The sequence below is a fragment of the Ranitomeya variabilis genome, chromosome 2 (genome assembly GCF_051348905.1).
Source record: "Ranitomeya variabilis isolate aRanVar5 chromosome 2, aRanVar5.hap1, whole genome shotgun sequence".
Lineage (NCBI taxonomy): Eukaryota > Metazoa > Chordata > Amphibia > Anura > Dendrobatidae > Ranitomeya > Ranitomeya variabilis.
Window position 1 is genome coordinate 480,579,500 of NC_135233.1, and position 288,358 is coordinate 480,867,857.

At 44.7% G+C, this 288,358-nt stretch overlaps 1 protein-coding gene across 1 annotated transcript; it reads left to right on the top strand.

Moving 5' to 3' along the window:
• Nucleotides 1–49,602: 49,602 nt before the first annotated feature.
• LOC143803847 (uncharacterized) lies at nt 49,603–197,523 on the top strand. The gene is made up of 93 exons (XM_077281612.1): nt 49,603–49,856; nt 50,125–50,237; nt 94,212–94,310; nt 95,637–95,699; nt 96,123–96,384; nt 96,481–96,595; nt 96,730–96,820; nt 97,413–97,519; nt 97,864–98,077; nt 98,218–98,343; nt 98,533–98,650; nt 101,431–101,569; nt 101,797–101,907; nt 102,007–102,076; nt 102,163–102,300; nt 102,383–102,547; nt 102,653–102,747; nt 102,869–102,995; nt 103,439–103,694; nt 103,792–103,828; nt 104,897–104,912; nt 107,751–107,851; nt 108,377–108,528; nt 108,624–108,762; nt 108,845–108,955; nt 109,620–109,799; nt 109,929–110,168; nt 111,495–111,651; nt 111,788–111,916; nt 112,071–112,215; nt 112,371–112,417; nt 127,947–128,073; nt 129,602–130,617; nt 130,711–130,883; nt 131,075–131,249; nt 131,577–131,827; nt 132,054–132,237; nt 132,339–132,543; nt 133,921–134,105; nt 137,072–137,141; nt 143,089–143,189; nt 143,708–143,739; nt 144,376–144,553; nt 144,637–144,741; nt 146,363–146,403; nt 147,083–147,257; nt 148,393–148,643; nt 148,871–149,054; nt 149,165–149,369; nt 150,751–150,935; nt 151,269–151,338; nt 152,102–152,202; nt 152,994–153,034; nt 153,131–153,259; nt 153,364–153,462; nt 153,789–153,960; nt 154,323–154,573; nt 154,801–154,984; nt 155,095–155,299; nt 157,356–157,540; nt 157,875–157,944; nt 158,655–158,755; nt 159,599–159,639; nt 159,737–159,865; nt 159,969–160,067; nt 160,385–160,553; nt 160,919–161,169; nt 161,397–161,580; nt 161,689–161,893; nt 165,662–165,846; nt 167,401–167,470; nt 169,489–169,589; nt 170,167–170,207; nt 170,295–170,423; nt 170,522–170,620; nt 172,498–172,617; nt 176,093–176,191; nt 176,512–176,631; nt 176,798–176,896; nt 178,790–178,909; nt 179,252–179,350; nt 179,666–179,785; nt 179,953–180,051; nt 187,877–187,996; nt 188,343–188,441; nt 188,757–188,876; nt 189,044–189,142; nt 191,027–191,146; nt 192,280–192,378; nt 192,696–192,815; nt 194,899–194,938; nt 195,330–195,447; nt 196,444–197,523. The coding sequence occupies exons 1-93, from the start codon at nt 49,603–49,605 to the stop codon at nt 196,646–196,648; spliced, it is 13,287 nt and encodes a 4,428-aa protein (XP_077137727.1). The 3' UTR covers nt 196,649–197,523.
• Nucleotides 197,524–288,358: the final 90,835 nt, after the last annotated feature.

The following is a 288,358-nucleotide window of genomic DNA, read 5'->3' on the forward strand; positions in this document are numbered from 1 at the left end:
AATCCCCAAAGATATAGAAGCCCCCAACAAATATTAACGGTGAAGTAAGAAGAAGGCACATACATAGGGATGAAATCAGATTCAGCAAAAGAGGCCCACTAGTACTAGAAAGCAAAAAATAGAGCAGGGGTCTATGCGATCAATAAAAAACCCTTACAAAATATCCATCCTGAGATTTCAAGAACCCACACACCAACTAACGGTGTGTGGGGAGAAACTCAGCCCACTAGAGCAACCAGCAAGCGAGGGAATTACATTTTAGCAAGCTGGAACAGAAAACATGATAAACACTGCTGATCAAAAAATGAGCAAACAAAACTTAGCTTATCCTGGAAGGACTGGGAGCAAGGTAGTCAGAAGGAATCTGAGTAGCACTGATTACATCGACAGCCGGCAACAAGTGGAAGTAAAACAGAGCTATATAGGAACCTCCCAGAGGATAACGAACCAGCTGATAGCCAGAGACCAGCAGGATAACAGACAAAGCCACCAGGGGGAGCCCAAAGCAAAAGTCACACCATACCACCAGTGACCACAAGAGGGAGCCTGAACACAGAGTTCCCAACAGGACTCCCTCTGGTGGCTGTGAGTGGAACTGCTGGTTCTGAGGTTGCTTCCTCAGCTGCCCTCGTTTGCGGCTAGGCTGGCTTCTCTATTTAACTCCACGCAGATCGTTACTCCATGCCAGCTGTCAATGTATCAGTACTGGTTCAGATCTCTCTCGGATCTTTCTGATGACCTGCCTACTTCAGCAGAAGCTAAGTCCCTGCTAGTTCATTTGTTGTTCATTGTGTACTGAATATATTTCTTAGCACCTGCTAAGTTCTATTCCAGCTTGCTAACATGATATTGCCTTGCTAGCTGGAAGCTCTGGGTTGCAGAGTGGCACCTCCGCACCGTGAGTCGGTGCGGTGGTCTTTTTGCACACTCTGCGTGGCTTTTTGTAGTTTTTTGTGCTAACCACACAGACCCCTTTCCTATCCTCAGTCTATTTAGTAAGTCTGGCCTCCTTTGCTGAAACCTGTTTCATCCCTGTGTTTGTGACTTTCCTCTTAACTCACAGTTAATATATGTGGGGGGCTGCTTTTACCTTTGGGGAATTTCTCTGAGGCAAGGTAAGGCTTATTTTCCTATCTTTAGGGGTAGTTAGCTCTTAGGCTGTGAAGAGGCGTCTAGGGAGAGTTAGGTACGCTCCACAGCTATTTCTAGTGTGTGTGTTATAGGATTAGGATTTGCGGTCAGCAGTAGTGTTGAGCGATACCGTCCGATACTTGAAAGTATCGGTATCGGAAAGTATCGGCCGATACCGGCAAAGTATCGGATCTAATCCGATACCGATACCCGATACCAATACAAGTCAATGGGACTCAAGTATCGGACGGTATCCCTGATGGTTCCCAGGGTCTGAAGGAGAGGAAACTCTCCTTCAGGCCCTGGGATCCATATTAATGTGTAAAATAAAGAATTAAAATAAAAAATATTGATATACTCACCTCTCTGACGCAGCCTGCACCTTATCGAGGGAACCGGCAGCATTCTTTGCTTAAAATGCGCGCGTTTACTGCCTTCCGTGATGTCACGGCTTCTGATTGGTCACGTGCTGCCCATGTGACCGCGACGCGACCAATCACAACAAGCCGTGACGTAATTTTCAGGTCCTGAATGCCTAATTCTAGAATTAGGCATTCAGGACCTGAAAATTACATCACGGCTTGTTGTGATTGGTCGCGTCGCGGTCACATGGGCGGCACGCGACCAATCAGAAGCCGTGATGTAATTTTCAGGTCCTGAATGCCTAGAATTAGGCATTCAGGACCTGAAAATTACGTCACGGCTTGTTGTGATTGGTCGCGTCGCGGTCACATGGGCGGCACGCGACCAATCAGAAGCCGTGACGTAATTTTCAGGTCCTGAATGCCTAGAATTAGGCATTCAGGATCTGAAAATTATGTCACGGCTTGTTGTGATTGGTCGCGTCGCGGTCACATGGGCGGCACGTGACCAATCAGAAGCCGTGACATCACGGAAGGCAGTAAACGCGCGCATTTTAAGCAAAGAAGGCTGCCGGTTCCCTCGGTAAGGTGCAGGCTGCGTCGGAGTGGTGAGTATATCCCTATTTTTTATTTTAATTCTTTCTTTTACACATTGATATTAATCCCGATACCGATTCCCGATATCACAAAAGTATCGGATCTTGGTATCGGAATTCCGATACCCGCAAGTATCGGCCGATACCCGATACTTGCGGTATCGGAAAGCTCAACACTAGTCAGCAGAGTTCCCACTTCCCAAAGCTTGTCCTGTCTTCTATTTTAACCATCAGGTCATTCCAGGTGCACCTAACCACCAGGTCCATAACAGTACAGCTGGCCCACAAAGTGTTAATGCATCTCAATAGAGGGATAAGAGAAGTTCTGAGACCATTTTTTTTTCTCTGCAGTGTGTTTTGTCTTTCTTTTCCCCTTAACCTCTGGGTGGTTCAGGACTCAGGTGTAGATATGGACATTCAAGGTCTGTCCTCTTGTGTTGATCACCTCGCTGCGAGGGTACAAAGCATTCAAGATTATGTAGTTCAGAATCCTATGTTAGAGCCTAGAATTCCAATTCCTGATTTGTTTTTTGGAGATAGATCTAAATTTCTGAATTTCAAAAATAATTGTAAACTTTTTCTTGCTTTGAAACCCCGCTCCTCTGGTGACCCCATTCAGCAAGTAAAAATCATTATTTCTTTGTTACGTGGCGACCCACAAGACTGGGTATTCTCCCTTGCGCCAGGAGATCCTGCATTGCTTAATGTAGATGCGTTTTTTCTGGCGCTTGGATTGCTTTATGACGAACCTAACTCTGTGGATCAGGCAGAGAAAATCTTGCTGGCTTTGTGTCAAGGTCAGGATGAAGCGGAGGTATATTGCCAGAAGTTTAGAAAGTGGTCTGTGCTTACTCAATGGAATGAGTGTGCCCTTGCAGCAATTTTCAGAAAAGGTCTTTCTGAAGCCCTTAAGGATGATAGGACTTTGACCAGAGCTGAACGGCAAGAACACAGACGTCAGACTGGGCTGTGTTTTTACTGTGGTGACTCCACTCATGCTATCTCTGATTGTCCTAAGCGCTCTAAGCGGTTCGCTAGGTCTGTCACCATTGGTAATGTACAGCCTAAATTTCTTTTGTCCGTTACTCTGATTTGCTCTTTGTCGTCCTACTCTGTTATGGCATTTGTGGACTCAGGCGCTGCCCTTAATTTGATGGACTTGGAGTTTGCCAGGCGCTGTGGTTTTTTCTTGGAGCCCTTGCAGTATCCTATTCCATTAAGGGGAATTGATGCTACGCCTTTGGCCAAGAATAAACCTCAGTACTGGACTCAGTTGACCATGTGCTTGGCTCCTGCACATCAGGAAGATGTTCGCTTTTTGGTGTTGCATAATTTGCATGATGTGGTCGTGTTGGGTTTGCCATGGCTACAGGTCCATAATCCAGTATTGGATTGGAAATCAATGTCTGTGTCCAGTTGGGGTTGTCAAGGGGTACATGGTGACGTTCCGTTGTTGTCAATTTCTCCTTCTACTCCTTCTGAAGTCCCTGAGTTTTTGTCGGATTACCGAGATGTATTTGATGAGCCCAAATCCAGTGCCCTACCTCCTCATAGGGATTGTGATTGTGCTATTAATTTGATTCCTGGTAGTAAATTTCCTAAGGGACGGCTTTTCAATTTATCTGTGCCGGAACACGCCGCTATGCGGAGTTATATAAAGGAGTCCTTGGAAAAAGGGCATATTCGCCCGTCGTCGTCACCGTTGGGAGCAGGGTTCTTTTTTGTGGCCAAGAAGGATGGTTCTCTGAGACCTTGTATAGATTACCGCCTTCTCAATAAAATCACGGTCAAATTTCAGTACCCATTGCCTCTACTGTCTGATTTGTTTGCTCGGATTAAGGGGGCTAGTTGGTTCACCAAGATAGATCTTCGAGGGGCGTATAATCTTGTGCGTATTAAACAGGGCGATGAATGGAAAACAGCATTTAATACGCCCGAGGGCCATTTTGAGTACCTGGTGATGCCATTCGGGCTTTCTAATGCTCCATCTGTGTTTCAGTCCTTTATGCATGACATCTTCCAAAAGTATTTGGATAGATTCATTATTGTATATTTGGATGATATTTTGGTCTTTTCTGATGATTGGGAGTCTCATGTGAAGGAGGTCAGAATGGTGTTCCAGGTTCTTCGTGCTAATTCTTTGTTTGTGAAGGGGTCTAAATGTCTCTTCGGAGTTCAGAAGGTTTCCTTTTTGGGCTTCATTTTTTCCCCTTCTACTATCGAGATGGATCCTGTTAAAGTTCAGGCCATTTATGATTGGACTCAGCCTACATCTGTGAAGAGCCTTCAGAAATTCCTGGGCTTTGCTAATTTTTACCATTGCTTCATCGCTAATTTTTCTAGTGTTGTAAAACCGTTGACTGATTTGACCAAGAAAGGTGCTGATGTGGTGAATTGGTCCTCTGTGGCCGTTGAGGATTTTCAGGAGAGGAAACGTCGTTTCTCTTCGGCCCCTGTGTTGTGTCAGCCAGATGTTTCGCTCCCTTTTCAGGTCGAGGTTGATGCTTCTGAGATTGGAGCAGGGGCGGTTTTGTCTCAAAGATCTTCTGATGGCTCTGTGATGAAGCCATGTGCTTTCTTTTCTAGAAGGTTTTCGCCTGCTGAGCGTAATTATGATGTTGGCAATCGGGAGTTGTTGGCTATGAAGTGGGCATTCGAGGAGTGGCGACATTGGCTTGAGGGAGCCAAGCATCGCGTAGTGGTCTTGACGGATCACAAGAATCTGACTTATCTCGAGTCTGCTAAGCGGTTGAATCCTAGACAGGCTCGATGGTCGCTGTTTTTCTCCCGTTTCGATTTTGTGGTTTCTTACCTTCCGGGTTCTAAGAATGTGAAGGCCGATGCCCTTTCAAGGAGTTTTGTGCCTGATTCCCCGGGAGTCTCTGAGCCGGCTGGTATTCTCAAAGAGAGGGTAATTCTGTCTGCCATCTCACCTGATTTGTGGCGGGCGCTGCAGGAGTTTCAGGCTGATAGACCTGACCGTTGTCCAGCAGAGAAACTGTTTGTCCCTGATAGATGGACTAGTAGAGTTATCTCTGAGGTTCATTGTTCGGTGTTGGCTGGTCATCCTGGGATTTTTGGTACCAGAGATTTGGTGGCTAGGTCCTTTTGGTGGCCTTCCTTGTCACAGGATGTGCGTTCTTTTGTGCAGTCCTGTGGGACTTGTGCTCGGGCCAAGCTCTGCTGTTCTCGTGCCAGTGGGTTACTTTTGCCCTTGCCAGTCCCGAAAAGGTCTTGGACGCATGTTTCCATGGATTTTATTTCAGATCTCCCTGTCTCTCAAAGGATGTCGGTCATCTGGGTGGTTTGTGATCGCTTCTCTAAGATGGTCCATTTGGTACCCTTGCCTAAATTACCTTCCTCCTCTGATTTGGTTCCACTATTTTTTCAGCATGTGGTTCGTTTGCATGGCATTCCGGAGAACGTCGTGTTGGACAGAGGTTCCCAGTTTGTTTCAAGGTTTTGGCGGTCCTTTTGTGCTAAGATGGGCATTGATTTGTCTTTCTCTTCGGCTTTCCATCCTCAGACAAATAGCCAAACCGAACGAACTAATCAGACTTTGGAGACCTATCTGAGATGCTTTGTTTCTGCTGATCAGGATGATTGGGTGACCTTCTTGCCATTGGCTGAGTTCGCCCTTAATAATCGGGCCAGTTCGGCTACTTTAGTTTCGCCTTTTTTTTGTAATTCTGGTTTTCATCCTCCTTTTTCTTCAGGGCAGGTTGAGCCTCCGGACTGTCCTGGTGTGGATTCTGTGGTGGACAGGTTGCAGCAAATTTGGACTCATGTAGTGGACAATTTGACATTGTCCCAGGAGAAGGCTCAATGTTTCGCCAACCGCCGTCGCTGTGTTGGTCCCCGACTTCGTGTTGGGGATTTGGTTTGGTTGTCGTCTCGTCATGTCCCTATGAAGGTTTCTTCTCCTAAGTTTAAGCCTCGGTTCATTGGTCCTTATAAGATTTCTGAAATTCTCAATCCTGTGTCGTTTCGTTTGGCCCTTCCAGCTTCTTTTGCCATCCATAATGTGTTCCATAGGTCGTTGTTGCGGAGATATGTGGCGCCTATGGTTTCCTCCGCTGACCCTCCTGCTCCGGTGTTGGTCGAGGGGGAGTTGGAGTATGTGGTGGAGAAGATTTTGGATTCTCGTGTTTCGAGACGGAAACTTCAGTACCTGGTCAAATGGAAGGGCTATGGTCAGGAGGATAATTCCTGGGTTTTTGCCTCCGATGTCCATGCGGCCGAGTTGGTTCGTGCCTTTCATTTGGCTCGTCCTGATCGGCCTGGGGGCTCTGGTGAGGGTTCAGTGACCCCTCCTCAAGGGGGGGTACTGTTGTGAATTCCGTTCTCGAACTCCCTCCTGTGGTCATGAATGGTACTTCGGCGAGTTCTGTTCGTGGACTCCCTCTGGTGGCTGTGAGTGGAACTGCTGGTTCTGAGGTTGTGTCCTCAGCTGCCCTCGTTTGCGGCTAGGCTGGCTTCTCTATTTAACTCCACTCAGATCGTTACTCCATGCCAGCTGTCAATGTATCGGTACTGGTTCAGATCTCTCTCGGATCTTTCTGATGACCTGTCTTCTCCAGCATAAGCTAAGTCCCTGCTGGTTCATTTGTTGTTCATTTGTGTACTAATATGTTTCTTAGTGCTTGCTAAGTTCTTGTCCAGCTTGCTAACATGATATTGCCTTGCTAGCTGGAAGATCTGGGTTGCAGAGTGGCACCTCCGCGCCGTGAGTCGCTGCGGGGGTCTTTTTGCACACACTGCATGGCTTTTTGTAGTTTTTTGTGCTGACCGCATAGATCCCTTTCCTATCCTCAGTCTATCTAGTAAGTCCGGCCTCCTTTGCTGAAACCTGTTTCATCCCTGTGTTTGTGACTTTCCTCTTAACTCACAGTTAATATATGTGGGGGGCTGCCTTTACCTTTGGGGAATTTCTCTGAGGCAAGGTAAGGCTTATTTTCCTATCTTTAGGGGTAGTTAGCTCTTAGGCTGTGAAGAGGCGTCTAGGGAGAGTTAGGTACGCTCCACAGCTATTTCTAGTGTGTGTGTTATAGGATTAGGATTTGCGGTCAGCAGAGTTCCCACTTCCCAGAGCTTGTCCTGTCTTCTAGTTTAACCATCAGGTCATTCCAGGTGCACCTAACCACCAGGTCCATAACAGGCAGCCTACACAACAGATCTATAGTCATCAAGTCAGGTGTCAGAAATAATGAATTCATGATGCACAAATAAATGGCTCCTGAATTCATTTTTTCTGACACTTGTCCTGCTGAGTATAGATATGCCTTGTATGAACTACATTGTCCCTTCACTTTGTGTGAAATATATTTAATGCACAAAGAAGATAAAATGGAGGTAATACAAGGCATTTCTCACATCAGCAGGTCAGGTGTCATAAATAATGATTTTGTGAAGACACGACCTGTTGAGTATAGTTGTGCTGTGTATTACCACCATTTTGTCTTCTGTGTGCGACAAAAAGTCACAGAGTAAACAGAAAGAAGGGGTTTTGGAGAAAATACAAGTGTTATTTTTTGGGTCAACCTCATATCTCTAAACCAAACACACACAAAGCTTCAGTGTTCTGCTAACTAAGTACTGGAGGTTGGAGGTGGCCCCCAAAAAAGTGTTTGACGCATTTTTTGTAATTGGCACACGGTGTGTGTTGCCGGCAGCGAAATACACAATTAACCAAACATTATAGGGGCAAAATACAGGTTTATTTTTTGAAACACACAAAAAAAAAAAAAATTAACTGCGCTTGCTTGGGGTTGAGTGACGAAATTGTGGGGTGTCGAGCTGTGAGGTCTGGCTTACTGTCGCCGACATAGGGGTGGCAGGAGAAGGCGCTATAAAACTACTGGGGTCAGGAAATTCGGGGATTGGGCTAGACACATGAGAGGGCTGAGACACACTGGAAGGGTGAGACAAACCAGACATTACAGACATATTGGGAGGTGAGGGGGGAGGGATAGCTATTGTTTTCTTTTTTGTTTTGCCTTTCCCTTTCTTGGGTCGGCGCAGCTGTCCTGGGAGGCTCGTTGGGCTCATTGGTATCGGCCTGGCCGTGGTGGCTGACCTGTCACGGTCTGTGTGCCTTAGCAGCGGCATTGTTGTTGTGGTGACGGGTAATGCCAGGGCAGGGTCCGTCAGCGGCATTATTGTATTGTGGTGGCGGGGAACACCAGGGTCTGGCAGCTGCGTTGTTGTGGCGGGGAATGCCAGGGCAGGGTCCGGCAGCGGCATTGTTGTAGTGTGGTGGCAAGGAATGCCAGGGTCCGGCAGCGGCGTTGTTGTGGTGGCGGAAACGCCAGGGCAGGGTCCAACAGTGGCATTCTTGTGGTGGCGGGGAACGCCAGGCCAGGGTCCTGCGGCTGCAGCATGATGGTGGCAGTGGAGGAGGTCCAAGCAGGAGCAGCGGTTGTCATGGTGGTGGCGGTGGGCTGTCCTACTGCACTCGGCATGGTGGTGGTGCTATAGTGGTGTCCGGCAGTGCTTGGAATGGAGGTGGCCATGCAGTGGTAAGCAGCAGAGGTCGGCATTGAGGTAAAGCGTGACAGTGTGGGCACAGGTGGAAATGCCCCCACTGTCTGCTGAAAATACAGACTCTGCTGCATAATCTGCACGTAAGCAGCATTGCAGGCCTGCATAACACTAATCTGGAGATCGGGACTAAGGTGTTCCGACATGCCCTGTTCTATTTGATTAAAAAAATGAAGGTCGGCTTTCACTTGGGCAAGGGCTGTGATAACCTCCTGGATACATGTACTCATATGACTAATGGCAGTATCCAGTCGGTCACCCATCGCCTTGAGTCCCTCGTGGAAGACCGAGCTCAAGTGCAACAACTCGGGCATGAGTGACCTGTCCACGGCCCTCTGCCGCTGCCGGGAGGAGCCCAAAAAAAATTGGGCAGAGGCAGAGGACTGGGGAAGGGGATCACCTGATGGACCAGCTTCCTGGTCTCCAGTTAGTGTGGCAGGCTCACTTGCTGCAGCGCTAGAGGATGGTTTTGACGGGTCCGTGGCTGACTGATGAAGGACCACTCCAGAACCTGGGCCAACAGTGGAGCTCCAAGTGCTGTGAAAAAAGATTAAAAAAAAATTAATACCAAACATTTACAAAACGATAACTCCTGTGGAATATAAACATTGAGATTAAGGCTGAGGTCACACTAGCACTATTTGGACTGAATTTTACATCAGAGTTTGCAAGCCTAAATCAGGAGTACAACAGTACGCAGAAAAGTATAATAAAACCATATGCTCCACTTCTTCATGCATCAACCACTCCTTGCTTTGGATTCAAAATACTGATGTAATATATGAAGGGACGATGGAGGCGATACAAGCCATATCTATATACAAGCCATATCTATACTCACCAGGACAAGTGTCAGGAAAAATGAATTCAGGAGCCATTTATTTGTGCATCATGAATTCATAATTTCTGACACCTGACTTGATGACTATAGATCTGTTGTGTAGGCTGCCGTCACACTGTCAGTATTTACTCAGTATTTTACATCACTATTTGTAAGCCAAAACCTGGAGTGGAACTATGTGAGGAAAAGTATTCAAAAAACACGGGCCCCACTTCTGCATGTATCAATCACTCCTGGTTTTGGATGTCAAATACTGGCGGAAAATATGAATGGGCGATGGAAGTCATACAAGGCACATCTATACTCACCAGGACAAGTGTCAGGAAAAATGAATTCAGGAGCCATTTATTTGTGCATCATGAATTCATTATTTCTGACACCTGACTTGATGACTATAGATTTATTGTGTAGGCTGCCGTCACACTGTCAGTATTTGCTCAGTATTTTACATCACTATTTGTAAGCCAAAACCTGGAGTGCAACTATGTGAGGAAAAGTATTAAAAAAACACGGGCCCCACTTCTGCATGTATCAATCACTCCTGGTTTTGGATTTCAAATACTGATGGAAAATATGAATGGACGATGGAGGTCATACAAGGCACATCTATACTCACCAGGACAAGTGTCAGGAAAAATGAATTCAGGAGCCATTTATTTGTGCATCATGAATTCATTATTTCTGACACCTGACTTGATGACTATAGATCTGTTGTGTAGGCTGCCGTCACACTGTCAGTATTTGCTCAGTATTTCACATCACTATTGGTAAGCCAAAACCTGGAGTGGAACTATGTGAGGAAAAGTATTCAAAAAACACATGCCCCACTTCTGCATGTATCAATCACTCCTGGTTTTGTATTCCAATACTGATTCAAAATAGTGACCAAAAAAATGCTAGCATTACAAAACATTTCTTTTTTTTTTAACCAATATACTTACGTTCTCCAGGCAAGGACCAGTCTCAAAAACGCAAGGATGCAGTGGTACTTGTATTTTCGGATCCTTGCTCCAGAACCACTTGGAAGCTGGCTCTCTTGGCACAGGTCCTTGCTGAAGCGGTCCTTCATCGATCGCCAACGTGTTTTGACTTTTGACACTGTTGACAAAACAAAACATAATAGTTAGGACAATGGTCTTTTGACCGTGGTCACACAACTGTGTGTGCTGAGAAAAAGTAATGACTTTCTATCATCATACACAGTTGTGTGAGCATGGCCAAGGTCTTGGCTGCATCACACTGCATTGCGATACTTACCAAATGCAGAATGGGCCCGAGTCGGGGCATTGGCTCAGCCATCCCACAACGCTGTGGCCACCTCATTCCAAAGCCGCCGGATCGTCACGTTGTTGGCGTGCAGTGGATCCCGGGTGTCCCACAATGGGACTCACTCATGGACCAGGGAGATGAGGTGCTCATTCTCTATGAGGTCCTCATCCCGTTCTGGAACCTAAAAACAAAAAGGACATTAATATTGGAGACATTAACATAAGGAAGACAGAAAACAGAAGCAGAGGAATGGCATGAATATTGAAAGTAAAAAAAAAAAAGTGCTGAAGCAAAAGGGAAAGAAAGAGAGAAGTAAAAAGAAATGAAGATTCAAGAATTGTAAAGTGAGGATACAATAAACAGTCAGCCAGGTATACTTACACACTGCCGCCGTGCCACCCGACCGTGACTCCGCTGCTCCTGCCCAGTCTCCTGCCCAGTCTCTTCCGCTGTAGAAGAAGTGCTCTGAAAAAAGGAAAATACACATTGTCATATGTGTAGATGTGACAGTGAATACTTGCCAATCTGAGGAGGTGAATACTCACTTCGCTGACATTTTCCCCTTTTGCAGGCCCAGGCGTTTGCTCATCATCAGAAGAAGAAGACATTCGGATGCGTGCAGAAAGAAAGAAATGGCAGAAATTAGGGCATGTAGAGACAGAAAATTGAAAAGAAAGGCATTTGGATACGATATACTCACATTGTTCAGAGGCTTGTTTGCTGCTCCAAGGGGCTGTGGGGCGTCTTGTCTGCAAGGCAGTCTGCTGACTAGTGACCTGCAAATATCCACGACCTCCCTTTATCACCTTGTATGTGGGGGGTGGCTTATCAGTGTCTAGACATGTTTTTCTCAATTGAAACGCATGCGTTCAAAAACGCAGCCAAACCCATGTGCTAAAAAACGCATGCGTTTACATAGACAGCAATGCATTTTTTTGTCGCAATCCTTGCGCAATCGACCGCATACGTTTCCAGGCGGCAAATTGACGACTCTAGAAATTACTGCATGTTGCATTTCCGCGCCAAGCCGCAAACGATGAGACGACGCATGCATCGTCAAACGCGGCAAAATGCAAAGAAACAAAAACGCATGCGTTTCTAATGTTAAATATAGGAATACACAACGCATGCGGATATTTGTGGCAGAAACGCTGTGGACACAACCGCAAATGTGAAACCGGCCTTATTCTATGGTGCCGTACACATGTCCAAGGAAAAAAATGGCAGTGTCCACAATCTGCATCCAATCAGATCTCACTCGGCCATGCAAGTCAGTGAGTCAGTGGAAAAAACTGAACTGTACTCGGATGTCATCATCAATTTATATGGACTAACAAAATGGAGAAGATGTAGAATTTTTTTGCCATCTTGTCCTCATCCTAGAGAATGGGATCACACCATGATAACACTCTGATCAGAGTGTGATTATCAAAATAGGACAGATTTTGTCAGATGAGAGATAATACAGAAGTGTGACCGTGGCCTAAAATTAAGCAAACCAAGAGAGATGTAAAGTTAGGCGAAAGTATCTAAAGATGAGCAAAATACACCATCCAGCGTGAGCCTTGGTGATATATTCAGAGCATTTTCTAGTTTAAGTTTATACTATGTTATATATTAGACAAGTTTAGTAATACTATCAACATGTTTGAGAAAAAGGGAGAAGATTGAGCCTGTCTGCACACACTTGTATATGTAGGGATTAGAGCAGTAAGTATTATATTATTTCACATCTGAGCTTGACGTTAGAGCAGGGGAAGTTGATGCATCTTTTGAAATGTTAATCTATTGTCATTTGTATTTTACTATTCTAGGTAATTTGTGAATTATTTAGTTAATCCTGAAAAATTCCTTTAATACTTCTTTTTATTCCTTGTGATATTTTTTCCAATTTAACAATTAAGCCTCACCTGTGCACTGCCAACAAGGTGTTTGGTAGTGTTTTACATCAGAATCTTCAAGTTGCATAACACAGCTTTACTCAATTTATTTTTAGAACAGAAAATGACGTTGTGCTAAAGAAACTATAGTAGTGGTGGTACAAGTAAATACGGAAAGAGAGACATCAGGGAATTCCCAATCATGATTAACCTATTTGGCCAGGCATAGGTCACGCAAACTGGTAATTTTCCACTTCCTTCATTCATAAGAAGAATTATTATACTTAAAGGGAACCTGTCATGTCAAATAATGCTATTAACCAGCCAATATGGGGTTAATCTGCAGGTTAATAGCATTCTATCACCATGCGGTGCCAGCACTGAGAACTCCACTGCCTGGACTAAATTAACTGTATTCCCCCTGGCAGCATTCGGCTTCCTTGGACCTAGCAGCTCATGTTGTCTTTCTACATCGAGAGATTGAATGCTCTCTGAGTCTGGAGAAGGAAACATGGTTAGTGCTTTCTAATCTGCATACACAGTTTTTGTATACAGCAATCAATAAGGTAGATAAACCATGTCTGTCTTCTCTGGAGGGAGTCTGGCTTTGTCTGACAACTGGCCTCTTGCCCCCTCAGCTACACAACAGTGCTGTAGAATAGAACGGGGTCGCCCAGATATTTATGGTCTCCTTAAGTAGTTAAGAATGCTTGTTCATGATTATCTTTGTGTAAAATCAACTTTTGTTGCATTAATGCACAATTCATCCTATGTAAACATTGGCCACAACCCCGAGCTATTACCTAATTATTGACATAAAAGTTGTGCTGACATGCAATTACCATTGGATTAAGCAGCATACTAGAAATCTGGCTGGAAAAGTAGACAGTTATTTTAAGCTTAAGTGTAATATAAACATCTCCTCAATGAAGATGACCCAAATATCCGCATAGATTAACCGCGCTGTCTAAATATTTTGCAACACTTGAAGGACAACACCTCGATTGTGTTTCCTCAGTGCTAAGCTCTTACTGTTAAAAAGTAAAATGAAGAGTCAATGGTTGCTATTTGCCTATTGCTTGTGTGCTTATAAGGAACAATGAAAACTGTCAGTAATAGTTGTCAGCCAGATAACCCTCTGGCATTTCCAACCTAAACTACATGGCCTAGAGCAGGGGTGGGGAACCTTTTTTCTGCCAAGGGCCATGTGGAATTTTATAATAGCGTTTGGGGGCCATATAAAATTATTAAATTATTAAATTATTATTACTAAAGGTTAACAAACTATATTGAATCCACAAATTTAAATAAATTGCAGCTCACCCACACAAACAGTACGGTGCAGCTCCCCTCCACACACAGTATAGTACAGCTACCCCCCACACACAGTATAGTGCAGCTCCCACCACAAAGTATAGTACAGCTTCCCCCACACACAGTATAGTGCTGCTCCCCCATACAAGTATAGTGCAGCTCCCCCACACACAGTATAGTGCAGTTCCCACACACACAGTATAGTGCAGCTCCCCCCACACACAGTATAGTGCAGCTCCCCCACACACAGTATTATGCAGTTTCCCCTACACACAGTAAATTGCAGCTCCCCCACACACAGTATAGTGCAGCTCCTCCCCACACACAGTATAGTGCAGCTTCCCCCACACACAGTATAGTGCAGCTCCCACACACACAGTATAGTGCAGTTCTCCAACACAGTATAGTGCAGCTCACACACACACACAGTATAGTGCAGTTCCCCCCATACACAGTATAGTGCAGCTCCCCACACACAGTATAGTGCAGCTCCTCCCCACACACAGTATAATGCAGCTCCCCCACACACAGTATTGTGCAGTTCCTCCACACACAGTAGTGCAGCTCCCCCACACACAGTATAGTGCAGCTCCCACACACACAGTATAGTGCAGTTCCCCCCACACACAGTATAGTGCAGTTCCCCACACACAGTATAGTGCAGCTTCTCCCAACACACAGTATAATGCAGCTCCCCCACATACAGTATTGTGCAGTTCCCCCACACACAGTATACTGAGCCACTACTGCTGTATGTGTCTCTATTACTGCACCTGATACCCCAATACTGAGCCGCTGCTGCCGTATGTGTCCCTATTACTACACCTGATACCCCAATACTGAGCCGATGCTGCTGAATGTGTCCCTATTAATGGCCTTGATACCCCAATACTGAGCTGCTGCTGTATGTGTCCCTATTACTGCACCTGATACCCCAATACTGAGCCGCTGCTGCCGTATGTGTCCCTATTACTTCACCTGATACCCCAATACTGAGCCGCTGCTGCCGTATGTGTCCCTATTACTGCACCTGATACCCCAATACTGAGCCGCTGCTGCCATATGTGTCCCTATTACTGCACCTGATACCCCAATACTGAGCCGCTGCTGCCATATGTGTCCCTATTACTGCAGCTGATACCCCAATACTGAGCCGCTGCTGCCATATGTGTCCCTATTACTGCAGCTGATACCCCAATAGTGAGCCGCTGCTGCAGTATGTGTCCCTATTACTACCCCTGATACCCCAATACTGAGCCGCTGCTGCCATATGTGTCCCTATTACTGCACCTGATACTCCAGTACTGAGCCGCTGCTGCCGTATGTGTCCCTATTACTGCACCTGATACCCCTATATTGAGCTGCAGCTGCCGTATGTGTCCCTATTACTGGCCTTGATACCCCAATACTGAACTGCTGCTGTCGTGTGTGTCCCTATTACTGCACGTGCTGTGTGGTTCTCTGTGCCCTCTAAATTCTAAAGCAACTCTCTATAATACAGTAATGCCGGGTGCAAGTGCCCTAGAAAACACTGCCCATATTTTGCCCCCTAGAAAGTAATAATGCCCTTTGTGCCCCTTTGATAGTCACAGTAACCTGAGTTCCCCTATAACAATAAGTGCCCACTTTACATTGAATAATGTCCTGAGTCTCCCCCCTGTACTGCTCCCCTATACACAGCATGATGCTCTCTTATACACAGTATAATGCCCTTTCACTGTATAGTACCACTCACACAGTATACTGAATCCTTATTAGCCCCCAAACTGTTTGATGGCTCCAACAACATATAATGACCCCCACACTGTAATCTCCATACTGTATGATGGCCCCCTAGATAGCCTCCATATACAGTAGCATAATGCACCTAATAGTCCACAATATAGTATAATGCACTCCCCATAGGCAGACTCTATAGCATAAGGCAGCCGCAATAGGCAGACACTGTAATAAGGCAGCACCCCCAAATAGGCAGACCCTGTAATAAGGCAGCCCCCATAGTCAGACCTTGTAATAAGTCAGCCCCCATAGTCAGACCCTGTAATAAGGCAGCACCCCCATATTCAGACCCTGTAATAAGGCAGCACCCCTATAGGCAGACCCTGTAATAAGGCAGCACCCCTATAGGCAGACCCTGTAATAAGGCAGCCCCCATAGTCAGACCTTGTAATAAGGCAGCCCCCATAGTCAGACCCTGTAATAAGGCAGCACCCCCATATTCAGACCCTGTAATAAGGCAGCCCCTATAGTCAGACCCTGTAATAAGGCAGCACCCCCATAGTGAGACCCTGTAATAATGCAGCCCCCATAGTCAGACCCTGTAATAAGGCAGCACCCCATAGTCAGACCCTGTAATAAGGCAGCCCCTATAGTCAGACCCTGTAATATGGCAGCACCCCCATAGTCAGACCCTGTAATAAGGCAGCCCCATAGTCAGACCCTGTAATAAGGCAGCCCCCACAGTCAGACCCTGTAATAAGGCAGCCCCCCATAGACAGACCCTGTAATAAGGCAGCCCCCATAGACAGACCCTGTAATAAGGCGGCCCCCCATAGGTAAACCCTGCAATAAGGCAGCAGCACCCATAAAAAATAGATAAATACTCACCTCTCTTCTTCCTGGTTCCTGCGCAGCTCCCACTGATCTCCTGACAGCGGGCACTGGGCAGTGATATCATCGAACCCGCTGTCAGTGTGGGCCGCCCCAAAAATGATGCATCTCTAAGATGCGCCAATTCTGGCACTTAGCCTCTCTCTTCCCACTCCCGTGTAGCAGTGGGATATGGGGTAAAAAGGGGTTAATGTCACCTTTGTATTGTAAGGTGACATTAAGCCCGGTTAATAATGGAGAGGCGTCATAAGATGCCTATCCATTATTAATCCTATTGTAGTGAAAGAGTTAAAAAAAGACACAGCCAGAATAAAGTATTTTAATATTCTTAACTTCACTGTACTTACCATACTCGATCTCCTGCAAAAAATAAAAATTATAAACCAACCGTATACTCCCTGTCCTACGCAGACCAATTAATAACGAGTGTCCCACAACGATCTTCCCTATAGAACAGTGACATCGGGTGATGTCACTGCTCTATAGGGCCTCCCAGTGACACACTGACAGGAGGCAATGGCTCCTGCAGTGCATGACTGAGGTTACCTTAGTTCAGGCTCTCACTTTATGGCAAAGCTGCGTGGGAATTTTCCCACACAGCAGTGCCGCAAGTGAGAGTAGGAACTATTTCTCACAGCGGCGGAGGGATATAGTCCGGAAGGATACTATCTGTGATTGTATTTTGGAGCCCCTGGAGAGCGATCACATCAGCTGATGTGGCAGCTCTCCATGGGAGATCGTCGTGGGACACTCATATTAATTGGATTTCTGCAGATCAGAGAGTATATTGTTTGCTTATTATTTTAATATTATTTACATGTGAGCAATGGCTTTGGGGATCAAGGTGATAGTGAGTATGCACTTTATGTTGTATGCACTACATGTTGTATGTTATGTACCATATGTACTATGTACTGTATGTTGTATGTAGTATGTACTGTATGTTGTATGTTCTGTATGTGTGTATGCGGATTTTTTTTTTTACATTCAACACATTAGCCGGATGATGGGACTACTACTGTCCCATCATTAGCTAATGTGTCAATCACTGTCACTGTAGCAGGCATAGCTGGATGGGACTTGTAGTCCCATCGGACCATGCCTCCACACACACAACCACACAAAGACCCCCGCACAGCCCTGCAGACCCCCAACAACCCTGCACAGACCCCCAGACAGCCCGCAGACCCCCGGACAGCCCTGTACAGACCCGGAAGACCCAGGACAGCCCCGAACAGACCCGGCAGACCCCCGACAACCCCCCGGACAGCCCTGTACAGACCCCTGACAGCCCCGCACAGATCCCTGACAGCCCTGCACAGACCTCTGACAATCCAGACAGCCCCGCCAACCCCACACACACAGACACAGCGACCTCCGCCTGCACACACATACACGCACACAGTCTCCGCCCACACTCCATCCACACACTTCCCTCCTCCCGATCTGCAGCGTTTCTTCCATACCTAAACTGCAGATCTTTTTTACATCTGCGGTTTTGCTGCAGATGTGCCCAACTCAATGGCAGTTAATGGGTGCAGAAATGCTGCAGATCCCCAGAAAGAATTGACATGCTGCGGAAAAAACACCGCTGAGTTTCCACGCATTTTTTTCCACAGCATGTGCACAGAGGATTTGGTTTTCCATAGGTTTACATGCTATTGTACACCACATGGAAAACTGCTGCAGATCCGCAGCATCAAAAACGCGGCAGATCCGCGGGCAAAGCCGCAACGTGTGCACAGAGCCTTATAGCAGTACATTTGTCAAATTGTGCAGTGGGGCAAAACATAAGGCCCTAATTTAACACATTGAGTTCGGTAGGAGAAAAAGTATTTGTACTAAGGTTAATTACCTTAGATAGATTCCTGTAGTTTTCAGGTGTATACTTGAAGTTTCGCTTGCTGGGAGGAAAGCGCAATTCACGTTTACGTTTAGGAGTCTCAATGATAGATGAAGAGACAGAGGAGGAGGAGGCACCAGATACATCACTGGCCAGTGGATTGGAGGAGATAGATGGTGTACGGTCCCTAATCGGGCCCCTAGATTGATATTTTCTCCTCCTACATACATTACCAGGTGTGAGATCCTTTTGATCTCTGGTGAATTTAACAGACTGCTTCTCTTGAATGTTTTTGACCCAAAGATCAATTTCCTTGTTCATCTGACATCAATGGATAGTAATTGTTCAGCTGATAGATCAGACTTAAGGCCCCGTCTCACATAGCGAGATCGCTAGCGAGATCGCTGCTGAGTCACTAGTTTTGTGACGCAACAGCGACCTCAGTAGCGATCTCGCTATGTGTGACACGTACCAGCGATCAGGCCCCTGCTGCGAGATCGCTGGTCGTGTCGGAATGGCCTGGACCTTTTTTTGGTCGTTGAGGTCCCGCTGACATCGCTGAATTGGTGTGTGTGACACCGATCCAGCGATGTATTCACTGGTAACCAGGGTAAACATCGGGTTACTAAGCGCAGGGCCGCGCTTAGTAACCCGATGTTCACCCTGGTTACCAGCGTAAATGTAAAAAAAACCAAACAGTACATACTCACCATCTGATGTCCGTCAGGTCCCTTGGCGTCTGCTTCCTGCTCTGACTGCCGCCGTAAAGTGAGAGCACAGCAGTGACGTCACCGCTGCGCTCTGCTCTCACTGTACGGCGGCACACAGTCAGAGCGGGAAGCGGATGGCAAGGGACCTGACGGGCAACAGATGGTGAGTATGTAGTGTTTGTTTTTTTTGGTAACCAGGGTAAACATCGGGTTACTAAGCGCGGCCCTGCGCTTAGTAACCCGATGTTTACCCTGGTTACCCGGGTGCTGCAGGGGGACTTCGGCATCGTTGAAGACAGTTTCAACGATGCCGAAGTCGTTCCCCTGATCGTTGGTCGCTGGAGAGAGCTGTCTGTGTGACAGCTCCCCAGCGACCACACAGCGACAAAACAGCGACGCTGCAGCGATCAGCATCGTTGTCTGTATCGCTGCAGCGTCGCTGTGTGAGACGGGGCCTTTAGCATTATTGTAGGTCTCTTGCAAGGTTTTGTCAATATCTGAGATATTTTAAGATAAGTAAAAATGTTTTGTAACATACTTGTCCAGATATTAGTCAAAGACTACTTGTCAATCACTGTATCCTGTCTTGCATGTTTTGAAACCTTGGAAAGTAGACAGCCATTCTTCTGGGTAAGCATCATTGAATGCACGTCTGTCTATATCTAGATTTTCCCAATTGTGCAATGTTTTCTTTGACTTTCTGTCACACGCGATCTTATAAATAATAGCTATGGAATTGTTTAATTTTGATGAGACCTCTGGTTAAGACATCATTATGAAGTTTGATAGTTTAAACAGTTACACTATTTGAGTCAGTTCAGCCTCTTGGGTCAAACCAAGGTGGCACAAAAACATGTGCCAATGCGCCAAATGATATGACAAAGCAAGAACAATATAGTGTATGTGACATTTTTTTTAAACTTCACAATAAAGTCCTCCATTTTCCATGGTTGTCTTTAATAAATTTTGACATCTTACTGACAATCTATGGTTATGTACCTGAGGAAGTGGACAGGACGTCCACAAAATGCGTAGTTTTAAAGCCCTGAATAAAGCATGCAACTCTTCTGAACTCTGTGATTCCCTTCCCTGATTTTGGAGGAACGCAGAATTGTCGGCATCTTGAATATTCCATCCAGAATTTTTTTGGGATCTGAAATCCTTAACAATGTCCTGACAAAATCTTGGTTTCTCAAAGGAAAGATTCAAAGAATGCTCACAGCTTTAAAAGCATTTACCAGCGCAACGCTGATAAATGTGAGATTTGCTTTTAACAAGATTGCAAAGATAAATGGATGTGAATACTTTCTGCCCAATGATGACATAAGTATTCTCAGAGTGATACCTTTATTCGCTAACCAAGAAAATAATATATATTTGCAAGCTTTCAGAACACAGAGACCTCCTTGAAGAAAGAGTCTCTGTGCTATTTAAGCTTGCAAACATATATTATTTTCTGGTTAGCCAATAAAGGTATCACTCTGAGAATACTTTTGTCATGATTGAGCAGAAAGGTATTCGCAACGATTTCATGGAACTGAAATTTACATTACATGGATTGTTAGTGTTCCTTGTGTTGGGCATACTTTACCTTTAAGAGTTGATCATACATTATATTTATGCTGCACTTTTGCTGTTATTGAGTTTAGAAGGCCATGAAGGGGCCAGTGAATGTTTTGAGATATCATAAGGGGGCCACCTAGATGATGTAGTTCTTGTCAGTTTACATGTACAGAAACCTGGCACAACTGAGAGACTGTCTGAAAAGGGGACAAGGTATGTGTTTCCTAAATGAGTTAGTGTGCAACAGGTTAGTGGCAGTGAAAGGTGTTGAGATGAGTTCGCTAAAGGGGAAGGTTCAGCTCGTCAGAGGGCATAAAGGTCGCTGTTTCCTGCCACACAGGTTTAGTTGAAGAGGGCAAGTGACAGGGTGGAGGCTTACAAAGTCTGTGGTGGAGTAAAATGGGGGAAGAGGACACTTGTCAATTGTTGTGCTTCCCTTGGCATACAGAGGGGAAATTGTAGTCTCAGTGAACTGCCATGGGCATGAAAAGCTAGTCAGCCTTTAGGAATGGAGTAAGAATAGCCATGTCAGGGTAAGAGGACGTTGCGGTAAGGATGATCCACAGAAGTAACTGGAGAGAGTAGGACCTGAGTGTGAGTGTGATCCACTGCAGTGAGAATGAAACCAGCAAACAAGATATCTTGAAAGTTGTATTGAGGACTGTTGTACAAGAGGGGCCTAGAGTGCAACTCCCGTGATGTCTATGTACTGTCAATAGAGGCCTTGAATCCCTAAAGCATGAGGAATCAGACTAGACTTTGTGCTCAAAAAGTCTTCAGAAATAAGTATGAGGGGGAGAAAGGTGCCCTCAGGGAAAGAGAATAACTCATGAGAAAGTGAAAGCTGGCAGCTTTGAGCAGAGGGACTGCCATGTCATCGCCTCAGTGTGAGTGACTTGTTGCCATGAATAGAGCATTGATAGAGCAGTGGAAGAAGTGAACAATCTGTTTGTTCTGCCTTCAGCCTTATTCAGAACAAAAGGTCCGCAAAAAGGCACAGAGACATGTCCATTTTATATAATTAGGTCACAGATCAAAAGTACCCATACAAGTCTATTGGTTCTTGAAAATCACAGACAGTGCAAGTTGATATCCATGTGCAGTAGGTTGATTAACATTTAAAAAATTGGAAATATTTGAGTCATAAAGTCGGTCATAAAAGTATATGCAAAAATATTTTATTAGTACATAAGCATAATGTAAACAGAAAAATAGTCAATATAACCTGTCAATATAAAAATATAATTGTGGGTAAAATTCAATGCGAAGGACACAGGACAAAATATAAAGTCAGGAGAGTACTAATAGTACCCAGTATATGACCGGTAGGATCAAGTTCTTAAGGCAAATGAGCCAGACTGTTTAATGTAATATGCCTTTAAGATGCAAATAGTAGAATGAAAAGTTCAGGACTGATCCTTACCCATGTCGGTCACCGTGATGCCTTAAGAACTTGATCCTACCGGTCATATACTGGGTACTAGTGGTACTCTCCTGACTTTCCATTTTGTCCTGTGTCCTTCGCATTGAATTTTACCTACATAATATTTTTGTATTGACAGGTTTTTATTAACTATCTTGTTGTTTACATTATGCTTATGTGCTAATAAAAATATTATTTGCACATACTTTTATGACAGACTTTATGACTCCAATATTTCTAATTTTTTATATATTTATGGGAGTTTCTCTGTCCTATTTGTGACCTAGAAATTGCTATTTCTGATTCTTCAGATGCTGTATATTTTGAACAATTACTCTGAATTGTTTTCATTCAGATTAATTAGCATTGTAGTGGGTAGGAGAAGCTTTTCAGGTTTTAATTTTCCTTAATTGAAAAATTACTGATGAAACATTGAGTCAAAATGGACACATGGACCAAACATTGATGAAAATTGGATACAAAACACTAATGAAACTTGGACTGTTTCTTTTGCTTAACAGAAAAATCACGTACACCTGAATTAGACCTTTCTCTAAAAAAATGATCAACTGACTTGTCCAGAACCTAAAATGTCCTTTCTAAAACTGTATCTTTACACCCTAACCACTTTTGTATTTAGCTTTAATATACAATATCCTACACTTCTCTCTATCTAATCTCTAAATGTGTTTCTTTTTACTTCACTTCCTCAGATGTTTCATTTGAAAGGAGTCTCAAATAGAAAGTCACATGAGACTGGTCTGAACTCAATTCCCTGCAACGTCCATTGCCGGTTCTGGAACAGGAAGTCATTAGGGGATGGTGCTGCAGTTACTTACTACAATTTCCTGCATCACTGCCCCCTGAAGATGTCCTGGATTCATGGTGATAAACACTGCATGAGAGGTGAGTGCAGCACCGGCACTCTATTTCTGTCTCCTCTGCCAAAACAAGACATCATCAGGAAGTGGAGACAGAAGCAGTCAGTGACACCAGTGTAGGGAGGAGAGCCAAACTTGCGGTCTCTCCTGCGTGTCTGGGCCGGAACTGTTGGGGCCGTCACCATTGCTTCAGGGGGAAGAGAATTTGGACCGGAGCAGTTCAGGACACCTGACTGATGGGGGCGGGTCTGATATAAACAGCAGTCTGAGCGGGAAGATGGGACACTTGGCAGGGAACGAGCTTGTGAGTAGTGAGACGGTTGACTCCCTCTCAATGGACCCATACCAGTTAGCTATGCTTATATCCCGACTAGCGACACTGCTCACACACACAACCCCCAGCCCAGTGAGACATCCACACCAGGTAGTGACCAGGATAGAGTGCATACTTTGGCTCCACTCACCACCGCAGTGGCACTGCTTAGTCCCATCCTTGCAATGCCTGTTAAGGACCGGCCTGTGCCTGTGTCCACTGGACTGTGTGCTTCAACTGCGGCCTTGTCTACTGAACTTTTCACTTCTTCCACTGTGCCACCGACCATCATCTCTACCCCATCATGTGCCCGGAACAGGAGATCACGTGCCGAAGGACCCAGAGGATTCGTTGTCGCAAGGAGACACTGCATTACCCTTCTGTGGGACAGGATTGGAGACATCTCATGCCGCCTGCAGCACCTCCGAGGGATCTTCCAGTCACCTTCTTCCAGCGCACAGAGACTTGTAAGTTAACTAGTTATTTTCTTCAGCATTTGACTTTCCCTATCCTCAAGTTCACATCCTTTACCCACCTGCTTGTACCATTACTGTATATATATATATATATACAGTGGGGCAAAAAAGTATTTAGTCAGTCAGCAATAGTGCAAGTTCCACCACTTAAAAAGATGAGAGGTGTCTGTAATTTACATCATAGGTAGACCTCAACTATGGGAGACAAACTGAGAAAAAAAAATCCAGAAAATCACATTGTCTGTTTTTTTAACATTTTATTTGCATATTATGGTGGAAAATAAGTATTTGGTCAGAAACAAAATTTCATCTCAATACTTTGTAATATATCCTTTGTTGGCAATGACAGAGGTCAAATGTTTTCTGTAAGTCTTCACAAGGTTGCCACACACTGTTGTTGGTATGTTGGCTCATTCCTCCATGCAGATCTCCTCTAGAGCAGTGATGTTTTTGGCTTTTCGCTTGGCAACACGGACTTTCAACTCCCTCCAAAGGTTTTCTATAGGGTTGAGATCTGGAGACTGGCTAGGCCACTCCAGGACCTTGAAATGCTTCTTACGAAGCCACTCCTTCGTTGCCCTGGCGGTGTGGTTTGGATCATTGTCATGTTGAAAGACCCAGCCACGTTTCATCTTCAATGCCCTTGCTGATGGAAGGAGGTTTGCACTCAAAATCTCACGATACATGGCCCCATTCGTTCTTTCATGTACCCGGATCAGTCGTTCTGGCCCCTTTGCAGAGAAACAGCCCCAAAGCATGATGTTTCCACCACCATGCTTTACCGTAGGTATGGTGTTTGATGGATGCAACTCAGTATTCTTTTTCCTCCAAACACGACAAGTTGTGTTTCTACCAAACAGTTCCAGTTTGGTTTCATCAGACCATAGGACATTCTCCCAAAACTCCTCTGGATCATCCAAATGCTCTCTAGCAAACTTCAGACAGGCCCGGACATGTACTGGCTTAAGCAGTGGGACACGTCTGGCACTGCAGGATCTGAGTCCATGGTGGCGTAGTGTGTTACTTACGGTAGGCCTTGTTACATTGGTCCCAGCTCTCTGCAGTTCATTCACTAGGTCCCCCCGCGTGGTTCTGGGATTTTTGCTCACCGTTCTTGTGATCATTCAGACCCCACGGGGTGGGATTTTGCGTGGAGCCCCAGATCAAGGGAGATTATCAGTGGTCTTGAATGTCTTCCATTTTCTAATTATTGCTCCCACTGTTGATTTCTTCACTCCAAGCTGGTTGGCTATTGCTGATTCAGTCTTCCCAGCCTGGTGCAGGGCTACAATTTTGTTTCTGGTGTCCTTTGACAGCTCTTTGGTCTTCAGCATAGTGGAGTTTGGAGTCAGACTGTTTGAGGGTGTGCACAGGTGTCTTTTTATGCTGATAACAAGTTTAAACAGGTGCCATTACTACAGGTAATGAGTGGAGGAAAGAGGAGACTCTTAAAGAAGAAGTTACAGGTCTGTGAGAGCCAGAAATCTTGATTGTTTGTTTCTGGCCAAATACTTATTTTCCACCATAATATGCAAATAAAATGTTAAAAAAACAGACAATGTGATTTTCTGGATTTTTTTTTCTCAGTTTGTCTCCCATAGTTGAGGTCTACCTATGATGTATATTACAGACGTCTCTCATCTTTTTAAGTGGTGGAACTTGCACTATTGCTGACTGACTAAATACTTTTTTGCCCCACTGTATATATATATATATGTATATACTGTATATATATATATACATATGTAAAGAACCTGTTAACTCTTGCTCTGCCACCTGTGTCACTGGATCCTATGCACCTGCTGGAATCTTACACTTGGTGTAGTCGGCAGGAAGCAGTCCAATAGCATGCACGCGACAGACCAAACAGTTGGGGTGGCCCCAGGACTAGCCTTTCCCTGGGGGCCATGCTGAGCAATTTGCCCAAATTCATGGGGAGCAACACTATGCTGAGGAGCTGGACTGAATGCCTTGGAGGCATGAAGAGAATGCACCCCATGATCCCTGCACTGAAGGCTGAGGTGGCCATTATGGCACTGGACTGAGAAGCCAGGGATTCAGTAATGTTACGGACCCCATGAGACCGGGATACCTTTAACAAACTTTAACAAAGTGTTACAGATCTTGGAGTTGATACTGCTGACCTTGAGGAAGATGGTTGTTACATCGATACGCGTGGGTCTTAACACCCACGCAGTCTGCCAAGCTAATGATGCATAGGTGACCTATTTGAGAGTAGTAGGGTAAGATACTGGGACTTTTTTTGGAGGGCAAACCTTTGGTGATTATTCTGGCACCCATTGGTGTTATGGCCCAGACATACTCTGTTCTTGCCTGAAGTATAGGCGCTATTACTACACTATTACTCGTATTGTCTTGTGTATGTTACTCCAAAATTGTCCTTTTTGCCCAAATGTGATAACAGCATGCATATATTGTTGGGTTATTATTCTGAGCTTGGCTTATTTATTTGTTGTATAATTGACTGTGAGGTGTTTTATTTTGAGTATTTAACTCTTATTTATCTTTGACCTGGATCCTCTACCCTGTTTGTGTTTTTTTTTAATGTTTTTAAATGATCTTTGTGGTGTTTCCAATAAAATTGTTATATTTTGTATTCGATCTGTTAGTGTGGTGATCCCAATTTGTGTTGCATCTACTTTTTTCTGTTTTGTGCTATCTCCTTAAATTGATGCATCAGGTGATCCCCTTACATTTAAATGTGGATGGTGCCCACTCAAATTGTGTTTTTGAGATCTTGGAGTAGACTCACAGAGAGCCCTCAGATGTAGGGGAACTGAGAACACGTCTTTTTAGCAGAATGCAGAGGGAGGGGGAGACCGCAACTCAATATATGAATGCATTACAAGAGCTGCACACTGCAATTATTAGAAAAGACAGCAGGGGAGTAGAACCCACAGACATAATGTTACGAGACCTCCCAGTGACAGGTTTGCAAGACATGCTGACAAAACAAGCCCTGCAAGAACGTGCAGGAGTGAATACCCAAATGACTTTCCCTGAAATAGGGAGTGAGGCACGCATGTGTGAACAGGAGAGGTGGGTGACAGTCCCAGTGGGGAAGGTCCAGAGCATGGAGGTGTCTGTAAATGCCATGGCTGAACCCCAATGGGTGGAATAACTGAGGAGAGAGCATCTGAGTGTGAAAGTAGAACTGGCTGACATAAAGAAAAAGACGGAGGCTACCAGTAATTCTCCAGAGATCAGGGAAGGCCGGGAGTCCCGCCTTGACTCCTGAATGCTTCGTTGGCCGAGGCTCGTCACTTGTTACAACTGCAGAGAGAGTGGACACATTGCACATGAGTGCACTCGCCAAGGAAGAGTGATGTCTCGCCCATTATTCTAGAGGGCTCCAAGCAGGGGAGATGCTGACTGGAGCCAGAATAGGTGAGGAAGTGTAGTGGAAGTCCCGCAAGTTTAGTGTAAACATGCCCTCTGATATGGGCAGAAATGGACGGACGTGCAGTTCGATGCCTGGTTTACACGGGCTCGCAGGTTCACAAAGATGCCAGAGGCTTACTACCACCAATACTTTCCCAGAGCAAACTTGCCTGAATGGGGCACTGAGATAAGGCTGATGGCGGCCAAGCAACTACTCATCCCAGTCGCAGGGGTGGTATGGATGCAAGTGTCTGTCTGTAGGAAACACCTGGAAAGGCGTTGTGCTGACACAGGGAGAAGTGAATTATGGACCCGCAGTCACCTTGGGAATGAATGTGCTGAAGGAGTTTGGAAGCTTTCTCCTCAGAGACCCCGCTAACGAGACCCTAAAACAGTGGGGCCCACATACACCACCGAGAAGAATTTTTTAACAACTAGCACGAGTGGCACAGGTACAGGAGTCTAACTGTGAGGGAGGAGTGTCCCGGCCTCCACCAAAATTGTTCTTCCACCAGGACAAACAGTACTATCTCTGCCCATTTACGCTTGTGTCCCCTTGGAGGGGGTTGAGGTCCAAATCAAAAAAGCCTCTTCTGAGCAACTACCCATGGGGCTCCTAGTGGCGCATACATTAGCCATTGTGCGGGAAGGGACTGTTCCGATGCGGTGCATTAACTTAGGAGATCAGAACATTACTGTTGTTCCCAGAAGTGTGGTGGCCTGAACAATGAACCCTTCTAAGGAAATAATGCCCCCCAAACAGTACAACTAGAGGTACAACCTGGAGACCCTTGGACTGTGTTGGTAAACTCCATCTCTGTGCTATCACCTCATTACATCAAGGAGGGCCAACCCATACTGGAACGAATGCGGGCTGAGCTGGCCGAACAGCAGGGAGAAGCTCTGCTTGGAAGGTATAAAGATGTTTTCACCCTCCACGAGGATGATTTTGGCTGCACCACAGCCATTACGCATGAAATACCAACTGGAAGCACCATGCCCATAAGAGAGTGTTACTAACAAATTCCCCCACTGCTGTACCAGGAACTGAAGAGCATGTTGAATCAGATGTTGCAGGCCGGCATGTTTAGGGAGAGCCAGAGTCTGTGGGCTGCCCCAGTTGTGCTGGTAAGGAAGAAAGACGGCACCTTGTGTTTTTGTGTGTATTACCGGAAACTCAATGCCTGTACTGTGAGGGACTCATAGCCGTTAACCCGAATTGAGGAGTTCCTGTCTGTTCTGGGGAAAGCCAGATTCTTGTCTACACTGGACCTCGTCAGCGGTTACTGCCAAGTCCCGATGTCTGAAGAAGATTGAGCAAAGACTGCCTTAATTCTTTCCATGGGCCTATACGAGTTCAACCGCATGCCGATCGGCTTAGCCAATGCTCCCGGCACTTTTCAACATCTCTTGACGAGGTGCCTGGGGGATTTGAATTTTTAATCGACGCTCATCTACCTGTATGACATTATAGTCTTTGCGGCTTCATTCGAGGAACATCTGCAACTCCCAGAACAAGTGTTGGCCTGCCTTCAGAAACAGGGACTAAAGGTGAAGCCCCAGAAGTGCCATTTGTTCCACACCCAAATTGAATACCTGGGCGATGTTGTTTCTGCCGAAGGGGTAGGACCCTCCAGAAAGAAGGTCGCCGTGATTCAAGACTGGCCCGCTCCAGAGATCGTAAATGATGTGTGGGTGTTCCTGGGACTAACCGGTTATTATTGGTGGTTTGTGAAGAGTAGGGTTGAGCGACCTTGACCTTTTTAGGGTCGAGTCATGTTTTGCGAAACCCGACTTTTTGAAAAGTCGAGTCGGGCGAAATCGGCCGATTACTGCGAAAAGTCGAGGATCGGCCGGAACACGAAATCCTATGCACGTCAATGGGGAATATATATATATGTTTTTTTTTCTCTCTCTCTCTCTCTCTCTCTCTCTCTCTCCCCTCCGTCCCATATTCCCCTCCGTCGCAGCACAGAAAATCTCGTGTTACACATTGCAAATCCCTACTGCGCACAAGCGATAAAATGATGATAGCCGTGCACGCCCCTAACCCCTATGTCATCACTCTGCCCACACTCCTTCATTGGCTGAAAAAGTGGCGCTAAACGCGTCATACGAAATGCGACTTTGGCGCCAAGATCGCGTACCGCATGGCCGACCCCACACAGGGATCGGGTCGGGTTTCATGAGACGCCGACTTTGCCAAAAGTCGGCGACTTATGAAAATGAACGATCCGTTTCGCTCAACCCTAGTGAAGAGTTTTGCTCGACGGAGCCCTTACAGGAACTGTTGAAAAAGGTACCCTCGGTGCAAAGAACTGGAAGATCTGCTGAATGGAGCCCCAAGAAGAAGCCTTTCAAGGTCTCAAAAGGGCACTCACCGAAGCTCCTATCCTGGCTTACACATATTTCTCTGAACTGTTTATTCTCCACACTGACGGGAGTCTGCTAAGACTTGAGGCTGTGTTGTCACAGATGCAGGACGGAAGAGAGAGGGTGATCGCTCATGCAAGTTGGTTCCTTCACGATTCCGAACGCAATCCAGACAATTATAGTTCTTTCAAGTTGGAATTTCTGGCGTTGGTGTGGTCTATGACGGTGTTGTGAATTCTGCTCTTGGGTTCCCTCCGGTGGTTGTTGGTGGTAGTGCAGTTGCCTCTGGGTTGCAGTCCTGGGCAGGTGTTTCTGCTGATTGCAGCTCTGACTGGGCTATTTAGGTGTGCAGGATCCATTAGCCCTTGCCAGTTGTCCATTGTTCTTGGAGGTGTTACGTCTCTGTCTGGTTCCTCCTGCTCTGCTGCCAATTCAGCTAAGATAAGTGTCTGGTTTTTGTCTCTGTAGCACACATGCTGTGTGCTTTACAATTCAGTGCAATTCATTGTGTTTTTTTTGTCCAGCTTAGACTGTGTTTGGATTTTTTCAGTCATGTTGGATTCTCAGGAGATGCAGATATACATTCCATGTCTTTAGTTAGATGTGGTATTTTTGTATTATCTGCTGTGGATATTTTTAGGGTTTCAATACTGACCGCTTAGTACTCTGTCCTATCCTTTTCTATTTAGCTAGAGGTGCCTCTTTTGCTAAATCCTGTTTTCTGCCTGTGTGTGTTTACTCTTATATTCACAGTCAATATTTGTGGGGGGCTGCCTATCCTTTGGGGTTCTGCTCTGAGGCAAGATACAATTCCCATTTCCATCTATAGGGGTATTTAGTCCTCCGGCTGTGTCGAGGTGTCTAGGATGTGTTAGGTACACCCCACGGCTACTTCTAGTTGCGGTGTCAGTTTAGGGTTTGCGGTCAGTACAGGTTCCACCTACTCCAGAGAAAGTCTCATGCGGCTCCAAGGTCACCAGATCATAACAGTACAACTGGCCCACAATGAGTTAAATGCATCTCAGAAGAAGGGAAGAAAGGTGTTGAGCCATTTTTCTTCTGTAGCCTACTTTGTCTTTCCTTCACTCTTTTTCTCTGGGTGGCTGAGGAGTCTGGTGCTAGCATGGATGTTCAGGGATTAGCTTCTCCTGTAGACCAGCTTGCTGCTAGGGTACAGGGTATTTCTGATTATATTGTTCAGACTCCGGTTTTAGAGCCTAGGATTCCTACTCCTGATTTGTTTTTTGGGGACAGGTCCAAATTTTTGAGTTTTAAAAAGAACTGTAAACTGTTTTTTGCTCTGAGACCTCGATCCTCTGGTGATTCCATTCAGCAGGTTAAAATTGTCATCTCCCTGCTGCGTGGCGATCCTCAGGATTGGGCATTTTCCCTGGAATCTGGGAATCCGGCCTTGCTTAATGTAGACGCCTTTTTTCAGGCTTTAGGATTGTTATATGATGAACCAAATTCTGTGGATCAAGCGGAGAAGACCTTGTTGGCCCTGTTTCAGGGTCAAGAAGCGGCAGAATTGTATTGTCAGAAATTTAGAAAATGGTCTGTGTTGACTAAATGGAATGATGATGCTTTGGCGGCAATTTTCAGAAAGGGTCTTTCTGAATCCGTTAAAGATGTTATGGTGGGGTTTCCCATGCCTTTCGGTCTGAGTGATTCTATGTCTCTGGCCATTCAGATTGATCGGCGCTTGCGGGAGCGCAGAACTGTGCGTGCTGTGGCGTTGTCCTCAGAGCAGATGCCTGATGCAGTGTGATAGGATTCTGTCTAGAACGGAACAACAAGGATTCAGACGTCAGAATAGGTAGTGTTTTTATTGTGGCGATGCTTCTCATGTCATTTCAGTCTGCCCTAAGCGTACTAAGAGGATCGCTAGTTCAGTTACCATCAGTACTGTACAACCTAAATTTCTGTTATCTGTGTCCTTGATCTGCTCATTGTCATCATTTTCTGTAATGGCGTTTGTGGATTCAGGCGCCGCCTTGAACTTAATGGACTTTGAGTTTGCCAGGCGTTGTGGTTTCCCCTTGCAGTCTTTGCAGAACCCTATTCCTTTAAGGGGCATTGATGCTACACCTTTGGCTAAAAATAAACCCCAGTTTTGGACACAGGTGACCATGTGCATGGCGCCAGCCCATCAGGAAGACTGTCGTTTTCTGGTGTTGCATAATTTGCATGATGCTATTGTGCTGGGTTTTCCATGGTTGCAGGTACATAATCCTGTGTTGGATTGGAAGTCTATGTCTGTGACTAGTTGGGGTTGTCAGGGGGTTCATAATGACGTTCCTTTGATGTCAATCTCCTCTTCTCCCTCTTCTGAAATTCCAGAGTTTTTGTCTGATTTTCAGGATGTATTTGATGAGCCCAAGTCCAGTTCCCTTCCACCGCATAGGGACTGTGATTGTGCTATTGACTTGATTCCAGGCTGTAAGTTTCCTAAGGGCCAACTGTTATGATCTGGTGGCCTAAGAGCGGCATGAGACTTACTCTGGAGAATGTGGTAACTGTACTGACCGCAGACCCTGAACTTAACACCGCAACTAGAAGTAGCCGTGGGATGTACCTACCAATCCTAGACACCTCGACACAGCCGGAGGACTAATTAACCCTATAGATAGAAAAGGGAAAACTATCTTGCCTCAGAGAAAATTCCCAAAGGATAGGCAGCCCCCCACAAATATTGACTGTGAGAGGAGAGGAAAAAACATAAACAGACTGAAAATAGAATTTAGCAAAGGAGGCCAATCTAGCTAGATAGGAAAGATAGGACAGAGAACTATGTGATCAGTATTAAAATACTAAGAAATGTCCACCACAGAAAATACAAAAAACTCCACATCTAACTAAAGACATGGAGGGTATATCTGCCTCTCCAGAGATTCCAGCTTGGCTGCATAAATCCTTACACAGATTAAGCTGGACAAGAAAAAACATGCAATTCACTGAACAATGAGGCCCACAACATGTGGGCAGCAAAACAAGCAGAACTTATCTTGTAGAAATGAACAGCAAGCAGTATCGACCAGGAAGGGAAGTGAATCCTCCAGAAACAATGAACAACTGGCACTCACTAAAGGGTGAAGCCAGACTAAATAGCCCAGTCCAAAGTGGACGCACCTGATGACTGCTGTGAAGGACCAGCAGCAGCACTACCACTTATAACCACCGGAGGGAGCCCAAGAGCAGAATTCACAACAGTACCCCCCCCTTGAGGAGGGGTCACCGAACCCTCACCAGAGCCCCCAGGCCGATCAGCACAAGCCAAATGGAAGGCACGAACCAAATCGTCAGCATGAACATCGGAGGCAACAACCCAAGAATTATCCTCCTGGCCATAACCCTTCCACTTGACAAAATACTGAAGCCTCCGCTGTTGTGAATTCCGTTCTTGGGCTCCATCCTGTGGTCATGAATGGTATTTTTGGGAGTTCTGCTCTTGGGCTCCCTCTGGTGGTTTCAAGTGGAACTTAGCAGCTGCTTTCACTAATCGGTGCCCTGGCCTTGTTATTTAACTGGGCTTTAGGCTGTAGTTGATGCCAGCTGTCAATGTTTCTTCCTGTGGATTCAGTCCTTTCCTGGAAGTTCTCTGTTGGCCAGTCCATTTCAGCTTAAGATAAGTTCTGCTAGTTTTTGGGTGTTTCCCTGCTTATGACCTTCTGTTCAGTTTAAGTTATGTCTCTTTTGTCCAGCTTGTCATTATGAAATATTCCGGCTAGTTGGAAGCTCTGGGGTCGCAGATTTGCACCTCCACACCGTGAGTCGGTGTGGAGGTTATTTTTTGTAAACTCTGCGTGGACTTTTAGTTTTTATACTGACCGCACAGTAGCCTTTTCTATCTCTGTTTATTTAGATAGTATTGGCCTCCTTTGCTAAATCTAGTTTCATTTCTGAGTTTGTCATTTCCCTCTCCACTCACCGTCAATATTTGTGGGGGGCTATCTTCCTTTGGGGGTTTCTCTGAGGCGAGATAGCTTTCCGTTTCCATCTTCAGAGGTAGCTAGTTCTTAGGCTGTGCAGAGGCATCTAGGCAGAGTTAGGTACGCTCCACGGCTATTTCTAGTGTTGGTGTTAGGAGTAGGGATTGCGGTCAGTAAAGTTACCACCTCCTCAGAGCTAGTACTACTTTTGTTTTGCCCACTAGGTCATTTCAGTGCTGCTCCGTATTCACTAGGTCATATCGGTGATTGCTGTCTGTGGAGCTGCTACCTCCTCTAGGCGAGTCCATGATTGGTTTTACCCACCAGGTTATCTCAGTACCGGTCCGTACCCACCAGGTCATAACAGTACAGCTGGCCCACAATGTGTTAAATGCATCTCAAAAGAGGGAAGAGAAAGTTCTGAGTCATTTTTTTCTTGTTGCTTGTTTCGTCTTTTTTTCCCCTTGATTTTTGGATGGTGCAGGAACTTGGTGCTGATATGGAGGTTCAGGGTCTGTCTGCGCGTGTTGATCATCTCGCTGCAAGGGTACAGAGTATCCAAGACTTTGTTGTTCAAACTCCTGTTTCTGAGCCTAGAATTCCTATCCCTGATTTTTTTTCTGGGGATAGATCTAAGTTTTTGAACTTTAAAAATAATTGCAGATTGTTTTTTGCTCTGAGACCCCGTTCCTTTGGTGACCCCATTCAGCAGGTGAAGATTGTTATTTCTCTGCTGCGTGGCGACCCACAGGACTGGGCATTCTCCCTTGAGGCAGGGAATCCTGCATTGCTCAATGTAGATTCATTTTTTCAAGCACTTGGACTGCTTTATGACAAACCTAATTATGTGGATCAGGCAGAAAATTTTTTACTGGCTCTGTGTCAGGATCAGGAAGCAGTAGAAATATATTGTCAGAAATTTAGAAAGTGGTCTGTGCTCACAAAATGGAATGAGGATGCCCTGGCAGCTATTTTCAGAAAGGGTCTTTCTGAAGCCCTTAAAGATGTTATGGTGGGGTTCCCCACGCCTGCTGGTTTGAACGAATCAATGTCTCTGGCCATTCAGATTGATCGGCGCCTACGTGAACGTAAGATGGTGCACCATATGGCGGTGTCCTCTGGGCAGAGTCCTGAGCCTATGCAATGTGATTGGATTTTGACGAGAGTAGAATGGCAGGAGTTCAGACGTCAGAATGGGCTGTGTTTTTACTGTGGTGACGCTACTCATGCTATCTCTGACTGCCCAAAGCGAACTAAGAGGGTTGCTAGGTCGGTTACCATCAGTACTGTACAGCCTAAATTTCTCTTGTCTATTACCCTGATTTGCTCATTGTCGTCCTTTTCTGTAATGGCATTTGTGGATTCTGGCGCTGCTCTGAACTTAATGGACCTAGAATTTGCCAAGCGCTGTGGTTTTTCCTTGGAGCCTTTGCAGAGCCCTATTCCCTTGAGGGGGATTGATGCTACGCCATTGGCCAAGAATAAACCGCAGTACTGGACACAGTTAGCCATGAACATGGCTCCAGCACATCAGGAAAATATTTGCTTTTTGGTGTTGCATAATTTGCATGATGTGGTTGTGCTGGGGTTTCCATGGTTACAGGTACATAATCCAGTGCTGGATTGGAAATCTATGTCTGTGACTAGTTGGGGTTGTCAAGGGATACATAGTGACATTCCCCTGATGTCAATTTCCTCGTCCACTTCTTCTGAAGTTCCTGAGTTTTTGTCGGATTTCCAGGATATATTTGAGGAGCCTAAATCCAGTCCTCTGCCTCCTCATAGGGACTGTGATTGCGCTATTAATTTGATTCCTGGCTGTGAGTTCCCTAAGGGTCAACTTTTCAACCTGTCTGTGCCAGAGCATGCCGCTATGCGGAGTTATGTAAAGGAGTCCTTGGAGAAGGGGCATATTCGCCCGTCTTCGTCACCATTGGGAGCGGGGTTCTTTTTTGTTGCAAAGAAGGATGGCTCCTTGAGGCCCTGTATAGATTATCGACTTCTCAATAAGATCACGGTCAAATTCCAGTACCCTTTGTTTTTGCTCTCTGATTTGTTTGCTCGGATTAAAGGGGCTAGCTGGTTTACCAAGATTGACCTTCGAGGGGCGTATAATCTTGTTCGCATCAAACAGGGTGATGAATGGAAAACAGCATTTAATACGCCCGAAGGCCATTTTGAATATCTTGTGATGCCTTTCGGGCTCTCTAATGCTCCATCTGTGTTTCAGTCCTTTATGCATGATATTTTCCGGGAGTATCTGGATAAATTCATGATTGTATATTTGGATGATATTTTGGTTTTTCTGATGATTGGGAGTCTCATGTGAAGCAGGTCAGGATGGTATTTCAGATTCTCCGTGCTAATACACTGTTTGTGAAGGGGTCTAAGTGCCTTTTTGGAGTTCAGAAGGTTTCTTTTCTGGGGTTCATTTTTTCTCCCTCGTCTATTGAAATGGACCCTGTTAAGGTCCAGGCTATTTTTGATTGGACTCAACCCACATCTGTGAAGAGCCTTCAGAAATTTTTGGGCTTTGCTAATTTTTATCGTCGCTTCATTGCTAATTTTTCTACTGTGGTTAAACCTCTGACCGATTTGACCAAGAAAGGTGCTGATGTGGTGAATTGGTCCTCTGCAGCTGTGGAAGCCTTTCAGGAGCTTAAGCGTCGTTTTACTTCTGCCCCTGTGTTGCGTCAGCCAGATGTTTCTCTCCCTTTTCAGGTTGAGGTTGACGCTTCTGAGATTGGGGCAGGAGCTGTTCTGTCTCAGAGAAGTTCTGATGGCTCTGTTTTAAAACCGTGTGCTTTCTTCTCCAGAAAGTTTTCGCCTGCTGAGCGTAATTATGATGTCGGCAATCGGGAGTTGTTGGCTATGAAGTGGGCATTTGAGGAGTGGCGACATTGGCTTGAGGGAGCTAAGCATCGTGTTGTGGTCTTGACCGATCATAAGAATCTGATTTACCTTGAGTCTGCCAAGCGGTTGAATCCTAGACAGGCTCGGTGGTCTTTGTTTTTCTCCCGTTTTGATTTTGTGGTCTCGTATCTTCCGGGATCTAAGAATGTGAAGGCTGATGCCCTGTCTAGGAGTTTTTTGCCTGATTCTCCTGGAGTCCGTGAGCCGGCTGGTATTCTCAAGGAGGGGGTGATTCTTTCTGCTATCTCCCCTGATTTGCGGCGGGTGCTTCAGTAGTTTCAGGCTGATAGACCCGACCGCTGTCCTGTGGGGAAATTGTTTGTTCCTGATAGATGGACTAGTAAGGTGATTTCTGAGATTCATTGTTCGGTGTTGGCCGGTCATCCTGGGATCTTTGGTACCAGAGATTTGGTTGCCAGGTCCTTTTGGTGGCCTTCTTTGTCATGGGATGTGCGTTCCTTCGTGCAGTCCTGTGGGACCTGTGCCCAGGCTAAGCCCTGCTGTTCTCGTGCTAGTGGGTTGCTTTTGCCTTTGCCTATCCCTGAGAGGCCCTGGACGCATATTTCCATGGATTTTATTTCTGATCTTCCTGTTTCTCAGAAGATGTCTGTCATCTGGGTGGTTTGTGACCGGTTTTCTAAAATGGTCCACTTGGTACCTTTGCCTAAGTTGCCTTCCTCCTCTGATTTGGTTCCTTTGTTTTTCCAGTATGTGGTTCGTTTGCATGGTATTCCGGAGAATATTGTGTCTGACAGAGGTACCCAGTTTGTTTCTAGGTTTTGTGCAATACATGAAATGTGAACAGCATAATGGCTTGTGAAATTTATGAAAAAACACATGAGATTTTTAGCACAAAATTTGGCCAAATGTTGTGAGCCCATTCACCAAACGTCAAGGTGACGTTTGGTGAATGGGCTCACAACATTTGGCCAAATTTTGTGCTAAAAATCTCATGTGTTTTTTCATAAATTTCACAAGCCATTATGCTGTTCACATTTCATGTATTGCACATTTCCTTGCTTTAGCACAATAAACTTGAGTGCAGCCATTATCTATTTGCTATGTAAGACTTTTTGGTTATGCACCAGTTCAGACTAGATGGCTGTTCAGTCAGTTTTTCTATATTTACTATGTATTGCTTTTTCTGACTTGAACGCCCCGCCCTTCACCATGCTGTGATTTTAATTACATCCAAACACAGTTGGTTCTAACCTCCTCTATAAATACAGGCTTTACCATTTTATTAGCCATAGGTAAGTGTTCACACTAGGCAGACAGGTTAGTTACCCATTCGATCTGAGATTACCTTGACGTTTGGTGAATGGGCTCACAACATTTGGCCAAATTTTGTGCTAAAAATCTCATGTGTTTTTTTCATAAATTTCACAAGCCATTATGCTGTTCACATTTCATGTATTGCACATTTCCTTGCTTTAGCACAATAAACTTGAGTGCAGCCATTATCTATTTGCTATGTAAGACTTTTTGGTTATGCACCATTTCAGACTAGATGGCTGTTCAGTCAGTTTTTCTATATTTACTATGTATTGCTTTTTCTGACTTGAACGCCCCGCCCTTCACCATGCTGTGATTTTAATTACATCCAAACACAGTTGGTTCTAACCTCCTCTATAAATACAGGCTTTACCATTTTATTAGCCATAGGTAAGTGTTCACACTAGGCAGACAGGTTAGTTACCCATTCGATCTGAGATTACCTTGACGTTTGGTGAATGGGCTCACAACATTTGGCCAAATTTTGTGCTAAAAATCTCATGTGTTTTTTCATAAATTTCACAAGCCATTATGCTGTTTACATTTCATGTATTGCACATTTCCTTGCTTTAGCACAATAAACTTGAGTGCAGCCATTATCTATTTGCTATGTAAGACTTTTTGGTTATGCACCAGTTCAGACTAGATGGCTGTTCAGTCAGTTTTTCTATATTTACTATGTATTGCTTTTTCTGACTTGAACGCCCCGCCCTTCACCATGCTGTGATTTTAATTACATCCAAACACAGTTGGTTCTAACCTCCTCTATAAATACAGGCTTTACCATTTTATTAGCCATAGGTAAGTGTTCACACTAGGCAGACAGGTTAGTTACCCATTCGATCTGAGATTACCTTGACGTTTGGTGAATGGGCTCACAACATTTGGCCAAATTTTGTGCTAAAAATCTCATGTGTTTTTTCATAAATTTCACAAGCCATTATGCTGTTCACATTTCATGTATTGCACATTTCCTTGCTTTAGCACAATAAACTTGAGTGCAGCCATTATCTATTTGCTATGTAAGACTTTTTGGTTATGCACCAGTTCAGACTAGATGGCTGTTCAGTCAGTTTTTCTATATTTACTATGTTTCTAGGTTTTGGCGGTCCTTTTGTGTTAGAATGGGCATTAATTTGTCTTTTTCTTCGGCATTTCACCCTCAGACAAATGGACAGACGGAGCGAACCAATCAGACCTTGGAAACCTATTTGAGATGCTTTGTGTCTGCTGATCAGGATGATTGGGTTACCTTCTTGCCATTGGCCGAGTTTGCCCTTAATAACCGGGCTAGTTCGGCTACTTTGGTTTCGCCTTTTTTTTGTAACTTCGGTTTTCATCCTCGTTTTATTTCAGGGCAGGTTGAGCCTTCGGACTGTCCTGGGGTAGATTCTGTGGTGGATAGGTTTCAGCGGATTTGGACTCATGTGGTGGACAATTTAACATTGTCTCAGGAAAAGGCTCAACGTTTTGCTAACCGCCGTCGGTGCGTTGGTCCCCGGCTTCGGGTTGGGGATTTGGTCTGGTTGTCTTCTCGTCATGTTTCCTATGAAGGTCTCTTCCTCTAAGTTCAAGCCTCGTTTTATTGCTCCTTATAGGATTTCAGAAATTATCAATCCGGTGTCTTTTCGTTTGGCCCTTCCAGCTTCTTTTTCCATTCATAATGTGTTCCATAGATCTTTGTTGCGGAGATATGTGGTGCCCATGGTTCCCTCTGTTGACCCTCCTGCTCCGGTGCTGGTTGAGGGGGAGCTGGAATATGTGGTGGAGAAGATTTTGGATTCTCGTCTTTCAAGGCGGAAACTTCAGTATCTGGTCAAGTGGAAGGGTTATGGCCAGGAGGTTAACTCTTGGGTTTTTGCCTCCAAAGTCCATGCTGCCGATTTGGTACGTGCTTTTCATTTGGCTCATCCCGATCGGCCTGGGGGCTCTGGTGAGGGTTCGGTGACCCCTCCTCAAGTTTACAGTTATTTTTAAAGCTCAAAAATTTGGACCTGTCCCCAAAAAACAGATCAGGAGTAGGAATTCTAGGCTCTAAAACCGGAGTTTGCACGATATAATCAGAAATACCCTGTACTCTAGCAGTAAGTTGATCCACACGAGAAGTCCCTTAACATCCATGTCAGCGCCTAACTCCTGAGCCACCCAGAGGTAAAGAGAGAAAAAAACACAGAAAGTACAGAAAAAAAAATGGCTCAGCACTTTCTTTCCCTTCTTCTGAGATGCGGTTAACTCATTGTTGGCCAGTTGTACTGTTATGATCTGGTGGCCTAGGAGCGGCATGAGACGTACTCTGGAGAATGTGGTAACTGTACTGACCACAGACCCTGAACTTAACACCGCAACTAGAAGTAGCCGTGGGATGTACCTACCAATTCTAGACACCTCGACACAGCCGGAGGACTAATTAACCCTATAGATAGAAAAGGGAAAACTATCTTGCCTCAGAGAAAATTCCCAAAGGATAGGCAGCCCCCCCACAAATATTGACTGTGAGAGGAGAGGAAAAAACATACACAGACTGAAAATAGAATTTAGCAAAGGAGGCCAATCTAGCTAGATAGGAAAGATAGGACAGAGAACTATGTGGTCAGTATTAAATTACTAAGAAATGTCCACCACAGAAAATACAAAAAACTCCACATCTAACTAAAGACATGGAGGGTATATCTGCCTCTCCAGAGATTCCAGCTTGGCTGCATAAATCCTTACACAGATTAAGCTGGACAAGAAAAAACATGCAATTCACTGAACAATGAGGCCCACAACATGTGGGCAGCAAAACAAGCAGAACTTATCTTGTAGAAATGAACAGCAAGCAGGATCGACCAGGAAGGGAAGTGAATCCTCCAGAAACAATGAACAACTGGCACTCACTAAAGGGTGAAGCCAGACTAAATAGCCCAGTCCGAAGTGGACGCACCTGATGACTGCTGTGAAGGACAAACAGCAGCACTACCACTTATAACTACCGGAGGGAGCCCAAGAGCAGAATTTACAACAGCCAACTTTTCAACCTGTCTGTGCCTGAACATACCGCCATGCGGAGTTATGTTAAGGAGTCTTTGGAGAAAGGGCATATTCGGCCATCTTCTTCACCGTTGGGAGCGGGATTTTTTTTGTTGCTAAGAAGGATGGCTCTTTGAGACCCTGTATTGATTATCGCCTCTTGAATAAGATCACGGTCAAGTTTCAATACCCTTTACCTTTGCTTTCCGATTTGTTTGCTAGGATTAAGGGGGCTAGTTGGTTTACGAAGATTGACCTTCGGGGGGCATATAATCTTGTTCGTATTAAGCAGGGTGATGAATGGAAAACTGAGTTTAATACGCCCGAAGGCCATTTTGAATACCTTGAGATGCCATTCGGACTCTCTAATGCTCCATCTGTTTTTCAGTCCTTCATGCACGATATCTTCCAGACTTATCTTGATAAATTCATGATTGTATATTTGGATGACATTTTAATTTTTTCCGATGATTGGGAGTCTCATGTGGAACAGGTCAGGATGGTATTTCAGATCCTTCGTGATAATGCTTTGTTTGTGAAGGGGTCTAAGTGTCTCTTTGGAGTGCAGAAGGTTTCTTTTTTGGGCTTCATTTTTTCTCCTTCATCTATAGAGATGGATCCGGTTAAGGTTCAGGCCATTAATGATTGAATTCATCCCACATCCGTGAAGAGCCTTCAGAAATTTTTGGGCTTTGCTAATTTTTATTGCCGTTTCATTGCTAACTTCTCCAGTGTGGTTAAACCCTTGACCGATTTGACGAAGAAAGGCACTGATGTGACGAATTGGTCCTCTGCGGCTGTCTTTGCCTTTCAGGAGCTTAAACGCTGATTTACTTCTGCCCCCATGTTGCGTCAACCGGATGTTTCTCTTCTGTTTCAGGTTGAGGTTGACGCTTCTGAGATTGGGGCAGGGGCCGTTTTGTCTCAGAGGAATTCTGTTGGTTCCTTGATGAAACCGTGTGCCTTCTTTTCCCGTAAGTTTTCGCCTGTTGAACACAATTATGATGTCGGCAATCGGGAGTTGTTGGCTATGAAGTGGGCATTTGAGAAATGGCGACATTGGCTTGAGGGACCTAAGCACCGTATTGTGGTCTTGACCGATCATAAAAATCTGATTTACTTCGAGTCTGCCAAACGGCTGAATCCTAGACAGGCTCGATGGTCCCTGTTTTTTTCCCGTTTTGATTTGGTGGTCTCGTATCTTCCGGGTTCTAAGAATATTAAGGCTGATGCCCTCTCTAGGAGTTTTTTGCCTGATTCTCCTGAGGTCCTTGAACCGGTCGGCATTCTGAAAGAAGGGGTGGTCCTTTCTGCCATTTCCCCTGATTTACGACGGTTCTTCAGGAATTTCAAGCTGACAAACCTGACCGCTGTCCAGTGGGGAAACTGTTTGCTCCTGATAGATGGACTAGTAGAGTGATTTCTGAAGTTCATTGTTCTGTGTTGGCTGGCCATCTTGGTATTTTTGGTACCAGAGATTTGGTTGGTGGGTCCTTTTGGTGGCCTTCTTTGTAGCGTGATGTGCATTCTTTTGTGCAGTCCTGTGGGACTTGTGCACAGGCCAAGCCTTGATGTTCCCGTGCTAGTGGGTTGCTTTTGCCTTTGCCGGTCCCTGAGAGGCCCTGGACGCATATTTCTATGGATTTTATTTCAGATCTTCCGGTTTCCCAGAGGATGTCGGTTATCTGGGTTGTTTGTGACCGGTTCTCTAAGATGGTTCATTTGGTGCCTTTGCCTAAATTGCCTTCCTCTTCTGATTTGGTTCCATTGTTTTTTCAGCATGTGGTTCGTTTGCATGGTATTCCGGAGAATATTGTGTCCGACAGAGGTTCCCAGTTTGTTTCTAGGTTTTGGCGGGCCTTTTGTGCTAGGCTGGGCATTGATTTGTCTTTTTCTTCCGCATTTCATCCTCAGACAAATGGCCAGACCGAGCGAACTAATCAGACCTTGGAAACTTATTTGAGATGCTTTGTGTCTGCTGATCAGGATGATTGGGTGGCTTTCTTGCCATTGGCCGAGTTTGCCCTTAATAATCGGGCTAGTTCGGCTACCTTGGTTTCGCCCTTCTTTTGTAATTTTGGTTTTCATCCTCGTTTTTCTTCGGGGCAGGTTGAGGCTTCTGACTGTCCTGGTGTGGATTCTGTGGTTGACAGGTTGCAGCAGATTTGGGCTCATGTGGTAGACAATTTGGTGTTGTCTCAGAAGGAGGCTCAGCGGGATCTGGTCTGGTTGTCTTCCCGTCATGTTCCTATGAAGGTTTCTTCCCCTAAGTTTAAGCCTCGGTTTATTGGTCCTTATAGGATTTCTGAGATTATTAATCCGGTGTCTTTTCGATTGGCCCTTCCGGCCTCTTTTGCTATCCATAATGTCTTCCATAGATCTTTATTGCGGAAATATGTGGTGCCCGTTGTTCCCTCTGTGGATCCTCCGGCCCCTGTGTTGGTTGATGGGGAGTTGGAGTATGTGGTTGAGAAGATTTTGGATTCTCGCTTTTCGAGGCGGAGGCTTCAGTACCTTGTCAAATGGAAGGGTTATGGCCAGGAGGATAATTCTTGGGTTTTTGCCTCTGATGTCCATGCTGCTGATTTGGTCCGTGCCTCTCATCTTGCTCGTCCTGATCGGCCTGGGGGCTCTGGTGAGGGTTCAGTGACCCCTCTTCAAGGGGGGGTACTGTTGTGAATTCTGCTCTTGGGTTCCCTCCGGTGGTTGTTGGTGGTAGTGCAGTTGCCTCCTGGTTGCAGTCCTGGGCAGGTGTTTCTACTGATTTAAAAAATAAATGTGGCTAAAAAGCCATGGCCAGCTCACCGATCATTGCAGGTGCACGGAGCTTCGTCTCGGATCCAGACGAGGGATAGTCACAGCAAATAGAAAAGGAAGCGCTCCAGCTCCATAAAATGATGATTCTTTATTAGTTCATTAAAATCTTCAAACAGTGTGAATCCTTGCCTATGTACAAATGCTGAGGTGCAGAGCACATGCAACGCGTTTCGATCGCTCCCGATCTTAATCAATGCATGATCTTAAGGAAGTGCGGTAACTCTTATATAATACTAATGGACCAATGCTGTAAATGATTCAGGTCACATGACTGTTATCGCAGGTCCTACGGGTAAAATAACCCTACTATTGAAATACAAATAGCAAACAAACATTTAAAATGAGTGAAAATAGCATAGAATCCAATATAAAAATACATTCTAAAAGAAAACACGAATGGCACAATTAAAGGTTAGCAGTAATGATACATAATTTCATTTTTTCTATTTAGACCACCGGGGTATCTCGTTTGTAGATTATACACAGAAAGCTTCCCTAGTGAGAAGTCGTCTTCTGACGTCTCCCCCTCGCTGTGATGAACTAACCTTTTCTATGCCCTGAATAGTCATTTTGGATACATCTCCCAAATGGTATGTGAGAAAATGTTTAGCAACGGCTGATATGTTTCTATTGGTGGCGTTGTTATTAGTAAGATCTCTCAAATGCTCTGCTATTCTTGTTTTTAACTTCCTGGTGGTGCACCCTATATAGGACACACCACAGGTAGTGCAATCGATTTTATAAACCACATTGTTTGTATGACAATTAATAAAATCTTTGATCTGATATGTTTTAGTTTTTTCTTTATTCTGAAAAATATTTTTTGTTATCGCATTGCTACAGGTACTGCAGGCAGTAACGCCACATTTATAGAAACCCCTGCATTCAAGCCAGTTTCTGGAGACTGGTTGAGATGGAAGAAAGCTAGGAGACAAAGAGCTGCCAATAGTTGGCGCTCTTCTTGCTACCACATTAAGCCCATCTTTTAGGATTTCCGAAAGTACATCATCCTCTCGTAAAATGGGTAGCCTATTTTGTATTATTTTCTTAATTTCATTGAATTGAGTACTAAATTGGAAGCAAACATATGGCTTTTTTCTTCTCTTCTCTTTTTTTCTTTTATTTTCCAGATCGGACATTAACAGACTATCCCTTGATTTGTTGCCAACTATTTTTCGTGCTCTCTCTAAGGACCATTTGGGATATTTTCTTTCTCTTAACCTGGCTTCTAAACCATTGAATTCGTTATCCCTAAATTCTCCCTCACTACAATTTCTTTTGAGTCTTGTGTACTCACCCACTGGGATAGATTTTGTGGTGTGTCTTGGGTGGCTGCTTTTTGCATGTAAGACAGTGTTCCCACTAAGGGGTTTAACATGCGTTTTACTCTTTATGATTTTATTCTCAGACCCTATGAGAACCAGATCCAAGAATGATATTTCGTTGCGGTTCCATTTATGGGTAAATTTTATCCCATAAACGTTTGCATTAATATATTCAATAAAATCTGGTACGGCAGACACATCACCCCCCCAAATGATCAGGGTGTCATCTATGTATCTGCCGTACCAGACCAGAAACTCACAAAATGGGTTGTCAGTACAATAAATATATTTGTGCTCCCGGTATGCCATCGTTAAATTAGCCAATGAGGGGGAATAGTTGGCCCCCATCGGAACACCAGTTTTTTGTTCGTATGTTACATTCTCAAATGAAATGATATTATGTCTGAGAAGGAAAAAGGTGACCTGTAAGACAAAATTTATGAGATCCTGGGTACATGCACTATGATTTTCCAAATGGAACTGTAATGCTTCCATGGCTAAAGTATGCGGTATGCAGGTGTATAGTGACACCACATCGCAACATAGCCATGAATAGTCACTTCGCCATAATTTATTTGAGAAGGTTTTTAAAACCTCCCTTGAATCTTTTATATAACCTGGCAATTTAGTTACAAGTGGTTGTAGGATGGAGTCCAACCATTCGCATAAATGTTCATTCATGGAGCAGATACCTGACACAATCGGTCTCATTGCTGGAAAACCCACCTCCTTATGCACTTTTGGTAGTCCGTATAGTATAGGCATTTTAGGACAAGGTACATATAGATATTCAGCCTGTTTTTTATTGAGAACTCCCAAACTTAATCCTTCATTAATCATGATGTAAATTTCTTTATTGTACTCATTAGAGGGATTTCCCTTCAATTTTCCATATGTCTTATTATCCATTAAGAGTTCTAACATTTTCTCTCTGTAGTCCTTTTTATTCATGATCACTATCATACCCCCCTTATCACTTTTTTTGAAAATAATATCTTTCATATCTTTTAACTCTCTAAGGGCCTTTCTCTGTTTTTTTGTCAAGTTATTCTGATTTTCCTTCTCTCTTGTACTTATTTTTTTATCCTTTAACGTCTTTAGATCTTTTTCTATCATCTCTTGAAATTTATCCATACATTCCACCCTAGATTGTATAGGGTAGAAGTATGGATTTTTTGTACTAAAAGACATAGACTGATTTTCACACAAACCACCTGTCGCACCTTGTGCAGACAGATCTTGTAAGCATAGGAGCGCTAGTTGCTCCTTAAAGTCCATATTAACGAATTCATTATTTTCTTGTCTTCCAAAGTCCACACTGGGTTCCTCTTCATTATTTGCGAAATGTTTCTTTATAGTGAGATTCCGAATAAATTTATTCACATCCAAAATGGTCATAAACAAATTAAATTCTGTGTCAGGTACAAAATTCAGTCCTAAGGACAGTACATCCAGTTGATCACTTGTTAACTCTTGCGATGATAGATTGACCACGTTACATTTAGTTACTTCTTCTGTTTGCCCTTGTATCTGGTTGACATTCTCGGAAGATTTTTTGTGTTTTCTCCCACCCCTTCTTTTCCGTTTTTTTGCAGTCTATACATTTTTCTCCTATTTTCCCACGTGTTGCTCTCCACAGAAACATCCGACGCGCTGGCATTCGCATCAGAGGATTCCGCATCTGATGAAAAAAATCCAACCTGCGGTTTATTGATCGGTTTTTTATAAGCTGAGCCATTTTTTAAGATGGATCTCGGGGATTTATACACTTTATCCCACTGGCCCCATTCATAAACTTTATCTGAGGCATAATCTTTCAGATCCCTCTCAAACTTATGTTTCTTTCGATCCATAATTTCTGTTTCTAATGAACCAAAATTGTCTTTCATTATTTTCATTGTTGATTCAAACTGAGGTGAATTTTTATGTTGGTCAATGGTGCTCATAATTTTCTCAATGTTTTTTTTTATTTCATTGAGTTTTGTTTCCTCATTTTTTATCAATAATTTCATCAGATTGAATGAGCAATTTGTTAATATCTGGTTCCACTCTTTTGTGAAGTCTTCAGAATATATTGTAGTAGAAATTTTCTTTATTCTTAGACCTCGTGGAATCATGTCTTTGGCCAAGTAATTTTGTAAAGTGGTATTATTCCACCAAATCTTCATTTCTTGTTTGGACAGTTTTTCTAGTTCTAACATGTGCATGGAGAGATCTGAGTTTTCAAGTGCAACACTACCAGTGTCTCCAAAAACGCTGATCTGTCATTAGTATCCATGATGACTATAAAAAGCTCAAAACACCTTACGCATAAGTAACTTAATTATTGGCAGGATATTCCTGGATCAGGAGATCACGGCAAATGTCCCAATGTACAAACATAAAAAATAAATGTGGCTAAAAAGCCATGGCCAGTAGGGTTGAGCGACTTTTATTTTTATAGGATCGGGTCGGGTTTCACGAAACCCGACTTTCTCAAAAGTCGGGTCGAGTGAGATCGGCCGATCCTATAAAAAAGTCGGGGTCGGGGTCGGCCGAAACACGAAACCCAATGCAGTGCAATGGGATACTATGGTTCCCAGGGTCTGAAGGAGAGGAAACTCTCCTTCAGGCCCTGGGATCCATATTTAAGTGTAAAATAAAGAATTAAAATAAAAAAAATTGATATACTCACCCTCTGACGCAGCCTGGTAGTAACCGGCATCTTCCGTTCCTAAAAATGGCGCTTGAAAGACCTTTCAAATGCTTCACGGCTTGTGATTGGTCGCGGCGGCCCACGTGACCGCTGAGCGACCAATCACAAGCCGGTGACTTAATTCTCAAGTCCTGTTCTGGTTCTCAGGTACATGAGAATTACGTCACGGCTTGTGATTGGTCGCTGAGCGGTCACGTGGGCCGCCGTGACCAATCACAAAGCCGTGACGTCATCGGAAGGTCCTTCACGCGTTCATTCTTAAGAAGGAAGGCTGCCGGAAAGAAGCAGGGCACGTACGAGGGTGAGTATATACCTAATAGGAATATACTCACCCTCGGCTTCTTTCCGGCAGCCTTCCTTCTTAAGAATAAACACGTGAAGGACCTTCCGATGACGTCACAGCTTTGTGATTGGTCGCGGCGGCCCACGTGACCGCTCAGCGACCAATCACAAGCCGTGAAGCATTCGAAAGGTCTTTCAAGCGCCATTTTTAGGAACGGAAGATGCCAGTTACCAGCGGCGATGTCCAGGCTGCGTCGGAGAGGTGAGCATATCAATATTTTTTATTTTAATTCTTTATTTTACACTTAAATGTGGATTCTGATACCGATTTCCGATATCGCAAACATATCGGAACTCGGTATCGGAATCCCGACCTCATGTCATGTCACACGCGCTGCATGTGCTCTGCACCTCAGCATTTGTACATAGGCAAGGATTCACACTGTTTGAAGATTTTAATGAACTAATAAAGAATCATCATTTTATGGAGCTGGAGCGCTTCCTTTTCTATTTGCTGTTTCTACTGATTGCAGCTCTGACTGGGCTATTTAGGTGTGCAGAATCCATTAGCCCTTGCCAGTTGTCCATTGTTCTTGGAGGTGTTACATCTCTATCTGGTTCCTCCTGCTCTGCTGTCAATTCAGCTAAGATAAGTGTCTGGTTTTTGTCTCTGCAGCACAGATGCTGTGTGCTTTACAATTCAGTGCAATTCATTGTGTTTTTTTGTCCAGCTTAGACTGTGTTTGGATTTTTTCAGTCATGTTGGATTCTCAGGAGATGCAGATATACATTCCATGTCTTTAGTTAGATGTGGTATTTTTGTATTATCTGCTGTGGATATTTTTATGGTTTTAATACTGACCGCTTAGTACTCTGTCCTATCCTTTTCTATTTAGCTAGAGGTGCCTCTTTTGCTAAATCCTGTTTTCTGCCTGTGTGTTTTTACTCTTATATTCACAGTAAATATTTGTGGGGGGCTGCCTATCCTTTGGGGTTCTGCTCTGAGGCAAGATAGAATTCCCATTTCCATCTATAGGGGTATTTAGTCCTCCGGCTGTGTCGAGGTGTCTAGGATGTGTTAGGTACACACCACGGCTACTTCTTGTTGCGGTGTCAGTTTACGGTTTGCGGTCAGTACAGGTTCCACCTACTCCAGAGAAAGTCTCATGCGGCTCCAAGGTCACCAGATCATAACAGATGGAGAGATTCGCGGAATATTTGTCTGGCTCCGAAGTGTTGGTGCGTACTGATAACAACCTGCTTACGCACGTGGAGAATGTGAAACTGGGGGCCCTGGAACAGTGATGGGTGGCCAGAATGGTTAAATTCTGCTATAAGATTGCCTAAAGAAGAGGGGCAGAAAATACCCCTGTCGATGCCTTGTCCAGGAGGAAGAGTACCAGGCCTGAGCGGGACAGGGATGAAGAGTTAGAAGAGTATGAGGTCCCTAGATTCTGGAGGTCCACCAGGACAGTGGAGGCAATACTGGGACAGATACATTCTTCAGTCCAAGATGGCATACTGGGACAAACTCGAGATGGGTGGGTTCAGCTTCAACAGGAAGATGGAGAACTGGCTTTGTTAAGATGATGTGTGACTTCTCAGAGACTTCCCAGCTCGACAGAAAGAGGTACTTTGTCCCCAGAGGTGTTGCAGATCCTACGACAATGGGAACAACTGTGGATGAAAAACAGCTTACTATATCAGAAAACGCGACTACGGACTGAGCAGAATGTGATCTGTTCCAACAATGTCATTGTCTGAAATTTCTGTCGCTGCATACGAACTAGGAGCCCACTTTGGTGCAGAGAAAACATTTCAATGGCTTCAATGGTTCATCTTCCACCCCCAGTTGAGGATGAAAGTGGACAAGGCCGGTATAATGTGCCGGACATGTCAACTGGCTACGCCGCCAGAGCAGAAAGCTCCTGTTCAGTCCATGTAACCTCCGCTCCTCTTCAACTCTTGACAACAGACCATCTAATCATCAGCTTAGCCCATCAGGGCTATGAACATTGCCTGGTAATGGTGGATCGCTTCACAAAATTTGCCGTGGTGACTCCAACCCGGGATCAGACTGCAGAGTGAGAGAATTCACTCCGATCAGGGAGCTTTTTCTTGGGAAGAGTAATGGATGAATTGCACCACATGTACCGGATTGACAAGTCCCGCACCACACCATACCAACCTTAGGGTAATGGTGCCTGTGAATGATTTAACCGTAAACTGATTCAGATGCTAAGAACTGTAGAGGAAGATCGGAAGGCCCGATATCCAGAGTACCTTTCTGAACTGGTGTGGGTATATAATAATCAAGTGCACGGGATATACACATTGTTCTCTTTTGCTCAGCCGAGAAGGAAAAGGAATCACCATGTTGGGATTGGACCCAGAAGAGGACTACCCATGGACAGGGGTGTCCTCCGGGTTTTGGAACATCAACACGGTCTGCAGTCCTTGCCCCGGTTGGTCCAGACCTGATTACAGGAGCTAGAACATGCAGAGAAGACCCCATACGGAGTTTAAAGTTGGAGACCGGGTCTTAGTTAAAGAGAAGCGCCCTCGAGACAAGCTGTAAAATCATTGGGAGAAAGACCCATATCGGGTAAAGAGAACAGTTAGTCCAGAAGACCTGTCTATGAAGTCTAGCCTGAAGAAAAGGAGAATGCCCCCACTCAAACTCTTCACCAGAATATTCTCCGACCCTGCCTGTCTAAGAAGCCTGTCCAAGTAAAAGAGGAGCCCGAGGCTCCTGAGATGGTTCATACGCCAGTGGAAAGAGAGGACGAAGAAGGGGGTGAAGGATTAAGCTCCGAGAGTTTGGAAACAGAGGATACAGGCTCACCTATGGCTCTTTCTCCACAGCAGGATTCAGCTCCATGAGAGAACTCCACTACTTTTCCTGATCTGAGAACACTCCGAATGAGCAACAGCTGGGAAGCCCCCCAATCGTTATTACAAAGAAAATGTCATCTTCCAACAATCCACACAGAAAAAGAAAAGACAGTCACACACTCGTTGATGAAGAGTCTCGCTCATGGAATGGTGAAGAAAAAGAGCGAGGGAGTGTAGGGAGGAGAGCCAAACTTGCGGTCTCTCCTGCGTGTCTGGGCCGGAACTGTCAGGGCTGTCACCATTGCTTCAGGGCTAAGAGACTTCAGATTGGAGCAGTTCAGGACACCTGACTGATGGGGGCGGGTCCGATATAAATAGCAGTCTGAGCGGGAAGACTGGACACTGGGCAGGGAATGAACTTGTGAGCAGTGAGACAGTTCACTCCCTCTCGACAGACCCACACCAGCTAGCTGTGCTTGTATACCCGGCTAGCGATACTGCCGACACATACTACCTCCAGCCCAGATAAACATCCGCACTGGGTAGTGACCAGGATAGAGTGCATACCTTGGCTCCGTTCACCACTGAGAAGGCACTGCTTAGTCCCATCCGTGCTGTGCATGCTAAGGACCGGCCTGTGCCTGTGGCTGTGTCCGCTGGACCATGTGCTTCAATTGCAGCCTTGTCTACTGAACTCTCCACTTCTTCCACTGCCGACGACCATCATCTCTACCCCACTGTGTACCCGGATCAGGAGATCACGTGCCAAAGGACACGGAGGATTCGTCGTCACAAGGAGACAGTGCATCGCCCTTCCGTGGGAAGGAATCGGAGACATCTCGCGCCGCCTGCGGTGCCGTCAAGGGATCTTACCGCCACCTTCCTCCAGCACACAGACTGATAAGTAACCTGTTATTTTCTTCTGCATTTGACTTTCCCCTATCCTCAAGTTCACATCCTTTACCCCCTGCTTGCATCATTACTGATTATATAAATAACCTGTTAACCCTTGCTCTGCCTCCTGTGTGTCACTGCACCCTACACACCTCCTAGCATCCTACACCAGCGCCACCCCACAGCATCCATCACCACCCTCAAATGAATCATCATCAGGGGGCGGTGATAGAAGAAATGTTTCTATCTTTGTCCCCTGGATATATCTTGCTTCACAGCTAGAAGAAGTAGCGTAAGAGACAAAATCAGAGTTCTAGGCTATGTCACCTCTCCATCCATCACAGCATCTATGTGCTTGAATCCAAGACATTTTCATGAGGCAGTGTTACAAGAAACTGTAGTAAGTAACTGCAGCACAGACCCAGATGAAATCCTGTTCCAGGAATGGCGATGGAAGCTGTGTGGAGTGAGTGCAATCCCAGCCACATGTGACATCCTATTTGAGACTCCTCCCAAATGAAACATCACAGGTAACACAGTAAACAAACACATTTAGGAATTAGCTATATAGAGAAAACTGTGAGACTTTGCAATAAAGATAATTACAAAAGGGATTAGGGTGTAAAAATATACACATTCACACATTCACACCTGATTGCCCTTAGCTGGGGATATATTCACATGCAGGCGTCTGCTACAGACGCAGTCTGCTGCATTTCATCTTCTAACTTCCATCTTTTAAATTACATATTTTTAATTATGAATTTGAATTAGACTGAATTGGACTGGAATTGACTGGAAGGTAACAGAACACCAACCTCTACAATGTTTCGGTTTCTTTTCTCATTCACCCCCATACTACTTTCCTTCTTACAATCTCCTGCAATCCCTCCACCTTGTAAGGAACTAGTCATTTCTTCCTCCATCCTCCCCAGACATCTCACCTTCTCTTCAGAACTGTTCCTCCACATACAATCCTTTTTCTCCAGACACACACGGCCGCATCATGTCCTATCCTGCACCCACCTTCTAACGCTCTGTCTGCTACTCCTCATTGCCGGTGATGTATCCCCAAATCCCGGCCCACCCCAACACATCCCCACACTCATTTCTAACCCCCTACCTCGATCCTCCGCACGTTTTCCCAACCATAACAACCTCATACCCATTCATCCAGCCCCCATTCCCCCAGTCCCCTTACCTGGAGCACTATGGAACGCACGCTCCGTCTGCAACAAACTGCCATTTATCCATGACCTCTTCATCACCAACAAACTCTCCTTCCTTGGCATCACGGAAAATTGGCTCACCCCCTCTGACTCAGCCTCTCCAGCTGCGCTTTCCTACGGCGGTCTCCACCTCTCTCACACCTCTCACTCCACCAACAAACGTGGTGGAGGAGTTGGCTTGCTCCTGTCCGACACCTGCTCCTTCGCTCCAATCCCGCTACCACCCTCCGCTACTCTTCCCTCATTTGAGGTGCACTCCATCCGCATCTATTCCCCCTCCAACCTCCAGCTGGCTGTCATCTACCGCCCCCCAGAACTAGCCATCTCCACCTTTCTCGACCACTTCACCACATGGCTACTTCATTTCCTCTCTGTTGACATCCCCACTATCATCATGGGTGATTTCAACATCCCAATTGACACTTCCACCTCAGCTGCCTCTAAACTTTTATCACTGACTGCACCCTTTGGCCTCACTCAATGGTCCTCTGAGGCCACTCACAAAGATGGCCACACGCTGGACCTCGTCTTCACCCACCTCTGCTCCCTTACTAATATCACTAACTCACCCCTCCCCCTGTCTGACCACAACCTACTGACATTCTCTTCCCTCTCCTCTCCTAGTGTGCAACCCCCACTCCATGAACTCCCTCGCAGAAATCTCAAACATCTCAACTTACAATCACTCTCTGAGTCCCTTCTCCCTCTTACCGACATAGCCTCCCTTCATGACACAGATGCTGCTGTTGCTTTTTATAACGCCACAATAACAGTAACACTCAATTCGGCCGCCCCGCTCATGCATAGCAAAACTCGTACAATCAACAGGCAGCCCTGGCTGACCAGCCTGACTAAAGAACTGAGAAGGGCTTCCAGGATCGCTGAGCGGAAATGGAAGCGATCCCGCTCTGCTGACCACTTCACCGCATACAAGCAGTCCCTCGCCAGCTTCAAGTCCGTGCTCACTGCCGCAAAACAAACTTACTTCTCATCTCTCATATCCTCCCTGTCTCACAACCCTAAACAGCTTTTCAACACTTTCAATTCTCTACTCCGTCCCCCAGCACCCCCTCCCTCCCCTCTCATTTCTGCTGAAAACTTTGCCTCTTTCTTTAAACAGAAGATCGTTACGATCAGAGAAAGCTTTGGCCCACAACGCCCACTGCCCCCCTTAGCTGCTCACCCTTGCTCCTCCAAAACCAGCTTCTCCAGCATGACAGAAGATCAGCTCTCCACCCTCCTGTCAAGATCACACCTCACCACCTGCACGCTCGACCCGCTCCCATCCCACCTCACCCCTAACCTTTCCACGGTCTTCATCCCAACCCTAACACACCTCTTCAACCTCTCACTCACAACAGGTGTCTTCCCCTCATCCTTCAAGCATGCCAAGATCACACCCATCCTCAAAAAGCCCTCCCTCGACCCATCCTCTGTGTCTAGCTATCGCCCGATATCTCTTCTTCCTTATGCCTCTAAATTGCTGGAGCAACACGTCCATCTTGAATTGTCCTCTCACCTCTCCTCCTGCTCCCTCTTTGATCGATTACAATCTGGCTTCCGTTTCCATCACTCAACTGAAACTGCCCTAACTAAAGTCACCAATGACCTACTAACTGCCAGGAGCAAGCGACACTACTCTGTCCTCCTTCTCCTGGACCTGTCTTCCGCCTTTGACACTGTGGACCACTCCCTTCTGCTACAAATCCTCTCATCTCTTGGCATCACAGACTTGGCCCTTTCCTGGATCTCATCATATCTGACAGATCGGACATTCAGTGTCTCCCTCCACCACACCACCTCCTCACCTCGCCCCTTGTCAGTCGGTGTTCCTCAAGGCTCTGTTCTAGGACCCCTTCTCTTCTCCATCTACACCTTCGGTCTGGGACAGCTCATAGAATCCCACGGTATGCAGTGCCATCTCTATGCCGACGACACGCAGATCTACCTATCCGGACCTGACCTCACCTCCTTACTTACCAAAATCCCGCACTGTCTGTCTGCTATTTCAGCCTTCTTTTCTGCTCGCTTTCTACAACTGAACATGGACAAAACAGAATTCATCATCTTTCCCCCATCTCACTCTACCCCTCCACCCGACCTATCCATCAATGTCAATGGCTGCTCACTTTCCCCAGTCCCACACGCCCGGTGCCTCGGGGTGATCCTCGACTCTGCCCTCTCTTTCAAGCCACATATCCAAGCCCTTGCCTCCTCCTGCCGCCTCAAACTCAAAAACATTTCCCGGATCCGCGCATTCCTTGACCGCGACACCGCAAAAACACTAGTGCATGCCCTTATCATCTCCCGCGTCGACTACTGCAACCTCCTACTCTCTGGACTCCCCTCTAGCACTCTGGCACCACTCCAATCCATCCTACACTCTGCTGCTCGACTAATCTACCTGTCTCCCCGCTATTCCCCAGCCTCTCCCCTATGCCAAGCCCTTCACTGGCTTCCTATCGCCCAGAGACTCCAGTTCAAAACCCTCACAATGACCTACAAAGCCATCCACAACCTATCTCCTCCATACATCTGTGACATGATCTCCCGGTACCTACCAACACGCAACCTCCGATCCTCTCAAGACCTCCTTCTCTACTCCCCCCTCATCTCTACTTCCCACAACCGCATCCAAGACTTCTCCCGTGCTTCCCCCATACTCTGGAACTCTCTACCCCAGCACATCAGACTCTCGCCTACCATAGAAACTTTCAAAAAGAGCCTGAAGACTCACCTCTTCCGACAAGCCTACAGCCTGCAGTGATCCTGAACCTACTGAACCTCCGCACAACCAGCTCTACCCTCTCCTAGTGTACCATCCCCTGTAGACTGTGAGCCCTCGCGGGCAGGGTCCTCCCTCCTTATGTACCCATGTGCCTTGTTTTTGCTCATGTTTAATGTGTTTGTCTATATTTGCCCCGTATTTCACATGTAAAGCGCCATGTAATAAATGGCGCTATAAAAATGAATAATAGTAATAATAATATTTTGAAAGGACACTTTAGGTACTAGACTGTGCCCCTGACTGGAATAAACAATTTGATTTTAATCTTTTGACTGTCTCTTGTAAGTTATTGTTTGTGCCTCTCTCTCTCTGGAGACCTGATCAAACAATTTGATCTGTTTTGATGTTGGGGTTCAGCACACTATCCAGCACACACCTCCAATGTTATTTTCATCAAACCAATGAAATTAAAAGCAAAAACATGATTCCCACTTTATTCAAGCCTCTCCTTGCCTGCTTTCTCCATTGACCAAAGGATTGGAGAGTCCCATTGTTCAGAAACTTATCAATCTAACATTTTTAGTCCAGCCCATTAAGATTGTGCATCCCAGTTTCACTATTTAGCAGAAAGCATTCGGTAGCAGTATATTGGACCCTACTTCAGATCTAATTTCTGTCAGTAATTCTTCACCTTATTTATTGTTTTTTTCTTTATAGTTATATTTCATGAGATGAATTGATATATCTTAAAGCTAAAAGAGTATTTGATTCTCTATTCTTAAGATAAGCCATCAATGTTTGCTAGTTGGGGTCTGACCTACCAGACTCTAATCGATCGGCAGAGGGTAGGGCTGACAATACTCTTTAGCTGCTGCACCTGACACAGTGACCCACATATATATATATATATATATATATATATATATATATATATATATATATATACAGGGTGGGCCATTTATATGGATACACCTGGGTGGGCCATTTATAATGTTGCATCCAAAATGGCCGACTTCAAAATGGCCACCATGGTCACCACCCATCTTGAAAAGTTTTCCCCTTCCCATATACTAATGTGCCACAAACAGGAAGCTGATATCGCCAGCCATTCCCATTTTATTTAGGTGTATCCATATAAATGGCCCACCATGTGTGTATTTATATATATATATATGTATATATATATATATATGTGTGTGTGTGTATGTGTGTGTGTGTGTGTGTGTCTGGTACTGCAGCTTAGCCCCTTTCACATAAATGAGTGCCCCTTTACTATTTTTTACTATTTGGAAAGTGCCCAAGTTAGGGAGATAAAAATAGTATCTAAATGTAAAAGTTCAGAAGACTTCTTTTAAATTGGTAATATTAGGTAATGTTATTGTGAGGATGTAGCTTTTGTTATTGATTAGGCCGGATGTGCTTTTCTTTGGTGAGTCAAGAAACATAGGCCATTGTTCATATGAGCCTAAACATTGACTCTTGAATTGATTATTGTGTTACTATCTTTGGAGGGCAGGGATGCTGGGTAATTGAACAATTGATGTTTGCTAATATATTGATTACCCATTGTACTAGACCTGCAGGCATTGAAGGATAGACAATGCAAATTGATAGAATACTCAAACAATGATAGATGACCTCATGACACTTTCCACCTGACCTACAGATGATGAACTGAAGAACAGCTGTGAACTATAAAAGGGGATCTGCCTCTGTTCACAGAGACAATCTACAGGATGCCAGCTTAAGGGACCATGGCCCTAGCTGGAGGAATTCAAATCTGCTCCATTGACCATCACAGAATCCTCAAAGGCATTTGGAGAATCCAGGTTGGGGCAATCGGGTCACCTTGCCACATGTCTCACTGCACTTGGTCAGCTTCCTAAGCTTGCCTCTACCCCCTTTCTGCACATGCCTGCCAAAAGAGAGGGGCTACTGATTGTGGTAGTAGGCTCTAGATGCCATGAAGTCGCAGCTGCTCTAATCTTGGCGATCCAACATAACGGTGAGATTCTGTCTTTTGCACCATCTTCTGTATTTGCTGGGACTGGTTTATATATTATTGTTTAATGTTCAGTCAATAAATTATTGCCATACTGTTTTTCGCTAAACCCTTATTTTTTTTGATAGACTGAAGAACAAACTAAAGATCGCACAGCACTATGCTGTTAGAATTCCTAGCTCAGGTCAGTTTATCTCACACAAACTATTGAACAATAGGACTTTTTCACACAAGTGCCATTTTATGGAAAAAAAACCGTTCTTTCCGGCTTTGGATGCACAACCCTGAAACACACAATGTGCTTATTATTATTTCCACTACTGGAAGGTCAGCTAGACAGTATATATACAAAAAAGAATACGTCCACAGATAAAGTTGTGATTGAATACATATTTACTTTAATATGTATGTCTATATAAGTAAGGGTATGTAAATGTATATTTTTGATAGTGATACTCTACATTGCATTGTGATCCAACCCACAAAGTATTCCAAATGATAACGTGTATTGTAGGCTCACCAGATTTCCCATCTTGTACAGTCCAAAGAAACACTAATGGCTACTGACACAAATACTTTTAAAGTAGTGGGAACCATAACCTTTTCTATGTTTAATGTTCTTTTTTTGCCATGCGTGTATTTGGAAACACATGGGTCTTATTTTCAGGCTTCACGGGTTTCTGCTAATTTGCTAAATTAATTAATCAATATTTTAAATGTTAATAAAATTGTTGTGCATAAAAAGCAAAAAAGAACTCAACTCTTGGTTTATAAGATGCACGTGATCAGCGTTGAGTCCCTGAACTTCCCGTTTCTTATTCTGGAGAAAAATTCATTGAAAATTTGCATTGTTCTGTTCTTAGTTCACTGACTAATAAATGTAATTTAATATTTAATATAGATGATATTTTTATGTTTGATGTTTTTTTCTCCCAAATTTAATGTGTTTAATATTAAATGTCATGGTTGATCATTGCTCAATTTGAATGAGACAATGAATTATCATTGTGCTGTTCCACAGTTACTGTATTTCTCCTTGAAAGTATTATTATATTTTATTTAAAAGACAGGTGTTATTAATCCTTTTGTCAACAGGATGTGTCACTTTACACTCCTACATAGTCTGCATCGATTGGACAGTATCAGACTGCCTAAAAGACACGCTCCATTGACTAAAAGAATGTTAAAAAACAGTAGCGAATTTCTGTATTTGCAAGAGGAATTAAGAAGAAGTTTGCATAGAAGAATTTTTGAGAAAAGATGCTCCTGAATTCCTTCCAAATATCCTTGGGGAAAGGTAGCGTTCACTAAAATAGCCATGTCTAGAAAACTTTGTGAAGACCACATACAACCAATTCACACCAGTGTCACACATAACCTAATTTATGCACAGGCATAGGAATCGGGCCAACTACTTGTGCATTTAGGACCATATTTTAACTATCACAACTATCATGTACTTTCACATGCTCATTTCAACCCAAATACAATATTTAAAAAGTTCCTATGCTTTTTTGTTTTTGTTTTATTAAGGCTAGGGTGAGACGGAGGTGCATTCTGTTATTGAAGATGAAATGCAACTGATACTCTTATCAAACTCTGATCTGAGTATAATGGGATCCAATTCCCTTGTATGTGAGAGTCAGAAGACATTGTGAGGAGAAGATAAAGAACAAAATGTTTCCATCATCTCCATTATGCCAGTGCGCAGAAATTGGACAGATGTCATCCAAGTGCTGTCTGATGATTTCGACAGACTCATTGACTTGCATGACATGTGCATGTCCTCATAGACTAACATACGAGTGCAATCTGATGTTTTGTTGGATTGCACTTGGATGGAAATAACCGTGCTGTGCGCGATCCCTTATGATAGGTATTTACTTAATACATGAGATCGGTATGGACTCCTGGTCCTGAAACCTCTAGTGATTGCTCAAAAATTTGCTTTGTAATGCACTGCTCAACAACCCGAACTGCTGATCTTCTGCTTTAGTTCACGGATGGAGTGCTGTATTGGAGTAATGGGTTTCTCTACCTATAAACCTGCACACAGAGTGGAGACTGGGTTCTTATGGCATGATTCAATACAGTATTATGCCCAAATTCCAGTTTAAAACACTTTAATTAACCACAATATTTTTGTACAACTCGAAAGTTGCCCAAACATATTGTGACATTTGGCATTTACACTCCAGACTTGCCCAGCTATGCCAATATGGGCATGGCATAGACAGGACGCTGGCAGGACAGGGTGTTGCTACACCTGACTGTCAAATTTATGTCAAGTCATGAAAAGTCACTCACTGTTGTACATTACAGGCGATGGCACATACCAGTTAACAGATGCACCTATTTCATTATGTGGTGCAAATCTCTACACTGCACTCCAATGAGTGCCTTTATTAAGACTGATGGGCACAACGCCAATGTTAATGAGTTGGCCCAAAGACTTTCTATTGAACCTCTACATCACTCTGGGCATGCTCAGACAGAAGCTCAATATTTCAGCAGGTCTGCACAGTGTCATTTTGAGCGAAGGCTGCGGGTCTCATCCTGGCAGCATGTGTAATAGAAAGTCTATGAGCCCATTCCCTACACTATATACAGATTAAAAGGCTTTTTATTGAGCCCATACATTACTCTGTGCATATAGTCAGGCTGAAGCTCTGTGCTTCTACTTGCTGAGCAGCGTACTGCAAAGTGACCCTTGGGGAACCTAGGACCTGGACACCAGAGAATTTGCTGCAATTGTGAGGCAGTACCTTTAAAAAAAAATAGGAGCTTTAAAAAAAAAAAAATCAGAGTGTTTGACAGATACATCAGCATCATGATCACATAAAATGACCATTCTGCACATTTCTACATAAGATGCCATAGACTGTCATTGATAGAAAGGTCCAAATCTTGCATCAGACTCTAGCTATGCCACTGCTTAAAGAGGTTGTCCAGTTTGGGAAACAAGTCTGCAGTCACTCTGTGTGATTGCAGACTCATGAATCCACATGGTCTGCACAATGCACGTGCAGCACCCCAGAGTCCTGGTCGTTGCAGTACTGACGCTCCGCCGCTAAGGGGAGTGATGGTACGTCTGATGGCACTTAAGGAGTTCACCTGACCAGGTATCACAGACACCAATACACTTCACAGTCTGGCCTCCAGGGGGAGCAAAGGGCACTATGTATTAGGCCACTTCTCACAATTTGGTAAAACTGGGGGTTGGATAGAAAGTTAGACAGAAGCTGACTGGGTTGGAACCAGGCAACATCCTGTGGCAGAGGGTGTTGCGGGGGAAGATTCAGGGGGTCCCTGTCAGGGGTAGGATCCTGACAGAGGCCTAGCGAACAAGACAGAGCGTTAAGGAACCTGCACTACATCGCGGCGGTATCTCAAGAAAGGACAAGAAGCGAGGTTTATTGTGAAGAGTGAGAAACGAGATCATAGCAAAAAGGAGATAACACCAGTAGGAGTCGTGCTGTAAGAACGAGGCAACATCCTACTGAGGCGCGTAGCCGGTGGCCAGAACGCCGAGGAAGTATTGGGCTCCAAGCATTACTTCAAACCAACGGCAGGACAGTTAATTATAGGTTGGCTGTCTCACCTAAATCACCTAAGCAGACATAGGGGGCAACTGTGGGAGATGGGCGTCACTAGGGTCCCGGAAGAACTCCAGGCCTACCCATCATACGGGTGCGTCCTAGCCATATCATCTGGGGGACGGAGAAGAACATCAGAACAGATATAAGTTGTGGGAAAGAATATCAGAAAGAGACACAACAGTTGTGAGGACTATCCCGTGGTGCTCAGCAGGGAAGTACTACAACACACAGGCGCTAGAAGGTAGGCACAGATTTCCACCTGCAAAGGGAACTCTGGAGGTGCCATCGGACCGGCCGGTCTCTGCCAGCCCTGTTAACCGTACTCTGGATTGAGGATCTTGAAGCCTTCAGTAAAGAGGTAAAGAGACTGCAACCCTGTGTCCTCGTTATTCACCGCGACCTGCATCACACACCACCACCTACACCTTTCATTGGACGCCCCTTAGCAGGGTCACGGACCGGGTCTAGCCACCGTGACAACCCCAGAGCTGAGACAGAGAGGCCCGGTACCGAGTACCCCGCGGCCCTGTGTCTGGGGGCGCTCCACACGCTCTCAGGATTCTCTGCTGCCGACGCCAGGAGTGGGAAAGTTCAAACTACTACCCAGGTTGAGTACATGTGGGGGTTGCCTGGTTGCTAGGAAATCCCCACATGTAATCAAGCCTGGCTAGTAGTTGTAAATCATTCAGCTGCCGCAATGAAAACTAAATCTCCGAACACTAACAAATACTCGGATATCACCCGAGCATGCTCGGGAAAACATTAGCAACAGGTATATGCGCTCATCACTACTGCTGAGAACAATGGTGTCACACTTTTATTCCATTTTAAGGGCTGACAATAAAACATTAAAAATCAGCAAGAAGTTGGAGTTTACAGAAAAAAATAATAACATTTTTTCCTGTAAAATGACTCTTTATAATGCCAAATTTAAAAAGGATTTTTTAAAAATTTATAATTTAAGCAAAACTAAATTTTTATAAAAAAATGGAAATTTTAGTGTATTTATGAAGGAAGCAAGATCTGCCAAAATGTGATGGAAGTGACACTCAGATAAACCCTTCATTACACATAACGTAGGGCCTCATGCACATTATGTTGCAAGAATTAAGGAGTATTCTGGTTTAGTCGGCAAGGTATTGCTTTACCATCTTTTTAAAAACTTTTCCCTCCTTGTCCTAAATACCGGGTCATCGTGGCCTGGACATTGGGAGGGTGTCATGAATTTGGGCCAGGCAATTGGCAGTGTAACCTCTGTCTCAGCTGTGCGTGGTGGGTGTCACTCTCATCTCTTCTCTTTAGTTGGGTAAGGAAGAGTTCCTCCTACTGCTAGAATTGTCTGATGGGAATTCTTTCAACATATTTTCCACAAAATACTTCTGGTATAGTATCATTTTATGATACCTCTCCACCTCAGGAAGGAGAGATGCAATGTTCTCTTTGTAGTGTGGGTATAGCAGGGTGAACAACTAGTACTCTTTTTTGGCCAAGATGAATGTAATGTGAGGGTCACAGGAAAGGCGGAAGTACATAAAGTCTGCCATATCTGCCCAGGTTCCTACAGTCAACACTTCCCTGACTCCACCATGATGACTTCTCTCCATCTCCTCCTCCTAGACATCCATGCCCACTCTTCAATTGTTATACTTGGAGGCTGACCTAAATACCGACGTGCATGTTGGAGCTGGTATTCCACAACTTTCCTTTGATACTCACAAAGCCTTGCCAGGATATGCAGTGTGAATTTCCAGTCCGTGGTCACATTGCACACCATTTGGTGAGCTAGCACCTGCATACGCTGAGGCAGCACTGCCAGAGCAGCAGTAGCTATAGCTGGCTTGCGGAAATGGGCATTGACAAAGCATACCTTGATCAGAAGCTCTGGCTTATTTGGGTAGGTTTTCAGAAACCGCTGAAGTACCAAGCTGAACACGTGGGCTAAGCATGGTACGTGTGTGAGCTTGCCAAGCTTCACAGCCACCAGTGGTGTGGCTGTTTCAAGATGCCTGGTTGTAGGTTCAGCAGCAGAAGTCACAGATCTGTCTGGTCAGTTATTCTTTTCAATAACTCTGCCATGTTGTGCAGTTTGTCTCCTAAATAAATTAGCTTCAGCAGTGCATGTTGCCGCTTTGCTGAGGCAGTGCTGCAGAGCTTTCAGCTTCTAGCTGATGTGGCCGACAAGCTCTGAGATAGCATGTTGGAAATGAAGGATGAGGAGGAGCAGGAGGGGGTGCAGAAACTGGTGTAGGAGATGGAGGAAACCATGATAGAAGTAGGGCCAGCAATCCTCGGCGTCAGTAGAACATATGCCGTGCCATGGTGGAACTTGACCCTTGCCTCTACAATGTTCAACCAGTGTGCCATCAGGGAAATGTAGCATGTATGGCCACTAGTGATTATCCATGTGTCAGTCAGTCAGATTATCATATGATATCCGAGTATCACTGAGTGCGTTCATTCATCCCTAATATCTATTTATTGTGCTATTATCATCTAGCTATCTGTTATCTATATACTTCACAAAAACAGGCAGCACTCCATATTCTTTGAGATAATATGCAGGAATTTATGTAACCCACATCGTGCAACGTTTCGGCTCTGAATGAGCCTTTCTCAAGCAGTGAGTATTTCTTCATACAGCATATACTGTATATAGACACATCCCCATCATCCCCTAATAATAGCCAATTAGTTAACCACATGTATATTATAAATTACAATTTGTATAAAAAGTGCTTCAGTGCTATTAGTGTACAGTGTTCATTAAATAAGCCATTTCATTCAGTAAATAATTGTCCATTCGTTTATTAACGCTTACCTCTGGAGAGACATGATGTTTATGGAGGATCCAGCATGTTATCGGCATTCTGAATTACCTACTGCGCATGTCTCAGCGCTTCTGCTTACGTCATAGTCACATGTCGGATTAAAGGCCAATCAAAATCAGTATGCCGCATCTAAAGTCAGGCGCCTGCGCAGTAGCGCCTATAATCGCCATTTTGGTTGAGGCGTCCTAACAGGGCACTTTTTAACACCATTCTGGTTGTGGCATCTAGAATCAGGCGCATGCGCAGTAGCGCCTTTGATCGCCATTTTAGTTGTGACATCTTATCCGGGCATTTTTTAAGTCATTCTGGTTGTGGCATATCCTCAAAAATGCTAATAGGGTGATCCACACTTATATCTCTTGTGAAACACCCCGCTTGAAGAATATAAATATTTTGCTTTCATTAAGCGCCTTCTTTTTTAAAAACCAACATGGTATGACTTAATTTACACCACATTAAAGTTCACTAGGCAGATTGCCCCCTCTTCGCCATATGGACATATACTGCTGTGCCTAATCCCGCCATAACGAACCAGATATGGCCTTTATTCAGACCATCATCTAGCAGTCAAAATAGTGTCTAGAGGGTGCGCCCAACTTTTCCAGGCAAAGTGCCTCCACTCATGACCCCTGCATAGCAGTAGCACATTAGTCTCGGCTAATGTGAACAAATACATGGCTTTTGTAAAAAAGTCAACCAATATATAGATTGAAATAGCCCTTTATACAAGCAACTCCGTTTCCGGCCACCATACGGAAAGTTCTTAGCTAATGTATCGCAATTTCTCCACCAGACCATTACAAAAAATATTACGAAAATACTTTTAAATACTTTATTTACTGGCCTCCAATCCTTTCACATGAGTATTATTAATTTTACTTTGTAGTTATACATTTCACACTAAATTTCTTTGAAAAATTATTTTACAGAAAAATTCCATACAAAAAAATTCTTTTAGAAAATTAGTTTTTCTCTCCAACCACGCATGTCACTCTAGATAATGTCTTCAACTACATTTGACAGTAGAAGCACCTGAACAAAATAGAGAATAAAATTAGGAACATACTTATATAAATAATCAAGTATTCCCAAATATAAAAATAGATCACTATTACCAAGTCAATAACTACAAAATGTCAGTGCAAGTACAATATACAATGTAAATGTATGCATTTTAAAATCTACATTAAGGCCCTTAGGCCTAAGCGTGTTCAATTTGTAAATCCACATTAATTCTCTTTTCCTCAGGACCAGCTCCCTGTCACCACCCCTCCTATCCCCGGGTACCCTATCAATTATCTTGAATTTTAGATCTTTTTCTGAATGATTACATTCAGCAAAATGTTTAGGAACAGGAAGATCGGTCTTCTTCTTCCTAATAGAGTACCGGTGTTGGTTCATTCTCACCTTAAACTCACAAGTTGTTTCACCAATGTACCACAGATTGCATGGACACATCAGGAGATAAACAACATAATCCGAGCTGCATGTTAAGTAATGTTTAATTTTATGCACCTTCCCTGTTATTGGATGTTCAAATGTTGCACCCTTAATCATACAGGAGCAATTCACACAGTTTAAACATGGGAAGCATCCATTTTTGCTGGAACTTTTTAGAAACAATTGTCTGCTTTTCCTTCTTGGGCCAACATCAGACTTAACCAAATAATCCTTAATGTTCTTATTCCTTCTATATGAATATAATGGCGGTAATTCAAGCTCCTTTATACCGGGCAAACATCTTCCCAGCATCCCCCAATGTTTACTAATGACATTGGCCACATCCCTACTCTCCTCACCATACGTGGTATCAAACGGAATACGTCTATGTTTTACCTCACGTTTACCTTTTGTATCTTTCTGTATAAGTTCCACCCTATTCTTATGTAGTACCTTATTTTTTGTTGTTACCAATAAACTTTTAGGGTACCCTCTATCTAGGAAAAAGAAATTTCTAAAAGGATTTTTTTGTATGGAATTTTTCTGTAAAATAATTTTTCAAAGAAATTTAGTGTGAAATGTATAACTACAAAGTAAAATTAATAATACTCATGTGAAAGGATTGGAGGCCAGTGAATAAAGTATTTAAAAGTATTTTCGTAATATTTTTTGTAATGGTCTAGTGGAGAAATTGCGATACATTAGCTAAGAACTTTCCGTATGGTGGCCGGAAACGGAGTTGCTTGTATAAAGGGCTATTTCAATCTATATATTGGTTGACTTTTTTACAAAAGCCATGTATTTGTTCACATTAGCCGAGACTAATGTGCTACTGCTATGCAGGGGTCATGAGTGGAGGCACTTTGCCTGGAAAGGTTGGGCACACCCTCTAGACACTATTTTGACTGCTAGATGATGGTCTGAATAAAGGCCATATCTGGTTCGTTATGGCGGGATTAGGCACAGCAGTATATGTCCATATGGCGAAGAGGGGGCAATCTGCCTAGTGAACTTTAATGTGGTGTAAATTAAGTCATACCATGTTGGTTTTTAAAAAAGAAGGCACTTAATAAAAGCAAAATATTTATATTCTACAAGCGGGGTGTTTCACAAGAGATATAAGTGTGGATCGCCCCTGTTAGCATTTTTGAGGATATGCCACAACCAGAATGACTTAAAAAATGCCCGGATAAGATGTCACAACTAAAATGGCGATCACAGGCGCTACTGCGCATGCGCCTGATTCTAGATGCCACAACCAGAATGGTGTTAAAAAGTGCCCTGTTAGGACGCCTCAACCAAAATGGCGATTATAGGCGCTACTGCGCAGGCGCCTGACTTTATATGCGGCGTACTGATTTTGATTGGCCTTTAATCCGACATGTGACTATGACGTAAGCAGAAGCGCTGAGACATGCGCAGTAGGCGATTCAGAATGCCGATAACATGCTGGATCCTCCATAAACATCATGTCTCTCCAGAGGTAAGCGTTAATAAACGAATGGACAATTATTTACTGAATGAAATGGCTTATTTAATGAACACTGTACACCAATAGCACTGAAGCACTTTTTATACAAATTGTAATTTATAATATACATGTGGTTAACTAATTGGCTATTATTAGGGGATGATGGGGATGTGTCTATATATATGCTGTATGAAGAAATACTCACTGCTTGAGAAAGGCTCATTCAGAGCCGAAACGTCGCACGATGTGGGTTACATAAATTCCTGCATATTATCTCAAAGAATATGGAGTGCTGCCTGTTTTTGTGAAGTATATGGACTGAAAGCAACCAGTGGACAGGTTGTCTGGGGCCTTGCACCGAAGATAAGTAGAGGATTTCTGCTGTTCCATTTTTTATGCTACTATCTGTTATCTATCTATTTTTGTATGTATCTATTATCCACTTATCTGAGTATCTACAGAATATATTGATCTATTTTCTATGTATTTATCAATTATTTTTTGCATCTAGCTATCTATCTAGCTATCTATCTATCTATCTATCTATCTATCTATCTATCTATCATCTATCTATCTATCTATCTATCTATCTGATATCTATATATCTGTCTATCTATCTATCTATCTATCTATCTATCTATCTATCTATCTATCTATCTATCATATCTATCTATCTATCCTATATCTATCTATCTGACTCATATCTATCTATCTATTATCTAGGTATCTATTATCTAGCTATCTGTCTATCTATCTATCTATCTATATTATCCATTTTACAGTGGTGCAGTATATTGCATAATTTTGTACTACAGGTATTTTTAATATAAAAGAATCCCAAATTAACGAACAGTTAATGATGATGTATGTATTAGGCCAAATCAATACAGACAAGGACACAATCTATGTCTACAGACCATGAAATGCATGTCAAAGAGGCATGGCATAGCCAAATACACACACATAGAGTATACAGTCCACCCCTTATTCCAGCATCCTTCTGTGCACCTGCAACTAGTGGAAAAAACTGAAGCTCCACCCTAATTACCTATGTAAAGCAATCCTGGAACAGTGCCAAGTTGTTTTTACAAGTGTATATAAAGATCACCACCAGACTGATCACCCCGTTCCTTGCCTCTCCTCCGCAGTAGTGCCACAGCAACTAAGAAGATGGGAACCTTCCATAGGCTCCCGCTGTGGATCCTACTGGTCATCTTGGGCCCATTGAATGGTAAGTATTTATTCTAGGAAAAATAACTGTTATTCTTAACTGAAGATATTAACTCTACATATTACATTTTTCCAATCATTTATTGAAAGTGTTCACATATTCTATTTTAAAGTTTATGGATCATAAATCTTGTTGTCTTGTTGAATATGGAAAAAATCTGAAATTTGAAAGAGTAGAGGAAAGTCTACAGGTTCCAGTATATCTATATATAAAACTGTCAGAGCTGTCAACTATTGGGTGATATGTATTTTATTATTGCATAAGAAGCATTAACTATAGATTCTGTTAGCCTATTTTTTATTATTTATTATTTTGCACTGATTTGTAGCTGTACATGACCCATATGTGCGTATTGTTCACCTATTGTATCATTTAAACATTGTGACTATATATCTACAATGGGATATTTTTCGTTTTTTTTTCAGTAAATCTGTGTAGAATTATAATAAATTGCATGTTATAAAATGTAAAAAACTTTATTCTTGTGTGTACAGTTCATGGACCGACCCCGTAAGAGTTATTTTTAGCAAAGGACAGGAGAATAAACATTATAATATTAATAAAGAATAGACTTAATAAATCAATCCATACAACTGAATAATAAGCCATTATTAAATGGTTTATCTGCATCTTTAAAACAATGATAATAACAAGTGTCTCAGCTCTGCTTATTTCCAAGCAACAGGAGCTCCGAAAACAGGTGTATGATTACATCCCAGCATATCTAGGCAGTGGTTATAGGAGAATGTGTAATATTGTGGGTTTTTTCAACATCTTTTGCGCAAGAGAAAATGAGAAAATCTGAAAACCTAAGTGAGTTCAGATTTGACCTTCAAACTGTTTAGATAACAATGAGATTGCAAGCAGATTGCAGATTGGTTTTACTTGTGAGCCACTCGTATTGCTTTAAGTTTTCTCTTGTGCCTATTTAGACGAATGGCCCAGTTGGGGCTATGTAAGATAGCACGAATGGCACAGTTGGGGCTATGAAGGTGAATGGCTAAGTTGGGGCTATGTAACATAATGGCACAGTTGGGACTATGTAAGGTAATGGCACAGTTTGGGTTATGTAGGTGATAGGCACAGTTAAAGCTATGTAAGGTAATTGTACAGTTGGGGCTATGTAGATGAATGGCCCAGTTGGGGCTATGTAAGATAAATGGCAAAGTTGGGGCTATGTAGGTGAATGGTCCAGTTGGGATTATGTAAGATAATGGTACAGTTGGGCCTATGTAAGGTAATGGCACAGTTGGGGCTATGTAAGATAATGGCACAGTTGGGCCTATATAAGGTAATGGCACAGTCGGGGCTATGTAGATGAATGGCCCAGTTGCTGCTATATAAAGTAATGGCACAGTTGGGGCTATGTAACATAATGGCACAGTTGGGCCTATATAAAGTAATGGCACAGTTGGGCCTATGTAGATGAATGGCCCAGTTGGGGTTATGTAAGATAAATGGCACAGTTGGGGCTATGAAGGTGAATGGCTAAGTTGGGGCTACGTAAGATAATGGCACAGTTGGAGTTATGTAGGTGAATGGCCCAGTTTGGGTTATGTAAGGTAATGGCACATTTGGGGCTTTGAAGGTGAATGGCACAGTTTGGGTTATGTAGGTGATAGGCACAGTTGGGGCTATATAAGAAAATGGCACAGTTGGGGCTATGTAAGATAATGGCACAGTTGGAGTTATGTAGGTGAATGGCCCAGTTTGGGTTATGTAAGATAAATGGCACAGTTGGGGCTATGAAGGTGAATGGCTAAGTTGGGGCTATGTAGGATAATGGCACAGTTGGGGCTATGAAGGTGAATGGCTAAGTTGGGGCTATGTAAGATAATGGCACAGTTGGAGTTATGTAGGTGAATGGCCCAGTTTGGGTTATGTAAGGTAATGGCACATTTGGGGCTTTGTAGGTGAATGGCACAGTTGGGACTATGTAGGTGAATGGCACAGTTGGGGCTATGTAGGTGAATGGCACAGTTTGGGTTATGTAGTTGATAGGCACAGTTGGGGCTATGTAAGATAATGGCACAGTTGGAGTTATGTAGGTGAATGGCCCAGTTTGGGTTATGTAAGGTAATGGCACAGTTGGGACTATGTAAGGTAATGGCACAGTTTGGGTTATGTAGGTGATAGGCACAGTTAAAGCTATGTAAGGTAATGGCACAGTTGGGGCTATGTAGATGAATGGCCCAGTTGAGGCTATGTAAGATAAATGGCACAGTTGGGGCTATGTAGGTGAATGGTCCAGTTGGGATTATGTAAGGTAATGGCACAGTTGGGGCTATGTAGTTGAATGGCCCAGTTGGGGCTTTGTAAGATAATGGTACAGTTGGGCCTATGTAAGGTAATGGCACAGTTGGGGCTATGTAAGATAATGGCACAGTTGGGTGTCATGATTCCCAATGGCAGGGAAACATCAGAACACAAAAATAACGGACGAGCTCTGGGTGATGGAATCTCGAGCTGACCGTGAGCTAAATCTACCACACAACTAATAGTAGCCAGGGAGCATACCTACGACTTCCTAAATGCCACGCGCCAGCCGGAGGACTAACTACGCCTGGTAGAGGAAGGAACAGACCTGGCTTACCTCTAGGGAAATACCCCAAAAGATGATAGCAGCCCCCCACATGTAATAACGGTGAGTCAAGAGGAAAAGACATACACAGTATGAAAGTAGATTTAGCAAAGAGAGGTCCACTTACTAGATAGCAGAAGGATACAAAAGAGGACTTCACGGTCAACTGAAAACCCTTTCAAAAAACCATCCTGAAATTACTTTAAGACTCCTGTGTCAACTCATGACACAGGAGTGGCAATTTCAGCCCGCAAGAGCTTCCAGCTACAGAGAATAACAAAAACTGCAAACTGGACAAAAGATACAAAACAAAAGGACAAAGTCCACTTAGCTGATCAGCAGACTAGTAGCAGGAACATGCAACCGAAGGCTCTGGTTACAATGATGACCGGCAAGGAAATGACTGGAGAGCAAGGCTAAATAGGAAACTCCCAAACACTGATGGGAGCAGGTGAACTGAGACAGCAAAACACACACAAGTCACCAGTACCACCAGCAACCACCAGGGGAGCCCAAAAAGCGGGTTCACAACAGTACCCCCCCCTTAAGGAGGGGGCACCGAACCCTCACGAGAACCGCCAGGGCGATCAGGATGAGCCCTATGAAAGGCACGAACCAAATCCGAGGCATGAACATCAGAGGCAGTTACCCAAGAATTATCTTCCTGACCATAGCCCTTCCATTTAACCAGATATTGAAGTCTCCGTCTGGAAATACGGGAATCCAAGATCTTCTCTACAACGTACTCCAATTCACCCTCCACCAGCACAGGAGCAGGAGGTTCAGTAGAAGGAACCACCGGTACCTCATATCTCCGCAACAACGACCGATGGAATACATTATGGATAGCGAAAGATGCCGGGAGGTCCAAACGAAAGGACACAGGGTTAAGTATCTCCAAAATCCTATAAGGACCGATGAACCGAGGCTTAAAATTAGGAGAAGAAACCCTCATAGGGACAAAACGGGAAGACAACCACACCAAGTCCCCAACACGAAGGCGAGGACCAACACGACGACGGCGGTTAGCAAACTGCTGAGTCCTCTCCTGGGACAACTTCAAATTGTCCACCACTTGTCCCCAAATCTGATGCAACCGATCCACCACCATATCCACTCCAGGACAATCCGAAGATTCCACCTGACCAGATGAAAAACGAGGATGAAACCCTGAAATGCAAAAGAAAGGAGAAACCAAAGTGGCAGAACTAGCCCGATTATTAAGAGCAAATTCTGCCAACGGCAAAAAGGCAACCCAGTCATCCTGATCCGCAGACACAAAACACCTCAAATAAGTCTCCAAGGTTTGATTAGTTCGCTCCGTCTGGCCATTAGTCTGAGGATGGAATGCAGATGAAAAAGACAAATCAATGCCCAACCTGGCACAGAATGCCCGCCAAAATCTAGACACGAACTGGGTTCCCCTGTCAGAAACGATGTTTTCCGGAATACCATGCAAGCGAACCACATTTTGAAAAAATAGAGGGACCAACTCAGATGAGGAAGGCAACTTAGGCAATGGTACCAAATGAACCATTTTAGAAAAACGGTCACACACCACCCAAATGACAGACATCTTCTGAGAAACAGGGAGATCAGAAATAAAGTCCATAGAGATGTGCGTCCAAGGCCTCTTCGGAACAGGCAAGGGCAACAATAACCCACTAGCCCTAGAACAACAAGGCTTGGCCCGAGCACACACATCACAAGACTGCACAAAAACACGCACATCCCGAGACAGGGAAGGCCACCAGAAGGATCTAGCCACCAAATCTCTGGTACCAAAAATTCCAGGATGACCTGCCAGCGAAGAAGAATGAACTTCCGAGATGACTCTACTGGTCCAATCATCAGGAACAAACAGTCTACCAGGCGGACAACGATCAGGTCTATCCGCCTGAAATTCTTGCAAAGCACGTCGCAGATCTGGGGAGACAGCAGACAAAACCACCACCTGATGTCTGGCACCCTCAAGCCAATGACGCCACTCCTCAAATGCCCACTTCATGGCCAAAAGCTCCCGATTACCAACATCATAGTTTCGCTCGGCGGCCGAAAATTTTCGAGAAAAGAACGCACAAGGTCTCATCACTGAGCAGTCGGAACTTTTCTGCGACAAAACCGCCCCCGCTCCGATCTCGGAAGCATCGACCTCAACCTGAAAGGGAAGAGAAACATCAGGCTGGCGCAACACAGGGGCAGACAAAAAGCGGCGCTTAAGCTCCCGAAAGGCCTCCACAGCAGCAGGGGACCAATTGGCAACATCAGCACCCTTTTTGGTCAAATCCGTCAGAGGTTTAACAACGCCAGAAAAACCAGTTATAAATCGACGATAAAAATTAGCAAAGCCCAAGAATTTCTGAAGACTCTTAAGAGAAGTAGGCTGCGTCCAGTCACAAATAGCCCGAACCTTGACAGGGTCCATCTCAATAGAAGAAGGGGAAAAAATGTACCCCAAAAAGGAAATCCTTTGAACCCCAAAAACACACTTTGAACCCTTTACACACAAAGAATTCTCCCGCAAAACCTGAAAAACCCTCCTGACCTGTTGAACATGAGACTCCCAGTCATCAGAAAAAATCAAAATATCATCCAAATACACAATCATAAATTTATCCAAATATTCACGGAAAATATCATGCATTAAGGACTGAAAGACTGAAGGTGCATTAGAAAGGCCGAAAGGCATTACTAAATACTCAAAATGGCCCTCAGGCGTATTAAATGCGGTTTTCCACTCATCCCCCTGCTTAATTCGCACCAAATTATACGCCCCACGAAGATCAATCTTAGAGAACCACTTAGCCCCCCTTATGCGAGCAAACAAATCAGTCAGCAAAGGCAACGGATACTGATATTTGACTGTAATTTTATTCAGGAGTCGATAATCAATACAAGGCCTCAGAGAGCCATCCTTTTTAGATACAAAGAAAAAACCAGCTCCTAAAGGAGATGAAGAAGGACGAATGTGTCCCTTTTCCAGGGACTCCTTAATATACTCTCGCATAGCAGCATGTTCAGGTACAGATAAGTTAAACAAACGACCCTTTGGAAATTTACTGCCAGGAATCAGATCTATGGCGCAATCACAATCTCTGTGGGGAGGGAGTGAACCAATTTTTGGCTCCTCAAAAATATCACGATAATCAGACAAAAATGCCAGAATCTCAGAGGGAATAGATGACGAAATGGAAACCAAAGGTATGTCCCCATGAGCCCCCCGACATCCCCAGCTTAACACAGACATTGTTTTCCAGTCAAGGACTGGGTTATGAGATTGTAACCATGGTAATCCAAGCACCAAAACATCATGCAAATTGTACAACACAAGGAAGCGAATCACCTCCTGATGGTCTGGAGTCATACGCATAGTCACTTGCGTCCAGAATTGTGGTTTATTACAAGCCAAAGGTGTAGAATCAATACCCTTCAGAGGTATAGGGACTTCCAGAGGCTCTAAATCAAACCCACAGCGCCTGGCAAAGGACCAATCCATAAGACTCAGAGCGGCGCCAGAGTCCACATAGGCATCCACGGTAATAACTGATAATGAACAAATCAAGGTTACAGACAGAATAAATTTAGACTGTAAAGTGCCAATTGAAATAGACTTGTCAGTAGTGTTGAGCGATACTTTCCGATATCGGAAAGTATCGGTATCGGAAAGTATCGGCCGATACCGTCAAAATATCGGATCCAATCCGATACCGATACCCGATCCCAATGCAAGTCAATGGGACGAAAATATCGGAATTAAAATAAACCCTTTATAAACTTGTAGGTTCATTCTACATGAAGGAAAACAACTAAGAATAATGTAGGATGTATTGGGGGACGTGGCGGAGATATTAAAGGGACAGAGGTTTAGCCCAATGTAATAGAATAGCAGGATTTTTAATTTTTTTTTATGAAGTTCGGCGTTAGAAAGAATTTGACTATGTTATTTTTTTTTTTTTTATGTCAGATATTGATGTTTCACTACTTCCACGCCCTTCACCTTCTTTTTTACTTCTCCCACGCTTTCTTCTTAATTATCCTCATCATCAGCTTCTTTGACATCAACTTCTTCACCTTATTCATCTTCTTCTTCATCTTCTACCTATTATTTTTTGGGTTACATTGTTCATATTCTTTTTATTTTACTATTATCTTCATCATATTCAACTTCTTCATCATATTCTTATTTGTGACAGGCATTCCCGTAGTTGTTATCTATAAAAGTTTGAAGATTACACCTTCCGTTCTGCCTGTCACAAACCAGTTACATTTGTCCGCGTTCAGTTTGGCCTGCAGCATCAGGCTTTATCCAGGGGCACCACGAGGAGGAACGGACTCACCCCCATACACTGCTTAGTCTTCTTCTGCTTATAATTTACATAATATTTTTTTGCTCTGATATTTTGTGTTATGCTTAATGTCCTTCTGCTCTTTGTTCTGCAGCCTCTTGTTCTTCTGCTTCTCGGTCTTCCAGGTCGTCGTCGTCTCCAGGGTCGTCGTCTCCGGGGTCGTCGTCATCGGGGTGGTCTCCGGGGTCGTCGTCATCGGGGTGGTCTTCAGGGTCATCGTCTCCAGGGTCGTCGTCATCACGGTGGTTGTCGTCTCTGGTGTCGTCGTCATCTTAGGGGTGTTCTTCCGGGTCATCGTGTTTAGTCTCTTGAACTTGGAAATGTAGCAGAAGGTACAAGAAGGCTGAGAAAATGCCGAGAACCAGCTGATGGAACTGGAACTCGGATGGCTACCCGAAGGTCCAAGAGCCAATGGAACTACCGAGGACCAGCTGACGTTACTGGAACCCGGTTACTAAGCAGGAGGTACCCGTGCCTGAAAGCACTACCAAGGACCACCTGACGTTGGTGGAACTCGGATACCCAGAGGGAGGCACCTAAGCCAAAGGCTCTGCCCGGAACCAGCTGACGGTACTGGAACCAGGATGGGGAGCAGAAGGTACAAGAGCAAAAGACACTGCCGAGAACCAGCTGACGGTGCTGGAACCCGGATGGGTAGCCGAAGGTCCAAGAGCCAATGGAACTACCGAGGACCAGCTGACGTTACTGGAACCCGGTTACTAAGCAGGAGGTACCCGTGCCTGAAAGCACTACCAAGGACCACCTGACGTTGGTGGAACTCGGATACCCAGAGGGAGGCACCTAAGCCAAAGGCTCTGCCCGGAACCAGCTGACGGTACTGGAACCAGGATGGGGAGCAGAAGGTACAAGAGCAAGTGTCTGCGTGGCTTTTGCAGGACACGATGCCGGCTGCACAGCAGGGGAACAGCTGGCGGTGCTGGACCCCACTGACACATTGGCGAGGTGTTTTTCTCTGTGCAGCTAGCACATCTGGGCCCCAACTGGCGGTTTGTTAGAGCCCAGGGTCAGCAGGAGGAGGAGCAGGAGGAGGAGGAGCAGGGGGAGGGGAGTGTAGGCCGAAGCCTGCACTGGCGGCAGCTTTGGGTCTGTTGTGTCTGCGTGGCTTTTGCAGGACACGTTGCCGGCTACACAGCAGGGGAACAGCTGGCGGTGCTGGACCCCACTGACACATTGGTGAGGTGTTTGGCTCTGTGCAGCCAGCACTTCCGGACAGCAACTAGCGTTGTTGGAGCCCGGGCTCTGCAGGTGGAGCAGAGTGTAGGCCGAAGCCTACTTGAACCGATTTCAAAGGTCACCTTTAACCCCCCCTCAGGGGTTAGAAAGTAGAAGAGCCACAGCTTATGCAGCAGTAGTGCTGCACAAGTCAAAGGTTGCTCTTTTAATTTTTCTCCTTGCACACGCTGAATGAAACACGTATAACATTTAGCCCTTTATACAGTCAAACTGTGTTGGAGGCGCGAGTTCCCTTTGTAATGAGACGCAGCACAGGTGTCAAGAATCCCACCTTGGTGCTGGGTGCAGCCTCCCGAGCGTTGTTATTTGCTGTACAGGAGTCTGCGCTGTCGTGTTATCCCCTGGCCTAGCGCCGTTAGCGCTGCCCATCTTCTGGCATCATGTAATGTCGGCCGGTGCGGTTCGCGATGACCATGAATCCCAGCCCCACAGTGTCTTAACATTGTTAAAACACTGCGGGGCTGGGATTCAGGGCCTGGCGCAGCACATATGTTGGCCTCTCACACTCGGGTCCTTACACCCGCTTCAGACTGTGCGGCGTCATCTGATCCCTTATCGCATGCCACGGCCATGAAGCCGCACAGTCCGAAGAAGGCGGAAGGAGAGGAGGGACAGGCGAACTGATGCACTGATCCTGCCCATCAATCACACCCTCGCAGTCCCAATAAATAAGACACCGAGGGGCGTTGTGTGGGTCAGGGCGGCCGCAGAGGCGCAGCCAGCCAAACAATGATGCCAGAAGACGGGCAGCGCTACCAAGGGGGTTGCAGCGTGTCATTACAAAGGAAAGTCACACCACCGGGACGGTTAAATGGTCAGTCACACAGAGGACACATTGCAGACGTGTTTTCAGTTCCACATGTGCGAGGAGAATACGTTTCTGAGCCACCTTGCACACATGCAGCATTACCGCTGTACAAGGTGGCTGGATAACGTAAAAACGCCTGGGGGAGGGGGGACAGGTTCCCTTCAATTTCAGTTCTTGTGTCTGCGTGGCTTTTGCAGGACACGTTGCCGGCTGCACAGCAGGGGAACAGCTGGCGGTGCTGGACCCCACTGACACATTGGCTGGTGTTTTTCTCTGTGCAGCTAGCACATCTGGGCAAAAACTGGCGGTGTGTTAGAGCCCAGGGACAGCAGGAGGAGGAGCAGGAGGAGGAGGAGCAGGGGGAGGGGAGTGTAGGCCGAAGCCTGCACAGGCGGCAGCTTTGGGTGTGTTGTGTCTGCGTGGCTTTTGCAGGACACGTTGCCGGCTACACAGCAGGGGAACAGCTGGCGGTGCTGGACCCCACTGACACATTGGCGAGGTGTTTGGCTCTGTGCAGCCAGCACTTCCGGACAGCAACTAGCGTTGTTGGAGCCCGGGCTCTGCAGGTGGAGCAGAGTGTAGGCCGAAGCCTAATTGAACCGATTTCAAAAGTCACCTTTAACCCCCCCTCAGGGGTTACAAAGTAGAAGAGCCACAGCTTATGCAGCAGCAGTGCTGCGCAAGTCAAAGGTTGCTCTTGTAATTTTTCTCCTTGCACACGCTGAATGGAACACGTATAACATTTAGCCCTTTATACAGTCAAACTGTGTAATGGAGGCGAGAGTTCCCTTTGTAATGAGACGCAGCACAGGTGTCAAGAATCCCACCTTGGTGCTGGGTGCAGCCTCCCGAGCGTTGTTATTTGCTGTACAGGAGTCTGCGCTGTCGTGTTATCCCCTGGCCTAGCGCCGTTAGCGCTGCCCATCTTCTGGCATCATGTAATGTCGGCCGGTGCGGTTCGCGATGACCATGAATCCCAGCCCCGCAGTGTCTTAACATTGTTAAAACACTGCGGGGCTGGGATTCAGGGCCTGGCGCAGCACATATGTTGGCCTCTCACACTCGGGTCCTTACACCCGCTTCAGACTGTGCGGCGTCATCTGATCCCTTATCGCATGCCACGGCCATGAAGCCGCACAGTCCGAAGAAGGCGGAAGGAGAGGAGGGACAGGCGAACTGATGCACTGATCCTGCCCATCAATCACACCCTCGCAGTCCCAATAAATAAGACAACGAGGGGCGTTGTGTGGGTCAGGGCGGCCGCAGAGGCGCAGGCAGCCAAACAATGATGCCAGAAGACGGGCAGCGCTACCAAGGGGGTTGCAGCGTGTCATTACAAAGGAAAGTCACACCACCGGGACGGTTAAATGGTCACACAGAGGACACATTGCAGACGTGTTTTCAGTTCCACATGTGCGAGGAGAATACGTTTCTGAGCCACCTTGCACACATGCAGCATTACCGCTGTACAAGGTGGCTGGATAACGTAAAAACGCCTGGGGGAGGGGGGACAGGTTCCCTTCAATTTCAGTTCTTGTGTCTGCGTGGCTTTTGCAGGACACGTTGCCGGCTGCACAGCAGGGGAACAGCTGGCGGTGCTGGACCCCACTGACACATTGGCTGGTGTTTTTCTCTGTGCAGCTAGCACATCTGGGCAAAAACTGGCGGTGTGTTAGAGCCCAGGGACAGCAGGAGGAGGAGCAGGAGGAGGAGGAGCAGGGGGAGGGGAGTGTAGGCCGAAGCCTGCACAGGCGGCAGCTTTGGGTGTGTTGTGTCTGCGTGGCTTTTGCAGGACACGTTGCCGGCTACACAGCAGGGGAACAGCTGGCGGTGCTGGACCCCACTGACACATTGGCGAGGTGTTTGGCTCTGTGCAGCCAGCACTTCCGGACAGCAACTAGCGTTGTTGGAGCCCGGGCTCTGCAGGTGGAGCAGAGTGTAGGCCGAAGCCTAATTGAACCGATTTCAAAAGTCACCTTTAACCCCCCCTCAGGGGTTACAAAGTAGAAGAGCCACAGCTTATGCAGCAGCAGTGCTGCGCAAGTCAAAGGTTGCTCTTGTAATTTTTCTCCTTGCACACGCTGAATGGAACACGTATAACATTTAGCCCTTTATACAGTCAAACTGTGTAATGGAGGCGAGAGTTCCCTTTGTAATGAGACGCAGCACAGGTGTCAAGAATCCCACCTTGGTGCTGGGTGCAGCCTCCCGAGCGTTGTTATTTGCTGTACAGGAGTCTGCGCTGTCGTGTTATCCCCTGGCCTAGCGCCGTTAGCGCTGCCCATCTTCTGGCATCATGTAATGTCGGCCGGTGCGGTTCGCGATGACCATGAATCCCAGCCCCGCAGTGTCTTAACATTGTTAAAACACTGCGGGGCTGGGATTCAGGGCCTGGCGCAGCACATATGTTGGCCTCTCACACTCGGGTCCTTACACCCGCTTCAGACTGTGCGGCGTCATCTGATCCCTTATCGCATGCCACGGCCATGAAGCCGCACAGTCCGAAGAAGGCGGAAGGAGAGGAGGGACAGGCGAACTGATGCACTGATCCTGCCCATCAATCACACCCTCGCAGTCCCAATAAATAAGACAACGAGGGGCGTTGTGTGGGTCAGGGCGGCCGCAGAGGCGCAGGCAGCCAAACAATGATGCCAGAAGACGGGCAGCGCTACCAAGGGGGTTGCAGCGTGTCATTACAAAGGAAAGTCACACCACCGGGATGGTTAAATGGTCACACAGAGGACACATTGCAGACGTGTTTTCAGTTCCACATGTGCGAGGAGAATACGTTTCTGAGCCACCTTGCACACATGCAGCATTACCGCTGTACAAGGTGGCTGGATAACGTAAAAACGCCTGGGGGAGGGGGGACAGGTTCCCTTCAATTTCAGTTCTTGTGTCTGCGTGGCTTTTGCAGGACACGTTGCCGGCTGCACAGCAGGGGAACAGCTGGCGGTGCTGGACCCCACTGACACATTGGCTGGTGTTTTTCTCTGTGCAGCTAGCACATCTGGGCAAAAACTGGCGGTGTGTTAGAGCCCAGGGACAGCAGGAGGAGGAGCAGGAGGAGGAGGAGCAGGGGGAGGGGAGTGTAGGCCGAAGCCTGCACAGGCGGCAGCTTTGGGTGTGTTGTGTCTGCGTGGCTTTTGCAGGACACGTTGCCGGCTACACAGCAGGGGAACAGCTGGCGGTGCTGGACCCCACTGACACATTGGCGAGGTGTTTGGCTCTGTGCAGCCAGCACTTCCGGACAGCAACTAGCGTTGTTGGAGCCCGGGCTCTGCAGGTGGAGCAGAGTGTAGGCCGAAGCCTAATTGAACCGATTTCAAAAGTCACCTTTAACCCCCCCTCAGGGGTTACAAAGTAGAAGAGCCACAGCTTATGCAGCAGCAGTGCTGCGCAAGTCAAAGGTTGCTCTTGTAATTTTTCTCCTTGCACACGCTGAATGGAACACGTATAACATTTAGCCCTTTATACAGTCAAACTGTGTAATGGAGGCGAGAGTTCCCTTTGTAATGAGACGCAGCACAGGTGTCAAGAATCCCACCTTGGTGCTGGGTGCAGCCTCCCGAGCGTTGTTATTTGCTGTACAGGAGTCTGCGCTGTCGTGTTATCCCCTGGCCTAGCGCCGTTAGCGCTGCCCATCTTCTGGCATCATGTAATGTCGGCCGGTGCGGTTCGCGATGACCATGAATCCCAGCCCCGCAGTGTCTTAACATTGTTAAAACACTGCGGGGCTGGGATTCAGGGCCTGGCGCAGCACATATGTTGGCCTCTCACACTCGGGTCCTTACACCCGCTTCAGACTGTGCGGCGTCATCTGATCCCTTATCGCATGCCACGGCCATGAAGCCGCACAGTCCGAAGAAGGCGGAAGGAGAGGAGGGACAGGCGAACTGATGCACTGATCCTGCCCATCAATCACACCCTCGCAGTCCCAATAAATAAGACAACGAGGGGCGTTGTGTGGGTCAGGGCGGCCGCAGAGGCGCAGCCAGCCAAACAATGATGCCAGAAGACGGGCAGCGTTACCAAGGAGCTTGTTGCGTGTGTCAATACAAAGTCAAATCACACCTGAGGGACGTTTTAATGGTCACAGAGGACACATTTTAGACGTGTTCACTTCAACATGGGCAAGGAGAATAAGTTTCTGAGCCACCTTGAACACATGCAGCATTACTGCTGTTCAAGGTAGCTGTAAAACATAGAAACACCTGGGGGAGGGGGGACAGGTTCCCTTCAATTTCAGTTCTTGTGTCTGCGTGGCGGTCGCAGGACACGTTGCCGGCTACACAGCAGGGGAACAGCTGGCGGTGCTGAACCCCACTGACACATTGGCTGGTGTTTTTCTCTGTGCAGCTAGCAGTACCGGGCCCCAACTGGCGGTGTTAGAGCCCAGGGTCAGCAGGAGGAGCAGGGGGAGCGGAGTGTAGGCCGAAGCCTGCACTCGAGCAAGTTGAAAGGAAACCTTTAACCCCCCCCCCCCCCAGGCGTTTGTAGCTGAAAGAGCCATTGTGTACAGCACTAATGCTGGAAAAGGTAAACTTAGCTCTTTTAATTATGGTCCTTGTACATGCGGAACCAAACATTTATGAAATGTGTCTCCTCACAGCGTTAAACCGTCCGGTAGGTGGAACTTTCCTTTGTCGTGTGACGCAGCACAGCCATCATTTTTACCCCCTTGGCGCCGTGCGCCCCCTCCTCAGCGTTGTTTGAATCTGTCCCGGAGCCTGCGCTGTTAGGTTAGCCCTTGGCCATGCACACATGTTGCGCTGCCCGTCTTCTGACCTCATTTGGTGTCAGGCTGGCTGCGCCTGTGCGGGTGCGCTGGCCGAGATCCCGCCTCGCAGTGTCGTCTAATGTAATCCCACCGCGGGCCTGTGATCCGTGCCCGTGCGCAGTGCATATCCTCTCCTCTCACTCCCCTCCCTACGGCTTTTTCAGACTGTGCGGTGTCACGGCCGTGGCATGCTATTAGGGATCAGCTGACATCGCACAGTCTGAAGAAGCCGTAGGGAGGGGAGTGAGAGGAGAGGATATGCACTGCGCACGGGCACGGATCACAGGCCCGCGGTGGGATTACATTAGACGACACTGCGAGGCGGGATCTCGGCCAGCGCACCCGCACAGGCGCAGCCAGCCTGACACCAAATGAGGTCAGAAGACGGGCAGCGCAACATGTGTGCATGGCCAAGGGCTAACCTAACAGCGCAGGCTCCGGGACAGATTCAAACAACGCTGAGGAGGGGGCGCACGGCGCCAAGGGGGTAAAAATGATGGCTGTGCTGCGTCACACGACAAAGGAAAGTTCCACCTACCGGACGGTTTAACGCTGTGTGGGGACACATTTCATAAGTGTTAGGTTCAGCATGTGCAAGGAGCATCACGAAAAGAGGCACTTTTTCCCTTTGCATTATTACTGCTGCACAAGGTGGCTCCTTCAGTAACAAACGCCTGGGGGGGGGGGGGGTCAGGTTCCCTTACATTTAACTTGTTGTGTCTGCGTGGCGGTCGCAGTACACGTTGCCGTATACACAGCAGGGGAACAGCTGGCGGTGCTGAACCCCACTAACACATTGGCGAGGTGTTTGGCTCTGTGCGTACAGCACTTCTGGACGGCAACTAGCGGTGTTGGAGCCCAGGGACAGGTGGAGGAGGAGGAGGTTGGAGGAGGTTGGAGGAGGTAGGAGGGATTGCCACACACACAGCAGGGGAACAGCTGACGTTACTGAACCCCAATAACAGAGGAGGGACTGTTGACTGTGCATACAGCACTTCTGGACGGCAACTGGCGGTGTTGGAGCCCAGGGACAGGTGGAGGAGGAGGAGGTTGGAGGAGGTTGGAGGAGGTAGGAGGGATTGCCACACACACAGCAGGGGAACAGCTGACGTTACTGAACCCCAATAACAGAGGAGGGACTGTTGACTGTGCGTACAGCACTTCTGGACGGCAACTGGCGGTGTTGGAGCCCAGGGACAGGTGGAGGAGGAGGAGGTTGGAGGAGGTAGGAGGGATTGCCACACACACAGCAGGGGAACAGCTGACGTTACTGAACCCCAATAACAGAGGAGCGACTGTTGACTGTGCGTACAGCACTTCTGGACGGCAACTGGCGGTGTTGGAGCCCAGGGACAGGTGGAGGAGGAGGAGGTTGGAGGAGGTAGGAGGGATTGCCACACACACAGCAGGGGAACAGCTGACGTTACTGAACCCCAATAACAGAGGAGGGACTGTTGACTGTGCGTACAGCACTTCTGGACGGCAACTGGCGGTGTTGGAGCCCAGGGACAGGTGGAGGAGGAGGAGGTAGGAGGAGGTAGGAGGGATTGCCACACACACAGCAGGGGAACAGCTGACGTTACTGAACCCCAATAACAGAGGAGGGACTGTTGACTGTGCGTACAGCACTTCTGGACGGCAACTGGCGGTGTTGGAGCCCAGGGACAGGTGGAGGAGGAGGAGGTTGGAGGAGGTAGGAGGGATTGCCACACACACAGCAGGGGAACAGCTGACGTTACTGAACCCCAATAACAGAGGAGCGACTGTTGACTGTGCGTACAGCACTTCTGGACGGCAACTGGCGGTGTTGGAGCCCAGGGACAGGTGGAGGAGGAGGAGGTTGGAGGAGGTAGGAGGGATTGCCACACACACAGCAGGGGAACAGCTGACGTTACTGAACCCCAATAACAGAGGAGGGACTGTTGACTGTGCGTACAGCACTTCTGGACGGCAACTGGCGGTGTTGGAGCCCAGGGACAGGTGGAGGAGGAGGAGGTAGGAGGAGGTAGGAGGGATTGCCACACACACAGCAGGGGAACAGCTGACGTTACTGAACCCCAATAACAGAGGAGGGACTGTTGACTGTGCGTACAGCACTTCTGGACGGCAACTGGCGGTGTTGGAGCCCAGGGACAGGTGGAGGAGGAGGAGGTAGGAGGAGGTAGGAGGGATTGCCACACACACAGCAGGGGAACAGCTGACGTTACTGAACCCCAATAACAGAGGAGGGACTGTTTACTGTGCGTACAGCACTTCTGGACGGCAACTGGCGGTGTTGGAGCCCAGGGACAGGTGGAGGAGGAGGAGGTTGGAGGAGGTAGGAGGGATTGCCACACACACAGCAGGGGAACAGCTGACGTTACTGAACCCCAATAACAGAGGAGCGACTGTTGACTGTGCATACAGCACTTCTGGACGGCAACTGGCGGTGTTGGAGCCCAGGGACAGGTGGAGGAGGAGGAGGTTGGAGGAGGTTGGAGGAGGTAGGAGGGATTGCCACACACACAGCAGGGGAACAGCTGACGTTACTGAACCCCAATAACAGAGGAGGGACTGTTGACTGTGCGTACAGCACTTCTGGACGGCAACTGGCGGTGTTGGAGCCCAGGGACAGGTGGAGGAGGAGGAGGTAGGAGGAGGTAGGAGGGATTGCCACACACACAGCAGGGGAACAGCTGACGTTACTGAACCCCAATAACAGAGGAGGGACTGTTGACTGTGCGTACAGCACTTCTGGACGGCAACTGGCGGTGTTGGAGCCCAGGGACAGGTGGAGGAGGAGGAGGTTGGAGGAGGTAGGAGGGATTGCCACACACACAGCAGGGGAACAGCTGACGTTACTGAACCCCAATAACAGAGGAGCGACTGTTGACTGTGCATACAGCACTTCTGGACGGCAACTGGCGGTGTTGGAGCCCAGGGACAGGTGGAGGAGGAGGAGGTTGGAGGAGGTTGGAGGAGGTAGGAGGGATTGCCACACACACAGCAGGGGAACAGCTGACGTTACTGAACCCCAATAACAGAGGAGGGACTGTTGACTGTGCGTACAGCACTTCTGGACGGCAACTGGCGGTGTTGGAGCCCAGGGACAGGTGGAGGAGGAGGAGGTTGGAGGAGGTAGGAGGGATTGCCACACACACAGCAGGGGAACAGCTGACGTTACTGAACCCCAATAACAGAGGAGCGACTGTTGGGACTGTGCGTACAGCACTACCAGGCAACAACTAGCGGTGTTGGAGCCCAGGGACAGGTGGAAAAGCAGAGGAACACAATGTAGGCCGAAGCCTGAGAAAGTCGAAAGGGAACCTTTAACCCCCCCCCAAGGCGTTTGTAGCTGAAAGAGCCAGCTTGTGCAGCACAAAAGATGCAAAAGGAAAAGGTGGCTCTTTTCATCATGCTCCTTGCAAACACAGAACTAAACACTTATAAAATGTGTCCCCTGCAACCGTAAAACCGTCCCGGAGGTGGGACTTTCCTTCGTAATGTGACGCAGCCCAGCCGTCATTCCTACCCCCCCGGCGCCGCGCACCGGCTCCTCAGCGTTGTTTTATTCCGTCCAGGAGCCTGCGCTGTTATGTTATCCCGTGGCCAGGCACACTTAGCGCTGCCCGTCTTCTGGCATCATTTGGTGTCTGGATGGCTGCGCCTGTGCGGCCGCGCTGGCAGAGAGCCCGCCTCGCAGTGTCTTCTGATTTAATCCCACTGGGGGCCTGGGATCCATGGACATGCGCAGTGCATATCTGAACCTCCACCTCTCACTCATCTCCCTATGGCTTCTTCAGACTGTGCGGTGTCACGGCCGTGGCATGCTGTTAGGGACCAGCTGACACCGAACAGTCTGAAGAAGCCATAGGGAAATGAGTGAGAGGTGGAGGTTCAGATATGCACTGCGCATGTCCATGGATCCCAGGCCCCCAGTGGGATTAAATCAGAAGACACTGCGAGGCGGGCTCTCTGCCAGCGCGGCCGCACAGGCGCAGCCATCCAGACACCAAATGATGCCAGAAGACGGGCAGCGCTAAGTGTGCCTGGCCACGGGATAACATAACAGCGCAGGCTCCTGGACGGAATAAAACAACGCTGAGGAGCCGGTGCGCGGCGCCGGGGGGGTAGGAATGACGGCTGGGCTGCGTCACATTACGAAGGAAAGTCCCACCTCCGGGACGGTTTTACGGTATCAGTGGACACATTTTATAAGTGTTAAGTTCTGCGTGTGCAAGGAGCTAAACAAAAATAGCTACCTTTTCCTTGGGCAGCATTACTGCTGCACAAGGTGGCTCTTTCAGTAACAAACGCCTTGGGGGGGGGGGGACAGATTCCCTTACATTTCAGTTGTTGTGTCAGCGTGGCGGTCGCATGACACATTGCCGGCTACACAGCTGGGGATCAGCTGACGTTACTGAAACCCAATAACACTGGGTCGTATGTTTTGACTGTGCAGACGGCACGTCTGAGCCTCAACTGGCGGTGTTGGAGCCCAGGAATTTAAGTTCAGGTGGTAGAAAGATGAACACAACAGGAGACCTGGATAACGTATACAGTGACCTAATTATTCAATCAGGAGGAGGAGTGGCAAATTCCGGCGAGATCCAGGCCTTGTTCATTTTCAGGAAAGTAAGCCGGTCAACGTTATCGGAGGATAGTCGCATGCGACGGTCAGTTAGTACACCACCTGCAGCACTAAAGACACGTTCCGATAATACACTGGCCGCAGGGCAAGACAGCACCTCCAATGCATACTGGCTTAGCTCTGGCCATGTATCCAGCTTTGAGACCCAAAACTTGAAAGGGGAAGAGCCGTCTGGGAGTACAGCAAGAGGGCAAGACATGTAGTCTGTCACCATCTGACGGAACCGTTGCCTCCTGCTGACTGGAGCCGTCTGTGATGGTGTAGACTTTTGTGGCGGGCACAGAAAACTGTGCCACAGTTCGGCCATACTGGTCTTGCCTTGGGCAGAGGCACTGCTTCTGCTCCCTCTTTGTGCAGAGCCTCCACCACGGCCTGGACGCACTGAGCTGCTTTGGAATGCACTAGCAGCACTTCTCTCAGTTGGAATGGAGAAGATGATGGAATTGACCAGTGTGTCTTGGTACTCCCGCATTTTTCGCTCCCGGTTCAACGGTGTGATGAGGCTTTCTACGTTGTCCCGGTAGCGAGGATCGAGGAGGGTGAACACCCAATAATCAGACATGTTGAGAATGTGGGCGATGCGGCGGTCGTTTCTCAGGCACTGCAGCATGTAATCCACCATGTGCTGCAGACTGCCAACTGCCCAAGAAACGCTGTCCCCTGCTGGAGGCGTGATCTCTGCCCGCTCGTCATCACCCCACCCTCGCTGTACACACTGAGTACTGGACAATTGTGTAACTCCCTCCTCTGGACGGATGTCTTCCTCCTCCATTGACTCCTCCTCATCCTCCTCACAAACGGTCCCCTGCCTACGCGTTTGTGAGGAACCACGTGGCGCTGACTGTCCAGAAGATGATGGAAATGGTGAATCCTCATCCTCCACCTCTTCCACAACATCATCCCTTAGCGCTTGCAGTGATTTTTCAAGCAGGCAGATAAGGGGGACAGTCATGCTGACTAGTGCATCATCTGCACTCGCCATCCGCGTGGAATAATCAAAGGGACGCAAAACCTGGCAGACGTCATTCATAGTGGCCCACTCTGTGGTTGTGAAGTCTGTACGGCGCTGACTGCGACTTTTTTGCGCCTGAAGCAGCTGGTACTCCATTACAGCTTGCTGCTGCTCACACAACCGCTCCAACATATGTAACGTGGAATTCCACCTGGTAGGTAGGTCACATATGATGCGATGTTCCGGCAGGCGGTGTCGGCGCTGCAGAGCCGCAATGCGCGCTTTTGCCGTGCTGGAACGCCGCAAGTGAGCACACTCTAGACGGACCTTGTGCAGCAGTGCATCAAGATCCGGATAGTCCCTCAAAAAGCTCTGCACGACCAAATTGAGCACATGTGCCAGACATGGGATGTGAGTGAGGTTGCCGAGGCCCAGAGCTGCCACCAGATTTCGGCCATTATCACACACTACCATGCCTGGCTGGAGATTCGCTGGCACAAACCACACATCGCTCTCCTGCTTGATGGCATTCCAGAGCTCCTGCGCTGTGTGGCTACGATTCCCCAAGAAAATTAATTTCAAGACGGCCTGTTGACGTTTGGCCACGGCTGTGCTCATGTCGGTCGTAACAGGTACACGTTCATCACGGGTCCATGTGGAGGTGGACTGTGACGGCTCCTGCAGCGATGATTCTGAGGAACTGGTGTAAGAGGAGGAGTCAATGCGTACAGAATGGATTCCTGCAATCCTTGGAGTGGGCAGGACACGTCCTGCGCCACTCGCACGGTCTGTACCCGGCTCAACGACATTAACCCAATGGGCAGTGAGGGAAAGGTATCGCCCCTGTCCATGTTGACTGGTCCACGCATCGGTGGTGAGGTGGACCTTGCTACTGACGGCGTTCAGTAGCGCGTGTTTTATGTGTCCCTCCACATGCTTCTGCAGGGCAGGGACGGCTTGCCTGCTGAAGTAAAAGCGGCTGGGCACATTGTACTGTGGGACTGCCAATGACATCAAGTCACGGAAGCTGTCAGTCTCCACCAGCCTGAATGACAGCATTTCCAGTGACAGAAGTTTGGCAATGCCTGCAGTCAGAGCCTGTGCTCGTGGGTGGTTTGACGAGAAAGGCCGCCTTTTCTCCCATGCCTGTACTACCGATGGCTGTAGACTGGGCTGGGAGTGTGTGGATGACTGGGAAAGTGGCGCTGCGGGTGGAATTACAGCGGGTCTCTGGACAACAGGGGCAGAGGTTCTTCCACGGCGATCCTGGGAGGACGCCGAACCAGCTGCGTGTGAGGTAGAGGAAGAGGCAACACGAGCTGAAGAGGTGGTAGCTGCCGCTGTTGGTTGGCCTACCTCTTCAGTGTGTTTTTCTAACTCCGCCGGGTGCCTGTTGCGCACATGTTTCCACATGTTGGAGGTATTGAGGTTGCTGACATTTTTCCCTCTTTTGACTTTTTGATGACACACGTTGCATCTGACATAGCAAATGTCATCTGCAACTGTGTCAAAAAAGGACCAGGCACTGCAAGTCTTGGGAGCGCCCTTTTTGGCTTTTGGAAGAGACATGCTCCTAACGGGTGCCAAAGCGGAGGCTGCAGGATCCGCAGTCTTCCCCCTCCCTCTCCCTCTTTGGGCCGTACGGGGAATCTCTTCCTCAGAGCTGCTCCCACCACCTTCCTGTCCCTCACGCCAAGATGGGTCGAGGACCTCATCATCTACACTACCCTCTGCCCCCAACTGCTCCTCCTGGGTAGTCTCAGCAGCAGAGCACGCACCAGTAAGTGGCACCTGAGTGTCATCATCAGCTGATGCGGCCTGCGATGTGGTGACCGGAGCCACTGGCCCACCCGCCTCTTCAGAGGAAGACAGAAAAAGCTGTTGGGCATCACTGCACCCTGCCTCTTCTTCCATTTCTCCAATGCTGCTTGGCTGGCCCCCTGTTTCCAAGCCAAGAGATTCAGAGAACAGAAGTAGAGACGGCTCCTGTCCTGGGCTCTCTGTCTGCCTGGGCAATTTGGCAGGTGGTGAAGAGACAGATGGCTGCTCTCCAGTGCTCTGTGTCTGAGAGGATGTGGCACTAATGGAAGTTGATGCATTAGCTGCCATCCATCCGACAACAGCTTCAATTTGTTCTTCACGCAGCAGCGGTGTACGGCGCTCGGACACAAAGCTTCGCATGAACGACTGTTGCCTGGTGAAAGTGGGTGCTGATGAGTCACCGGTGCCCGCAGCAGGCACAGAATCCCCACGTCCCCTCCCTGCTCCGCGACGGCTCCCACGCCCCCGTGCCTTACTCACTGCCTTCTTCATCTTGGTTGACTGATAAAGATAAGCAGAAAAGTACTAACGGATTTGTGTGCTTATTCCTGAGCAACTCCTCCTAACAGGTATAAGAAGCACTAATTATCTAAAGTGTGGACTAGACTTTAATATGAGCTAATGTGGCCTACAGAAATGTAAAGTGGTGTAACTGGTGTGTTTGGTGAACTTTATTATTTATTTATTTTTTGGGGGCTGAACTGACAACAGATAGAGCTGCAGTCACACGGAGACCGTGCAGACAGACGTAAACGGCGCTACAAGGCCCAAAAACCCTCCTCTACTTTATCCTATGTAGTGTTTTTCCACAAATTAGCTGGAGACGGGTGGAAAGACACTAATAGGATTTTTTTGAATAAATTAGCAGCAGACTACACTATTTGGAAAAAAAAGAAAATTGATTTGGCGGTATGACGCAGTGAAAAACCCTGAGCTGGAGACAACCAGGCTATAGCTGCTCACAGATTACAGGGCGAGCTGCAGTCACACGGAGACCGTGCAGACAGCCGTAAACGGCGCTGCAAGGCCCAAAAACCCTCCTCTACTTTATCCTATGTAGTGTTTTTCCACAAATTAGCTGGAGACGGGTGGAAAGACACTAATAGGATTTTTTTAAATTAATTAGCAGCAGACTACACTACTTTGAAAAAAAAGAAAATTGATTTGGCGGTATGACGCAGTGAAAAACCCTGAGCTGGAGACAACCAGGCTACAGCTGCTCACAGATTACAGGGCGAGCTGCAGTCACACGGAGACCGTGCAGACAGCCGTAAACGGCGCTGCAAGGCCCAAAAACCCTCCTCTACTTTATCCTATGTAGTGTTTTTCCACAAATTAGCTGGAGACGGGTGGAAAGACACTAATAGGATTTTTTTAAATTAATTAGCAGCAGACTACACTACTTTGAAAAAAAAGAAAATTGATTTGGCGGTATGACGCAGTGAAAAACCCTGAGCTGGAGACAACCAGGCTACAGCTGCTCACAGATTACAGGGCGAGCTGCAGTCACACGGAGACCGTGCAGACAGCCGTAAACGGCGCTGCAAGGCCCAAAAACCCTCCTCTACTTTATCCTATGTAGTGTTTTTCCACAAATTAGCTGGAGACGGGTGGAAAGACACTAATAGGATTTTTTTGAATAAATTAGCAGCAGACTACACTACTTGGGAAAAAAAAAAAAAAAAGGAACAGTATGAGGCAATGAACCACCCTCCCTGAACTGAATACAACCAACTATGGATGGCCTATGTGGCTGCACTCAGACTGGAGACTGGGCTGCACTCACACACACACACACACAGACCCTGCAGATCGCTGTGAAAACAGCGCTACAAGGCAAAAGCAAGGTGAATAGTAGGAGAACACAGCGGTTGCTAAATTAGCCTTTGGAAAGCACAAAGAAGCAAATCGCTATCTCTAAACTGTCCCTCAGTCAGCAAACAGCGTCCTGTCACTAACTGAATTCACAGCAGAGTGATCGCAAAATGGCGCCAGCGACTTTTAAACTGCATCATGACATCATTACACCAGCCAATCACAGCCTTGCCAGTAGTTTCATGCCCTCCATGCTAAACAGGATGTGCCCACACTTGGAATCAATCTCATTGGCTGAATTTCTGCTTTTTGAATCTTAGAACTTCCGATTCCGGTATCCGATACGCGGCAAGTATCGGAATCCCGGTATCGGAATTCCGATACCGCAAGTATCGGCCGATACCCGATACTTGCGGTATCGGAATGCTCAACACTACTTGTCAGCCTTCCTTGTACGTTTAGAGCATGCTGATATAACATGAGCAGAATCACCACAATAGAAGCATAACCCATTTTTATGCCTATAATTCTGCCGCTCGCTTCTGGACAGAATTCTGTCACATTGCATTTTCTCTGGCGTCTCTTCAGAAGATACCGCCAAATGGTGCACGGGTTTGCGCTCCCGCAAACGCCGATCAATCTGAATAGCCATTGTCATGGACTCATTCAGACCTGTGGGCGCAGGGAACCCGACCATAACATCTTTAACGGCATCAGAAAGGCCCTCTCTGAAATTTGCCGCTAGGGCGCACTCATTCCACTGAGTAAGCACAGACCATCTACGAAATTTTTGGCAGTATATCTCAGCTTCATCTTGCCCTTGAGATAGGGCTATCAAAGCTTTTTCAGCTTGAATCTCCAAATTAGGTTCCTCATAAAGCAACCCTAAAGCCAGAAAAAATGCATCCACATTGAGCAACGCAGGATCCCCTGGTGTCAATGAAAATGCCCAATTTTGAGGGTCACCTAGCAGCAAAGAGATTACAATCTTAACCTGCTGGACAGGATCTCCAGAGGAGTGAGGTCTGAGAGAAAGGAACAATTTACAATTATATTTGAAATTCAGGAACCGAGATCTATCTCCGGAAAACACCTCTGGTGTAGGAATTTTAGGTTCAGACATCGGAGTATGTATAACAAAATCTTGTAAATTTTGAACCTTGGTAGCAAGATTATTTAAACCTACAGCCAAACTCTGAGGGTCCATCTTTAAACAGGTGAGATCAGAGCCATTCAAGGATTAGAAGGAGAGAAAGGCAAAGGCTGTAATTAGAGCTGAAATACAACTGATCCAACTATGGAGCAAGCATAGGGGAAAAAAAAAAAAAAAAAAAATCTACAAACTTCTTTTTTCTCTCCTTTCTTCTGCCAATAACTTTAACATAGGCCGGTCATACTGTCAGAATTCCCAATGGCAGGGAAACATCAGAACACAAAAATAACGGACGAGCTCTGGGTGATGGAATCTCGAGCTGACCGTGAGCTAAATCTACCACACAACTAATAGTAGCCAGGAAGCATACCTACGACTTCCTACATGCCACGCACCAGCCGGAGGACTAACTACGCCTGGTAGAGGAAGGAACAGACCTGGCTTACCTCTAGGGAAATACCCCAAAAGATGATAGCAGCCCCCCACATGTAATAACGATGAGTCAAGAGGAAAAGACATACACAGTATGAAAGTAGATTTAGCAAAGAGAGGTCCACTTACTAGATAGCAGAAGGATACAAAAGAGGACTTCACGGTCAACTGAAAACCCTTTCAAAATACCATCCTGAAATTACTTTAAGACTCCTGTGTCAACTCATGACACAGGAGTGGCAATTTCAGCCCGCAAGAGCTTCCAGCTACAGAGAATAACAAAAACTGCAAACTGGACAAAAGATACAAAACAAAAGGACAAAGTCCACTTAGCTGATCAGCAGACTAGTAGCAGGAACATGCAACCGAAGGCTCTGGTTACAATGATGACCGGCAAGGAAATGACTGGAGAGCAAGGCTAAATAGGAAACTCCCAAACACTGATGGGAGCAGGTGAACTGAGACAGCAAAACACACACAAGTCACCAGTACCACCAGCAACCACCAGGGGAGCCCAAAAAGCGGGTTTACAACAGTTGGGCCTATGTAAGGTAATGGCACAGTCGGGGCTATGTAGATGAATGGCCCAGTTGCTGCTATATAAAGTAATGGCACAGTTGGGCCTATGTAGATGAATGGCCCAGTTGGGGTTATGTAAGATAAATGGGACAGTTGGGGCTATGAAGGTGAATGGCTAAGTTGGGGCTATGTAGGATAATGGCACAGTTGGGGCTATGAAGGTGAATGGCTAAGTTGGGGCTATGTAAGATAATGGCACAGTTGGAGTTATGTAGGTGAATGGCCCAGTTTGGGTTATGTAAGGTAATGGCACATTTGGGGCTTTGTAGGTGAATGGCACAGTTTGGGTTATGTAGGTGATAGGCACAGTTGGGGCTATATAAGAAAATGACACAGTTGGGGCTATGTAGGTGAATGGCACAGTTGGGACTATGTAGGTGAATGGCACAGTTGGGGCTATGTAGGTGAATGGCACAGTTGGGTCTTCACTTGAGTTCCAGTTGAAAAATAGCTCAGGGATTCTGACCGACACCTAGACATAGTGCTCGATGGATAAGTGTGAACCTACCGATATAGTTGCATGGTTAGACATAGGTCTATTATGTGCACTCTAATAGATGTTATTTAAGACTAGTCAAATATTTGTTTGCAAATGTTGAAATTTACAGGATTATATTATAGATCTTTAAAAGTGGGTAATACTAAACTCTACTACTGGAGAGAAACATGGGTGCAAGAAGGGAAATAGAAAATCATACTTTTTTCTTTTGTTTTTCCTATTCTCAAATTTGCTGAATCCAAGATAGCAATACTTGACACTAGAACACTAAAATCTCAACTGTTTTTCTTATTCTTTTAATTCTGGATAGAAAAGAAATTCTACTTTAATATACCAGCTAGTAAAGTACCGTAATATATTTTTTGTCTTAATTTAATTAATATATGCAGTTGCAACAAGCTATTTGTCGCAATAAACTTGATATTTGATTTTTCCGGTTAACTTTAATCAGCTCTACACAAAAAATCTGCAAGATGTCTTCCTTTTTAAAATGTAATTTTGTTAAATGTATCTTTATTTTATTTGTTCCTAGCTCATGAATATGGAGACTACAATGTCGATGAGACAATTGACTACACCGTTGATGAGACAATGCAAATACAGCAACATCAAGAGCACCAACAACCAACCAGTAAGTGTTAGTTATCAATATCATATACTTCTAAAGTATTTATCAAGGTAATGGTTACAAAATAGTACACTATGCTAACATGTTAGGTATAATATGCAAAACACGGCACTCTGCTGGATGGTGAGATATTGTGCTCAAGTAGGGTCTCCAACCCGTCAATCAATGTATACAATAAACTTGGCACTCAAATCGGTTGTAAGATGAAGTTAATTGACTTTATTGCACGTCCCAGATACAGTTTCAACAGTTAAATGTTTTCTGTCCCACTGGACCTTCTTCAGAACAATTTCCAATTTATCTGGTTAAGCTGGTTACAGCATGTTGAAGGAAAAGTCACCTTATAACGATAAACTGTGGAGCAATGCAATAAATGGAGGGACGTCCCTCACTGGCGATCCAGTGCCACGCAGATCTGAGCTCCTCATCCTGATCATGGGCCACAGACTCCATTAGCGGCTTAGTACGCCTAGAGCCCCTTCGTTTTTTCATTTATTGCATTGCTCCACAGTTTATCGTTATAAGGTGACTTTTCCTTCAACACGCTGTAACCAGCTTAACCAGATAAATTGGAAATTTTTCTGAAGAAGTTCCAGTGGGACCGAAAACGTTTAACTGTTGAAACTGTATCTGGGACGTGCAATAAAGTCAATTAACTTCATCTTACAACCGATTTGAGTGCCAAGTTTATAGTATACAACATGTTAGGTATAGTTACTAGAAGATATACAGTGGGTACGGAAAGTATAGAGACCCCTTTAAATTTTACATTCTTTGTTGCATTGCAGCCATTTGGTAAATTCAAAAAGTTCATTTTTTTTCTCATCAATGTACACTCTGCACCCCATCTTGACTGAAAAAAACAAAAATGTAGACATTTTTACAAACGTATTAAAAAAAGAAAAACTGAAATATCATATGGTCATAAGTATTCAGACCCTTTGCTCAGACACTTATATATAAGTCACATGCTGTCCATTTCCTTGTGATCCTCCTTGAGATGGTTCTACTCCTTCATTGGAGGCCAGCTGTGTTTAATTAAACTGATAGGACTTGATTTAGGAAGGCACACGCCTCTCTATGTAGGACCTCACAGCTCACAGTGCATGTCAGACCAAATGAGAATCATGAGGTCAAATGAACTGGCCAAGGAGCTCAGAGACAGATTTTTTTGAATTTACCAAATGGGTGCAATGAAACAAAGACTGAAGAATTTAAAGGGGTCTGAATACTTTCCGTACCCACTATATGTAGGCCATCAATGATACAATGATATTGACACCAAACATTATACATTGCTCTCCTAATATCCTCTCTAATTATTTACAGTTTTATTAACTGGACCTCCAAGAGTATCAGTCATCCCAGTGGCATCAAACACTGTAGTGAGAGGTAAGTCAACGAGCTTACATTAATATTCTACACGTTTGCGAGAAATATGGTAAACTCCCATTATGCATTTACTACTCAAAGTCATATAAATCATTAAGGCGAGTGCTATGGGGCCGCTTGAGAGATAGGGCAGAGTCAAGATAGTCCCCATTTCCTTTGATGTTGAGTTTTGAGATCCTGTGAAGAAAACCTATAAAGGACTCTTCACTACAGACACAAAATTAGGGTTATGGAAATGGTTGAGAGGGGCAACTAAGTACCAACTTCTTCCATCTTGGTATGACCAAGTTTCAAAAGGGGTGCCCAATTTATTCACTGCTTCCGCTAAAGACAGTATATCCCTGTTCAATTTTTGCCATAATTTACTTGCTGGAATAAATATGTTACCTGCAATCATAGTTGCATTAATCTTTTTATTTGCAGCTATCAACACAGCTCACAATAACAGAGTTTGCAGCACCTGGGGGAACTTCCATTTCAAGAGCTTTGATGGAGACATATTCTACTTCCCCGGTACTTGTAACTATGTCTACGCATCTCACTGTCAGAGTACATATGAGGACTTCAACATCCAAATCCGTCGTGCTGTTGTGGACAACACTCCAGTCGTTGACAAAATCACCATGAAACTTGATGGACTTGCAGTGCAGATCAATCACAATACCGTCTCAGTAAATGGAATAGAGTGAGTGTCCTTATTATTCTAGTGTGCTAATGAAAAATTAGAAATAATGTGAATGTCATGCTTTGTATTAACTGCTGATCTCCTGTTCTTGTTCAGAGTCCAGCTGCCTTTCAGTGGTTCTAGTATTCAGATTGAGAAACATGGTGTATATCTCTCAGTGACCTCCAAGCTTGGTCTGGTCTTCATGTGGAACGATGATGATAGTCTACTGGTAAGAGCATCAAATTGATATATTGACATAACTCCAATATGGACATATAGAAAGTGGACAGATGTAGAAGAATTTATCTTGACCTCTAATAGTATGTGCTTAACAAGATCTTTTATTTTTACCTTTTTGTGCAGCTGGAACTGAGTGAAAAGTACGCCAACCAGACCTGTGGGTTGTGTGGGGATTTCAATGGCATCTCTATCTACAATGAGTTCTTTTCTAATGGTTAGATTTTATGTTTTCAATTATAAAATACTTGTATTATATATTATTTTTCAAGTAATATTTTAAATGGGTTGTCTGGTCTTGAACTACAAGTGTGCAGTCACTTTATGTCAATGTAGACTTCTGAATCTTCACATCACGCACACTGCTCGCTGTGAGAATTTTCTGGTGCTTGCAGTGGTTGTTATGTGACCACACTTATGCAAAATGTATACTCCTGGCAACATACTGACTAGATGTGCATAGTCTCGCTCAATGCAACTGTATTCAGTGAGGTTGGAAACAGTCTAGTCAGAATGTGGCGGTAGCAGGCATATATACGCATAGTTGAGGTCACATAACAACTTTTCCCGTCATCAGCACCGGAGAATCCTCACAGCGTGCAGTGCACGCAATGGGAGGATGCACAAGTCTGAAGATAAATAGAATGACTTCAAAATTGTAGTTTAAGACCGAAAAAAACCCCTTTAATGAACGTAGATTACTTTCACCCATCAATATTCCTTTGTGCAAATGATACAGAGTCCACCATGCAATTTTTGTCGTACACATGGCAACCTTGGATTCATCTTATAATAAATCATGTCTCTAGGAGTGCAAATAACAGAATCCCAGTTTGGAAATCTCCAGAAGTTGGATGGACCCACAGAACAGTGCCAAGATGTGCTTCCTACACCCAAGAGCAATTGTACTGATTATGTAAGTAGAAGATCATAGCCATGGCTTTTGTGTTAAAGCAACTCATCCAGTGCTAAAAGTATGAAAGAAAATCTTATATCGATTCTCTGTCTTTATAGGCATCATAGTGGGATGTTCATTCTTAGGACCATTTTTATTAGCTACAATGAAAGTCTGCAGTATTCTCCTTTCATAGGTGATATCGTGGATTTTCTTCCACTACAAATGAGCAAATAATTTAAGACCAGTTTTATATTATATATTTGGAGCTTGTGCAACAACATACCGTACATGTTTTTGGAAACAATTCAGTCACATTAACTTTTTAGGAGTCTTTAAGAGCCTCTTTTTGTGTATTATAGGAGAACATCTGCGAGTCGATTCTTCTGGGTGGAACATTCTCTAAATGCCATTCATTGGTGGCTGTCGATCAATACATTGAAGCTTGTGTGCAAGACCTGTGCCGGTGTGATAGTAATACTGTTGCTCTTTGCTTGTGTGATACATTTGCTGAGTACTCCAGGCAATGTGCTCATGCTGGAGGTGAACCAAAGAACTGGAGAAATAAAGATCTGTGCCGTAAGTATCTTCTGCAGTTGTGTTTGTACAGATTGTGGTAATAAAGGTGACAGTTGTGGATTCTCTGACCTTGCTCATCAGGTACAAGGGACTTTATAATTGACACGGGCCCTAATATAACACTTTTTTTTTCAATTCAGCTAAATCATGTCCATACAACATGCAGTACCAGGAATGTGGATCTCCATGTGCAGACACTTGCACCAACCCAGAGAGAAGTACTTTATGTGAAAGTCACTGCATAGAAGGCTGCTTCTGCCCCCCCGGTATGTATGATTTTTAAAATATTCAATTCCACTTGAATATATTCCCTCATCTCTCATATTTAAGGTTGCAGCCATATTAAAAACCCCTAATTATATTCCAATGAACCCTAATTAGTTCCATAGTACCATGATTGGAAAGAAAATGGCGTCCTCTTGGGAAAAATCACCTTATTTTTCTGTTTGTTGTAGGTACCATATTTGATGACATCAATAACTCCGGTTGTGTCCCACTTGAACAATGTGCATGTACATTCAACAGTAACAGCTATGCTGCCGGAACATCATACAGCACAACCTGCAGCACTTGGTGAGTATACAACATGGCTTAATAGCAAAAAATAATGTGCACCAGTTCCAACCATCTCAATATCATCATAAGACGTTTGGATTGAAATGATTCATATTAGCCTGCACTCGGATTAATAACAACACTCTTCAATCAAACATTAGGTGATTAAGTGCAAACTCTTCTCTTTGATTGATAGATAGGTAATATGACATTGAGGGCTTGTAGACATCGCCACCCTGATATGCATTGTTCACCACTTGGCTCTAATCTTTTGACTGTTGACTTTGGCTTAGAGAGATAAGAACTGGTTCTTGGAGATTGTCAACTTTGTGTTACCTCTTTATACATTTTGGATGCAGGCCACCTAAACCACCAAATGTTATTTAATGCAAAATTCTAATTTGCTACTAAAACATGATAGCATTTTATAATTCTTGTCATTTTGTTTTGTAGCCCCTCTAGTTGGATTCCTCAGGGCAATTGTGTATAAAATTGTAGCAATTCACAATCACTATGTCAGCAGTTTGTTAATATTGCTTATAATTATTCAATCCTATAAAAATAAAAAATATAGTCTTCATTTAAAAAAAATAAATAAAATAAAACAGCTCAAAATACTCATACTTTGGATCTAGATGCCAAGCTGCTCCCTGGACAAACATGTGTAGGTAGACATTGTGTTTTCTTTACAATCCTTGGTGAATTGTCAATAACATCGTTTTAGAGCTTGTTCACACTCCTGTGTGGGTCTAAAAATCTTCATTCTTTTGTTCATTTTGAGACCCCCTGATATGCAGTGTGCAGCCTGATCCAAGTTTCAGATCTTTATCTTGTGGGAATGTCTCTCCCAGTAATATAGGCTGGATGTGATGGATGTTAACTCCAACACTCCATTTATTTCCTCTTCATGTGCTTTCCTACTTTTCTGAAGCCTATTTTATCTGTCCTCACCGAGATTGTACATTCTTTCTCTTCTCTCCACACTGAAGAGATCTGTGTATAGCCTGCTAGCCCAACCTGCTGCTATGTATAAGGGCTTGTTTCCATTTGCGAGAAACACGTCCGTGTCTCGCATGTGGAAACCAAGCTCTGGTGCCGGCACTTGGGAGCGGAGCGTGCGGCCGCATAGCAACACATGGAGCTGCACGCTCTGCTCTGGAGTGCCGGCGCCAGAGCTTGGTTTCCACATGCGAGACACGGACGTGTGCCTCGCATGTGGAAATGAGCCCTAACACTGAGAGTAGGGAAGGGAGGGAAAATATAGAGTTCTATCAGAACCAGAGGCGTTGACAGATTTGTGACATTTTTGTGAAATATTTAGCTAAGGCTAGTTTCACATTTGCGTTTAAAAACGCAGCGTTTTTAACGCAAACGCAGGTGGTGAAAAAATGCATGTAAACGCGCGCAAACGCTGCGTTTTTTAGACGCATGCGGTAAAAAGCGTTTTGCCGCCTTCACATGCATTTTTTCCTGCGTTGTGTTTTTGAAACGCATGCTGAGAAGTGTGTGACAGCTGCCAATCATCAAAATTAGGGTTGAGCGAAACAGATCGGTCAATTTCAAAAGTCGCCGACTTTTGGCAAAGTCGGGTTTTGTTATATATATATATATATATATATATATATATATATATATATATATATATAATTGAGACACACACATATATATATATATATATATATATATATTTATATTTACTTCAGCGCGATATAGCAGAAAAGCCGATTGCCTGCCTTTAATTTCTCCTGCCTAAACCCGACATGATATGAGACATGGTTTACATACAGTAAACCATGTCATATCCCCCTTTTTTTTGCATATTCCACACTACTGATGTTAGTAGTGTGTATGTGCAAAATTTCGGCGCTGTAGCTATTAAATTTAAGGGTTAAATCACGGAAAAAATTGGCGTGGGCTCCCGCGCAATTTTCTCCGCCAGAGTGGTAAAGCCAGTGACTGAGGGCAGATATTAATAGCCTGGAGAGGGTCCACGGTTATTGGCCCCCCCTGGCTAAAAACATCTGCCCCCAGCCACCCCAGCCAGAAAAGGCACATCTTTAAGATGCGCCTATTCTGGCACTTGGCCACTCTCTTCCCACTCCCGTGTAGCGGTGGGATATGGGGTAATGAAGGGTTAATGTTACCTTGCATATTCCACCTGTCATATTGTGTGGAATATGCAAAAAAAGGGGGATATGACATGGTTTACTGTATGTAAACTGTGTCTCATATCGTGTCGGGTTTAGGCAGGAGTAATGAAAAGCCGACAATTGAATTACCGGCTTTAGGGTTAGGGGTAGGGTTAGGGGTAGGGTTAGGGTTAGGGTTTGGATCCCTTTATCACCTTGATGGTGGGGGGTGGCTTATCAGTGTGTATTCTTGTTTTTTTCTATAAAAACGCATGCGTTTACATAGACAGCAATACGTTTTTTTGCCTCTAGAAATTACTACATGTTGCATTTCCGCAACAAAACGCAAGCATGGAAAAAACGCATGCGTTATCAAATGCGACAAAACGCATGGAAAAAACGCATGCTTTTTTTGCGGTAAAACGCAGCGGCAAAAAACGCAATTGTGAAACCAGCCTAAAAAAGGACTTACAGACTGTTGCAGTAAAAATTTGGAAAGTTTCATACAAGAAGAAAATGAACAATAAACAATGTGCAATGGTATGCATAGCTATTAAAGAGTACCTTTTGTCCAAAAAAACACAAAGACAGGCCATTACATGTGTATTTTAGACGTGTTGTTTATTATTTTGTTTCTGTGTGACACTGGGTTACTTATATTTTGTGCAGTTTGTGCACAAGAGGAAAGTGGAACTGCAATAACTTGCCATGCTCTGCAACCTGCTCTATTGATGGAGGATCACATATTACAACTTATGATCAAAGTCATTACAACATACATGGAGACTGTAACTACGTGCTGAGTAAGGTGAGGCAAGGCAATCCGAGACTAGTTTGTCTAAGAGAAACACAATTATGATATGTAATTGACAATATACTGTTGATAGAATCTATCTATCTATCTATCTATCTATCTATCTATCTATCTATCATCTATCTAGCTATCATCTATCTACCATGAGAGGTCTAGTGTATCAAGCAGCACAACAGCATCATTATGTTCGGTAACATTGAATATCATTTTTTACCATACAGGACTGCAATGGAAATTCTTTTATCATATTGACAGAGCTGCGTAAATGCGGTTTGACCGAAAGCGAGACTTGCCTTAAGAGTACTACTCTTATCATTAATGGAGGAGAAACAGTAAGTAAAAGTCAAGCTGAGTTTCCCAGAATTCAATATAATGCCTATGTCCTTGTTCTTATGCACAACCACCAATCTCCTATCTTCTTACCCAAACAGATCATTGTAATCAAGCCTTGTGGTAGCGTCTTTATAAACAGTGTCTATACTCAGCTGCCGGTATCTGCAGGTAGAATATCACATTGAAATTATTTGGTGATAATTGTGGTCATTTCATCTGCCAAGTTTTTTAAATTGTACCACCTTTTATTTCAGCCAATATAACCGTCTTCAGACCTTCATCGTTCTACATTATTGTTGAGACAAACTTAGGAGTACAAGTTGTGGCTCAGCTTACTCCATTTATGCAGGTTTACGTGGCGCTGAACCCATCATACAAGGGTCAGACATGCGGTAGGTTTGACTTTTCTTTAATGATCTTACATTTGCAATCGTAGTTTGGAGGACATTCTTCTTCAGATGTTCATCTTCTTAGGTCTCTGTGGAAACTTCAATGACAAGCAGTCAGACGACTTCCAGACCATCAGTGGTGTCATTGAAGGCACAGCTGCATCCTTTGCCAACACATGGAAGACCCAAGCAGACTGTGCAAATGTTAAGAACGTCTATGGAGATCCTTGCTCCCTGAGTGTTGAAAATGGTAAGATTGGCATCAATTATGTTGCCGATGAGGAAACTGTGGTTAGAGTTAAATTTTGAATTAATGAACATATTGTATTATATTTGCTTTTCTCCTATATTATAGAGCAATATGCCCAGCATTGGTGCAGTTTTATATCCGATCCATCTGGTCCATTTGCAGCCTGCCATGCTACTATCAATCCACAGGTTTACCAACAGGTAAGGTTATCCAATTGGGACCTATGACAAATAGAAAAATGCATTCTTGTTCACTTAAGAGGAGGTCATTAAAATATATATAACTTACAATCATCAATAAATATGGTATTGTTTTTCTCAGAATTGTATGTTTGACACCTGCAACTGTGAGAAAAGTGAAGAATGCATGTGTGCATCTCTATCAGCCTACGTCCACGCCTGTGCGGTCAAAGGAATCGTATTGACGGAATGGAGAAGTGATGTCTGCAGTAAGTCTTTGAGAAATAAATATAATGCATGCGCCTAGAGATCTAAAGAGATTAATGGCTTGATATACCAATTCTCAAAAGAACCAGACTCCATTCTTTACACAAAAACAGCACTACCTTTTTCCCCGTAATGTAGCTAAGTCCCTAAGTCGTATCATATAAGTTCATCCAATCTAATAACAAATCAGACAAATGTAAATATACACAATAAATATTTTAGTGAGATGCACAACTCCACAAGTGTTGAGGGTTCAGCTGCAGTACCAAACACAAATTATCATGGTGCTGTTTTTGAAAAAAAAACAGACTCTTTTCATAAAAAATATCTTACAGAAACTTTTTGAAACTGATTGATTCACAGCAACATTAACTTCCACTTATAATATGTAGAGTATAATTTTTATATATATTATTCATTTTCAATAACTCTTTTTCATACACAGCTACGTACATGAACAACTGCCCCAAAACATTGAGCTACACCTACTCTACCAGCACTTGCCAGCACACATGCCGATCCCTGAGTGAGCCTGATGTCACCTGCAGCATCAATTTTACCCCTGTGGATGGCTGCACTTGTGCCAAAGACTTCTACATGGATGACAGCGGCAAATGTGTTCCTGCCGAAGCTTGCCCATGTTACTTTAAAGGTTCCGCTGTACCTTCTGGAGAAGTTGTCCATGACAATGGGGTCATGTGGTGAGTGTGCATAACCATACAGAAGAGCATTTTACACCAATTTTAACACAACTACTGCAATTATAAAAATATGATTTTAATATTCTCTCATTTACAGCACCTGCAATCTGGGAAAACTCACCTGCATTGGAGCAGTTGAACAAAGTAAGAACATAGTTATAACTATACCTGCACCTGGGACATGGGACATTTTCCTTATAATGTTAGATGAATCATGCATTGAGATTTTTTTAAGTGATCTGCCTTGCATCATTTTGTGTATGCCTACAGGAGGCGGACCCTCAAACACAGTCTACTACATCTGGGTGTCCGCCTTCTGTAGGCGTACACTCCCAAAAATGATGCACGTCATAGCGCATGTTAGCTCTGTCGTCACCATTACAGTCTATGGTCCCGTCTGCGCATGATTTTGAACCCCGTTTTGTGTGGGATTTTGGACATACGACCCAACGAAGACATATAAGGAAATGTGATAACGCCCTTAAAAAAGTTAATTTTTTACAATATCGAGAGTTAACTGGAAGTGGCTGGTCCCCACTTTTTCAAATGCTTTAATAATACTGAAATCAGAAAATTGTGCAAATTTTTACACAAATCTACACTTTCAAAGAGTTTTTATATAATACATTTTCAGACCTTAAATCAGTCCGAAGTATGCCACATGTATTAATAGGCATGTGCTAGTGAACTTCAGTGCTTTTTTATACTGGTATATGAAATATAGATTATAATCAATCAACTTGATAGATTTTCTGCCATAGCCCTGTATATCCATACAATGACCAACACATAAATGCTTTCAGGCACCCCACGTTAACCATTACGCTCTACCACTGTTGTATTATTCTCATGAAGTTCCTTATTTTGCCATAATATTTCTCATTATCGTTCTAATTTATTTCACACTAGCTGTACTACCCGGCTTCGCCCGGGTTAATGACTGCTGTTAGCAAAATAGAATGTGTTAACAAAAATTTATTCTGCACACAAAAACCACAAAACAAATAGATAGAAATGTAATTATTAAAAGGCAAAAACTAAGCAAATAGAAGCATTTCACAACATATATTAGCTTTGTTATACTGAGAATGTCTTTGTTGCCTATATTAACCAATCAGAGCTCAGGTTAATTAACTGTAGCAAAATAGAAGCTGAGCTGTGATTGGTTGCTATTGGCAGCCTGATAAATCCCCAGCCAACAGGAAGCCCTCCCCCCTGGCAGTATATATTAGCTCACACATACACATAATAGACAGGTCATGTGACTGACAGCTGCCGTATTTCCTATATGGTACATTTGTTGCTCTTGTAGTTTGCTTATTAATCAGATTTTTATTTTTGAAGGACAATACCAGACTTGTGTGTGTTTTAGGGCGAGTTTTATGTGTCAAGTTGTGTGTGTTGAGTTGCGTGTGGCGACATGCATGTAGCGACTTTTGTGAGATGAGTTTTGTGTGGCGACATGCGTGTAGCAACATTTTGTGTGTTGAGTTGCATGTGACAGGTTAGTGTAGCAAGTTGTGTGCAGCAAGATTTGTGCATGGCGAGTTTTGCGCGTGGCGAGTTTTATGTGTGGTGCATTTTGAGTATGTGCAAGTTTTGTGTGAGGCAACTTTTGCATGTGGTGCAACTTTTGTACATGTGGCAATTTTTCTGTGTGTGCAAGTTTTGCATGAGGTGAGTTTTCCATGAGGTGAGTTTTGCACGTGTGGCGAGTTTTGCGTGAGCCTAGTTTTGCATATGGCGAGTTTTGCATGTAGCGAGTTTTGAGTGGTGACTTTTGTGTTTCGACTTTTATGTGGCGAGGTTGGTGTGTGTGTGTGGTGAAATGTGTGCTGAGGGTGGTATATGTGTTCAAGCACGTGGTAGTGTGTGGCGCATTTTGTGTTTGTGTTCATATCCCCGTGTGTGGTGAGTATCCCATGTCGGGGCCCCACCTTAGCAACTGTACGGTATATACTCTTTGTCGCCATCGCTCTCATTCTTTAAGTCCTCATTGTTCACATCTGGCAGCTGTCAATTTTCCTCCAACACTTTTCCCTTCACTTTTTCCCCATTATGTAGATAGGAGCAAAATTGTTTGGTGAATTGGAACGCGCGGGGTTAAAATTTCACCTCACAACATAGCCTATGACGCTCTCGGGGTCCAGACGTGTGACTGTGCAAAATTTTGTGGCTGTAGCTGCGACGGTACAGATGCCAATCCCGGACATACACACATACATACATACACACATTCAGCTTTATATATTAGATATACCTGTATGTAATCTCCTGTATATAGTATATACCTGTGTGTCATCTCACCTATATATAGTATATATCTGTGTGTCATCTCCTGTATATAGTATATACCTGTATGTCATCTCCTCCTATACATAGCATATACCTGTGTCATCTCCTCCTGTATATACTATATACCTGTAGGTAATCTGCTCCTGTATATAGTATATACCTGTGTGTCATCTCCTCCTGTATATAGTATATACCTGTATGTCATCTCCTCCTGTATGTAGTATGTACCTGTATGTCATCTCCTCCTCTATATAGTATATACCTGTGTGTCATCTCTCCTGTATATAGTATATATCTGTGTGTCATCTCCTCCTGTATATAGTATATACCTGTGTGTCATCTCCCCTGTAAATAGTATATACCTGTGTGTCATCTCCTGTATATAGTATATAGCTGTATGCCATCTCCTCCTGTATTAGCCCTCATTCACACGTTATTTGGTCAGTATTTTTACCTCAGTATTTGTAAGCTAAAATGGCAGCCTGATAAATCCCCAGCCAACAGTAAGCCCACCCCCTGGCAGTATATATTAGCTCACACATACACATAATAGACTGGTCATGTGACTGACAGCTGCCGGATTCCTATATGGTACATTTGTTGCTCTTGTAGTTTGTCTGCTTATTAATCAGATTTTTATTTTTGAAGGATACCAGACTTGTGTGTGTTTTAGGGCGAGTTTCGTGTGTCAAGTTGTGTGTGTTGAGTTGCGTGTGGCGACATGCATGTAGGGACTTTTGTGAGATGAGTTTTGTGTGGCGACATGCGTGTAGCAACTTTTTGTGTGTCGAGTTGCATGTGACAGGTTAGTGTAGCAAGTTGTGTGCAGCAAGTTTTGCGCATGGCGAGTTTTGCGCGTGGCGAGTTTTATGTGTGGTGCCTTTTGAGTATGTGCAAGTTTTGTGTGAGGCAACTTTTGCATGTGTTGCAACTTTTGTGCATGTGGCAATTTTTCTGCGTGTGGCAATTTTTCTGCGTGTGCAAGTTTTGCGTGTGGCGAGTTTTGCACGTGTGGCGAGTTTTGCATGTGGAGAGTTTTGCGCGTGGCGAGTTTTGAGCGGCGACTTTTGTGTTTCTACTTTTATGTGGCGAGGTTGGTGTATGTGTGGTGAAATGTGCACTGAGGGTGGTATATGTGTTCGAGCACGTGGTAGTGTGTGGCGCATTTTGTGTGTGTGTTCATATCCCCGTGGTGGTGTGATTATCCCATGTTGGGGCCCCACCTTAGCAACTGTACAGTATATACTCTTTGGTGCCATCGCTGTCATTCTTTAAGTCCCCCTTGTTCACATCTGGCAGCTGTTAATTTGCCTCCAACACTTTTCCTTTCATTTTTTCCCCATTATGTAGATAGGGGCAAAATTGTTTGGTGACTTGGAAAGCGCGGGGTTAAAATTTCACCTCACAATATAGCTTTGACGCTCTCAGGGTCCAGACGTGTGACTGTGCAAAATTTTGTGCCTGTAGCTGCGACGCCTCCAACACTTTTCCTTTCACTTTTTCCCCATTATGTAGATAGGGGCAAAATTGTTTGGTGAATTGGAAAGCGCGGGGTTAAAATTTCACCTCACAACATAGCCTATGACGCTCTCGGGGTCCAGACGTGTGACTGTGCAAAATTTTGTGGCTGTAGCTGCTACGGTTCAGATGCCAATCCCGGACATACATACATACATACATACATACACACACACACACATTCAGCTTTATATATTAGATTTCTATCCTATTGGAATACTTATCTGTATCTTATGTTTTCAGCTTGCACTGCTCCTATGGTTTATTTTGATTGCCAGAATGCTTCAGTGGGGACCAAGGGTGCGGAATGCCAGAAGAGTTGTCAGACCTTGGATATGGCTTGTGTGAGTATTTCTGACAGATGAGATGCAAAGAAAAATATATAAAACATACTAACCCTATAAAGTTTCTAATAAGGAAATAATCCACTTTTATTTTCACATAACACATTAATGAGAACTCCAGTATTCTAATACAGCACTTTAATTGGCTTGTATAGGCAAAAAGTTAATTTAGAATGTTCTCTCTGCCTGCACTCACCATTAGAGGGAGCTTATTATCTAACTGCATACTGGTTTATTATAGAATTCAATGTATGAGTGGTAAAATGAAAAGGAGGCATCCATGCTGTCTAATGAATATTGTCGATAAGAATTATTTTATGTTACAGGCTACAGTAGTGACTAGTGAGATTATCGCAGTATCTAAGCCAGGATGTTGGAGGATTTGTTAAATGCTTGAAAGTCATTTAGATGCCTTCATGGAAGCATATTACAAGTTATGTGTACTAGATTATTGGAGATGGGTGCTTCATCCATATTACACCTATTATGTTAATTAAACATGTTTTTTATTATTATATTTTACAGTACAGTGCAAACTGCGTATCGGGCTGTGTGTGTCCTGCAGGACTGGTCTCAGATGGCAAAGGCAGTTGCATCAATGAAGAAGAGTGCCCATGTATTCACAATGATGCCACATATCAACCTGGCGAGACGATTAAGATGAAATGCAATACTTGGTAAGAGAATTCATTTCTGGTCAAGAATAAACAAACCTTAATACCTAAAATTCTGTGGAAAGTGTAATTTCTAATTTTTCTCTATATGTTAACAGTACCTGCAAAGACCGCATGTGGGAATGTACCAAGGAACCCTGCCTGGCTACCTGTGCTGTATATGGTGATGGACATTACATTACCTTTGATGGAAAACGCTACAGCTTTAATGGAGGCTGTGAATATACACTTTCCCAGGTAAAATAAACTATATGACATGAGCCTATATATTTGTGCTCATTAACTTGCTTAATATATATGTCTATTTGGGGAATTTTAGGATCACTGTGGCACAGACGGAAGCAGCAACACCTTCAGAGTCATCACTGAGAACATCCCATGTGGAAGCACTGGAACCACTTGTTCTAAAAGCATTAAAGTCTTCCTGGGGGTAAAAATTATTGTTTAAGCAAAATCTTGAGATATGTTAAGAATAGTGATGAGCGAGTGTACTCGTTGCTTGGGTTTTCCCAAGCACGCTCGGGTGATCTCCGAGTATTTGTAAGTGCTCGGAGATTTAGTTTTCGTTGCCTCAGCTACATGATTTACAGCTAATAGACAGCTTGAATACATGTGGGGATTCCCTAGCAACCAGGCAACCCCCACATGTACTGAGGCTGGCTAGCATCTGTAAATCATGCAGCAGAGTCAACAAAAACTAAATCTCCGAGCAGTTACAAATGCTTGGAGACCACCCAAGCATGCTCGGGAAAACTCAAGCAACGAGTACACTCGCTCACTAGATAAGAACTATTACCCAGACCTAAGGATTTCATACAGGTGGCAAACATACGTGGGTTCCCTATCTAGGTAGAATCTCCCACTGCCTGAACATGACCCATCAATAAATTTTATGGATGGTCATTTTTACAGTACTGTCATTCTGAATTGGCAAAACCAGATGGTCTCTAAGGTTTCCAAGATGTATATCTGTGTGATTAGTTGATTGCCATCTTAAGCAAAAGGGTTCTTGGGACTGTCATGAGACATCTTCTTTAGCAGAAGGGTGATTTGCATGGATTGTCATGAAATAGAAATGAATTTTCCTTTTGCAGACCTTTGAGTTAATTCTTACTGAGGAGCACATTGAAGTAGTAGAACGAGGAAATGGAGATGTCACGCCATACAAAGTCAGGAATATGGGTATTTATCTGGTCATTGAAGCTGATAATGATCTCATACTCATGTGGGACAGAAGGACCAGCATTTTCATCAAGCTCAGTAAAGACTTTGAGGTAAAACTTTTCTTTGCATCATTCTGCTTCTTTTTTCTTTTCTTCATATAAAGAACAATATAGTCTGAGTTATGGAATGTTAACGTCAATGGTTTAAACCTTACTAAATTATATATAACAATATTACAGGGTAAAGTTTGTGGTCTCTGTGGAAACTACGATGGAGATGGAAACAATGACTTCACCACAAGAAGTCTGTCTGTGGTTGGAGATGTTACAGAGTTTGGAAACAGCTGGAAGATGTCACAAACATGCCCTGATGCCAATGTACCCAAAGATGCCTGCAGTGCCAACCCCTACAGGAAATCCTGGTCACAGAAACAATGTAGTATCATCAACAGTAAAGCCTTTTCTGCCTGCCATGCTCAGGTAGGAGCTCGATAGTATTTCAATTACTTTTTCTCTTTCTTAATTTACTTCTCTATGAAGATTGTGAGGTAGCGACTGGTGTTATTTGCGAAGGTCGCTATGTGTCCCCCAGGATGCGCTCTGAAGCGTATTAGATCCGCTGGAGTGCCTTGTGGTCACAGCCGGACGCCTGTAAGTCACAAGGCAGAAAAAATGTAAGCATGAACCTGGTTAAGTTATTTGGCCTAGGAATTGTTTAGGAAAACCCGGTATGGGCTATTATTTTTTAAATGGACTGCAGGAAGGTAGTGGGGCCAGTCTGTTTCCTCCAGCCCGGATCTTGCAGGTGGCCCATGGATTCCAGTTTAGAAAAACCCTGCAGGAAGAGTTTGGTTGTGTCACTTTGGAGTGTGCAACTTGCGGAGCAGAAGCTCAGCCTGTGTCAGTTAGCACAGTGCCAGCAGAGTGAATTCCTTTCACTCCGCAGCATGATACGGTGGTGCCATCGCTCTCGGCAACCAGACTCCCATGGACTGTTTTGTTTCCCTGCTGCCCTCCGGAGGATACCGTATGCTGTACACTGTGAGTGTGGACAAAACACAGTTGCTGTGATCTTTTCCTGTGGTCACTGTTTGTCACACTGAACTAACCCCGCTGCACTACAAGATATTTACCATTTCTATTGCATATTGTGATTTACTTTGTATAATGTTGGTAAACTCTACCCCGTAGATCTCCTAACTTACCGTAAGTGGAATGTTTGTATTTATCACGAACTCAAATTTGAACTTTGAAAATTCGAGAGAAGAGAAAACAGTGATACATAACCTGCTGTCAGAACGAGCTCATTTTAATACACAAGGGCTTTATAGATTTAAAATTGCAAAAATGCCTTTTAGCCAAAAGTACATGCATTTAAGTAAAAGATCATCCGAACGTCAAAAATAACTTCATGGATATCCATATCATTTAGGCTGGTTCTAGATACCAGAAGAACAAATCATAAGAACCTGTAGATTTTGGTGGCATCAGTTCAAATGGGTTTGAGGACTCTCTGGATCTCCCAAATTCAAAATGCCCTTTCCCTTGGGAGAGGAGCTGCATAAAGAGGGCTCTGGCAGAAGTTTATTTCCATTCTTTAATGTAATCAGCATGCACAGAGTTGGGGGAACATTTATCTCTTGTGTATTACTTCTTCAAATCAACAGAAGCTTAAAAAAAGTCAAAATAAGGTGGTAGAAAAAACATAAAACACAAACAAGAAAATTGTAAATTAGAGAATACTAGAATTTACATCAATGGTTCACTATCCAAATGAATAAAAAAAATAATTTATTATTTTTTCAGATTGACCCCTCTAAGTACTATGACGCCTGTGTCACAGATTCTTGCGCTTGTGATTCTGGTGGAGACTGTGAATGTTTCTGTACAGCGGTGGCAGCTTACGCCCAGGCGTGTGGAGAATTTGGAATCTGTGTTAGCTGGAGATCCCCCAACATCTGTCGTGAGTAGTATAATTACATACAATGTCATGTTCTAATTTGCCACTTTCCATAGAATTTATTATCATTTATATATAAATATTTGCTTATTTATTTATGTGTTTATATGTAAACCAAGATTTTTGCTTTGTTCTCTAGCTCTTTTCTGCGATTATTACAACCCTGAAGGAGAGTGTGAGTGGCACTACAAACCTTGTGGAGCTCCATGCATGAAGACCTGTAGGAACCCAACTGGGAGATGTGTGCATGATCTATCTGGTTTAGAAGGTATGAGAACAGCTCACATTTCAACTATAATCTACTATCAACTAGAATCTTATAATGTTATAATGTCCAGCATTATCACATGATGAAGATGGTGTCTACCTGATCTCCATTTTTGGAAATCTAACACCATTTTTATTTTCTCGTAACTGATTAGGATGTTACCCAAGTTGTCCGGCAGCAAAACCATTCTTCAATGAGGAAGACATGGAGTGTGTGGCTCAGTGTGACTGCTATGATGATGAAGAAAATCACTACAAAGTTGGAGAAGATGTACCTACCACTGAGAACTGTAAGGCCTGGTAAGTGATTCGGCCGGGCTGACAGTTTATAAAAAGGAATATATTACTATTGAAATTTATTATATAGTAACTTATACATAATGTATTCCTTACTTCTTCTAAAGTATCTCTACCTACTCACATACTTAAAAAATCATGAATTTTTCTATCTACAGCAAGTGCAGTATGTCAGGACTCGTAGAATGCAACTATCAGAAAGAAGGTAAATGTTCATTTCTGTATAAGAATATACAAATAACTATGTAAATTTAGGTCAGACACAGAATATTCCCAAAAAATATAAATATATACTGTATATATAATTGTTGTCTACAGCAATATCTGGTTGACTATGTTGAGACACTGGGTAAACACTGTTGTCCTTACATCTGACTTACTCCCAAAAAGTGATATAAAACCATCACTTAACCCAATAATGAGACAGTATTCAGTAAGCTCAGTTTCTCCCCCTAGTAGTGACTTCAGGCAGAGAGAATCTTGTGAATGAACTCTCAGCATTTGGAGCTCTGTATAAGGAAAACACTTAGACTCTATAGATAGAATCATGTGGTAATCTTTGCTTATTGATATAAAGATACATTTAGTTATAATTATTGAATCACATCCTGTATATGTCATTTTTTTCTATAGATACGTTTATTCATTTATCTCCCGGAGTATATGGTGCTGCAAAATTTTGCTATGTTTACAAATTCTTTTTGTTCATGTCATAACTAAAAATCCTATTTCCCTAACTCATAAATACTTAAAGGGGTTGTCCAGATTGGTGTAAAGAGACAACAACATATATCAATAATTGCCTCCTGGACTTGTGCTGCTCTCCTGTACTCAGCACTGTGTTCTCCACTGGTCTTCTAAATTCTGTATTTAGAGGAATACAGTGCTTTTCAGGCTTGGATGGAATGTGAAGGCTGCAACCAATCGGTAGTTGCTGATTGATTGCACCAGTCTTTTGACATCTCCAGCTGGAAGAGGAGGTCAGGATGTCTGGTTGGCTGATTTAAAAAGAAAATTAACCCCTTAACTACCGCTGATGCCTTTTGACGGCGGTAGTTAAGGGTACTTAAACCACAGCACCGTTAATTAATGGCTCTGTGGAAAAAGTGTATAGAGCCCCACAGAGTCAGATTTTCTCCGGGGTCTCGGTTGCTGGTGGTAGCCGAGACCCCAGAAAACATAATTCTGGTCAGTTTTTACTGACCCCCGGGTTGCGATCACCGGTATTAACCGTTTACCGGCAACAGCAAAAAAGTAAAGCGCGATTTGCCATTTTATTTCTCTGTCCTCCGATGTGATCGCACATCAGAGGACAGAGAAATAGGGTCCCCGATCTCCTTTGGTACCTTCCAGTGCCCATCGGCCCTTGTGATTCCCCCCCAAGGCTGCCACCATCTTCTTCCGGTAAGAATATGGCGGAACCCAGCAGATCTTGGGGTCTCGGCTGCCAGGGGTAGTCGAGACCCCAAAGAACATGATCCGGATCATTTTTTACTGACCCCTATTTTGCGATCGCCGCTAACTTTTGTGGCAACCGCAAGAAAAAAAAGTTGATTGTGCCATTCAATGTCTCTGTCGTCTGATGTGATCGCACATCAGGGGACAGAGAAATAGGGTCCCCGATCCCACCGATACTTACCAGTGTCTTTCGGTGTCCCTGATTCCTCCTGCTTCCCCTCAAGGCCACTGGCATCTTCCTCTGGTAAGAAAATGGAGGGTGCATGCGCAGTGTGCCCGCCAAGATCTGCCGGCCATCACCCGTCAACCATAGGAAGATTTTTCCTATTGGTTCATTTTGGTCACTGTGATTGACCCTTTCACTGTGATCAAAATAAAAAAATAGTAAATAACCCCCCCTTTATCACCCCCTTAGTTAAAAAAAAAATGTATTTATTTCCATTTTCCAATTAGGGTTACAGTTGGGCTAAAGTGAGATGGGCTAAAGTTAGGGTTAAGGTTGGTGCTAAAGTTAGGGATAGGGTTGGGGCTAAAGTTAGGGTTAGGGTTGGGGCTAAGTTAGGTACATCAGGGGGTCTCCAAACACGACATGACTCCACCATTGATTCCAGCCAATTTTGTGTTCAAAAAAGTCAAATGGTGCTCCCTCCCTTCTGAGCTCTGCCGTGCGCCCAAACAGTGGTTTGCCCCCACATGTGGCGCTTCAGCGTTCTCAGGACAAATTGGACAACAACTTTTGGGGTCCAGTTTCTCCTGTTACCCTTGGAAAAATAAAAAAAATTGGGGGCTAAGAAATTATTTTTGCGGAAAAAAATGATTTTTTGTTTTCACGGCTCTGCATCAAACTTCTGTGAAGCACTTGGGCATTCAGAATGCTCACAACACATCTAGATAAGCTACTTGGGGGATCTAGTTTCCAAAATGGGGTCACTTGAGGGGGGTTTCTACTGTTTAGGCACATCAGCGGCTCTGCCAAAGTAACATGATGCTCGCAGACCATTCCATCAAAGTCTGCATTCCAAAACATCACTTCTTCCCTTCCGAGCCTCGATGTGTGTCCACATATGGGGTATCAGCGTACTCAGGACAAATTCGACAACAAATTTTGGGGTCCAATTTCTCCTGTTGCTCTTGGGAAAATAAAAAATTGGGGGAAAAAAATTATTTTTTATTTTCACGGCTCTGCATTATAAAATTCTGTGAAGCACTTGGGGGTTCAAAGTGCTCACCACACATCTAGATAAGTTCCTTGGGGGTCTAGTTTCCAAAATGTGGTCACTTGTTGGCGGTTTCTACAGTTTAGTTACATCAGGGGATCTGCAAATGCAACATGACGCCCACAGACCATTCCATCAAAGTCTGCATTTTAAAACATCACTACTTCCTTTCCGAGCCCCGATGTGTGCCCATATATGGGGTATCAGCGTACTCAGGACAAATTGGACAACAACTTTTGGGGTCCAATTTCTCCTGTTACTCTTGTGAAAATAAAAAAATTGCGGGCAAAAAAATCATTTTTGTGGAAAAAAAATATTTTTTTTTCACAACTCTGCATTGTAAACTTCTGTGAAGCACTTTGGCATTCAAAGTGCTCACCACACATCTAGATAAGTTCCTTGGGGGGTCTAGTTTCCAAAATGGGGTCACTTGTGGGGGGTTTCTACTGTTTAGGCACATCAGGGGCTCTTCAAACGGAACATGATGCCCGCAGATCACTCTATCAAAGTCTGCATTCCAAAATAGCACTCCTTCCCTTCCGAGCTCTGCCATGCGCTCAAACAGTGCCCCCCCCCCACATATTGGGTATCAGTATACTCAGGATAATTTGCACAATAAATTTTGGGGTCAAATTTCTCCTGTTACCCTTGGGAAAGTAAACATTTGGGGGTGAAAAGATAATTTTTGTGGAAAAAATATTATTTTTTATTTTCATGGCTCTATGTTATAAACTTCTATGAAGCACCTGGGGGTTCATAGTGCTCACCACACATCTAGATAAGCTCCTTGAGGGGTCTAGTTTGCAAAATAGGGTCACTTGTGGGGGGTTTCTACTGTTTAGGTACATCAGGAGCTCTGCAAATGCAACATGACACCCGCAGACCATTCCATCAAAGCCTGCATTTTAAAACGTCACTACTTCCCTTCCAATCCCCGATGTGTGCCCAAACAGTGGTCCCCCCCACGTATGGTGTATCAGCGTACTCAGGACAATCTGGACAACAAATTTTGTGGCCCAATTTTTCCTGTTACCCTTGTGAAAATAAAAAATTGCGGGCTGAAAAATAATTTTTGAGGAAAAAAAAGATTTTTTATTTTCATGGCTCTACGTTATAAATTTATGTGAAGCACTTGGGGGTTCAAAGTGCTCACCACACATCTAGATAAGTTCCTTAATGGGTCTAGTTTCCAAAATGGTGTCACTTGAGGGGGGTTACCGCCATTTAGGCACATCAGGGGCTCTCCAAACTTGACATGGTGTCCTATCTCAATTCCAGCCAATTCTGCATTGAAAAAGTCAAACAGCGCTGTTTCCCTTCCGAGCTCTGTCATGCGCCCAAACAGTGGTTTACCCCCCCTTTTGTGGGGTATCGGCGTATTCAGGAGAAATTTCACAACAAATTTTGTGGTTCATTTTCTCTTTTTACAGTTGTGAAATAAAAAAAAATTGGTTCTGAATTAAAATGTTTGTAAGTTAAATCTACATTTTTTCCTTCCACATTGTTTCAGTTCCTGTGAAGCACGTAAAGGATTAATAAACTTCTTGAATGAGGTTTTGAGTACCTTGAGGGGTGTAGTTTTTAGAATGGTGTCACTTTTGGGTATTTTCTGTCATGTAGCCCCCTCAAAGTGACTTTAAATGTGAGATGGTCCCTTTAACCCCTTCACCCCCAAGGGTGGTTTGCACGTTAACCCCTTCACCCCCAAGGGTGGTTTGCACGTTAATGACCGGGCCATTTTTTACAATTCTGACCACTGTCCCTTTATGAAGTTATAACTCCAAAACGCTTCAACGGATCTTAGCGATTCTGAGATTGTTTTCTTGTAACATATTGTACTTCATGATAGTGGTAAAATTTCTTCGATATCACTTGCGTTTATTTGTGAAAAAAAAGGAAAATTGGCGAAAATTTTGAAAATTTGGCAATTTTCCAACTTTGAATTTTTATTCTGTTAAACCAGAGAGTTATGTGACACAAAATAGTTAATAAATAACATTTCCCACATGTTTACTTTACATCAGCGCAATTTTGGAAACAAAATTTTTTTTTTTTAGGAAGTTATAAGGGTTAAAATTTGAACAGCAATTTCTCATTTTTACAACATAATTTACAAAACCATTTTTTTTAGGGACCACCTCACATTTGAAGTCATTTTGAGGGGTCTATATGGCAGAAAATACCAAAAAGTGACACCATTCTGAAAACTGCACCCCTCAAGCTGCTCAAAACCACATTCAAGAAGTTTATTAACCCTTCAGGTGTTTCACAGCAGCAGAAGCAACATGGAAGGAAAAAATTAACATTTTACTTTTTAGTCACAAAAATGATCTTTCAGCAATAATTTTTTTAATTTCCCAAAGGTAAAAAGAGAAAATGGACCTTAAAAGTTGTTGCCCAATTTGTCCTGAGTACGCTGATACCCCACATGTGAGGGAGAACCACTTTTTGGGTGCACGGCAGAGCTCAGAAGGAAAGGAGCGTCGTTTGACATTTTCAAGCTAAAATTGGCTGCAATTGAAATCGGACGCCATGTCGTGTTTGGCCAGCCCCTGATGTGCCTAAACAGTGGAAACCCCCTATAAGTGACCCCATTTTGGAAACTAGACCCCCTAAGGAACTTATCTAGATGTGTGGTGAGCACATTTATCCCCCAAGTGCTTCACGAAAGTTTATAACGCCCGGGTGAGAAAATAAAAAATCCTATTTTTTCTACAAACATGATCGTTTAGTCCCCAATTTTTTATTTTCTCAAGGGTAGCAGGAGAAATTGGACCCCAAAAGTTGTTGTCCAATTTGTCCTGAGTAGGCTGATACCCCATATGTGGGGGGGAACCACTGTTTGGGCGCATGGCAGGGCTCAGAAGGATAGGAGCGCCCTTTGACATTTTCAAGCTAAAATTGGCTGGAATTGAGATCGGAGGCCATGTCGTGTTTGGCGAGCCCCTGATGTGCCTAAACAGTGGAATCCCCCCATAAGTGACCCCATTTTGGAAACTAGACCCCCTAAGGAACTTATCTAGATGTGTCGTGAGCACTTTTATCCCCCAAGTGCTTCACGAAAGTTTATAACGCCCGGGTGTGAAAATAAAAAATCTCATTTTTTCTACAAACATGATCGTTTAGTCCCCAATTTTTTATTTTCTCAAGGGTAGCAGGAGAAATTGGACCCCAAAAGTTGTTGTCCAATTTGTCCTGAGTACGCTGATACCCCATATGTGGGGGGGAACCACTGTTTGGGCGCATGACAGGGCTCAGAAGGAAAGGAGCGCCCTTTGACATTTTCAAGCTAAAATTGGCTGGAATTGAGATCGGAGGCCATGTCGTGTTTGGCGAGCCCCGGATGTGCCTAAACAGTGGAAACCCCCCATAATTGACCCCATTTTGGAAACTAGACCCCCTAAGGAACTTATCTAGATGTGTGGTGAGCACTTTTATCCCCCAAGTGCTTCACGAAAGTTTATAACGCCCGGGTGAGAAAATAAAAAATCCTATTTTTTCTACAAACATGATCGTTTAGTCCCCAATTTTTTATTTTCTCAAGGGTAGCAGGAAAAATTGGACCCCAAAAGTTGTTGTCCAATTTGTCCTGAGTAGGCTGATACCCCATATGTGGGGGGGAACCACTGTTTGGGCGCATGGCAGGGCTCAGAATGGTAGGAGCGCCCTTTGACATTTTCAAGCTAAAATTGGCTGGAATTGAGATCGGAGGCCATGTCGTGTTTGGCGAGCCTCTGATGTGCCTAAACAGTGGAAACCCCCCATAAGTGACCCCATTTTGGAAACTAGACCCCCTAAGGAACTTATCTAGATGTGTCGTGAGCACTTTTATCCCCCAAGTGCTTCACGAAAGTTTATAACGCCCGGGTGTGAAAATAAAAAATCTCATTTTTTCTACAAACATGATCGTTTAGTCCCCAATTTTTTATTTTCTCAAGGGTAGCAGGAGAAATTGGACCCCAAAAGTTGTTGTCCAATTTGTCCTGAGTACGCTGATACCCCATATGTGGGGGGGAACCACTGTTTGGGCGCATGACAGGGCTCAGAAGGAAAGGAGCGCCCTTTGACATTTTCAAGCTAAAATTGGCTGGAATTGAGATCGGATGTCATGTCGTGTTTGGCGAGCCCCTGATGTGCCTAAACAGTGGAAACCCCCCATAAGTGACCCCATTTTGGAAACTAGACCCCCTAAGGAACTTATCTAGATGTGTGGTGAGCACTTTTATCCCCCAAGTGCTTCACGAAAGTTTATAACGCCCGGGTGAGAAAATAAAAAATCCTATTTTTTCTACAAACATGATCGTTTAGTCCCCAATTTTTTATTTTCTCAAGGGTAGCAGGAAAAATTGGACCCCAAAAGTTGTTGTCCAATTTGTCCTGAGTAGGCTGATACCCCATATGTGGGGGGGAACCACTGTTTGGGCGCATGGCAGGGCTCAGAAGGGTAGGAGCGCCCTTTGACATTTTCAAGCTAAAATTGGCTGGAATTGAGATCGGAGGCCATGTCGTGTTTGGCGAGCCCCTGATGTGCCTAAACAGTGGAAACCCCCCATAAGTGACCCCATTTTGGAAACTAGACCCCCTAAGGAACTTATCTAGATGTGTCGTGAGCACTTTTATCCCCCAAGTGCTTCACGAAAGTTTATAACGCCCGGGTGTGAAAATAAAAAATCCCATTTTTTCGACAAACATGATCGTTTAGTCCCCAATTTTTTATTTTCTCAAGGGTAGCAGGAGAAATTGGACCCCAAAAGTTGTTGTCCATTTTGTCCTGAGTACGCTGATACCCCATATGTGGGGGGGAACCACTGTTTGGGCGCATGGCAGGGCTCAGAAGGAAAGGAGCGCCCTTTGACATTTTCAAGCTAAAATTGGCTGGAATTGAGATCGGATGTCATGTCGTGTTTGGCGAGCCCCTGATGTGCCTAAACAGTGGAAACCCCCCATAAGTAACCCCATTTTGGAAACTAGACCCCCTAGGGAACTTATCTAGATGTGTCGTGAGCACTTTTATCCCCCAAGTGCTTCACGAAAGTTTATAACGCCCGGGCGTGAAAATAAAAAATCCTATTTTTTCCCCACAAAAATGATCTTTCAGTCCCCAATTTTCTATTTTCCCAAGGGTAACAGGAGAAATTGGACCCCAAAAGTTGTTGTCCAATTTGTCCTGGGTACGCTGGTACCACATATGTGGGAGAAAACTACTGTTTGGGCACACTTCGGGGCTCGGAAGGGAAGAAGTGACGTTTTTGGAATGCAGACTTTGATGGAATTGTCTGCGGGCATCATGTTCTATTTGGTGAGCCCCTGATGTGCCTAAACAGTAGAAACCCCCCATAAGTGACCCCATTTTGGAAACTAGACCCCCTAGGGAACTTATCTAGATGTGTCGTGAGCACTTTTATCCCCCAAGTGCTTCACGAAAGTTTATAACGCCCGGGCGTGAAAATAAAAAATCCTATTTTTTCCCCACAAAAATGATCTTTCAGTCCCCAATTTTCTATTTTCCCAAGGGTAACAGGAGAAATTGGACCCCAAAAGTTGTTGTCCAATTTGTCCTGGGTACGCTGGTACCACATATGTGGGAGAAAACTACTGTTTGGGCACACTTCGGGGCTCGGAAGGGAAGAAGTGACGTTTTTGGAATGCAGACTTTGATGGAATTGTCTGCGGGCATCATGTTCTATTTGGTGAGCCCCTGATGTGCCTAAACAGTAGAAACCCCCCATAAGTGACCCCATTTTGGAAACTAGACCCCCTAGGGAACTTATCTAGATGTGTCGTGAGCACTTTTATCCCCCAAGTGCTTCACGAAAGTTTATAACGCCCGGGCGTGAAAATAAAAAATCCTATTTTTTCCCCACAAAAATGATCTTTCAGTCCCCAATTTTCTATTTTCCCAAGGGTAACAGGAGAAATTGGACCCCAAAAGTTGTTGTCCAATTTGTCCTGGGTACGCTGGTACCACATATGTGGGAGAAAACTACTGTTTGGGCACACTTCGGGGCTCGGAAGGGAAGAAGTGACGTTTTTGGAATGCAGACTTTGATGGAATTGTCTGCGGGCATCATGTTCTATTTGGTGAGCCCCTGATGTGCCTAAACAGTAGAAACCCCCCATAAGTGACCCCATTTTGGAAACTAGACCCCCTAGGGAACTTATCTAGATGTGTCGTGAGCACTTTTATCCCCCAAGTGCTTCACGAAAGTTTATAACGCCCGGGCGTGAAAATAAAAAATCCTATTTTTTCCCCACAAAAATGATCTTTCAGTCCCCAATTTTTTATTTTCCCAAGGGTAACAAGAGAAATTGGACCCCAAAAGTTGCTGTCCATTTTGTTCTGAGTACGCTGGTACCCCATATGTGGGAAAAAACTGTTTGGGCACTTCGGGACTCAGAAGGGAAGCAGTGACGATTTGGAATGCAGACTTTGATGGACTGGTTCTGAGGGCGTCATGTTCCGTTTGCAGAGCCCCTGATGTGCCTAAACAGTAAAAAAAACCCACAAGTGACATCATTTTGGAACCTAGACCCCCATGGAACTTACCTCTTTGGAACGAATCTACTGGTTCCTAATTAGTAGTGCATGGAGGTGTGGTACAATTTGAAGCAGTCCTTCATACACAGGCCAGGTTTGTCGGGGCAGGTGTCGCATTGATAGATGGTGTCCTTGCGTACTCCTCGTTTGTAGCACACTCGGCACCTTTTTTGCGGCTTACCTTTTCTACCAGTTGGCGGGACCACCCCCGGAAAATGCTGACCTGGTACAATACGAGCACCCTCAGTTCCGGAAGTACTGGGGCCCGCTCCTTCCCTCGTGCCAAACATCAGGGCCTTAACCACTACCTCCTGGAACTGAAGGTACGTCGTATCGGTGTGGCGTGCACATCGTGACAGCAGGAAAGCGTTAAGCATTGCCATTTGTACGATGTACACCGACAGCTTTTTGTACCACACCTTGGCCTTCCTCAAAGCACTGTACGGTTGGAGGAGTTGATCGGAGAGATCAACGCCCCCCATGTTTTTGTTGTACCCCAGTACACAGTCCGGTTTGCAGACCTGTGTAGAGGTACCCCGTACAGTGCTGAGGGCGCTGCCATCACCGTGTATGGTGGTCAACAGAAGGACATCCCTCTTGTCCTTGTACTTGACCACCAGCAGGTGGTCGCTACATTGGGCTTTGCTCTCACCTTTTCTGAGCATCTGCCCAAGTAGCGTCTTCGGGAGGCCTCTCTGATTTTTGCGGACAGTACCGCAGGCTGCGGTACCTCGCGCAGAGAGGGATTTGTAGAGTGGGATGCTGGAATAAAAGTTATCGGTGTAGAGGTGATAACCTTTATCCAGCAGTGGGTGCACCAAATCCCACACTATTTTCCCACTCACTCCCAAGACAGGGGGACACTCAGGCGGTTCAATCCTGCTGTCCTTCCCTTCGTAAACTCTAAAGCTGTGGGTGTACCCTGAGGTACTCTCACACAGCTTGTAGAGTTTGATTCCGTACCTGGCCCTTTTGCTGGGCAGGTATTGACGGAATCTGAGCCGCCCCTTAAAATGAACCAAGGACTCATCCACACAGATGTCCCTTTTGGGCACGTACACTTCAGCAAACTTTTTGCTGAAGTGTTCGATGACCGGCCGAACTTTGAAGAGACGGTCAAAATTGGGGTCATCTCGTGCGGGACACTGTGCATTATCGGAATAATGCAGGAATTTGTGGATGGCCTCAAAACGCGTCCGAGCCATGACCATTCGGCACACTGGAGTGTTATATAAAATATCCACACTCCAATATTGCCGAAGTTCTGGCTTCTTCACGATCCCCATGTGGAGGACCAGGCCCCAAAACTGCATCATTTCTACTGCGTCTACAGGAGACCAGTTAGAAAATGATGAACCGCGGTTTTGCTCCAAAAATTGCCGAGCGTACAAATTACCATGAGGTTAATAAAATCCTCAGAGAAAAAGACTTTGAAAAAGTCTATTTCTGTGAGGCCGGTGGTGTCAAACCTGATTCCTGATTCTGCCACAAAATCAGGAATCAGTGGCTCGTAATTTTCGGGGGGCGAGGTCCACATGGGGTCCGAAGAAGGGCGCGCTGGTTCATCTTCAGGAGTGGGTGCTGCGTCATCTTCTCTCCTGGGGCGTCTGCGAGGCGGTTCCGCAGGACCCGAGGAGGAAGATGAGGAGGAGGGGGAGGAGGAGGAGGAAGAGGATGAAGAATCTGACGAGTAAAGGAATGTGGGATCCTCTCCCTCGCTATCAGTGTCGGAGGCAAGAAAAGAATATGCCTCCTCTGCTGAATAGCGCTGCTGGGACGAACGGGGCGAACGGGACGAACGGGACGAACGGGACATTTTTTGTGTGAGTATGGTGCTTGGGTGCAATTTATTGGAACTGTGTGTACGTGTGGGGGGGATAGTGTTTGGTGCAAACTTCTGAAAAGTAAAAGCTAAAAGAAAAAAAGCAAATAGGGAAAAAAACTACCTGTGAAAGGAAAAGTCTAAAACAGCAGGCCCTAGCTCTGATAAGTGAACTGCGTCACTTATCAAAGTTCGGCGCCTGCTGGGTGTGTGAATGGGGATGTGGAAAAAACGCCAGGCACGAGAGCTCTGATAAGTGAACCGAGTCACTTATCAAAGTTCGGCGGCGGCGGCGGCTGGGTGCGCGGACGGGGATGTGGGAAAAAAAAAGAAACGAAAAACACGAAACGAAAGGCACGGGTTCAGACGCAGCGGCGGGGTGCGCGCAAGGGGATGTGGAAAAAAAAAAAAAGAAACGAAAGGCACGGGTTCAGACGCAGCGGCGGGGTGCGCGCAAGGGGATGTGGAAAAAAAAAAAAAGAAACGAAAGGCACGGGTTCAGACGCAGCGGCGGGGTGCGCGCAAGGGGATGTGGAAAAAAAAAACACGAAACGAAAGGCACGGGTTCAGACGCAGCGGCGGGGTGCGTGGACGGGGATGTGGAGGAGAAAAGTGAGCACGAGTGTTGATCGGTGAACTGCGTCACCAATCAACGCTCGGCGGCACTAAGGGGGGTGAAAAAGAAAAGAGCACGAGTGTTGATCGGTGAACTGCGTCACCAATCAACGCTCGGCGGCTGCTAAATTTGGGCACGGACGGACGTGGCGCAGTGAGGGTGGAGGGGGAAGTGGGGATGGGGGTAAGGGGGGATGGGGGGGGTAAGGGGGGATGGGGGGGGTAAGAAAGATCGGGCCGGGATCGGGGTATCAACACTTACGGTTGTAGTCTGTCTTCTTTCTTCTGTTTTCTTTCTTCTGTCTTCTTTCTTTTGTTTTTTAGCGAGAATTATGGTGTCACAGGCTACTGTGGCACCACAAGTCTCAGCACAGGAGGGGGATCTGACAGCGTGACCGCTCTGCGGGAACCCTCACCAAGTGTGAGGATTCCTGAAGAGCGGTCAGACAGGTCAGGGACAGGTGAGACAGGTCACAGAGCGGTCACACACCGCTGCTGTGACCTGTGATTGGTGGGATCGATGATCACATCGATCCCACCAATCAGGGGAGGCCCTGGTGACGCCGGTGTTGCTAGGCACCAGCCTATGATCGGAGCTCACAGCTCCGATCATAGGCAGGTCACCGGCAGGTCACCAGTAGGTGACCGGCAGGTGACCGGTAGGTCACCCCCAGGTCACCATCAGGGCACAGCGCGGGCACACCGCTGCTGTGCCCTCTATCCGGAGGTGGCAGGGAGATGAGGCAGGGCCCAGGCAGTTATATTCAAGCAGGGCACAGCGCGGTAACACCGCCGCTGTGCCCCGCCATTGGCGCGATCGATGTGATCGTCGATCGCGCCAATGCGGCGGGTCTGTGCCCTGATTGACGCGATCGACGATCACATCGATCGCGCCAATCAGCTGCAGGATCCGGACCGATGAGGAGGCAGGGCAGGGCAGAGGGGGCGCCGGTCCAGGCAGGGCACAGCGCGGTAATACCGCCGCTGTGCCCTGCGATTGGCGCGATCGATGTGATCGTCGATCGCGCCAATCCGGGGGGTTTTGGTCGGTGCCTGGCGTTGCCAGGCACCGGCCCCAGGATCGAGTACATCGGTACTCGATCCTAGCCTGGGACCTCACTGTTTCAGCCAATCTGATTGGCTGAAACAGTGAGAAAGGCTGTGATTCGCTGTTCAGAATTGAACAGCCAATCACAGCGATCGGGAGGCCGGGGGGGCGGCGCCATACCCCGAAATGCCGAGGCCATCTTCCCCCAGGTGAGATGGCGTCGGAATTTTAATGCGATCACCGCGACTTAAGTCGCGGTGTCGCATTAAAGGGCATGACGTACTATCCCGTCGGCGGTCATGGGGGCCCACCCCACCTCGACGGGATAGTACGTCGGATGTCAGGAAGGGGTTAATGACCGGGCCAATTTTTACAATTCTGACCACTGTCCCTTTATGAGGTTATAACTCTGGAACGCTTCAACGGATCTTGGCGATTCTGACATTATTTTCTCATGACATATTGTACTTCATGATAGTGGTAAAATTTCTTCGATATAACTAGGGTTTATTTGTGAAAAAAATGAATATTTGGCGAAAATTTTGAAAATTTTGCAATTTTCCAACTTTTAATTTTTATGCCCTTAAATCACAGACATATGTCACACAAAATACTTAATAAGTAACATTTTCCACATGTCTACTTTACATCAGCACAATTTTGGAACCAAAATTTTTTTTTGTTAGGAAGTTATAAGGGTTAAAAGTTGACCAGAAATTTCTCATTTTTACAACACCATTTTTTTTTAGGGACCACATCTCATTTGAAGTCATTTTGAGGGGTCTATATGATAGAAAATACCCAAGTGTGACACCATTCTAAAAACTGCACCCCTCAAGGTACTCAAAACCACTTTCAAGAAGTTTATTAACCCTTCAGGTGTTTCACAGGAATTTTTGGAATGTTTAAATAAAAATGAACATTTAACTTTTTTTCACACAAAATTTATTTCAGATCCAATTTGTTTTATTTTACCAAGGGTAACAGGAGAAAATGGACCCCAAAAGTTGTTGTACAATTTGTCCTGAGTACGCTGATACCCCATATGTGGGGGTAACCACTCTTTGGGCACATGGCAGAGCTCGGAAGGAAAGGAGCGCCATTTGACTTTTCAATGCAAAATTGACTGGAATTGAGATGGGACGCCATGTTGCATTTGGAGAGCCCCTGATGTGCCTAAAGGTACCTTCACACTAAGCGACGCTGCAGCGATACAGACAACGATGCCGATCGCTGCAGCGTCGCTGTGTGGTTGCTGGAGAGCTGTCACACAGACCGCTCTCCAGCGACCAACGATGCCGAGGTCCCCGGGTAACCAGGGTAAACATCGGGTTGCTAAGCGCAGGGCCGCGCTTAGTAACCCGATGTTTACCCTGGTTACCAGCGTAAAAATGTAAAAAAACAAACAGTACATACTCACCTTCGCATCCACCGGCGTCCGCGTCCTGCACTGTGTGAGCGCCGGCCCTAACAGCAGAGCGGTGACGTCACCGCTGTGCTGTGCTTTCACTTTACGGCCGGCGCTCAGTCAGTGCAGGAAGTGGACGCCGGGGGACGTGAGTACGCTGATACCCCATATGTGGGGGGGAACCACTGTTTGGGCGCATGACAGAGCTCGGAAGGGAAGGAGCACTGTTTTACTTTTTCAATGCAGAATTGGCTGGAATTGAGATCGGATGCCATGTCCCGTTTGGAGGGCCCCAGATGTGCCTAAACAGTGGAAACCCCCCAATTATAACTGATACCCTAATCCAAACACACCCCTAACCCTAATCCCAACGGTAACCCTAACCACACCTCTAACCCAGACACACCCCTAACCCCAATCCCAACCGTAAATGTAATCCAAACCCTAAGCCTAACTTTAGCCCCAACCCTAACTGTAGCCTTAACCCTAGCCGTAACCCTAGCCCTAACCCTAGCAATAACCCTAGCCCTAACCCTAACCCTAGCCCTAACCCTAGCCCTAACCCTAGCCCTAACCCTAGCAATAACCCTAGCCCTAACCCTAGCCCTAGCCCTAACCCTAACCCTAACCCTAACCCTAACCCTAGCCCTAACCCTAACCCTAATGGGAAAATGGAAATAAATACATTTTTTATTTTTTTTTATTTTTCCCTAACTAAGGGGGTGATGAAGGGGGGTTTGATTTACTTTTATAGCGGGTTATTTAGCGGATTTTTATGATTGGCAGCCGTCACACACTGAAAGACGCTTTTTATTGCAAAAAATATTTTTTGCGTTAACACATTTTGAGAGCTATAATTTTTCCATATTTGAGTCCACAGAGTCATGTGATCATGTTTGATCGTGGTGTGCCGGGGGTTAATGTGCCGGAGGCTCCCCGTGAGCGAGGCCGATCACGTATGACGGACTATCCCGTCGGTGGTCATACGGGCCCACCCCACCTCGACGGGATAGTACGTCATATGTCAGAAAGGGGTTAAAAAAATGTTTTTGTAAATTTTGTTGCAAAAATGAGAAATCACTGGTCAAATTTAATCCTTTCAACTTCCTAACAAAAAAAAAATTTGTTTCCAAAATAGTGCTGATGTAAAGTAGACATGTGGGAAATGTTATTTATTAACTATTTTGTGTGACATGTCTCTCTGATTTAAGGGCATAAAAATTCAAAGTTTGAAAATTGCAAAATTTTAAAAATTTTCGCCATATTTCCGTTTTTCATAAATAAACGCAAGTAATGTCAAAGAAATGTTACCACTAACATGAAGTACTATATGTCATGAAAAAACAATCTCAGAATAAGCAGGATCTGTTAAAGCATTCCAGAGTTATAACCTCATAAAGTAACAGTGGTCAGAATTGTAAAAATTGGGCCGGTCATTAAGCACCAAATTGGCTCTGTTACTAAGGGGTTAAATTACCTCCTATTGGCTTGCATGTAGCTGATCGCCAGGCAATTAACGGCCACAGTTGGCCCATCTTTATAGGCTCTTTGTCTTAAAATTCTGTTCATTAGTTATTTATAAATATTATTGATGTATTACCAATTCTATTCACATTCTGTTTTTACAGCATGCCATTGTGAATACCATGGTAAAATGTATCAATACAATGATGTTATTTACAACACCACTGATGGCCTTGGAGGCTGTATGAGCGCGATCTGCAGGGAAAATGGAACCATTTACAGGGATATTCATGATAACTGCCATGATACTACAACAACCCCCTTTACATTTTCATCAACGCAATCCTCTACCCCTACTACAGGTACAGTACTAGATCCTGAAAGAATGTATTAAAGTGTATTCCTTTAAATATCCACATTTTTTAATGAACACTGACGTTCTATGAAACTGATTAACATAATTATGCCAAATTATATAGGAACATACCAATCTTTATGCATAATAAACTGGTCTCACAAAGCCAGTGGCGGGCATAGCAAACAGATAGCAGGTTTGTTTTTTGTTTTTTATGAGACCAAGTTTTCTTGGAAATAATATATTTGTATTACAATAGTGTAGATCTATCTATCTCTTTCTCCTTGCCTTTTATTTGATTTTTATATTAACCTACACATTTTCAAGTGTAATTTATGCCTTTTTGTCTATAGGGACAACAACTGTGAGTACAATATGTGTTGAAGAAGTCTGCAAATGGTCAGAGTGGATAGATGCCAGTTATCCTACAGAAGGAAACTCTAGTGGAGATTTTGAAACCTATGCTGATATAACAAAGAAGGGATTTTCTATATGTAGTCATCCACAAGACATTCAGTGCAGAGCTGAGAGGTTCCCTGACACACCATTAGCAGAACTTGAACAAGTTGTTCAGTGCAATGTGTCATTTGGACTAATTTGTGAGAACGATCAACAGCAACCTCCTATCTGCTATAATTATGAAATCAGAGTTATGTGTTGTGGCTTTGAAAAGTGTAATCCTACAACAACACCATCTACAACCACAGTGACAACTTCCTCTCCAACAACCCCTGAAACAACCACTACTACTACTACTACTACTACTACTACTACAGCTACGTCAGTGCCACCAACTACAACAGAAACCACAACTGCAACCATTACCACACCTACTACAACAACACCAACTACTACCGCTGCTACTACTCCAGTGCCACCAACTACAACAGAAACCACAACAACCACCACACCTACTACTACAACAACCCCAACTACTACAACTGCTCCAGTGCCTCCAACTACAACCACTACCACACCTACTACAACACCACCAACTACTACCACTACTACTACTCCAGTGCCTCCAACTACAACAGAAACCACAGCTACAACCACCATCACATCTACTACTACAACAACGCCAACTACTGCCACTACTACAACTACTCCAGAGCCACCAACTACAACAGAAACCACAACAACTACCACCCCTACTACTACAACAACCCCAACTACTACTACAACTACTACAGAGCCTCCAACTACAACCACTACCACACCTACTACTACAAAACCAACTACTACCACTACTACTACTCCAGTGCCACCAACTACAACAGAAACCACAACAACCACCACACCTACTACTACAACAACCCCAACTACTACAACCACTCTAGTGCATCCAACTACAACCACTACCACACCTACTACTACACCACCAACTACTACCACTACTACTACTCCAGTGCCACCAACTACAACAGAAACCACAACAACCACCACACCTAGTAATACAACAACCCCAACTACTACAACTACTCCAGTGCCTCCAACTACAACAGAAACCACAACTACAACCACCATCACATCAACTACTACAACAACGCCAACTACTACCACTACTACAACTACTCCAGAGCCACCAACTACAACAGAAACCACAACAACCACCACACCTACTACTACAACAACCCCAACTACTACTACAACTACTACAGAGCCTCCAACTACATCCACTACCACACCAACTACTCCAAAACCAACTACTACCACTACTACTACTCCAGTACCACCAACTACAACAGAAACCACAACAACCACCACACCTACTACTACAACAACCCCAACTACTACAACTACTCCAGTGCCTCCAACTACAACCACTACCACACCTACTACACCACCAACTACTACCACTACTACTCCAGTGCCACCAACTACAACAGAAACCACAACAACCACCACACCTACTACTACAACATCCCCAACTACTACAACTATTCCAGTGCCTCCAACTACAACAGAAACCACAACTACAACCACCATCACATCAACTACTACAACAACGCCAACTACTACCACTACTACAGCTACTCCAGAGCCACCAACTACAACAGAAACCACAACAACCACCACACCTACTACTACAACAACCCCAACTACTACAACTACTCCAGTGCCTCCAACTACAACCACTACCACACCTACTACTACACCACCAATTACTCCCACTACTCCCACTCCAGTGCCTCCAACCACAACAGAAACCACAACTACAGCAACCACCACACCAACAACACCAACTACTACCACTCCAGTGCCACCAACTACAACAGAAACTACGACCTCTACCACACCGACTACTACAACAACACCTACTACTACAACTACTCCAGTGCCAACAACTAAAACAGAAATCACAACTATAACCACCACAATGGAAACAACTACAACAAAACCTCCAACAACAACTGAGACTCCACCGACACAGACTACAAAATGCTTCTGCCTTGTTGAAAGCAACCACTTTTTACCAGGTAAGTGTGATTTTTTATTGCTTTTATTGATTCAACATATTGATAAGTATGTTCTTAACACTTAGTTCGTTCTCTTTTTAATAATTTTTTTAGGTGAAATCATCTATAACAAGACTGACGCAGAAGGGTGCTACTTCTATGCAAAGTGTAATAACGAGTGTGAAGCTGAAAGACACACAGGACCTTGTATAGTTACAACCACTGTAAAATCCACCACACCCACTGTACCTACAACAACATCAGAATCAGACTGCCCACCTAAGAAGGTAACAATGTTAACATAACTAATATCAGCTGTTTTATATGGACTTGACTAATTGAAGACAACAACTTCAAGAGTCCTTTACATTTTGGGGGGTAGAATTATTGACACCATTTTGTATTAATTTGGCCTAATTGAATGAAACGGAACTAATTTTTAAAATTTTTCTGTTTCATTGCATTTTACATTATCTAGCTTAATGAAACATGGATGATTAATAACTGTACAAAGGCCACATGTCAAGGAAATAATGTTGTTACCCTCGAGCCAGTGACTTGTCCGGAAAAAAAGAAACTGTCCTGTGCTAATGGATTCCCCGCTGTGGAAAAGATAAGCGAAGATGGATGTTGTTCATATTATGAATGCGAATGTGAGTTTTGCAAAACGCTCATTTTCCATTCAAGTAATAATAATGATAAGAAAAATTCATAAGATGCTGTTTACGCGAGCAATCTAGGCTCTTTGAAGTGAACCATAATTGCAATGTTAGATCTGCTAATTATTTTTCTAATAACCGAACATCAAAATAGTAAAAGGCTCAATGAAAACCCAAAATACCTGGTGAGAGGAGTTTAAGGTTAGTACTAATGAGGTTGGGCCAATTAGATTATATTATGTTTTTCTTTAAAGATTTTTTTTATCAGACATAAATGTTCAATGATATAAATCTGATTATATTCTTTTTTACTTCCAATAGGTGTGTGTAGCGGATGGGGTGACCCTCATTACATCACCTTTGATGGCACCTATTACACTTTCCTGGACAAATGTACATATGTTCTTGTGCAGCAGATTACTCCCAAATATGACAACTTCCGGGTCCTTGTTGACAACTACTTCTGTGGTGCTGAAGATGGTTTGTCCTGTCCACAATCTATCTTGATTTACTATAAATCTGCTGAAGTTGTTTTGACACGTATGATGTACGAAGGAAAAATGCAAAACAGGGTAAGAAAACAAGTCGAAAGTCCTGATTCATACTTTTCTACAAAACCAATTAACAATGCCAACTTCCAAAATCTCCAAGTCCATATGGCCTTTGAATTCTGTATGTACTATAAGCTATATTGGTTTCTTATTGTCTGATGATGACCATTTTGTCTATTTTGTTACATAATGACTGCATTGACTGTTATCTATTTGCCTCTTAACAATTTCCAACCATTCTCTACAGATTAGATTGAATAACGACTGGGTAACTCCAGGGTTCACCACGAATGGCATTACTATATCTAGTGCTGGCATTAACATGAATGTGGAGATCCCAGAAATTGGTGCATTCATCTCATTCAGTGGAATGATCTTTGTTATTAATCTGCCATTCAGTAAATTTGGCTACAACACTGAAGGACAGTGTGGTACGTGATATTCCAGATATTTTTTTTAACTTTTTTTAGTTTTAGATATATAGATAAAAAACCAGCGGTTGTGAACACTAACATATATTTCACGAACTTAGGTACTTGCTCGAACAACAACTCCGAAGATTGCAGATTGCCAAGTGGTGAGATAGTAAATGATTGCTCCCAAATGGCTAACTACTGGAAGGTCAATGTAACAGGCCAGCCATACTGTAATTTAACTCCAACAACTTCACCACCGACTCACTCTACTACACCTCCAACATGCCCACCATCAGATGTTTGTGATATCATCTTAAGCGAGTAAGTTGGAATGTAATTGTTCAATACATTTCATATCATACTGTGCATGTATAATAAAAATAATGCTCTTTTTGTGTGTTCTTTCAAACTTTTCGGGTATGTATGAAAAATCATTTTTTTTTTTCATAAACGTCAATATTCTTGTCCACAGGTTGTGCCTGGTATTACAGCTTAAAGAATAAACATAGTTTTAATTTTTATTTCATAAATCAAGAGTGTACCCATGAATCTAACCATTCCAATATATGTTATCAGAGAATTTTTATTTTTTCACCTCATGGGACTGATGTTTCACTCTTAGTTCATGGATAATTTCTATATTGAGTAAGGACAAAGTTATATGATTAATGAGACAGGAGATGACAGTTGCTGCTCATTAAATTCTACGGAGAAGGAGGTGGAAAAAAAGGGAAGAGCTAAAGACAGAAAAATTAATTTTGCTGCAAGTTCTCCTGACAGTTGCACTTTAAGCAAAATGGCTGAGCTGCATTGCTAGTGTACATAATGGTTTATACACTATAATACATTTGGTCAAATGGAAGGTGGGGGCGGGTTGATAGTGGATTGGCTGCTGTCCTGGACAGACGATGGAGGAGTGCAGGCTGGAGTAGATTCCAGTGGTAGATACAGACACGGATGGAGTGTTCAAGTAAGTACTGATCAGGGTCAACGTGACGGAAGGGTTGGACTAGTACAAGGACATCATGGCTGAGCAAATCACGCTGATATCTATGATGGCAAGACAGCTTCAGAGATCAATAAAGATTGGATCTATGAATGCGAGTGTCTGGCGGGAGGCAGAATTTACCACAACAGTAGCAGCAGGAAAATCCTCATTTATGACTATCCATAGGGTTTTGGCCATGCTAAACATGAATCATCCATGGAATTAATAAAATTGAAATATCCAGACTATGAAGTGACCTGGTCAGATGAAGGATACTAAATCCAGGATCACACAGAGACTTGTCACTGATCACACATGTACTGAGGAGCGGTTTCTACAACTCTTGCTCACGAGGGGGTAGCACTGTATTAAATAACCAGCCAGAAGGATAAAGTAATTGTCCCCAAGGTTCTTTGACCAGGTCCTGTGTGTAGATCACAAGTGCCAATGTGCTTGGTAGTGATGTCATTTACCAGAAAATATGTCACACCAAGCTAGTAGTTTTCTTTTATTGCTTCACTGCCTGCAGCCGACACAAGGTTGTAACCACCCCTCATACCAGTAATGACTGTCGCCTTGTGTGTATTGCATAGAGTCCCTTGTTCCTGATAACTCCATGTCAGATTTTTGCCATTGTGGAATAAATGCTATAATACTGGAATCCAGTCATATACATATAATGATATATGCATTTTCTTCTAATTTTAAAGGGTCTTTGCTGATTGTCACAAAATTATTAGTCCAAATCACTACTATGAAGCCTGTGCCTTTGATGCCTGTCGTATGCGCAATTACTCTGAGCAAATAGTGTGTTCCAGTTTGGAAGTTTATGCCTCTTTGTGCATTGCCAAAGGAATTTGTGTGGACTGGAGAAACAAGACTGAAGGACATTGTCGTAAGTGCTTTTCAGTTTTCTTTTTTAAATGTATATGATTTGCAACCACAGGGGAAGATCTATAAAAATCAGTTTAAAGGAAAACATTTTTAGTCTTTGCCCGACCAATGAGATAGTACCTTTATTTGTTTTTCCCTTATTATCCCCTTTCAGACATATGATGTACTATCCTGTCGAGGTGGTATGGGCCCATATGACCACCGATGGGATAGTACGTCATCACCGATCAGCCATGCTCACAGGGGGAGCGTGGCCGATCGGGGCTGGGTGTCAGCTGACTATCGCAGCTGACATCCAGCACTATGTGCCAGCACATTAGCACATTACCATTAGCACATTAACCCCTGGAACACTGCGATCAAACATGATCACAGCGTTCCGGCGGCATAGGGAAGCATCGCGCAGAGAAGGGACTCCCTGCATGCTTCCCTGAGACCCTCGGAGCAACGCAATGTGATCACGTTGCTCTGAGGGTCTCTTACCTCCTCCTCCCTGCAGGCTCCGGATTGAAAATGGCTGCAGGGGGCCTTCCAGGTCCTGCAGGGAGGTGGCTTGCAAGTGCCTCCTCAGAGCAAGCGCCAGCAAGCCTCCCTGCAGTGCGTGTCAGAACGCTGATCTGACACAGTGCACTTCAAAATGTCAGATCAGTGATCTGACAATATATATTTATGTCCCCTCCTGGGGCAATGTTCTAAAGTAAAAAAAATATTTACATGTATAGAAAAAAAAAATCCTACATAAAGAAAAAAATATATATATTGTTCCAATAAATACATTTCTTTATCTAAATAAAAAAAAACAATAAAAGTACACATATTTAGTATCACCGCGTCCGTAAGGACCCGAGCTATAAAAGTGTCCCACTAGTTAACCCCTTAAGTGAACACGGTAAAAAAAAAGTGGCAAAAAACAACGCTTTATTATCATACAGTCGAACAAAATGTGGAATAACACGAGATCAAAAAGAGGGACATAAAAAAACAAGGCACAGCTGAAAGCGTCATCTTCTCCCGCAAAATAACAAGCTGCCATACAGCATCATCAGCGAAAAAATAAAAAAGTTATAGTCCTCAGAATAAAGCGATGCAAAAACAATTATTTTTTATATAAAGTAATTGTTATCGTATAAAAGCGCTAAAATATAAAAAAATATATAAATGAGGTATCGCTGTAATCGTACTGACCCGAAAAATAAAACTGCTTCATCAATTTTACCAAACGTGGAACGGTATAAACGCCCCCCCCCTAAAAGAAATTCATGAATAGCTGGTTTTTGGTCATTCTGCCTCACAAAAATCGGAATAAAAAGCGATCAAAGAATGTCACATGCCCAAAAAATGGTACCAATAAAAACATCAACTCGTCCTGCACAAAACAAGACCTCATATGACTCTGTGGACCAAGATATGGAAAAATTATAGCTCTCAAAATGTGGAGACGCAAAAACTATTTTTTGCAATAAAAAGTGTCTTTTAATGTATGACAGCTGCCAATCATAAAAAGCCACTAGAAAACCCAATATAAATAGTAAATCAAACCCCCTTTCATTACCCCCTTAGTTAGGGAAAAATAGTAAAATAAAAAAATGTATTTATTTCCATTTTGCCATTAGGGTTAGGGATAGAGTTGGGGCTTAAGTTAGGGTTAGGGTTGGGGCCAAAGTTAGGGTTAGGGCTAAAATTAGGGTTAGGGTTGGGGCTAAAGTTAGGGATTGGGCTAAAGTTAGGTATGGGGCTAAAGTTAGGGATAGGGTTTGGATTACATTTACGGTTGGGATTAGGGTTAGGATTGTGTCAGGGTTAGGGGTGTGGTTAGGGTTATGGTTGGGATTAGAGTTAGGGGTGTGTTGGGGTTAGGGGTATGGTTGGGACTAGGGTTAGGGGCGTGTTTGGGTTAGGGTTGTGGTTAGGGTTATGGTTAGGGTTGGGATTAGGGATAGGGGTGTGTTTGGGTTAGGGCTTCAGTTAGAATTGGGGGGTTTCCAATGTTAGCACATCAGGGGCTCTCCAAACACGACATGGCGTCCGATCTCAATTCCAGACATTTTGCATTGAAAAGTCAAACTGCGCTCCTTCTCTTCCGAGCTCTGCCATGCGCCCAAACAGTGGTTTACCCCCACATATGGGGTATCGGCGTACTCAGGACAAATTGTACAACAGCTTTTGGGGTCAATTTTCTCCTGTTACCCGTGGTAAAATAAAGCAAATTGGAGCTGAAGTAAATTTTTTGTGAAGAAAAGTTTAATGTTAATTTTTTGTTAAACATTCCAAAAATTCCTGTGAAACACCTGAAGGGTTAATAAACTTCTTGAATGTGGTTTTGAGCACATTGAGGGGTGCAGTTTTTAGAATGGTGTCACACTTGGGTATTTTCTATCATATAGACCCCTCAAAGTCACTTCAAATGTGATGTAGTCCCTAAAAAAATGGTGTTGTAAAAATGAGAAATTTCTGGTCAACTTTTAACACATAACTCCCTAACAAAAAAAATGTTGGTTCCAATATTGTGTGATATATCTCTGTGATTTAAAGGCATAAAAATTCAAATTTGGAAAATTGCGAAATTTTCAAAATTTATGCCAAATTTCCATTTTTTTCACAAATAAACGCAGGTAATATCAAAGAAATTTTACCACTATCATGAAATACAATATGTCACGAGAAAACATTGTCAGAATCATCAGAATCCGTTAAAGCGTTCCAGAGTTACAACCTCATAAAGGGACAGTGGCCTGGTCATTAACGTGCAAACCACCCTTGTCAGTAAAGGGGTTATAGTGTCTTATCACCTGAATTGGTTTCGAGCACCAATTTCAGGAGTTTTACTTTGCACTGGTATATACTGTATCTCCTTTATTGTGTCTTTGCTTACTTATAATACTTATAGCAATTTATATAATTGGTAATGTCAGTTGTTGTACATTGTAAAGATTATAATCTAATTTGCTCTTTTTTTCTGAAATGTAGCATACAATTGCCCTGCTGGAAAGGTGTACAACCCTTGTGGACCAATGCATGTCAAAACCTGCAACAACAGGTAAGAATTCTTGAAAAAAAATCTCCATATATTATTTCTGCAAATTTTAAATGAAAACTGATTCATTTTATCTGTAAATGAGTTAAGATTTTTGGGATTGACCCATCACTTACCATCTTCTGAGTACATATGTGAGTCATTGAGAGCAATCCCCTGGTTGAAAACCTCCCTCTATTACAGAGATTGTTCTGGCCTGTAAAATTAATGGCCTATTATTAGGATGTGTCATCAATGTCTGGGGTATGACACCCAGTACCCACACCAATTGGTTGTTTCCAGTGTCTGCGACAGCTACATCAACCGTATAGTAGACATAGCTGGGTACTGCCCATCCGCTCGTTATTTAATTAAACAGGGGAAAGATGTGCATTATCCGGCGATGGCCACTGTTCTGTCAATGGAGCTGTACTGAACAATTCCGGCTGCCACTGACAATGGGAACATCTGATCTGTTTGGGTGCCATACCCCCACCAATTAGAAATTGATGACCTATCCTAAGGACAGGCCATTAATGCTCAAGTCCCTTTAACTAAATGTATCTCCCCCTTGCTTCACAATGTTTGACTGGACACAGCTTCGCCTAGCAATAACTGTAATAGCTGTGAATGACAATGCAATGAAATGATTTCAATGTTTGAATCAATGTATAAATTATATTATCTTCATGGAACATCCCCTGTAACCACATACTGACATCGGATGGGATAGTACATCCGATGTCAGTACCCAAGCTTTGATTTGGGCTCCGGCGGTAAGCCCGCATCAAATCCAGGACATGTCAGCTGTTTTGAACAGCTGACCTGTGCCCACTATATGTGCAGGTGGATTCGCGCCTATTAACTAGTTAAATGCCGCGGCCAAACTCTGACAGCGGTGTCATGTTCTCAATGGCAAGAGAACATAGCATCAGCATATATAGGAACTAGCTCTTGGAAGATGGGAACTGAGCTGACCATGAACTAAACCTAACGCACAACTAGCAGTGGCCGGGTAGCATGCCTACGTTGATTCTAGATGCCCAGCACCAGCCGGAGGACTAAATAATGCTAGCAGAGGAAAATATTAGTCCTAGCTCACCTCTAGAGAAATACCCCGAAAGGAGACAGAGGCCCCCCACATGTATTGGCGGTGAATTAAGATGAAATAACAAACGTAGTATGAAAATAGGTTTAGCAAATTTGAGGTCCACTTACTACATAGCAGAAGACAGAAAGGACACTTTCATGGTCAGCTGAAAACCCTATCAAAACACCATCCAGAAATTACTTTAAAACTCTGGCATTAACTCATAACACCAGAGTGGCAATTCCTGTTCACAAGAGCTTTCCAGACACAGTAACGAAACTACAGCTGTGAACTGGAACAAAAATGCAAAAACAAACATGGACAAGAGTCCAACTTATCTAGTAGTTGTCTAGGAGCAGGAACAAGCACAGAGAGGCTTCTGATAACATTGTTGACCGGCAAGCAACTAACAGAGCAGCAAGGTTATATAGCGACTCCCACATCTTGATGGGAACAGGTGAACAGAGAAGATGAAGACACCAGTTCAATTCCACCAGTAGCCACCGGGGGAGCCCAGAATCCAAATTCACAACAGTACCCCCCACTCAAGGAGGGGGCACCGAACCCTCACCAGAACCACCAGGGCGATCAGGATGGGCCCTATGAAAGGCACGAACCAAATCAGAGGCATGAACATCAGATGCATTCACCCAAGAATTATCCTCCTGGCCGTATCCCTTCCACTTGACCAGATACTGGAGTCTCCGTCTGGAAACACGAGAGTCTAAGATTTTCTCCACAACGTACTCCAACTCACCCTCAACCAACACCGGAGCAGGAGGCTCAACGGAAGGCACAACCGGTACCTCATACCTGCGCAATAATGACCGATGAAAAACGTTATGAATAGAAAAGGATGCAGGGAGGTCCAAACGGAAGGAAACAGGGTTAAGAATCTCCAATATCTTATACGGGCCGATGAACCGAGGCTTAAACTTAGGAGAAGAGACCCTCATAGGGACAAAACGAGAAGACAACCACACCAAATCCCCAACACAAAGCCGAGGACCAACACGACGGTGGCGGTTGGCAAAAAGCTGAGTCTTCTCCTGGGACAACCTCAAATTGTCCACCACCTGCCCCCAGATCTGATGCAATCTCTCCACCACAGCATCCACTCCAGGACAATCCGAAGATTCCACCTGACCAGAGGAAAATCGAGGATGAAACCCCGAATTACAGAAAAACGGGGACACCAAAGTGGCAGAGCTGGCCCGATTATTGAGAGCGAACTCCGCCAATGGCAAAAAAGCAACCCAATCATCCTGGTCAGCAGACACAAAACACCTCAGATATGTCTCCAGGGTCTGATTAGTCCGCTCGGTCTGGCCATTCGTCTGAGGATGGAAAGCGGACGAAAAAGATAAATCTATGCCCATCCTAGCACAGAATGCCCGCCAAAATCTAGACACGAATTGGGTCCCTCTGTCAGAAATTATATTCTCAGGAATACCATGCAAACGAACAACATTTTGAAAAAACAGAGGAACCAACTCGGAAGAAGAAGGCAACTTGGGCAGAGGAACCAAATGGACCATCTTAGAGAAACGGTCACACACCACCCAGATGACAGACATCTTCTGAGAAACAGGCAGATCTGAAATAAAATCCATCGAGATGTGCGTCCAAGGCCTCTTAGGAATAGGCAAGGGCAACAATAATCCACTAGCCCGAGAACAACAAGGCTTGGCCCGAGCACAAACGTCACAAGACTGCACAAAGCCTCGCACATCTCGTGACAGGGAAGGCCACCAGAAGGACCTTGCCACCAAATCCCTGGTACCAAAAATGCCAGGATGACCTGCCAACACAGAAGAATGAACCTCAGAGATGACTCTACTGGTCCAATCATCAGGAACAAACAGTTTATCAGGTGGGCAACGATCCGGTCTATCCGCCTGAAACTCCTGCAAGGCCCGCCGCAGGTCTGGAGAAACGGCTGACAATACCACTCCATCCTTAAGGATACCTGTGGGCTCAGAGTTACCAGGCGAGTCAGGCTCAAAACTCCTAGAAAGGGCATCCGCCTTAACATTCTTAGAACCCGGTAGGTATGACACCACAAAATTAAACCGAGAGAAAAATAATGACCAGCGCGCCTGTCTAGGATTCAGGCGCCTGGCGGTCTCAAGATAAATCAAATTTTTGTGGTCAGTCAATACCACCACCTGATGTCTGGCCCCCTCAAGCCAATGGCGCCACTCCTCAAAAGCCCACTTCATGGCCAAAAGCTCCCGATTCCCAACATCATAATTCCGCTCAGCGGGCGAAAATTTACGGGAAAAGAAGGCACAAGGCCTCATCACGGAGCAGTCAGAACTTTTCTGCGACAACACTGCCCCAGCTCCGATCTCAGAAGCGTCGACCTCAACCTGAAAAGGTAGAGCAACATCAGGCTGACGCAACACAGGGGCAGAGGAAAAACGGCGCTTAAGCTCCCGAAAGGCCTCCACAGCGTCAGGGGACCAATCAGCAACATCAGCACCCTTCTTAGTCAAATCGGTCAATGGCTTAGCAATATCCGAAAAACCAGCAATAAATCGACGATAAAAGTTAGCAAAGCCCAAAAATTTCTGAAGACTCTTAAGAGAAGAGGGCTGCGTCCAATCACAAATAGCTTGAACCTTGACAGGATCCATTTCAATGGAAGAGGGAGAAAAAATATATCCCAAAAAGGAAATCCTCTGTACCCCAAAAACACACTTAGAACCCTTCACACACAAAGAATTAGACCGCAAAACCTGGAAAACCCTCCTGACTTGCTGGACATGAGAGTCCCAGTCATCCGAAAAAATCAGAATATCATCCAGATACACAATCATAAATTTATCCAAATAATCGCGAAAAATATCATGCATAAAGGACTGGAAAACTGACGGAGCATTTGAAAGACCAAAAGGCATCACTAAATACTCAAAGTGGCCCTCGGGCGTATTAAATGCGGTTTTCCACTCATCCCCCTGCCTGATTCGCACCAAATTATACGCCCCACGAAGGTCAATCTTAGAGAACCACTTGGCCCCCTTTATGCGAGCAAACAAATCAGTCAGCAACGGCAATGGGTATTGATATTTAACAGTGATTTTGTTCAAAAGCCGATAATCGATACATGGTCTCAAAGAGCCGTCTTTTTTTGACACAAAGAAAAAACCGGCTCCTAAGGGAGATGACGATGGACGAATATGTCCCTTTTCCAAGGACTCCTTTATATATTCTCGCATAGCAGCATGTTCAGGCACAGACAGATTAAACAAACGACCCTTTGGGTATTTACTACCCGGGATTAAATCTATGGCACAATCGCACTCATTCCACTGAGTAAGCACAGACCATTTACGGAATCTTTGGCAGTAAATTTCCGCTTCATCTTGCCCCTGAGATAGGGACATCAAAGTTTTTTCTGCCTGAAGCTCCAAATGAGGTTCGTCATAAAGCAACCCCAAGGCCAGAAAAAACGCATCCACATTGAGCAACGCAGGATCCCCTGGTGTCAATGAAAAAGCCCAGTCTTGAGGGTCGCCCCGGAGCAAGGAAATCACAATCCTGACCTGCTGTGCAGGGTCTCCGGCAGAGCGAAATTTCAGGGACAAAAATAATTTGCAATTATTTCGAAAATTCTGAAACCCAGATCTATTCCCCGAGAAAAATTCCGGCAAAGGAATTCTCGGCTCAGATACAGGTGCATGACAAACAAAGTCTTGCAAATTTTGTACCTTCGTGGCGAGATTATTCAAACCTGCAGTTACACTCTGAAGATCCATTACAAACAGGTGGACACAGAGCCATTCAAAGATTAGAAGGAGAAAAAAAAAAAAAAAAAAAATCAAAAAAATCTCAGCAGACTTCTTATTTCTCTCCTTTCTCAGCCAAGGATTTTAACCCTTTAGTGGGCCGGTCAAACTGTCATGTTCTCAATGGCAAGAGAACATAGCATCAGCATATATAGGAACTAGCTCTTGGAAGATGGGAACTGAGCTGACCATGAACTAAACCTAACGCACAACTAGCAGTGGCCGGGTAGCATGCCTACGTTGATTCTAGATGCCCAGCACCAGCCGGAGGACTAAATAATGCTAGCAGAGGAAAATATTAGTCCTAGCTCACCTCTAGAGAAATACCCCGAAAGGAGACAGAGGCCCCCCACATGTATTGGCGGTGAATTAAGATGAAATAACAAACGTAGTATGAAAATAGGTTTAGCAAATTTGAGGTCCACTTACTACATAGCAGAAGACAGAAAGGACACTTTCATGGTCAGCTGAAAACCCTATCAAAACACCATCCAGAAATTACTTTAAAACTCTGGCATTAACTCATAACACCAGAGTGGCAATTCCTGTTCACAAGAGCTTTCCAGACACAGTAACGAAACTACAGCTGTGAACTGGAACAAAAATGCAAAAACAAACATGGACAAGAGTCCAACTTATCTAGTAGTTGTCTAGGAGCAGGAACAAGCACAGAGAGGCTTCTGATAACATTGTTGACCGGCAAGCAACTAACAGAGCAGCAAGGTTATATAGCGACTCCCACATCTTGATGGGAACAGGTGAACAGAGAAGATGAAGACACCAGTTCAATTCCACCAGTAGCCACCGGGGGAGCCCAGAATCCAAATTCACAACACAGCGGCATTTAACATGCGCTTCCCTTTAACTAATTGTAGCTTCCTCTTGCTTCACAATGTTTGACTGGACACAACTTCCCTTAGCAATAACTGTAATAGCTGTGAATTACAATGCAATGAAATGATTTCAATGTTTGATTCAATGTGTAAATTATATTATCTTCAAGGAACATCCCCTTTCAGACTGAGAGGACTGCTTAACATTTAGTAATATATGACACATTTGTATATTTATCTTTTCACTGTCATTGCAGAGATGTTCAGAACTCTCAGGATGACCAGGCTGAAGGCTGTTTCTGTCCTGAAGGAGCCATACTGTTCAACTCTTTCACCGACGTCTGCGTTAACAACTGCAGTATGTATCTACATATACAATCACTGAAATGTTTATTAAAAGTTATTGAGAAAAAAACAGTTTTTAAATAATCCACATCTATTCATTTACACATATTCTGATGGTATACGCTGTGAGTGAATTAAACTACAACTACAAATGTACTTTTTAAGCTCATATTGTGCATATAGGTAGTCATAGACCACAAAAACTTGGCTAGGAGAGTAAAATATTGAAAAGTACAATATAATTCAAATGGGAAAAAGGGTAGAGCACTAACTATATTTCCAAAATACATATTTCTATTCCTGACTGCAGAGGTATCAGGCAGCCAAACATAATTCTTCAAAGCCTTAAAAATGCCTGGCTATAGATGTAATTTTGTGTTCTGAATGTTATTATATGGAGTCCACCTAAAGCCCAAACTGCACAAACTATTAAAGTATATGTTCACGATAAAAACTGAAAATAATTGTAGCATATCGCAATAAAATATTTTTGATGACAAAAAATGAATGATTTCTCTTTTTCTCTTCCAGCTTGCGCTGGCCCTGATGGAATGCCCACAAATGTGAGTGCCATAGAATCGTTTTATAAACTGAAATGATGAAGAAACTATGTTATAACAAAGACAGCCAAGAAACAGAGGAGCTAAAGCAGAAAGCAAGCCCAGATGGCCTGCCCAGAATAGTCAAAAAGAAGTTGAAATTAAAGGCGAGAGGGAGTCTCATCTTCTTAAATAGACAAAATTGCAAAGTGCTTGTAAAAACAAATTTGTAATTTACCATTTTTACATTTTCTTGATTTTCAAGAACAGAAGGTTATTTAATGTCATCATTTGCCTTTTGTTGGTTAGGCTATTGGCCACTGCCGCTGTCTATCAGTGGTGGTCAGACTTCTAGGCAAGGAGTGCAGTGCTATAGAGTTTGCAAGCTCTGCTCTGAAGCTAGTTTTTACAGCTTCAGCTTCCCTCTGCACCTTGGATGCTGCAGAGGAAAAAATGCCTCTGCCTGCAGTTCGGACAAGTGGTGCAACCATGCTGCTGATCCAAACTGTTAATCATCATGAGCACACCGCCTGCCTAAGAAGCAGGAAGCTTGGGAGGCTGGGAAGCTTTGTACTCCTGAAGAATGATAATGGAAAAACACTTTTAAGATATAAAGTTTTACATCACATAACTGCAATTCATGTATTTTCATGTTCACAGCCTGGAGAGACCTGGACAAGCCAATGCAAGGAATGTACATGTGAAAAGAACTCTCTTACTGTCCAGTGTCAGCCATTGACATGTCCTCCATTAGCTGAGTTATCTTGTGAGAAAGATGGATTTATCACCAAGGAGATACCAAATCCCGAGCAGCCATGTTGCATGATTAATGAATGCAGTAAGCAAAATATTCTTAACATTTTTTGACAGTTGAATGATTTCTTGATATGGAGTTGGACTCAACCATCTCTCTGTCTGTAGTATGTAACGTCAGCTACTGCCTGGAGAAGGAGAAGAAATGTCCTCTCGGATTTGAGATGGTCACCACGCAGAACAAAGATAATTGCTGCCCATCATATGACTGCGGTAAATGCCATAGATCACTACATAATGTTTTTGCCAGGTTTCTATATCTTATATTATTTTATTGGTGAAGTAGCTCTTTTCTGTATATATTGAAATACCATATATACTCGAGTATAAGCCAACCCGAGTATAAGCCGAGAGTCGAGACCCCTAATTCTGCCATAAAAAAATGGGAAAGCTTATTGACTTGAATATATAAGCCTAGGTTGGGAAATGCAGCAGCTACTGGTAAATTTGAAAAATAAAAATAGATATCAATAAAAGTAAAATTAATTGAGACTTCAGTAGGTTAAATATTTTTGAATATCCACATTGAATCAGGAGCCCTAGATAATGCTCCATACAGTTCATGATGGGCCCCATAAGATGTGCCATATAAAATATGCCCAATATAATGCTCCATACAGTTCATGATGGGCCCCATAACATGCTCCATATAAAATACGCCCCATATAATGATCCATAAATTTCATGATGGGCCCCATAAGATGTTCCATGCAAACAAAATGCCCCATATAATGCTGCACAAAGGTTAATAATTGCTCCATAAGATGTTCCATATTAAAATATGCCCCATATAATGCTGCACAAAGGTTGATGGCCCCCTAAGATTCTCCATACAAAATACACTCCATATAATGCTCCATAAAGTTCATGATGGGCCCCATAAGATGCTACATACAAAAAATATGCCCCATACAATGCTGCATAAAAGGCTAATGATGGCACCATAAGATGCCCCATAGAAAAATATGCCCAATATATTGCTCCATAAAGGTCGATGACCTCATAAGATGCTCCATAGAATAATATGCCCCATATGCTGCTGCTGCGATTTAAAAAAAAAATGACATACTCACCTCTCATCGCTGGGGGAGAGGTGCCGGTCTCGTGAGCAGGCGGGGACACCAGTACGCTATGGGGCCAGGTGCCAGAGGTGCCAGAGTTGCTGCTGGCTCAGCACATGCGATATTCACCTGTCCCCGTTCCACAACTGTGCGCCTCTGTGTCTTCCAGGTTTTTGCTGTGACTTTTCAGGCAGAGGGCGCACACTAATCACGTCATCGCGCCCTCTAACCTGAACATCATAGCCAGAAGATGCGGAAGACACAGCCTGGCGGTGTAACGGGGACAAGTGAATATTGCACGGCTCCCCCTCCCCCATCATACTCACTCCATCCGGGCATGGTCTCTGCTTCTCAGATGGTCTCTGGCACCTACAGCTCTTCCTGGGTACAGTGGTCACATGGTACCGCTCATTAAAGTAATGAATATGCACTCCACGCCTATGGGAGTGGAGACTCGTCCATATTCATTACTTTAATGAGCGGTACCATGTGACCACTGAACACAGGAAGAGCTGTAGGTGCCAGAGACCATCTGAGAAGCAGGGAAGTGCAGAGACTGCGTCAGGAGGGGGTGAGTTTAATGTAACAGCTGCCACTCCTGCCACTCCCCCTCTCCCTCCCCGACAACCCCCTGGGACAATGACTATAGTATAAGCCGAAAGGGGTACTTTCAGCCTTTTAAAATGGGCTGAAAATATCAGCTTATACTCGAGTATATACGGTATATGTATTGCATATATTATTCTAATAAACGTTTTGATCTTCTAAAACAGTTCCACCGGATGTCTGTGTGTACCAGAACAAAACGTACAAAGTAAGTGCAAAAATGGAACCTTTCACCTAATACTTGTATAATGAAAGGCAAAGACAACTGAACAATGATTTTGAAGGTATTCTAATTCATAAATACTCCAAAATGAATATCAACTGTCTCATATGGACTTTATAAGGTTACAAAACATTGAGACACAGCACCTCTCTATTACATAATCTGTGTCTGGTAATGCCACTTGACCCTATTTAGGTAAAATCGTGAATACGAGACATAATCCTTTGACAAGAGTGCTGCTATTTTTGCTTATTGCAGACAATGTCAAGAGTCCTTTACATTTTACATAGGGCAGTACGGTGGCTCAGTGGTTAGCACTGTAGTCTTGCAGCGCTGGAGTTCTGGATTCAAATCCCACCAAGGACAACATCTGCAAGGAGTTGGTATGTTCTCCCCGTGTTTGCGTTGGTTTCTTCCGGTTTCCTCCCACATTCCAAAGACATACTGATAGGGAATTTAGATTGTGAGCCCCATCGGGGACAGAGATGATAATGTGTGCAAACTGTAAAGCGCTGCGGAATATGTGAGTTTATATATAAAGATTATTATTATTATTACATTTTTGGGGGTAGAATTATTGACACCATTTCATATGAATTTGACCTAATTGGGTGCAACACAACTATTCTAACTTTTCTATTTCATTGCATTTTACATTATCCAGATTAATGAAACACAGATTATTGATAACTGTACAAAGGCCGTATGCCGTGGAAAAAATGTTCTTACCCTTGAGTCAGTGACTTGTCCAGAACAAAAGCCACTGTCCTGTGCTAATGGATTACCGCCTGTGAAAAAGATAAGGGAAGATGGATGCTGTTCTTATAATGAATGCGAATGTGAGTATTAAAAAGCACTTATTTTCAATTCAAGTAATAATAATGAAAAATAAATTAATAAGACATTGTTTACTGTTATGATCCTTAGTGGTTGAGGATCACAAATTACTCCAGCTAAGTAACAAACATAGGACAAGCTCTAGGGAGGTGGCAAGCTGGACTGACCGCAAATCTGAACCTAACCAAACACACTAGAAGTAGCCGGTGAACGTGCCTGAATTCCTAGACGTCTCGAGCCAGCCTAAGGAACTAACTACCCCTAGAGAGAAAGAAAGACCTCTCTTGCCTCCAGAGAAATAATCCCCAAAGATATAGAAGCCCCCAACAAATAATAACAGTGAGGTAAGAGGAAGGCACATACACAGGGGTGAAAGCAGATTCAGCAAATGAGGCCCACTAATACTAGATAGCAGAAAATAGAAAAGGGAATCTATGCGGTCAGTAAAAAACCCTTACAAAATATCCACTCTGAGATTTCAAGAACCCCCACACCAACTAACGGTGTGGGGGGAGAAACTCAGTCCCCTAGAGCAACCAGCAAGCGAAGAAATCACATTTTAGCGAGCTGGACTAAAAACATAATGAACACTGATAATCAAAAAATGATCAAACAAAAACTTAGCTTGTCTTGGAGAGACTGGGAGCAAGGTAGACACACGGAATCTGAAGAGCACTGAATACATTGATAGCAGGCAAGGAACTGAGTATCCAGGTGGGCTAAATAGAAAACCAACCAAGGATAACGAACCAGCTGATGAAGCCAACCTGCAGAAGGACAACACTACACAGTACCGCTTGTGACCACTAGAGGGAGCCCAGAAATAGAGTTCACAACAGTTTACGCTAGCAATCTAAGCGCTTTGAAGGGAACCATAATTACAATGTTATATCTGCTGTCAAATTCTTTTCTCTAATAACCTAACATCAAAATAGCCAAAGACTCAATGAAAGCCCCAAAATACCTTATTACTCCATGGTGAGAGGAGTTTAAGGTAAATTAGTATTAATAAAGTTGGGCGTCCAAAGACAATTAAATTATTTTATGTTTAAAAAAAAAAAAAAAACTCTGAGATTTTTTTAAGACATAAATGTTCAGTGATCTAAATCTGATTTCATTATTTTCTACTTCAAATAGGTGTGTGTAGCGGATGGGGTGACCCTCATTACATCACCTTTGATGGCACCTATTACACTTTCCTGGACAATTGTACATATGTTCTTGTGCAGCAGATTACTCCCAAATATGACAACTTCCGGGTCCTTGTTGACAACTACTTCTGTGATGCTGAAGATGGTTTGTCCTGTCCACAATCTATCTTGATTTACTACAAATCTTCTGAAATTGTATTGACACGTATGATGTACGAAGGAAAAATGAAAAACAGGGTAAGAAAACAAGTCGAAAGTCCTGATTCAAACTTTTCTACTCCACCAATTAACACTGCCAACTTCCAAAATCTCCAAGTCCATATGGCCTTTGAATTACTGTATGTACTATAAGCTATATTGGTTTCATATTCTCTGATGATGACCATTTTGTATATTTTGTTTCATCGTGACTACATTGACTGTTATCTATTTGCCACTGAACAATTTCCAACCATTGTCTACAGATTAGATGGAATAACGACTGGGTAACTCCAGGGTTCACCAAGGATGGCATTACTGTATCTAGTGCTGGCATTAACATGAATGTGGAGATCCCAGAAATTGATGCATTCATCTCATTCAGTGGAATGATCTTTGTTATTAATCTGCCATTCAGTAAATTTGGCTACAACACAGAAGGACAGTGTGGTATGTGGTATTTCAGATATTTTTACGATTTTTTTAGCTTTAGATATATATCTCCAATTAATCAGCAGGCATAAACATCAATACATATTTCACGTTGTGTTCCAACTTAGGTACTTGCTCGAACAACAGCACCGAAGACTGCAGATTGCCTGATGGTAAGATAGTGAAAGATTGCTCCAAGATGGCTAACTACTGGAAGGTCAATGTAACAGGCAAGCCATACTGTAATTCACCTCCAACAACTTCACCACCGACTCAACCTCCTCCACCTCCACCATGCCCACCATCAGAAGTTTGTGACATCATCTTAAGCGAGTAAGTTGGAATGTAATTGTTCAATAGATTTCATATCATACTGTGCATGTATAATAAAAATAATGCTCTTTTTGTGTTTCTTCAAACTTTTATTTAGGTATGAAAAATCCCCAAAAATTTTACATAAATGTCAATACTCTTGTCCACAGGTTGAGCCTGGTATTACAACCTAAAGAATAAAGATAATTTTTATTTTTATTTCATAAATTAAGAGCACCCATGAATGTAATCATTCTTGTGATTTATCTTATCAGTCAATTTTGCTTCTTTCACCTCATGGGACTGATCTTTCACTCTTAGTTCATGGATAATTCCTGTATTCAGTAAAGACAAGTTTTCATATTAATGAGACAGGAGATGACAGTTGCTGCTCATAACATTCTATGGAGAAGGAGAGGGAAGAAAAGGGAGGAGTTAAAGGCAGAAGTAGAAATTCTGCTGCAAGTTCTCCTGACAGTTGCACTTTAAGCAAAATGGTTTAGCAGCATTGCTAGTGTACATAATGGTTTATATACTATAATACATTTTCTCAAAGAGAAGGTGGGGGCGAGTTGATAACAGATTGGCTGCTGTGCTGTCCCGGACAGACAACAGCGGAGTGCAGGCTGGAGCAGATTCCAGTGGTAGATACATACGCGGATGGAATGTTGAAGTATGAACTGATCCAGGTCAACATGACGGAAGGGTTGGACTAGTACAACGACATCATGGCTGGGCAGACCATGCTGATATCTATGACAAGACAGCTTGAGAGGTCAAGAAAGATTGGGTCTATGAATATGAGTGTCTGGCAGGAGGCAGAGTTTACCGCAACAACAGCAGCAGCAGAAAAATTCACATTCATGACTATCCATAGGGTTTTGGCCATGCGAAACATGCATCAATCATGAAATTAATAAAACTGAAATATCCAGACTATGAAGTGACCTAGTCAGATGAAGGATACTAAATCTAGGAGCACATAGAGACTTGTCACTTATCACACATGTACTGAGGAGCTGTTTCTACAACCGTTGCTAACAAGGGGGCAGCGATGTATTAAATAACCAGCCAGAAGGATAAAGTAATTGTCCTCAAGGGACTGTAATCAGGTCCAGTGTGAAGATCACATGTGCCAGTGTACTGGGGGGTGTTGTCATTTATTAGAAAATATGTCACACCAAGCTTGTACTTTTCTTTTATTGCTTCACTGACTGCAGCTGACACAGGGTTGGAACCATCCCTCATACCAGTAATGACTGTCCTCCTTGTGTGTATTGCATAGAGTCCCTTGTTCCTGATAACTCCATGTCAGATTTTTGCCATTGCAGATTAAATACTATAATACTGGTATCTAGTAATATACATGTAATAATATATGTTGTTTCTTCTATTTATAAAGGGTGTTTGCTGATTGTCAAAAAATTATTGATCCAAATCATTACCATGAAGCCTGTGCCTTTGATGCGTGTCGTATGCGCAATAACTCCGAGCAAATAGTGTGTTCAAGTTTGGAAGCTTATGCCTCTTTGTGCATTGCCAATGGAATTTGTTTAGACTGGAGAAGCAAGACTAAAGGACATTGTCGTAAGTGTTTTTCAGTTTTTGCTTAATTTTGTATGATTTGCAACCACAGGGGAAGATCTATAAAAATCAGTTTAAAGGAATACATTTTTAGTCATTGCCCGACCAATGAGATTGTAGTTTTATTTGTTTTTCCCTTATTATAGTGTCTTATCACCTGAATTGGTTTCGATCACCAAATTCATGAGTTTTTATTTATACTGATATACGCTGTATTTCCATTATTGTGTCTTTGCTTACTTATAATACTGATAGCATGTTATATAATTGGTAATGTCAGTTGTTGTACATTGTAAAGATCATAATCTAATTTGCTCTTTTTTTTCTGAAATGTAGCATACAACTGTCCTGCTGGAAAGGTGTACAACCCTTGTGGACCAATGCATGTTAAGACCTGCGACAACAAGTAAGAATTCTTTAAAGCAAAAAAATCTTCATATATTATTTCTGCAAATATGAAATGAAAACTGATTAATGATTTAAATGAGTTAAGATTTTAGGGTTTGACCCATCATTTACCATCTTCTGAGTACATATGTCAGTCATTGAGGGCAATCCCCTGGTTGAAAAACTCCCTCTATTAAAGAGATGATTTGGGCCTTTAAAATTGATGGCCTATTATTAGGAAATGTCATCAATGTCTGATCGATGCTGGTGCGACACCCAGTATTCACACCAATTTGCTATTCCCAGTGTCGTCGGCAGCTTCATCAACCACACAATAGTCGCAGCTGGATACTGTTAATTAAACAAGGAACAGATGTGCATTATCCGGTGGTGGCCACTATTCCGTCAACGGAGGTGTGCTGAGCAATTGCGGCAGCCACTGACAATGGGAACAGCTGATTGGTTGGGGTATCGGGTGTCATACCCCCACCAATCAGAAATTGATGACCTATCCTAAGAACAGACCATTAATGCTAAAGTCCCTTTAACTAAACTTAGCTTCCACTTGCTTCACAATGGACACATCTTCGCCTAGCAATAACTGTAATAGCTGTGAATGACAAGGCAAGACTCACAGCAATGAAGAGATCTCCATGTTTGATTCAATGTGTAAATTATATTATCTTCATTGAACATCCCCTTTAAGACTGAGAGGACTGTTTAACAATTAGTAATATATGACACATATGTATTGTACACTTATAGTCTTACTGTTATTGCAGAGAAGTTCAGAACTCTAACAATGACCAAACCGAAGGCTGTTTCTGTCCTGATGGAACCATACAGATCAACTCTGTCACCGACGTCTGCGTTAACAGCTGCAGTATGTATCTACATATATAATCACTGAAATATTTTTTAAAAATTATTGGGATTGTTTTTTAAAATAATCCACATCTCTTCATTAACACAAATTCTGATGGTATACGTTGTGCGTGAATTAAGCTAAGGGTATGTTTTCACGTGGCGTATTTGCTGCGAATTGGATGCTGTGTACAGCCGCAGTGTCCAATCCGCAGCGTCCAGATCTTACAGCCTAGAGGAGGGGATTTTATGAAATCTATTCTCCACTATGCGTACAAAGATGCAGATGGCAAACCTGTGTATACGCACATGAGGTGCGTCTTTATAGACTGCAGCATGTCTATTTATCTTGTGGAGACGCACAGTCTCCGCAAGATAAACAGCACCGTTCTATGTATAGGATGCAGTGCTCCACATGTGTTCAATTAACACATGGGTAATCACCGTGCATGCAAAAGCTGGCAGCGCTTTGGACGAGGCGGGTGTCCGCTGCGTCCAAAGCACTCGGAAAACGCTATGTGGAAATATACCCTAGAACTATAAATGTTCTTTTGTAGCTCACATTGTGGATATAGGTAGTCATAGACCACAAAGACTTGGCTAGGAGAGTAAAATATTGAAAAGTACAGTGTATCTCAAATGGGAAAAAGGGTAAAGCACTAATTAAATTTCCAAAATATATATATGTATTCCTGACTGCGGAATTATCAGGTGGCCACACATAATTCTTCACAATAAATACATTCTTCATTTACCAAATAAATGCATTGTATATGTAATTCTAATAAACGTTTCGATCTTCTAAAACAGTTACAACGGAGGTCTGTGTGTACAATAACAACACATACAAAGTAAGTGCAAAAATCGAAACGTTTAACATCTGAAATGAAGGAATTATGTTATAGTTGGACAAAAATAAATTATTCTGTTTTTTGTTTTTTTTATAGCTTGGAACTAAAATTCCACAATCCGAAAATATATGCAAGGACTGTTCTTGTACATATGAGAAAGATCCAGAGACCTCACTATACCTAGTCTCATGTCAACCCATAGAATGCAACACGGAATGTGAACCGGTCAGTACCAAGAATACAAATGTCCTTATCTATTCACAGCTTAATTTACAAGGACATCATATTTACATGTATTTTATATTTACCAATTATTTTGCATCTTTTAGGGAATGGAACTCGTACATTCTGAAGGTGAATGCTGTGGCAAATGCATATCTGATTCTTGTATAATGAACGGCAAAGACAACTCAACAATCATTTTGAAGGTATTCTAATTCATAAATACTCCAAAACTAATGTCAGCTGTCTTATATGGACGTTATAAGGTTGCAAAACATTGAGACAAAGCACCTCTCTTCTTCATAATCTGTGTCTGGTAATGTCACTTGACCCTATTTAGGCAAAATTGTGAATACGAAACATAATAAATTGACAAGAGTGATGCTATTTTTCCCTAATTGCGGACAACTTCAAGAGTCCTTTACTTTTTTGGGGGGAATAATTATTGACGTCATTCTGTATTAATTTGACCTAATTGGATGCAACAGAACTATTCTAATTTTTCTGTTTCATTGTATTTTACATTATCTAGATTAATGAAACACTGATTATGAATGATACATGTACAAAAGCCGTATGCCATGGAGATAATGTTGTTACCCTTGAGTCAGCGACTTGTCCAGAACAAAAGCCACTGTCCTGTGCTAGTGGATTACCCCCTAAGATAATCGAAGATGGATGCTGTTCATATTATGAATGCGAATGTGAGTTTTACAAAATGCTCTTTTTTCATTCAAGTAATAATAATGATACGAAAAATTCATAAGACACTGTTTACACTAGCAATCTAGGCTCTTTGAAGGGAACCGTAATTGCAATGTTAGTTCTGCTTTTAATTTTTTTTTCTAATAACCGAACATCAAAATATCCAAAGACTCAATGAAAACTCAAAATACCTTATAACTCCCTGGAGAGAGGAGTTTAAGGTAAATTATTATTAATGAGTTTAAGCATCCAAAGCCAATTAGATTATTTTATTATTTTTTAATAAAGATCTGAGAGGATTTTATTAGACATAAAAGTTCAATGATCTAAATCTGATTTAATTCTTTTCGACTTCCAATAGGTGTGTGTAGCGGATGGGGTGACCCTCATTACATCACCTTTGATGGCACCTATTACACTTTCCTGGACAATTGTACATATGTTCTTGTGCAGCAGATTACTCCCAAATATGACAACTTCCGGGTCCTTGTTGACAACTACTTCTGTGATGCTGAAGATGGTTTGTCCTGTCCACAATCTATCTTGGTTTACTACAAATCTTCTGAAATTGTTTTGACACGTATGATGTACGAAGGAAAAATGCAAAACAGGGTAAGAAAACAAGTTGAAAGTCCTGATTCAAACTTTCCTACAAAACCAATTAATAATGCCAACTTCCAAAATCTCCAAGTCCATATGGCCTTTGAATTACTGTATGTACTATAAGCTATATTGGTTTCTTATTCTCTGATGATGACCATTTTGTCTATTTTGTTTCATCGTGACTACATTGACTGTTATCTATTTGCCACTGAACAATTTCCAACCATTGTCTACAGATTAGATTGAATAACAACTGGGTAACTCCAGGGTTCACCACGGATGGCATTACTGTATCTAGTACTGGCATTAACATGAATGTGGAGATCCCAGAAATTGGTGCATTCATCTCATTCAGTGGAATGATCTTTGTTATTAATCTGCCATTCAGTAAATTTGGCTACAACACAGAAGGACAGTGTGGTAGGTTATATTTGAGTACTTTTAAGTTTTTTTTTAGCTTTAGATATATATCTCCCAAAAAACAGCAGGCATTAATATTAACATATATTTCACGTTGTGTTCCAAATTAGGTACTTGCTCGAACAACAGCACCGAAGACTGCAGATTGCCAAGTGGTAAGATAGTGGAAGATTGCTCCCAGATGGCTAACTACTGGAAGGTCAATGTAACAGGCAAGCCATACTGTAATTCACCTCCAACAACTTCACCTCCGACTCAACCTCCTCCACCTCCACCATGCCCACCATCAGATGTTTGTGATATCATCTTAAGCGAGTAAGTTGGAATGTAATTGTTCAATATATTTCAATATCATACTGTACATGTATAATAAAAATAATGCTCTTTTTGCATTTCTTCAAACTTTTTGGGTAGGTATGAAAAATCCAATTTTTTTCATAAAATGGCTGAGCTGCATTGCTAATGTAGAAAATGGTTTATATACTATAATACATATGGTTGAAGGGAAGGTGGGGGCGGATTGATAGTGGATTGCTGCTGTGCTGTCCCAGACAGATGAAGGCAGAGCACAGGCTGGAGCAGATTCCAGTGGTAGATATAGATGCGGACTGGTTGTTCAAGTACGTACTGATGCAGGTCAACGTGAAGGAAGGTTTGGACTAGCACAAGGACATCATGGCTGTGCGGACCATACTGATATCTATGACAAGGCAGTTTCAGAGATCGATAAATATTGGGTCTATGAATGTATGTGTCTGGAAGGAGGCAGAATTGACCACAACAGCAGCAGCAGGAAAATACACATTTATGGCTACTCTTTAGGCTTTGGCAGGGCCAAACATGCATTGACTATGGTATTAATAAAACTGAGATATCCAGACTATGAAGTGATCTGGTCAGATGAAGGATATTAAATCCATTAGCACTCAGCGACTTGTCACTTATCACACATGTACTGAGGAGCTGTTTCTACAACCCTTGCTAACAAGGGGGCAGCGATGTATTAAATATCCAGCCAGAAAGATAAATTAATTGTCCCCAAGGGACTGAAACCAGGTCCGGTGTGAGGATCACATGTGCCAGTGTACTAGGTGGTGGTGTCATTTATTAGAAAACTAGATGGTAGCCCGATTCTAACGCATCGGGTATTCTAGAATATGTTGCCACATAGTATATAACACAGCTACGTAGTATATAGCACAGCCATGTAGTATTTAGCACAGCGACGTAGTGTATACCACAGCCTATGTAGTATATAGCACAGCTACCTAGTATATAATACAGCCCACGCAGTATTTAACACAGCCCACGCAGTATATAACACAGCCACATAGTTTATAGCACAGCCACTTAGTATATTGCCCAGCTACGTAGTATATAGCACAGGCTACGTAGTATATAGCACAATGACATAGTATATAACAAAGCCCACGCAGTATATAACATCCCACGTAGTATATAACACAGCCCACATAGTATATTGCACAGCCACATAGAGTATAACACACCCCACGTAGTATATAGCACAGCGATGTACTATATAACACAGCCCATGCAGTATATAACTCACGCCACACAGTACATAACACAGCCCACATAGTATGCAACACAGCCCACATAGTATATAGCAATGTGGGCACCATATCACTGTTAAAAAAGCAATTAAAATAAAAAGTAGTTATATACTCACCTTCAGGCGGCCCCCAGATCCAGCCCAGGCCTTTAGCGATGCTCCTCGCTACGCTCCATTCCCAGTAATGCCTTGCGGCAATAACTCGTGATGATGTAGCGGTCTCGCGAGACCACTACGTCATCATCTGGCGAGACCGATACGTGATCTCGAGTCATTGCCGCAATGCATTCTTGGGACTGGAGGGTCATGAGGAGCAGGAAAGGCTGCCGTGGATGGTGGGAGGTGAGAATATAATGCTTTTTGCATTTTTTTTGTTATTTTTAACACTATATGTTTTTACTATTGATGCTGCATAGGCAGCATCAATAGTAAAAAGTGAAGCAGTGTTTAAATCCCGCCCCAATATCACTGATTGGTCATGGCACGCCGGGAGTGACCAATTAACGACCCGGGATTTCCGATGTTCGGATGTTACAGACAAACAGACGGAAGTACCCCCTAGATAATTATATATATAGATACGTCATACTTTTCTTTTATTGCTTCACTGGCTGCAGCTGACACAGGGTTGGAACCACCCCTCATACCAGTAATGACTGTCGCCTTGTGTGTATTGCATAGAGTCCCTTGTTCCTTGCACCTCCATGTCTGATTTTTGTCATTGTAGAATAAATACTATAATACTGGTATCTAGTAATATACGTATAATAATATATGCATTTTCTTCTATTTTTAAAGGGTGTTTGCTGATTGTCACAATATTATTGATCGAAATAATTACCATGAAGCCTGTGCCTTTGATGCCTGTCGTATGCGCAATAACTCTGAGCAAATAGTGTGTTCCAGTTTGGAAGTTTATGCCTCTTTGTGTATTGCCAATGGAATTTGTGTAGACTGGAGAAACAAGACTAATGGACTTTGTCGTAAGTGTGTTTCAGGTTTTTTTTTTAATTTTATATGATATGCAACCACAAGGGGAGATCTATAAAAATCAGTTTAAAAGAAAAATTTTTTAGTCATTGTCCGACCAATGGAATTGTATTATTATTTGTTTTTTCCATTATTATAATGTGTTATCAACTGAATTGGTTTTTGATCACCAATTTCATGAGTTTTTCTTTGCACTGGTATATACTGTATCTCATATATTGTGTCTTTGCTTACTTATAATACTTATAGCATTTCATACAATTGGCAATGTCAGTTGTACGTTGTTAAAATTATAATCTAATTTGCTCTTTTTTTTCTGAAATATAGCATACAATTGCCCTGCTGGAAAGGTGTACAACCCTTGTGGACCAATGCATGTCAAGACCTGCGAAAACAAGTAAGAATTCTTTAAAGCAAAAAAATATCCATATATTATTTCTGAAAATATGAAATGAAAACGGATTCATTTGATCTGTATATGAGTTAAGATTTTAGAGATTGACTCATCACTTACCATCTTCTGAGTACATATGTGAGTCATTGAGGGCAATCCCCTGGTTGAAAACCTCCCTCTATTAAAAAGATGGTTCAGGCCTTTAAAATTGATGGCCTATTATTAGGATATGTTATCAATGTCTGATTGGTGGGGGTACGACACCCAATATCCACACCGATTGGCTGTTCCTGGTGTCGGCAGCAGCTATGCCAACTGCATAGTATTTGTGTCTGGGTACTGTAAATGAAACAGGGGACAGATGTGCATTATCTGGTGGTGGCCACTATTCTATTAATGGGGCTGTGCTGAGCAATTCTGGCAGCCACCGATAATGGGAACAACTATTCCTTTGGGGTATCGGGTGTCATAACCCCACCAAGCAGAAATTGATGGGGTTCACAATGTACGACTGGACACATCTTCGCCTAGCAATAACTGTAATAGCTGTGAATTACAAGGCAAGACTCACGGCAATGAATAGATCTCCATGTTTGATTCAATGTGTAAATGATATTATCTTCTTGGAAAATCCCCTTTAAGACTGAGAGGACTGATTAACAATTAGTAATATATGACACATATGTTCACTTATATTCTTACTGTTATTGCAGAGAAGTTCAGAACTCTAATAATGACCAAACTGAAGGCTGTTTCTGTCCTGAAGGAGCCATGCAGTACAACTCTGTCACCGACGTCTGCGTTAAGAGCTGCAGTATGTATCTACATATGCAAACACTGAAATATTTATTAAAAATTGTTGGGAAAAAACAGTTTTTAAATAATCCAGATCTATTCATTAACACATAGCGGCAGGCATACCAGGCAGCAGTATGGGAATCTATTGGTGATCTATAAGTGATTGTTCTGTCCCCATCATTATTCCTCAGCCAGTGGAAAGAGGCTGGGAAACAAGTGTTGAACGACTTCAATATTGTCGATCACACTCGTTTAGTGGCCTGAACTCAGCGCATGTAAATACAACAGAAATGCTTTTGTGTGATGTGCAATATACTACCATTTGGGGCCCCATTTTAAACTTTTGCCTAGGGCCCCATTTTGCCTAAAACCGGCCCTTTTCTTGCTCATATTGTGCATATAGGTAGTCATAGAGCTCAAAGACTTGGTTAGGAGAGTAAAATATTGAAAAATACAGTATATCTCAAATGGGAAAAAGGGTAAAGCACTAATTATATTTCCAAAATATATATTTATATACCTAACTGCAGACGTATCAGGCGGCCAAACAAAATTCTTCATAGCCTTAAAAATGCCTGGTTATAGCTGTAATTTTGTTTTCTGAATGTTATTATATGGAGTCCACCTAAAGCCCAAACTGCACAAACTATTAAAGTATATGCTCACGATAAAATTTCGCTACATATATGCTTAACATTTTTTAACAGCTGAATGTCAAAAAATGCCATAGATCACTAATGTTTTTGCCAGGTTTCTATATCTTATACTATTTTATTGGTGAATAAGCGCTTTTCTTTATATATTGAACTAAATGCATTGTATATATTATTCTAATAAACTTTTCGATTTTCTAAAACAGTTACAACGGAGGTCTGTGTGTACAATGAGAACACATACAAAGTGAGTGCAAAAATCAAAACTTTTAACATCTGAAATGAAAGAATAAAGTCATAATTGGACAAAAATAAATGATTCAGTTTTGTTATTCTTTTTATAGCTTGGAACTAAAATTCCACAATCCGAAAATGTATGCATGGACTGTTCTTGTACAAATGAGAAAGATCCAGAGACCTCACTATACCTAGTCTCATGTCAACCCATAGAATGCAACACGGAATGTGAACCGGTCAGTACCAAGAATACAAATGTCCTTATCTATTCACAGCTTATTTTACATGGGCATCATATTTAAATGTATTTTATATTTACCAGTTATTTTGCATTTTTAGGGAATGGAACTCGTACATTCTGAAGGTGAATGCTGTGGCAAATGCATATCTGATACTTGTATAATGAAAGGCAAAGACAACTCAACAATCATTTTGAAGGTATTCTATTTCATAAATACTCCAAAACTAATGTCAGCTGTCTTATATGGACTTTATAAGGTTACAAAACATTGAAACACAGCACCTCTCTTCTTCATAATCTGTGTCTGGTAATGTCACTTGACCCTATTTAGGCAAAATTGTAAATACGAGACATAATCCATTGACAAGAGTGATGCTATTTTTGCCTAATTGCAGACGTCAAGATTCCTTTTTTGAGGGTAGAATTGTTGACACCATTTGGTATTAATATGACTTAATTGGATGCAACAGAACTATTCTAATTTTTCTGTTTCATTGTATTTTACATTATCTAGATTAATGAAACACTGACTATGAATGACTGTACAAAGGCCGTATGCCGTGGAGATAATGTTGTTACCCTTGAGTCAGAGACTTGTCCAGAACAAAAGCCACTGTCCTGTGCTAGTGGATTACCCCCTAAGATAATCGAAGATGGATGCTGTTCATATAATGAATGCGAATGTGAGTTTTACAAAATGCTCATTTTCCGTTCAAGTAATAATAATGATAGGAAAATTTCATAAGAAGTTGTTCACGCTAGCAATTAAGGCTTTTTGAAGGGAACCATAATTGCAATGTTAGATCTTCTTTCAAATTATTTTTTGTAATAACCGAATATCAAAATAGCCAAAGACTCAATGAAAGCCCCAAAATATCTTATTACTCCCTGGTGAGAGGAGTTTCAGGTAAAATATTATTAATGAGGTTGAGCATCCAAAGCCAATTAGAATATTTTATGTTTTTCTTTAAAAAATATCTGAGATGTTTTATTAGACAAAAATATTCAATGATCTAAATCTGATTTCATTCTTTTCTACTTCCAATAGGTGTGTGTAGCGGATGGGGTGACCCTCATTACATCACCTTTGATGGCACCTATTACACTTTCCTGGACAAATGTACATATGTTCTTGTGCAGCAGATTACTCCCAAATATGACAACTTCCGGGTCCTTGTTGACAACTACTTCTGTGGTGCTGAAGATGGTTTGTCCTGTCCACAATCTATCTTGGTTTACTACAAATCTTCTGAAATTGTTTTGACACGTATGATGTACGAAGGAAAAATGCAAAACAGGGTAAGAAAACAAGTCGAAAGTCCTGATTCAAACTTTCCTACAAAACCAATTAACAATGCCAACTTCCAAAATCTCCAAGTCCATATGGCCTTTGAATTACTGTATGTACTATAAGCTATATTGGTTTCTTATTCTCTGATGATGACCATTTTGTCTATTTTGTTTCATCGTGACTGCACTGACTGTTATCTATTTGCCACTGAACAATTTCCAACCATTGTCTACAGATTAGATTGAATAATGACTGGGTAACTCCAGGGTTCACCAAGGATGGCATTACTGTATCTAGTGCTGGCATTAACATGAATGTGGAAATCCCAGAAATTGGTGCATTCATCTCATTCAGTGGAATGATCTTTGTTATTAATCTGCCATTCAGTAAATTTGGCTACAACACAGAAGGACAGTGTGGTACGTGATATTTGAGATACTTTTAAGTTTTTTTAGCTTTAGATGTATATCTCCAAAAAACAGCAGGCATTAACTTTAACATATATTTCACGCTGTGTTCCAACTTAGGTACTTGCTCGAACAACAGCACCGAAGACTGCAGATTGCCAAGTGGTAAGATAGTGGAAGATTGCTCCCAGATGGCTAACTACTGGAAGGTCAATGTAACAGGCCAGCCTTACTGTAATTCACCTCCAACAACTTCACCACCGACTCACTCTACTACACCTCCAACATGCCCACCATCAGATGTTTGTGATATCATCTTAAGCGAGTAAGTTGGAATGTAATTGTTCAATATATTTCATATCATACTGTGCATGCATAATAAAAAATAATGCTCTTTTTGAGTTTCTTCAAACTTTTCGGGTAGGTATGAAAAATCCAATATTTGTTTTCATAAACGTCAATACTCTAGTCCACAGGTAGAGCCTGGTATTACAACTTACAGAGTAAATATAATTTTACATTTTATTTGATAACTCAAGAGCACTCATGAATCTAACCATTCTTGTACTATATCTTACCAGAGTATTTTGCTTCTTTCACCTCATGGGACTGATCTTTCACTCTTAGTTCATGGATAATTTCTGTATTCAGAAAAAAAAAAGGCAGAAGCAGAAATTCTGCTGCAAGTTCACTTTAAGGAAAATGGCTGAGTTGCAATGCTAGTGTACATAATGGCTTATATACTACTAGATGGTGGCCTGATTCTAACAGATTGGGTATTCTAGAATATGTATGTAGTTTATTTCTGAAGATTTTAGAATAATACAATGAATACACAGAATTCGGCTGGCCGGGCGCGACCAATTAGCGAAGCGTGGTTCAAATCCCACGCCAAATCGCAGCTGGAGTGCACCTGTCGCTGATTGTTCGGGACCAGCCACGTAGTATATAGCACAGCCACGTAGTATGTAGCACAGCCACGTAGTATGTAGCACAGCCACGTAGTATATAGCAGCCCACATAGCATATAACACAGTCACGCAATATATAGCACAGCTCACATAGTATAAAACAGCCCACGCAGTATTTAACACATCCCACGTTGTCTATAACACAGTGCACATAGTGTATAACACAGCCACATAGTATATAGCACAGCCCACGTAGTATATTGCACAGCCACGTAGTATGTAGCCCAGCCCACGTAGTATATTGCACAGCCCACGTAGTATTTTGCCCAGCCAGGTAGAATATTGCACAGCCACTTAGCATATTGCACAGCCATGTAGTATATTGCACAGCTCATGCAGTATATTACACAGCCATGTAGTATGTTACACAGCCGATGTAGTTATAGCACAGCGACGTAGTATATAACAGCCCATGCAGTATATATCACAGCCCACATAGTGTATAACGCAGCCCACATAGTGTATAACACAGCCACGTAGCAAATAACACAGCCCATGTAGTATATTGCACAGCCACGTAGTATGTAGCACAGCCCACATAGTATATTGAACAGCCCAGATAGCATATTACACAGCCACGTAGTATATTGCACAGCCCACGTAGTATATTGCACGACCACATAGTATATTGCACAGCCACGTAGTATATTGCACAGCCCACCTAGTATATTGCACAGCCATGTAGAATATTGCACAGCCATGTAATATATTGCACAGTCACGTAGTATATTGCACAGCCCACGTAGAATATTGCACAGCCCACTTAGTACATTGCACAGCCACGTAGTATATAGCACAGCCACGTAGTATATTGCACAGCCCATGCAGTATATTACACAGCCCTTGTAGTATATAGCACAGCAACATTGTATATAACACAGCCCATGCAGTATATAACACAGCCACGTAGTCACACAGAGTATATAGCACAGCCAAGTAGTATATAGCACAGCCACATAGTATATTGCACAGCCACATAGTATATTGCACAGTCCACGTAGTATATTGCACAGTCCACGTAGTATATAGCACAGCCCACATAGTAATAACACAGCCACGTAGTATATTACACAGCCCACATAGTATATAGCACAGCCACATAGTATATTGCACAGCCGACACAGTATATAACACAGCCTCCGCAGTATATAGCACAGCCCACGCAGTATATTACAGCCATGTAATATATTACACAGCCAACGTAGTATATTGCATAGCTGACATAGTATATAACACAGCGACGTAGTATATAACACAGCTCATGCCGTATGTAACACAGCCCACGTAGTCCAACGTAGTATATAGCACAGCCAAGTAGTATATTGCACAGCCACGTAGTATATTGCACAGTCCACGTAGTATATAGCACAGCCCACGTAGTATATGGCACAGCCACATAGTATATTGCACAGCTGATGCAGTATATTACAGTGCCGACACAGTTTATAACACAGCCCACGCAGTATATAGCACATGCCACACAGTATATTTCACAGCCACGTGGTATATTATTATTATTATTATTGGTATATAGCACATAGCACAGCCACATATAATATTGCACAGTCGACGTACTATATAACACAGCCAACACAGTATATAACACTGCCCAAGTAGTATATAACACAGCCCACGCTGTATATAACACTGCCCACGTAGTATATAACACAGCCCACACAGTATATAGCAATGTGAGCACCATATCCCTGTTAAAAAACGAATTAAAATAAAAAATAGTTGTATACTCACCCTCCGATGGCCCCCGGATCCATCCCAGGCCTTTCCCGCTCCTCGCGCGCTGCTTCGGTCCCAAGCGGCAGTAACAGGTGATGATGTAGCGGTTATGCATTATAGTGACCAGAGAGGCGCGCGAGGAGCGGGAAAGGCCTGGGATGGACCCGGGGGCTGTCGGAGGGTGAGTATATAATGATTTTTTTTTATTATTATTTTTAACATTATATCTTTTTACTATTGATGCTGCATAGGCAGCATCAAGAATAAAAAGTTGGTCACACATAGGGTTAATGGCAGCGTTAACGGACTGCCTTACACCGCGTTATGCCACGGTGTAAGGCAGTCCTTTTAACGCTATGTGGGCGCTGACGTGGGGGGAGTATGAGGGGGCACTGACTGCAGGGGAGTAGGGAGTAGTCATTTCGCGGCCGGACTGTGCCAATCGCTGATTAGTTGTGGCCAGCTGGCTGCGACCAATCAGCGACACGGGATTTCCGTGACAGACAGACAGAAAGACAGAAAGACGGAAGTGACCCTTAGACAATTATATAATAGATAATACATTTGGTCAAAGGGAAGGTGGGGTGGGTAGATAGCGGGACAGACGATGGCAGAGGGCAGGCTGGAGCAGATTCAAGTGGTAGATATACATGTGGACGGGGTGTTCAAGTATGTACCGATCCAGGTCAATGTGACGTAAGAGTTTGACTAGTACAAGGACATCATAGCTGTGTGGACCACACTGATATCTATGACAAGGCAGTTTTAGAGATTGATAAAGGTTGGGTCTATGAATGTGAGTGTCTGGCAGGAGGTAGAATTTACCACAACATCAGGAAAATCCACATTTATGACTACTCATTGGGTTTTGGCGGTGCCAAACATGCATAGACCATGGAATTAATAAAATTGAAATATCCAGACTATGAAGTGACCTGGTCAGACGAAGGACACTAAATCCAGGAGCAAACAGCGACTTGTCACTTATCACACATGTACTGAGGAGCTGTTTCTACAACCCTTGCTCACAAGTGAGCAGTGTTGTATTAAATGACAAGCCAGAAGGATACATGATTTGTCCCAAGGGGATTGTAACCAGGTCAGGTGTGAGGATCACATGTGCCAATGTACTAGGTGGTAGTGTAATTCATCAGAAAATACATCACACCAATCTTGTATTTTTCTTTTATTGCTTCACTGCTTGCAGCTCACACAGGGGTATAACCACCCCTCACACCAGTAATGACTGTCGTCTTGTGTGTATTGCATAGAGTCCCTTGTTCTTGAAACCTCCATGTCTGATTTTTGCCATTGTGGATTAAATACTATAATACTGGTATCTAGTAATATACATATAATAATATATGTTGTTTCTTCTATTTATAAAGGGTGTTTGCTGATTGTCAAAACATTATTGATCCAAATCATTACCATGAAGCCTGTGCCTTTGATGCGTGTCGTATGCGCAATAACTCTGAGGAAATAGTGTGTTCCAGTTTGGAAGCTTATGCCTCTTTGTGCATTGCTAATGGAATTTGTGTAGACTGGAGAAGCAAGACTAAAGGAAATTGTCGTAAGTGTTTTTCAGTTTTTATTATTTTATATGATTTGCAACCACAGGGGAAGATCCATAAAAATCAGTTTTAAAGAAAATATTTTTAGTCATTGCCCGACCAATGATATTGTGCTTTTATTTGATTTTCCTTATTATAGTGCTTTATCAATAGTGTTGAGCGATACCGTCCGATACTTGAAAGTATCGGTATCGGAAAGTATCGGCCGATACCGGCAAAGTATCGGATCTAATCCGATACCGATACCCGATACCAATACAAGTCAATGGGACTCAAGTATCGGACGGTATCCCTGATGGTTCCCAGGGTCTGAAGGAGAGGAAACTCTCCTTCAGGCCCTGGGAACCATATTAATGTGTAAAATAAAGAATTAAAATAAAAAATATTGCTATACTCACCTCTCCGACGCAGCCTGGACCTCACCGAGGGAACCGGCAGCGTTCTTTGCTTAAAATGCGCGCTTTTACTTCCTTCCGTGACGTCACGGCTTGTGATTGGTCGCGTGCCGCCCATGTGGCCACGACGCGACCAATCACAGCAAGCCGTGACGTAATTTTCAGGTCCTCAATGCCTAATTCTAGGCATTCAGGAATTTAAAATTACGTTCCGGCTTGTGATTGGTCGCGTCGCGGTCACATGGGCGACGCGACCAATCACAAGCCGTGACGTCACGGGAGGCAGGAGACGCGCGCATTTTTAAAATTACGTCACGGCTTGTGATTGGTTGCGTGCCGCCCATGTGACCGCGACGCGACCAATCACAGCAAGCCATGACGTAATTTCAGGTCCTGATGCCTATTTCTGCATTGAGGACCTGAAATTACGTCACGGCTTGCTGTGATTGGTCGCGTCGCGGTCACATGGGCGGCACGCAACCAATCACAAGCCGTGACGTAATTTTAAAAATGCGCGCGTCTCCTGCCTCCCGTGACGTCACGGCTTGTGATTGGTCGCGTCGCCCATGTGACCGCGACGCGACCAATCACAAGCCGGAACGTAATTTTAAATTCCTGAATGCCTAGAATTAGGCATTGAGGACCTGAAAATTACGTCACGGCTTGCTGTGATTGGTCGCGTCGCGGCCACATGGGCAGCACGCGACCAATCACAAGCCGTGACGTCACGGAAGGAAGTAAAAGCGCGCATTTTAAGCAAAGAACGCTGCCGGTTCCCTCGGTAAGGTCCAGGCTGCGTCGGAGAGGTGAGTATAGCAATATTTTTTATTTTAATTCTTAATTTTACACATTAATGTTGTTTCGATACCGATACCCGATACCACAAAAGTATCGGATCTCGGTATCGGAATTCCGATACCCGCAAGTATCGTCCGATACCCGATACTTGCGGTATCGGAATGCTCAACACTATTTATCAACTGAATTGGTTTCGAGCTCGAATATTATGAGTTTTTCTTTCACTTTTGTATACTGTGACTCCTTTATTGTGTCTTTGCTTACTTATCATACTTATAGCATTTTGTATAATTGGCAATGTCAGTTGTTGTACGTTGTAAAGATTATATTCTTATTCGCTCTTATTTTTCTGAAATGTAGCATACAATTGCCCTGCTGGAAAGGTGTACAATCCTTGTGGGCCAATGCATGTCGAGACCTGCAACAACAAGTAAGAATTCTTTAAAGCAAAAGAATCTCCATATATTATTTTTGCAAATATGAAATGAAAACTGATTCATTTGATCTGTAAATGAGTTAAGATTTTAGAGATTGACTCATCACTTACCATATTCTGAGTACATATGTCAGTCATTGAGGGCAATCCCCTGGTTGAAAACTTCCCTCTATTAAAAAGATGGTTTAGGCCTTTAAAACTGATGGCCTATTTTTAGGATGTCATCAATGTCTGGGTTACGACACCCATTACCCACACCGATTGGCTGTTCCTGGTGTTGGCGGAAGCTACATCAACCGTATAGTAGTCGTGGCTGGGTACTGCATGTTTGCTCCATAGTTAATTAAACAGAGGATAGATGTGCATTATCCGGCGGTGGCCACTATTCCGTCAACGAAGCTGTGCTGAGCAATTCCAGCAGCCACCAACAATGTGAACAGCTGATTAGGTTAGGGTTCCGGGTGTGATACCCCCACCAATCAGAAATTGATGACCTATCCTAAGGACAAGCCAATAATGCTCACGTCCCTTTAACTAAATGTAGCTTCCCCTTGCTTCACAATGTATGACTGGACACAACTTCCCCTAGCAATAACTGTAATAGCTGTGAATTACAATGAAATGAAATGATTTCAATGTTTGATTCAATGTGTAAATTATATTATCTTCATGAGCATCCCCTATAACCCTGTACTGAGATCGGACAGGATAGTACATCTGATGTCAGTACCCACACTTTGATGTGGGCTCCGGCGGTCAGCCCGAATCAAAGCCGGGACATGTCAGCTGTTTTGAACAGTTGACATGTGCCCGCTATAGGTGCAGGTGGAATCGCGATCCATCCACGCCTATTAACTAGTTAAATGCCGCTGTCAAACACTGACAGCGGTATTTAACGCGCGCTTCTGGCCATCGGGCCGGAAATACGTGCACCGGTGACCCCGTCACATGATCAGGGGTCATCAGTTCATCAGTATAACAACCAGAGGTCTCCTTGAGACCTCTATGGTTGTTGTTGACTGATTGCTGTGAATGCCACCCTGTGGTCGGCCTCATAGCAATTGAGTAATTCTGCTACATAGAGGCGATCTGAGCATCGCCTGTATGTAGCAGAGCTTTTAAAGCTATGGCAGCTTCTAGCCACCCATGGAGGCTATTGAAGCATGCCAAAAGTTAAAGAAACATGTTTTTAAGTATATTAAAAAAATAAAAAAGCATAAAAACTCAAATCACCCCCCTTTCATCCCATTCAAAATAAAACAATTAAAAAAAATCAAACATACACATATTTGGTATCGCTGCATTAAGATTCATCCGATCTAGCAATAAAAAAAGGATTAATCTGATTGCTAAACGGCGTAGTGAGAAAAAAATCGAAATGCCTAAATTAAGTTTTTTTGGTCGCTGCGACATTGCATTAAAATGCAATAATGGGCGATCAAAAGAATGAATCTGCACAAATATAGAATAATTAAAAATGTCAGCTCAGCATGCAAAAAATAAGCTCTCACCCAACCTGAGATCACGAAAATTGGAGATGCTACGGGTCTCGGAAAATCTAGCATTTTTTTTCTAGCAAACTTTGGAATTTTTTTTTTCACCACTTAGATAAAAAAGAACTTAGACATGTTTGGTGTCTATGAGCTTGTAATGAACTGGAGAATCATAATAGCAGGTCAGTGTTAGCCAAAAAGTCAAACAAAAAAGTGTGGAATTGCACATTTTTTGCAATTTCACCACACTTGGAATTTTTATCCCATTTTCGAGTACACGACATGCTTAAACCAATGGTGTCGTTCAAAAGTACAAATTGTCCTGCAAAAAAATCAGTTCTTGCATAGCCATATTGATGGAAAAATAAAAAAGTTATGACTCTGGAAAGAAAGGGAGCGAAAAGCGAAAACACAAAGCCGAAAAAGCTCCAGTCATGAAGGGGTTAAGACTGAGAGGACTAATTAACAATTAGTAATATATGACACATATGTACATTTGTATTCTTACTGTCGTTGCAGAGAAGTTCAGAACTCTAAGAATGATAAAACTGAAGGCTGTTTCTGTCCTGAAGGAGCCATGCAGTACAACTCTGTCACCGACGTCTGCGTTAAGGACTGCAGTATGTATCTATGTACACAATCACTGAAATGTCTATTAAAAATTATTGGGAAAAAACAATTTTTAAATAATCCAGATCTATTTATTAACACATATTTTGATCTTATACGTTGTGAGTTAATTAAACAAAAACTATAAATGTACTTTTCTAGCTCATATTGTGCATATAGGTAGTCATAGACCACAAAGACTTCGCTAGGAGAGTAAAATATTGAAAAGTACAGTATATCTCAAATGGCAAAAAGGTTAGAGCACTAATTATATTTTCAAAATATGTATTTATATACCTGACTGCAGAGGTATCAGGCGGCCAAACATAATTCTTCATAGCCTTTAAATGCCTGGCTATAGCTGTAATTTTGTGCTCCGAATGTTATTATGTTACGATAAAAACTGAAAATAATATCAACATTTTTTAATAGCTGAATGTCAAAAAATACCATAGATCACTACATATTGTTTTTGCCAGGTTTCTATATCTTATACTATTTCATTGGTGAAGAAGCGCTTTTCTTTATATATTGAAATAAATGTATTGCATATATTAGTCTAATAAATGTTTCAATCTACTAAAACAGTTCCACCGGAGGTCTGTGTGTACAATGACAACACGTACAAAGTAAGTGCAAAAATCGAAACTTTTAACATCTGAAATGAAATAATAGTCATAGTTGGACAAAAATAAATGATTCTGGTTTTTTTGAAGGCTGGAACTAAAATTCCACAAGCCGAAAATGTATGCATGGACTGTTCTTGTACACATGAGAGAGACCCAGAGACCTTACTATACCAAGTCTCATGTCAACCCATAATATGCAACACGGAATGTGAGCCGGTCAGTACCAAGTATACAAATGTCAATTCACAGCTTATTTTACATGGGCATCATACTTAAATGTATTTTATATTTACCAATTATTTTGCATCTTTTAGGGAACAGAACTCGTACATTCTGAAGATGATTGCTGTGGCAAATGTATAGCTTATGCTTGTATAATGAGCGGCAAAGACAACTCAACAATCATTTTGAAGGTATTCTAATGCCATTACTAGAAGCAATTCACTGCATTAAGATTTGTTTTTGTATATAAAGAAAACTGTATAGATCCCAAAGTATCGGGGGGCGTCCCTCGTAGTAAATAGCATAACTGAACTATGATGGCACAGGGTCACCCACATAAAACCCAATGCTATCCAAACCAACCAGGATTCCTTGGTTTTAACCCTTAAAACCTTCAGTATTAGACTAGGTGCAGACAAATGTATTTTCTTTCATCCAATAAAATCGGGTTGATTATGCAAATCACGCTCTGATCAAACTCAAATCAGAGTTTGATCAGAGTGTCAGCATAGTGGGATCCAATTCTCTTAGATGAGGAGAAGATGAAGAAAACAAATCTGCATTTTCTCCATTCTGTCACTCTGTGGAAATCGGACTACACTCATTTGTTATGTGAGTAAAGTCTGATGTTTTCAGCAGACTCAGTGGCTTGTATGGCCGAGTGAGATCCAATATTGGATTAAACTCAGGCATGCAGCGATTTTTTTCCTTGGGTAGGCTTGGTTGTAGGAAGAGTTTTTGCTTGTGCACAGCCCCATAGACTAACACTGAGCCGAGTGCGATGTGATGTTTTGTCGGATCACATTCGGATCAAAAATACTTTCATTGGCACGAGCACTTAGAATTTAGTGACTCATAGTCAAACCAGTTTATTCTGGATAATGTTTATCATGAATTTATATAATGCATGATGAACATTATTATGATATATGCATAATGCATATATAATATAGAAAGACATACAAAAATTCCATACAATTCATCTAGAAGGTTGGCATCAGGGGTTTCCATACAGTCTACACTTCGGACTGCAAGACTCTTGTGTAAAATTCTAAATATCTTGCAATTGCCCCTGGCATGGTTTCCATGTCTTATCCTGATGAGAGCTGAAAAGTCTATAGTTAAAGGAGTTGTCCTGGACTTTAACATTGACTAACTATCCTTATAACAGATCATCAATGTCTGATCTGTGGGGGGGGCAACTCTGCACCCTCACCGATCATCGGCTTTCTGTGATGGCAGCAGCCGGAACGGTCCAGAAACAAGATGAACAACTCTATTGAAGGAATAGTGGATGTGGTCGCGTAATACACATCACATCCAATAAATTTGAATAGGGAGCAGATGTGCAGTACATACAGTAGACAGAGCTGTGCAGATCTATAACTGAGCAGTTCTGGTCACCGCTGGAACAGCTGATCGGCAGGGGAGCTGGGTGACACACCTCCATTGATTATACATTGATGAGCTATCCTAAGGATAGGCCATCAATATTAAAGTTCTGAGCAACCTCGTTAAGTCTATAATTGGTATGAAAGCCTTTCTACTTATACGTTGCAACTCTGCTATACATTTTTAAATCTATTCACTGCAGATGGCCACCAGAGCACAAAAAAAAATTATTTTGAAGGATTAACATATTAGTGACTTATCTATATTATTAGATTAGTGGGGATCCAGTACCCACACAATCACTTGAATGGGAAATAAACTGGAGTAATTGGTCTTCAGATCATTTATCCATCAAGTCTCAATGTCTCATGATCAAGTTGAAGGCCAATAAAAAAAAACCCAAGACTCGGAATTAGACGCTTAACAATGCATCAAGCTGTGGTTTTCCACTCTGTACACTGCCGCTATCTGGCTGCTGCTTGATCAGCTAGCATTTGAGTGCTAGGGGAGTCAGCTGCTCAGTCCTCCTCCGATTTCATATTGATGACATATTCCAGAGGAAAGATATAACTACATTAGTCCTACAGAACCCTTTATTTTTCTCTATTTTGTGCACACATTTGGATTTGTAAACTCTCATATCTGTATAATATCTCAATTTACTGTGTATCTACAGCCTGGTGAGACATGGAGCTCCCCTGATAAGCCATGTGAACACAATGAGTGCCACAGCATTGAGGATCAGTATGTGCCTGTTGAAGTCAGAACAGTTTGTGCCATCGAACAGTGTGAACAGGTACAATCAATTTAGTATTAGAACTTCTGTAAATCACAATGCCCATGTGCAAACAAGAGAGGAAAGTAGCATGCCAAATTTATTTTTTCAAAAAGGTTGGGATTTAATCATCAAAGCTTCAGAGACTTGCTAAAGTTTGGTGAATAAATCACAACCCAACCTTGAATTTCAGTGGGCTGCTCTTCTTTCCCTTACATGAATTATTTGGGAGTCTGAGTCAATCCTTGGTAGAATCATAGAATGGTAGAGTTAGAAGGAACCTCCTGGGTCATCTGGTCCAACCCCCTGCTCAAAGCAGGGTTCAGTAAATCATCCCGGACAGATGTCTGTCCAACCTCTGTTTGAAAACTTCCATGGAAGGAAAACTCACCACCTCTCGTGGCAGCCTGTTCCACTCATTGATCACCCTAACTGTCAAAAAGTTTTTTCTAATATCTGATCTGTGTCTCCTCCCATTCAGTTTCATCCCATTGCTTCCAGTCTTTCCTTGTGTCAATGAGAATAAAGATGATCCTTCTACAATATGACAGCCCTTGAGATATTTGTAGACAGCTATTAAGCCTCCTCTCAGTCTTCTTTTTTGCAAGTTAAACATTCCCAAATCCTGTAACCGTTCCTCAAAGGACATGGTTTGCAGACCGGTCACCATTCCGGTCGCTCTTCTCTGCACTTGCTCCAGTTTGTTGATGACTTTTTTAAAATGTGGTGCCAAAACTGGACACAGTATTCCAGATGAGGTCTGACCAAAGAGGAGTAGAGGGCAATAATGATGTAATGATTATAAGGGATAACTCAGGAGACTCTTTGCATGCAACAAGACAACTACAGGACACAGTTTTATAAGTGGTAAAGTCTATATTATCACACGGAGATTCAAACAGGTGCAGAGAGAAACTCAAGTCCACAACACTTGGAGTAAATATTAAACGCAGCTTAGCAGACTTTAGGAAACTTCAGAGGAAAATGCAATCACACAGAAAGTCTATGAAGCACAATTATTCTTGAGGATACTTGACACAAATAAGTCCTTGCTTAGTCCAAACACAGATAGATACGCTTATAAGGCAGTTCAAATAATATCTTTGTACAACCAGGGAGGCCTGGGTAAAAGTCTCAAGTGTAAGCAGAGCAGCAACAGCTTACATGTCCAGCAAATGCAGATGGAAACAAACACAAGCAGCCAGATGGAGGATTACTGGAAACCGATGTATGCAGCAGAAACTCAGAGCTGAGTAGCAGGATTTCCACAAAGGTTTACAGGAGCAGGTGCAGGTGCCAAGCCAGGGAGTCATCAGGAGCTGGATGCAAGGCAGAATACTCTAGCACAGACTAAAGGCTGGGGTGGAGTTATATAGCAGGAAGACACAGTGCATATGAGACCAAAGACGCCATCTTGGAAAAGGGCAGTAATGCACAAAAGGTAATCAAAATGTTCAGAGTCCTGACAAATGACTTCACGTGATCTAGACTGTATGCATCTGTTAGTACATCCCAGAATTGCATTTGCCTTTTTTGCTGCTGCATCGCACTGTTGACTCATGTTCAGTTTATGATCTATTAGTATACCCAAGTCTTTTTCACTTGTGCTGTTGCTTAGCTCTACTCCTCCCATTCTGTATATGCTTTTTCATTTTTATTGCCCAAATGTAGTACTTTGCATTTTCCCTTGTTAAAAACCATTCTGTTAGTTGCTGTCCACTGCTCCAGTTTATTTATATAATTTTTGAACCCTCTCTCTCTTCTCTAGTATTAGCTGTCCCTCCTAGCTTTGTGTCATCAGCAAATTTAATCAGTGTACCCTCAATTCCTTCATCTAAATTATTGATAAAGATGTTGAACAATACAGGGCCCAGGACAGAATCCTGTGGTATCCCACTACAGACATTCTTCCAACTGGACGTGCATCCATTTATGACCACATTTTGGGTCCGATCACTAAGCCACTTATGAATCCACCTAACAGCTGCCTTGTCCATTCCATACTTAGTCATTTTTCCCATAAGAATTGTGTGAGATACTTTGTCAAATGCTTTGCTAAAGTCGAGATATACTATATCTACATATATACTATATCTACTGATCCACCCAGTCAATGATTCTGTCATAGAAGGAAATTAAGTTAGTCTGACATGACTTATTAGTTGCAAACCCATGCTGACTCTGGTTAATCACTTCATTCTTATCCAGGTACTTACATACATGTTTAATAATTTGCTCAAAGATCTTTCCTTGTATGGAAGTCAGACTCACCGGCCTATAGATCCCAGGGTCCACCTTCTTCCCCTGTTTGAAGATAGGAATAACATTTGCTCTTCTCCAGTCTTCTGGGACTTCTCCTGTTCTCTAAGAATTTTCAAAGATTATGGAGAGTGGTTCAAAAATTTATTCTGATATCTCCTTCAGTACTCTTAGGTGTAATTCATCTGGACCTGGAGACTTGAATTCATTTATGTTAGCTAAGTGTTTCCTCACTATCTTTCTGTTTATAGATATCCTAGATTCTTCTATTCATTTAACAGGACAGTGAAGATCAGTTGATGTTACATTTTCTTTGTAAGAGGAAACAGATGCAAAATAAGAATTTAAAAGTTCAGCCTTCTCAACATCCTTTCTTATCATTTCATAATTTTCATCTTGTAAAAATCCTATAGCATCTTTGACTTTTATTTTACTTTTGACATATCCCCCAAATCCTTTTTTATTGCTTTTAATGTCTCTTGTAAGCTTTAATTCATTGTCAGCTTTAGATAATCTGATTCGTGCCCTGTAGGTTCTGCAGACAGCATTATATTCTTCTTTAGATATGCCTCCATCTTTCCATTTGATAAACATTTATTTTTTCCTTTTTAGCATGTGTTTAAGTTCTGTGTTCATCTATCCTGGTTTCCTTAAATGCTTTGTATTCTTCCCTCTTTTTGGAATTGTTAACAATTGTGCTTTGAGAATCTAATTTTTCAAGCTTTCCCAACCTTCCTGAACATTTTTGTCCATAAGGATATCCAACCATTGGATCCCTCCGATTCTCAATATGAGTGCCTTAAAATCTGCTTTTCTGAAATCTAACCTTGAAGTCTGAGTTTTCACAGGTCTTCCTCCTTTAGTTATCCAAAATTCTAAAATAGCATGGTCGCTACCTCCTAAGGTCCCAGCCACTCTTACCTCTTCCACCATTTCCTCTAGGTTTATAAGGATTAGATCCAAGGTAGCAGATCCCCATGTTTTCTCCCCTACCTTTTGTAAGATAAATGTGTCAGCAAGAGAGGATAAGAATTTGCTTGACCTGTTAGTTTTGCCTGAGAGAGATTCCCAAGAAATGTCTGGATAGTTGAAATCTCCCATGACCAATATGTCATATCTTTTTAGTAGTTCTGCACCCAACTTGGTAGGACAAGCGTATAGTACTAGTCTCTCCTCGTTTTCTTTGCCTTAACCCTGACCTATTTACTTTGGAAACTAAGCAAATCTTGTTCCCCAGGGCTACGCATACAAGACAGTTACCGGCGAATGTTGTGGAAAATGTGTAAAGGAAGCCTGTGTGATCCATCTGAGTGACAACACAACCAGAATTATGGAGGTATAGTAAAAAAAATAACAACAATATATGATTTGTTTTGCTCAAAGCATGTTTTAATTCTATGTAAAGATAAAAATGAAACTTAAAAATTCTATTCTGCTCCTGAAACCTTCATTTTGATTTCTCCTTTGCTCATTAATCTGTTATGAAAAATGTATTTTGTGTGACCTTCCATAAAAAGAGTCATAAGATCCTTTTCAGCTACTGTATTCTACTTAAATACACTAGACACATTGACATTTGTCACCGTTTTGTATAATTCTGGGCAAAATTCTAAGGGTGTTCTACATTAATCATGACATTATTTAACTAATTTTCAGCCTGAAGAAAAGTATGTTCCACCAGAAGACAAGTGCTCCACCTACACCTGTTCCAGCAGCTACGATGTTGAGAAGACAATAATTTCGTGCCCACTTCTCGATAGTTCCAACTGTATCGAGGTTTGTTCACCAACAGAGTCACATTTTATTATGTAATTGAAATTAATTTTGATTAAAAAGGAAGTATTGAGTATGCACTAGAAAACGAGATGTATTCCCAGATTAATCATCTCTGAGGTTTTTTTAGTCACTTCTCTTTTTTGTCTTATTATTTTGCATCTTTTAGGGAACAGAACTCGTACATTCTGAAGATGATTGCTGTGGCAAATGTATACCTTATGCTTGTATAATGAGCGGCAAAGACAACTCAACAATCATTTTGAAGGTATTCTAATGCCATTACTAGAAGCTATTCACTGCGTTAAGATTTATTTTTGCACATAAAGAAAACTGTATAGATCCCAAAGTATCGGGCGTCCCTCATAGTAAATAGCATAACTGAACTATGACGGCACAGGGTCACCCACATAAAACCCAATGCTATCCAAACCAACCAGGATTCCTTGGTGTTAACCCTTAAAACCTTCAGTATTAGACTAGGTGCAGACAAATGTATTTTCTCTCATCCATTAAAAAACAGTCAGTTAAGCAAATCACCCTCTGCTTAAACTCGAATTAGAGTTTGATCAGAGTGTCAGCATAGTGGGATCCAATTCTCTTGGATGAGGAGAAGATGGAGAAGAAAAAATCAGCATTTTCTCCATTATGTCACTGTGTGGAAATCGGATTGCACTCATTTGTCATGCGAGTGAAGTCCGATGTTTTCAGCGGACTCAATGGCTTGTATGGTCGGGTGTGATCCAATACTGGATCAAACTCAGGCATGCAGCAATTTTTTCCTTGAGTAGGCTTCGTAGGAAGAAGAGTTTTTGCTTGTGCACGGCCCAATAAACTAACACTGAGCCGAGTGCGATCTGATGTTTTGGCAGATCACACCTGTATTGAAAATACATTTGTTGGCACAAGCCCTTATAATTTAGTAACTCATAATGAAGCCAGTTTATTCTGGATAATGATTATTACACATTTATATAATGCATGATGTGATGGACATTATTATCATATATGCATAATTTATATTTGATATAGAAAGACATACATAAATTCCATAATATTCATATAGAAGGTTGGCATCAGGGGTTATCATACTGTCTACATTTTGATCAGCAAGAAACTTGTAAAACTCTAAATATCTTGCATTTGCCCCTGGCATGGTTTCCAGGTCTTACCCTGATGAGAGCTGAAAAGCCTATAGTTAAAGGAGTTGTCTTGGACTTTAAGATTGATTAACTATCCTTTTAATAGGTCATCAATGTCTGATCTGTGGGGGTTGTAACTCTCTGCACCCTCGCCGATCATTGGCTCTCTTTGACGGCAGCAGCTGGAACTGCCCAAATATGAGATGAATAACTCTATTGAAGGTATAGTGGCCGTGGTCGCGTACTACACATCACATCCAATAGATTTGAATAGGGGGCGGATGTGCAGTACATACAGTAGACAGAGCTGTGCAGATCCACAAATGAGCAGTTCCGGTCACTGCTGGAACAGCTGATCGGCAGGGAAGCTGGGTGACACACCTCCATTGATCATACATAGATGAGCTATCCTAAGGAGATGTCGTCAGTGTTAAAGTCCTGAGCAACCTCTTTAAGTCTATAATTGGTATAAAAGCCTTTCAACTTATATGCTGCAGTTCTGCTATACATCTTTAAATCTATTGACTGCAGATGGCCACCAGAGCACAAAAAACAATTATTTTGAAGGATTTGTTCAAGATAACATGTTAATGACTTATCTACGATTTGAGATTAGTGGGGCTCCAGTACCCCCAGAATCATTTAAATGGGAAATAAACTGCAGTACTTGGTCTACAGATCATTTATCCATCAAGTATCAATGTTGCAGGTTCGAGCTGAAGGCCAATAAAAAAAAACAAAACTCGATGTTAGATGCTAAACAATGCACCAAGCTATGGTTTTCCACTCTGTACACTGCCACTATCTGGCTGCTGCTTGAGCAGCTAGAATTTGAGTGCTCGGGGAGTCAGCTGCTCAGTCCTCCACCAATTTCATATTGATGACATATTCCAGAGGAAAAATATAACTATATTAGTCCTAGACAACCCTTTTAATTTTGAATTCTCCATTTTGTGCACACATTTGGTTTTGTAAATTCTTATATTTGTATAATATCACATTTTAATGTGTATTTACAGCCTGGTGAGACATGGAGCTCCCCTGATACGCCATGTGAACAGAATGAGTGCCACCACATTGAAGATCAGTATGTGCCTGTTGCAGTCAGAACAGTTTGTGCCATCGAACAGTGTGAACAGGTACGATCAATTTAGTATTAGAACCTCTCTAAATCACAATGCCCATGTGCAAACAAGAGAGGAAAGTAGCATGCCAATTTTTTATTTTTTTTTTAAAGATTGGGATTTAATCACCAAAGCTTCAGAGAATTGTTAAAGTTTGGGTAATAAATCACAACCCAACCTTGAATTTCAGTGGGCTGCTCTTTCCCTTACATGAATTATTTGGGAATCTGAGACAACTAATGGAAGTTTTGCACCTACATAGGTTGAACAAGTTTGTAGTACTTGTCCCTCCTCACTTTCTTTGCAGGAACCCTGACCTATAGACTTTAGAAACTAAGCAAATATCTTGTTCTCCAGGGCTACGCATACAAGACAGTTCCAGGTGAATGTTGTGGAAAATGTGTAAAGGACGCCTGTGTGATCCGTCTGAGTGATAACACAACCAGAATTATGGAGGTATAGTCAAAAACTAATAGCAATATATGATTTGTTTTGCTCAAAGCATGTTTTAACTGTATGTAAAGATAAAAATGAAACTTAAAAATTCTATTCTGCTCCTGAAATCTTGATATTGATTTCTCTTGTGCTCATTATCTATTATGAAAAATGTATTTTGTGTGACCTTCCAAAAAAATTCATAAGCTCCTCTTCAGCTACTGTATTCTACTTAAATATACTAGACATAGTGACATTAGTCACGTTTTGTATCATTTTGTGCACAATTCTAAGTATGTTCTAAATGAATCATGATATTATTTAACTAATTTTCAGCCTGAAGAAAAGTATGTTCCACCAGAAGACAAGTGCTCCACCTACACCTGTTCCAGCACCTACGATGTTGAGAAGACAAGCATTTCGTGCCCACTTCTTGATGGTTCCAACTGTATCGAGGTTTGTTCACCTACAGAGTCACATTTTATTATGTAATTGAAATTAATTTTGATTAAAAAGGAAACATGGAGTATGCACTAAAAAAAATACATTTATTCCCTGATTAATCATCTCTGAGGTTTTTTTAGTCACTTCTCTTTATTGTCTTATTATTTTGCATCTTTTAGGGAACAGAACTCGTACATTCTGAAGATGATTGCTGCGGCAAATGTATACCTTATGCTTGTATAATGAATGGCAAAGACAACTCAACAATCATTTTGAAGGTATTCTAATGCCATTACTAGAAGCAATTCACTGCATTAAGATTTATTTTTGCATGTAAAGCAAACTGTATAGATCCCTAAGTATTGAGCGTCCCTCATAGTAAATACCATAACTGTACTTTGATGGTGCATGGTCACCCACATTAAACCCATTGCTATCCAAACCAACCAGGTTTAATTGGTGTTAACCCTTAAAACCTTCAGTATTAGACTAGGTGCAGACAACTGTATTTTCTCTCATCCCAAAAAATTGGGTCAATTATGCAAATCAGACTCTGATCAAACTCGAACCAGAGTTTGATGAGAGACTCAGCATAGTGAGATCCAATTCTCTTGGATGAGGAGAAGGTGGAAAAAACAAAGCAGCATTTTCTCCATTCTGTCACTCTGTGGAAATCGGACTGCACTCATTTGTCATGCGAGTGAAGTCCGATGTTTTCAGCAGACTCAATGGCTTGTATTGCTGGGTGTGATCCAATTTTAGATCTAACTCAGGCATGCAGCGATTTTGTCCTTGGCTGGGATTGGTTGGTGGAAGAGTTTTTGCTTGTGCCTGGCCCCATAGACCAGAGGTGTCAAACTGCATTCCTCGAGGGCTGCAAACAGGTCATGTTTTCAGGATTTCCTTGTATTTAACAGGTGATAATTTAATCACCTGCACAGAATGATTCCAGCACCTTGTAGAATGCTAGGGAAATCCTGAAAACATGACCTGTTTGCGGCCCTCGAGGAATGCAGTTTGACACCCCTGCCATAGACTAACACTGAGCCAAGTGCAATCTAATGTTTTGTCGGATCACAAATATGTTCGTTGGCATGAGCACTTGTAATTTAGTAACTCATAGTCAAACAAGTTTATTCTGGATAATGTTTATTATACATTTATATAATGCAATATATATTGTTAGGGGTCAAGCTCCCACCTCTGCATGGGGGGAATCTCAGGCCAACTCCCCTGCAGTCTCCCATTCTTCTCCTGCCGCAGTGGAGCCTGCTCTGCAGAGACATCAGTCCCAGCATCTCACTCAGTCTGACTCTGTGCAAAGAGTTACTGCTGCCTTTCCTGCTTCTGCCATTGAAGTCAGTGCTGAGCAGCGGCGAGCAGATGCTTCTGGAACTAAATCCTGCTTTTCACGTTCTGAGCATGCCCAGAGTAAGATCTCTCAGTGGAGATCGAGGGTCACATGATCAGATACTGCAGCTAAGGCCATTGGTCCTTCAGGAAGGTCCTGTAGGTGCTCACGCTCTGTGGCAGCCTCTCATTGGTCCTTCTAGGAAGGTCCTGTATGTGCTGCAACTATTTAAGGCTCGCATGGCTGCACAGCCATGCGCTAGTATTGTCCTTTGTTATGTGCTTTGCGCCAGTGTGGTCACGTGAGAGTGTGTTCAGGGACCCAGCTGTAATAAGCCCCTAGAATGCTGGCACCTCTTGTGAGGAGCTTGTGTTTGTATGTATTCAGGGACCTGGCTGAAATAAGCCCCTAGAATGCTGTCACTTCCGGCGAGGAGTTTTGTGTGCATGCGTGACCACTGACTGCTCTCTGTTTGGGCAGTTAGCCTGTGCCTCTGTGAAGTCTAACAGGGCACAGTGCTTTGCTTTCACGGCTACTCGGTGAATTAACTGAGTTAGTCCATACCGCCATATAGTGCCGCCGTTTGCAAGCAGCAGGTACTCCTGCACGGTGGACCCCGGGCTGCGAACGCACCAATATCAATAAAAACATCTCTATTTACTCGGTGCATTCCGCTAGCCCTAACAGAATACTAGCGCCAGGGTCTGGCTAGTAAATGGAGGACATTCAGCAATCCTTGCGGTATATCCAGCAGCTGGAGGGTAGGTTGGCGGCTCTCGAGAGCTCAACCTCAGCTGTGGATGTTACCGCAGTTGCTGTACAGGCTGCTAGCATGGCTGCAGCAACCTTGTCCACTGCCACCCCTGTTCTGACATTATCTCCCCTCCCACTGCCAGAAAAATTTTCTGGAGATAGCAAATCTTGTAGGGGATTCGTGAGTCAATGCTCTATTCACCTTGAGCTCCTGGCTGCACGTTTTCCCACTGAGCGGGTTAAGGTGGGATTTATTCTGTCTCTCTAGTCGGACAGGGCATTGGAATGGGCTACGCCACTGTGGGAGCGTGGCGATCATGTGGTGCAGAGTGCTCCGCTGTTCCTGAGCACTCTGAAATAGGTCTTTTTAGGACCTCAAGTCACCCATGACATGGCGCTCCAACTGCTGGCATTAACTCAGGGTGAGTCCTTGGTCAGCCATTTTGCCGTCCGCTTTCGTACTTTAGCTTCTGAGCTGGAGTCGTCGGATAAAGCCCTTATCCCCATATTTTGGAGGGGCCTGGCTGATCACGTTAAGGACGCTCTGGCCACTAGGGAGATTCCTGCCACACTAGAGGAGTTAATAACTGTCTCTACTCGAATTGACCTCCATTTTAACGAGTGGAGGTTAGAGCGAGCCGAGTGTAGGCAGAGGTTTCGGCTGGCTCCCACCTTCGCCAAACCTCTGGAATCTCCGGTCCTGGTTCCTGAGTCACATGAAGTGTTTGGGCAGTTAGCCTGTGCCTCTGTGAAGTCTAACAGGGCACAGTGCTTTGCTTTCATGGCTACTCGATGAATTAACTGAGTTAGTCCATACCGCCATATAGTGCCGCCGTTTGCTAGCATCAAGTACTCCTGCACGGTGGACCCCGAGCTGCGAACGCACCAATATCAATAAAAACATCTCTATTTACTCGGTGCGTTCCGCTAGCCCTAACTATATATATATATATATATATATATATATATATATATATATATATATATATATTATATTTGATGGACATTATTATCATATATGCATAATTTATATTTGATATAGAAAGACATACAGAAATTCCATACAATTCATATAGAAGGTTGGCATCAGGGGTTATCATACTATCTACACTTTGGACAACAAGACACTTGTAAAACTCTCTTTAAATATTCTGCATTTGCCCTTGGCATGGTTTCCATGTCTTATCCTGATGAGAGCTGAAAAGTCTATAGTTAAAGGAGTTATCTGGAACTTTAACATTGATCAGTGATTGCGTGCCCTTCGGGCACGCACTGTGATTATGAACCATGCAATGGGGTGTAACCACGCAGCAGACTGACCTCGCAATGGGGTGTACCCACGTACCAGATTGGCGGTACGTGCAGACTAATAGTAAACAATAATATCTGGTGTACCTCTCCTGCCACTCCTCCCTTCTGTATGAAAAAGCTCTGTAGTTAATACTGTTCAGGTAGAGCTATCCGATAGCACTCTCCATGAAGAAAGTGAACGGGTAGAGCTATCCCATAGCCCTTTTCTGAAAGGAAATTAACGGGTAGAGCTAGACAATAGCGCTATTCCTCAATGTTCCTGAGTGTAAGCTATTTCGCATGGTTGAGCGCACTTGGGATCTGTCTCCAAGGCCCTACCCATGCCCAATGTTTGATCCGCAGACCACAGCTAGGAGTTAGTCACGCTTTTTTGTACATTTTTTGGCTTTTACAATTGTTAAAAAGCTTAAGAAAAGACTTCTTTGTACACACAGTTGACAGTAAACCATTTATCAACGTTAGGAATAAGTTTACCTTGCTTCTGTGTCTCAAATATTTTGACCCTTATTTGTTGGCTTTTCCTTCCCCTGGAGAAAGCCACATATAACTGCCTTTGTGAAAACACTGGGAGAGGCGAATAATTTCCTACAATATCCAAGGACTGTCCCTGACATTTATTGATTGTCATTACAAAAACCAACATGACAGGAAACTGACGCCGTCGCATCTGGACTGGCAAGTTTTTATCTTTGGAAATCAGGTCAATTCTTGGAATAAGAACTGACTGACCCTTTGCTTTTACATTTAAAGCATGAATAACATTTGCTTTTAAGTTTTTCACATAAAGCCTTGTGCCATTATAAAGGCCACGCTTTCTGTTAAGATTACGCAGAAGCATAATTACAGCTCCTGGTTTCAGCTTTAGTTTATGAGGAGGCATCCCAGTGGGATTCAAAGAGTTAAGAAACTCTACAAGGTAACCTGTGAGAATCACATCCCCCTCTTCCTCAATTGTGTCAACAGAGCAATATGTTGAGTGTTCACCTTGAACTTGACTAAGAATTTTATCGTTCAAGACGTGAACGTCATCATTCAATGGCGTAAGAATTGCTTTATTGGCAATTGCTTCTACCATTGCATCAGCAATCTCAATTCAGTCGCTAAAAATAGCAGTAATTAAATCACCCTCTTCAATAAAAGAATTCAGGATTTCAATTGTGTCTTCTGGTAGACCATATACATTTGCAACTCTCCATTGCCAAGTTTCAGTGACCATGAGTTGTACTCAACTTCGTCCTGAGACATTCTCATATTCTGTTGTAACTGGAGCCGTCAATATTGATTCCAGGATTTTGAGTATTTAATGGTGGACTGTACAATTTGGGCTCTTGTTCCACCTTCCACTATTGGTAGGGTTTGACGAAAGTCACCAACGCTTATTAAAACTTTTCCACCAAATGGTCTTTTTTTTTTCCACATATGTCTTGGACCAAATTATCGACAGCGTTCATATTAAAACAGGGAATCATTGTTACTTTGTCCCAAATAACGACAGATGACTCCCTAAGCTCCTTTGCTTGAAGTGAGGTTGGCTTAATTTTTGACACTGTGGCCTCATTTGTTTTATTTCCAAGGCCAAACTTGGAATAGTAGGTGCTTCCTTCTGGGCTGTCCAGAAAAAAACAGTGTGAGCTAGTGTTGTCTGGCTGTGAAGCAGCAAATAATTCATTAAGTTGGTAGGGCATTTGGAAAGCGAATGTATCCATTATACCGTCTTCCCATAGGGAATCATCTTTCAAAAGAGGAAGATCAATGCACGCATTTTTATACATGTCATGTACGACTCCATTGACAGTCCTTAAGTCAGCATAAGACTTTGCTCCTCTTACGTCAAGTAAAAGGAATCTTAGGTAATACAGCTCATTATCTGTTAAAGAGACTGTATACATTCGGGCAATTGTTTTCCCAAATTAAGCCCGTCATTTTTTCTATCCTTCTGGTACAGATTTCTATCACAGACATAGTGTTCAGGGATTTCACTGTACAAATACTGACGGGCGAAAGCGTCAACTCTGTTTCACTCAAAATAAGCCTGCAGAGTAGAGGTTTTTGAGTCCAAAATTTCCATATGCACATTACCATCTTCGAAAAACACTTGCTGCATGTTTTCAAGGTGAACAGCAAGCCTTTTAATGGTATGTGAAGCATCATGCATTTTATTTTTTCTGATTCTCCACATGCCCTCAGGGGCGCTTATGTACCGAGAATCTAGGTACATGGCTGGTTCATTCCAGTTTAATGTATCAAACTCGATATTGGCACAGTGATGTCCTTTGCATACATATTTGAAAAGATATTTAGCACTTTTTATTGAAGCACATATCTCAACATTTATTGGATTCCAATGAAAGTGGACGGGAAAATTACTGGTGTCCCAGCTTTTAGCCCTTGGTGTAACACAGCATTATGGATGTGATCCATAACGCCGGCATAACTGTCGACGCGTAATGCCTATTGATTTTGTTTTATATATTTGATCCTGTCAGATTCAATTTTTAAGTAACTGTGAACGATAAATTGTTGCGTCAACTTCCCAGCATTTATAAGGGGATTGAACTAGTCACGAATGGCAAGCCTGTATGCATAGTACTGCAACAGGGTGATATTTTTCTTGTCGATCTTGATCCACTGGTATGGATGGTAGATGAATGTCACCAATTCCTTGATGTTGCACACTTAGGGCAATTGGAGTTCTCAAATTTATTGTCCATCCACTGTCCCCATATGGGAATAGAAGTGGATATATCATTGCATCACACTTTCTGTGAAGAAAGCTGATTTGAACAGTTTGGCTTTCACTTTTGAGGTGAACTCTGATGTCCCTTAAATGGGGGTTCACCCATTGCATTTCGATAAACTATAGCTACGTAATTGCACCTTGGTGCATTGTACTGCCTCTGGTCATCATTGTAGTAATTTATAATTGACATTGTTATTTCGAGTGGATCGCTATTTTCTAATTCAGCAATCCTCTCTTCCTCTATTTCAAATTCCCTCATCATTGTGAAGGCTCTTGCCAGTGGGTTAATTGCTTTCATTTTCTCTCCAAGAGACGATAGCAGTGCTGGGAGGCACTTTTTATTTGCTTGGCTTCCTGTAATTAATGCTTCTTCACTGTCCAAGATATAAATCTGGGCAAAGTCGGGAGTACTACCCACATCAGGATGCAATGGGGCAGTTCTGTGGTAAATTTGTCCATGAATTCGAAAACAGTATGGACCATGCCCAGGAGGTGGCGCTACTTGTGCTCCCATTGGTGCCAAAGCAAGCGAGCCATTGTATTGCCTTATATTAGCCATAAAGTTATTGGAGTGCTAATGCTCTCCTATCATCAACTTGACTAATAGATCATCCATACAAATGGGACGTAATTGATGCTCCCTCTCTTGCAGGAAGAGAATGTTTTGTTCTGCGCCATTTCGTCTTTGAAATTTTTAGATTGGCAGAATTTACATCGAAATGTCAGTTCGCCAGCATAGTGCTCTTCAATACATGTCTCATCAATTTGATTGAAAAGTCCTCTATCAGCAAATGTAACTTGCCATAGTCGAGTGGCTCTTGCATTTTGGACACGTATTCTATCTTGTTCTCTTTTTTGTGAAATATGTGTATCACTTTGTGGACTGCGTGTTGCTCGTTGTCGTACAGCATTAGATGCTGTACGTGATTCAGTTACTTCATTCATTTCTCTTGCTCTGGCCACCCTCTGTCAGGCTGCATCAGCAGTTCTTAAACAATTTTGTTTGTCTTCTGTTTCATTAAGACGCAGGTTACGCATCCGTATGCGATTTGCTTCTCTACGTGCAGCAGCACGCTCAATTTGATCCATCTTTGCAATGTTGCCTCACACTGTTGCCTCAGTGTTGCCTGAGTGTTGCAAAAAAGGCTTATGCCTTAACTCGCCAGGGAGAGCTCCTCTCCTTAGATATCAATGGTTATGCCCATGCAGTTAGATGCTAGTGGTAGTAACTATGGATACCTAAGCTACTGTTCAGCTGTGGATGACTCATTGTGCACAGACACACGAACACATCCAAATTAGGTATATGGATTAACTATCCTTATAATAGGTCATCAATGTCTGATTTGTGGTGGTGAAAATCTCTGCACCCTTGTCGATCATTGGCTCTCGTTGACGGCGGCAGCTGGAACTGCCTAAATACGAGATGAACAACTTTATTGAAGGTATAGTGACTGTGGTCGCGTACTACATATCACATCCAATAGATTTAAATAGGGGGCGGATGTGCAGTACATACAGTAGACAGAGCTGTGCAGATCCATAACTGAGCAGTTTTGGTCACCGCTGGAACAGCTGATCGGCAGGGGAGCTGGGTGACACATCTTCATTGATCATACATGGATGACCTATGCTAAGGATAGGCCATCAATGTTAAAGACCTGATCAACCTCTTTAAGTCTATAATTGGTAGAAAAGCCTTTCAACTTATATGTTTCAATTCTGATAAACATTAAATCTATTAACTGCAGATGGCCACCAGAGCACAAAAAAACAATTTGTGCTCAGTCCTCCACCGATTTCATATTGATGACATATTCCAGAGGAAAGATATAACTATATTAGTCCTACACAACCGTTTTAATTTTGAATTCTCCATTTTGTGCACACATTTGGATTTTTAAATTCTTGTATCTGTATAATATCTCATTTTACTGTGTATTTGCAGCCTGGCGATACATGGAGCTCCCCTGATAAGCCATGTGAACAGAATGAGTGCCACCACATTGAAGATCAGTATGTGCCTGTTGCAGTCAGAACAGTTTGTGCCATCGAACAGTGTGAACAGGTATGATCAATTTAGTATTAGAACCTCTCTAAATCACAATTCCCATGTGCAAGCAAGAAAGAAAAGAAGCACGCCAATTTTGTTTTTTTTTTAAAAAAGGTTGGGATTTAATCACCAAAGCTTCGAAGACTTGTTAAAGTTCGGGGAATAAATCATAACCCAACCTTGAATTTCAGTGGGATGCTGTTCTTTCCCTTACATGAATTATTTGGGAATCTGAGTCAATTCTTGGTAGTTCTGCACCCACCTAGGTAGAACAAGCTTGTAGTACTTGTCCCTCCTCACTTTCTTTGCAGGAACCCTGACCTATAGACTTTAGAAACTAAGCAAATATCTTGTTCCCCAGGGCTACGCATACAAGACAGTTCCAGGCGAATGTTGTGGAAAATGTGTAAAGGAAGCTTGTGTGATCCATCTGAGTGACAACACAACCAGAATTATGAAGGTATAGTCAAAAACTAATAGCAATATATGATTTGTTTTGCTCAAAGCGTGTTTAATTCTATGTAAAGATAAAAATGAAACTTAAAAATTCTATTCTTCTCCTGAAACCTTGATAATGCTTTCTCCTGTGCTCGTTATCTATTAAGAAAAATGTATGTTGTGTGACCTTCCAAAAATAGTCATAAGCTCCTCTTTAGCTACTGTATTCTACTTAAATACACTAGACATATTGACATTAGTCGACATTTTGCATCATTTTGTGCAGAATTCTAAGGATGTTCTAAATTAATCATGATATTATTTAACCAATTTTCAGCCTGAAGAAACGTATGTTCCACCAGAAGATAAGTGCTCCACCTACACCTGTTCCAGCACCTACGATGTTGAGAAGACAAGAATTTCGTGCCCACTTCTCGATGGTTCCAACTGTATCGAGGTTTGTTCACCTACAAAGTCACATTTTATTATGTAATTGAAATTAATTTTGATTAAAAAGGAAGTATTGAGTATGCACTAGAAAAAAACATTTATTCCCTGATTAATCATCTCTGAGGTTTTTTCAGTCACTTCTCTTTTTTTGTCTCATTATTTTGCATCTTTTAGGGAACAGAACTTGTACATTCTGAAGGTGATTGTTGTGGCAAATGTATACCTTATGCTTGTATAATGAGCGGCAAAGACAACTCAACAATCATTTTGAAGGTATTCTAATGCCATTACTAGAAGCAATTCACTGCATTAAGATTTATTTTGCATATAAAAAACTGTATAGATCCCTAAGTATTGAGCTTCCCTCGTTATAAATAGTATAACTGTACTTTGATGGCACAGGGTCACCCACATAAAACCAATTCCTATCCAAACCAACCAGTATTCCTTGCTGTTAACCCTTAAAAACTTCAGTATTTGGATAGGTGCAGACAACTGTATTTTCTCTAATCCAATAATATCGAGTCAATTATGCAAATTACAATCTGATCAAATCGAACCAAAGTTTGTTCAGAGTGTCAGCATAGTGGGATCCAATTTTCTTGAATGAGGAGAAGATGGAGAGAACAAATCAGCATTTTTCCTATTTTGTCACTGTGTGGAAATCGGATTACACTTATTTGTCATGCAAGTGAAGTCCGATGTTTGCAGTGGACTAAATGGCTTGTATGGGCCAGTGTGATCCAATATCGGATCAAACTCAGGCATGCATCGATTTTTTCCTTGGGTAGGCTTGGTTGTAGGAAGAGTTTTTGCTTGTGCATGGACCCATAGACTAACACTGAGCCGAGTGCGATCTGATGTTTTGTCAGATCACACTCAGATCAAAAATATGTTCGTTGGCATGAGCCCTTATAATTTAGTAACTCATAGTCAAACCAGTTTATTTTGGATAATGTGGATCATGCATTTATATAATGCATAATGAACATTTTTATCATATATGCATAATACATATATGATATAGAAAGACATACAGAAATTTCATGCAATTCATATAGAATGTTGGCATCAGGGGTTATCATACTGTCTACACTTCGTACTGCAAGACACTTGTAAAACTCTATTCAAATATACTGGATTTGCCCCTGGCATGGTTTCCATGTCTTATATTGATGAGAGCTGAAAAGTCTATAGTTTAAGGAGTTGTCATGGACTTTAACATTGATTAACTATCCTTATAATAGGTCATCAATGTCTGATCTGTGGGGGTGCAACTTTCTGCACCCTCACCGATCATTGGCTCTCATTGACGGCGGCAGCTGGAACTGCCTAAATACAAGATGAACAACTCTATCGAAGGTATAGTTCCCATGGTCGCGTACTACACATCCACACCCAATAGATTAGAATAGGGGTGGATGTGCAGTACATACAGTAGACAGAGCTGTGCAGATCCATAACTGAGCAGTTTCAGTTACCGCTAGAACAGCTACTTGGCAGGGCAGCTGGATGACGCACCTCCATTGGTCATACATTGATGAGCTATCCTAAGGATAGGCCATCAATGTTAAAGTCCCGAGCAACCTCGTTAAGTCTATAATTGGTAAAAAAGCCTTTCAACTTATACGTTGCAATTCTGCTATACATGTTTAAATCTATTGACTGCAGATGGCCATCAGAGCACAAAAAACAATTATCTTGAAGGATTTGTTCTAGTAAACATATTAGTGAATTATCTATGGAATGAGATTAGTTCGGCTCAGTACCCCTACAATCACTTAAATGGAAAATAAACTGAAGTACTTTGTGTACAGATCATTTTTCCATCAAGTCTCAATGTCTCAGCATCGAGCAGAAGGCCGATAAAAAAGCCCCAAAACTCAATAATAGACGGTAAATAATCCATTAAGCTGTGGTTTTCCATGCTGCACACTGCTTTTATCTGGCTGCTGCTTGAGCAGCTTGAATGTGAGTGCTCGGGGAGCCGGCTGCTCAGTCCTCCACCGATTTCATATTGATGACATATTCCAGAGGAAATATAAAAATAGTAATCCTAGACAACCCTTTTAATTTTGTATTCTCCATTTTGTGCACACATTTGGACTAGTAAATTCTTATAGCTGTATAATATCTAATTTTACTGTGTATTTACAGCCTGGCGAGACATGGAGCTCCCCCGATAAGCCATGTGAACAGAATGAGTGCCACCACATTGAAGATCAGTATGTGCCTGTTGCAGTCAGAACTGTTTGTGCCATCGAAAATTGTGAACAGGTACGATCAGTTTAACCTCTCTAAATCACAATGGCCATGTGCAAACAAGAGAGGAAAGTAGCATGACAAATTTGTTTAAAAAAAAGGTTGGGATTTAGCCAACAAAGCTTCAGAGATTGCTTAAAGGCCCCGTCTCACATAGCGAGATCGCTAGCGAGATCGCTGCTGAGTCACAAGTTTTGTGACGCAACAGCGACCTCAGTAGCGATCTCGCTATGTGTGACACGTACCAGCGATCAGGCCCCTGCTGTGAGATCGCTGGTTGGACCTTTTTTTGGTCGTTGAGGTCCCGCTGACATCACTGAATCGGTGTGTGTGACACCGATCCAGCGATGTCTTCACTGGTAACCAGGGTAAACATCAGGTTACTAAGCGCAGGGCCGCGCTTAGTAACCCGATGTTTACCCTGGTTACCAGCGTAAATGTAAAAAAAAAAAAACAGTACATACTCACCATCTGTTGCCCGTCAGGTCCCTTGGCGTCTGCTTCCTGCTCTGACTGAGCCGCCGTAAAGTGAGAGCACAGCAGTGACGTCACCGCTGCGCTCTGCTCTCACTGTACGGCGGCTCAGTCAGAGCAGGAAGTAGACGCCAAGGGACCTGACGGGCAACAGATGGTGAGTATGTACTGTTTGTTTTTTTTTACATTTACACTGGTAACCAGGGTAAACATCGGGTTACTAAGCGCGGCCCTGCGCTTAGTAACCCGATGTTTACCCTGGTTACCCGGGTGCTGCAGGGGGACTTCGGCATCGTTGAAGACAGTTTCAACGATGCCGAAGTCGTTCCCCTGATCGTTGGTCGCTGGAGAGAGCTGTCTGTGTGACAGCTCCCCAGCGACCACACAGCGACCACACAGCGACGCTGCAGCGATCAGCATCGTTGTCTGTATCGCTGCAGCGTCGCTGTGTGAGACGGGGCCTTAAGTTTGGGGAATAAATCACAACCCCACTCTGAAGTTCAGAAGGCTGCTTTTCTTTCCCTTATATGAATTAGTTGGGAATCTGAGTCATCTCTTGGAAGTTCTGCACCCACCTAGGTAGGACACGTTTGTAGCACTTGTCCCTCCTCACTTTTTTTGAAGGAACCCTGACCTATTTACTTTAGAAAATAAGCAAATATCTTGTTCCCCAGGGCTATGCATACGAGACAGTTCCAGGCGAATGTTGTGGAAAATGTGTAAAGGACGCCTGTGTCATCTATCTGAGTGACAACACAACCAGAATTATGAAGGTATAGTCAAAAAATAATAACAATATATGATTTGTTTTTTCCCAAAGCATGTTACAATTGTATGCAAAGCTAAAAATGAAACTTAAAAATTCTATTCTGCTCCTGAAACCTTGATATTGCTTTCTCTTTTGCTCATTATTTATTATGAAAAATGCATTTTGTGTGACCTTCCAAAAAAAGTCATAAGCTCCTTTTCAGCTTCTGTAATCTACTTAAATAAACTAGACCTATTAACATTAGTCGCTGTTTTGTGTCATTTTGTGCACAATTCTAAGGATGTTCTAAATTAACCATGATATTATTTAACTAATTTTCAGCCTGAAGAAACGTATGTTCCACCAGAAGACAAGTGCTCCTCCTACACCTGTTCCAGCACCTACGATGTTGAGAAGACAAGCATTTCGTGCCCACTTCTCGATCATTCCAAGTGTATTGAGGTTTGTTCATAGTCATATTTTATTATATAATTGAAGTTAATTTTGATTAAAAAGGAAATGCGGAGTATGCACTAGAAAAAAAAACATTTATTCCCTCATTCATCATCTGCAGGGTTTTTTTAGTCACTTTTCTTTTTTGTCTTGTAATATTCACTGACTTTTTTGCGCCAAGTTCAAAAAAAGTTGCACGTGGGTTCATGAAATTAACGCAAAGTTAAAAAAAGGTCATCTTTCCTTTAACTTTGAGCAAAAAAAGTTGCATCTTTTTCAAAATGTCACAAAAGATGCAGCTTTTGAGAAAAAGAGTAAAAGTACTCCAGGGAGCGACTAGACCAGTGTTGCCCCAAATTATATGACTTTTTAAAAAATCACAAAAGATGAATCAGTCAAAAACATATGCAATCACATAAGCAATTAGACGGAAGAATAAGTCACTCATAAAGCAGATTTCTCTGTCAACATACACTCACCGGCCACTTTATTAGGTACACCATGCTAGTAACGGGTTGGACCCCCTTTTGCCTTCAGAACTGCCTCAATTCTTCGTGGCATAGATTCAACAAGGTGCTGGAAGCATTCCTCAGAGATTTTGGTCCATATTGACATGATGGCATCACACAGTTGCCGCAGATTTGTCGGCTGCACATCCCAAAGATGCTCCATACAAGGCAGGATGGATCCATGCTTTCATGTTGTTTACGCCAAATTCTGACCCTACCATCCGAATGTCGCAGCAGAAATCGAGACTCATCAGACCAAGCAACGTTTTTCCAATCTTCTACTGTCCAATTTCGATGAGCTTGTACAAATTGTAGCCTCAGTTTCCTGTTCTTAGCTGAAAGGAGTGGTACCCGGTGTGGTCTTCTGCTGCTGTAGCCCATCTGCCTCAAAGTTCGACGCACTGTGCGTTCAGAGATGCTCTTAGGCCTACCTTGGTTGTAACGGGTGGCGATTTGAGTCACTGTTGCCTTTCTATCAGCTCGAACCAGTCTGCCCATTCTCCTCTGACCTCTGGCATCAACAAGGCATTTCCGCCCACAGAACTGCCGCTCACTGGATTTTTTTTCTTTTTCGGACCATTCTCTGTAAACCCTAGAGATGGTTGTGCGTGAAAATCCCAGTAGATCAGCAGTTTCTGAAATACTCAGACCAGCCCTTCTGGCACCAACAACCATGCCACGTTCAAAGGCACTCAAATCACCTTTCTTCCCCATACTGATGCTCGGTTTGAACTGCAGGAGATTGTCTTGACCATGTCTACATGCCTAAATGCACTGAGTTGCCGCCATGTGATTGGCTGATTAGAAATTAAGTGTTAACAAGAAGTTGGACAGGTGTACCTAATAAAGTGGCCGGTGAGTGTACATTGCAAAGTTTCCCATATTTGCTTGTACTATTGACTTATGCCAAAAGTGTTGAACCAATAGTGCCCATTTAAGTGAAATAATTTATTTTAATATAATATTTTATTGCTGCTTAGGGTTCAATAAAAATAAGTCACTATTCATCTTCCAGCTTCATTGATTTAAAAATTCTAAAAACTGTTTTCTGATTAAATTCTCAATTTATCTTTATAGTCGTTAACACTCTTTTTTCCTATACAGGGGATGAAATCCCATAGATAGACACAGAAGTATGGGAGAAAATGTTATTCTTTATGCAAAAAAACATCACCTACTCCCTTTATTATATATGGATCCAGATAATTAGCATGTACAGTGGGGAAAAAAATATTTAAGAGAAAAATAAATCTTGCCAAATCAGACAAGGTGATTTTCTGGATTTATTTTCTCATTTTGACTCTCATAGTTGTGGTCTACGTATGATGTCAATTACAGGCCTCTCTCATCTTTGGTGGCTGACTAAATACTTTTTTCCCCACTGTATCCTGGTACCTGTGTCGGGATTTAGAACTCCGTATTGAAAATCAGAACTTCAACAGAAAAGGAAAAGTAATAAGTTATTAAACAACAAATATTGTTGGTCTGAGATGTTTAAAGGTGCATGTTCGTTTTAGGTGTTTTTTCTTTTTTTTATGAAAAATAAATTCATATTCCTTTTGATCTATGTGTTTGTTGTGCAGGATACTATCAAATCTGATGGCTGTTGTGAGTCTTGCGAACGTAAGTAATTTCTTACCAGTCCTCCAAGTGTTTAGATATCAGTTATTTCCAGTAGTGTATTTGTGCTAAATAAGCATTAAAGTTTAAAGCTCTATAGGAAAGAGCATAAAGGTGACAAAAATAATCTTAGAAAAGGAGAATAAGCCCTCCCCTGAGGTACTTCACAGCTTTGTATACTTAGAATTTTGCACAAATTAGGCACAAACGCTTAAATAAATTACTGCTACATTATTCATAACGCTTTTTTATGCAACAATAATTACTGCCAAAAGCATACCAATAGGAACCACTGATACTTGCTGATTTATAAAGCAGTTATACCAATGCTTTCAAAGCTGAATACACCTGTAATACTTACATGTGAGTAATCGTATTCACATTCTTATTAAAGCTGCCCTGTCTGGATGTGGGGTTCAAAAACAATCCGAGCGTATCAAGACCAGCTTTTGCGAATCAGACCAGGTTGTGGAGCTGTCCTCCTGTGGTGGAGCCTGCATGACATCTTCTATGTAAGTTGAAAGTTTTGTTAATCCTTCACATCTATAACTTTGTAAGCCAATAGCTTGACAAGGAGACATACAGTATCAGTGTGCAAGGAGACATGCAGTATCTTTGTACAAGGAGACGTATCTATGTGCAAGGAGACATGTCTGTGTGCAAGGAGACATATCTATGTGCAAGGAGACATCTCAGCATGCAAGTAGATATAACTATGTTCATGGAAAGAAACAGTATTTTTCTGCAAGGAGAGTTACAGTATTTATATCCAAGGAGACATATCTATATATAAGGAGACATATCAATGTGCAAGGAGACATATGTATGTGCAAGGAGACATATCTATTTTCAAGGAGAGATACGGTATTTATCTGCAAGGAGAGTTACAGTATTCAAGGCGACATGTGTAGGAGACATATCTATGTACAGGAGACATATCTACAGTATGTGCAAGGAGACATACAGTATCTATGTGCAAGGGGACATATCTATTTGCAATGAGACATATTTAAGCGCAAGGAGAGTTACAGTATCAATGTGCAAGGAGAGATACAGCATCTATGTACAAGGAGACATTTATGTGGAAGGAAACATACTGCACAGTATTTATATGCAATGAGACGTACAGTATCTATGTACAAGCAAAAATATCTATGGGTGTCCTTAGGTTTACTCTAGACCAGAGGTGTCAAACTGCATTCCTCGAGGGCCGCAAACAGGTCATGTTTTCAGGATTTTCTTTGCATTCCACAAGGTGCTGGAATCATTCTGTGCAGGTGATTAAATTATCACCTGTGCAATACAAGGAAATCCTGAAAACATGACCTGTTGGCGGCCCTCGAGGAATGCAGTTTGACACCTCTGCTCTTGACAGTTGTCTACATGTGATGTTTGAAAATATCTTCAATTTTCTTATATGCAGAACTTCTTGAGTTACCATAGATCAAATCATAACTTTGACCTGGACAATCCTGTTAGCATTTCTAAAATGTATCCTCTTTGTGCAGATACTCTGCTGAGGCCAACCTGATGGAGCACAAGTGCAGCTGTTGTCAGGAAGTGAAGACCAGCAAACGGGAAGTAAACCTGAAATGTCTGGACGGAACCAGCACAGTCTATACCTACATATATGCAGAGGAGTGCGGCTGTACCCACACTGAATGCCAAAGTGATGTCCAGACCTCCAGCGCACAGCAACATCAACTGGTCTAGTGTAAAGAGGACCTCTACCACGACCTCCAGAGGCATCAAATCATCTAAATGACAGTATCAATCTAGCTAAATTAATTACACTGAATCAGAACTTCAATAAGAACTCTGACTGAATATTGTATGTGACATCTGAATACTCTGGAAAACTAAACTCTATCAATGGGCTTCTAATGACAAGCTTTGCTTTTTGACTGCCAAGATTTCTTCATCGAAGCCTCCAACCTCTACTTACCTCAATGTATCACAGGGCTTTTTTCAAATGAGCTAATTCTTGAGATTAAATAGTTTAAACCTGTAATTTTGCACAATAACGTTATGTAAAACCTATTACCCATACATTGGAATTGAACTCAATTACACAGGTTATCATATTTTAACTCCTTGATAGTCATTGTAATAAACAATAAAGCAGATGCTCCCATACTACATTTAGATTACTTTTAATCTAGAGGACACAATATATATTGTATAGATGTGTCTCTGAAAAAGATACTAACAGAAGGTTCATCTTCAGGTCCATATAAGCATTTCATGATATGAAGGCAAATCTACTGCTGCTCTATGTCATCCTGTTTACAGAATAGCTAAATTAATTAAAGTTAGTTCATTAATCTGCAATTAGCTAATGGGAAAATAAATAGTACTGCGCTACTGTTTTACTTTTATTGAATGTTTTGATTCATGGATGTCAGATTCCTCTTTTTTTATTTCTAAAGCTAAGATCTTGTATCTACGGTATTTATTGCATCTGGTTGGAGATTTAACACATGTATCTGTTTTGTTCTTTTGCCATTGTTATTAGAGAATTATGAGTTATTGTATTTCCAGAGTATGAAATATGATTTCAATAAAAAATCTTTTAAGCATTTTAGAAAGTTTCTGAGCATGGTTTTATGTTCAGTTCAAGTGTAGAAGGTAAAAAAAAAAGCAAAAAGGGTCTAATGAATATTAGTATTTGAATGTTTATTGCATTTACACACTGTATGTTGTTGAAATACTGCACATGGAACCCTTAGGCTCCATATTACCATCACAAAGGCACCCGATAACCCACTATATGACACGACCCAGTGACAGCATATTATTCCTTAAAGGTACTGCCTCCTGGGAAGAATATCTTCATTATATGACTTAGAATATGCCATGATATTAGAGCCATTCAGAGGTATAAAATAGGCCCATAGCTATCTAAAATATAGAATAATAACATAGCAATGTGGACAAATATGAATAAATTAGTCTTGAATGGGTCTAGGTCGCTTGGTCTTCATGTCTGGCTTTCTAATGAACTCTTAGATATTTAAAAGCACATCCAAACGCATGAGATTCCACATAGAGGGACATTAGTAACGTGTGTTGCCACAAAGGAGGGCATTATTAATTCAAGGAAAGCAGGAGAAATCCCAGAAGATTGGAGAAGGGCAAATGTTGTCCCTATCTTCAAAAAAGGAAAGAAGATGGAGCCAGGAAATTACAGGCCAGTGAGCCTTACTTCTATACCAGGAAAGATATTTGAACAAATTATCAAACAACATGTATGTAAGTACTTGAATAAGAATGCAGTAATTAGCCCGAGCCAGCATTGGCTTGTAGCAAATAAAGTCAGGCCAGACTAATTTAATTTCCTTCCATGATGGAGTCACTGACTGGGTAGATCAAGGAAATGCGGTAGATATAGTATATCGCTTCTTCAGCAAAGCATTTTATAAAGTATCTGATACTATCCTTATTGAAAAAATGACCAAGTATGGAATTGACTAGGCTACAGTTAGGTGAGTAAGGAGGAAATAGCTGAACAAAATGTAAAAAAATGAAGGAGAATTATTAATAATAATAATAATAATAATCTTTATTTTTATATAGCGCTAACATATTCCGCAGAGCTTTACAGTTTTGCACATATTATCGTCACTGTCCCCGTTGGGGCTCACAATCTAAATAAGAATTGACTAGAAGGATAAAAAATAAACTTTATTGAGACAAAATGGTAAGAGGTAGCACTAAAAGCAAGAGAGTGCCTGCACTCATGTATATAGGACAGTAATGCACAGAAGATATAAAAAAGGGGATAAATATGTATTGTAATCAAAATAAGTCGAGCAAGAAGGATGCTAACAATATATAAGAATATAGTTAAGGTAACCGACCAAATGTAAACGGAGTACTCTAAATATATACATAAATGTATCAAACAGTGTAAAATATATATACATATAAAACACAGTCAGGTACATAGATAAAAATGAAAAGATAGTCAGCACTCATCCTTCTTTTTCAAGAAACTTCAGACCATTTTAATTTTCATTATTGGACATTTAGTAAAAAAGTGCTAGCAGCGTGGCAGCAGGAGCAGTAATTTTATAAGAAGAGACATGATGGACAACAAACATTTCACGCTTGTTTGCGCTTCTACTGGACCAGTGAATAGTGCAGCAAGAGGCACTCATATGTCAGGCTCTACCATGAGGTAGGAAGCTCATGCTGTGTTGGTGGCTGGGTAACAATGAGGCTCATTTCCTCCATACCCTCCCATCAACCACAAACAAAAGAGAGGAGAGGATTATCCTCTTCATCTGACAGTTGCTCACCCATTACCTCTTCCTCTTCAATTTGTTCCTCTGATCTTGCGCTTTTGATAACAGTTTGTCTGTTATCACTAGCCCCCTTTGATCGCAGTAATTCTTCCCTCTCTTGGCACCACCTGTGTGACAACACGCTTGAACTTAGAGACAATGTTATCCCTTCCGCATCCTCCTCTGCTTCCTCCTTTACTTCTTGGACCACCATCTCCTCCTGCAGGCTATTCTAAGTCTGCTCCAGCATATAGATGACCAGAATAGTCATGCTGATGATGGCGTCATCAGCGCTTAAAATCTTAGTAGCCATTTCAAAACTGTGCAGAATGGTGCAAAAGTCCTTAATCTGTGCCATTCTGTAAACGTGATATGTGCCACGTCCATACTGCATTGGCCCAGGCTATACAACATGACATACTGTGTCAAGGCTTGTTGCTGCTGCCACAGTCACTGCAACTTGTGCAGAGTAGAATTCCACCGTGTTGGCACTGTAACGTTTCACCTACTGCATGCCTTGGGGGACACTCTCTTGGCTGCGGTAGTCAAGCACACAGGAACAATATTTCTCTTTAAACAGTCTGTGTGGTTTATTCTCTCCATAAATCGTAGAAACCTGAACAAAGGGTAAACAGTCTTACGTCAGACAGATAAATCCTTAATGTCCATAGTAGAGCTCCGCTCTCTCGGGTCCGGGGCACACAGGCTGTGCTATGCCCAGCACGCAGGCTCTCTAGCCTAAACACTGTCTCAGTACTGTCCAGCTGGAACACATGGAAGTCTGTCCACACTCGCAGACTCCCAAACACTCTCTCCCATGTGCCAAACACACCTCCATTAGGTAGCCTGAAACCACACCCAGGAACCCATCACATGATTAGACATGTGGTTGTGACATCACCAACATCACCACAGGTCCTGAAACACATATAGAGAGGTATGGTTATGCCCCTTACCCAGGGGTGAGGTATATGGGTAGCCAGACCCTCCCATCTCTCATAGCTACCCGTAACCCGGACCCAAGTATACTAAACAACTCCTTATTGTTTTATGTGCAAAATCACTCCAGGTTACATCGCAGGGAGCATCCATCCCTGTGACACATACCTCCCATTAACCACCTGACCAGCAGTCACACCACTGTTGTGAAATTGGATTCTGGGCTCCCCCGGTGGCCACTGGTGGAATTGAACTTGTGTGCATCATCCCCCCTCTGTTCACCTGTTCCCATCAGGATGTGGGAGTCGCTATATAACCTTGCTCCTCTGTCAGTTTCATGCCGGTCAACAATGTAATCAGAAGCCTTTCTTTGCATGTTCCTGCTACTAGACAACTCCCAGCTAAGTTGGACTTTCGTCCTTGTTTGTTTTTGCATTTTGTTCCAGTTCACAGCTGCTGTTTCGTTACTGTGTCTGGAAAGCTCTTGTGATCTGAAATTGCCACTCTGGTGTTATGAGTTAATACTAGAGTCTTAAAGTAATTTCTGGATGGTGTTTTGATAGGGTTTTCAGCTGACCATGAAAGTGCCCTTTCTGTCTTCCTGCTATCTAGTAAGCGGACCTCGATTTTGCTAAACCTGTTTTCATACTACGTTTGTCATTTCATCTAAAATCACCGCCAATATATGTGGGGGCCTCTGTCTGCCTTTTGGGGAAATTTCTCTAGAGGTGAGCCAGGACTGTATTTTCCTCTGCTAGGATTAGTTAGTCCTCCGGCTGGCGCTGGGCGTCTAGGGATAAAACGTAGGCACGCTACCCGGCCACTGTTAATTGTGCGGCAGGTTTAGTTCATGGTCAGTTTAGATTCCATCTTCCAAGAGCTAGTTCTTATATATGCTGGGCTATGTTCTCTCGCCATTGAGAATCATGACAGTTTGACCGGACAAAAAGGGTTAAATTATTGGCTGAGAAAGGAGAGAAAAAAGAAGTCTGCTGAAATTTTTTTTTTTTTTTTTCTCTAGTTCTGAGTGTGCTCATAATTGAATCACTTGCTAGTCTGCCTATACTGCAGCCTTCCTCTCTTTCTCTCCTTCTAATCCTTGAATGGCTCTGTGTTCACCTGTTTGAAATGGATCTTCAGAGTGTAGCTACAGGTTTGAATAATCTCGCCACGAAGGTACAAAATTTGCAAGATTTTGTTGTTCATGCACCTATGTCTGAACCTAGAATTCCTTTGCCTGAATTTTTTTCAGGGAATAGATCTTGCTTTCAAAATTTTAAAAATAATTGCAAATTGTTTTTGTCCCTGAAGTCTCGCTCTGCCGGAGATCCTGCACAGCAGGTCAGGATTGTAATTTCCTTGCTCCGGGGCGACCCTCAAGATTGGGCTTTTGCATTGACACCAGGGGATCCTGCGTTGCTCAATGTGGATGCGTTTTTTCTGGCCTTGGGGTTGCTTTATGAGGAACCTCATTTAGAGCTTCAGGCGGAAAAAGCTTTGATGTCCCTATCTCAGGGGCAAGATGAAGCTGAAATATACTGCCAAAAATTCCGTAAATGGTCTGTGCTTACTCAGTGGAATGAGTGCGCCCTGGCGGCGATTTTCAGAGAAGGTCTCTCTGATGCCATTAAGGATGTTATGGTGGGATTCCCTGTGCCTGCGGGTCTGAATGAGTCCATGACAATGGCTATTCAGATCGATAGGCGTCTGCGGGAGCGCAAACCTGTGCACCATTTGGCGGTGTCTACTGAGAAGACGCCAGAAAATATGCAATGTGATAGAATTCTGTCCAGAAGCGAGCGGCAGAATTTTAGACGAAAAAATGGGTTGTGCTTCTATTGTGGTGATTCAACTCATGTTATATCAGCATGCTCTAAGCGTACTAAGAAGCTTGACAAGTCTGTTTCAATTAGCACTTTACAGTCTAAGTTTATTCTATCTGTGACCCTGATTTATTCTTTATCATCTATTACCGCGGACGCCTATGTCGACTCTGGCGCCGCTTTGAGTCTTATGGATTGGTCCTTTGCCAAACGCTGTGGGTATGATTTGGAGCCTTTGGAAGCTCCTATACCTCTGAAGGGAATTGACTCCACCCCATTGGCTAGTAATAAACCACAATACTGGACACAAGTAACTATGCGTATTAATCCGGATCACCAGGAGATTATTCGCTTTCTGGTGCTGTATAATCTACATGATGTTTTGGTGCTAGGATTGCCATGGCTGCAATCTCATAACCCAGTCCTCGACTGGAAAGCTATGTCTGTGTTAAGCTGGGGATGTAAAGGGACTCATGGGGACGTACCTTTGGTTTCCATTTCATCATCTATTCCCTCTGAGATTCCTGAATTCTTGTCTGACTATCGTGACGTTTTTGAAGAACCCAAGCTTGGTTCACTACCTCCGCACCGGGAGTGCGATTGTGCCATAGATTTGATCCCGGGTAGTAAATACCCTAAGGGTCGTTTATTTAATCTGTCTGTGCCTGAACACGCTGCTATGCGAGAATATATAAAGGAGTCCTTGGAAAAGGGACATATTCGTCCTTCGTCATCTCCCTTAGGAGCCGGTTTTTTCTTTGTGTCTAAGAAAGATGGCTCTTTGAGGCCGTGTATTGATTATCGGCTTTTGAATAAAATCACGGTTAAATATCAATATCCGTTACCACTGCTGACTGATTTGTTTGCTCGTATAAAGGGGGCCAAGTGGTTCTCTAAGATTGATCTCCGTGGGGCGTATAATTTGGTGCGAATCAAGCAGGGGGATGAGTGGAAAACCGCATTTAATACGCCCGAGGGCCACTTTGAGTATTTGGTGATGCCTTTTGGTCTTTCAAATGCCCCTTCAGTCTTCCAGTCCTTTATGCATGACATTTTCCGCGATTATTTGGATAAATTTATGATTGTGTATCTGGATGATATTCTGATTTTTTTCGGATGACTGGGACTCTCATGTCCAGCAGGTCAGGAGGGTTTTTCAGGTTTTGCGGTCTAATTCCTTGTGTGTGAAGGGTTCTAAGTGCGTTTTTGGGGTTCAAAAGATTTCCTTCTTGGGATACATTTTTTCCCCCTCTTCCATCGAGATGGATCCTGTCAAGGTTCAGGCTATTTGTGATTGGACGCAACCCTCTTCTCTTAAGAGTCTTCAGAAATTTTTGGGCTTTGCTAACTTTTATCGTCGATTTATTGCTGGTTTTTCTGATGTTGTTAAACCATTGAGTGATTTGACTAAGAAGGGTGCTGATGTTGCTGATTGGTCCCCTGATGCTGTGGAGGCCTTTCGGGAGCTTAAGCGCCGCTTTTCTTCCACCCCTGTGTTGCGTCAGCCTGATGTTGCTCTTCCTTTTCAGGTTGAGGTCGACGCTTCTGAAATCGGAGCTGGGGCGGTGTTGTCGCAGAGAAGTTCCGACTGCCCCGTGATGAGACCTTGTGCTTTTTTTTCCCGTAAATTTTCGCCCGCCGAGCGGAATTATGATATTGGGAATCGGGAGCTTTTGGCCATGAAGTGGGCTTTTGAGGAGTGGCGTCACTGGCTTGAGGGGGCCAGACATCAGGTGGTGGTATTGACTGACCACAAAAATTTAATTTACCTTGAGTCTGCCAGGCGCCTGAATCCTAGACAGGCGCGCTGGTCGTTGTTTTTCTCTCGGTTTAATTTTGTGGTGTCATACCTACCGGGTTCTAAGAATGTTAAGGCGGATGCCCTTTCTAGGAGTTTTGAGCCTGACTCCCCTGGTAATTCTGAGCCCACAGGTATCCTTAAGGATGGAGTGATATTGTCTGCCGTTTCTCCAGACCTGCGGCGGGCCTTGCAGGAGTTTCAGGCGGATAGACCGGATCGTTGCCCACCTGGTAGACTGTTTGTTCCTGATGATTGGACCAGTAGAGTCATCTCTGAGGTTCATTCTTCTGCGTTGGCAGGTCATCCTGGAATCTTTGGTACCAGGGATTTGGTGGCAAGGTCCTTCTGGTGGCCTTCCCTGTCACGAGATGTGCGAGGCTTTGTGCAGTCTTGTGACGTTTGTGCTCGGGCCAAGCCTTGTTGTTCTCGGGCTAGTGGATTGTTGTTGCCCTTGCCTATTCCGAAGAGGCCTTGGACACACATCTCGATGGATTTTATTTCGGATCTGCCTGTTTCTCAGAAGATGTCTGTCATCTGGGTGGTGTGTGACCGTTTCTCTAAGATGGTCCATTTGGTTCCCTTGCCTAAGTTGCCTTCTTCTTCCGAGTTGGTTCCTCTGTTTTTTCAAAATGTTGTTCGTTTGCATGGTATTCCGGAGAATATCGTTTCTGACAGAGGGACCCAATTCGTGTCTAGATTTTGGCGGGCATTCTGTGCTAGGATGGGCATAGATTTGTCTTTTTCGTCTGCTTTCCATCCTCAGACTAATGGCCAGACCGAGCGGACTAATCAGACCTTGGAGACATATTTGAGGTGTTTTGTGTCTGCGGATCAGGATGATTGGGTTGCTTTTTTGCCATTGGCGGAGTTCGCCCTCAATAATCGGGCCAGCTCTGCCACCTTGGTGTCCCCGTTTTTCTGTAATTCGGGGTTTCATCCTCGATTTTCCTCCGGTCAGGTGGAATCTTCGGATTGTCCTGGAGTGGATGCTGTGGTGGAGAGGTTGCATCAGATTTGGGGGCAGGTAGTGGACAATTTGAAGTTGTCCCAGGAGAAGACTCAGCTTTTTGCCAACCGCCGTCGTCGTGTTGGTCCTCGGCTTTGTGTTGGGGACTTGGTGTGGTTGTCTTCTCGTTTTGTCCCTATGAGGGTTTCTTCTCCTAAGTTTAAGCCTCGGTTCATCGGCCCGTACAAGATATTGGAGATTCTTAACCCTGTGTCCTTCCGTTTGGACCTCCCTGCATCTTTTTCTATTCATAATGTTTTTCATCGGTCATTATTGCGCAGGTATGAGGTACCGGTTGTGCCTTCCGTTGAGCCTCCTGCTCCGGTGTTGGTTGAGGGTGAGTTGGAGTACGTTGTGGAAAAGATCTTAGACTCCCGTGTTTCCAGACGGAAACTCCAGTATCTGGTCAAATGGAAGGGATACGGTCAGGAGGATAATTCTTGGGTGACTGCCTCTGATGTTCATGCCTCCGATCTTGTCCGTGCCTTTCATAGGGCTCATCCTGATCGCCCTGGTGGTTCTGGTGAGGGTTCGGTGCCCCCTCCTTAAGGGGGGGGGTACTGTTGTGAAATTGGATTCTGGGCTCCCCCGGTGGCCACTGGTGGAATTGAACTTGTGTGCATCATCCCCTCTGTTCACCTGTTCCCATCAGGATGTGGGAGTCGCTATATAACCTTGCTCCTCTGTCAGTTTCATGCCGGTCAACAATGTAATCAGAAGCCTTTCTTTGCATGTTCCTGCTACTAGACAACTCCCAGCTAAGTTGGACTTTTGTCCTTGTTTGTTTTTGCATTTTGTTCCAGTTCACAGCTGCTGTTTCGTTACTGTGTCTGGAAAGCTCTTGTGATCTGAAATTGCCACTCTGGTGTTATGAGTTAATACTAGAGTCTTAAAGTAATTTCTGGATGGTGTTTTGATAGGGTTTTCAGCTGACCATGAAAGTGCCCTTTCTGTCTTCCTGCTATCTAGTAAGCGGACCTCGATTTTGCTAAACCTGTTTTCATACTACGTTTGTCATTTCATCTAAAATCACCGCCAATATATGTGGGGGCCTCTGTCTGCCTTTTGGGGAAATTTCTCTAGAGGTGAGCCAGGACTGTATTTTCCTCTGCTAGGATTAGTTAGTCCTCCGGCTGGCGCTGGGCGTCTAGGGATAAAACGTAGGAACGCTACCCGGCCACTGTTAATTGTGCGGCAGGTTTAGTTCATGGTCAGTTTAGATTCCATCTTCCAAGAGCTAGTTCTTATATATGCTGGGCTATGTTCTCTCGCCATTGAGAATCATGACACACCACATATTCTCTCCGTCTGTTCAAACCTGTGGGGTTGAACACTTGTCCTAAACCGAGGGCCTCGAGACAGGGCACCCACATAATCTTGCTCTACCCGTCGAGAGGGCCTTCCCAATTGGTTTTTAGCGTCAGCTCCTGAGAAATAGTCCGTCACTGTCACCACATCCCTGTCTGTGAACAATGTGCTATCAGACTTTGTCGCCTCATGTTTCAGCGTCAACAATCTATTAGGCCTTCCCTGCCTCCATCGGTCAGTACATAGGCATAATCCCCTTTTACCCATACGTCCTGTCTGGTCTGACTCTTTGTCATTTTGTCCACTACAGGGTCTCCCACTTAGGTCACTCAGCCCTGAGCTAACTGAGGCATCACTGCTTCTACCTGTTCCATCAGGCCACCTTCTCCCATGGTCTTTATTGCCTGGAGAGCAATCCATCCATTTTTCTCTATGTCCTCTGTTAGCTTCAGCTTGAGGACTTCCAGTCTTATGCAAACCTCTTCGCCTCTCTATACCGCGAGTTGAAAGTTGCGGCAATCTGTTTGTCATTTCCTGCAGTTCTATATCGATCTGCTCCCTCTCACGTCTTAGCTGCTCAACTTCTTTTAGATAACCCATGTGATACACCAGGAGCATCCGGATATTTTCAAGACTCTCCATGGATCCGACAACAAGGAATGGAACCATCCCATCTTCACCCACGACCTGGGCCTTGTCATCACCCAAAACCCTCAGTCTCTTCACACCGGATCTATTTACAATCTCCTGCATCACTCGCCCAAGTCTTCCGATGACTTTTCCCACCAAATTTCTGGGTACCAGAATGATGTCTTCCACCAAGCCGAGACGATTTTGAGCTTCTCTCACTAGCTCCAGACGTCGAGCGGCTTCCTCATTCTTCAACGTGATCATTTGTTTTGTGCGGAGGCATTGTAGATGCATCTCTCTCAGGACAGCTACCCGCTTCACTGTGACTTCCCTAGTCGAAAGTATGACCAGTTGATGAGTCTCAGGCGCCCAGTGCACCCTACACGCTTCGCCCGCCTTTTTAAAAGCCTCATGCACCTCCTCACTGGAACACACTTCTTGCATGTCTTCGGGTACGTCTATTACACATTTGAAAACTGAAGTCTCCCGTTCTTGGCCATATTGTTGGACCTTCTCGTCCTTAGGGTCAGCGCAGTTTTCCAAGACCTCAACGTCCTTTGTTCGGCAATCTGCGTGGCTCTTCCCTTGCTGGATTTCTTCCTCCATGGAGGCTCTTTCTTTGATCAGCCTCTCCAGCTCACTCTCTTTCATTGCGTTAAGATTGGGAGAGCGCAACAGTTCAGTGTCACGGTCATCCGTGAATTTCTGGAGTTGGGGATTAGTCACCTTTATCTTGAGCTCTCGGAGAACTTTGTCTTGCTCCTCTGCCAAACAGCGACGCTCATCCTCTCTCTGAAGAAGCTCCTGCTGATGCTTCTCTTGGGCCTCTCTGAGCACCTCCACATCTTTCCATATGGCCTTATTCATAGTTTGATAAGCTGATAGGTGACCTCTGAGCTCAGAGACTTCCTTCTCCAGCTCATCCACTCTGTGCTCAATCGCCAGTCTCAGGACCCTTTCTTGCTCGACTGTCTCTTTAAGCAGCTCTATCTCATGGTCCTGCTCTCTTTTGGCCAGCACATGTCGCACCACCAATTCTCTAATTAGATTTTCAGATGGGCTCTCTTGCCCACCCATAATTTGCCTCTTCAGAGTTCCACCTGTTCCTGCATCCGCCTCTATGGTCTCTGTGGGGCTCTCTGTTCGCTCTTAGGTACCTCTTGACTTTTAGTAACTTCAGAGATCTCCATCTCTTCAGCATCAGGTACTCTGGAGCCTTCATACTGAGCCACTTTACCCTCTCCAGGCATTGCAGATGTGGGACTACCACAGGTCTGTTTTAATACCAGCCCTACCTCTGTGCTGGGATTTGTCAGAGGTAAAGTGACCTCCTTATCAAGGACAGTAACCTGATCTGTACCTGACCCTGTCTCTTCCTCATCATCTCTCTTCTCAGAGGGTGTAACCTGTTCCGCCCTTCCGTGGCGAGATGAAGATCTGTGATTTTTACTTGGCTCCTCCTTGCTGCACTCTTTTTCCCATGCTCTCGAGTCACAGTCTGAATAGGAGTCACCCCCTCTCACCCTGTCATCCTGGAACAGCAAGTCCCCACTTAAACAGGTGTCAGACCCACACTTTCTTCCAGTCACCCGGAACTCTGGACTATCGACCTTAGGTGTCGCTATCTCCTTTTCATACATCACACCACTCGGAATCACTACAGCCGCCTGTTGTGGTGGGGCTCCCTTAGGGTCATTCCGACTCTGTTCTGAGCAATCAGACACTCCCCTTTCCTCCCACAAGTCCCAAAACCTTTCAAAGTCCTGGCCTATTACAACAGGGAATGGCAAGTCTGGGACTACAGGCACATCATGGCTGACAATAATAGTGGGCGTCTCAATGATTACCCTAGACACCGGATAATCCCTAGCGACCCCAGGAATGCAGTGGACTTCCATCTTCCTTTCCGGGAATCAGATAGACAGGGAGTGTGGCGCTCACCAGCGTCACCAGGCTCCCTGAGTCCAGAAGTCCAGTCACGCAAACTCCATTGACTTCTACAGAACAGCTCTGTGACATCTTGTCAGATGGAAAGTCAGTACAATATTCTGGACATGCGCTGTTCGAACACTGAACCCGGCAACAGTCCATCAGCACATTTGCCGCCGCCCTTTTTGGGCCACCAACCTTATTTGGGTTGCCGCCCCTTTTGGGACTCCACCCCCTTTTGGGTTACCGCCCCCCTTTTGGGTCACCGCCCCCTTGTGGGCCATTTTCTCCTTTATGGCCAGCACCCCATTTAGGGACTCCACCCCCTTCTGGGCAACTACCCCCTTTTGTGATGCAGCCCCTTTTTGGCCAACCATAATTATTTGGGGCACAGCTCCGTTTTGGGACTCCACCCCCTTTTAGGGACACCACCCCACTCTGGGGTACACCCCGTGGACTTCCCCACGGTACTCTCAGGCCCCAACAGTTCCACAGTATATGTTTCTTTAGGTCAGCACTGGCCCTTTAAGAGACTGCACGACCTGGTCCACCAATGTCTTTTTCGACACCTCACCAGTTCCTACTGGTTCTACCACAGCTCCCACTGCAGACACAAACCACCGGCACCTCTGGCTGCCGATCACAAGCCGCTGCTGCTGCCACCGCAACTCCGGCTGCTGCAGAACCTCTTGCTGCAACTGCACTGCACGTAACCACCACAGACTTCGTAGACACGCCGATCCACAGCAAACTTCGTAACTCCGCCGAGTTACCGCCAGACGCCTTCAGTCTTCATGGCCCCGCCGAGCCATAGCAAGTTGATCAGAGAAGAAAAAAAAATACATGGACCCGCCAGTCCACAGCAAACACCTGCACACGTGCTTTATAAGAAAAACACAGTCTCTCACTGACCCGGTCAGTATCACACGGACTCCTGTCCATTACCTGTTGGTGTTTTGGGCACACAGGTTCTGGAACCCTCTTCTCCCCTGAAGGTATCCCACAGACAGCAGTTCTCACTGACCCCAGTCAGTATCACACGGTTGTCAGACCGTTCACTCCTCTGGCTCAGACCAGCCAGCGCTGCAACATGTGCTCTTTGGATCGTTGCCCGCAGTCTAGCACCAATTGTGATGTTTCACCTACTACATGCCTTGGGGGACACTCTCTTGGCTGCGGTAGTCAAGCACACAGGAACAATATTTCTCTTAAAACAGTCTGTGTGGTTTATTTTCTCCATAAATCGTAGAAACCTGAACAAAAGTTAAACAGTCTTACGTCAGACAGATAAATCCTTATTGTCTTAATGTCCATAGTAGAGCTCCGCTCTCTCGGGTCTGGGGCACACAGGCTGTGCTATGTCCAGCACGCAGGCTCTCTAGCCTAAACACTGTCTCAGTACTGTCCAGCCAGGACACATGGAAGTCTGTCCACACTCGCAGACTCCCAAACACTCACTCCCATGTGCCAAACACACTTCCATTAGTGTCATGATCTCCATGGCCAGAGAACTAGCATAAGCCTCTATAGGAACAAGCTCTTGGAAGATGTAACTGTACTGACCATGAACTAAACCTACCGCATCATCTAGAAGTAGCCAGGTAGCATGTCCTACTTTTTATCCCTATATGCCCAGCGCCGGCCGGAGAACTAAATAATGCTAGCAGAGGGAAATATAAGACCTGACTCACCTCTAGAGAAATGCCCAAAAGGAGACAGAAGCCCCCCACATATATTGGCGGTGATATGAGATGAAACAACAAACGCAGCAGGAAAATAGTTTTAGCAAATTTGAGGTCCGCTTTCTAGATAGCAGAAGACAGAAAGCATACTTTCATGGTCAGTAGAAAACCCTAACAAAACACATCCAGAAATTACTTTAGGACTCTGGCATTAACTCATAATACCAGAGTGGCAATTCCTGATCAACAAGAGCTTTCCAGACACAGTAACGAAACTGCAGCTGTGAACTGGAACCAAAATACAAAAACAAAACATGGACGAATGTCCAACTTATCTAGTAGATGTCTGGGAGCAGGAACAAGCACAGAGAGGCTTCTGATAACATTGTTGACCGGCAAGCATCTAACAGAGAAGCCAGGTTATATAGCGACACCCAGATCTAATCAGAACAGGTGAACAGGGAAGATGATGTCACAAGTTCAATTCCACCAGTAGCCACCGGGGGAGCCCAGAATCCAAATTCACAACAGTACCCCCCCCTCAAGGAGGGGGCACCGAACCCTCACCAGAACCACCAGGGCGATCAGGATGGGCCCTATGAAAGGCACGAACCAGATCAGAGGCATGAACATCAGATGCAGTGACCCAAGAATTATCCTCCTGGCCGTATCCCTTCCACATGACCAGATACTGGAGTCTCCGTCTGGAAACACGGGAGTCTAGGATTTTTTCCACAACGTACTCCAACTCACCCTCAACCAACACCGGAGCAGGAGGCTCAACGGAAGGCACAACCGGTGCCTCATACCTGCGCAATAACGACCGATGAAAAACGTTATGAATAGAAAAGGATGCAGGGAGGTCCAAACGGAAGGAAACAGGGTTAAGAATCTCCAATATTTTATACGGACCGATGAACCGAGGCTTAAACTTAGGAGATGAGACCCTCATAGGGACAAAACGAGAAGACAACCACACCAAATCTCCAACACAAAGCCGAGGACCAACACGACGGTGACGGTTGGCAAAAAGCTGAGTCTTCTCCTGGGACAACTTTAAATTGTCCATCACCTGCCCCCAGATATGATGCAATCTCTCCACCACCGCATCCACTCCAGGACAATCCGAGGATTCCATCTGACCGGAGGAAAATCGAGGATGGAACCCCGAATTACAGAAAAACGGGGAAACCAAGGTGGCAGAGCTGGCCCGATTATTGAGGGCGAACTCCGCCAATGGCAAAAAAGCAACCCAATCATCCTGGTCAGCAGACACAAAACACCTCAGATATGTCTCCAGGGTCTGATTAGTCCGCTCGGTCTGGCCATTAGTCTGAGGGTGAAAAGCAGACGAAAAAGACAAATCTATGCCCATCCTAGCACAAAATGCCCGCCAAAATCTAGACACAAATTGGGTTCCTCTGTCAGAAACGATATTCTCAGGAATACCATGCAAACGAACAACATTTTGAAAAAACAGGGGCACCAACTCGGAAGAAGAAGGCAATTTGGGCAGGGGAACCAAATGAACCATCTTAGAAAAACGGTCACACACCACCCAGATGACAGACATCTTCTGAGAAACAGGCAGATCTGAAATAAAATCCATCGAGATGTGTGTCCAAGGCCTCTTAGGAATAGGCAAGGGCAACAATAATCCACTAGCCCGAGAACAACAAGGCTTGGCCCGAGCACAAACGTCACAAGACTGCACAAAGCCTCGCACATCTCGTGACAGGGAAGGCCACCAGAAGGATCTTGCCACCAAATCCCTGGTACCAAAAATTCCAGGATGACCTGCCAACGCAGAAGAATGCACCTCAGAGATGACTTTACTGGTCCAATCATCAGGAACAAACAGCCTATCAGGCGGACAACGATCCGGTCTATCCGCCTGAAACTCCTGCAAGGCCCGCCGCAGGTCTGGAGAAACAGCTGACAAGATAACTCCCTCCTTAAGAATACCTGTGGGGTCAGAGTTGCCAGGTGAATCAGGCTCAAAACTCCTAGAAAGGGCATCCGCCTTAACATTCTTAGAACCTGGTAGGTACGATACCACAAAATTAAACCGAGAAAAAAATAATGACCAGCGCGCCTGTCTAGGATTCAGGCGCCTGGCGGTCTCAAGATAAATCAAATTTTTGTGGTCAGTCAATACCACCACCTGATGTCTGGCCCCCTCGAGCCAATGGCGCCACTCCTCAAACGCCCACTTCATGGCCAAAAGCTCCCGATTCCCAACATCATAATTCCGCTCAGCGGGCGAAAATTTACGGGAAAAGAAGGCACAAGGCCTCATCACGGCGCAGTCAGAACTTTTCTGCGACAACACTGCCCCAGCTCCGATCTCAGAAGCGTCGACCTCAACCTGAAAAGGAAGAGTCACATCAGGCTGACGCAACACAGGGGCAGAAGAAAAACGGCGCTTAAGCTCCTGAAAGGCCTCCACAGCATCAGGGGACCAATTAGCAACATCAGCACCCTGTCTAGTCAAATCGGTCAATGGCTTAACGACATCCGAAAAACCAGAAATAAATCGACGATAAAAGTTGGCAAAGCCCAAAAATTTCTGAAGACTTTTAAGAGAAGAGGGCTGCGTCCAATCACAAATAGCTTGAACCTTGACAGGATCCATCTCAATGGAAGAGGGAGAAAAAATATATCCCAAAAAGGAAATTCTCTGAACCCCAAAAACGCACTTAGAACCCTTGACACACAGAGAATTAGACCGCAAAACCTGAAAAACCCTCTTAACTTGCCGGACATGAGAGTCCCAGTCATCCGAAAAAATCAGAATATCATCCAGATACACTATCATAAATTTATCCAAAAAAATCGCGGAAAATATCATGCATAAAGGACTGGAAGACTGAAGGGGCATTAGAAAGACCAAAAGGCATCACCAAATACTCAAAGTGGCCCTCGGGCGTATTAAATGCGGTTTTCCACTCATCCCCCTGCCTGATCCGCACCAAATTATACGCCCCACGGAGATCAATCTTAGAGAACCACTTGGCCCCCTTTATGCGAGCAAACAAATCAGTCAGCAACGGCAATGGGTATTGATATTTAACCGTGATTTTATTCAAAAGCCGATAATCAATACATGGTCTCAAAGAGCCGTCTTTTTTTGACACAAAGAAAAAACCGGCTCCTAAGGGAGATGACGATGGACGAATATGTCCCTTTTCCAAGGACTCCTTTATATATTCTCGCATAGCAGTATGTTCAGGCACAGACAGATTAAATAAACGACCCTTTGGGTATTTACTACCCGGAATTAAATCTATAGCACAATCGCACTCACGGTGCGGAGGTAGTGAACCCAGCTTGGGTTCTTCAAAGACGTCACGATAATCAGACAGGAACTCAGGGATTTCAGAGGGAATAGATGATGAAATGGACACCAAAGGTACGTCCCCATGAGCCCCCTTACATCCCCAGCTCAACACAGACATAGCTCTCCAGTCAAGGACTGGGTTGTGAGACTGCAGCCATGGCAATCCCAGCACCAAATCCTCATGTAGATTATACAGCACTAGAAAACGAATAGTCTCCTGGTGATCCGGATTAATACACATAGTCACTTGTGTCCAGTATTGTGGTTTATTATTAGCCAATGGGGTGGAGTCAATCCCCTTCAGAGGAATAAGAGTTTCCAAAGGCTCTAAATCATACCCACAACGATTGGCAAAGGACCAATCCATAAGACTCAAAGCGGCGCCAGAGTCGATATAGGCGTCAGTAGTAATAGATGACAAAGAGCAAATCAGGGTCACAGACAAAATAAATTTAGACTGTAAAGTGCCAATGGAAACGGATTTATCAAGCTTTTTAGTACGCTTAGAGCACGCTGATATAACATGAGTAGAATCCCCACAATAGAAACACAACCCATTTTTCCGTCTAAAATTCTGCCGCTCGCTTCTGGACAGAATTCTATCACACTGCATGCTTTCTGGCGTCTTCTCAGTGGATACCGCCAGATGGTGCACAGGTTTGCGCTCCCGCAGACGCCTATCGATCTGAATGGCCATTGTCATGGACTCATTCAGACCTGCAGGCACAGGGAACCCCACCATAACATCCTTAATGGCATCAGAGAGACCCTCTCTGAAAGTAGCCGCCAAGGCACACTCATTCCACTGAGTAAGCACAGACCATTTACGGAATCTTTGGCAGTAAATTTCAGCTTCATCTTGCCCCTGCGATAGGGACATCAAAGTTTTTTCTGCCTGAAGTTCCAAATGAGGTTCCTCATACAGCAAGCCCAAGGCCAAAAAAAACGCATCCACATTGCGCAACGCAGGATCCCCTGGTGCCAATGCAAAAGCCCAGTCTTGAGGGTCGCCGCGGAGCAAGGAAATCACAATCCCAACCTGCTGTGCAGAGTCTCCAGCAGAACGAGATTTCAGGGACAAAAATAGCTTACAATTATTTCTAAAATTCTGAAAGCTAGATCTATTCCCTGAGAAGAATTCCGGCAAAGGAATTCTCGGCTCAGATACCGGAGCATGAATAATAAAATCTTGCAAATTTTGTACTTTCGTGGTGAGATTATTCAAACCTGCAGTTACACTCTGAAGATCCATTATTAACAGGTGAACACAAAGCCATTCAAAGATTATAAGGAGAGAGAAAAAAAAAGAAAGACTGCAGCATAGACAGACTGGCAAGTGATCCAATTAAGAGCACAGAGGAAAAAAAAAAAAAAAAAAAAAAAAACTCTCAGCAGACTTCTTATTTCTCTCCTTTCTCAGCCAAGGATTTTAACCCTTTATTGGTCCGGTCAAACTGTCATGATCTCCATGGCCAGAGAACTAGCATAAGCCTCTATAGGAACAAGCTCTTGGAAGATGTAACTGTACTGACCATGAACTAAACCTACCGCATCATCTAGAAGTAGCCAGGTAGCATGTCCTACTTTTTATCCCTATATGCCCAGCGCCGGCCGGAGAACTAAATAATGCTAGCAGAGGGAAATATAAGACCTGACTCACCTCTAGAGAAATGCCCAAAAGGAGACAGAAGCCCCCCACATATATTGGCGGTGATATGAGATGAAACAACAAACGCAGCAGGAAAATAGTTTTAGCAAATTTGAGGTCCGCTTTCTAGATAGCAGAAGACAGAAAGCATACTTTCATGGTCAGTAGAAAACCCTAACAAAACACATCCAGAAATTACTTTAGGACTCTGGCATTAACTCATAATACCAGAGTGGCAATTCCTGATCAACAAGAGCTTTCCAGACACAGTAACGAAACTGCAGCTGTGAACTGGAACCAAAATACAAAAACAAAACATGGACGAATGTCCAACTTATCTAGTAGATGTCTGGGAGCAGGAACAAGCACAGAGAGGCTTCTGATAACATTGTTGACCGGCAAGCATCTAACAGAGAAGCCAGGTTATATAGCGACACCCAGATCTAATCAGAACAGGTGAACAGGGAAGATGATGTCACAAGTTCAATTCCACCAGTAGCCACCGGGGGAGCCCAGAATCCAAATTCACAACACATTAGGTAGCCTGAAACCACACCCAGGAACCCATCACATGATTAGACATGTGGTTGTGACATCACCAACATCACCACAGGTCCTGAAACACATATAGAGAGGTATGGTTATGCCCCTTACCCAGGGGTGAGGTATATGGGTAGCCAGACCCTCCCATCTCTCATAGCTACCCACAACCCGGACCCAAGTATACTAAACAACTCCTTATTGCTTTATGTGCAAAAACACTCCGGGTTACATCGCAGGGAGCATCCATCCCTGTGACACATACCTCCCATTAACCACGTGACCACCAGTCACACCACAGCACATAGCATCAACCTGTTAACTGGCATGGACAAAGACCTCTGTATCGATGCAAGTCGATGACCAGAGGGGTGCGAACGGTGGAAATGAGCACACAGCTTACATGCTTTCTGGAGCAGCTCACCCAGGCCAGGATAGTGGTCGATAAAACACTCTACCACGGAGAGCCGACACCAGGTTCGCACCGCTATTGGATACGGCCTTCCATGAATACTGGTTCAGTGGAGACAGCCATTGATCAAACTCAGCCTGGAGAGTTGTCCACAACTCTTCAGCTATATGACTGCGATCTCCAAGACATATTAATTTTAATACTGCCTGACTGTTGTGAGCCCTGGCTGTGCAGTACGGAGGTGGTAGCAATTTGCTCTGCACTGTTGGAGCATGTCTCGTTAAGGCAGAGGTTCAGGGCACAGGTGGAGGCCCTAGAGGAGATAGAGGAGGCAGAAGCAGTGGAGGAAGTGTGAAATGTAAAAGTTTGTCCTGCAAGCCTTGGGGATCCCAAGACTTGTAGAGCAACGCCTGTCCCCACAGCCACCATAGTCACCCAGTGCCCAGTCAGTGAGATGTAATGCCCTTGGCCATGCTTACTTGTCCAAGTGTCTTGGTAAAATGCACTCTGGCGACAGAGATTTAGTCAAGGAATGAGTGATGTCTGTGACATGCTGGTGTAGTGCAGGCACAGCATACTTAGAAAAGTAATGGTCAGTAGGCAATTGGTACTGGGGGACTGCGTCGACCATCAGCTTTCGGAATCTGTCTTCATCTAACCAGGTGGAAAGGCAGCATTTCCGTGGCCAACAGATAGGAGATGGTGGAATATAACATCTTAGCTTTGTCATTAGTGTTGAGCATTCCGATACCACAAGTATCGGGTATCGGCCGATACTTGCGGTATCGGAATTCCGATACCGGTATTCCGATACTTGCCGCGTATCGGATACCGGAATCGGAAGTTCCAAGATTCAAAATGCAGAAATTCAGCCAATGAGAATGATTCCAAGTGTGGGCACATCCTGTTTAGCATGGAGGGCATGAAAGTACTGGCAAGGCTGTGATTGGCTGCTGAAATGATGTCATGATGCAGTTTAAAAGTCGCTGGCGCCATTTTGCGATCACTCTGCTGTGAATTCAGTTAGTGACAGGACGCTGTTTGCTGACTGAGGGACAGTTTAGAGATAGCGATTTGCTTCTTTGTGCTTTCCAAAGGCTAATTTAGCAACCGCTGTGTTCACCTACTAGTCACCTTGCTTTTGCCTTGTAGCGCTGTTTTCACAGCGATCTGCAAGGTCTGTGTGTGTGTGTGTGTGTGAGTGCAGCCCACTCTCTAGTCTGAGTGCAGCCACATAGGCCATCCATAGCTGGTTGTATTCAGTTCAGGGAGGGTGGTTCATTGCCTCATACTGTTTTTTTTTTTTTTTTTTTTTTTCAAGTAGTGTAGTCTGCTGCTAATTTATTTAAAAAAAATCCTATTAGTGTCTTTCCACCCATCTCCAGCTAATTTGTGGAAAAACACTACATAGGATAAAGTAGAGGAGGGTTTTTGGGCCTTGCAGCGCCGTTTACAGCTGTCTGCACGGTCTCCGTGTGACTGCAGCTCGCCCTGTAGTCTGTGAGCAGCCGTAGCCTGGTTGTCTGCAGCTCAGGGTTGTTCACTGCGTCATACCGCCAAATCAATTTTAATTTTTTTTCAAGTAGTGTAGTCTGCTGCTAATTAATTTAAAAAAATCCTATTAGTGTCTTTCCACCCGTCTCCAGCTAATTTGTGGAAAAACACTACATAGGATAAAGTAGAGGAGGGTTTTTGGGCCTTGCAGCGCCGTTTACGGCTGTCTGCACGGTCTCCGTGTGACTGCAGCTCGCCCTGTAGTCTGTGAGCAGCCGTAGCCTGGTTGTCTGCAGCTCAGGGTTGTTCACTGCGTCATACCGCCAAATCAATTTTAATTTTTTTTCAAGTAGTGTAGTCTGCTGCTAATTAATTTAAAAAAATCCTATTAGTGTCTTTCCACCCGTCTCCAGCTAATTTGTGGAAAAACACTACATAGGATAAAGTAGAGGAGGGTTTTTGGGCCTTGCAGCGCCGTTTACGGCTGTCTGCACGGTCTCCGTGTGACTGCAGCTCGCCCTGTAGTCTGTGAGCAGCCGTAGCCTGGTTGTCTCCAGCTCAGGGTTGTTCACTGCGTCATACCGCCAAATCAATTTTAATTTTTTTTCAAGTAGTGTAGTCTGCTGCTAATTAATTTTAAAAAATCCTATTAGTGTCTTTCCACCCGTCTCCAGCTAATTTGTGGAAAAACACTACATAGGATAAAGTAGAGGAGGGTTTTTGGGCCTTGCAGCGCCGTTTACGTCTGTCTGCACGGTCTCTGTGTGACTGCAGCTCTATCTGTTGTCAGTTCAGCCCCCAAAAAAGAAATAAATAATAAAGTTCACCAAACACACCAGTTACACCACTTTACATTTGTGTAGGCCACATTAGCTCATATTAAAGTCTAGTCCACACTTTAGAAAATTAGTGTTTCTTATACCTGTTAGGAGGAGTTGCTCAGGAATAAGCACACAAATCCGTTAGTACTTTTCTGCTTATCTTTATCAGTCAACCAAGATGAAGAAGGCAGTGAGTAAGGCACGTGGGCGTGGGCGCGGAGCAGGGAGGGGACGTGGGGATTCTGTGCCTGCTGCGGGCACCGGTGACTCATCAGCACCCACTTTCACCAGGCAACAGTCGTTCATGCGCAGCTTTGTGTCAGAGCGCCGTACACCGCTGCTGCGTGAAGACCAAATTGAAGCCGTTGTCGGATGGATGGCAGCTAATGCATCAACTTCCATTAGTGCCACATCCTCTCAGACACAGAGCACTGGAGAGCAGCCATCTGTCTCTTCACCACCTGCCAAATTGCCCAGGCAGACAGAGAGCCCAGGACAGGAGCCGTCTCTACTTCTGTTCTCTGAATCTCTTGGCTTGGAAACAGGGGGCCAGCCAAGCAGCATTGGAGAAATGGAAGAAGAGGCAGGGTGCAGTGATGCCCAACAGCTTTTTCTCTCTTCCTCTGAAGAGGCGGGTGGGCCAGTGGCTCCGGTCACCACATCGCAGGCCGCATCAGCTGATGATGACACTCAGGTGCCACTTACTGGTGCGTGCTCTGCTGCTGAGACTACCCAGGAGGAGCAGTTGGGGGCAGAGGGTAGTGTAGATGATGAGGTCCTCGACCCATCTTGGCGTGAGGGACAGGAAGGTGGTGGGAGCAGCTCTGAGGAAGAGATTCCCCGTACGGCCCAAAGAGGGAGAGGGAGGGGGAAGACTGCGGATCCTGCAGCCTCCGCTTTGGCACCCGTTAGGAGCATGTCTCTTCCAAAAGCCAAAAAGGGCGCTCCCAAGACTTGCAGTGCCTGGTCCTTTTTTGACACAGTTGCAGATGACATTTGCTATGTCAGATGCAACGTGTGTCATCACAAAGTCAAAAGAGGTCGAAATGTCAGCAGCCTCAATACCTCCAACATGTGGAAACATGTGCGCACCAGGCACCCGGCGTTGTTAGAAAAACACACTGAAGAGGTAGGCCAACCAACAGCGGCAGCTACCACCTCTTCAGCTCGTGTTGCCTCTTCCTCTAGCTCACACGCAGCTGGTTCGGCTTCCTCCCAGGATCGCCGTGGAAGAACCTCTGGCCCTGTTGTCCAGAGACCCGCTGTAATTCCACCCGCAGCACCACTTTCCCAGTCATCCACACACTCCCAGCCCAGTCTACAGCCATCGGTAGTACAGGCATGGGAGAAAAGGCGGCCTTTCTCGTCAAACCACCCACGAGCACAGGCTCTGACTGCAGGCATTGCCAAACTTCTGTCACTGGAAATGCTGTCATTCAGGCTGGTGGAGACTGACAGCTTCCGTGACTTGATGTCATTGGCAGTCCCACAGTACAATGTGCCCAGCCGCTTTTACTTCAGCAGGCAAGCCATCCCTGCCCTGCACAAGCATGTGGAGGGACACATAAAACACGCGCTACTGAACGCCGTCAGTAGCAAGGTCCACCTCACCACCGATGCGTGGACCAGTCAACATGGACAGGGGCGATACCTTTCCCTCACTGCCCATTGGGTTAATGTCATTGAGCCGGGTACAGACCGTGCGAGTGGCGCAGGACGTGTCCTGCCCACTCCAAGGATTGCAGGAATCCATTCTGTACGCATTGACTCCTCCTCTTACACCAGTTCCTCAGAATCATCGCTGCAGGAGCCGTCACAGTCCACCTCCACATGGACCCGTGATGAACGTGTACCTGTTACGACCGACATGAGCACAGCCGTGGCCAAACGTCAACAGGCCGTGTTGAAATTAATTTTTTTGGGGAATCGTAGCCACACAGCGCAGGAGCTCTGGAATGCCATCAAGCAGGAGAGCGATGTGTGGTTTGTGCCAGCGAATCTCCAGCCAGGCATGGTAGTGTGTGATAATGGCCGAAATCTGGTAGCAGCTCTGGGCCTCGGCAACCTCACTCACATCCCATGTCTGGCACATGTGCTCAATTTGGTCGTGCAGAGCTTTTTGAGGGACTATCCGGATCTTGATGCACTGCTGCACAAGGTCCGCCTAGAGTGTGCTCACTTGCGGCGTTCCAGCACGGCAAAAGCGCGCATTGCGGCTCTGCAGCGCCGACACCGCCTGCCGGAACATCGCATCATATGTGACCTACCTACCAGGTGGAATTCCACGTTACATATGTTGGAGCGGTTGTGTGAGCAGCAGCAAGCTGTAATGGAGTACCAGCTGCTTCAGGCGCAAAGAAGTCGCACTCAGCGCCGTACAGACTTCACAACCACAGAGTGGGCCACTATGAATGACGTCTGCCAGGTTTTGCGTCCCTTTGATTATTCCACGCGGATGGCGAGTGCAGATGATGCACTAGTCAGCATGACTGTCCCCCTTATCTGCCTGCTTGAAAAATCACTGCAAGCGCTAAGGGATGATGTTGTGGAAGAGGTGGAGGATGAGGATTCACCATTTCCATCATCTTCTGGACAGTCAGCGCCACGTGGTTCCTCACAAACGCTTAGGCAGGGGACAGTTTGTGAGGAGGATGAGGAGGAGTCAATGGAGGAGGAAGACGTCCGTCCAGAGGAGGGAGTTACCGAATTGTCCAGTACTCAGTGTGTACAGCGAGGGTGGGGTGATGACGAGCGGGCAGAGATCACGCCTCCAGCAGGGGACAGCGTTTCTTGGGCAGTTGGCAGTCTGCAGCACATGGTGGATTACATGCTGCAGTGCCTGAGAAACGACCGCCGCATCGCCCACATTCTCAACATGTCTGATTATTGGGTGTTCACCCTCCTCGATCCTCGCTACCGGGACAACGTAGAAAGCCTCATCACACCGTTGAACCGTGAGCGAAAAATGCGGGAGTACCAAGACACACTGGTCAATTCCATCATCTTCTCCATTCCAACTGAGAGAAGTGCTGCTAGTGCATTCCAAAGCAGCTCAGTGCGTCCAGGCAGTGGTGGAGGCTCTGCACAAAGAGGGAGCAGAAGCAGTGCCTCTGCCCAAGGCAAGACCAGTATGGCCCAACTGTGGCACAGTTTTCTGTGCCCCCCACAAAAGTCTACACCATCACAGACGGCTCCAGTCAGCAGGAGGCAACGGTTCCGTCAGATGGTGACAGACTACATGTCTTGCCCTCTTGCTGTACTCCCAGACGGCTCTTCCCCTTTCAAGTTTTGGGTCTCAAAGCTGGATACATGGCCAGAGCTAAGCCAGTATGCATTGGAGGTGCTGTCTTGCCCTGCGGCCAGTGTATTATCGGAACGTGTCTTTAGTGCTGCAGGTGGTGTACTAACTGACCGTCGCATGCGACTATCCTCCGATAACGTTGACCGGCTTACTTTCCTGAAAATGAACAAGGCCTGGATCTCGCAGGAACTTGCCACTCCTCCTCCTGATTAAATAATTAGGTCACTGTATACGTTATCCAGGTCTCCTGTTGTGTTCATCTTTCTACCACCTGAACTTAAATTCCTGTGCTCCAACACCGCCAGTTGAGGCTCAGAAGTGCCGTCTGCACAGTCAAAACATACGACCCAGTGTTATTGGGTTTCAGTAACGTCAGCTGATCCCCAGCTGTGTAGCCGGCAATGTGTCATGCGACCGCCACGCTGACACAACAACTGAAATGTAAGGGAATCTGTCCCCCCCCCCCAAGGCGTTTGTTACTGAAAGAGCCACCTTGTGCAGCAGTAATGCTGCACAAGGAAAAGGTAGCTATTTTTGTTTAGCTCCTTGCACACGCAGAACTTAACACTTATAAAATGTGTCCCCTGCAACCGTAAAACCGTCCCGGAGGTGGGACTTTCCTTCGTAATGTGACGCAGCACAGCCGTCATTCCTACCCCCCCGGCGCCGCGCACCGGCTCCTCAGCGTTGTTTTATTCCGTCCCGGAGCCTGCGCTGTTATGTTATCCCGTGGCCAGGCACACTTAGCGCTGCCCGTCTTCTGGCATCATTTGGTGTCAGGATGGCTGCGCCTGTGCGGCCGCGCTGGCAGAGAGCCCGCCTCGCAGTGTCTTCTGATTTAATCCCACTGGGGGCCTGGGATCCATGGACATGCGCAGTGCATATCTGAACCTCCACCTCTCACTCATTTCCCTATGGCTTCTTCAGACTGTTCGGTGTCAGCTGGTCCCTAATAGCATGCCACGGCCGTGACACCGCACAGTCTTAAGAAGCCGTAGGGAGGGGAGTGAGAGGCGAGGATATGCACTGCGCATGTCCATGGATCCCAGGCCCCCAGTGGGATTAAATCAGAAGACACTGCGAGGCGGGCTCTCTGCCAGCGCGGCCGCACAGGCGCAGCCAGCCTGACACCAAATGATGTCAGAAGATGGGCAGCGCTAAGTGTGCCTGGCCACGGGATAACATAACAGCGCAGGCTCCGGGACGGAATAAAACAACGCTGAGGAGCCGGTGCGCGGCGCCGGGGGGGGTAGGAATGACGGCTGTGCTGCGTCACATTACGAAGGAAAGTCCCACCTCCGGGACGGTTTTACGGTTGCAGGGGACACATTTTATAAGTGTTTAGTTCTGCGTGTGCAAGGAGCATGATGAAAAGAGCCACCTTTTCCTTTTGCATCTTTTGTGCTGCACAAGCTGGCTCTTTCAGCTACAAACGCCTTGGGGGGGGTTAAAGGTTCCCTTTCGACTTTCTCAGGCTTCGGCCTACATTGTGTTCCTCTGCTTTTCCACCTGTCCCTGGGCTCCAACACCGCCAGTTGCCGTCCAGAAGTGCTGTACGCACAGTCAACAGTCCCTCCTCTGTTATTGGGGTTCAGTAACGTCAGCTGTTCCCCTGCTGTGTGTGTGGCAATCCCTCCTACCTCCTCCAACCTCCTCCAACCTCCTCCTCCTCCACCTGTCCCTGGGCTCCAACACCGCCAGTTGCCGTCCAGAAGTGCTGTACGCACAGTCAACAGTCCCTCCTCTGTTATTGGGGTTCAGTAACGTCAGCTGTTCCCCTGCTGTGTGTGTGGCAATCCCTCCTACCTCCTCCAACCTCCTCCAACCTCCTCCTCCTCCACCTGTCCCTGGGCTCCAACACCGCCAGTTGCCGTCCAGAAGTGCTGTACGCACAGTCAACAGTCCCTCCTCTGTTATTGGGGTTCAGTAACGTCAGCTGTTCCCCTGCTGTGTGTGTGGCAATCCCTCCTACCTCCTCCAACCTCCTCCTCCACCTGTCCCTGGGCTCCAACACCGCCAGTTGCCGTCCAGAAGTGCTGTACGCACAGTCAACAGTCCCTCCTCTGTTATTGGGGTTCAGTAACGTCAGCTGTTCCCCTGCTGTGTGTGTGGCAATCCCTCCTACCTCCTCCAACCTCCTCCAACCTCCTCCTCCTCCACCTGTCCCTGGGCTCCAACACCGCCAGTTGCCATCCAGAAGTGCTGTACGCACAGAGCCAAACACCTCGCCAATGTGTTAGTGGGGTTCAGCACCGCCAGCTGTTCCCCTGCTGTGTATACGGCAACGTGTACTGCGACCGCCACGCAGTCACAACAAGTTTACTTTAAGGGAACCTGTCCCCCCCCCCCAGGCGTTTGTTACTGAAGGAGCCACCTTGTGCAGCAGTAATGATGCAAAGGGAAAAAGTGCCTCTTTTCGTGGTGCTCCTTGCACATGCGGAACCTAACAGTTATGAAATGTGTCCCATCACAGCGTTAAACCGTCCGGTAGGTGGAACTTTCCTTTGTCGTGTGACGCAGCACAGCCATCATTTTTACCCCCTTGGCGCCGTGCGCCGCCTCCTCAGCGTTGTTTGAATCTGTCCCGGAGCCTGCGCTGTTAGGTTAGCCCTTGGCCATGCACACATTTTGCGCTGCCCGTCTTCTGACATCATTTGGTGTCAGGCTGGCTGCGCCTGTGCGGGTGCGCTGGCCGAGATCCCGCCTCGCAGTGTCGTCTAATGTAATCCCACCGCGGGCCTGTGATCCGTGCCCGTGCGCAGTGCATATCCTCGCCTCTCACTCCCCTCCCTACGGCTTCTTCAGACTGTGCGATGTCAGCTGGTCCCTAATAGCATGCCACGGCCGTGACACCGCACAGTCTGAAAAAGCCGTAGGGAGGGGAGTGAGAGGCGAGGATATGCACTGCGCACGGGCACGGATCACAGGCCCGCGGTGGGATTACATTAGACGACACTGCGAGGCGGGATCTCGGCCAGCGCACCCGCACAGGCGCAGCCAGCCTGACACCAAATGATGTCAGAAGACGGGCAGCGCAAAATGTGTGCATGGCCAAGGGCTAACCTAACAGCGCAGGCTCCGGGACAGATTCAAACAACGCTGAGGAGGCGGCGCACGGCGCCAAGGGGGTAAAAATGATGGCTGTGCTGCGTCACACGACAAAGGAAAGTTCCACCTACCGGACGGTTTTACGCTGTGAGGGGACACATTTCATAACTGTTAGGTTCCGCATGTGCAAGGACCATAATTAAAAGAGCTAAGTTTACCTTTTCCAGCATTAGTGCTGTACACAATGGCTCTTTCAGCTACAAACGCCTGGGGGGGGGGGTTAAAGGTTTCCTTTCAACTTGCTCGAGTGCAGGCTTCGGCCTACACTCCGCTCCCCCTGCTCCTCCTGCTGACCCTGGGCTCTAACACCGCCAGTTGGGGCCCGGTACTGCTAGCTGCACAGAGAAAAACACCAGCCAATGTGTCAGTGGGGTTCAGCACCGCCAGCTGTTCCCCTGCTGTGCAGCCGGCATCGTGTCCTGCAAAAGCCACGCAGACACAAGAACTGAAATTGAAGGGAACCTGTCCCCCCTCCCCCAGGCGTTTTTACGTTATCCAGCCACCTTGTACAGCGGTAATGCTGCATGTGTGCAAGGTGGCTCAGAAACGTATTCTCCTCGCACATGTGGAACTGAAAACACGTCTGCAATGTGTCCTCTGTGTGACCATTTAACCGTCCCGGTGGTGTGACTTTCCTTTGTAATGACACGCTGCAACCCCCTTGGTAGCGCTGCCCGTCTTCTGGCATCATTGTTTGGCTGGCTGCGCCTCTGCGGCCGCCCTGACCCACACAACGCCCCTCGGTGTCTTATTTATTGGGACTGCAAGGGTGTGATTGATGGGCAGGATCAGTGCATCAGTTCGCCTGTCCCTCCTCTCCTTCCGCCTTCTTCGGACTGTGCGGCTTCATGGCCGTGGCATGCGATAAGGGATCAGATGACGCCGCACAGTCTGAAGCGGGTGTAAGGACCCGAGTGTGAGAGGCCAACATATGTGCTGCGCCAGGCCCTGAATCCCAGCCCCGCAGTGTTTTTACAATGTTAAGACACTGCGGGGCTGGGATTCATGGTCATCGCGAACCGCACCGGCCGACATTAAATGATGTCAGAAGATGGGCAGCGCTAACAGCGCTAGGCCAGGGGATAACACGACAGCGCAGACTCCTGTACAGCAAATAACAACGCTCAGGAGGCTGCACCCAGCACCAAGGTGGGATTCTTGACATCTGTGCTGCGTCTCATTACAAAGGGAACTCGCGCCTCCAACACAGTTTGACTGTATAAAGGGCTAAATGTTATACGTGTTTCATTCAGCGTGTGCAAGGAGCGAAATTAAAAGAGCAACCTTTGACTTGTGCAGCACTACTGCTGCATAAGCTGTGGCTCTTCTACTTTCTAACCCCTGAGGGGGGGTTAAAGGTTACCTTTGAAATTGGTTCAAGTAGGCTTCGGCCTACACTCTGCTCCCCCTGCAGAGCCCGGGCTCCAACACCGCTAGTTGCTGTCCGGAAGTGCTGGCTGCACAGAGCCAAACACCTCGCCAATGTGTCAGTGGGGTCCAGCACCGCCAGCTGTTCCCCTGCTGTGTAGCCGGCAACGTGTCCTGCGACCGCCACGCAGACACAACAGACCCAAAGCTGCCGCCAGTGCAGGCTTCGGCCTACACTCCCCTCCCCCTGCTCCTGCTCCTCCTCCTCCTGCTGACCCTGGGCTCTAACAAACCGCCAGTTGGGGCCCAGATGTGCTAGCTGCACAGAGAAAAACACCAGCCAATGTGTCAGTGGGGTCCAGCACCGCCAGCTGTTCCCCTGCTGTGCAGCCGGCAACGTGTCCTGCAAAAGCCACGCAGACACAAGAACTGAAATTGAAGGGAACCTGTCCCCCCTCCCCCAGGCGTTTTTACGTTATCCAGCCACCTTGTACAGCGGTAATGCTGCATGTGTGCAAGGTGGCTCAGAAACGTATTCTCCTCGCACATGTGGAACTGAAAACACGTCTGCAATGTGTCCTCTGTGTGACCATTTAACCGTCCCGGTGGTGTGACTTTCCTTTGTAATGACACGCTGCAACCCCCTTGGTAGCGCTGCCCGTCTTCTGGCATCATTGTTTGGCTGGCTGCGCCTCTGCGGCCGCCCTGACCCACACAACGCCCCTCGGTGTCTTATTTATTGGGACTGCGAGGGTGTGATTGATGGGCAGGATCAGTGCATCAGTTCGCCTGTCCCTCCTCTCCTTCCGCCTTCTTCGGACTGTGCGGCTTCATGGCCGTGGCATGCGATAAGGGATCAGATGACGCCGCACAGTCTGAAGCGGGTGTAAGGACCCGAGTGTGAGAGGCCAACATATGTGCTGCGCCAGGCCCTGAATCCCAGCCCCGCAGTGTTTTTACAATGTTAAGACACTGCGGGGCTGGGATTCATGGTCATCGCGAACCGCACCGGCCGACATTAAATGATGTCAGAAGATGGGCAGCGCTAACAGCGCTAGGCCAGGGGATAACACGACAGCGCAGACTCCTGTACAGCAAATAACAACGCTCAGGAGGCTGCACCCAGCACCAAGGTGGGATTCTTGACATCTGTGCTGCGTCTCATTACAAAGGGAACTCGCGCCTCCAACACAGTTTGACTGTATAAAGGGCTAAATGTTATACGTGTTTCATTCAGCGTGTGCAAGGAGCGAAATTAAAAGAGCAACCTTTGACTTGTGCAGCACTACTGCTGCATAAGCTGTGGCTCTTCTACTTTCTAACCCCTGAGGGGGGGTTAAAGGTTACCTTTGAAATTGGTTCAAGTAGGCTTCGGCCTACACTCTGCTCCCCCTGCAGAGCCCGGGCTCCAACACCGCTAGTTGCTGTCCGGAAGTGCTGGCTGCACAGAGCCAAACACCTCGCCAATGTGTCAGTGGGGTCCAGCACCGCCAGCTGTTCCCCTGCTGTGTAGCCGGCAACGTGTCCTGCGACCGCCACGCAGACACAACAGACCCAAAGCTGCCGCCAGTGCAGGCTTCGGCCTACACTCCCCTCCCCCTGCTCCTGCTCCTCCTCCTCCTGCTGACCCTGGGCTCTAACAAACCGCCAGTTGGGGCCCAGATGTGCTAGCTGCACAGAGAAAAACACCAGCCAATGTGTCAGTGGGGTCCAGCACCGCCAGCTGTTCCCCTGCTGTGCAGCCGGCAACGTGTCCTGCAAAAGCCACGCAGACACAAGAACTGAAATTGAAGGGAACCTGTCCCCCCTCCCCCAGGCGTTTTTACGTTATCCAGCCACCTTGTACAGCGGTAATGCTGCATGTGTGCAAGGTGGCTCAGAAACGTATTCTCCTCGCACATGTGGAACTGAAAACACGTCTACAATGTGTCCTCTGTGTGACCATTTAACCGTCCCGGTGGTGTGACTTTCCTTTGTAATGACACGCTGCAACCCCCTTGGTAGCGCTGCCCGTCTTCTGGCATCATTGTTTGGCTGGCTGCGCATCTGCGGCCGCCCTGACCCACACAACGCCCCTCGGTGTCTTATTTATTGGGACTGCGAGGGTGTGATTGATGGGCAGGATCAGTGCATCAGTTCGCCTGTCCCTCCTCTCCTTCCGCCTTCTTCGGACTGTGCGGCTTCATGGCCGTGGCATGCGATAAGGGATCAGATGACGCCGCACAGTCTGAAGCGGGTGTAAGGACCCGAGTGTGAGAGGCCAACATATGTGCTGCGCCAGGCCCTGAATCCCAGCCCCGCAGTGTTTTTACAATGTTAAGACACTGCGGGGCTGGGATTCATGGTCATCGCGAACCGCACCGGCCGACATTAAATGATGTCAGAAGATGGGCAGCGCTAACAGCGCTAGGCCAGGGGATAACACGACAGCGCAGACTCCTGTACAGCAAATAACAACGCTCAGGAGGCTGCACCCAGCACCAAGGTGGGATTCTTGACATCTGTGCTGCGTCTCATTACAAAGGGAACTCGCGCCTCCAACACAGTTTGACTGTATAAAGGGCTAAATGTTATACGTGTTTCATTCAGCGTGTGCAAGGAGCGAAATTAAAAGAGCAACCTTTGACTTGTGCAGCACTACTGCTGCATAAGCTGTGGCTCTTCTACTTTCTAACCCCTGAGGGGGGGTTAAAGGTTACCTTTGAAATTGGTTCAAGTAGGCTTCGGCCTACACTCTGCTCCCCCTGCAGAGCCCGGGCTCCAACACCGCTAGTTGCTGTCCGGAAGTGCTGGCTGCACAGAGCCAAACACCTCGCCAATGTGTCAGTGGGGTCCAGCACCGCCAGCTGTTCCCCTGCTGTGTAGCCGGCAACGTGTCCTGCGACCGCCACGCAGACACAACAGACCCAAAGCTGCCGCCAGTGCAGGCTTCGGCCTACACTCCCCTCCCCCTGCTCCTGCTCCTCCTCCTCCTGCTGACCCTGGGCTCTAACAAACCGCCAGTTGGGGCCCAGATGTGCTAGCTGCACAGAGAAAAACACCAGCCAATGTGTCAGTGGGGTCCAGCACCGCCAGCTGTTCCCCTGCTGTGCAGCCGGCAACGTGTCCTGCAAAAGCCACGCAGACACTTGCTCTTGGACCTTCTGCTCCCCATCCTGGTTCCAGTACCGTCAGCTGGTTCCGGGCAGAGCCTTTGGCTTAGGTGCCTCCCTTTGGTATCCGAGTTCCACCAACGTCAGGTGGTCCTTGGTAGTGCTTTCAGGCACGGGTACCTCCTGCTTAGTAACCGGGTTCCAGTAACGTCAGCTGGTCCTCGGTAGTTCCATTGGCTCTTGGACCTTCGGCTACCCATCCGGGTTCCAGCACCGTCAGCTGGTTCTCGGCAGTGTCTTTTGCTCTTGTACCTTCTGCTCCCCATCCTGGTTCCAGTACCGTCAGCTGGTTCCGGGCAGAGCCTTTGGCTTAGGTGCCTCCCTCTGGGTATCTGAGTTCCACCAACGTCAGGTGGTCCTTGGTAGTGCTTTCAGCACAGGTACCTCCTGCTTAGTAACCGGGTTCCAGTAACGTCAGCTGGTCCTCGGTCGTTCCATTGGCTCTTGGACCTTCGGGTAGCCATCCGAGTTCCAGTTCCATCAGCTGGTTCTCGGCATTTTCTCAGCCTTCTTGTACCTTCTGCTACATTTCCAAGTTCAAGAGACTAAACACGATGACCCGGAAGACCACCCCTAAGATGACGACGACACCAGAGACGACAACCACCGTGATGACGACGACCCTGGAGACGATGACCCTGAAGACCACCCCGATGACGACGACCCCGGAGACCACCCCGATGACGACGACCCCGGAGACGACGACCCTGGAGACGACGACGACCTGGAAGACCGAGAAGCAGAAGAACAAGAGGCTGCAGAACAAAGAGCAGAAGGACATTAAGCATAACACAAAATATCAGAGCAAAAAATATTATGTAAATTATAAGCAGAAGAAGACTAAGCAGTGTATGGGGGTGAGTCCGTTCCTCCTCGTGGTGCCCCTGGATAAAGCCTGATGCTGCAGGCCAAACTGAACGCGGACAAATGTAACTGTTTTGTGACAGGCAGAACGGAAGGTGTAATCTTCAAACTTTTATAGATAACAACTACGGGAATGCCTGTCACAAATAAGAATATGATGAAGAAGTAGAATATGATGAAGATAATAGTAAACTAAAAACAATATGAACAATGTAACCCAAAAAATAATAGGTAGAAGATGAAGAAGAAGATGAATAAGGTGAAGAAGTTGATGTCAAAGAAGCTGATGATGAGGATAATTAAGAAGAAAGCGTGGGAGAAGTAAAAAAAAAGGTGAAGGGCGTGGAAGCAGTGAAACATCAATATCTGACATTAAAAAAAAAATTAACATAGTCAAATTCTTTCTAACGCCGAACGTCATAAAAAAAAACGCAAAATCCTGCTATTCTATTACATTGGGCTAAACCTCTGTGCCTTTAATATCTCCGCCACGTCCCCCAATACATCCTACATTATTCTTAGTTGTTTTCCTTCATGTAGAATGAACCTACAAGTGTATAAAGGGTTTATTTTAATTCCGATATTTTCGTCCCATTGACTTGCATTGGGATCGGGTATCGGTATCGGATTAGATCCGATACTTTGACGGTATCGGCCGATACTTTCCGATACCGATACTTTCCGATATCGGAAGGTATCGCTCAACACTATTTGTCATGCGTAGGAGGAAACAATCTTTTATGTGACCACAACTGTGGTACCATGAGCTGGCTGCAGTGCTGAGAGAGGGTGGAGTATGGTGAAACAGACAAACTGCTGCACCATGAGAGAGGTGCAGGCGGAGATGTTATGGTGGATTGAGAAACTTGTGGTGGGCTCGTTCTCTGAGATCGGTCAAAAACAGCAGGCATGTCCATTTCCGTTACAGCTGATGGTGAGCCTCTCAGTCAGTGTGACTAGAGCAGGTAAAGAAACCGAGGTTTTGTGGTCAAAGACCTGCATCTCAATAGTTGGCACGGTAACAGAGGAGGAGGAAGAAGCAGCAGATGCGATTGATGGGATGGTTGATGGTTGTTGAGATCCACTGGTCCGCATTTTTGCGCAGTGGGATTCCTGCAGTAAAGCATGTTGATTACACATGTGAAAGTTCATACATGTAGTAGTCAAATAATTGCACTTTTTACCTCGACTCAGTTTTTTTGCAAAGCTGGCAGATTACATGAGTTGGCTACCCTTGCCACCACTGTGAGCTGCATACCCGCGGATGCTGCTGGTCACAGTCATAGTTGTGGCTGAGGATGCATTGCCTCAGATATCTGAGTCTCATCAGGATCACCTCCCCTCAGGGGTTAACGTCTGATGACAAGGGTCAGGATGCTGTTAGGACCCTACTTTGCCTTGCCCCAGATCCAATCTTAAAAAATTTTGGGCATCAGTGCAGATTTCCTCCTCTTGACTCTTGAGTAGTGTTGAGCATTCCGATACTGCAAGTATCGGGTATCGGCCGATACTTGCTGTATCGGAATTCCGATACCGAGATCCGATATTTTTGTGGTATCGGGTATCGGTATCGAAACAACATTAATGTAAAAATGTGTAAAAGAGAGAATTAAAATAAAAAATATTGCTATACTCACCTCTCCGACGCAGCCTGCACCTTACCGAGGGAAGCGGCAGCGTTCTTTGTTTAAAATTCGCGCTTTTCTTTCCTTTACGTGAGTCCCGGCTTGTGATTGGTTGCGTGCCGCCCATGTGACCGGGACGCAACCAATCACAGCAAGCCGTGACGTAATTTCAGGTCCTTCAGGATTTTAAAATTACGTTCCGGCGTTGTGATTGGTTGCGTCGCAGTCACATGGGAGACGCAACCAATCACAGCAAGCCGTGACGTAATTTCAGGTCCTTAAGGATTTTAAAATTACGTCCCGGCTTTGTGATTGGTCCGCGTCCCGGCAACATGGCCGCCATTAACCAATCACAAGCCGTGACGTCACGGGAGGCTGGACACGCGCGCTTTTTAAAATGGGCGCGTGTCCAGCCTCCCGTGACATCCCGGATTGTGATTGGTTGCGCCGCGGTCAACCAATCACAAGCCGGGAGGCTGGACACGCGCCCATTTTAAAATTTTAAAATTTTAAAATGCGCGCGTGTCCAGCCTCCCGGCTTGTGATTGGTTGACCGCGGCGCAACCAATCACAAGCCGGGACGTCACGGGAGGCTGGACACGCGCCCATTTTAAAAAGCGCGCGTGTCCAGCCTCCCGTGACGTCACGGCTTGTGATTGGTTAATGGCGGCCATGTTGCCGGGACGCGGACCAATCACAGCAAGCCGTGACGTAATTTCGTCACGGCTTGCTGTGATTGGTCCGCGTCCCGGCAACATGGCGCCGTGACCAATCATAAGCCGGGACGTCACTGGAGGCTGGACACGCGCGCTTTTTAAAATGGGCGCGTGTCCAGCCTCCCGTGACGTCCCGGCTTGTGATTGGTTAATGGCGGCCATGTTGCCGGGACGCGGACCAATCACAGCAAGCCGTGACATAATTTCGTCACGGCTTGCTGTGATTGGTCCGCGTCCCGGCAACATGGCCGCCCTGACCAATCACAAGCCGGGACTTCACGTAACCAAGTAAAAGCGCGAATTTTAAACAAACAACGCTGCCGGTTCCCTCGCTGAGGTCCAGGCTGCGTCGGACAGGTGAGTATAGCGATATTTTTTATTTTAATTCTTTCTTTTACACATTTATATGGATCCCAGGGCCTGAAGGAGAGTTTCCTCTCCTTCAGACCCTGGGAACCATCAGGAATACCGTCCGATACTTGAGTCCCATTGACTTGTATTGGTATCGGGTATCGGTATCGGATTGGATCCGATACTTTGCCGGTATCGGCCGATACTTTCCGATACCGATACTTTCAAGTATCGGACGGTATCGCTCAACACTACTCTTGACTTGTGAAGCTTTTGAGTACACTTCTGATGACTATGGCATAGAATGTGTGAACAGTTCTTCACACTGACAAATCTGTGGTTCCATACAGTCTGTTGTACAGTTGGAGAGTTGGGACATCGGGAGAAGCAAGGGGAATTTGGGTGCTACCTTTGTGGACTGTACTGGGTGTGATGGTGAGGAGGAGAGGCCACTTGGAACTGCGCTTGCCATCCACTCGAGTATGTGCTCTTTCTGGGCATCATCGAGAAGGCGTACCGCTGTTCGTCTGCCAAAAAAAGGTAATGGAGTAGCCTGTCCAGTAACATAAGTTGTCAGTTGTCTTTGCATAGGATGTGATGTTGCTTCACTAGTAGTGTTGCGCGATACCGTCCGATACTTGAAAGTATCGGTATCGGATAGTATCGGCCGATACCCGAAAAGTATCGGATATCGCCGATACCGATACCCGATACCAATACAAGTCAATGGGACACCAAGTATCGGAAGGTATCCTGTATGGTTCCCAGGGTCTGAAGGAGAGGAAACTCTCCTTCAGGCCCTGGGATCCATATTAATGTGTAAAATAAAGAATAAAAATAAAAAATATTGATATACTCACCTCTCCGACGCAGCCTGGACCTTACCGATGTAACCGGCAGCTTCCGTTCCTAAAAATGAGCGCTTGAAAGACCTTAGATGACGTCGCGGCCTGTGATTGGTCGCGTGAGCGGTCACGTGACCGCCACGCGACCAATCACAAGCCGCGACGTTATCTAAGGACTTTCAAGTGCTTGAAAGACCTTAGATGACGTCGCGGCTTGTGATTGGTCGCGTGGCGGTCACGTGACCGCTCACGTGACCAATCACAAGCCGCAACGTCATCTAAGGTCTTTCAAGCGCTCATTCTTAGGAACGGAAGCTGCCGGTTACATCGGTAAGGTCCAGGCTGCGTCGGAGAGGTGAGTATATCAATATTTTTTATTTTTATTCTTTATTTTACACATTAATATCGATCCCGATACCGATTCCCGATATCACAAAAGTATCGGATCTCAGTATCGGAATTCCGATACAGCAAATATCGGCCGATACCCGATACTTGCGGTATCGGAATGCTCAACACTATTCACTAGTGCTTTTACAAACATTACCAACTACCCCACGTACACCTTGAACACCAAGCCTAACTCCCATTTCCACCACAGCCTCGCTTTTTCCCAGTCATGTTGCTCAGATAGTGTGGTAGGAGCACAGTATTAGCAACAAAAAATTAGATTTTAAACTCTGCACCTCCTCTGAAAACAGCTGCATTTCTGCTACAGTAAATTCCAGGTTGAAATATGGCGTGCTGTATTGTGTTATGTGTTAGTCACAGAAAAAAAATGTTTGAGTGTGAATGAGGCCTGTATGACAAAGAAGTTATGCTTCAAACAATTTGAAAGTCCGGTCCCCTACTGTATGACACTAGGAACAGAAGATTTTTTTGTGGCCTATGGATCAGGCCTCTATAACACATTAAATGATACAAACTATTTGAAAGTCAGGTTCCTTACTGTATGACGTTAAGAACAGAAGAATTTTTTGTGGCCTATGGATTGACCCCTGTAACACACTGGATGCTACAAACTATTTTAAAGTCAGGTCCCCTACTGTGTAACACTAGGAACAGAAGAATTGTGTGTGGCCTATGGATTAGGCCTCTATAAAACAGTAGATGCTACAAAATATTTGAAAGTCAGGTCCCTTACTGTATGACGTTAAGAACAGAAGAATTTTTTTTTTTTTGTAAATTATTTATTTATAAACAAACGTAGTCATAAAAGCAAGTATGCAAAGATCATGTCAATTGGCACAAAAATTTAGGAAGTACAAGGACTACGCGATTAGATAGGGAGAAGAGGGAGAGGATGTTAGGATAAGGGGAGGGGACAGAGTTGGAACAAAGAGGGGAGGGGAAGGGAACCAGAGTTTGAGGTTTAAGGGGAGAGGGAAAGAATGGGGCGAGAGACAAGGGATACAACAATGGGGAGAACAGGGGGTTTCAACTAATACAACTTGAAATGGTACAATGGGTTGAGTCCTAGCAATTAAGGCTAGTTTCACATTTGCGTTTAAAAACGCAGCGTTTAAAACGCAAATGCAGGTGGTGAAAAAAACGCATGTAAACGCGGCAAAATGCCGCGTTTTTTAGACGCATGCGTTTTCGCATGCGGTAAAAAAAACACGGCGTTTTGCCGCGTTTACATGCGTTTTTTCCTGCGTTTGCGTTTTTTTCCCATGAACAGAAATTTCACAAGAGAAAAATCAAGATAACCAGACACCGCCAATGGGACTAAAGAGGGCATATACACTGTGTTACAAATTATTATGCAAATTGGATTTAAGTGTCTTAAAGATGTAATTGTTTTGTTTTTCAAATAAAATCATGGATGGTATTGTGTCTCAGGGCTCAATGAATCACTGAAATCAATCTTAAACACATGTGATAATTAGTTTTCCAGGTGATTCTAATTAAAGGAAAACTACTCAAAAATGATGTTCCACATTATTATGCAGGTCACAGGTTTCAAGCAATATGGGAAATAAAAAGGATCTCTCTGCTGCTGAAAAGCGTTAAATAGTGAAATGCCTTGGACAAGGTATGAAAAAATTAGATATTTCACGTTTAAGAGTGATCATCATACGCTGATGAGATTTGTGACTGAAACAGAGCACAGACAGAGTTCATGCAAATAAAGGCATAATGAGGAAGTATTCTGGCAGACAAATTCATTGGATTAAGAGAGCAGCTGCCAAAATACCATTACAAAGCAGCAAACAGTTATTTGAAGCTGCTGGTGCGTCTGGAGTCCCTCGAACCGCAAGGTGTAGGATCCTTCAAAGGCTTGCTCGTGTCCAAGGAACCATACGGAGACATCCAGCTCCGTAGAACGATTCCACCGGAGGAACGTCTGCTGGTTACATTAAGGTACGTTACAAATCTAAACCAAATGACAGTCCAAATTTTTTGTTTTCACACATGTATATTTTGGCTATTTACCTATCTTTCTTTAGCGTAAACACACCATAAATAGAATAGCTTGTAATGTTTTTCCACTTCCAATACCGGCTTGGAATCTCCACCCATTCCGGAATAGTTGCGGACACCTGCCGGGCTTTATGGAATGTACTCCGGGATGAGTTTTGTTGTGAATTCTGTTCTCGAGCTCCCTCCTGTGGTTATGAATGGTACTTCGGCGAGTTCTGTTCATGGACTCCCTCTGGTGGCTGTGAGTGGAGCTGCTGGTTCTGAGATTCCTTCTCCAGCTGATCTCGTTCAGGTCTTGGCTGGCTGCTCTATTTAACTCCACTCAGATCGTTACTTGATGCCAGCTGTCAATGTCCTAGTACTGGTTCAGTTCACTTGGATCTTTCAGATGACCTGTCTACTTCAGCAAAAGCTAAGTCCCTGCTAGCTTATTTATTACCACTGTGTTTTTGTCCAGCTTGCTTTAATGAATTTATCTTGTTAGCTGGAAGCTCTGGGATGCAGAGTGGCACCACCGCGCCGTGAGTCGGTGCGGTGCTCTCTTTTGCACACTCTGCGTGGTTTTTTGTTAGTTTTTTATGCTGACCGCAAAGATACCTTTTCTATCCTCAGTCTGTTTAGTCAAGTCTGGCCTCCTATGCTGAAACCTATTTCATTCCTGTGTTTGTGACTTCCATCTTAACTCACAGTCAATATATGTGGGGGCTGCCTATTTCTTTGGGGAATTTCTCTGAGGCAAGCTAGGCTGTATTTTCTATCTTTAGGGGTAGTTAGCTCTTAGGCTGTGAAGAGGTGTCTAGGCAGAGTCAGGAACGCTCCACGGCTATTTCTAGTTGTTGTGATAGGATTAGGGATTGCGGTCAGCAGAGCTCCCACTTCCCAGAGCTCGTCATGTGTCGCTAGTTTGCTCATCTGGTCATTTCTAGTGTTCCTAACCACCAGCCCAACATAACAGTACAGCTGGCCCGCAAAGTGTTAATGCATCTCAATAGAGGGATAAGAGAAGTTCTGAGACCATTTTCTTTTTCTCTGCAGTGTGTTTTGTATTTCTTTTCCCCTTAACCTCTGGGTGGTTCAGGACACAGGTGTAGATATGGACATTCAAGGTCTGTCCTCTGGTGTGGATCAACTCACTGCAAGATTACAAAGCATTCAAGATTATGTAGTTCAGAACCCGATGTTAGAACCCAGAATTCCAATTCCTGATTTGTTTTCTGGGGATAGATCTAAGTTCCTGAATTTCAAAAATAATTGTAGACTGTTTTTTGCTTTGAAACCCCGCTCCTCTGGTGACCCCATTCAGCAAGTAAAAATCATTATTTCTCTGCTACGTGGCGACCCTCAAGACTGGGCATTTTCCCTTGCACCAGAAGATCCTGCATTGCGTAATGTAGATGCGTTTTTTCTGACGCTTGGATTGCTTTATGATGAACCAGATTCAGTGGATCAGGCAGAGAAAATTTTTCTGGCTTTGTGTCAGGGTCAGGATGAAGCGGAGGTATATTGTCAGAAGTTCAGAAAGTGGTCTGTGCTTACTCAGTGAAATGAGTGTGCCCTGGCGGCAATTTTCAGAAAGGGTCTTTCTGAAGCCCTTAAGGATGTTATGGTGGGATTCCCCATGCCTGCTGGTCTGAATGAGTCTATGTCCTTGGCCATTTAGATCGATCGACGCTTACGTGAGCGCAAAAATGTGCACCATATGGCGGTGTTTCCTGAGCAGAAGCCTGAGCCTATGCAATGTGATAGGACCTTGACCAGAGCTGAACGGCAAGAATACAGACTCCAGAATGGGCTGTGTTTTTACTGTGGTGACTCCACTCATGCTATCTCTGATTGTCCTAAGCGCACTAAACGGTTCGCTAGGTCTGCCACCATTGGTACTGTACAGCCAAAATTTCTTTTGTCCGTTACTCTGATTTGCTCTTTGTCGTCCTATTCTGTTATGGCATTTGTGGATTCAGGCGCTGCCCTGAATTTGATGGACTTGGAGTTTGCCAGGCGCTGTGGTTTTTTCTTGGAGCCCTTGCAGTATCCTATTCCATTGAGAGGAATTGATGCTACACCTTTGGCCAAGAATAAGCCTCAGTACTGGACTCAATTGACCATGTGCATGGCTCCTGCACATCAGGAGGATATTCGCTTTTTGGTGTTGCATAATCTGCATGATGTGGTCGTTTTGGGTTTGCCATGGCTACAGGTCCATAATCCTGTATTGGACTGGAAATCAATGTCTGTATCCAGTTGGGGTTGTCAAGGGGTACATGGGGATGTCCCATTTTTGTCTATTTCGTCCTCCCATCCTTCTGAAGTCCCTGAGTTCTTGTCAGATTACCGGGATGTATTTGATGAGCCCAAATCCAGTGCCCTACCTCCTCATAGGGATTGCGATTGTGCTATTAATTTGATTCCTGGTAGTAAGTTTCTGAAGGGCCGACTGTTCAATTTATCTGTGTCAGAACACGCTGCAATGCGGAGTTATATAAAGGAGTCCTTGGAGAAAGGGCATATTCGCCCGTCGTCGTCACCGTTGGGAGCAGGGTTCTTTTTTGTGGCCAAGAAGGATGGTTCTCTGAGACCTTGTATAGATTACCGCCTTCTTAATAAAATCACCGTCAAATTTCAGTACCCTTTGCCTCTACTGTCTGATTTGTTTGTCTCGGATTAAGGGAGCTAGCTGGTTCACCAAGATAGATCTTCGAGGGGCATATAATCTTGTGCGTATTAAACGGGGCGACGAATGGAAGACAGCATTTAATACACCCGAGGGCCATTTTGAGTACTTGGTGATGCCATTCGGGCTTTCTAATGCTCCATCTGTGTTTCAGTCCTTTATGCATGACATCTTCCGAAAGTACCTGGATAGATTCATGATTGTATATTTGGATGATATTTTGGTCTTTTCGGACGATTGGGAGTCTCATGTGAAGCAGGTCAGAATGGTGTTCCAGGTCCTTCGTGCTCATTCCTTGTTTGTGAAGGGGTCTAAATGTCTCTTTGGAGTTCAGTAGGTTTCATTTTTGGGCTTCATTTTTTCCCCTTCTACTATCGAGATGGACCCTGTTAAAGTTCAGGCCATTTATGATTGGACTCAGCCTACTTCTGTGAAGAGCCTTCAGAAATTTCTGGGCTTTGCTAATTTTTACCGTCGCTTTATCGCTAATTTTTCTAGTGTTGTTAAACCATTGACTGATTTAACCAAGAAAGGTGCTGATGTGGTCAATTGGTCCTCTGTGGCCGTTGAGGCTTTTCAGGAGCTGAAGCATCGTTTTTCTTCTGCCCCTGTGTTGTGTCAGCCAGATGTTTCGCTCCCGTTTCAGGTCGAGGTGGATGCTTCTGAGATTGGAGCAGGGGCTGTTTTGTCTCAAAGAGGTTCTGATGGTTCTGTAATGAAACCATGTGCTTTCTTTTCTAGAAAGTTTTCACCTGCTGAGCGCAATTATGATGTGGGTAATCGAGAGTTGTTGGCTATGAAGTGGGCATTTGAGGAGTGGCGACATTGGCTTGAAGGAGCCAAACATCGCGTGGTGGTCTTGACGGATCACAAGAATCTGACTTATCTCGAGTCTGCCAAGCATTTGAATCCTAGACAGGCTCGATGGTCGCTGTTTTTCTCCCGCTTCAATTTTGTGGTTTCGTACCTTCCGGGTTCTAAGAATGTGAAGGCTGATGCCCTTTCTAGGAGTTTTGTGCCTGATTCTCCGGGAGTTCCTGAGCCGGCTGGTATTCTCAAAGAGGGGGTAATTTTGTCTGCCATCTCCCCTGATTTGCGGCGGGTGCTGCAGGAGTTTCAGGCTGATAGACCTGACCGTTGCCCAGCGGAGAAGCTGTTTGTCCCTTATAGATGGACTAGTAGAGTTATCTCTGAGGTTCATTGTTCGGTGTTGGCTGGTCATCCTGGAATCTTTGGTACCAGAGATTTGGTGGCTAGATCCTTTTGGTGGCCTTCCTTGTCACGAGATGTGCGTTCTTTTGTGCAGTCCTGTGGGACTTGTGCTCGGGCTAAGCCCTGCTGTTCTCGTGCCAGTGGGTTGCTTTTGCCCTTGCCGGTCCCGAAAAGGCCCTGGATGCATATTTCCATGGATTTTATTTTAGATCTCCCTGTCTCTCAGAGGATGTCAGTTATCTGGGTGGTTTGTGATCGCTTCTCTAAGATGGTCCATTTGGTACCTTTGCCTAAATTGCCTTCCTCCTCTGATTTGGTTCCATTGTTTTTCCAACATGTGGTTCGTTTACAAGGTATTCTGGAGAACATCGTGTCGGACAGAGGTTCCCAGTTTGTTTCAAGATTTTGGCGGTCCTTTTGTGCTAAGATGGGCATTGATTTGTCTTTTTCTTCAGCTTTCCATCCTCAGACAAATGGCCAAACCGATCGAACCAATCAGACTTTGGAAACATATCTGAGATGCTTTGTTTCTGCTGATCAGGATGATTGGGTGTCCTTCTTGCCTTTGGCTGAGTTCGCCCTTAATAATGGGGCCAGCTCGGCTACTTTGGTTTCGCCTTTTTTCTGTAATTCTGGTTTCCACCCTTGTTTTTCTTCAGGGCAGGTTGAGCCTTCGGACTGTCCTGGTGTGGATTCTGTGGTGGACGGGTTGCAGCAAATTTGGACTCACGTAGTGGACAATTTGACATTGTCCCAGGAGAAGGCTCAACGTTTCGCTAACCGCCGTCGCCGTGTTGGTCCCCGACTTCGTGTTGGGGATTTGGTTTGGTTGTTGTCTCGTTTTGTTCCTATGAAAGTTTTGTCTCCTAAGTTTAAGCCTCGTTTCATTGGTCCTTATAAGATTTCTGAAATTATTAATCCTGTGTCATTTCGTTTGGACCTTCCAGCTTCTTTAGCCATCCATAATGTGTTCCATAGGTCGTTGTTGCGGAGATATGTGGCTCCTATGGTTCCCTCCGTTGATCCTCCTGCCCCGGTATTGGTTGAGGGGGAGTTGGAGTATGTGGTGGAGAAGATTTTGGATTCTCGTATTTCGAGACGGAAACTTCAGTATCTAGTCAAGTGGAAAGGTTATGGTCAGGAGGATAATTCCTGGGTGGTTGCCTCTGATGTTCATGCTGCCGATCTTGTTCGTGCCTTTCATTTGGCTCGCCCGGAGCGGCCTGGGGGCTCTGGTGAGGGTTCGGTGACCCCTCCTCAAGGGGGGGGGGTACTGTTGTGAATTCTGTTCTCGAGCTCCCTCCTGTGGTTATGAATGGTACTTCGGCGAGTTCTGTTCATGGACTTCCTCTGGTGGCTGTGAGTGGAGCTGCTGGTTCTGAGATTCCTTCTCCAGCTGATCTCGTTCAGGTCTTGGCTGGCTGCTCTATTTAACTCCACTCAGATCGTTACTTGATGCCAGCTGTCAATGTCCTAGTACTGGTTCAGTTCACTTGGATCTTTCAGATGACCTGTCTACTTCAGCAAAAGCTAAGTCCCTGCTAGCTTATTTATTACCACTGTGTTTTTGTCCAGCTTGCTTTAATGAATTTATCTTGTTAGCTGGAAGCTCTGGGATGCAGAGTGGCACCACCGCGCCGTGAGTCGGTGCGGTGCTCTCTTTTGCACACTCTGTGTGGTTTTTTGTTAGTTTTTTATGCTGACCGTAAAGATACCTTTTCTATCCTCAGTCTGTTTAGTCAAGTCTGGCCTCCTATGCTGAAACCTATTTCATTCCTGTGTTTGTGACTTCCATCTTAACTCACAGTCAATATATGTGGGGGCTGCCTATTTCTTTGGGGAATTTCTCTGAGGCAAGCTAGGCTGTATTTTCTATCTTTAGGGGTAGTTAGCTCTTAGGCTGTGAAGAGGTGTCTAGGCAGAGTCAGGAACGCTCCACGGCTATTTCTAGTTGTTGTGATAGGATTAGGGATTGCGGTCAGCAGAGCTCCCACTTCCCAGAGCTCGTCCTGTGTCGCTAGTTTGCTCATCTGGTCATTTCTAGTGTTCCTAACCACCAGCCCAACATAACAGAGTTTATACCCGTATCCACCGCGGACATGTGGCTTGAAATAGCTGAAAAATTCTGGAGTGTGTTTCCCCAACTGTTTAGGAGCGGTGGATGGAAAGCACATCCGCATTATCAAACCTGCCAGAACAGGATCGGAGTACTTCAACTATAAAAAATATTTTTCTGTTGTGCTCATGGCAATAGCTGATGCGGAATGTCACTTCATCGCCGTGGACATTGGAGCTTTTGGCCGTGGCAACGATTCCCAGACTTTCAAGAACTCAGATATGGGCCGGGGTGTGTATGGCCAAAATTTCAATTTTCCCCCACCACAACCTCTCCCCAACACTCAAGGTCCACCTCTGCCATTCGTTATGGTTGGGGATGAGGCCTTCCAGATGTGTGAAAACCTACTGAAGCCCTATTCCAGTCGGGACTTGAACCACACTAGAAGGATCTTTAACTACAGACTGACCTGGGCCCGAAGAACAGTAGAGTGTACCTTTGGCATTCTGGTTGCTAAATGGCGCATTCTTGCATCAGCCATAAATCTAAAAGTGGAAACAGTCGACGAGGTGGTCAAAGCCTGTGTGGTTCTCCACAATTACATAATGACTAAGGAGCGACCCAACATTGAACTGGATGAACCAGTTGCACACCCACTGCCCGATTTCCAGCATCACCCGCTGTGGTCAACTGCAGCCGAACAAATAGAGGAGAAAATCCAGCTTCCAAAAATATCAAAATTTATTGAAGATAAAATCCAAGATCCAAAAACATGGTTCACAGGAGAAGAAATGGCAGCATGCTACATGTTTCGAACAATAAGTTCTTTTTCAAAGCTGCAGCCGTTGCTGTCAAAGCTGTCAACTGCAGCCGTTGGTCTCATGCGGGACCAATTTGCTGCCTTTTTTGATTCAGATATTGGACGTGTGTCATGGCAGGACAATGTTGTGTAAATGTCCTGTTGTAATTATATCTGTACCAGTAATTTTCTACAATGATAATAATATTTCTCATTAATAAACTTTAGTTTTGTTTGTGTGTTGACCATCTCTCCTATCTTTTTCCTCTCCAAGCCAAGGTCTCTTAAAACTGGCAGTATTTGATCTGTATTTAATATCATTTTTTGTAATCCAAAACCAGGAGTGGGTGATAAAGGGAGAGGTGCTAGTTATTATGTTAATATCATAACCCGACATGATATGAGACATGGTTTACATACAGTAAACCATGTCATATCCCCCTTTTTTTTTTGCATATTCCACACTACTAATGTTAGTAGTGTGTATGTGCAAAATTTGGGTGCTGTAACTATTAAATTTAAGGGTTAAATTGCGGAAAAAATTGGCTTGGGCTCCCGCACAATTTTCTCCGCCAGAGTAGTAAAGCCAGTGACTGAGGGCAAATATTAATAGCCAGGAGAGGGTCCATGGTTATTGCCCCCCCCTGGCTAAAAACATCTGCCCCCAGCCACCCCAGAAAAGGCACATCTGTAAGATGCGCCAATTCTGGCACTTGGCCACTCTCTTCCCATTCCCGTGTAGCGGTGGGATATGGGGTAATGAAGGGTTAATGTCACCTTGCTATTGTAAGGTGACATTAAGCCAGATTAATAATGGAGAGGAGTCAATTATGACACCTATCCATTATTAATCCAATTGAATGAAAGGGTTAAAAAAACATACACACATTATTAAAAAGTATTTTAATGAAATAAACACACAGGTTGTTTCAATATTTTATTGGTCTCTCAATCCACCTGAAAACCCTTGCTCTGTAACAAAGGAAAAATAATAAACCAACAATATACATACCTTCCGATGATCTGTCACGTCCCACGATGTAAATACATCTGAAGGGGTTAAAATATTTTACAGGCAGGAGCTCTGCTAATGCAGCTGTGCTCGTGCCTGTCAAACCCCGGTGAATGAAGGTAATGTAGGTCAATGACCTGTAGTTACCTTCATTCGCGGTGATGCGCCCCCTGCTGGATGTCCCTCGAACGTGGGAAAATATTCAGAAAAGTTACCAGGCTCGAGGTCATATGAGGACATCCAGCAGGGGGCGCATCACCGCGAATGAAGGTAACTACAGGTCATTGACCTACATTACCTTCATTCGCGGTGATGCGCCCTCTGCTGGATGTCCTCATATGACCTCGAGTCTGGTAACTTTTCTGAATATTTTCCCACGTTCGAGGGACATCCAGCAGGGGGCGCATCACCGCGAATGAAGGTTTCACGAAAACCGACTTTGCCAAAAATCGGCGAATTTTGAAATTTGCTGATCTGTTTAGCTCAACCCTACTGGCGACGTTTCTTGACGCACGGTGTGTGTTGCCGGCAGCCATAGACACAACAAACCAAACATAATTGTGGCAAATCAAACTTTTTTTATTTATTTAACAACTGAAAAAAAATATTTTTTACTGTGCCGGCTTGGGGTATAGTGATGTAAACGGGGTGTGTGAAGAACTGAGGCCTGGCTAACCATGGACGACGCAGAGGTGGCAGGAGAAGGAGCAATGAAACTAGAAGGGTCTGGAAGTTCGGGGATGGGGCTTGACACATGAGAGGCTTGAGACACACTGGAAGGGTGAGACAAAACTGACATTACAGACACATTGGTAGGTGAAGGGGGAGGAATGCTAAGAATCCTCTGGGTTTTTTTTTCTGGGGTTTTTTTGGGTTTGCCTGGTTGTGGGACGTCTGGTGGCATATGGTGGGCTCATATGCCGTGGCGTGGTGGCAGTTAACCTGTCAGGGTCCGGCTGCACTGTGTCACAGTCCATAGTGATTGGCGAGCGGACGGCCATGCCAGGTTCCTGCTGCATCGTGGTGGGGGCGGTACGTAAAGCTATGCCAGGGTCCTGCTGCATCGTGGTGGGGGCGGTCTGGAAAGCCATGCCACGGTCCTGCTGCATCGTGGTGGGGGCGGTCCGGAAAGCCATGCCAGGGTCCTGCTGCATCGTGGTGTCAGTGGAGGAGGTCCAAGCAGGAGCAGCGGTTGTCACGGTGGTGGCGGTGGGATGTCCAACTGCACTCGTCATGGTGCTGGCGCTGTAGTGGAGTCCGCCTGTGGAAGGAATAGAGGTGGCCATGCAGTGGTATGCAGCAGAGGTCGGCATTGAGGTTAATCGTGACAGTGAAGGCACAGTTGGATATGCCGCCACTGTCTGCTGGAAATACCGACTCTGCTGCATAGCCTGCATGTAAGCAGCATTGCAGGCCTGCATGACACTCAGCTGGAGATCAGGAGTAAGGTTTTCCGACATGCCCTGCTCAATTTGGTTAAAAAAATGATGAGCTGGCCTCTGGAGGTCGGCTTTTACTTGATCAAGGCTTTTGGTGACCTCCTGGATACGGGCATTCAAGAGGTTATGTGAAACATCCATTCGGTCACCTAAAGCCTTGATTGCTTGGTGTAAAACCGAGCTCAAGTGCAAAAACTCGGGCATGAGTGACCTGTCCGAAGCCCTCTGCCGCTACCGGGATGTGCCCAAAAAAAAGGGGGCAGTGGAAGAGGACTGCGAAAGGGGAAGACCTGATGGACCAGCTCCCTGGTCTCCAGTTAGGGTGGAAGGCCCACCTGCTGCTGCGCTGCTGGATGGCTGGGACTGTCCGTGGCTGTCGGATGAAGGACCGCTCCAGAACCTGGGCCGACAGTCGTGCTGTATGTGCTGTGAAAAAAGGAAAAAGAAAATTAATACCAAAAATTAACCAGACGCAAAATCCTGTGGAATTTAAAAATACAGATTATGGCAATACAACACAATATAATGCACGTGATAAATACTTACGTTCTCTGGGCAAGGACCGGTCTTAGAAATGCCAATACTCGATGGTATTTGTATCGTCTGATCCTTGCTCCTGAACCACTGGGAACACAACTCTCTTCACGCAGGTCCTTGTTGAAGCGGTCCTTCATCGAACGCCAACGTGTTTTTACTTTGTCCACTGTTAAAAAATCCCCTTATGGTCAGAAAATGGACTTTTTGCCGTGCTCATCTAACTGTGTGTGAAGAGAGAAACTTCGTAGAGTTTCTTTCATCACACAGAGTTGAGTGAGCACGGCCAAGGTCTCTGCTGCTTCACACTGCAGTGCAATACTTACCAAATGCATTTCGGACCCGTGTCCTGGCGTTGTCCCAGCCATCCCACATCGCTTGGGCCACCTCAATCCACAACCGCCGGATCGTGGTGTTGTTCGAGTGCAGTGGATCCCGGCTGTCCCACAACAGGACTCGCTCCTGGACCAGGGTGATGAGTAGGTTATTGTCTATCAGGTTATGGTCCCGTTGTGAAACCTAAAAGATAAAGAAAGTCAATAAAGTTTGCTCAATTACATAAGGAAAAGAAAGAAAAAAAGATGCTGAGAAATGGCATGAATAGGAAAGTCAAGATACAAAAGGATTCCAGAAGGAAAAAGTTTAGAAATACGAGTGGAAAGAAAGGAAGATTCAAGAATATTACACTGAGGACAGTCAGCCTTGTATACGTACCCGCTGCCGCCTTTCCACCGGACCTTGACTCCGCTGATCCGGCCCTGTCTCTGCCGCAGTAGAAGAGCTCTAAAAAAAAGGAAAAATCAAATTGTCACATGTGTCAAAGTGACAGTGAATACTTACCAATCTGACGAGGCAAATACTCACCTCACTGGCATGCTCCACTTCCTACTGACGTGGCTGAAACTCCTCACCAGATGAAGAATCCGAAGATGACATTCTGATGCATGTAGAAATAAAAAAATGGCAGAAATTAGGACATGTAGAGACAGAAAATAGGAAATAAAGGCATTGGCTAGGATATACTCACATTGTTCAGAGTCTTTTCCTCCAAGGTGTGGCCTGTCAGGGTGTCTTCGGCTTCAGAGTCTGGTGACAAGTGACCTGCAACTGTCCACACCCTCCCTTTTATCACCTTGATGGTGGGGGGTGGCTTATCAGTGTCTAGACATTGTTATCTTAATTGAAATGCATGCGTTCAAAAACGCAACAAAACGCATGTGCTAAAAAGCGCATGCATTTACATAGACAGCAATACGTTTTTTTGCTGCAAAAAAAGCAAAAAAAGGCCTCTAGAAATTACTACATGTTGCATTTATGCAAACAAACGCAAGCATAGAAACGATGCATGCGTCGTCAAACGCGGCAAAACGCATACAAAAAAATGCATGTGCAAAAACGCAGCGGCAAAAAACGCAAATGTGAAACCAGCCTAACATAATGAGTTCAATGAAATTACAACTAGTGACCACTTAAACAGTTTAGGCATACATTGAAAGAAGGCAAATTAAGCAGTTTGGGCTGCTCGGAATTCCTTCCAAGGGGACCAAACCCGCTCGAACAGGTCATGGCTGTTCATTTCCCAACTAGATAGTTCTTCAAGCAGTGAGATTTGATCAACCTTGGAAAACCACTCTGCAATCTCTCCAATGCAGGGTGATTATATGTTTTGCTGCGCTAATCAGCAGAGGAAGAAATCTGTGCTTCTTGGGCCTAAAATTTTTGGATGGGCAAGAGAGTAAAATTTCGGAAGCCTGCAGATTAGTCTTGGTTAACTGTAGTTTTTGCAAAGTTTTATTAATTTCCCTCCAAAATTTTCTCAATTTAGGGCAGTCCCAGAATATATGAGTATGATGGCCTAAAGAGTTATGGCAGCGCCAACAAGAATCATCGTCGGCAAGACCTAATTGGGTCAGTTTAGCTGGGGTCAAATGCCACCTAGTCAGAATTTTATATGAATTCTCCTGAAGTAATATGCATCGAGAAAAACCACGTGCATTAGCTAAAATTTTCAAAATTTGAACCTCCGTGAAGGTAACCCCCAATTCTAGCTCCCAGGAGTGGATAAATGCAAATTTAGACTGGTCAGATGGGGTATTAAGGTGTGCATAGATGCGAGAGACGTTTTTCATTTTTGGATGAGGGGCTCTGGACACTATGTCAAGCCAAGACCAGGTAGTTTTGTACGGAAACTTCTGTTTAAAATTAAGAAGCGTGCGTCTAATATGTTGTGTTTGGAGAAAATTTGGGGGCTGTTTCAGGGAATCTGAAGGCCAAGTCCCTCTGAGAAAGATTCTGTTATTATAGAACTTTTTCAGGGGTTCTTTGGGAAGAGAAGACCATAAACCATATGGATCTCTATAACTCGGGTCCAGCAAAAATGGTATAGTGCAAATTGGGGCCAAGAACAGAAGAATTTTTTGTGGCCTATGGATCAAACGCCTATAACACACTTGATGCTGCAAAATATTTTAAAGTCAGGTCCCCTACTGTATGAAGTTAAGAACAATATAATTTTTTGTGGCCTCTGGACCAGGCCTCTATAACACACTACAAACATGTCCAAAGACATATTAATTATGAAGGAATCTTCACCATAATAGTGATTTCCAAAATTAAACTACACCTGGGGTGTGTTGAAAATTCATAACCAAAAGTTTGCATTACAAGTATCCATACACACCATTCAAAAAGAGGTATGATATAAAAATATAAGTTTTATTGAAGAATATACAACACAAAAATTCCTTAAAATATGAAATGACGTACACAGAGTAAGAGGAAAAGAGTATACTCAAGTAAACCACACATGGTAGATATTGTATGTAGATGTAGATATTATATGTAACATCTTGCTAATGCTGGATATAGCAGATCATAAAGTGCTAATAGTGTAAAAAGTGCAGAGCAAAATATCATATGTAAAATCTAAGACGGTACCACAAATGCCCCGACGTGCGTTTCGCGGAATGCTTTCTCAAGGGGAAGTGTGTTTGTAATGTCCTACCCCATCCAGCTTTTATCTCCCATCTGAGTATGTCCAGGGTGAATCATGAATCGCACATGATGCCACCGCCCCGGGTCCCAGATGCATTGATTCCCGGCACTCACCCCCGGCGTGCGGGGAGGAATTCCTCCATGATGTGACTTCTGCCTACCAGCAGTTAGTAGAGGCCTTTGATCAATGCTGGGATCCCGGGCGCAGTGCACATGCGCATCGCCATTTTTTAGTAGACCAAAGATAGGTAGATTTGCTAGATTGGAATGTATGCGTGTGTGATAAAAAGGAGAGGACTTCAATTATATGGCCATAAAGATGTTGGATGCGACATACTAGTAGTACAGCAAATAGGAGAGTTTTTTTAATATTAAAAAAGCATATCTCATGCCCACATGATAATTTAAATATTCCAATAGCCATACTAAAAATATTTCCACATAGGGAGCAGATGTACCCCAAATATAAAGGCACAAAAAATATTATATACCTGTGCTCAATTTCCACAGCAATCCAGTCACCCACATCGACATATATATGGTAACAAGAAAAGAAAGAGAATTGCAAGAGTAAACATTATTTTAACGTCCATATTATTCAAGAAATACAATGATTAGATAAATAATGATATCAGCGATCTCTTCCTTTTTATTCCAGCTTGTACCCCATAATGATCAAAGGATTCCCATCATAGGAGGTAAGTATCACAGAATCACTTAACGCAAGCAAGATGGATAAGGACAAATTATTAAGAGTAAAAGGAAAAAATAACACAAATTAATAAAAATTATATTACAAACACACACAGTTAAAAAGCAGAGAACTATAAAAATGGTGCAAAGCTCAGTTTTTCATTCAGTCCGAATGGGGACATAATATTCAGCTCAATAATTCCCGTAACTTCAGATTGTGCCAGTATCTGTTTTAAATTACCGCCCGTTATGCCACCATACACTCTGTCAATGCCTCTAACTTTGAAGCCGCTAGGATCAGAATTGTGAAATTGTCTGAAATGTTTGGGAACAGTTTTCAGCAGAGAAGGATCGTCCACCTCCCTCGCCGCAAGAATGTCTCTAGCGTGTTCCCTTACTCTGACCCGCAACTCTCTGGAGGTCAAACCAATATATATCTTGAAACATGGGCATTGGGCAAAATAAATTACGTAGAACGTCGTACAAGAAATATAGTGGCTGACGGTGTATTCTCGAGTCCCATCTGCTCAGCAGAAGGTCTTAGCTCTCTGAATATTCTTGAGATTACATGCCATACAATTCCCACACGGATAACATCCCCACCTCTGCTTTTTGACACCAAACAGACCAGTTCAAGGGGCTACATAATGTCTGTTACGGAACCCCCCAGCACCCAGAATATGCCGTGCAGTTATATGTATGTATAATAGGTTCCATGTGAGATGCATGTCCCTAATGCATCAGCCCACAGGCTGCGCCCCTGGGCAGAGGGGACAAGATATCCCTCTTCTGACCTCCCCCACCTTTGTAATTCCTACAGTAAATATCAGCAGGCTCCAGCAACCTGCGGCTATTGTAATGTATGTCTGGCCTGCCGCTTTTCAATTGGCCCACCCTCTGTATCTGTGTGATATATTCTGTGTCCTGTGAGTAAAGTGTTGTCACACTGGAAATACGTGGAGAAGCAGTGATCTTTTATATGCGCTACAATGGCTTTTAACCAAATGATCCTTTAAGTTCTTGCCCCTCCTTGCTGTTATGAGGGGCATCCTTGAAATCTCTTTACTCAAAATAGGATCAGTTTGGAGGACTGGCCATAACACACTAGATGCTACAAACTATTTTAAAGTCAGGTGCCCTACTGTATGACACTAGGGACAGAAGAATTTTTTTGGTGGCCTATGGATCAGGCCTCTAAAACACAATAGATGCTACAAACTTTTTTAAAGTCTGGTCCCCTGCTGTATGACACTAGGAACCGAAGATTTTTTGTGGCCTATGGATCAGGCCTCTACAGCTCAATTTCATCACAACCAAATAATGAAGTGTGATACATACTTTTTGCAACTGAATTTTTTTGTTTTTAAATGTGCCTTAGGTCTGCAGACAGTTTCATATCATCACAGCACAAAATGACAAGGTGGGATACAGCAGGCTGTTTCACATTTAGCTAGTGAAAAAAAATTATTTAGAATGCTTTAGTCATGCATGTAGCACTATTAAAGCAGCGAACAACACACTTGTAGGACATGTGCCAAGCTAGCTTTGATTGTAAACCTCAGTAATGCCCCCACCCCCCAAAAAAATGCTGGAAGGTAAAGTGACTAGTGTCCAGCCACACTGGACACTAGCTAGCTACACTATCTGACTGATATACAACTAACTAACTAGCTAAAATCTTCCTGCTAACAGTTCCAGCATCAGGAGCAGCCTCTGTGCACTTTTACATTGTCAAAATGGCGCTAAAACAAGATGTCCTCTTTTTATATGGAGAAGGACATGTGATTTCAGCAGCCAATGATGCAAGTCATTGTGTCAGGACATTATGGGTGTTTCCTAGGCCCTGATTGGCTAGCCACAATGTGCACACGTAACCCCTTCCCGACATGCGCCGTACTAGTACTGCGCTGCCGGCACTGCATTACTGACAGCCGCAGTACTAGTACAGCACCGCCATTTTCCGGTCACCGCGTCGCATCGCGCGATGATCGGGACCCGATGGCTGCTGTCCCTGACAGCAGCCATCCCTGCACGTAGCTCCAGGGGGTTGCACCGCCCCCCCGCATCAGCGATCGCTGTGATTGGCTGGTCAATTCTGAACAGCCAATCACAGCGAAATTACAATAAAGTTAAGAAAAAAAAAAAAAAACATGTGACAGGCTGTGATTGATGCTGTGTGACGTCGCACCAATCACAGCCGTCACAGTAGGTGGGGTGATCGCCACGTCACCTCACCTGATTAACCCCTATGGCGCTGATTGGCTGAACAATAGCTTCTAGCCAATCAGCGCCAAAGGGGTTAATTTAAAATACCGATCACCGGCCTGCACGCCATCTTTCTCTCAGATTTGGCGAGCAGAGCGGTGGTCTAAGCCCCTCTGTCTGACCTGAGTCAAAGATTCCATTGGTGGCCAGTGCGATCGTCCCGGCGATCTCCTGCCTCAGCTTGTGCTCCTGCTCCAGCTCTGTGCTCCTGTGCTGTGTGCTCTCTGCTGCCACCTGCTGCTGTGTGAGGCCTGTGATCACAGCAGCAGCAGCAGCAGCACCTCCCCCACCCCTTTCCCATCCCCCCATCCCTGTTCCAGTACCCCCTCCCCCACCCTCCAATTGAAATTTTTTGCGCACTTTTTTGCGCTTTTTTTCCTGTGCGCGGCGTCCCGCGCAGAGCATTCGTGCTCTTCCTGTGTCCGCAGCGCTCTGATCAGTATCGCTGCTGATCAGAGTCTGCGCCACAGGACTTATTTTTTTTAGCTAGTTAGCGTAGCGGACGTTGCAGTCAAGCGACGTCCGTTTTTTTTTTTAGAAAAAAAATAGTAGTTAGTACAGTGTAGTTTTAGATGTAACAAGGTAGCGTAGCCGGCGTCACTGTTTGGTGACGTCTCCCCGTCCCTGTTCCAGTACCCCCTCCCCCCTCCAATTCAATTTTTAGCGCACTTTTTTGCGCTTTTTTTCCTGTGCGTGGCGTCTCGCGCAGAGCATTTTGTGCTCTTCCTGTGTCCGCAGCTCTTTGATCAGTATCGCTGCTGATCAGAGACTGCGCTACAGGACTTTTTTTTTTTTTAGCTAGTTAGTGTAGCGGACATTGCAGTCTAAGCGACGTCCGATTTTTTTTACAAAAATATAATAATAGTAGTTAGTACAGTGTAGTTTTAGATGTAGATTAGCTGGTGTCACAGAGTTAGTGACGACCGGTCTTTTTTTCAGAGAAAAAAAAAATTGTACAGAGTAGTTTAGTGGTAGCGTGTTAGTGTAGCCGGCGTCACAGCGTTAGTGACGACTGATCATCTTGTAGAAAAAAAAATCGTACAGAGTAGTTTTATAGGTAGGGAGGTAGCTTCTTTTTTGCATAAAAAAAATCTGCTATCACCGGATAATCTCTAGTGCATTAGGGGAGCGTACGTCACACTGTTAGTGGCGTTCGCTCTTCTTTTGTAAAAAGAATAATTAGTTGCATCGTCTAATTTTTAGCGCGTTCATTAGGGGAGCGTACGTCACACTGTTAGTGGCGTTCGCTCTTCTTTTGTAAAAAGAATAACTAGTTGCGTCGTCTAATTTTTAGCGCGTTCAATAGGGGAGCGTACGTCACACTGTTAGTGGCGTTCGTTTTTTCTTTTGCAAAAAAAAGATTTAGTTGCATACGGTAAATTTATACTTTTTTTATACAAACTTATTTTTTTACATCTGATTTTTCTTTTCATCTTTTTTTCTTGTTTCTTCTACATTTTTTCTCACTACTTGTTTTTTCTCTCTGATTAATTATAATAAAGACTACCCTATACAAAAGCCCCACACATTACACGTGTAAAAGCACCACTTACACACACATCCCCAGGGTTTGGGAAAAAAGATGGCCCATTCGTCAACAAGGCGCTATTCACCAGAGGAGGCTTACGCCATCCTTGCGTCCGACACGGATACAGCCAGTGAGGAAGATCCCACATTCCTCTATTCCTCCTCCTCCTCATCATCATCATCCTCCTCATCTGGTGAGGAAGGACCCCCAACAAGGCGCCGAAGGACCCAGGCAACTCCTGCAGCAATCGATCCCGTATGGATTGCACCCCCTGAAAATTTTCAGCCCGTCATTCCGGATTTCAGCAGCAGCTCAGGAATCCAGTTTGACACGACTGGCCTCACTGAAATTGACTTCTTCAAATTCTTTTTCAGTGATGAAATAATAAATCTTATGGTGGCCCAGACGAACCTTTATGCCCATCAATTTTTCACCCAAAATCCCACGTCATCACACGCCAGATGGACCCCCGTAAATGCAGCAGAGATGATGACATTTTGGGGAATTGTGCTGCATATGGGCATAATCAAAAAGCCAGAGCTTCGGCAATACTGGAGTACTGAAATTCTCTACAGTACACCGGTATTCTGCATGGCCATGAAAAGGACACGATTTGAAGGGATCCAAAAATTTTTGCATTTCAGTGATAATGCGCAGTGTCCTCCCCGAGACGATCCAAACTTTGATCGTCTATATAAAATTCGGCCAGTGATTGAACACTTCAGCAGAAAATTTGCTGAGGCGTACACACCCCAGAGGGACATCGCTATTGATGAATCTCTGGTTCATTTCAAAGGGAGGCTAAAATTCCGACAGTACCTGCCCAGTAAGAGGTCCAGGTACGGAATAAAGCTGTACAAACTGTGCGAGAGTACCTCAGGGTACACCCACAGATTTAGGGTCTACGAGGGTAAGGACACCCAGATTAACCCTCCTGAATGCCCCCCCATCCTGGGGGTGAGTGGGAAAATTGTGTGGGAATTGCTGCACCCACTGCTGGATAAGGGTTATCACCTCTACATTGATAACTTTTACACCAGCATCCCACTCTTTAAGGCCCTCTCTGCCAGAGGTACAGCTGCATGTGGCACCGTGCGAAAAAATCAGCGAGGCCTCCCTAAGCCTCTAATTGGACAAATGCTGAGAAAAGGGGAAAGCAGAGCCAAATGCAGTGACAACATGCTGGTGGTCAAGTATAAGGACAAAAGGGATGTCCTTATCCTGACCACCATACACCGTGACAACAGCACCCATGACACAAGTCCCAAAGCCAGATTGTATCCTGGATTACAATCGGTACATGGGGGGTGTGGATCTCTCAGATCAGGTCCTCCAACCATACAGTGCCATGCGAAAATCTTACGTATGGTACAAAAAATTGGCCGTGCACATTGTACAGATGGCAATGTACAATGCATTTGTGCTGTTCCGATCTACAGGCAATAACGGGGGGGACCTTCCTTCAGTTTCAGGAGGTAGTCATCAAGGCCCTAATGTTTGGCACACAGGGAGGTGAGGGTCCCCGTACTTCTGAATCTGATAGTGCCCGTATTGTCCCAGGTCAACATTTCCCAGGACAGGTTCCCCAAACAGCGAGGACAGGACGATCACAAAAACGGTGCAGAGTATGTTCCAAGAGGGGAATCCGAAAGGACACAACTTACCACTGTGAAACCTGCCCTGAGAAACCTGGCCTTTGCATTAAGGATTGCTTCAAAGCATACCACACGTCCACAAATTAATAAAATTAGTTTATACCCTGTTGACACAACACACTTTTATTATCTGATGTACCGAGCACATCTTACACATAACACCACATTATAAATTCATACACCAGTAAAACCAAAAGAATTAAAATCAATACTATAAAACTATGCCTCTAGATATATTCCTTCAGGGGTGTAGTTTCCAAAACGGGGTCACTGGTGAGGCACTTGGAGGTTTACGGTGCTCACCACATATCTAAATAAATTCCTTGGGAGGTCCAGTTTCCAAAACGGGGTCACTGGTGAGGCACTTGGAGGTTTACGGTGCTCATCACATATCTAAATAAATTCCTTGGGAGGTCCAGATTCCAAAATGGGATCACTGGTGAGGCACTTGGAGGTTTACGGTGCTCACCACATATCTAAATAAATTCCATGGGAGGTCCAGTTTCCAAAATGGGGTCACTGGTGAGGCACTTGGAGGTTTACGGTGCTCACCACATATCTAAATAAATTCCTTGGGAGGTCCAGTTTTCAAAATGGGGTCACTTGTGGGAGATTTCCACTGTTGAGGCACATTAGGGGCTCTGCAAACACAACATGACGCCCGCAGACCATTCCATCAAAGTCTGCAATCCAAAACGTCACTTATTCCATTCCGAGCCCCGACGTGTGCCCAAACAGTGGTTTTTCCCCACATATGGGGTATCGGCGTACTCATGAAAAATTGCACAACATCTTTTCCTGTCTATTTTGTCCTATAACCTTTGGGAAAATAAAAAAATCGTAGCTAAAAGATCATTTTTGTGGAAAAATTGTGTTTTGTTTTTTTCACGACTCATTGTTATAATTTTTGGTGAGGCACTTGGAGGTTCACAGAGCTCATCACATAGCTAGATAAGTTCCTTGAAGGGTCTAGTTTCCAAAATGGGGTCACTTGTGGCGGTTTTCCACTGTTTAGGTACATCAGGGGCTCTCCAAACGCGACATGGTGTCCGATCTCAATTCCAGCCAATTTTGGTTTTAAAAAGTCAAATGGTGCTCCTTCCCTTCCGAGCCCTGCCGTGCGCCCAAACAGTGGTTTTCCCCCACATATGGGGTATCGGTGTATTCAGGAGAAATTGCACAACAACTTTAGTGGTCCACTTTCTCCTTTAACACTTGTGAAGATAAAGAAATTGTTGCTAAAAGATCATTTTTGGGGAAAAAATGTGATTTTTTTATTTTCACGCCTCTATGTTCCAAACTTCTGTGAAACACCTGGGGGTTTAAAGTGCTCACAACATAGCCAGATAAGTTCCTTGAAGGGTCTAGTTTCCAAATTGGTTCACTTGTGGTGGTTTTCCACTGTTTAGGTACATCAGGGGCTCTCCAAACACGACATGGTGTCTGATCTCAATTCCAGCCAATTTTGGTTTGAAAAAGTCAAATGGCGTTCCTTCCCTTCCGAGCCCTGTCGTGCGCCCAAACAGTGGTTTTACCCCACATATGGGGTATCGGTGTATTCAGGAGAAATTGCACAACAACTTTAGTGGTCCACTTTCTCCTTTTACACTTGTGAAGATAAAGAAATTGTTGCTAAAATATCATTTTTGGGGAAAAAATGTGATTTTTTATTTTCACGCCTCTGTGTTCTAAACTTCTGTGAAGCACCTGGGGGTTCAAAGTGCTCACAACATAGCTAGATAAGTTCCTTGAAGGGTCTAGTTTCCAAAATGGGGTCACTTGTGGCTGTTTTCCACTGTTTAGGTACATCAGGGGCTCTCCAAACGCGACATGGTGTCCGATCTCAATTCCAGCCAATTTTGGTTTTAAAAAGTCAAATGGCGCTCCTTCCCTTCCAAGCCCTGCCGTGCGCCCAAACAGTGGTTTTCCCCCACATATGGGGTATCAGTGTATTCAGGATAAATTGCACAACAACTTTAGTGGTCCATTTTCTCCTTTTACACTTGTGAAGATAAAGAAATTGTTGCTAACAGATCATTTTTGGGGAAAAATGTGATTTTTTTTATTTTCACGCCTCTATGTTCTAAACTTCTGTGAAGCACCTGGGGGTTCAAAGTGCTCACAACATAGCCAGATAAGTTCCTTGAAGGGTCTAGTTTCCAAAATGGGGTCACTTGTGGCTGTTTTCCACTGTTTAGGTACATCAGGGGCAATCCAAACGCGACATGGTGTCCGATCTCAATTCCAGCCAATTTTGGTTTCAAAAAGTCAAATGGCGCTCCTTTCCTTCCGAGCCCTGCCATATGCGCCCAAACAGTGGTTTTCCCCCACATATGGGGTATCGGTGTATTCAGGAGAAATTGCACAACAACTTTAGTGGTCCATTTTCTCCTTTTATACTTGTGAAGATGAAAAAATTGTTGCTAAAAGATCACTATGTGGAAAAAAAAGTTAACTGTTAATTTTTTCCTTCCACGTTCCGTTAATTCCTGTGAAGCACCTGAAGGGTTAATAAAATTCTTGAATGTGGTTTTGAATACCTCAAGGGGTGTAGTTTTCAGAATGGTGTCACTTTTGGGTATTTTAAATCCTATAAACCCCTCAAAGTGACTTCAAATGTGATGTGGTCCCTAACAAAAATGGTTTTGTAAAGGTTGTTGCAAAAATGAGAAATCGCTGTTTAACTTTCAACCCTTATAACAAAAAAAAATGTGGTTCCAAAATTTTGCTGATGTAAAGTAGACATGTGGGAAATGTTATTTATTACCTAATTTGTGCGATATGAGTCTCTAATGCAAGGGTATAAAAATTCAAAGTTTGAAAATTTCAAAATTTTCAAAATTTTCACCAAATTTCTGTTTTTTTCACAAATAAACGCAAGTAATATCAAAGAAATTTTGCCAATATCATGAAGTACAGTATGTCATGAGAAAACAGTGTCAGAATCAGCAGGATCCGTTGAAGCGTTTCAGAGTTATGACCTCATAAAATGACAGTGGTCAGAATTGTAAAAATTGGCCGTGTCAGTTAGGTGAAAACAGGCTTCGGGGTGAAGGGGTTAAAGTAAGGGGAAAAAAATACTGTTTCCAAGAACACCGCGCCTATGAGCTCTGCAAACCCCCTTCCCTCATGAAACACATTCCAAACGTTCATAATATACTACCATTGTCATTGCTAAAGTGCTGAAAATACTTTTGTGGCATCACAAATATTTTCCCACACTTTTACCGAATGTTACCGATTTTTCCCAATTTGATATAATTTTGCTTGTGTTTCTGATCACGAATCCGAATGTGCCATATTCGTGCTGAATTTATGTTTGGCGATCCTTTTTCCGAACAAATTCACTCATCACTAGTAACAACCCTGGGTAAGTTTGCATGGGGTAATAACACAAAGCTTCAAGTTAAAGGGAACCTGTCAGCAGGTTCTTGCTATAGTTACAGTACAATCACAGCAAGTAATTGATACAAAGATTTTTAGTTATTATTAGTGTTGATTGATACCTTCCGATATTCGAAAGTACCGGTATCGGATTGGATCGTCCAATACCGGCAAAATATCGGATCTCGCCGATACCGATACCCAATACCAATGCAAGTCAATGGGAGCAAAATATCGGAATTAAAATAAACCCTTTATTTCCTTGTAGCCTAATTCCACATGAAGGAAAACAACTAAGAATAACGTAGAATTCGTATCGGAGAAGGTGGAGGAGACATTAAAGGCATAGAGGTTTAGCCCATTCAAATGGAATAGCAGGAATTATAAATTTTTTAAGACGTTCGGAGTTACAAAGATTTTGACTATGTTTAGATTTTTTAGATTTTGTCAGATATTTATGTTTCTCTACTTCCATGCTCTGCACCTTTTTTTTACTTCTAACACACTTTCTTCTTCATCATCCTCAGCAGCAGCATCTTTTTCGTCAACTTCTTCTCCACCTTATTTCTCTTCTTCTTCACCTTCTTCCTATTATTCTTTTTTTAAAAATCTTCATATTCTCATTCAACTCTTATTCTTCTCCATATTCAAGTTCATAATCTCCTTCATATTCCTTTTCTTCATCAAAATCTTATGTGTGACAGGCATTCCTGTAGTTGTTATCTATCAAAGTTTGAATATTACACCTTCCGTTCTGCCTGTCGCAAAAGATTTAAAACAGGATTTGTCTACGTTCACTTTGGCCTGCAGAAGCAGGCTTTATCCAGGGGCACCACGAGGAGGAACGGACTCACCCCCATACACTGCTTAGTCTTCTTCTGCTTATAATTTAGATTATATCTTTTGCTCTGATGTTTAGTCTTATGCTTATGCAGCGCCCCAGAGTCCTGGTCGTTGCAGTACTGTGGCTCCGCCACTAAGGGGAGCCATGGTGCGTTCGATGGCACTGAAGGAGTTCCTCCAATCAGGTATCACAGACACCAATATGTTTCACAGCTGGGCCTCCGGGGGGAGCTAAGGGTGCTATTCATTAGGCCACTCCCCACCATAGTGGGTAAACTGGGGGTCAGGCAGGAAGTTAGAAGAGAACGCTGACTGGATTGAACGAAGCAACACCTAGTGAGAGAGGGTGTTGTGGAAGAAGAGACAGTAGGGTCTCTGCCAGGGGTGGGATCCTGGCAGAGGCTTGGCATTGGAAAGAACGTAACGGGACCGTGCCTGCTCAGCATAGCGGCGGTGCCCAAGAAAGGACTAGAAGCGAGATAGATTGTGCTGAGTGAGAAACGAGATCAAGCAGATGGAGAATACCAGCAGGGGTTTTGTTGAAAGAGGCAGCACCTTGCTGAGGCGCATTACCGGTGGCCGGAACGCCGAGGGAATGGAATAATATACAGCTTTAAGCCATACTCCAAACAGCGGCAGGACAGTCAGTCTCAGGCGGGCTGTCTACCACATATCACCTATGAAGTCTTGGGGGGCAATTGCGGGAGAGGGGCGTCACTAGGGTCCCGGAAGAACTCCAGGCCTACCTGACAAACGGGTGCCGTTCCAACCTGAATAACAGGGAGGGATGGAATAAGAGAGGAACATCTAATCGAGTTGTGAGGGAACTTAAGAAACAGACACAACAGTTGTGGGGTACTTTCCGTGAGCACAGCAGGGAAGGACTACAACACACAGCGCTAAGAAGGAAGGCACTGATTTCCACCTGTGAGGAGAACTCTGGAGGTGCCATTGGACCGGCCGGACTTGCGCAGCCTGGTGGACCGGATTCCGGACTGAGGACTGTCATGATCTCTGCAGGCAGAGATCATAGCAAGCCTATAGAGGGACAAGCTCTCGGAAGATGGAACTATACTGACCATGAACTAAGCCTGCCGCGCAACTAGAAATAGCCAGGTAGCATTTCCTATTTATCGCTAGATGCCCAGCTCTGGCCTAAGACCTAAATAGCTAGCAGAGGGAAATATAAGACCTGGCTCACCTCTAGAGAAATATTCCAAAGAAGACAGTAGCCCCCCACATATAATGACGGTGAGTTCAGATGAAACAACAAACGCAGCAGGAAAATAGTCTTAGCAAATTTGAGGTCCGCTTACTAGATAGCAGAAGACAGATAGTATACTTTCATGGTCAGCAGAAAAACACTAACAAAACACCATCCAGAGATTACCTTAAACTCTGGCATTAACTCATAACGCCAGAGTAGCAATCCCTGATCAACGAGAGCTTTCCAGACACAGTAACAAAACTTCAGCTGTGAACTGGAACAAATAGGCAAAACAAAACATGGACAAAAGTCCAACTTATCTAATAGTAGTCTAGAAGCAGGAACAAGCACTGAGAGGCATCAGATAACATTGTTGACCGGCAAGAAACCACCAGAGAAATGAGCTTAAATAGCGACACCCACTACTGATGGAATCAGGTGAAACAGGAAAGAGGATGACAAGTCCAATTCCACAAGCGGCCACCGGGGGAGCCCAGAATCCAAATTCACAACAGTACCCCCCCCTCAAGGAGGGGGCACCGAACCCTCACCAGATCCACCAGGGCGACCAGGATGAGCCCTATGGAAGGCACGAACAAGATCAGAAGCATGAACATCAGATGCATTGACCCAAGAATTATCCTCCTGGCCGTAACCCTTCCAGTTGACCAGATACTGGAGTTTCCGTCTGGAAACACGAGAGTCCAAAATTTTCTCCACAACGTACTCCAACTCACCCTCAACCAACACCGGAGCAGGAGGCTCAACTGAAGGTACAACAGGTACCTCATACCTGCGCAATAACGACCGATGAAAAACGTTATGAATGGAAAAGGACGCAGGGAGGTCCAAACGGAAAGAAACAGGATTAAGAATCTCCAATATTCTATAAGGGCCGATGAACCGAGGTTTAAACTTAGGAGAAGAGACCCTCATAGGGACAAAACGAGAAGACAACCACACTAAATCTCCAACACAAAGCCGAGAACCAACACGACGATGACGGTTGGCAAAACGCTGAGTCTTCTCCTGGGACAACTTCAAATTGTCCATAACCTGCCCCCAAATGTGATGCAATCTCTCTACCACCGCATCCACTCCAGGACAATCCGAGGATTCCACCTGACCGGAAGAAAATCGAGGGTGAAACCCCGAATTACAGAAAAACGGGGACACCAAGGTGGAAGAACTGGCCCGATTATTGAGGGCGAACTCTGCCAATGGCAAAAAAGCAACCCAATCATCCTGGTCAGCAGAGACAAAACACCTCAGATATGTCTCAAGGGTCTGATTAGTCCGCTCGGTCTGGCCATTAGTCTGAGGGTGAAAAGCAGACGAAAAAGACAAATCTATGCCCATCCTAGCACAGAATGCCCGCCAAAATCTAGACACAAATTGGGTACCTCTGTCAGAAACAATATTCTCAGGAATACCGTGCAATCGGACAACATTCTGAAAAAACAGAGGAACCAACTCAGAAGAAGAAGGCAACTTGGGCAGAGGAACCAAATGGACCATTTTAGAGAAACGGTCACAGACCACCCAGATGACAGACATCTTCTGGGAAACAGGCAGATCTGAAATAAAATCCATCGAGATGTGTGTCCAAGGCCTCTTAGGAATAGGCAAGGGCAACAGCAGTCCGCTAGCCCGAGAACTACAAGACTTGGCCCGAGCACAAACGTCACATGACTGCACAAAGACTCGCACATCTCGTGACAGAGAAGGCCACCAGAAGGATCTTGCCACCAAATCCCTGGTACCAAAAATTCCGGGATGACCTGCCAATGCAGAAGAATGTACCTCAGAGATGACTCTGCTGGTCCAATCATCCGGAACAAACAGTCTATCAGGCGGACAACGATCCGGTCTATCCGCCTGAAACTCTTGCAAGGACCGCCGCAGATCAGGAGAAACGGCCGACAAAATTACTCCCTCCCTAAGGATACCTGTGGGTTCAGAATTACCAGGAGAGTCCGGGTCAAAACTCCTAGAAAGGGCATCTGCCTTAACATTCTTAGAACCCGGTAGGTATGACACCACAAAATTAAAGCGAGAAAAAAATAAAGACCAGCGCGCCTGTCTAGGATTCAGGCGTCTGGCAGTCTCAAGATAAATCAAATTTTTGTGGTCAGTCAATACCACCACCTGATGTCTAGCCCCCTCGAGCCAATGGCGCCACTCCTCAAACGCCCACTTCATGGCCAAAAGCTCCCGATTCCCAACATCATAATTCCGCTCTGCGGGCGAAAATTTGCGAGAAAAGAAGGCACAAGGCCTAATGACGGAGCAGTCGGAACCTTTCTGCGACAACACTGCCCCAGCTCCGATCTCCGAAGCGTCAACCTCAACCTGAAAAGGCAGATTCACATCAGGCTGACGCAACACAGGGGCAGAGGCAAAACGGCGCTTAAGCTCCTGAAAGGCCTCTACAGCATGAGGGGACCAATTAGCAACATCAGCGCCTTGTCTGGTCAAATCAGTCAGTGGTTTAACGACATCCGAAAAACCAGCAATAAATCGGCGGTAAAAGTTGGCAAAGCCCAAAAATCTCTGAAGACCCTTAAGAGAGGAGGGCTGAGTCCAGTCACAAATAGCTTGCACCTTGACGGGATCCATCTCAATGGAAGAGGGAGAAAAAATATACCCCAAAAAGGAAATTTTCTGGACCCCAAAAACGCACTTAGACCCCTTCACACATAAAGAATTAGACCGCAGAACCTGAAAAACTCTCCTGACCTGCTGGACATGAGAGTCCCAGTCATCAGAAAAAATCAGAATATCATCCAGATATATTATCATAAATTTATCCAGAAAATCGCGGAAAATATCATGCATAAAAGACTGGAAAACTGAAGGGGCATTAGAAAGACCAAAAGGCATGACCAAATACTCAAAGTGGCCCTCGGGCGTATTAAATGCGGTCTTCCACTCATCCCCCTGCCTGATCCGCACCAAATTATACGCCCCACGAAGATCAATTTTAGAGAACCACTTAGCACCCTCTATACGAGCAAACAAATCAGTAAGCAATGGCAATGGGTATTGATACTTAACAGTGATCTTATTCAGAAGCCGATAATCAATACATGGTCTCAAAGAGCCGTCTTTTTTTGAGACAAAGAAAAACCCAGCTCCCAAGGGAGAAGAGGATGGACGAATATGTCCCTTTTCCAAAGACTCCTTTATATATTCCCGCATAGCAGCATGTTCCGGCACAGACAAATTAAACAAACGACCCTTTGGATATTTACAACCCGGTATCAAATCTATGGCACAATCGCACTCACGGTGCGGAGGTAACGACCCAAGCTTGGGTTCGTCAAAGACGTCTTGATAATCAGAGAGGAACTCAGGGACTTCAGAGGGAATGGACGACGAAATAGAAACCAAAGGTACGTCCCCATGAATACCCTTACATCCCCAGCTCAACACAGACATTGCTCTCCAGTCCAAGACTGGGTTGTGAGACTGCAACCATGGCAATCCCAGTACCAAATCGTCATGTAAATTATACAGCACCAGGAAACGAATAATCTCCTGGTGATCCGGATTGATACGCATGGTTACTTGTGTCCAGTATTGTGGTTTATTATTAGCCAATGGGGTGGAGTCAATCCCCTTCAGAGGAATAAGAGTCTCCAAAGGCTCTAAATCAAAACCACAACGATTGGCAAAGGACCAATCCATAAGACTCAGAGCGGCGCCAGAGTCAACATAGGCGTCCGTGGCAATGGATGACAAAGAGCAAATCAGGGTTACAGACAAAATAAACTTAGACTGAATGGTGCTAATGGAAACAGACTCATCAAGCTTCTTTGTACGCCTAGAGCATGCTGATATAACATGAGTAGAATCCCCACAATAGAAACACAATCCATTCTTCCGTCTAAAATTCTGTCGCTCGCTCCTGGACAGAATTCTATCACACTGCATACTTTCTGGCGTCTTTTCCATAGACACCGCCAGATGGTGCACCGGTTTGCGCTCCCGCAGACGCCTATCAATCTGAATAGCCATTGTCATGGACTCATTCAGACCTGCAGGCAAAGGGAACCCCACCATAACATCCTTAACGGCATCAGAGAGACCTTCTCTGAAAGTTGCCGCCAAGGCGCACTCATTCCACTGAGTAAGCACAGACCATTTACGGAATTTTTGGCAGAAAACTTCAGCTTCGTCTTGCCCCTGAGATAGTGCCATCAAAGTTTTTTCTGCCTGAAGTTCCAAATGAGGTTCCTCATAAAGCAAGCCCAAGGCCAGAAAAAACGCATCCACATCGCGTAACGCAGGATCCCCTGCTGGCAATGAGAAGGCCCAATCTTGAGGGTCACCCCTGAGCAAGGAAATCACAATCCTAACCTGCTGAGCAGGGTCTCCAGCTGAACGAGACTTCAGGGACAAATAAAGCTTACAATTATTTCGGAAATTCTGGAAGCTAGCTCTATTCCCTGTGAAGAACTCCGGCAAAGGAATTCTCGGCTCAGATACCGGAGCATGTACCACAAAATCTTGTAAATTTTGTACTTTCGTGATGAGATTATTCAAACCCGCAGTTACACTCTGGAGATCCATTATTGTCAGGTGCACACAGAGCATACAGAGATTAGGAGGAGAGAGAGAGAAAAGACTGCAGCAAGGCAGACTGGAGGAAAAAAAAAAAAAAAATTTCAGCAGACTTCTTATAACTCTCCTTTCTCAACCTGGGTCTTTAACACTTTACAGGCCGGTCAAACTGTCATGATCTCTGCAGGCAGAGATCATAGCAAGCCTATAGAGGGACAAGCTCTCGGAAGATGGAACTATACTGACCATGAACTAAGCCTGCCGCGCAACTAGAAATAGCCAGGTAGCATTTCCTATTTATCGCTAGATGCCCAGCTCTGGCCTAAGACCTAAATAGCTAGCAGAGGGAAATATAAGACCTGGCTCACCTCTAGAGAAATATTCCAAAGAAGACAGTAGCCCCCCACATATAATGACGGTGAGTTCAGATGAAACAACAAACGCAGCAGGAAAATAGTCTTAGCAAATTTGAGGTCCGCTTACTAGATAGCAGAAGACAGATAGTATACTTTCATGGTCAGCAGAAAAACACTAACAAAACACCATCCAGAGATTACCTTAAACTCTGGCATTAACTCATAACGCCAGAGTAGCAATCCCTGATCAACGAGAGCTTTCCAGACACAGTAACAAAACTTCAGCTGTGAACTGGAACAAATAGGCAAAACAAAACATGGACAAAAGTCCAACTTATCTAATAGTAGTCTAGAAGCAGGAACAAGCACTGAGAGGCATCAGATAACATTGTTGACCGGCAAGAAACCACCAGAGAAATGAGCTTAAATAGCGACACCCACTACTGATGGAATCAGGTGAAACAGGAAAGAGGATGACAAGTCCAATTCCACAAGCGGCCACCGGGGGAGCCCAGAATCCAAATTCACAACAGAGGACCGAGAGATCTCCAGTAAAGAGGTAAAGAGACTGCAACCTGGTGTCCTCGTTATTTACCACGACCTGCACCCCACAACTGCACCGCTACACCACCGTTAACAGTACCTATTTGCAACGGACGTCCCCCACTGACGGACAGGGCCACGGACCGGGTCTAGCCACCGTGACAACCCCAGGACTGAGATCCCAGAGGCCCGGCTCCGGGTACCCCTCGGCCCTGCGGCGGTGTGGGGGCACTCCGCAATCTTGGCGTCACGATCAGGATCTACTTAAGCCTGAAGAATCAGGTCATGTGTGCCTAGAGACTGTGATTTGTTGTGCATGAACTGTAGCTTTATTGAGAGACTGTGTGCTACCACTGACCAATAGAAGTTCCCGCCAAAAGCCGCCGCCATTGCTACTTTGGAGAAGAAGGAGGGCGTGCTATGGGAGGAGACTACCAGAATGGCGCGAGAAATGCCGCATCGGAAGAGTCGCGGTCCGAGCAGCAGCCGACTCCAGCGTTCTTGTCAGCGGACCGGATCGACATCGGTGGAACCACATCAGGCGTAGGTACGGAAGACGCCCCTGCTCCCCCTCCCGAGTCCGCGTCCACGACCCACCTCCATCTCAGTAAAGGTCGACCCTTCTCGGCAGGGTTAATGGTGTTATCCCCTGGTGACCTGGGGAGGATGGTGCCACCGCTGTCGACTAGAGTGGGAGAGCCCGTGGATGTGAGTCTAGATGGAGTAGTTCTTCGGTGGGACAGCCCCTGGGTTGGGACAGATGGATCCCAGGAGAACGGGTCCACTCTTGCGGTGCTTACGTGGGAACAATATAGACAGTGCTTGATTCTACAGTGGAAAGGCCGGAAAGAGGCCGAGCCGATGGGTCCATCGAAAATACAACAATCCCCTCCGGCATGGGATGACAGAGACGTGGTAAGGCGGGGCACTGTGTTGGCCTACCATGCAAGAAGGGGGTGGGGCCTCATACACGAGCCGGGATTGGATACTGACGTTTTCGTTGCGCACTGTAACGTGAGGGCTCCCTGCTGTGGCCGAAGTGGAGAACCATTGCAAAAGGGGGATCAGGTGACCTACAGCCGCCACCAGAACCCGCTCGGGTGGTATGCACGGAATGTTCGGCGGTGTATGTTTGGAGCCGCGACCCTTACCACCTCGGACCTGGTCCCAGGAGCACCCGACCTTGTCACCATCGCGACAGTGCGTCTGGTAGCGGCCACCGAGTTGGCCAGTCGAGTTCATTTGCACGTTCGAACCGCGGACACTGACACCACGGTGGTCGGGGGGCAAGAGCCCGAGCCACCTGAGAAAGAGTAAACCTCGGAAACCTGAAAATGTAAATAGTTACTGTTTGTTCTTTTGTTCCTGTTGCTGCTAAACCCGTTCAGGGTAAACTTTAAAAGGTGACCCCTTTGTTGACCCGGGGTCACTATTGTTGTTTTCTTGAAGTTTTGCACAAAGTTACACAAACTGCGAAATCATGGACTGTGCATGATTTGAACTTTCTTGTAAATAGTTTGCACCTTCTTAAAGGTGCTTCCTACTGGTTTTGTTTAAAGACATTTTGCGAAGATACCATTCCGGAGCCTTTGCATGGACTGGTAGGCTGAGAAGAAGAGCTACCTCAGAAAGACTTGATCTCCTCTTAAAGGGGAGGTTAGAATTGAACCTGAAAGTGATACTGTTTTGGAACAGTAATGTCATGATGATGCTTTGCAAGAAATGTAATCGTTTTACATGAAAAGTTATATGTGTTTAATATGTTTGAAATGTGAAGCTTGAATAATGTTCTTCAAAAGGAAAGATGCAGAAAGCCTGTTGAGGTAGACTAGAGTTCTGCATGGATAGAAACGTAAGAAAGTAATAATGAAGGTGAGGATAGAAGGTAAACCCTGCGTCCCCATAGAAAGTTAGTTCGTTACTAAGGACAGAAAGTAGACCCGTAGGGGTTAGTGAGTGAGTCCTTATAGGAGCCAGGCAGAGTGGGCTCCATGTTCTCAAACTGAAAGGAATGTTATGTCTATACTATGTATAGTAGAGAAAGGCAGTAGGCCCTGGCTGAACGGGGCGGTCCTGTAAAAGAAAGGAGAGGCAGTAGGTCTGGTGCCATAGGGACAGGCGGTCCTGCAGGTTCAAAAGTAGGAGAATGAAGAGTTACTTTGCCCTGTAATGTGATTATAGGAAGGCCTTTGGTAAACTAAGAGTGTATGTTTCCTAAAGGCAATGTTAATTTATTGTTCTAGCATTTGCACTGAGTAGAATACCCGGTTGGGTAGCAGGAGTTATGTATAGCCTGAAATTTACAATGTTGACTATGTTTTGTAACGTTAAAGTGTCCTCACCTCCCATAAAGGGAAGCCTGTTCAAGTATGCTTATTGTTTTGCACTCAACAAATTTGTATGTCTTTTTGCTAACCTGTATTGTTGTTTTCTTCCCAGTCCCGGAGTACTGTGTTTAACCAGGGGGGAGTGCAGCGCCCCAGAGTCCTGGTCGTTGCAGTACTGTGGCTCCGCCACTAAGGGGAGCCATGGTGCGTTCGATGGCACTGAAGGAGTTCCTCCAATCAGGTATCACAGACACCAATATGTTTCACAGCTGGGCCTCCGGGGGGAGCTAAGGGTGCTATTCATTAGGCCACTCCCCACCATAGTGGGTAAACTGGGGGTCAGGCAGGAAGTTAGAAGAGAACGCTGACTGGATTGAACGAAGCAACACCTAGTGAGAGAGGGTGTTGTGGAAGAAGAGACAGTAGGGTCTCTGCCAGGGGTGGGATCCTGGCAGAGGCTTGGCATTGGAAAGAACGTAACGGGACCGTGCCTGCTCAGCATAGCGGCGGTGCCCAAGAAAGGACTAGAAGCGAGATAGATTGTGCTGAGTGAGAAACGAGATCAAGCAGACGGAGAATACCAGCAGGGGTTTTGTTGAAAGAGGCAGCACCTTGCTGAGGCGCATTACCGGTGGCCGGAACGCCGAGGGAGTGGAATAATATACAGCTTTAAGCCATACTCCAAACAGCGGCAGGACAGTCAGTCTCAGGCGGGCTGTCTACCACATATCACCTATGAAGTCTTGGGGGGCAATTGCGGGAGAGGGGCGTCACTAGGGTCCCGGAAGAACTCCAGGCCTACCTGACAAACGGGTGCCGTTCCAACCTGAATAACAGGGAGGGATGGAATAAGAGAGGAACATCTAATCGAGTTGTGAGGGAACTTAAGAAACAGACACAACAGTTGTGGGGTACTTTCCGTGAGCACAGCAGGGAAGGACTACAACACACAGCGCTAAGAAGGAAGGCACTGATTTCCACCTGTGAGGAGAACTCTGGAGGTGCCATTGGACCGGCCGGACTTGCGCAGCCTGGTGGACCGGATTCCGGACTGAGGACCGAGAGATCTCCAGTAAAGAGGTAAAGAGACTGCAACCTGGTGTCCTCGTTATTTACCGCGACCTGCACCCCACAACTGCACCGCTACACCACTGTTAACAGTACCTATTTGCAACGGACGTCCCCCACTGACGGACAGGGCCACGGACCGGGTCTAGCCACCGTGACAACCCCAGGACTGAGATCCCAGAGGCCCGGCTCCGGGTACCCCTCGGCCCTGCGGCGGTGTGGGGGCGCTCCGCACTTAATGTTCTTCTGCTCTTTGTTCTGCAGCCTCTTGTTCTTTTGCTTCTCGGTCTTCCATGTCGTCGTCTCCAGGGTCGTCGTCTCCGTGGTCGTCGTCGTCGTCATCGGGGTCGTTGTCATCGGGGTGGTCATCAGGGTCATCGTCTCCAGGGTCGTCATCTCAGTGGTTGTCGTCTCTGGTATCGCCGTCATCTTAGGGGTGGTCTTCTGGGTCGTCGTCTTTAGGATCTTGAACTTGGAAATGTAGCAGAAGGTACAAGAAGGCTGAGAAAATGCCGAGAACCAGCTGATGGAACTGGAACTCGGACGGCTACCCGAAGGTCCAAGAGCCAATGGAACTACCGAGGACCAGCTGACGTTACTGGTACCCAGTTACTAAGCAGGAGGTACCCATGCCAGAAAGCACTACCAAGGACCACCTGACGTTTGTGGAACTCGGATACCCAGAAGGAGGCACCTAAGCCAAATGCTCTGCCCGGAACCAGCTGACGGTACTGGATCCAGGATGGGGAGCAGAAGGTACAAGAGCAAAAGACACTACCGAGAACCAGCTGATGGTACTGGAACCTGGATGGGTAGCCGAAGGTCCAAGAGACAATGGAACTACCGAGGACCAGCTGACGTTACTGGAACCCGGTTACTAAGCAGGAGGTACCCGTGCCTGAAAGCACTACCAAGGACCACCTGACGTTGGTGGAACTCGGATACCCAGAAGGAGGCACCTAAGCCAAAGGCTCTGCCCGGAACCAGCTGACGGTACTGGAACCAGGATGGGGACCTATTCAAGATTGTCTTCCTAGAGCCCCAACTAGCGGTGTTGGAGCAAAGGGTCAGCAGGGGGAGCAGAGTGTAGGCGGAAGCCTGCACTGGAGGCATTTGGAGGTCCGTTGTGTCTGCGTGGTGTTTGCAGGACACGATGCCGTTTACACAGCAGGGGAACAGCTGGCGTTGCTGAACCCCACTGACACATTGACGGTTGTGTTTTTTTCTGTGCAGCTAGCACTTCCGGGCACCAACTGGCGGGGTTAGAGCCCAGGGTCAGCAGGAGGAGCAGAGTGTAGGCCGAAGCCTGCACTGGAGGCAGTTTAATATCTGTTGTGTCTGCGTGGTGTTTGCAGGACACGTTGCCGGCTACACAGCAGGGGAACAGCTGGCGTTGCTGAACCCCACTGACACATTGACGGTGTTTTTCTCTGTGCAGCTAGCACTTCCGGGCACCAACTGGCGGTGCTAGAGCCCAGGGACAGCAGGAGGAGCAGAGGAGCAGAGTGTAGGCCGAAGCCTGCACTGGCGGCAGTTTGTGTCTGCGTGGCATTTGCAGGACACGTTGCCGGCTACACAGCAGGGGAACAGCTGGCGTTGCTGAACCCCACTGACACATTGGCGGGTGTTTTTCTCTGTGCAGCCAGCACTTCCGGGCACCAACAGGCGGTGTTAGAGCCCAGGGACAGCAGGAGGAGCAGAGTGTAGGCCAAAGCCTGCACTGGAGCAAGTTGAAAGGGAACCTTTAACCCCCCAGGCGTTAGTTGCTGAAAGAGCCATCTTGTACAGCACTAATGCTGCAAAAGGAAAAGGTGGCTCTTTTAATTATGCTCCTTGCAAACGCTGAACTAGACACTTATGAAATGTGTCCCAAAAACACCATAAAACCGTCCCGGAGTGCGCCTGGCCAAGGGATAACATAACAGCGCAGGCTCCGTGACAGAATCAAACAACGCTGAGGAGGCGGCGCACTGCGCCAAGGGGGTAGGAATGACTGCTGTGCTGCGTCACATTACAAAGGAAAGTCCCACCTCTGGGACGGTTTTACGGTGTTTTTGGGACACATTTCATAAGTGTATAGTTCAGCGTTTGCAAGGAGCACAACGAACAGAGGCACCTTTTCCTTGTGCAACATTACTGCTGCACAAGGTGGCTCTTTCAGTAACAAACGCCTGGGGGGGATAGGTTCCCTTAAATTTCAGTAGTTGTGCCAGCGTGGCAGTCGCATGACACATTGCCGGATACACAGCAGGGGAGCAGCTGACGTTACAGAACCCCAATAACACGGCAGCAAGTGTTAACTGTGCAGCCAGCACTTCCAGGCACCAACTGGTGGTGTTTGAGCCCAGGGACAGCAGGAGGAGTGAATTGGAGGTATTGCCACACACACAGCTGGGGAACAGCTGACGTTACTGAACCCCAATAACAGAGGAGCGACTGTTGACTGTGCGGACAGCACTTCCAGGCACCAACTGGCGGTGTTAGAGCCCAGGGACAGCAGGAGGAGCAGATTTGTTTTGCCAGCTACACAGCTGGGGAACAGCTGACATTACTGAACCCCAATAACAGAGGAGCGACTGTTGACTGTGCGGACAGCACTTCCAGGCACCAATTGGCGGTGTTAGAGCCCAGGGACAGCAGGAGGAGCAGATTGGAGGTATTGCCGCACACACAGCTGGGGAACAGCTGACGTTACTGAACCCCAATAACAGAGGAGCGACTGTTGACTTTGCAGACAGCACTTCCAGGCACGAACTGGCGGTGTTAGAGCCCAGGGACAGCAGGAGCAGCAGATTTGTTTTGCCAGCTACACAGCAGGGGATCAGCTGACGTTACTGAACCCCAATAACAGAGGAGCGACTGTTGACTGTGCGGACAGCACTTCCAGGCACCAACTGGTGGTGTTAGAGCCCAGAGACAGCAGGAGGAGCAGATTTGTTTTGCCAGCTACACAGCAGGGGAGCAGCTGACGTTACTGAACCCCAATAACACGGCAGCAAGTGTTAACTGTGCAGCCAGCACTTCTAGGCAACAACTGGCAGTGTTAGAGCCCAGGGAAAGCAGGAGGAGGAGATTTGTTTTGCCAGCTACACAGCAGGGGAGCAGCTGACGTTACTGAACCCCAATAACAGAGGAGCGACTGTTGACTGTGCAGACAGCACTTCCAGGCACCAACTGGTGGTGTTAGAGCCCAGGGACAGCAGGAGGAGCAGATTGGAGGTATTGCCGCACACACAGCTGGGGAACAGCTGACTGTCATGGTTCCCAATGGCAAGGGAACGTAAGAAACATATAAGTAACGAACGAGCTCTCGGGTGATGGAAACTCGAGTTGACCGTGAGCTAAATCTACCACACAACTAACAGTAGCCAGGGAGCATACCTACGGCTTCCTATATGCCACGCGCCAGCCGGAGGACTAACTACGCCTGGTAGAGGAAGAAACAGACCTGGCTTACCTCTAGGGAAATCCCCCAAAAGATGATAACAGCCCCCCACATGTAATAACGGTGAATTAAGAGGAAAAGACATACACAGTATGAAAGTAGATTTAGCAAAGAGAGGTCCACTTACTAGATAGCAGAAGGATACAAAAGAGGACTTCACGGTCAACTGAAAACCCTTTCAAAAACCATCCTGAAATTACTTTAAGACTCCTGTGTCAACTCATGACACAGGAGTGGCAATTTCAGCCCGCAAGAGCTTCCAGCTACAGAGAAATACAAAAACTGCAAACTGGACAAAAGGTACAAAACAAAAGGACAAAGTCCACTTAGCTGATCAGCAGACTAGTAGCAGGAACATGCAACCGAAGGCCCTGGTTACAATGATGACCGGCAAGGAAATGACTGGAGAGCAAGGCTAAATAGGAAACTCCCAAACACTGATGGAAGCAGGTGAACAGAAGCAGCAAAGTGCAAACAAGTCACCAGTACCACCAGCAACCACCAGGGGAGCCCAAAAAGCGGATACACAACAGTACCCTCCCCTTAAGGAGGGGGCACCGAACCCTCACAAGAACCGCCAGGGCGATCTGGATGAGCCCTATGAAAGGCACAAACCAAATCCGAGGCATGAACATCAGAGGCAGTTACCCAAGAATTATCTTCCTGACCATAGCCTTTCCATTTAACCAGATATTGAAGTCTCCGTCTGGAAATACGGGAGTCCAAGATCTTCTCTACAACGTACTCCAATTCACCCTCCACCAGCACAGGAGCAGGAGGTTCAGTAGAAGGAACCACCGGTACCTCATATCTCCGCAACAACGACCGATGGAACACATTATGGACAGCGAAAGATGCCGGGAGGTCCAAACGAAAGGAAACAGGGTTAAGAATCTCCAAAATCCTATAAGGACCGATGAACCGAGGCTTAAATTTGGGAGAAGAAACCCTCATAGGGACAAAACGGGAAGACAACCACACCAAGTCCCCAACGCGAAGGTGGGGACCAACACGACGACGACGGTTAGCAAACTGCTGAGTCCTCTCCTGGGACAATTCCAAATTATCCACCACTTGTCCCCAAATCCGATGCAACCGATCCACCACCGCATCCACTCCAGGACAATCCGAAGATTCAACCTGACCAGATGAAAAACGCGGATGAAACCCTGAATTGCAAAAGAAAGGAGAAACCAAAGTGGCAGAACTAGCCCGATTATTAAGAGCAAACTCCGCCAATGGCAGAAAGGCAACCCAATCATCCTGATCCGCAGACACAGAACACCTCAAATAAGTCTCCAAAGTTTGATTAGTTCGCTCCGTCTGGCCATTGGTCTGAGGATGGAATGCAGACGAAAAGGACAAATCAATGCCCAACCTGGCACAGACTGCCCGCCAAAATCTAGACACGAACTGGGTACCCCTGTCAGAAACGATGTTTTCCGGAATACCATGCAAGCGAACCACATTTTGAAAAAACAGAGGGACCAACTCAGATGAGGAAGGCAACTTAGGCAATGGCACCAAATGAACCATTTTAGAAAAACGGTCACACACCACCCAGATGACAGACATCTTCTAAGAAACAGGGAGATCCGAGATAAAGTCCATAGAGATGTGCGTCCAAGGCCTCTTCGGAATAGGCAAGGGCAACAACAACCCACTAGCCCTAGAACAACAAGGCTTGGCCCGAGCACACACATCGCAAGACTGCACAAAAACACGCACATCTCGAGACAGGGAAGGCCACCAGAAGGATCTAGCCACCAAATCTCTGGTGCCAAAAATTCCCGGATGACCTGCCAGAGTAGAAGAATGAACTTCCAAGATGACTCTAGTGGTCCACTCGTCAGGAACAAACAGTCTACCAGACGGACAACGATCAGGTCTATCCGCCTGAAATTCTTGCAAAGCACGTCGCAAATCTGGAGAGACAGCAGACAAAACCACTCCATCCTTAAGGACACCAGCAGGTTCAGAATTCCCAGGAGAGTCAGGCTCAAAACTCCTAGAAAGAGCATCTGCTTTCACATTCCTAGAACCCGGTAAGTACGAGACCACAAAATTAAACCGGGAAAAGAACAACGACCAACGTGCCTGTCTAGGATTCAGGCGCCTGGCAGACTCCAAATAAATTAAATTCTTGTGATCAGTCAAAACTACCACCTGATGTCTGGCACCCTCAAGCCAATGACGCCACTCCTCAAATGCCCACCTCATGGCCAAAAGCTCCCGATTACCAACATCATAGTTTCGCTCGGCGGCCGAAAATTTTCGCGAAAAGAACGCACAAGGTCTCATCACTGAGCAGTCGGAACTTTTCTGCGACAAAACCGCCCCCGCTCCGATCTCGGAAGCATCGACCTCAACCTGAAAGGGAAGAGAAACATCAGGCTGGCGCAACACAGGGGCAGACAAAAAGCGGCGCTTAAGCTCCCGAAAGGCCTCCACGGCAGCAGGGGACCAATTGGCAACATCAGCACCCTTTTTAGTCAAATCCGTCAGAGGTTTAGCAACGCCAGAAAAAACAGCTATAAATCGACGATAAAAATTAGCAAAGCCCAAGAATTTCTGGAGACTCTTCAGAGAAGTAGGGTGCGTCCAGTCGTAAATAGCCCGAACCTTGACAGGGTCCATCTCAATAGAAGAAGGGGAAAAAATATACCCCAAAAATGAAATTTTTTGAACCCCAAAAACACACTTCGAACCCTTTACACACAAAGAATTCTCCCGCAAAACCTGAAAAACCCTCCTGACCTGCTGAACATGAGACTCCCAGTCATCAGAAAAAATCAAAATATCATCCAAGTACACAATCATAAATTTATCCAAATATTCACGGAAAATATCATGCATTAAGGACTGAAAGACAGAAGGTGCATTAGAAAGGCCGAAAGGCATTACCAAATACTCAAAATGGCCCTCAGGCGTATTAAATGCGGTCTTCCACTTATCCCCCTGCTTAATTCGCACCAAATTATACGCCCCACGAAGATCAATCTTAGAGAACCACTTAGCCCCCCTTATGCGAGCAAACAAATCAGTCAGCAAAGGCAACGGATACTGATATTTGACTGTAATTTTATTCAGGAGACGATAATCAATACAAGGCCTCAGAGAGCCATCCTTTTTAGAGACAAAGAAAAAACCGGCTCCTAAAGGTGATGAAGAAGGACGAATATGTCCCTTTTCCAGGGACTCCTTAATATACTCGCGCATAGCAGCATGTTCAGGTACAGATAGGTTAAACAAACGACCCTTTGGAAATTTACTGCCAGGAATCAGATCTATGGCGCAATCACAATCCCTGTGAGGAGGGAGTGAACCAATCTTAGGCTCTTCAAAAATATCACGATAATCAGACAAAAATGCTGGAATCTCAGATGGAATAGATGACGAAATGGACACCATAGGAGTGTCCCCATGAGCCCCCCGACATCCCCAGCTTAACACAGACATAGCCTTCCAGTCAAGGACTGGGTTATGAGACTGTAACCATGGTAATCCAAGCACCAAAACATCATGTAAATTGTACAACACAAGGAAGCGAATCACCTCCTGATGGTCTGGAGTCATACGCATAGTCACTTGCGTCCAGAACTGTGGTTTATTACAAGCCAAAGGTGTAGAATCAATACCCTTCAGAGGTATAGGGACTTCCAGAGGCTCTAAATCAAACCCACAGCGCCTGGCAAAGGACCAGTCCATAAGACTCAGAGCGGCGCCAGAGTCCACATAGGCATCCACGGTAATAACTGATAATGAACAATTCAAGGTTACAGACAAAATACATTTGGACTGTAAAGTGCCAATTGAAATGGACTTGTCAACCTTCCCAGTACGCCTAGAGCATGCCGATATAACATGAGCAGAATCACCACAATAGAAGCATAACCCATTTTTACGCCTATAATTCTGCCGCTCGCTTCTGGACATAACTCTGTCACATTGCATTTTCTCTGGCGTCTCTTCAGAAGATACCGCCAAATGGTGCACGGGTTTGCGCTCCCGCAAACGCCGATCAATCTGAATTGCCATTGTCATGGACTCATTCAGACCTGTAGGCGCAGGGAACCCGACCATAACATCTTTAACGGCATCAGAAAGGCCCTCTCTGAAATTTGCCGCTAAGGCGCACTCATTCCACTGAGTAAGCACAGACCACCTACGAAATTTTTGGCAGTATATCTCCGCTTCATCTTGCCCTTGAGATAGGGCTATCAAAGCTTTTTCAGCTTGAATCTCCAAATTAGGTTCCTCATAAAGCAACCCTAAAGCCAGGAAAAACGCATCCACATTGAGCAACGCAGGATCCCCTGGTGCCAATGAAAATGCCCAATTTTGAGGGTCACCTCGCAGCAAAGAGATTACAATCTTAACCTGCTGGACAGGATCTCCTGAGGAGTGAGGTCTGAGAGAAAGGAATAATTTACAATTATATTTGAAATTCAAAAACCGAGATCTATCTCCGGAAAACACCTCTGGTGTAGGGATTTTAGGTTCAGAAATAGTAGCATGTATAACAAAATCTTTTAAATTTTGAACCTTCGTAGCAAGATTATTTAAACCTGCAGCCAAACTCTGAGGATCCATCTTTAAACAGGTGAGCTCAGAGCCATTCAAGGATTATAAGGAGAGAAAGGCAAAGGCTGTAATTAAAGCTGAAATACAACTGATCCAACTATGGAGCAAGCATAGAGAAAAAAGGGAAAAAAAAATAAAATTTACAGACTTCTTTTTTCTCTCCTTTCTTCTGCCAATAAGTTTAACACTGGCCGGTCATACTGTCATGGTTCCCAATGGCAAGGGAACGTAAGAAACATATAAGTAACGAACGAGCTCTCGGGTGACGGAAACTCGAGTTGACCGTGAGCTAAATCTACCACACAACTAACAGTAGCCAGGGAGCATACCTACGGCTTCCTATATGCCACGTGCCAGCCGGAGGACTAACTACGCCTGGTAGAGGAAGAAACAGACCTGGCTTACCTCTAGGGAAATCCCCCAAAAGATGATAGCAGCCCCCCACATGTAATAACGGTGAATTAAGAGGAAAAGACATACACAGTATGAAAGTAGATTTAGCAAAGAGAGGTCCACTTACTAGATAGCAGAAGGATACAAAAGAGGACTTCACGGTCAACTGAAAACCCTTTCAAAAAACCATCCTGAAATTACTTTAAGACTCCTGTGTCAACTCATGACACAGGAGTGGCAATTTCAGCCTGCAAGAGCTTCCAGCTACAGAGAAATACAAAAACTGCAAACTGGACAAAAGGTACAAAACAAAAGGACAAAGTCCACTTAGCTGATCAGCAGACTAGTAGCAGGAACATGCAACCGAAGGCTCTGGTTACAATGATGACCGGCAAGGAAATGACTGGAGAGCAAGGCTAAATAGGAAACTCCCAAACACTGATGGAAGCAGGTGAACAGAAGCAGCAAAGTGCAAACAAGTCACCAGTACCACCAGCAACCACCAGGGGAGCCCAAAAAGCGGATACACAACAGCTGACGTTACTGAACCCCAATAACAGAGGAGCGACTGTTGACTTTGCGGACAGCACTTCCAGGCACGAACTGGCGGTGTTAGAGCCCAGGGACAGCAGGAGGAGCAGATTTGTTTTGCCAGCTACACAGCAGGGGAGCAGCTGACGTTACTGAACCCCAATAACACGGCAGCAAGTGTTAACTGTGCAGCCAGCACTTCCAGGCACCAACTGGCGGTGTTAGAGCTCAGGGACAGCAGGAGGAGCGGATTGGAGGTATTGCCGCACACACAACTGGGGAACAGCTGACGTTACTGAACCCCAATAACAGAGGAGCGACTGTTGACTGTACGGACAGCACTTTCAGGCACCAACTGGCAGTGTTAGAGCCCAGGGACAGCAAGAGGAGCAGATTTGTTTTGCCAGCTACACAGCAGGGGAGCAGCTGATGTTACTGAACCCCAATAACACGGCAGCAAGTGATAACTGTGCAGCCAGCACTTCCAGGCACCAACTGGCGGTGTTAGAGCCCAGGGACAGCAGGAGGAGTGGATTGGAGGTATTGCCGCACACAGCTGGGGAACAGCTGACGTTACTGAACCCCAATAACAGAGGAGCGACTGTTGACTGTGCGGACAGCACTTCCAGGCACCAACTGGTGCTGTTAGAGCCCAGGGACAGCAGGAGGAGCAGATTTGTTTTACCAGCTACACAGCAGGGGAGCAGCTGACGTTACTGAACCCCAATAACACGGCAGCAAGTGTTAACTGTGCAGCCAGCACTTCCAGTCACCAACTGGCGGTGTTAGAGCCGTGGGACAGCAGGAGGAGCAGATATGTTTTGCCAGCTACACAGCAGGGGAGCAGCTGACGTTACTGAACCCCAATAACAGAGGAGCGACTGTTCACTGTGCGGACAGCACTTCCAGGCACCAACTGGTGGTGTTAGAGCCCAGGGACAGCAGGAGGAGCAGATTGGAGGTATTGCCGCACACACAGCTGGGGAACAGCTGACGTTACTGAACCCCAATAACAGAGGAGCGACTGTTGACTGTGCGGACAGCACTTCCAGGCACCAACTGGCGGTGTTAGAGCCCAGGGACAGCAGGAGGAGCAGATTTGTTTTGCCAGCTACACAGCAGGGGAGCAGCTGATGTTACTGAACCCCAATAACACGGCAGCAAGTGTTAACTGTACAGCCAGCACTTTTAGGCACCAACTGGCGGTGTTAGAGCCCAGGGACAGCAGGAGGAGGAGATTTGTTTTGCCAGCTACACAGCAGGGGAGCAGCTGACGTTACTGAACCCCAATAACAGAGGAGCAACTGTTGACTGTGCGGACTACACTTCCAGGCACGAACTGGCGGTATTAGAGCCCAGGGACAGCAGGAGGAGCAGATTTGTTTTGCCAGCTACACAGCAGGGGAGCAGCTGACGTTACTGAACCCCAATAACACGGCAGCAAGTGTTAACTGTGCAGCCAGCACTTCCAGGCACTAACTGGCGGTGTTAGAGCCCAGGGACAGCAGGAGGAGCAGATTGGAGGTATTGCCGCACACACAGCTGGGGAACTGCTGACATTACTGAACCCCAATAACAGAGGAGCGACTGTTGACTTTGCGGACAGCACTTCCAGACACGAACTGGCGGTGTTAGAGCCCAGGGACAGCAGGAGGAGCAGATTTGTTTTGCCAGCTACACAGCAGGGGAGCAGCTGACGTTACTGAACCCCAATAACAGAGGAACGACTGTTCACTGTGCGGACAGCACTTCCAGGCACCAACTGGCGGTGTTAGAGCCCAGGGACAGCAGGAGGAGCAGATTGGAGGTATTGCCGCACACACAGCTGGGGAACAGCTGACGTTACTGAACCCCAATAACAGAGGAGCGACTGTTGACTGTGCGGACAGCACTTCCAGGCACGAACTGGCGGTGTTAGAATCCAGGGATAGCAGGAGGAGCAGATTTGTTTTGCCAGATTAACTGCAGGGGAGCAGCTGACGTTTCTGAACCCGAATAACACGGCAGCAAGTGTTAACTGTGCAGCCAGCACTTTCAGGCACCAACTAGCGGTGTTAGAGCTCAGGGACAGCAGGAGGAGTGGATTGGAGGTATTTTCGCACACACAGCTGGGGAACAGCTGACGTTACTGAACCCCAATAACAGAGGAGCGACTGTTGACTGTGCGGACAGCACTTCCAGGCATCAACTGGCGGTGTTAGAGCCCAGGGACAGCAGGAGGAGCAGATTTGTTTTGCCAGATACACAGCAGGGGAGCAGCTGATGTTACTGAACCCCAATAACACGGCAGCAAGTGTTAACTGTGCAGCCAGCACTTCCAGGCACCAACTGGCGGTGTTAGAGCCCAGGGACAGCAGGAGGAGCTGAATGTAGGCCAAGGCCTAATTGGGTCAAGTTAAAAGTGAACCTTTAACCCCCCATGCGTTAGCAACTGAAAGAGCCAACTTGTGCAGCACAAGGTGGTTCTTTTAATTATGCTCCTTGCACATGGTGAACTAAACACTTATAAAATGTGTCCCCTGATACCGTGATACTGTCCCACAGGTGATACTTTCCGTCGTGAAGAGATGCAGCACAGCCGGCATTCACACCCCCATGACGCGGGGCGCCACCTCATCAGCGGTGCTTGAATCCGTCACGGAGCCCGCGCTGTTATGTTAAACCTTGGCCATGCGCATTTAGCGCTGCCTGTTTTCTAACATCATTTGGTGTCATGGTAACTGTGCCTGTGCGGCCGCACCGCCCGAGAAACCGCCTCGCAGTGTCTTCAGATTTAGTCCCACTGCAGGGCTGGGATTCCTGGGCATGCGCAGTGCATATCTTCGCCTCTCACTACTCTCCATCCGCCTTCTTCAGAGTGTGCGGTGTCACGGCCGTGGCATGTGAATTGGGATCAGCTGACGCCACACTGTCTGTAGAAGGCGGAGGGAGAAGAGGGAGAGGCGTAGATATGCACTGTGCATGCCCAGGAATCCCAGCCCTGCAGTGGGACTAAATCAGAAGACACTGCGAGGCGGTGTCTCGGGCGGTGCGGCCGCACAGGCACAGTTACCATGACACCAAATGATGTTAGAAGACGGGCAGCGCTAACTGTGCATGCCCAAGGTTAAACATAACAGCGCTGGCTCCGGGACAGTTGCTAACAATGCTGATGAGGCGGCGCCCGGCGTCATGGGGGTGTGAATGCTGGCTGTGCTGCGTCACATCATGACGGAAAGTACCACCTGTGGGACGGTATCACGGTATCAGGGGACACATTTTATAAGTGTTAAGTGCAGCGTGTGCAAGAAGTAGAACTAAAGGAGCCACCTGTTCCTTGTGCAGCATTTGTGCTACACAAGGTGGCTCTTTCAGTTACAGACGCCTGGGGGGACAGGTTCCCGTTAATTGCTGTTGTAGTGCCAGCGTGGCGGTCGCTGGACACGTTGCCAGATGCACAGCAGGGGATCAGCGGACGTTACTGAAACCCAATAACACTGGGTCATGTGTTGTCTGTGCAGCCGGCACTTCTGGGCAGCAACTGGCGATGTTGGAGCCCAGGGATTAAAGTTCAGGTGGTTGAAACATGAACACAGCTGGAGACCTGGATACTGTTGGCAACCAATTATTTAATCGGTAAGAGGAGTGGCAAATTCCTGTGATATCCAGACCTTGTTCATTTTCAGAAAAGTAAGCCGGTCAACATTATCGGATGATAGTCGCATGCGACGGTCTGTTAGTACACCACCTGCAGCACTAAAGACGCGTTCCGATAATACACTGGCAGCAGGGCAAGCCAGCACCTCCAACGCATACTGGCTAAGCTCTGGCCATGTATCCAGCTTAGAGACCCAAAACTTGAAGGGGGGAGAGCCGTCTGGGAGTACGCTGAGAGTGCAAGACATGTAGTCTGTCACCATCTGACGGAAACGTGGCCCCCTGCTGACTGGATCCATCACCGTCAGTGATGGTGTAGACATTTGTGGCGGGCACACAAAACTTTGCCACTGTTGGAACAGACTGGTCTTGGCTTGTGCTGGGCCACTGCTTCTCCTACCTCTTTGTGCAGAGATTCCTCCACTGCCTCTATGCACAGAGCTGCTTTGCAAAGCAGTAGCAGGCGCAGCACTTCTCTCGATTGGACTGGAGAAGATGATGGACTGCACCAGTGTGTCTTGGTACAGCCACATTTTATGCTCCCGCTGCAACAGTGGTATGAGGGTTTGCAAATTGTCCCTGTAGCGCGGGTCAAGGAGGGTGTACACCCAATAATCAGCCATGGTAAGAATGTGGGCGATGCGGTGGTTGTTTCTCAGGCACTGCAGCATGAAATCAACCATGTGCTGCAGACTGCCAACTGGCCAAGAAACGCTACCCCCTGCTTGAGGCGTGATGTCTGCCTGCTCTGCATCACCCCACACTCGCTCTACATACTGACTACTGGAGATTTGAGTAACTCCCTCCTCTGGAAAGATGTCTTCCTCCTCCATTGACTCCTCCTCATCCTCCTCACAAAAGGTCCCCTGCCTATTCTTTTGTGAGGAACCACGTCGCGCAGACTGTCCAGAAGCTGATGGAATTGGTAACTCCTCATCCTCAACCTCTTCCACCACCTCATCCCTTAGCGCTTGCAGGGTTCTTTCAAGCAGGCAGATAAGGGGGACAGTCATGATGACTAGCGCATCATCTGCACTCGCCTTCTGCGTGGATTCATCAAAGGCCCGCAAAACCTGGCAGATGCCCTTCATAGTGGCCCACTCAGTAGTTGTGAAGTCTGAACGGCGCGCACTGTCGTTCTTTGTGCCTGATGCAGCTGGTACTCCATTACTGCTGGCTGCTGCTCACACAACCGCTCCAACATACAGTGGGGCAAAAAAGTATTTAGTCAGTCAGCAATAGTGCAAGTTCCACCACTTAAAAAGATGAGAGGCGTCTGTAATTTACATCATAGGTAGACCTCAACTATGGGAGACAAACTGAGAAAAAAAAATCCAGAAAATCACATTGTCTGTTTTTTTATCATTTTATTTGCATATTATGGTGGAAAATAAGTATTTGGTCAGATACAAACAATCAAGATTTCTGGCTCTCCCAGACCTGTAACTTCTTCTTTGAGTCTCCTCTTTCCTCCACTCATTACCTGTAGTAATGGCACCTGCAGGGGCTGGCTGGCAAATTTTAGCCTGGGGGGCAAGCACACAGCAGTGGCCCATGAGTCGCGGCCCATCCTTAAAGGGGTTGTCGGATCTTACATGTCTACAGTCACTATGTGTGAATCCTCATATCGTGCGCACAGAGGATTCTCTGGTGCCGTCACCGGGAACAGGCGGTCTTGTTACTGCAAGCATGCGAATATATATATATTTATTGACACACACAGTCCTACTCTATAGTGACAGTCACACACACAACCCCACTGTATAATGACAGGCACAGCCCCACTGTATAATGACACACACGCACAACCCTACTGTATAATTAATGACACACACACTGCCCCACTGTATAATGACACGCACAGCCCCACTGTATAATGACACGCACAGCCTCACTGTATAATGACACGCACAGCCCCACTGTATAATGACACGCACAGCCCCACTGTATAATGACACGCACAGCCCCACTGTATAATGACACACACAGCCCCACTGTATAATGACACACACAGCCCCACTGTATAATGACACACACAGCCCCACTGTATAATGACACGCACAGCCCCACTGTATAATGACACACACAGCCCCACTGTATAATGACACGCACAGCCCCACTGTATAATGTCACGCACAGCCTCACTGTATAATGACACACACAGCCCCACTGTATAATGACACACACGCACAACCCTACTGTATAATTAATGACACACACACTGCCCCACTGTATAATGACACGCACACTGCCCCACTGTATAATGACACGCACAGCCTCACTGTATAATGACACACACAGCCCCACTGTATAATGACACACACGCACAACCCTACTGTATAATTAATGACACACACACTGCCCCACTGTATAATGACACGCACAGCCTCACTGTATAATGACACGCACAGCCTCACTGTATAATGACACACACAGCCCCACTGTATAATGACACGCACACTGCCCCACTGTATAATGACACGCACAGCCTCACTGTATAATGACACGCACAGCCCCACTGTATAATGTCACGCACAGCCTCACTGTATAATGTCACGCACAGCCTCACTGTATAATGACACGCACAGCCCCACTGTATAATGACACGCACAGCCTCACTGTATAATGACATGCACAGCCTCACTGTATAATGACACACACGCACAACCCTACTGTATAATTAATGACACACACACTGCCCCACTGTATAGTGACACGCACAGCCTCACTGTATAATGACAGGCACAGCCTCACTGTATAATGACACACACGCACAACCCTACTGTATAATGACACGCACAGCCTCACTGTATAATGACACACACGCACAGCCCCACTGTATAATGACACGCACAGCCTCACTGTATAATGACACACACAGCCCCACTGTATAATGACACGCACACTGCCCCACTGTATAATGACACGCACAGCCTCACTGTATAATGACACGCACAGCCCCACTGTATAATGTCACGCACAGCCTCACTGTATAATGACACACACAGCCCCACTGTATAATGACACACACAGCCCCACTGTATAATGACACGCACACTGCCCCACTGTATAATGACACGCACAGCCTCACTGTATAATGACACGCACAGCCCCACTGTATAATGTCACGCACAGCCTCACTGTATAATGACACACACAGCCCCACTGTATAATGACACACACAGCCCCACTGTATAATGACACGCACACTGCCCCACTGTATAATGACACGCACAGCCTCACTGTATAATGACACGCACAGCCCCACTGTATAATGACACGCACAGCCTCACTGTATAATGACACACACGCACAACCCTACTGTATAATTAATGACACACACACTGCCCCACTGTATAATGACACGCACACTGCCCCACTGTATAATGACACGCACAGCCTCACTGTATAATGACACACACAGCCCCACTGTATAATGACACACACGCACAACCCTACTGTATAATTAATGACACACACACTGCCCCACTGTATAATGACACGCACAGCCTCACTGTATAATGACACGCACAGCCTCACTGTATAATGACACACACAGCCCCACTGTATAATGACACGCACACTGCCCCACTGTATAATGACACGCACAGCCTCACTGTATAATGACACGCACAGCCCCACTGTATAATGTCACGCACAGCCTCACTGTATAATGACACACACAGCCCCACTGTATAATGACACGCACACACACTGTATAGTGACACGCACAGCCTCACTGTATAATGACAGGCACAGCCCCACTGTATAATGACATGCACAGCCTCACTGTATAATGACACACACGCACAACCCTACTGTATAATTAATGACACACACACTGCCCCACTGTATAGTGACACGCACAGCCTCACTGTATAATGACAGGCACAGCCTCACTGTATAATGACACACACGCACAACCCTACTGTATAATGACACGCACAGCCTCACTGTATAATGACACGCACAGCCTCACTGTATAATGACACACACAGCCCCACTGTATAATGACACGCACACTGCCCCACTGTATAATGACACGCACAGCCTCACTGTATAATGACACGCACAGCCCCACTGTATAATGTCACGCACAGCCTCACTGTATAATGACACACACAGCCCCACTGTATAATGACACACACAGCCCCACTGTATAATGACACGCACACTGCCCCACTGTATAATGACACGCACAGCCTCACTGTATAATGACACGCACAGCCCCACTGTATAATGTCACGCACAGCCTCACTGTATAATGACACACACAGCCCCACTGTATAATGACACACACAGCCCCACTGTATAATGACACGCACACTGCCCCACTGTATAATGACACGCACACTGCCCCACTGTATAATGACACGCACACTGCCCCACTGTATAATGACACACACACTGCCCCACTGTATAATGACAGGCACACACACTGTATAATGACACACACGCACAACCCTACTGTATAATTAATGACACGCACAGCCTCACTGTATAATTAATGACACGCACAGCCTCACTGTATAATGACATGCACAGCCTCACTGTATAATGACACACACGCACAACCCTACTGTATAATTAATGACACACACACTGCCCCACTGTATAGTGACACGCACAGCCTCACTGTATAATGACAGGCACAGCCTCACTGTATAATGACAGGCACAGCCTCACTGTATAATGACAGGCACAGCCTCACTGTATAATGACAGGCACAGCCTCACTGTAGAATGACAGGCACAGCCCCACTGTATAATGACACACACACACACACACTGTATAATGACACACACACACACTGTATAATGACACGCACACACACTGTATAATGACATGCACACACACTGTATAATCACACACAGACAGGGCCGGACTGGGACAAAAAAAACAGCCCTGCCACACAAATCCCACCAGCCCACATACTATAACACTCCCCATCCCCAATCAGTGAATTTTGCTATGCTTTGTCCTGCCCCTCAACACTCCTCTTAAAGGCGTTATTTGAAGAGCCACATGTGAATGGCGCCGCAGTGCGCATGATCGACCACAGGTCCATGTACATGGTGCTCATTACACCGCAGGCAGGCGCCGGGGACACCCTGGGGACGAGGAGAGCCCAGAGGATGGTAGAGGACTGAGGAGGACAGCGCCCAGTGACCACTCTGCAGAGGAGTCACAGCAGAGGTGGCATCTCCCTCACAGGGGACCAGCGCTCCTCCTGCCGCCCAGCAGTCTCTGCTCCGGAGCCGGGCGCCACCTCCTCTTCCTTCATTAGCATCCCCGGCGCCTGCGCTGTATGTTTGAAGGGCAGCACAAACTGCACATGCCCGAAAAAAACTTACAGCGCAGGCGCCAGGGACGCTAATGAAGGAAGAGGAGGTGGCGCCCGGCACGCAGAGTACTGAGTGATGGCTGGAAGGCATTTGTGTCAGGGGGGAAAGGACATGCCCCCCTGACAAACTACAGGTATGACAGGCAAATTCTAAAAACGATTATGGTATTTCAGCGTTGGAAGGGACCCGAACTAAAAGAGCCACCTTCACGGAATGCAGCAGTAGTGCTGCACAAGTGGCTCTTTTAATTAAAAACACCTGGGGGGTTACAGGTTCCCTTTAATACAGGTGCTCATTAGGGTGGAATCACAGCAGCATATGGCATCCGATATGATATGCCAATGATACTTGGCTCTTGCTCTGCTGTGAGTGTGAGCCAAGTGTCCGTGCTCCAATGCTCTCGCAGCACAGGTGTGGAGGAGATGGAGAAATTAATTTCTCCATCTCCTCAATGGTCTGACTCGCCGTGTATCAGACTGCAACATCTGCTGAGAAAAAAAAAAAACTACTGCACACGGACAGCAAGTGAGAGGAGAATCAGACCACTTTTGTGGAAGAAAATGGAACAGTTTTTTTTTTATACTCTTTATTAGTCCATGTGGCAACATTTCACTTCCATATCAGAGAAATGTTCAGTTATGGATCTGAAATGTTGCCACATGGGCCAATAAAGAGTACGCTACTTTTCTCACAATTAATCGGAGTGATAGATAGACAGATACACACAAACATAATAAGAATAGATACTGAGAATTACACCATTTATGCAGGACAGTAGAAGCATACACAGCTCCACAATATACCGTATATACTTGAGTATAAGTCGACCCAAGTATATGCCGAGGCACCTAATTTTGCCTTAAAAAACTGGGAAAGCTTATTGAGTCGAGTATAAGCCAGGTATGCATTGTCCCCACATCCCCG

Bases quoted from the DNA above. Each gene is read 5' to 3' on its own strand.
- LOC143803847 (XM_077281612.1), top strand. From the start codon at position 49,603: ATGGTTCATCTTCCACCCCCAGTTGAGGATGAAAGTGGACAAGGCCGG. The intron at 108,956-109,619 runs GTAAAAATTATT...TTCCTTTTGCAG, and splicing joins GCATTAAAGTCTTCCTGGGG to ACCTTTGAGTTAATTCTTAC. The intron at 189,143-191,026 runs GTATTCTAATGC...GTGTATTTACAG, and splicing joins ACTCAACAATCATTTTGAAG to CCTGGCGAGACATGGAGCTC.